The sequence below is a fragment of the Epinephelus fuscoguttatus genome, linkage group LG2 (assembly GCF_011397635.1).
Source record: "Epinephelus fuscoguttatus linkage group LG2, E.fuscoguttatus.final_Chr_v1".
In the NCBI taxonomy this organism is placed as follows: Eukaryota; Metazoa; Chordata; class Actinopteri; order Perciformes; family Serranidae; genus Epinephelus; species Epinephelus fuscoguttatus.
Window position 1 is genome coordinate 14,114,717 of NC_064753.1, and position 224,230 is coordinate 14,338,946.

General features: G+C 40.4%; 1 protein-coding gene and 1 long non-coding RNA gene across 4 annotated transcripts; one reads left to right on the forward strand and one right to left on the reverse strand.

Moving 5' to 3' along the window:
* Positions 1-46,846: 46,846 nt before the first annotated feature.
* On the reverse strand, positions 46,847-57,015 carry LOC125904560 (uncharacterized). The gene is made up of 3 exons (XR_007451466.1): positions 56,649-57,015; positions 52,082-52,184; positions 46,847-47,115 (listed from the first exon to the last, which is right to left on the reverse strand). It is a non-coding gene; the product is annotated as an uncharacterized LOC125904560 (long non-coding RNA).
* Positions 57,016-78,391: 21,376 nt separating this feature from the next.
* LOC125904488 (carbohydrate sulfotransferase 8-like) lies at positions 78,392-223,984 on the forward strand. Of its 3 annotated transcripts, XM_049601920.1 has the most exons (5): positions 78,392-78,551; positions 79,781-79,861; positions 80,711-80,791; positions 216,120-216,157; positions 218,037-223,984. In XM_049601920.1, exons 1-5 carry the CDS (start codon positions 78,392-78,394, stop codon positions 219,222-219,224), a joined length of 1,548 nt encoding a protein of 515 aa, XP_049457877.1. In that variant the 3' UTR covers positions 219,225-223,984. The 3 variants fall into 3 exon arrangements, with proteins under 3 accessions (XP_049457877.1, XP_049457887.1, XP_049457895.1); XM_049601930.1 differs by lacking the exon at positions 80,711-80,791; XM_049601938.1 differs by lacking the exons at positions 79,781-79,861; positions 80,711-80,791.
* Positions 223,985-224,230: the final 246 nt, after the last annotated feature.

Below are 224,230 nucleotides of genomic sequence, written 5' to 3' on the forward strand. Positions count from 1 at the left end.
TGGTGGATGGGTCAAACTAACTCTGGACTTTCACCTTGGAGCCTGCTGTTCATTTCCCATTTGAGTTATTTGAATAAAATAGTGTATGTTTAGCGTCCTACAGAAGTGCCTATGTGATATGACATATGTCACATGATGCTACATGACGTTAGTAACAACCGTACTTATTTTAAGCCAAGCAATGTGTTTTTTTCTAATCTAACCACGTGAATTTGTTGCCTAAGATAAGATGATCAATGTAAAAATGAGGTGTTTTCGCTATGTTTTAAGTTTATTTTAAGAAAAGACTGACTGTAATGTGCAGAAACTGTACATTTTCTTGTGAAAACAGAAATTTACTTTGAAAAGACACAGTGCATGTACATGCGTAAGTTGACATACCTTTCCTAGCACATCAAATTTTGATGTTTAGGTCCACTGACAAAGCAGCGGTATTTGTGGGTATGAGAACACATTGGTGTATCCAACTGGCTGGCTTATCTGCGCCACTTTGTCTTACTGTAGATATCAGGACAGCGTCCAGTATTGTGTCGCAGAAGTGTAGTGACCACTCTCCGGTTCCCCCCTGGTTAACACTGTTATCTCTGTGAGAACTGTTGCCATTGTTAAGCATTGTTTATGCAGTTAGCACCGTTAGCTGCTGGGCGCCAGTTCAGCCACCTCCATTAACTGTGTCCAGACAACTTATACACTTTACAGCCCTGTGTCTAAGAAATTAAGTTTATATACAACTAATTTAATACAGAAAATACATTTTGAAAGAAAAATACTGATGAGCAAATTATGTTTGCTAATAACATAATTAGCTAATGTGTGTTTAGCAAGTCAAAAAAAATGATATTGAACATATCAGCAAAATGTACACTTACAATGTATTTCCCTGTTTTCGTTTAAAATAGGCCATATGCAGTACACTGTCCGCTCATAGTGACTACAGCATTATTTTTCAAATTACTTTTTTTTTTAAATTAACATTTAAACAGAATCTTGATCTTTCCTTAACCTTTACCAAAGTGCTTTTGTTGCCTAAACCTAAAACAAGAGTATGAAAGAGAGTATGACAGAGAGTTCTGATACTGCCCTTCTAACCAGTGAGCAAATGTCCGCCACACTAGTGACAAGAATGTCTTTTTCACAGCCCTTCCCCCCATGCTGTGACCTTTGCACAGGTTTATTTTTCTGGGCCTGCTCATGTCTCTGCTGCCCAGAAAGGTAATAACAAGCTCACAACACCAGGGCTGCAAATTAGCCCACATAAATAAAACATTCCAAAACTGTGTAGAGTGTTATAGGAAGTGCTGAACGAAAACAGAGTGAAAAAGTAAAACATTAAATTTTAAAGCAAGGCCATTATAAGTCAGTTTTCGTGAAACCTGTTGTTCATAGACTAAATTCATTACCAACTTGAACTCTGCCTCACTGCCTCTAGAGGCTGATAGATAGGATTGCTGCTCATTGCTCTTTTCCAGCGCCCACACCCAGAGGACACAGTGATGGATGATTGGCTGAGGACAGTTGCTGCTCTGCCTCTCAGGAGGGTAACTAATAGAACAGGGGCAAGTGGGCCGGTGCAGCGAGTGCAGAACTAAACAGACTGCCCTAAAGTACAAAAAAGATTTGATCTCTTAACAGTGAACGGCAAAAGAAAGCCTCAGACCTGAGAGTTTTGTTTGGCTTCCTCTTTATCTGTTAATATTTCAGACAGATTAGGTGATGAGGGAGATGGTGATGATATCTTAGAGGGCATGTGGTGGATTTACTCTCCTCCTATGGTCACACATAAAAATGTCTTTGTACAGTAATGACCAAAAATCTGAACACACACTTGTTATAGCGACTTCTCCTCCACTGGCTTGTGATTTCTGAGATAATAGCTAAAGCATGCATATTTAATGAGCATCACCTGCTCCGAATTAAATATGCTGTGAAACACTTTAAGCATCAAGAGCAAATGTCCCCTTGTGCTTGCTTCACTTCAGCCACTGAGCACAATACTTGATTTCATGCTGCAGTCAAACAGTTTAAACAGGGAGTTTTCTAGCTTCATCACAATGTTGGTAGTTGCACAGTAAGTGGCATGAATTTCCTTTTCTGTTAGGCAGCTGTACAAAATAACAACCACTAGAGTCAAGGATACACTTTTATTGAAAATTACACAAAGAAGCTTAGGTCAGTATTACAGTTGAATTTTTCCCATTTACTGTCTTACATCATTCTCTCACCTTTAAAGACATAAACACCTTTAAAAGTAAGAAAAATGAACAGCAAAACAAGCAACCCTCAGAAAAATAACAGTAATCAAACCCTGAGAAAGAGATACAAGACTAAAAAGACAACAGCCAGTTATGTCAACACATATAATTTCAACAGATCCCGGCGCACATGGCACTGCAGAGGGATTGATGCCTACTGGCATAACTGGAGCAGCTGAAGGAGAACACAAGAGATGACAATGAAAGAAATGAGACCTTGGGTGTGGGATTGGAGCCTGGGAGGCATCACAGGATGCTCATCCGGCTTGTTCGTGGTCTTCTGAGGACAACGTGGGAGTCAGAAATATCACAAAAACAGCGAACAGCGGATATCAGGGCAGGGGTCACTGGAACTTGGTCTCAATGCACTAATGACTGCTTCTTACAGTGACAGGAACAGGCTGGAGCATCATTGTTTCAGATGTTTTAAAGAACAGCTTGTGGGTCTGAGAGATCCACTGTGTCCAAGGTAACTTAGAGTAGCCCACTTGGCACAGCACAGGCATAGCACCCTGTACGAGACAATCTAAAGTGGGGTCAGCTTGTCATTGCTGAGGGTAAGGTCATCAACTCAGAATAATTCATCCTTACCAGAAGGAAAGTAGTGCTTGTGCACTACATTTTTTTTCAATATATAACAGTTTAACCCTGGTGTTCATTTTGACTCCAGAAGATAACAAATCTAAGGTGATATCACAAGGCAGAGCTTTAAGGGGAACTTCACAGATTTTACACATCAAAGTCTGTTTACAGGTTTTGGGGAGTACTAATGTATATGTGAAAAAAAAAATGTATAAAGCCCTTTGTAGCTCCAGAGGGAGCTATGTGCCATCTGATAAACTGCCTTTTTTTAAAGGAACAGTTAATTCCAAAATCAAATATAAATATTTTTCCTCTTACCTGTAGTGTTATTCTTCAGGCTAGGTTGCTGCACGGTGATATGGTTGTTGGGTGTAGTTTGGTGGAAAGAAAATAGTTCCCAAACAAAACAGTTTACAACAAGGTCTGTGGATTATCTTGATTAACTGGGTCATGACTTCTGGAAAGAGACATTAGCCCTTTTTAGATAGGAATTGTGTAAATTTGCAGGAAAGCCCAATCAGTCTTTTTTCAGCATTGGCAGTATAAAACCAAAATCGGGGATTGCGGCAAAATGCAGCCTACCTGCTTTTGTTTATACAGAGTGCACCTTTTCAGGACAATGGGGGGCGTGAGCAAGTAACAAAACGTGTAGCCCAGCTTGTGATGTAACCAGTGACGTAGGAGGGAAGCCACAGCTGGTCAGTCCTTCGCCGATTCTTTCGTAAGTCGGCCCGTTCTTCACCGTCCCTGTCATCTGATGGTTAATGGCCTCTTCATTTGCGAGGGCAAGGAGGGCGCGCAATTCCTTGTCTCCCCAGTTGCTCATTTTTACAGTGTCTGTCAGGTTTGTGTTTCCCTCTTGCTACTAGCTGCTCACTAATTCCTGCTATCAGCTGCTTCCTGTTTATCCACCGCCAGTGGCTCGCACGTTCGGCGTCATCAACAGCTCCTCCCACAAGTCTTCAACAGCCCCTCCCGTTGCGGAAGGCCGCCTCAGTCTGTTTAAACTAAAAGGTTCTGCCAATATGACTACCCTACGAGGCGGAAAATTGGGCACCTTGGATCAACTCGCCAATCCGGCTCTGTGTGTCTAAACGCTCGCAGCTTGCCGGCAAAACGGCCCAACATTCGTGGAAAATCTGGCAGTGTAAAAGGGGCTACTGCTGTTGAGTTTTTCAAATGTATTTTTTGGCAACTTTGAGCACTACAAGCCAAGTGCCACGTTGTTCCATGATGTTCAAGAGAAGGCACAAATCTCTCTTAAATCTTCAACACTCACAGCAAAGCAATCTAGATTGAGAAACAGCACCACAGGTAAGTGGATAATCATGTATTTATGATTTGGGGTAGAACTGTCCCTTTAATGTCATTTAAGGCTGAAGACTACAAGTTTAGAAATGAAAAAGCAAAAGAAAACAACTGGGGCTGTGTGGTTAGAAAGAAGTTTACCACACCTCTGTAGCCTGCTCCTCAACTTTGCTTCAGGCTAGTGGCTCAAGGATATATCAAACGCTACTAGCATAACACAGCCAAATCCCAGACCCAACTTTTGCCATTTGCAGTGCATTGTGGGTAATGCAGGCACCAGATTTTGACAGGGAAGAAGAATGAATGGAATAAAAAAACAATATCCCTGGTTCTGCTGCGGTGGTTTTGATACTTACAAAAATTCCACAGGCTGTTTAGTCGAGAAACATCACCAGGGGAAACAAGGGTTGCATCCACTTTTACTGAGGACACAACACAGGTGCTAGTGGTAAAATAGTTTGCTGTTGGGTCTAGGGGATGTGATTACCACAAGCCTTATGGCTGTGTGAGCTACTAACAGGCCATCACATATACTGAATGCCAAAAAAATGCAGGCCTTACCTGCACCCTGATAAGCTCGACTCGTTACCCGCTGTCACTTCCCCACAGCAGTGGTCTTCTCCTTGTGTCGCCAACCATGCTCTGAGTTTGACATTGGTTTCAATTAATTTATGTTAACAAGCAGACGCAGACAATAACTAAAGCAAAATACCAAAGGGATAAGGGTTGTCGTTCATTGTCCATCAACAAAAGAGTTTCTCACTATCAGCAGCACGACACTCTCCTCTCTTTTTTCCCCCACTGTCTTCGCTGTCTGCCCTCTGACAGGCTCATATTAGGTAAGACTCGACTTCTTGACGTTTGGCAACCACTCAACAGAACAAATGACAACCTGTGACCATGATAATAGGATGTTCCAGAGCAAGGGTGGCTCCAGGTGCTGACCGAGGAAAATACTGACAGTTGTGTGCTTGAGAACATTGGTGGCGCACATTCACACAGAATTATACTCCTCTTGGGCAGTCCATGCGATGGTGTGCGACTGACCTATAGCAAAACCCTTGGCAACAGAGGTTGTATAATCGGAATGACTTATTACACACAGTGTGGTTATTCTGAACAGTGAGTTCTTGCTGCTTGCAGTCTATCTGCTTTCTTCCTATAGGGAGATGTTACAGAGACAGTGACGGCGTTATGTCACACTATGTTGCTATGCAGGGAAATCAGTTCCTCATAACACATGGACAAAGACCAGATGGCACAAGTCAGGGAAAGCTTGGTGTGGAGTCAAAAGTTCAAGCCTTGATAGGACAACTTACTGACCTCAGTTATTGAGTTATATGTGTGGTGAGGACACACTGCACGAAACTCCACTGTGACAGCGCCAAGTATACCCAGTGTTTTCCCAAAACAAGAAGAAAAAATTGCTAAATGCACCCCGACAGCTGTCTCCATACACTTAGTCCTAATTAACGCCGAATCCATTTACTGCACAGGTGACAGTTACTCTGTAAATCTCATACATACTGCAGCAAGCACTTTGTTTAATCTACCATGCAACCACACTCCCTTGAGATTTCATAGTCGAGATTATAACAGCAGGCACTTCAGTGGGTGTGGCTGGCCGCATCATGCACGCAATGGGAACAACACTGCTCATTTCCACTAGCAGAAGCTATCCCCCTCACTGAAGAGAGCAGGCAGCTATGTTCTTGTTGCATCGTCAGCTGTTTAACATGGCATCAACGCAATTGACCGCACACCAATGACAAAGAAACAAAACTAATATTGCAGTAGAGAACATAAATACTTCAGTGATCTCAAAAGGCTTGGAAGACTCAGAGCCGTGACTTTGCGGGCAGGATTTGTTGTTGTGGTTCCATGGGGAGATTTGAAAGGATAGAATGGTTTCATTTGGGTCAGGTCAGTCGTGCAGTTTGAGCCCCAGAGTACATTAGAAAGAGCTGAAATAACGCTCTTAGACGGGGCAAGGAGCTGACTTGAGTGCCGTGCCTGCCCTGTAGTGCTTTTAACATGCCCTGTGGATCCTTTGGGTTCATTAAGCAGTTTGGGGTTTGTGTCTGAAGTCTCTCCACAACCTGCTGTGACATGGGGAAAATGCCCTTGACCGAAAAAAAAGGAGGAAAAGAAAAGAAAGAGCTACAGGTAATGCCGGTAGGAAACCCTGAAGGGCACTTTCTCTGTAAGCCATTTATAGAGTGAAAAGACAGCTCCAACATAAGCCTGAGTATAGAGGGTGAAGAAGGAAAGCAGAGTTCATACATGATATTTAATTTCCATGCAACAACTACATAAAACTATACACATGGTGTTTTATATGTGTGGCAAAAAAGTAAAACTTTTTGTAAAATAAAAACATTTCCTGCTATCTTTCAAAAGTTATATTTCTGCTCCCAGTCATCTCACACAAAGTTTTTTTTTTTAATGGCAGATATTCTACTTTGGAACAAAACTCTGGATTTTTTTTTTTTTTTTAAATCCCAGGCTGTTGCTTCTTACCGCCTGTGTGTTCCAGTGATCAGAGGGAATGTGATTTAAGGTGATGATATGCAGAGGCGCCATCCTCGTCTGGCAGGCGGGTGCTGCAGTGCGGTATTCAAGTACTCCCTTTGGCAATGAGCACGTGTTGCTCCGTAGCTACTTCCAACTTAGAATTCACCAGAGATAGACTGAGTCCGCAGGCACTTATGCCAGAACGTCACTGCCTCAGATATTAATGCTCTGTTCAATATCCGGCTGAACCATGGTGAGGTTCTCTGAATCTATTCTTGAAGTTTTAAAAAGACAAAGACTGTAAAGGAACTGCAGGTATATGTGAACCTGCAGAGACTTCATTATCTGTGTTCAGTGTAAAAAAAAGTTCTTAGCCTCACAGGAAATTAGTATAGAAAAGTAGATATTCTTATATGCAGAATGATATTTTCTTCAGTGAAAAGTTACAAAGCTGATCTCAGTTCCCTATACATTAAATTTGGAATTTCTGAGAAAAAACAAGATTTCTAACATAGTTATTATATATAATATGTTGGTTTTCAGATGTGGACGAATGTCAGATTTGACCCTGAAGACCCTGAGAGTTCAGATGCAAGATGGCCGCCACTCCACCAGGTCTAATGTTCAAATGCATTTAATTGTGGAACCAAACAATGTAGAAAAAACATTTAAGGTGTCATGTTTAACTAATTTGGCGATGTCCATTCATTTGGTGATACTTCTGAGATCGCCAGAGCTCAATAAAATCAACTAAGATAACGGTGCTTCGACAAGATCTGCGGTAAATATTAGGACCCATTTCACGTGTTTATAACAGGTGGTGCAGGGACAGGACAGAGCCATTTAATTAGAGCGCTACAGTATGAAGTGTCAAGGTTACTATTGACAATGTGTCATCACCCTGAGGACATTTGTGTATTGTTAACTGCTGCGACTGGCATTGCTGTACACAATTTACATGTTTCAACTGTTCATAATACATTTAGTGATGGCACAGACAGAAAATGACCTGAGGAGAAGATCAATAGTTTGCATGTCAATTACAGTAATCTGCAAATTTTAATAGTGGATAAAATCAAGTCAAGCAATGTTTCATCATAAACTGATGTCAGATGTTCATTTGAGATTATGGCAGATTAAACAAAATTGTGATTTTTTTCCCCATTCAGTAATGTGAGTGTGGTTGCTGTTGGGGATTTTTTCCAGTTACCTTCAGTATAGGGGAAGCCATTGTACTGTATGTTGGCAGTGTATTTGTAAACAGGCATCCCCAGTTTACCTTGGATATGAAACCTAAAATGTTTTTCTGTTCATTTTTAAAATTAGTTCATTTAACATTAGACCCAGTGAACTGGGGGCCATCTTGGATTTGACCTCTCATGGTCCTCAGGGGTCAGATCTGACTTCCCTCCATATCTGATAATAAACATTTACTTATTTATTGCTATATTTATTTGGCTTTTTGCCTTTATTGGACAGCACAGTCTAAGCTCTGATGTTATTGTTATTGCAATTGCTATAATATAAGAGCTTATCTGCTGTACTATCCCTGTTTCTGCCTTGATGAAGGCTGGTGGACAGTGAAAACACCAGGGACAGCGGTAGAAATAAGTCTAACCACTGACAATGTCTGATATGTTGTCACAGCTTAGAATATTAGCAACCAAAAAAATAGATAAATATGTCAGATTCACTATCCACTGGTTGGGGGGAACACTTTTGCATATGTTATATATTTCTGTCTGATTTTAGAGACGATATCCCAGCAGCATTTAATACAGGTTTTGTACACTGTCAGTTGTTGTTTGATTTTCTTGTCCTTAGTGCACAAATGTGCATTGACTTACACATGGTTTTTACTACCCACAGAGGACACTGTGCATTTGGAGCCACATTATCAATTATTACCATTAATGGCAATGGAAGCAGTGAAGTGTGCCATTCTCTCAATTCAATTCAGTAATCACTCATCACTCATCTAGATTCTCTTAATGTATTATCACAACTGGAGAGGAGAAACTCAAACACTCAAACTCAAATTTTAACAAAGTAACCGTTCAGTTTCCCATCACAGAGCAGAGAGAGAAAGGTAGTCAAAACCATAAAGCAAGAATTACAAACCAAGGTTGCAGATGAAATGCCATATTTGAATTTATTTCAGAGCTGCACAGAATAAAAGATAAGTCAAGGGTTTTGCATGTATTTCTTTAATGCTGCCCAAAATTGGTTACATAAGATTCTCTCTTATAAACAACTGTAACGACAAAAAATAACAGCAAATGGAGCCATAAAAAAAAGCAGGCTTAAGGTGAAGGATGTCCTGCCCTGTGATACAACATGAAATTAAGTGCAGTTCCAGGATCAGTGGCAATCCAGGGCTTAGCCCTAAAATCTGTGAATGGGTCTTCATTAAAAGTAAACAGAAACAAAATAAAGCTCACCAACTAAAAAATATACACACTGTTTTCCCCTCGCTGCTTCTCTGATGGCTGACCTCACTCTCACACTTCTCCCGATATCTTCACATCCAACTGTATGACTTAAAGGGCCAGTGTGTAATATATAATATAATATAAAATTCGTTTGGTTTTCGTTGCCTTATAATTATGCTTTTATATATATATATATATATATATAGCAAGGGCCTTGCTTTAGAGAGGTTGCCATCTTGCGCCGCCATGTATGTAAGGCAGCCCGAGTGGACAATCCAGCCAGCCAGAGAACGCGTTTCGCGTGTATAAATGAACCAACGAAGACAGCGGATGGAAGGAAGAAGAAGGAGGAGGAAACAGTAGAGTGTTAGTAGTTCGTCGATAGAGAGTAGTGGAAAGTTTTTTTAGTTATAAAGTTTGCGAATGGACCACACTTACCACGCAACAGGAGAGAATGAACCTGAACCGTCATCTGCGAGGAAAAGAAGACGTAACTTCACTCCTTGTGATGCACTCTCTGCAGCGCTTTTCCTCCTGATGATATATCTCCCCAACGATGGTAGCACTGAATCCCATTCTGTGCATTCAGCCTCTCTTCTCGCCCGCTCAGCATCAAACACATGGAGTTCCTCATCTGTATGCTCCGGCTCAAACAGGTATGGCTCTGGGTCTGTGTCCGCTACAAGAAACTCTTCAAAATTGTGTTCAAAGTGGTCCATTGCAGCAACTATAGTCCGGAGATATCGCTAGGCTAAATAAACAGCTGAGCTCTGTTTACCGGCTACGCTGTCAGTCAGTGTGCGGGCTGGAGATTGGCGAGCAGAGAGGGGAGGGGGGTCCCCACTCGGTATGGTAAACGAGTATGTGTGTAAAGTTATGAAGTGTGTCTGTTACGCTAGAAGAGTCAGAGTTTGGGACAGAGTCTTTTACCTCCTGGAGTGTTACCGGAGTTTTTAGAGTGCTCAAATAAATGGGCCTTTTTCCCGAACGCTCCTCTGGTCTCCTGCTCGTGAGGGATTCATTACAATATCGTAACATGGCTTAGATTTCTAAATAAACATTCACCTAATCGCTAGATAGACCTACTCCTGAAAAACTCATGCACAAGGCTTTTTGTCCCTACGAGGCCACCGTCATTTACCCGACGGGAGAGGTGAGCGAGCGAGCCCTGCAATCTAGAATATGACCACTGATGTCACTGTTTTCAACCCATTTTACACACTGGCCCTTTAAGGATTTACTTCAACCAAACCACAGTTGTTAATTGTTGGGGCAGTGAAAAGATGAACCAAGACAGTTTTGGTGAGTTTTATTTTGTTTCTGTCTACTTTAAATGACGTGTGTTTAACAGTGAATGAAGTCTGGTGGTTTTGGCAATGTTGACTTTGGGGCTGTTTCTTATTGAACAAGAAGGATCTTACTCTTTAACAAACAGGCCTGTCTCTGTAATGTTCCTTTCCATAATGTTGTCAGATACCTGGAATAACAATCTGATCCTGTCTGTGGCCAAAACAAGCACTTTTATTGGATGTTCATGGACAGTGAGTGATTCCCAAGAGGGATGACACTGTAGCCCATTTAACCACTGCCAGCTATAGCAGTCTCATTCAATACTGGGCCAATTAAAAAAATAAATGTCCCTATTAGTGTGTTAGATCAACTTGTTCTCATCCCACCTTGTCAAATACTGCCCCTTTGTCAATTTATCTAAACATTAAAATATGATGTGCTAGGTCGCCCCCTGCATTGGTTTTGGATGTTCATGGACGGCGTCTCAATTGATAATTCTTGCATGCATCGTGTCTTTTCAAACTATATTGTCATTATCACAGGCAATGTTTCTGCTCGTTACATGCATTGTCATTTTCAAAATAAAGTTAAAATGTGGGCAACAAAAGCATGTGGTAAGGTTGAGAAAAAAAAACATCATGGTTTGGCTCAAATAAGAATCGTTTTTACTAACGTTATGTAACGTCAGTGACATACGTTACTAGTGTAGCATAGTAAACATACTTGCATACTATGTTGGTAATGAAATATCCCCACTGACTTTTGGTTTCACACAGGAAATCAGCAGTGGGCTCCTGGGTGAAAGTTCAGTGTTTGTTTGACCCATCTTCCTCTCCATCCCATCTCCTCCTTATACAGGCTTTCATGCTCTTTATAGAACGGTAGTTGCCGGCAATGTCACAAATAGCTGCCACCCGGTGCATATCATACTGCCACAAAGAGTGTCTCTGTACGTTGGTATCTGACACAGAGATCAGTGACAATGCAGCAGTATTTGACGAGTTGGGAATGAGCACGAGCTGCTCGGACACAAAAACATGGGAAAATAGACGTCAGGTTGAAAAACACCAAAGTAACCCTTAAAGCATCACAAAGACAAGGCATTGTCTTGTACATTGTCTGGCTGTCCAACCTGTTTTCATTCCTAAAGCATCAAATTTGGCAGTCTGGCCCTTGGCTTCTGTTACCAATGCAAAAGGCACCTGAAAGCATCAGTATAAGATGCACCAGGCTTTTACCTAACTCTGATGTAAACCTCTCTGAGACAATAATATCGCACAAAGAGCCAGAAAGTCCAAGGAGGGCAGAAGGGAGGTGGAGTGGTAAAGGGGTCAAACACACTGGACTTTCAATCAGGAGACCACTGTTCCTGTCACATGCAATACCAAAAGTCAAGTTTTTCCAGCCATGAAACGTAGTTACTGGCATAAGTTATAACATGAAATAGTCATTGCCTTATGATACTAGCTTCATTTTGGTGGCCTGATCAGGGCATGAAAACTGTCCACCTGACCTCAGCAAACAGACACGAGGAAGGGGCTCTATTTTGTGTTGTGTCTGTGCTTTACTCCCACCTTCCATTTAAAACACATTAGTTCCTTTGCAGCTATAAGGCCACATATGTTGAACAGTTAAGATTCAGGGCTTTGCTGAAAACATTTGATGCTTATAAGCCCTGTAAACCCAGCCCTGGCGCTGCCCATGCCTGAAATCAATATTTAATGTTCATTTTCACTCTGTCTCCTTCTGAACTATAGTAAATTCGTAGCCAGGTACCAGGCAGAACCTGCCAGATACTGGAGTCAAAAATATGACTGCCGGACAAGTGAAGTCACAACTCATCACTTTACACCTCTCTGGAAGAGACAGGTCATCCTGTGGTCCTGACACAAACATGAATCCTCCTAACCCAAATAAAGCCATCCCGAAGCGCATCACCTACAGGTGAGGCGAAACAGATACCAATGCTTAGAGCCACTGAGGCCGTTTATTTTCCTCCCCGACAAAAGAGGCCAAAGAAAAATATCTGAAGTTAAAAGGAAACAAGGCTGCGCAACAACAGAAAAGAAAAGATAAAAAGGTATGAAAACACTGTGCTTCACAGACAACAACACTGCAAAGGCTGTTGTACTTTGCATTAACACAGTCTGCATTTTTAAACATCACCCTGAGCTGTCTGTCTGGGTATAATTGGCACACAGAAAGTAAAATGTACAGCCTATGGTTTATCCATCCTACACATCTTTGCGCTTTGCCTAATGCTTTTTGTCCACACCCTGATACTGGAGTACTCAGCCAGGGGATTGGCTGCCCACGTGGTGCCTTGCTGTCAATTGATCAAGGCCTGACTCCAGCTTAGTGCACCCTCACTGGAAACCTCAAATGAGGCGCAGCACAAATGCATTCATCTTCATCAGAGGAGCACAGGATAAAGTATCAGGGAGTTTTTTGTGCAGCAGAGACAGTCACAAGGAAAGCACTAAAACCAGATGATTTTTTTGTCTCTGTTTGTAGTGCTTCAGGTACTATCACTATCACACAACATGTCTGGGCAGTGTCCATGATGGAGCTATATTGCAGGTCCTTTCACCCGTATCTAATATTGTGGTGCTTCTCTGCAGTGTTTGTTGGCTTTTTGGAGATGTGCCAACCGTGAAGACTTTTGGAGCACTGTAATTTGCAAACTTACAAATGCATTTTTCATTTTGAATATGTTGCAATTATGTAAGCTTGATGCCCTCAATTTTTTGGCTAGCTGAATCTTTATTTTCTGCCGCATCTCTTTGATAAATCACCCCTCTACCAGAAGTCTTACTGACTGTGGTGAAAACACAGTGAACCTTGGGGCTTTGACCTGTGTTAAAATTGCAGACGTTTGTATGCTGTGTACCAGTCAATACCAAAGAATAAAACAGCCCGCAGATGGAGAATCCTGGATTTATTCTGGCCAGTGTAATTTATTAAACTGTTGCACATGCCCATTTATCATAATCAATCAAAGGGCAGCTGGGCCAAAAGAGCAATTTAGAGCACTGCAGAGTTATGCCATTGCTGAGTCTGTAATAACTTTGAGGAAGATTATATAAGGCAATATAGGGCCTTAGGGTACACTTTGTGTCAGAATGTAATGAATCATTCTTTACTTGAGATCTATAGCTTACAGATGTGTCCATAGGTTAATGCAGAGAATAGACAGTAAAAGATGAAAATGAATTAAGCGTGAACATACGAATGTATTTAAAGTAACAGAGATCAAGCAGGTGGTGTGGAGGATATATGGAGGTTTATGGCTGATTTCTTAAGCAATGAAACCAAGTATGCTATTATTCAGACCCTTGAACATTTCCTTTAACTTGCACATAATTTTCTTTGCATAACATGCACCGTGAAAAAACAGAAATAAAACTTTCAGCTCAACTAAGAGAAAAAAAAACACACTTTTTCCCATGACAGTAACAATATTCTGTGGGTGCTATATAATTGGCAACTGCTTGCTCTGGGCAGACTTTGGATCCCTACACTATTGATTATGAGTAACACCAGATGCCAGAGTTGGATGAGCGATGAGCAGTGAGAGGATGGAACTGATGAGTGTGCCATGAGGGGGTTGTTTGTCTTTTAGCCAGGGAATTGTGTCAAGACTCACAACCTCCAATATCCATCAGAAACTAGCTGTCCAACAGACTACATGTTCATTAAGGCACATTAGACCTGTGAACACTTCCAATCTGAGATGCTGTTGTGATCCCACTGACTTTGAGAGGGTGCTTCCTGAGCAAAGTCACCAAAACATAAAAAAATAAACATCTCATTAATCTAGCACACAAAATAATGTAACACTTCATCACTCTTAAATGGCTCTTTTAATGAAATGTATTTCTTTAATGAGTAATACACAGAGGACACATCATATTTGAGTGTACAGTAATGCATTCTGTGGTACTCTTATCCCAGAAATGATGTCTTATAAAGTCACATTGAAAAGCGCATACACAGTTTTTCCACCCTCACTGACGCAAAATAGGCAACACTGATGATTTTCAGCATATTTTCTAGTCAGGTCTGCTGATACCACACGCGGTGAACGGCCCACAGTCCCAGCAGAGATATGCTGCAGCTGCTGTGCTGGTGCCTCTTAGATCTTCAGGACTTGGGCGATGTTTTGCCCCACTTACATGCAGCAGCTTTGTGAATTAAAAAGGCTCCACAATAAACCCTGCTTGTGCTGCAGTGGATAGCAAAGCCTTCCTGTGGGTCTGAATTAGTGTTCTTGGACTTGTACCCAGAGTCCCTGCAGCCAAACAAAGCCGAGGGAAGAATTTCTCTTTGCTGCCTAACGCCAGCAGAGGGGGGTGTGCTCAAGTCAGGAGGATCATGTGAGTGTGTCAGCTGTGACGGCTGAAGCCTCAGATGTGTCTTAGCAGCCACACCCTGAAATGAAACCGCTCACTGACAAAACCACAAAGAGAGGCAATGACGAACAGTATTCATCTGAACATATACGTTGTTAAAAGTCTGGTACACCTGCAACATTTCACATATCTGTTACTTATAGCTGATCACAAATATCTGTAGTCTCAGCACTACTCCTACTTATAAACATAGCAGTTTGGAAAAATGATTAAATATTATATTGACTCTGACCAACTCCAATAGCTCATGCCAGATAATAGGGATGAGCACGCCTGGCAGTTTAAATTAATTTAAATGAGTCCTCGCCAGTTTCTGCAATAGACTTTCCCAAGGGCTCTAAATTGAGCTTTTTTTACTTGAACTAGCTGTCACTTAGGAAACAAAACTGAAAAACATACCGCCTCAGCAGATGAACAGTCTCCCTCCTGCGCAGTGCAGAGGGCTAATATTTAGAGTTTTTGTAAAAGGGAAAAAACAGGTTAAAGAAAGTCTTTCTGCAAGGCTTTATGAAATAGTCTGAGATGAATTATGCACATCCACTGGCTTTTGATATCCATCCCACAGGGCCTTTTCTCTTTTCATTAAAGCTCTATTTTTTCCAACTATGCATCCCTTTTTTAGAGAAAATGACTGGGCAAAATCCTTTAGTTCAAATCAGTGCAAGATTAAACAGCTTATTGTGTGTGCTTTTTCTGAGGCTGATGGCTGCTCACTGGCTGGAGGCTGTGATATTTTACACCAGCCTAATTTGGCAAGGCCACTGTGTTGAAGTGGCACTTTGATATTATCATAATGGAAAAGAGTGACGGGACCTCCAATCAATACAATCCAACTGAAATCAATTGCACACCATATAGCTACACTAACAATGTGTGACTGCCTGAGATGGTTATCTGAGCAATTGGCAGCAGGTGGACTCACACATCTGTGCATGTGTTGTCTGCCTATACACCTCTGATCCAAACTGGTTAGACTGGGATATGTAATCTGGATTTTTTAAAATGCAATTTGACATCAGAAACTGAATGTAAGTGGCTTGAAAAACGTTACTGACACTATAAATATATAATATTCAATCATAAAACATCCCTCCACACATGTTAGGGGACATATTTTTTTAACATACACTTCCTGACCCTGATGAAAGCAGAAATCCTGCTCCTACTAAAACACTGAATGCTGAATGCAGCTGTAGTGCAAACTGGAGACACCTCAGTTGAGTTGTTGTGCCCAATCAGTTGGTTAACAGTCTAAAAGTCATCCTCACACACAAACACAGACATCCATTAACACTCCCACATGCACAGTGGCACTGTTTTCTAAATCACAATTAATATCTAATTCATAATTAATTAATGACGTTGGATCTAATCGCCTGGATATATCTCTTTCTCACATCTCCGATTAAAAGGAGATCCAGCTCAACTGCATTCATTATAGCGGTGATACAGTGCACACTTGCAGCGCGCCGTGATCCCGCCATTTGGTAAGAAAAGACGGTTTATAATAACCATGAGACACGCGGCTCATCCATATTAGAAGAGTCTTTAATGAACTCGGACTGTAAAAGACACTCCTCCTGCTCCGGGCTCCCACTGCTCCCGTGCGGAGTCGATGCGCGGAGAGGAAATTCAGAGCCCTATCTTTATCAGTATCAGCGTCGCCTTGAAGACAAAGAAGAGCACAGCAAATGAAGATATGCTCCAATAGCAGGAGAAGCCAGTCTTAAAGTCACTATTTCTGCAGCCGTGCCCCGCCTGGAGGCAGACAGGGACCGGTCCTAGGAGACTCTTCGGGGATGCGCAAAGATGTGAGAGCAAAGAGCGAGAGGCGCTGTGATTGGCCGCACTCCTTCTAAAAGCATCAGGCACGGCGAGTCATGTTTGCTCCAGCCAGAGCATCAACGAGGTGGCATCAAACTTGAGGGAGACGTGTTCTCGGTGTGCACAGTCGATGCGTTCACAGCGTCAACCATTAACTTGCATCATTCCCCCAAAGAGGCGGACGCGCTCTCCGTGGTGCTGAAACAGAACAGACTTGGCTGATCAACTAGTGAAGAAGAGGAGGACGCTCTCACTGAGCTCTCTGAGCGTCGTGCTATTTGCCAGCTTCAGCAAGGTAAGTCCAACACTGGATGTGTCGTGCAGGAAAAATACAGAGAAGCTGTTTCAGTCATGACTCTGAGAGACTGAATTATAGACTCCACACTGCTCTGTGTCTTTGTTGTCCTGAGTGTCTGCATGGGTTTCATTTTGAAGTTTGAGATCATTGATTGATTATAGCTACAAAGTTACAGCATTAATCTCTCGTGAGTTGACTTAGCTTGCTCTACATGATTGAGTCAAAAGTATTGACTAAGTATTGAACCAAAGATGTCACAGATTGCCTGTCGATTTCACTCTGTGTGCATGTCATTAAATGTTTTACTTTCCAAAATTTCCCTTGGTGTCCATTCAGCTGTTACCCCATAAATTAGTTTTTGCTTCCTGCTGTGGCGTTGAAACCTTTTAGCACCAAAGTTTGAGAATGAATGCTTTGCTTGTCTTTTCTCTATTAATTATGCTTTTAGGGTGCAGTGCATTATGCAGCATTTACTTTGACTGTAAACATAGTTCATTAGTGTTGAAATGATGAGACCATGGGGTCATTGCAAGTTTAAGCATAATATTGTCTATTGACTGTAATTGCACTTTCTTTTTTGTGCTTTCAAGTCTTTTTCACACATGTCAAGATATGACAAAGGACAGATTCATTGTTGGGGTGACAGTAATGGGTGCATCTGGTGTCTGTCACATGCAAATAAAGCAATGAAACTGCTGCAGGCATCACTCCTCATGCTTTGTTTGGGTTACATTATGTACAGTTGAGACTCTTTGTATTGGAGCAGTGACTGAGGGAGCCAGCGGTGTGTGTTGGACTCTCACTTTGCTGCCTGCTGGTACCTGATAACTTCGTGCTGCACACATCGTATGGTATAGCATTTTGTTGGTGCTCCGCTAGTGGTTCTCAGGCTTCCCAAATCAATTTATGTGGAAAAAAACAACAACTTTGTAATTGATGATGAGGGTCAGTGATCCATTTCACAGTTTTTAATGGCTTTTAATTTTTTTTCTAGCTCGGCAAACCTGTGACTTGAGCACAATCAGAAAATAGAAAAGATCAGGACAGAGTTTGTGTGTGTTTCTTGGGTGTCACATAGGATTGGTGTGTTTGCTAGACTAGAAAAATAGCCACTGCAAACTAACTGGCCGCAGGCGTGTATGTATTTTGGGTTATGCCACTCGTATAGCGTAAATGATTTTGCTCCAGCATCTTGAACACAACCTTAAGCTTCGTAGGGACTTTAAAACTCTAGTCGCTTCCAGAGTGTTGTCCAAAGAGATCTGAATAAAAGCTGCCAAATGAAACCAATGGAAAGTGATTATCCAATAAGGAGGTTCGGAGTATTGCATTTGCCACTTGTTTTCCTTTGATTTTCAACATTCACTTTGTGTGTCGGTGGTCAGTTATAAAAAGATTGTTTAGATCTTGAAGATCTTAAACCATTGTAATTGCAAGTACTGTGACTTACTTGCTTTAATTAATTACCCTGTCGAGCTGAGAGGGAGCGTGGGTGTCATCAAAGCAGAACAAGGCCCCTTTGAGGTGGGAAACTTGTGGCTGAATAACTTAAGTTGGGATCAATTTCAAAAGGCACGACTTAATTTCAAAGGCAAGTTTCTCTCGTCTTTTGTATTAAATTACATTTTGCTATTCCCTATTCCAGTTATTAAAGTCAGTTAGCTCTAAACTCTGTAGGCTTAAAGCTGCAACAAGTTTGCACAGTGGTGGCTGAAATCCATCCAGTCTTTTACACTTCATAATAAGGATTAGATAACTACGTAAGCACTGAGTCAGAGGATCTAACATTACTGAATACAGGTTTCGCAGCTATTTACAAAATAGTTTGTATTTTGCTATTGTGGAAATGTAACACTTCCCATGGACAGACGAGAGTCCCTGCCAGTGTCCATTGCATAATTTAATTTGAGTCTCGCATGCCTTTACTGGAGGAGCTGCCATGTTCTTCCTTTATTCTGCTAGACTTTGTAATGTACGTAGAACACAGGTGTATTTTCACCTGAAGAGCTTGTCAAGGTACTTGACACGTGTGCCAGGTTTGTCATATCCACTCCTCAAGCAAAGACAAACCCTCAATGAGCTCATAAACAGAGCTGTAATTGCCAGTAAGGTTGCTCAGCGGCTTTAATCAATTACTGTGCCGTCCTCCATCCGGAGAGATGCAGAACGCAGGTGTCATCAAAGCAGAATGAGGCTCCTTTGAGGTGGGAAATGCAAGTCTCAATGACTTCACTCAGCTGGGTCACTGGACACACAGCAGAGCTTTGACGCGTACAAATTGTGCTTGAAGATGCTGTGCTCATCCTGGGAGGCTCAGCGGCTGGCAGGGGCCCAGCGGAGCGGGGACATTGCACTCCAGATGGCCCAGTGAGGCCAGAGGAAGAGAGCTGTCCAAGCCCAGCTGGGAGTAAGGGAAGCTGGACTGCTGGTAGTGTGTGTGTGTGTGTGTGTGTGTGTGTGTGTGTGTGTGTGTGTGTGTGTGTGTGTACATGATTGTGGGAGGGAGGCAGAATGAGAGACATGGTAAAAAGACAGAGAAAGAGAGAAAGAGGTACTATGTATGCACGTATGAGTGCGTGTTGAAGGAGTGATTGGGAGAGAAAGGGCTGGTGAGAGAGGGAGAGAAAATGAGAGCGAATGAAACAGGCGCATCAGTGTGTGCTTGTGTGCGTGTGTGTGTGTGTGTGTGTGTGTGTGTGTGCATGCATGGAAGTAGCAAAAGGAAAAGTGTGGGAGGGAGAAGAAATAAAAGAGAAGATGAAGGAGCTTGTATGTCTGCACACTTGTGCTTATGTGTGTGTATTTTTTTTGTGTGTGTGTGTGTATGTGCATTGAAGAAGTGACAGGGAAGCAGAAAGGGTTGGAGACGCAGAAAATGAAAGAGAGAAAGAAACAGGCGCATGTGTGTGTCTGTGTGTGGGTGGGAGAGAAAATGAAACTGGAAGAAGCAGGCATGTGTGTGTCTATGTGTTTGTGTGTGATTGCAGAGAGAGAGCAATACTGGGAGAAAAAAAAAGGCAGGAGAGACTAAAGACAAAAGAGGGGAAGAAAAAAGGGGAAATTGTGTGTCCCTGGGAAAGTGAGTGTATGAGGGGTGAGACAAAAATGACATGAAAGAAACTGGTATGGTGGGATGCTGCTATTGTGTGCATGTGTGGAGAGTGTTGTGCCAACATGTGTGGTCTCACTGTTGACAGTGGCATTCACTGATAATATTAGGCAACAAATCAAAGCTGCGTGGCAAATTACACACAGAAAACAAGTAAAATGGAGGGTTACCTCAAACAGAAATGCAGCTTTTCATTCAGTCAGTCAGCTCTGACCTCTGACTCTGTGATCTAATTTATTCACATGCCTGTACAGGAGCAATGTGACAGCGGTCGCGGTATATGCGCTTTATGGCACATGGCTTCAGGCACTCGCCCCCCTACTGTGAGCTCAAATATTCACTCCTCGCTCTGATTGAAAGGACATGTTGCATGTGTGTTGCACTTCCCCCCCCCCCCTCCTTTTTCTTTTGTACTGCATGTTACACCTTGGAGCCGTTGCTCCTGTTCTAAAGAGAAGCCGCCTGAGAACAAGCGCAGAGCACATGACGACAAACACACAGCGGCTCCACTGAGATAACTTCGCCTCACTGTTTTCCATTTGGGAGGCCACTAGAGAGCAGACGGAGAGAAAGCGTGCTCTTTTCATTCTGCCACATCTGCTCTCTGATGGAATGGAGCATGATCTGCACTTTGATCACAATGAATTATTCCTATCCCTGGCTATAAATATGGTCTGTCTTCAGCACCCAATCTCTACTTAAACCAGGAATCTGTGCTCGCCTCAGAGTAGCACTCTCCTGAGTGTGTCACTGCGGGCGTACTGCAGCTCTGGTTTTCTTCCTCACATAGTGAAGGAACCAGAAGCCCCACTTCGGTGAAAAACATTTTTCTGGAGAAGACTGTGATGTATAGACCCGGTCCAGTAATGGCAATATTTTGTGCAGACTGTTGTATATTACAAACAACAAAAGAGCTTTGTGTTCCGAAAGGACTGTGCTGGTGTTATTGTATGTTTTGCCTTTTACAACAAACCCCATGAAAAGACCAAAACCAACAATATGTTGGCCTGTCTCTTAATGCTTTCTTTGTTACACCCTGAAAAGCCAGAAAATCAATAAATATGTCCAATCATAATGTTCGCTCCCTGGCATCTTCATCAAAAGTACTGATCAACATAAAAACATATGAACCATACAACATGACAACCATAATCTTTTTACATATTAACTGCCTATTGAAATTTATTTTTTGTTGCTGCGATGTAAGTCGATAAAGCTTCTGTAAATGTTCTTTATACACAAAATAAGCCGTGTGTGACTGGTACAGTGAATCTTGGTCACAGTTTCACAAACAGACTTGATACAAACATTTCCCACAAGGGCTGACAGGTAACTGATTCTGTTAAATAGCCCCACAGGACTGACTAACTCTGCTTCCTAGAAATTCTGTTAATATATTACTAAATTACATACATAATTATGTTGTAGTGACAATGCAATCGCGGCCTGGGTTATATTCAGAGACACTTTGAGTTAATGAAACACTAAATGTATGTACCATGCTGGATTTGCAGGGAGGTGACCATGGTGGATGGAGAACATACAAAGTGCAAGACTGTGACACCAGAGGCCTGGATTTATGTCCAGACTCCTGTCTGTGGTTAGGGTTAGGTAACAAAAGCACTGTGGGTAAGGTTAGGGAAAGGTTGTGTTTTCAGTTAAAAGTTAATGACAGAAAAATCAAACTGTAGTCCTTACAAGTGAATACTGCGTGACTATTTTCTGGTGAAAAATAAATAAATAAATAAACACAATTTTCAGTGATTATGCTGACATGTTCAGTATCAAATTTTTTGCAACTTGTCAGATACAGAAATTAGCATAATTTCCTCATTATGTTCATAGAAAACATAATTTGCTTGGCATTATGTATCCTTCAAAAATTTACTAACTGTTTCATAATAGTTGTAAATGTAATTTCTTGGGACATGGCTGCTATATCTAGTCAGCCTGGCAGTTAAAATGTGGCTGCCAAGGTGTCTGTGTACACTCAACACTTTATTTGTGCTGAATAGCATAAAACCAAATTGCATAAAATAGGTCTCTTTAGCTTTATGAGTTTTGCTGGATTTCACTGAAATTTCCCTCAAAACCTGCAATGGCAGTTTTTGAGGGAAACAAGTTGTCTAAGTCACATCTCAAGCCTTTGCTGGGCATTATGGAGTACGCTGTGGACTTCATGGTGAACAATACTCTCAATCAGACGAATGCAACAACAAACTCCCTGATTGTTGTAAATTTAAAATGTGTGTGTGTGTGTGTGTGTGTGTGTGTGTGTGTGTGTGTGTGCGTACAGTATGCTTTGCACTGTGCAGGAACTGCTCAGGCTCTCTTTAGCTTGTAAATATTGGCCTGCTGCAGCTCCTGTGGAGTTTATATTGTAAATACATCTTCGTGTTGTCTGATTTGATGTTTTAATTCTGCGGTTGATTCCATGAGAAGTGGCAGATTATTTAATTTATATGGCACAACAATGCATCTTGCACCCGTCATGGTGTCCACAGACTTTTTATTGAGTTTTTCCCTCTTGTCTGGTTCATTTTAGTGAAGCTATGCACAGGAAGCTGGTTGTATATTTATAAGTGATAATCCATTGTATAAACAGGCTGCCAAGTGCTCTTTTATGAAGGAGGAATTTGTTGGGGGCTCGTTGGTGTGACGTTGTTCCAGTAGTGTATACGCATCCAGCAGATGCAGAGCAACATTTGCATTTATTTGGCCACCTGGCACTTGTAAATCCATGTTTCACTCTCCTTTATCTCTGTGTTTGGTCTCCACCAACTCCTGAAAGAAATAGTTGCTAAACACTCCACTATGTTCACCGGCTTTTTTTGTCGAAAATGGCAGTCTGCTGCAGCCCATGAGAGTGAACCAAAACAGTTAACATGATTACGTCGGCAATTGTTGAAAATGTTTTGTTAGATTAAAAATGTTTTTGTCCCTGGGAAGGGGAGAGAATAAATAAAGATGTCCGTACTCAGTGCTAACTCGCTGACGTCTTCGAGAAAGAAGCAACTGGGAGCTCGCTCTTCTGGCCGTATGCAGACAGCTAATCAATCACAGATGACATTTTACAGCATCCAATCTGTAAATTTAGATTCTCCAATTAATTAATTCTATCAAAAGCTATTTTTGTTTCCATAGAGATGATTTCCTTCCTTCGTAAGGTCGTTGTTCACATAACCTGCTGAAAGGTTTAGCAGACCTTACTCAAACAGGAGTATACAATGCATGTATCAGGAATAGTGATCAGCCATACATGGAGATTTGGGAATGGACCGAACAATCTCTTTGTGTTAACTCCATAAAGGGTTAACCACTGAGGTTTATGCATAGTTGCCAGGTGTGTGTGTCTCTTGTTTATATAAAAAATGGTATTTATTGAGGAGTGAAAGAGTGAGATATGGGGGATATCTGACCTAATGATCTGGCAACCCTCAGGCTATACCACGCATTGACAGTGAGCTGCAGCACCGGCAGTAACGTGTCTGAGATGCACAACAACACATTTCCAGCAGTTGATACTTGTAATTTAAATGATCACAGACATCACAGAATTAAAAAATAAATAATATATAAAGCATTCACTGAATGTAACTAACATTAGTCAGCTGATTTTTTATGTTAATTTTAAGAGTGTAAGGTGAGTTAATCTGTGTTCGGTGCTCAGACATGTCATTTTGGATCAGGAGTTGAGTTATTACAAGCAATTATGACATTAATAGTATTTGTATGGAAAATTAGCCACAGCATGTTCAGTTGATTTGTTTGTAAATATCATGCATAATTTTCATCAGCAAAACCCTGGTAGCAGCAGCTTAACCAGCACAGAGACACACAGGCAGATGGAGCTGCAGGCTCTCAGTGAAACTGCAGGTACAGCTGGTTAAAACTGAGAAGCATTAAGTAGAGTGAAGATCTATATGCCTGTTTTAAATACACATTGCACTCTCATATTTACATTAACAGAACAGATTGTGAAATATCACTTGTGATACTAAAAAAATATCCATATAAGTAAAACTATATTGCATAAAGCACCCATTGCAGACCAAAGCTCAAACACACACACACACACACACACACACACACACACACACACACACACACACACACAAATGTGCATATTGGACATTCGACAAAAAATGTTCCTATGTTATAATCAAACCTTGCTATGGATCAATACACATTTGGTTCTCTAGTATTTACAGAAGCAAGAAGTGTATGTGGGATGGACTCAAAATAAGTAACAGTTTCATGTTCAATGTAATGAAGGAAAATGTCACCCAGTGCAACACTGTGACTCACTGATGTGCTTTTTATAGTTTTTGGACAACAATGGAGCTCTAGTTCAAAGTATGAGCCTGTTTACAGCTGGTATTAACATCTGTCTACAGCTTTAAGTCTGTCTGTTCACACCTGGCATTAGAATGCGTCTCCATTGACCACTTGCAATCGGATCTCACTAACCCTCTCTATGTACAAATAAACATGTAAACCATTTCCGTTTGCAAAGACCAAATGTGTTGTTTTTAAATCACGGGAGGTTTGTCATGCTACATGCACACTAACAGCCTAGTCTGCTGCTGCAGGATTGTGAGCACTGTTCATGGTACAGCTGGTAAGAGTTCACCCAGCTGCACACATACCGCTAACGTTACCTAAACGTAATAAACAGGGTCAACGAAAGAGCTGAGTCATTTCACTGTCTGCGTGAGTTTGATGGGACCGTGTAACAGCTGCAGCTGCTTTTGTGTTAGCTTGTACTAACAGCACAGGCATTGAATTGACCATTCACTGGGAGGAGAGTGGCTCCAGAAATGGTCCTTAATTTCTGTGTCTATGCAACTGCACCAACAAAAGTTTTCTTATATGATGGGGTGTCAGACAAACAAGGCTGTCAGACTAGTAATACCCTTTTTCCACGGGCACTCTTGGTCGCGGCGATTTGTGTTTCCATTGTCAGTTTAGATGCACCGTGCCACGGCAAGTCGTGTCGGAGATGGACCTTCTTAGGAGTAGGTCCAAAAGCCAGCTGCCTGCTCTCAAGCACGTAGTGGTGATGTCTCGCCGACTGCAGCCAACCCCAAACAAACGTGTGTGTTGTGAGACTCTACTCACCTCTGTCTACAGGAGACCAGAGATAAGGGCGATGTCACTGCTTTTAAACATCATCAGTCAAGACAAGCCGTCATCAGTTTAAGACACACCTTCAAGCAGGTAGCCCTGTTGTAATGGAAATGCAAGCCAAGCCAAGCCAGTCCATGACTGTCAAAAAGGAGTATAAGTGGCCATTCAATGTGGCCAAGGACATAATAGCGTAAACATGATTGAAAGAATGTGGCCACATGCAGCCCAGACCACTTTTGAATGTCATCGGAGCAGTCGGATCTCAAGATGCATGCATTTGTTGCATTTACACCTCTATGTAGAGCTGTCTATTTGGGACCCGATCACCCAGGAGGCATGTTAGTACCAGATGTAAACAGGGCCTTAGATATAGACTGTCTCAAATTTGCCAGCATGAACATTCTAAATGGGTCCAAGTGTACTTCCTGCTGGGTTGTTTGTTAATGCTATAGCTAACAAAGAAACTATATGTTGAGATGCCCTACTTGGTTTGGTGGATTTTTACCTAAATCTTGAGTGCATACAAATTAATTATCAGAGCCATTAATATACTTATTTGGTTACTGTTGCAGTCTGGTCAGTGATAACAGGTGGGACCTGCCCTGCTTGGTCACATATCATGATGTAACATTAGCTATTTTGGGCCAAATGGACAGTAGACTGAGTCGTGATCTGTTTGGAGACCAATAAACAGAAAAATAAATGTGCATGTTTAGATTTTTTAGTCAAAGGTCAAATAACACAGATATGCTGGGTTATAGCAGGACTTGCCGTGCCCACCCCATTAATTTCATTAGCGGTGGCCCAAGTCTGGCATCATGGCAAAATTTGAAAAGGTCTCACTGATGTCATGTCTTTTCCTTCTTTTACAGCTCCCATGGTAACTAACAGGAAGTTAACAAGGATCAAAGCTGTTACCCTAGCAACAAAATATTAATTAAACAGTCTATATGAGGCTTTTGTTACACAGACAATGGCCTACTTGTATGCAGAGTATATATTGGTTTTAGTGTTTTCATGGTATTTGTTTACAATAAAAAAAACCACATACAACATCTCTAACTTTATTCTTCATGCTGCAAAAGGACTTTCTTAAACATTAATGGCCAGACTAAACACTTAATAAAACATATATGATGTCAGTGAAAAGCATAATTTATTATCATGGTTGTAATATTTTACATGTTGGATATACTGTGTAGATTTGGTGCTGTCCAGTGTTCTTTGATTCATTGCCTCATTGAAATACAAAACTGGGAACCAGACCATAATTTATTGGAACGCCATCAAACTGGACCTAGCCAGCTGAGCTGGGATTGACTTTGTGTTAATACATCATTTCTGATTCACAGAGCTGACTACAAGATCTTGACTGGCATAATCAAAATGCCTGTGATGTGTCAGGAACAAGCGACAGCACAATTCTTAAGAGAACAGGGAAGTAGTGACAAAGAATGGCTTCAGGCTGTGCTTTAGGAACAATCAACAGAGACCGCATCTACATCTTTGTATATCAATGCATCCTACAGGGACGCAGTGTGTTTCTTTTCTTAGCATCACTGCTTGAGCCTAAGAGTTTGACTAATTGTAATACAGAAAATTCCTAGTTCCTCTGCACAGCACCTTCACATCGTCTCACAGCCTCACCCACAAAGTATGGCGCTATCAACCTATCACCTCTAATGGGAACAAAAGGTCAGTCCTTAATTATTCATTCGGGATGTCAAACAATGCTTGCCGGCTGTTATTTAGGGTGGGGGAGACCCATTGAATAATTCAGGGGCAGGATTCTCTTTCCTTCATAAAAGCAGCATGGTGGTTCAGATGTTTTGTGAGAGTCTTATCTCCATGCTGGAGCCCTCTGACATTCCTGAGTTGACCTTGGCTGTCACTGCAGCGGCAACATGGGTGGCACAGAAGGTGGCAGAGACTTGTGTTCATCCCATATCTGCAGGCCTCCTCCAAACAGCGAGAGTGAGTAGGAAGGACTACAGGGAGCTGGCTGCTCCTTGTCCAAGTTCCCCCAGTGTCTGTTTACAGTACACCATGTGCCACACTGGGCTGGGCTGGTGCCAGTGTATTAAAAAAAGCAGATTACTCTTTTACAATGAGTTATTCTGCTTTTCATCCGAGGTATGTTTCTGTTTTGGTACACTTGCAATGTCAATTGCTCTTAAGCGGCTTTCTTAAGATGTAAGGGGTGTTTATTGCAGCTGAGGAGGCAAAAGCAGATATTAATGCTATTAAAGTGCATTAAACTGAGAATGCTGTAATGTGAGTCACTTCCCTGGAAGGATTAGAGGAAGCCTTCTGAGCTAGGAGAGAAAGTGAAAATGTTCATCTCATTATGTGAGAGGCAGGAGGGAAAGAGAGGGACAGAAGAAACACAGTCAGTAAGAAAAACTCTCACTCTCTCTGAACACTAACAGAGGTACATACACAGATACAGAACACGTCTATCAAGCAGCAGATGGCAAGCAGCCCAGAGAAAATCGAATGAAAAGCATGTTTGTCATTGTAAATGCAATCAACAGAATGACCAGCCCGTTCTCATTCCCAACTTGTCAAATACTGCTGCTTTGTCAGTGATTTCGGCATCAGACACTGACACAAACAGACGCCTTTCACGGCGGTATGACACCCCGTCCAGCGCTGGATGGCGTCAGATTGTAACTGCTTCAAAGTCCCTATAGGGCAGGTGGGAGGGAAGGGTGGTGGGTCCAACAAAACACTGGACTTTCACCGCAGAGGCCGCTGTTCTCATCCCGTGTGCATGTTTATTTCTTGACTTGACATGTGCTTTCGTTGCACAAGGTAAAAACAAGGTGTTTTACCTGTGTTCTAAGTGTATTTTCAAAAGGACTATTCATCTAATGAGCAGAAACATACATTTCCTGTTACAATGGAAGTGTATTTTGAAAAGACACATTGCATGTAACAGGCGTGAATTGATATGCCAATCGCTGAATATCAACAAGAGATGCAGATGCATAATATTTTGATATGAATGTCCACTAACAAATCTGCGATACTTGACAACTTAAGATGAGAACATATTAGAATGACCCTATCTTCCTATGGCTGTTATCCTACCGCTGTCTGTCTTACTGTTGGGCTGTGACTGCTCTGCAATTACAGACAGAATTCAGTGATCAACTGGATAGAGCATAGACTGTACAAAATCATGAACCTAGCTACTGTGACGTCACCCATTGGTTTGTGGACTGCTGTTTTGAAGTCTTGAGTTTTATATTTTGGCTGTCCCCATTTTGGTTTTTTGGAACCTAATGTTACCATATTAAGACAAGAGGGTGGAGCTGTGAAGGAGGGAGGGGTAGATCTGACCTTTATGTTGTGGTGACAGCTCACAGACAGCCTGTCAGTCAAAATAACCACACTCCTAATTACGTGTACCTTTAAGCCTTAATAAAATGTTAACAGGTGAGTTACCATTAGACTCCAATTAAAAGCCTATTCCCAATAAATCACCCAGTCCCTTTTACTAGCCTGGTGTGGCTACACTTTTTGACAAATAAATGTCTGTCTCAGACAGGCCCAGACACCTGGACTGGTTGCCAAGCAGATCATTTTTTATAGAAATTCTTTGGATGTATATCACCAGGTTGTTGGCAACCTCAAATTATGTGTCCATTCCGCAATTATCCTTTAAGTTATTAATATTCTTTTAGTCCATAAAGGTCCTCAGATCAAAAGAATCAAGAATTTTTTTCACAAGATGAAATCCAAGTTGTGAGTATTATTTTAACAGGATAAAGTGATGTTGTGTGTAATCCTCGAGTGCCTCAAGTCTGTCTCTGATGCGCTGTCTGTCAGAGCTAGATCAAATGAATGATTCATTATTGATAAACTGGAATTATCTGAAGCCTAATTTTTAAACAAGTAATATTAATACTGGTTTAAATGAACTATTCAGTTGTAATTCCTGATCTTTGCCAAGCAACAGTATTGTGTAAAAGGAAGTAAAGGCCTGTCCCATACAGACACCTGTCCCAAATATAGGCCTGTTGGTTTAAGTGATTTAAGCAAATAATAGCCCAGGCTACTAATTGAAGTTTTATGGTATATAAAAACTCATCCCGTGTACAGCTGTCATAAACGAAATTTTCTGTGGAGACCAGATCTGTTTTTTGGACCAAGTCATAAACATGTTTATTTCTGTAAAGATGAGCATTTTAACATGGGTGTCTATGGGGATTGACTCGCTTGTGGTTTAAGCCTCAAGTGGCCATCTGAGTAACTGCAGTGTTTGGCACTTCATGTTGGCTTCATTTTTCAGCCTTGGAGGCTGCTGTTGGGAGCAAGTCAAATAAATCTTAAGCTGTATTAAAGGATACTTCAGCTAAACCTGACAGTGTTTTACAACACAATAAATGCTTTTAATTGAACTGATTTGTTCCTTACTTACTCCTTCGTAATTACTCACAGTTTTGTGTTCTCTATTGTAAAGTGCTACCAAACCACAAACGAGACAATAGAGAACCAATTACACGCATGCCTGGTGTGAAAATAAGAAGTCATTGCTATTTCTATCAGGAAATCATAGTTCAAATAGATTTGTGTACTAGCAGTCTGGTTAAGTGCCTGACATGCAGTATAATAGTTGCTGTAGTGGCTGTTGTATTTTGGGAAGTGAATCAAAAGCAAGTTAGAGTGGATGAAAATATGCCGGCTATTAATCATGATCGGTGAGTGTGGGTGAAAGTGCTGCGTGCCAAGTCCGAAGTGCAGAAGTTTAAAATTAACTGTTGATTTTTTTCCTGCCACCTGGACTTGTTCAGTTCAGTTCAGGATCCAGGCTGATGAATTGGGGAATAAAAACAGAATGTTATTTGGGGACACCGACGCTCAGGGGTCGGCTTAGGATGCCAGTATTTCTTCCAGAGATACTACCCTTATTGCCACGGTACTATGTGCAGAGCAGTGACAACACTCGTTTATCTTGGAGCTGAAAAAAAAAATGGTTAAGGAGAAGCAGGTTTCATCGGGGTGTGTCTGTAAAAGTGAGGAGGATGCAGAATGACCCAAAGAAACTGAGGGGTGAGGAGCAGCCTTTGCTTTTAGGCTGACAAGCTGACCGGTTCAGAGGCTGATGCCGGACCATGTGCTCTGTAACTCCGAAGACAGCATGGTGCCTGGAAAACCCAGAATCAAGGGCATGACCATGCTTGCTGCCAGCTTCTCGCTCCACTGTGGGGTTCTTAAAATGTTAACTCTTCTGGAACCGCACATGCCCAGATGCCAGGGTGCTGATCAATTAGGCCAGAGTGTAGCTGCCCAAGTTAATTACACTAATTTATTTTGCCTAAGCTTGTCAGTAAAAACTTGGCATGCAGTCTGGTCTTTCTGGAGGCAGCAGCAAGGTCTTAATTTGTACTGTAGGTGGGCCCAAATGGATTGATCATTCCTTCATAGAGCAATCAGGCAGAAACACCAATTAGAGAATTAATGCAAGTTTACAGTAAAATCAAAATACACCTTACCAAGTCTATGTTAAGTTTCGAACTTTGAGCTTTGTATAATGATCTACAAAAAGTATAGAAATGAAACGGGCTGCTGATCCATAATGTTTTGCTGCTCGTTAAGTATTGTATATGCGAGAAAATAATTCATGAGATTTGAAAGATGAGTTGATTTAATGCATCAAAATCCTTTTCATCAACGCCCCACAGTTGTCTTAATCCAGACAAAATGTCTCAAAAAAATACAATTCAGAAACTCCTAATCAGCCCTTACTTCACACTCGCTCTCTGTAAATGTAGTAATCATCATGCAACAGTAGCAATAACTTGCCATTGTTTGCATTTCAAGTGCAGTTTAGTCTACAAGAGTTCAATTGCAGATCATGTACAGTTCACGTCATGATGCTGCAATAGGAATGCAGACAATGAGGTGGCTATGTACAACAGTGTAAGACAGGGGCATGTCAGATCTGCTAAAAAATATATTAGAAGTGTCTTAAAATAGATCTGCTCCCTGTATTAAAAAAACATACTGCAATCTTTCGACAAATTACTGAGTCAGTCTAATGAAGCTTAGCGTCAGTTTAATAATATTCTATTTGTTATACACTCTCTGTTCCCGCTTTCAACTCCATCAGCTGACTGAGGGCATTCACCCTTTCAATTAAACCAATCAGATTTTGCGTCGACCTCTGTGAGCCAATCATCTTGCTACTGTTAAAGTGTAAAACTGTTCCTGTCTCTCCTGCTGTCAGTTATCATTTCAGTCTTCGATCGGTGCAACCCTCTCCCATCCCAGTCACCTCTGGTCGCCATCGCAACCAGTCTGCTCGGTTGGGCCTTCCAGTGAGCTCATCCAGAAGCTCCGCTCCACATCTTAACCTTTCAGATCTTCAGCCATAACTCCTTCTTCAGAACCACCAGTATCTAGATTTCATCGTTGGGGCGTAGGGGGCTATACAGTTCATTGCATCACTACCTCCTCAAAATATGATGTCATGATGGGGTCTAATTGCCTGCCCAGTGGCCAGAATAAAATTTTGTATTGTATGCTTCTGCAAATGTACAAATATAACTGTTACATTGGTACATTTTATATGGATCATGGCAAGAGCTTAGTTTCTCATCAGGAGGTGGACGGGATGGTGGATGCCTTGACACCTATGCAAGACGGCTGCCAAGCAGCAGACCACTATTCAAAACCAGTGACATTTCCAGCCATGTTTGTGGCAATGAAAACAGGTATTTCTCAATGAGGCAACGGGTGCTGTGTCTTTTTTTGGCAACCAAAAAAATTATGTTTTTTCAAACCCTTACCAAGTAATTATTGTGCATAAGCCAACAACACATTAATCACAGCACTGACACAACATTGAATTAAAAACTGCAACCTAAAGTCTCAACATATTTAATACATATGAAATGTACAAATATTACATTAGTGAATACAGAAACCTACAATGCCAACATTTATTCTGAAGTCGGGGTTGAACTAGATCAAACTAATACATCAAGCCAATAAATTCCCAGGTGAGCAAAGCCAGGAACAAAGACTGACACACAGTGATTTCAGGTTGGACTGTGAATAACACCGACACACAGTAATTTGTTTTACAGAAATCTGTTCACACAGTGCCATGTTGCTGAAAGTAATTTTTGAAAGTGAGCAAAATATTAAGCGTGCTTATTAAGCACTGTATTCACCACTGAGCTAATGTGTTTAATCATGATTCATTATTTGCAGTTAATCGTTAAAAAGTTCCTTATAATTAATCGTGTACGAATTTGATCACTTTAAGTACGGTGTAATTTACCTTTAAGCTGTTAATCATTCAATTCCCGAGATTCCATCTTTAATTGAGTCAATACAAACACATCTACCTTGATTGTTATTTAATGTTTATTGTGAAGTGATCAATTCAGGCCCCACCATAATTACATCCTCTCTCTTGAAAGAAAATGAATCCCATTTTTTTGTTTTTGTTATCTGCTTCTCCATATGATTAAACAAGAACCAGAGGCAGCGGGTCGCTCATTCAATTAGTGTTTCATTTACCACATTTAATTACCCACAATCTCTGCCCTCTTTGACCCTGCAGGAAGCCTCATATGACTAATGAGTGCACTTACCTGATTTCCTTGCCTGGGAAATCACATCAGTGTCTATTTCCTGTCATCTGCTCACAGGGAGGCTGTATATATGGTGACTGAAGATTAAAGGAATTTTTTTTTTTTTTTTTGGTGTATTTCCCAGGGAAAAGGTTTCAAGCCTGCATTGAAGGCCGCTGTGATGCTTCCAGCTGGTCATCTTACTCCAGCCAGACACTTTGATCTCCCAAAAGCCTATGCTGCCACAAGTTGTCACAATTCTTACCGTGTACCTGTTGAACATTAAGTGCACATTTGCACAGGCTGAAAAAGTGCTCTGAACTGGTTAGTTTTCACTTTGTACTGCAAGTTTTTCAGTCAGCTCGCTTCAAATGCAAATTCTTCAGCCTATATTTTGGACATGGTGTGTTTTAGAGTTGAGGCATGGATACTCTCTTAATAAGCCCTTAAATAGATCTTGAAACAGACTGTCTCTAGCTTTTGAACTGAATGATGAAATTCTCTTTGTATTGATTGAAGATCCCGTGTATTTTACCACCATCCTTTCTTACCTCTTGTTAGATGTCAAATGGCAGACAGATAAATTGCAAGTTTCTCAATTTTGCTTCATTGAGTTTTTATCACACTCACAGCTGGTGTGTGTGAGAGAAATACTGAGAGAAAATTACAGCTCTGTACTGCGCTAACTTTTTGCTGCTGTATAAGATTTGAGAAAGAATGACCTGCAATGAAATGCAGACTGGATGCTCAGTAAATACATGATAGGAAGCTGTCACTGAAATCAGTGTTCCTCCATACAAACCCCCCCCCCCCCACATGAAAACTGCATGACACTACTATGTTTTACATCATGCCTGTCAGATGTTAAGTTATACTCTCTGTGCTACACAGCCTCAGAGTAGCTGTGGCCTTTCCTTGGAGCAAAATGCATGCTGTAAGAGATGAGTCTCAAGATCTCAAGGTTGGAAGAATTCACCTGCTGAATACTTGAAGAGCTTAAATAAAAAATCACAGAGTTCATTACACTGTAGATGCATATTTAATTGTCGGGCAGCTTCCCCCTGTGACTTTATAAGGACTTACAGCAATATGAGTTCAAATGGTTTTCTTGACTTTGATGAAGCAGTTTAACGGACAACAAAACTGTATGTTTTGCTCTGTCTTGGGATTTGCATGCAAATAGTTACCACTAATAGGAGTCATGTAGAAAAAACTGCAATGCAACTTAATGGTCTTGGCATTAAAATCTGAAGAAATCCACAACGCTTATACAACACTGCTAAAAATAAGTGAATCTTCCCACAGTTGTCTCATGACCTTTTGTCATTTGACAGCTGTAGGCAGAATCGGTCAACTGTTGGCAGAATTTGTTGCAGCAGTATTTTTGGCCAAGTTTTTTTTTTTTTTTTTCCAATTTCCAACAAGAAGCATGCTGTGTTAAAGTGGATTGCTCCCAAGTTGCAGAACTCTGGCTATAAGATTGGGAAAAACTGAATTCAAGTTTGCAATGAGCCATAAGCTTTCAGCCATGTTGTTTATTAGACTTAGCCAGTGGAATTAATTCCTTGCGTCTTGTTATGCTACACACCTGCTGTTTAGCACATTAAGCAGCGGAATATTATTCTCTCAACATAAGTGCTGTGCTTTAAATTTTAATGAAGGGTGGCTATTAATATTTAAGATTAAGGATTTCAGCATTAGTGTCCGACTGTAAGCTTAGTGTTGATGTCTTCAAAATGACTGTGATAAGTAAACTCTTGCCTGCGCTGTTTAATACGTATAATGATCCATTTATGCAGCCATTAATAATTTACAATAGCATTCAGCTACTGTTAATCAGCTCCTAATCAGATGTGAGGCAATTATGCTTTGTCAATTTAAGCCTGGTGTTAAAGCAGGTACAGCAGGGCTGCATGCTGGGCCAAGAAACTTTATTATCCACATTTAAATTAACTTGATATTATCATTTTACATTTACTGTAATATTGTTAACATCTTTATATCCCACCTTGTAACCTAGTTTTCAAGGAAAACAAATGTTCTTGGTGAGGAGATGCTAAATATATTTACTGCAGCATCAGGGCAATACTCTTTTTTTGTCAGTAGATGGTAGTAACAGCTTTACTGTTAGTGAATGGCACTGTAATTCTTGCTTTGAAGAACAAAAGACAGTTACAATGGAAGCAGAGTGAGAGGCCAGTGACAAAACTAGCACATTCGGTGACCGAGGCAAGCAAATTGTTTTTGTATTGCACCCTTGATGGCTTTTGCCTTTTCACTTTCTCTTTCTCATTTTCTCAATCATTTTTTTTAAAGGTTAAAAAAAAAAAATTGGACGCCCCACCTCTAGGTGGCACCCTAGATGGCTGCCGATGCCATGCCTCATTTTGTTGCAGTGTATTAAAATACCACAGACAAGGTTAGGTTTTTACAGCAAAGCACGAACAAAGCATCGAAAGAAACACATCGTGTCTTGTGCTTCAAAACACGGCTGATTTTTTTAAATATTCACCTAAGATCAGTGTTTCTCCAACCTTAACCAAGTTGTGTGAGTGCCCACATATGTTATAGCTGAGATAAACATATGACATACACTGTCAGATGACAATATGCAGGTATGTTCAATATCAGCATTTTGAGACTTGAGGCTGTATTTTAATTATTGGCATTTCCTCATTATGTTGATGAAAAACAACCCAGGCAGAAACTGTCGTCCCAAGAATAACAGAGTTATTCAGCATGTGTCCCAAAGTGAGACTTTTATGTCAAGCGGCAGCCTCGGGGGATGAAAAATGAGGTCTGCGCTGAAGTGCCAAACACTGCAGTTACTGGAATGGCCATTTGAGGCTGGCTCCAGAAGCAAGTCAGTCCCCACAGAGCTCCATGTTAAAATGCCCAACTTGTTTACAGCCTGGTCCGAAAAACGAAAGCTAATTTCCCCTTGATTACAGAAATGCAAAACTCAAGGCTTGAAAACAGGACTCCTCAGACCAATGGGTGATGTCATGGTGGCTACGTTTATTTTACAGTCTATGTTCAGGTAACAGCGCCCTCTAGCAGCTGTAGTAGTTATGACAGTGGCAAAGAAAGTTCATTGTGTTATAGACAACAAGCAACTTTGACATAGGAGATTGCTATTTGTCTCCTATAGTCAACTCTGGTTTCTTTAATTCATGACCACAACTGTCTTTGAATCTTAACTGTTTATTATTGTAACCATGACAATGAAGCTCCCCCTACCTTAATGATGTAGGCATTTTAACACAAACCACAATGTTTCTCTGACCTTAATTAAGTACTTACTTTAACACAAACTATGATCTTTCCCTTAACGCAACCAAGTTGTTTTTGTGCATAAACCTTACCAAACTTGTGCAGGAGGCAATATTATTCCTGCCAAATCTATTTGCCTTGGCACATTTGTAGTTTATAAACATGTTTTCTGGGAGACAGGGTGGTCATATCGAGAGTGAAGGCTACAGCACAGGCTGCCTCATCATTCATTCAGGTATACAGTAGATGTTCACACCTGGGAGCTGCCAACCACTGCCACTGTTGGCTTGTGAACAGTTACTGAGGGTTTGCAGAACATTACTCATTCCCTTTCCCCAGCCAAACTTTCACAGCTGCTTCAGGAAATCAAACCAGCACCTTCTTGATCACAAACTTGCTTTTGTTACCTGCCTGCCTGTTTCGTATGCTCTATGATCCTGCTGATGTTTGAACCTCTGACTTCATAAAAACAGGCTGTGGGCTCAGTACTAGTGTACTGTGGTGACACGTGTCCACTTACAGCATGTCAGCAGAAGCTCCACTCTAGACTTCAATACTTTATCGGCATGTCAGTTAAGTTGACAGGACTTTGTTTTAGTAGAAATCAGATAAAACAGAAAGAGGGAAAGTGAATATGTTTCAAGTCTAGCGGGCCCTTTTAAAGAGCTTTGAAACAGTGTGCTTCAAAGTCGCAGGAGTACTTTTACTGGTAGAGGCACAGCAGACCGTCAATACAACAGGACGTGTGGTGGCAAATATTGTTTACCCTTAGAATGAAACTGCAGAGCTTAAGTTCTGATGTAATTGTTTTAGCTTTACTTCTGGTAAAGAAAGTCTTATTAAGAAATGTTTTTCGTTCTTTTTTTTTTAGTCATTTTCACAGTTTACTACAAAACTGTGAATTCAGTAACCCTGAGTTAATACTGCAAACGTCCTGGCAGATGTTCAGCCAGTGAAACTGAAATTGTGCTGTTACGGCCGAGGTCTTGGCCACCTTCTACCAGATACTTTTTCTTGTCTGCTGTCTGCTCTCCTGAAACTTTGTGAAATGAGAATGGATTTCCAAATGCAATACACTCTGTGCACAAGGAGATTTAATTACATACTTTTCCAAAAGGAGTGCATAGTTGGAAAAAGTAGAGTTAGGGAGAAAGATGGGCCTATAGTTACCTTATTACCCTAATGCCAGAACCTAATCACAGTTTAGACAACAAAAGGAGTTGATATTTGACAAGCCAGGAAAAATGGTAGGTTCAATTGGTGCTTTCACAACACGAATAAGCTAATGGTGGCGAAAACATAGTGTTTGCATGGGTTTCACAAAGGAAATAAGAGTGATGGGGCAGCAAATTGGCAAGCACTTCTTGTTTGTGTGTACGGATAGTTAGGAAAGGCTTGACAGCAGATGGAGGCGAATTTCAGTGACGCCACGGTATTAGGAAACATTACTGAATATTATACGACAGTTTGAGAAACATCACACATAAACAGCTTTGTTGTTCTAGTGTCACATAATGCCACAGAAAGCCACTATAGACGTCATTACACATAAACTTTGATTTTAACATTTTTAACCACAGAGTTTTCAGCAGTGGTGCAGATCATATCAGCTCAATTTATTTTTTTATATCTTCAGATAAATATTACTATTGTAATGTATGGCTGACTGCAGATTAATAACTGCAAGTATTGTTCATAAATTGTTCATCATTAATATCAGCATTTATTATTTTGGCTTTTCTCACATTATTTTCTGGCAGAATTAAATAAAACACTGTCTCACCTGTTGCCAAGATGCCTTTTGGCCTCTAGAAGGCGGATTGTGTAGTAACTTGTCTGGGAAAGGTCAATTTCTAAGTCAAACTACTGAGCATAGGTTGAAAATATCCTTCTTTAAAGCCACAGTGTGTAGGAATTTCTCCCATCTAACGCTGAAATCATATATTGCATTCAAACGGATAGTGCACTCTAGCGCCTCACTGTTTAAACACGTATTGCAACAACGGTAGCCGCTGTGTACTAAAAAGCTATGATAACATTGATGAAACCATGTCATCCGATACTACGTGGAGTATTCATTCAGGCTCCTACACAGACACACGTGACGTGAGTTGACAAACCCCCTCCTCACCATGCTGGTTGTGTTTACAACGTAGGACTGTTGGGGCGGGTGTAAATTGAAACAAACCAATCACGTCTTGTCTTTTGACAAGTGACAAGTGGCTCAACCTCACACACCTCATCCCTCTCCTCGCATCACTGCGGCGCTAGCGGCTAACAGCTGTTAGAAGCCAGCACCTCTGTTAGCTGTTAGCGGTTAGCACTGTTAGCTGTGATTGCATTATCTTTCTCCTTCAGCAGGTCTCTCCACCTGGGAAAGGCTACCCCAATGTTGGCCCTCATTTTTTGAATTTGCCGGTCATGTTGCCTTTTTGATTCCCTTCTATGCTTTCTTGGCGACGAGGATTCCATCTCCCGTGATGCTGCATATGCATGATCCTGCATTATGCTCAAAGAGTGGGACTTTGTTATGCTGCAGTAGTGCCGGGGTAGTAGCGAAGCGCCTCTTGCTCCTCTCCTTCGGCTTCTCAGTCAGGCAGCGCTGGCCTGGTTCTCAACAAAAATGCCGAAGGCGGGGCTGTATGTCCCTTGCTGGCGGATGTATTCTCAAGATGGCGAAATGTTATGGAACCCCCCAGACGACTTACCCGCACAATGTGTAAACAAATCCTAAATTCTCCTTTACGAGAATAAGTCAGATTATTGGTGGAGGTAATAGTACCTCAATGATGACATATTTATGCAGACATTGATTTTTGCCAATAAACAACTGAAAATGTCACACAATGTCCCTTTAATGCAGCAAATGTCTTTTTGAAATGGCATTTACCACTCATCTAAAAAAAAAGAAGAAAAAAAGAACATGCACAAGTTGCCCCAGCAACACCTGCATCCATAATCCATGATTTGATCTGGTGAGTTTTCATTTGTTGTAATGAAAAAGTCTCACATCTAAGGAACAAATGCAATTCAGAAAAGCAAGGCACTGTACTTTTGAACAGCAGGGTTATACCACGGGAACTGCAGTCTCCCATGAAGAGCCGAGGTTTCCTGTGAAGTCTCACTGTAATCATATCCCCCACCTCAATATCTTTCCCTCTGTACTTGCACAGAAAACACTCCCCTCTTGTTTATTGAGAGAAAAAAACTCTGATCCTTGGCTGAACCTTTTTTCTTTTTACTCCTCTGTCATACATGAATACTATGACTACACAGCAATCATGTCGCCATGTAATAGTGACTGTGTCTGTGGAGAGGTGCAAAAGAAAGAGAATTATCTAAAAGAGATGGTTCAGATCTTAAGCTATGCTCGCGGCATGGTTCAAGGGAGGTTCTACCAGTCTGTCTTCCTCTTTGGTCTAAGATGAAATATTAAGGCAACTACTGAATGGACTTTGTACAGGCAGTTAGGGTCTTCAGAGGACAAATCCCATGGACTTTGTTGATCCCCTGAATTTTCCTCTACCGCCACCATATGATTCAAATTTATGGTATCTAGTGAAATATCTCAACAACTTTTGGACAGGGGCGGCACGGTGGTGTGGTGGTTAGCACTCTTGCCTCACAGCAAGAGGGTTGCCGGTTCAATCCCGGGCGTGGGAGCCCTTCTGTGTGGAGTTTGCATGTTCTCCCCGTGCCAGCGTGGGTTCTCTCCGGGCACTCCGCCTTCCTCCCACAGTCCAAAGACATGCAGATTGGGGACTAGGTTAATTGGTGACTCTAAATTGTCTGTAGGTGTAAATGTGAGCGTGAGCGGTTGTCTGTCTCTATGTGTCAGCCCTGCGATAGTCTGGCGACCTGTCCAGGGTGTACCCTGCCTCTCGCCCGATGTAGCTGGGATAGGCTCCAGCCCCCCCGCGACCCTCAAGAGGATGAAGCGGTTAGAAGATGAATGAACTTTTGGACAGACTGTCATGTCTTTACTTTATATACTACTACTGTCCAAGTAGGTTTTTAAAGATAGAATTTGCATCCAGCATGTGCTTTTGTTTATGTTTGTTATGCTTCACATCAACCTCAGGTCGTCCAACCCCCCTGTACTTTCACCTAAAAAACAGCAGGACAAGGCCTGGGAGTCATGGGGGTGTGGGCCCAACAACAACAAAGCTAGCAAGCAATTCAATATCCTTTGATACTAATGTAATGCTGGCAGCCAGTAGGGGGATTAGAGGAGGGATAAGGAGGGATGCCAACCCCCCTTGATAGCAAACTGACCAAAATGCATCCCCTCTGTTAACCTGCCATCTTGCTCCATCCCCAGGTCAGGACCCAGGCATCGTCCTATCAGGACCCAGACCTATAATTGATAAATTATTGTGAATTAGTACATTTTGACAGAAAAAAATGAGAAAAAATGAATCCCAGCCTCCTATAAGTGCAGGACCAGCCTTAATGCACCTTAAAATTTGTGATATGTGTGCATGAACTGCCACCATGACCATCCACATGTTCTTATAAAGCCTGCATAAGATAACTATTGCCCTTGTCTTAAAGCTCATCTTGACTTGGTTTACTGTTGTCTGCTGTATGTCTTTACAATGACTTAATAGCAAACAGTGGTATGAGCCAGAACAACCTGTGCATTGATGGTAGACAGGCGGATGCTTCAAGCATGTCAGGAACTCCCCTCTGGCTGCAACCGGACCTGTCTCGCTTGGCCCCACCCACCCCCCCAGGCCTGAGTCAGGGGGAGGCAATGGAGCAATTATCAGCAGTTTGTGAACGATACAAAATATGCAAAACAATGCAGTAACATTAACCATTATGCCATTAAATGGTATGGTTAAAATTAGAATTGTTGTGTCTTGGCATAGTTTTACAAAAGAGAGGCTGTTTTAATCAGTTACCGATTTAATGCACCAGCAAGCAGTAAGCTAAGTGACCCAAAACTAACACACCCACAATGGGGGGTGCACAACAGGTGCGTGCTAGGAGCAGCTAAACGACCACAGTAGATCCTCCAGGTGACATTTGCGGAGGAGCTTAGCATCAGTAAGGTGTGCACTCCCTCTCAGCTGCTTGTGACAATCTGTAGGAGCACAGTGGGAAAAGCCAGGTAGGTGAATAGCCCTATTGTCTGTACATCTTTGTGTTGCCTGCCTTGGTGAAGCTTTATTACACGGTGATAGTGGCAGATAACCCTATTAATGCTTGTTCCAGCGTTGTGATATTCATAGCTCTTTTTTTTTAACTTTTACTTTTACTTTTGTGTAATTGTCTTTTGTGGTTAATTGGAGGACATTTGTGGGCCTATACAAATAATTGATAATCAGTTGTATGTTCAGACTGCACATGTCTGTTAATAGAAAAATAATTGATATATGGTTTGTTGAATGAATTTTTTTTTTTTACAAATCTATACTCTACAGGTCTGCTTAATTTCTAATCATGCTTCATTTGTTACTTACATTTTGGATTACTAATCTAAATCTGCAAAATTATTAGTAACTACAGCTTTGAAATAAATATAGTGGAGTACAAAGTACAATATGTTCCTTAGAAATGTAGTGGAGTACTGTATATAGTATCCTAGCATAAAATAGAAATGTTTAAGTAAATACATGTACCTCATAAGTTTAGTACTTGAGTAAATATACTGAATACCTCTCCACTGCTGTCTTTAGAAAAGTAATGAAGCCACCTCAGGGTGTTATTTGTGTTATTTGAGGGTATTCTAGCTTCATAGTTATCACCAGGCTTCACAGTTTTATTTCTATTTTTTCTCCTATCCTTCACCTCTCACCTGTTGTCGGAGAGACACCTGTCCCAGTTGTATTTCATCTACAGTATATTAAATGTAGTTTGTTTTTCTTTCTATGAAATAGGTAATAACAAAGAAGATATTGTAAAATAAAGTCAACCATCCGTATAATCTCAACTGTGTTTCTGTGTTAATATCAGAGAACATGCTGCAAATCATTTCACACTATGATGCTGATTGAAAAGATGATTGATGTAGTGCTGGTCCATTGAAAAGTAGGCCTACTATATTTTTGTCATCACAATTAAAGAGCAAAGACGAGGTGGAAAGTCCAATAATGTGCACTAATCCTGTGATTTACAGTAAAATATGGGACCGATTCGCGGAGGTATAATCAGGCTGATTTATCCGCTGCTCTTTCCACAGAGCGTATTAATGTCCATTAATCAAACCTAAAGTAATCCCGGCTGGCTTTGAGTTCTTAATGTCAACTGGGTCCCTCTTTTATAGCCTGTAGAGTAGCCGGGAAATAATAATTGTCTTTTTTAAAAAGTAGCTGGTGTTCTTCAAGTTAACAGGCACATCTTGAGGTTTTTAATTTGGTAGGTTGAACCTCTTTTTGGTCTGAGGATGACCTTAAGCTATTCTTTGCTGAGAATGATGTACAAGCAAATTTGATGAAGTATTTCTGGATTCAATCAAGTTTTATAAAAGGTTTAAGCGTCCCCTTTCTGCTTCCATTTTGAGTTTTTTTGGTAAGTTTCTTCCAAAGTTGGTGACTGTGCCTCAAGGTTTTGTAAGCCTTACTTTTTTGCGGAGTCATGCTAAGAGTGTATGGATGAATCATGTCTTAAATTAGAGAGGCAGCCGAGATCCAGCACGGCAAGAATTCTTGGTGAGGTTAGAGCTGATGCTGCACTATTGCTACCTTGGTTCAGCAAAATGATTTGAAACCACAGCCAGTTAAGAGTTGGTATACTGAGGTCCGATGTCAGCAGGGTTTACTGGTGCCCAAGCCTCAGGCCTCAAGCTGTCCTTTGAGAATTAAAAAGGGCTGAATGGTCAACGGTAATCTTGTGAAACATGTCAACATCTACTAGATGGATTGGGATATTCATGGGTCCCAGAGGATAGTGATTGCTGTTCCACTTTAGAGATTTCACAACTTTTCCTTCTGCGTCATCATGAGGTTGAAATTTGTTGTCCTCAGTGAAATGCCTCAAAGATTTTCAGACGGATTATTATAAAACTTTGTACACACATTCTTGCTCCCAACAGGATGAACAGCAATCACTTTGGTGATCCGGAAACGTTCCATGTAGTGCCATTTAATGTCAAATCTTAAAGTTACTTTGTGTTACAGTATGAAATACCTGCAAAACTAATGACATCCCCCTCAGTCTCACCTGTACTAGTTGAGCAAGTTGTACTAGCATTCTGGCATCATCAGTGTGAGCATGTTATCTTCCTGACATTTAGCTCAAAGCTATACTTTACAGCCTCAAAGAGCTGCGAGCATGAGCAGACCGAAAACCTTTTCTGTCGATGGCGTTTAAAGAATAAGAATCACTGTTACACTCTTAACACAGTGGCTGGGTCTGTAATTTGGGATAGTTAATTGTTAGTGACTATACAAGACAGGCAGACAGAACAGGATTGCCACTCTCCTTGTAGAGCAAAACATCAACAGGGCTGAATGACATGAGACTGAACATAAACACAGTGCAAGCTAATGAGCTATTCCACTGCAGCAGACTTGGTGTAAAATATAATATAATAAATGATTTTTGAGAGCAGGGTAAAGTTCACGATTACAAGGACATTCAGCTGAACACAACTTGAGAAGGCTCCTCAGTATAAAGAGGCAGGAGGGTGCTGTTGTGTTGAAGTCACAAATGGGCAGAGGACTTGCAGTTGTGGCTTTCAGCTCGTGGAAGCTGAAATCACTGTGTGTGACTGGCTGTAACCTTGCTGTTGACAAGCTTGCTTGTGATGAGTCCGACCTTGAAGAGCACTGAATGAAAGGCAACTGGGAGCAAAGGCCAGAGACAGCAGGGGTTGGCACCGCTCTCCAGTGCAAGGCTTTTCTCTTGCTGATTTTAGCTATTACCAAACTGCTCGCTGTGTAATAACCCAGCTCCACCAACACCATCAAAGCAAACAACACCAGTCTCTGCTATCACTTTGTAGTGCTCAAGCTCACTTAATGAGGCCTGTCAGGACAATTCAGTAATAGCAATAATTAGCTTGTTTTTCTTTCTTAAGTAGAGTCTGTCAGTCTGTCCAGGCTCCTTGGAGAGGGGAAGTACATCCAAAACACAGACCAGGTACAAGATTTTAATAAAAGGCAAGAAGGTGAAATAGAAAATTGATTGATTTTCCCTCATTCAGCAGTCTTTTAACTCCCACTGGCAACCAGACATCAATAAAGAAACTTGTTTCATTGTGTGTATTTGACATCTTGTAGATTCTCCTTTCAAATTTTAATGTGACTATCACCTTTATTTCCATCACATCTTCCTTCGGTTGTTCTTTAGTGACATAATACATCTTTAAATCATGACTACTCTTTCTACACATACAGCATGATGCTGCCTATCTATCATTTTTTGCTATAGCACATTTCGACGTGGAGTCTGCAGAGCACAATGAATAACTTTAATCTCGTCAATTGTCTTTTCATCAGCATGTCTGAGATATAATTAAAAGGGTGTCAGACTGAGATGATCCTAGAATGGATCCGCTCTGCTTAAAAGCTGCAAAGACCAGTGTCTTATTCCAAAATGCTGACGTGAAAATTCAGCTGCAACAGACTTTGCAGCAACTAACTCACAGTGAGGAGTGTGGCAGTGGCAGACATCATCCAGCAACCAAAAGATCATAGGTTTGATTCCAGCACCGGCTAATTTGCGTCCATCAATAGTCGTGTTCTGTCAAAATGCCCTTTAAAAAATGCTGACTGCTTGCTTCCTAACTCAGCGTTATGAGAGCTAGGTGAAACGTAGAAAATCCCCTCTCATGAAAGCAAATGTTTTGGCACCAAAAATCCTGTACATTTTCATATTTTAGCATATAAAACATAAAAAGAGCTGCAGGCAAAAATGCTTAGTTGCAGGCACAAGCCACTGAGACTAAGAACATTTCATCGTTTTTAGATTTGATAGTTTTACAGTATATATGCAATTCATTCCTTGCTCTGTATTTGTAGGTTTTGAGATGCAGTGTTTCAAGCCAGTAGGTGGGAACTGGTTTTACTACTGTTGCTTACATCATAAACATGCTCTCAATCCTTTCAGAGACAATGAGCAACTTTTTTTTTTACTAGACAGAGACCTATCTCTACACTCTTGCTATTCAAAATGTGGAGCAACTCAGAGTAATGCAAATGTGTTTTTCTGGCAATAAAATTGGCCACAGTCTAGTGATTTTTATTTTTTTTTAAATGCTGGGTTTTCCTTCCCCTAAATCCCATGAACCTATTCCCCTGTTCATCTGAATCAAATTTGATAGCTATTGTGGAATATGCATTATCAAATGTATTCATTTCGCACCAGATTTTCTCTAGCTGACAGGAATTAGAATGAATATATGCTACAAAATGTGATTCTTTAAGGATTGGCTCCATTGTTTTCCTTTTTATGCCTTCCTAACCGAAGAGGATAGAAGGTATTGTGTATGTATTTGTTTAAGTGGTTAAGGTTAGTGACAATATATTTATGCATGCACATAATTCATACTGGCTCCAATCCTTTCTAGAGCTGTGCATGCCTGTGGGAAAAGGGCTTCTTGGGCCTGACTGAGTGAGCATCTTATTCAAATCTCTGCAGTGAATAACTCCATTGTCTGTTTCAATCCAAAGCTGTGATAAATTGACATTCATCATTTTTGCCCACCAAATGTATTGTTGAAGTTACATGACATTTTATACTAGTCATCAATAAGGATGTGCTGGCAGTTCTCTGGCAGTGGCCAAGTATTTTATTTAAGGATATGTAGAGTTTTCAGTACTTTTCAGAAATGTGGACTTGAGTCAAAAATGTGATGACTTTAAGGCCCAGACACTCCAAACTGACTTCAGAGAACTAGTGGTGACAAGAGCGTGTTGAAAGGACAGAGCATATTTACCTACGTCACTTCCTCTCAATTTTAGCTTTGTTAACATTTCTCACTTCCGTTTCTCTTCTTGTGTGCTGAGCTGAACAATCAGAGTGATTTCATTTCGCCAACAGGCCCCACTTTTGGAGAGGATTATTCGTCATGTTTAACCTGCAGAAAAAAAGGCAAATAGCGCATTTTAGGGCCGACGGTGTGGGACACACTGCACCAACGGCGGCAGCAGACATTCACCAATGACCCAACTTTAAGTGACAACCAACCATCAGCTTGATGCATCAGGGCTTTTAGACTCCACAAAATCAAAAGACTTGCAACTCGACTCGGACTTGAAACATCAATGACATGACGTCACTTCATCGACTTGAACTTTAGCCTTTTGCCTTGATACTTGTTACCTTATCTCCAAACCCAAAGATTAAAGTATGTTAATAAAAACTGTGCCAGAGATCAATTTGTTTCCCCTCATTTTCTAAATCAGCTAACGTTAACACTGTTCTCAGCAAGTTGACACCTTATTCTCTTGATCCACTTTGAACAAATCCAACAGCATCCAGTCAGGAGAGAGCTGCAGGAGAGAACTGTTAAGAGCTAATGTAATGTTACTGAAGGTCAGATGGAAAAATGGTACCAAAGATAATATGGTTTGTGTACAAAAACTATGCAGTGGTGGACAAAAAATCAACTGCAGTTTGCAAAACGTGTGGGTCAAGAACTAACCTTAACCAATAAATACAAATTCTGAAGAAGCATTCATGATTTTTGTAAATTTAATAGATTATTATTTTGTAAAATGACATTACATGACTTCTTTAGGACTCGAAACTCAAAGTTGAGGATTTTGCACTTTCAGCCTTGTCTTTGGACTTGAATTGGGTCTTGAGTGCAAAGACTTGAGACTTACTTGTGACTTGCAAAACAAAGAAAATATAAATACATGTGATATTTCAATACAAAATGAAAATACAAATGTCTAAATAGACAATAAGTGAATGTAACTGAGCTCCATTAAAGACAGAGATGTATTGTCCTCCCAGTTTACTTACTCAGGCGTGTGCGATGTAAATAATGCGCCTTTAGTTCACAATAACCGTTGTTAATCCTTTTCCATCCCAAATGACTAATCATCACTGTGGGCTTTCAGATAAAGGAGAAATGCCATTAAAATAATATTTTGAAGTGCATCTCCTCTCAAAGGCTCAGGTGGTCCTGGGGTCGGAGTCCTCCCCTGGGGAAAGAATCTTTAAAATCAGTTTCAAAACATCTATTCCTGTGTGTTGTGTATCTTGCAGTGAAGATTCCCTTTTAAAGCACAGAAATGTAATGCACTTGCATTTCTCACAGATTCAGAAGAATGAAACTTCTGTTTTTTTAAGTAAACCAACATCCATTTAATGTTTAATAGAACAAGATTTACACTTAACCAAAAACACTTTACCAGTGCTACTAGTCTTTGTCTGTTTCTAAAGGATACATTTTGTGCTGAATAAGAAAAAAACATATGGGTATGAAAAAATGTATGTGGCACCCAGCATGCTCAGTGAGGAGCAATGCAAGCTGAAGGGGAGGAGGGAGGGTGAAGAGGTAACACTTGTTGCATGTTTGCACCATGTCTCATCAAATGATCAATGTCCATGATGCTCTGCTGAAAATGCTACGTTGGTATTTCAGTCTGAAAAGGTTGTCTAGGACACAAAGGGCATAGCCGTTCCCAATCTGAACACCGTCTAAGCAATCGTATATGCTATCTGTGTCTTGGCAACACTTTATCTTAAGACCTCAGTAGCCGAGTAAATATGGTAGTTGTAAAGTTGTATAGTTTTAATTTTGATTTTTTTAATGTTTTTTTATCTGTAAAGGTGATGGATGTGGCAGCATGCTGTAATCATGTCACTTTTGTAAGGTGGTCGAGTGTTCACACTCAGAGGGCCCCATTTAGATGGTCTAAAATGCAAAGCGCCAGGCGTGTAGCGCATGGGCGTGTCCCAGTCACTTACTAGTTAGACAGTGCGTTTTCAGACTGTACGCCATGGCTGAGAGTCTAAAAGGGTTGGACTTACTCTGTGAATTAGTCATGGGTGTGTTTTGGGCGTATCATTCAATAAGCCAATCAGATTGTCACCTCTCATTCCCTTTAAAAGAGGCGCGATTGGAGGGCACGGCGGAGAGCTAGTTAGATGGCGGACCTACCAACTGGAAAGAGTGAGCGTTTTACAGCTGAGGAGACGATAAATGTATCTCTATATCGACTGTCCCGTCACATCTGATGTCAAAGCAGATTGGCACCGCTTGGCACGTTTGGCACGCGTAATGGAAACCCAACCTGATTTGATTAACACAGCTGCAAATTAATAAGTTCACATCCCTCTCAGCCAACCTCAAACAGCCACAGCATCAGATAGGGAGTATATATTCAGCATCTGTCATCTTAGAAAAGTCAAAAGAAAAGAAACAGAGTGAGACTGCGAGAGAGAAAGAGAGAGTGCGCGCACGAGAAACGCTGTCAACAAATTGTAAATTATTCAATTTATTTTATTTTAACCCGGGAGGTTAGAGAGCCCAGCTCCCTCTCCAGCATCCTGAACCCTTTTACATATGTGTGGCTGCTTCATGTGTGTCTGAGCAGAGTGCACATGCGTTGTGCACCCGCCTAGAGACGCATATTACTAACTTGTTGAACAGCGAAATACTGCGCCGTTGACTTTAGGCCAGGTTTTTGTTGGTCACTGGCGCATTTGCTTTTTACGTCATCTAACTAGCAATGTGCCATGACTGCGCCTGACCGCTCCTCATTTTTAGACCAACACACCCAGAGAAGCGCAAGTTCATTTGCTAGTTAGACGACGAGGGCGCAGGGCGTGAAAATGACAACTGCGCCTATGGGGTGCCGTTTGTAAAGTGTCTCACGCTGAAAATAACATCAACATTTTGCCACATTTAGCTTCAAACAATGTTTAAAAAAGTATTGTGATTTTTTTAACGTCACCTTTTACCACATTTACAGCAATATTTGTTAACTTAGAAATATATTAAAAAGTTAAATCTAAATATTAAATGTGGCACCTAAATGTTAAATGTTAAATCTAAATATTAAATCTAAATCTAAATGCTAAATCTAAATCTAAATCTAAATGTTAAATCTAAATATTAAATCTAAATCTAAATGCTAAATCTAAATCTAAATATTAAATCTAAATCTAAATCTAAATGTTAAATCTAAATGCTAAATATAAATATAAATATAAATATAAATGTTAAATCTAAATATTAAATCTAAATCTAAATCTAAATGTTAAATCTAAAAGTTTTGGGTGAAACTAAATATTTAGCTAATATGCAAATTCACACTGCCGGTCACCGGAAGTACCAAAATAAAAGCTCGAGATGGTCAGACTGTTTATAGAATCAAATAACGAATTAAAACCAACTTATCGGGGGAAATGGACACTTGAACATACATTAGCGTGATAATAACTACCTAAAATAACAAGAAACGTGTTTGGAGAAATTTTATTTCACGTGTACTTTGAGTTGTTAGTGTCCCTTCGGAGGGATTAACAACCTAAACTAAGCTAACAACCGTCAGTTCTTAGCCCCGTTAGCAGTGTCTGTAATGACTCATTAACTCGTAAACGGTCCGTGAAAAAATACTTTTTCCAGCGGATGTCTTAGTTACAACATGATTGAGCTAGCAAAGCAGTTTTGTGTTGCGATGTGTGGTATTTATTCAGTTTTGGGAAATCACGATGTCTAGAAAGCACCAGTGGCGCAGCAGCAGCAAAGCTATCAGGGCGTCATCTGTTAAATGTCTCCCATTGTCGGATACATTAAACTACTCAGTTAGCTCAATCAGGTTCTAACAAAGACCTCCGCTGGAAAAAATATTTTCTTCACGGACCGTTTAGAGTTAGTGAATCATTACAGACACGCTTAACGGGCTAACAGCTAACAGTTAGCCCGCTAATCTCGATAACCATGTTATTAATTTCAGACCGTGATAGTAATGTTTGTTCAGTCATAGTGTTTATAGGCTTTACAAACACCAGATTAGTCTAAACGGTGATACAGTGACGTGAAAACGTGAGATGTGCATATATATATGTTGCTAAACTCCGCTGGTTTTCTACCTGGAAGTATTTGTAAACAACAAGGTGATTCCCTCAGAAGGGACACTAACAGCTCAAAGTACACATCAAATAAAATTTCTCCAAACACGTTTCTTGTTATTTTAGGTAGTTATTATCACGCTAATGTATGTTCAAGTGTCCATTTCCCCCGATAAGTTGGTTTTAATTCATTATTTGATTCTATAAACAGTCTGACCACCTCGAGCTTTTATTTTGGTACTTCCGGTGACCGGCAGTGTGAATTTGCATATTAGCTAAATATTTAGTTTCACCCAAAACATTTAGATTTAACATTTAGATTTAGATTTAGATTTAATATTTAGATTTAACATTTATATTTATATTTATATTTAGCATTTAGATTTAGATTTAATATTTAGATTTAGATTTAGCAATTAGATTTAGATTTAATATTTAGATTTAACATTTAGATTTAGATTTAGATTTAGCATTTAGATTTAGATTTAATATTTAGATTTAACATTTAACATTTAGGTGCCACATTTAATATTTAGATTTAACTATTTAATATATTTCTAAGTTAACAAATATTGCTGTAAATGTGGTAAAAGGTGACGTTAAAAAAATCACAATACTTTTTTAAACATTGTTTGAAGCTAAATGTGGCAAAATGTTGATGTTATTTTCAGCGTGAGACACTTTACAAACGGCACCACATATGCGCCTGCATCTAAATAGCAATGACACTTGCGACATGGATTATGCGCCCTCCGCCGTCCGCTTTAGACCGTCTAAATAGGGCCCAGAGACTCAACAGCAGACAAACTGCAGAGGCAGGAATGCAAAAGTCGCAAAAATGACAGCTGCCAAAACATTTGAAACTGATCACAAAATCTCACTGTGCAGGATTGTATTAGCCATGAATGCCTCATAATGACATTATTAAAGAAAGAGATGACAACACTTAGATTGTAGCTTCTATGCAAATGTTGACACTGGTGGTGCTTATCTGCATCAATGCAGAGCCTCAACACTGCGTGTCTTGTCTGAGCAAATAGTTACCCTTTCATTTATTTACACTTAATGTTAGAAAGCTAGATGTGTATGGTGACTTCCTAGTCTCAGTGTTTTGCACTGCTACAACAGTGAGGCCTGCATATGTGAGTATGTGCTCATGCTGCTGTAGTTGCTGGTTTATCTTTAAACCAATGGCATATCGACAGAATGATTGTTTTTTCTGAATCAGGATGCATTTATTTTAAGATTTTATCTAGGGATTTGAGGGTTAATGTAATGAATATAATTTGTACAGGACTTGCCACTCACAGTATTCATATCTGAAAAGCTGGAACATCCAAACATTGTAACTGGTGTGTTCGGTGGTTTTCATATACAAACACTGTACAGATACTAAAGATCAATATCCGTAGCTGGTGCAACATGTTGCATTTTTCAATATGCAGCTTCTCTCCAGTGCCGCTGAACCTCCACAGACAGAAACTCACCCTTTCCTCTTCACTCATACATCTTTTATGACAAAATTCAAGCGCCATACAGGTGTTTTTGTGCACTTTATTCCATTTGGCTGAAAAAGTGCACTGTGGGCTGTTCTGTGAGTTGTTGTGATGTGCTGTGTTTATGTGCTGTGGGAACATAGACTCTCCAGATTTGGCAGGTGTCTGATGAACAGCAACCTTTGTGGAAGAATCTTTCAAATTCACATAATCCTTTTGACAGTGGCCATGTTTACTTTTTGTTTGTTTTCTTGGTTTGATTTTCTGACAGCATAGCTTGTGAGTGCAACGATGTTTGACTTTTGACTCTCAAGTGTGGGATGTTCCGGAGAGTCACAGCAGTGCATGAATGCATCACAGACAGAGGACTTACTAGAAGTGTAGTTTTTCTCTCCTTTTTTTTTTTTTTTTTCACAATAGTTGTACTTTTTCGGGGTTCAAGCTCGAAGGGCTGAAACCCTATTGTTTTTGCTTTGACTTTGCTTAGACACACGTCCATGTCCATTGTCTTTGTATGTCAAAAGTTTTGATCCTACCCAGCTTTAAAGGAAATGGCCAATTTAGAATGAAAACACAGACAGTACTTACTCACCCTCATGCCGACAAGAAGTCCACTGTAGTTTTTTAATCCACAAAACTTGTTCGGGGTATCGGAGGATAACAGCTAGCCGGATTTTTCTACACACTTGAAAATTCTGGAAGAGATAAAGGAACCTGGGGAGTGCCATCACTTTAACTGCATTCATACGGCCTATCATAGACAAAGGTAGCAGCCTCCAGGTTTCAATATTGGATTTTAGTTTTTCCAGCATGTTCATATAGTTCAATTTATAAATCAATTTGGGGTCCTTGGGGATAACCAATCCTAAATGTTTAATTTTGTCTGTAACTACCTGGAAGGGCAAATTATTAATAACATTTGGGCTGAAGTTACCTTTAAGGGGCAAAAATTCACTTTTATCCCAGTTTACGGTGTAGCCAGAGAGTTCACCAAAATTTTTGATCAGTTGTAACAGAGGAGGCAAGGATTCATCAGGATGAGAAAGAAACAGGACCACGTCGTCCACATAAAGCGAGATGCGATGGCCAACTTTACCTAGCATTAGAGGAGCAATGGAGGGATGGTTTCTGATGCTGGTAGCTAGGGATTCTATCGCCATCGCAAAAAGTAACAGGCTTAGAGGGCAGCCTTGGCGACAAGACCAATGTAATGGAAAAGCAGGTGATTTGTTATAGTTTGTGATGACCGAAGCTGTCGGGTGGGCATACAGCATCTCGACCCAGGAGGCAAAATTGTTGCCCTATCCAAACACCTTTATCACTGCTTAAATGTACTTCCATTCAACTTGATCAAAGGCTTTCCTCGCGTCGAAAGTGGGAATGGAAATTTGGGATTTTTTTGTCATATTTGGAATACATCATTCGCCTAACATTGAAAAAGGAGAATCTTCCTGGAATGAACCCAGTTTGGTTGTGGTGGATATTCTTGTTATGCACTTGTTAAGTCTGTTTGCTAGTATTTTAGTAAACACCTTAAGGTCACAGCCGAGGAGCGCAATAGGACGGTATGAGGCGGGGTATATAAAGTGAACTGAATATAAAGAGTCAGGGAGATGCCCAGTTGCAACAGAATGATTGAACATCCTTAGCATGATAGGGGTAATCTTGTCTGAGTATTCTTTGTAAAACTCTTTGTTTTTTGTGCTGTATTAGTGGTAGTCTTTGAAGTGTAGAGGTCTTCATAAAATTTGCAAAAGGATTCATTAATCTCTTTTGGGTCCGAGGAGATATTACCTGATCTTGTCCTAATCTTATGGATCACTCGGTTAGCTTGAATGGTTCTGAGCTGACAGGCTAACAGTTTGTCTGGCTTATCAGCCAGTTCAAAATGTTTTTGTTTGACTTTTAATAGCATTTTACTCACTTGGTTGGAAAGAATAGTGTTATATTTGAATTTAAGCTTCAAAATATCATTCAGTTTTGAGGGCGAGGGGGTTGTTCTGTAGTCTCTTTCAAGGACCAAAAGCTGAGCTGTAATTTCTGATAATTCCTTCAGTCTGTCCTTTTTCAACTTGGCCTCGTAAGCTATGATATGGCCACGCATAACAGCTTTGAAAGCTTCCCACAGAGTGGAGTCAGTTACATTATACGTGTCATTGTGGGATAGATAGTCTGTTAGCAGGTTAGCTATATGCTGGTGAAAGTGCATATTGTTGAGTAATAATGGGTTGAATCACCAATCAAATGCTGGTTTTGCTCTGCCTAAGTCAATTTTTAGTTCAACAGGGCTGTGATCTGAAATTAAAATGTTATGATATTTGGTGCAGGTTACATAAGAAGTCAATTTGGCATCTGTCAGGAAATAGTCAATTCTAGTATATGATTTGTGTACGTGCGAAAAAAAAAAAAGAGTAATCTTTGTCTGTTGGGTGCTGCAACCTCCAAATATCGATAAGATTCATACATCCAATTAGATTATTTAGAGTAATAGTGGTATTAAGGTTCATTCTCACTGCTGCGATGCAAAAATGCGGGACGGATTTGCAGAATATTCGCGCAGCGCTTTTCTGCATTTAAACCATACACACAGGCGCGGTACGGACGCAGTGCGGAATTTTGCGTTCTTGTGTTTCAAGTCTGTGCAGTGTGAACGGGTGTGGGTGAACATGGACGAGAATAGCAGCAGTGGCAGCAGCGAGCTAGCGTTTAACAAGCGTCAGCATCAACTTTCTTTAGCACTCTCACCGCAGCCACCAAGCTGGACCATGGACTGCCAGACGTTGTCCTTTAATTCATTGTTCATAAAATCATCCTGTCTTTTATCAAAAAGGACAGGTGCTGTGAAACAAGTTTTATCAACCTTTCTCCCATACTATCCTGCCTGACTGGATTTTGGACTCTCCCGGTCTGTGCGACATCACTATAAGCAAGCAGTTTCATTGGCCGAGCTGTGTAGTTCCGCCGGTGAATTCCGCAGGGTCAAAGTCTGGGCCGAAACTTTTTTCACCGCATGAAAGTTCCGCCCCGGTGTGCAAACTTCTGTAAGAACCCATGAAATGAGCTTTTATATTTTTCCGCGAGAATAATCCGCGTGGATATTCGCCCTCAATGAGAATGGACTTTTAGAAGAAACTATAGGGCGGGTGGAAATCCTATCAGTAAAATAGTCTAATATAGCATTGAAATCTCCACCTGTGATCAAATGGGTGGTAGAGGAGTCTGGAATAAGATTAAACACTTTTCTAAAAAAACCTGGGTCATCAAAATTGGGCGCATTTATGTTCAAAAACATTAAAGAGGCAACAGATAGGATTTGTTTTTTGTTTTTTTAGCTTGGCGCCACCTAGCGTCAGCAGTGTTGCTTGCACTGTCGCAAAGACCACATTGACCGTGGGATCAGAGATAATCAATAAAATGTAGGCTGTAAAGGCTGTATACCTCTATGTATATGTAGAATGAGAAGGTGTGTGGACACTCTACTAAATAAATGAGTAAAGAGACCGAGTAACAATTATCAGATTTATCTGAAGAAAAAAACAAATAGTAATGCAATTATACCAGAATGCACAGTACCAGTACAAACAACTCACAGTAAATTATACCAATATGTACAGTATCAGTACAAACAACAGTAGACACGTAAAGGATAATGTATAGTGTGCTGGTGACTGTTGAAAAATAACTCCCGACACGGGAAATGGAACCCCGACGCGCAGCGGAGTTATTTTTCAACAGTCACTGGCTCACTATACATTTTCCCACTTAGAACATGGCTTACTACTAAAATATTCAAATGTTGCAACTGGCATCAATATTATTAAACTGCTGGCAGTGTATTGACAGAGGAGAGGCGTTCACCAGACAAACTGGAGCGGAGGAGAGGAGTTTACTCCACTCCACATCACTGTCCGAGGGCTGCCGTAGAATGGCAACGAGGATGTCAGCCGACCAACACTCGCTACCTGGTCCCTGGTTACGGCGATTGGGATGCTGGCCAGCTAGGAATGAACTAGCAGCCAGTACAGTACAGTCCTCTCTCGTCTAGCTAACATTTAGCCGTGTTACTTACTGATCCATTAGAAAGAAAGCTAGCTGGACACTGGTGTTGAAGCCTCTTTGGTCACGGAGCTCCCTCCATCTCTTGAACGCCTGACTGAGGTTTACTCTTGTTTTTCCTTTTCTTTTATCACTTCTTTTTGTGCATCCTCGCCTCCTCAGACAGAGGAGCTTGTTTTCTTTTGGGAGGCGGTTTTTCACTTGTCTCCAAACTTTGTCAGTCTGCCATTGTGCTCCTGACTCAACTATCTCATGCCCAGTTCCTCATAAGGACCAGCTCCAGTCCCTGATTGGCCAGCCGACCAGTTTGGCAATACATGACGCGTTTCCTGCCGTAAAGCAGATTTTTTCCGCGAAAATTTGTCCTCGGTGGCAGAAGGTTATTACAAAGATTGCAAAGCCATTAAGTAACCTATGTAAACGCTGATAGTCTGATATTACTGTGGCCACTACCCTGTGCAACCCACATTATTTTCATAATGATATATATAGGCAAAAATGCTGTCTGTTGCTTCTTTAAATGCCGTGACAAAATATGACCCGTTTCAATAAGATAGAGACCATTCGTATCAGAGATGGTTGAAATATATTCAAATGGAATGTTAATATGGCTACACCTCTGGCGTTAGAAGAGAATGTTGTTGACTGATAGATTTGAGACACTCAGCTACATTTTAGCCTCCATTGCTCCTCATGTTTGATACGCGTTTCTTGTAAAAAAAAAAAAAAAATGTCCCCAGATAAAGATTTTAAATGTTAAATTTTTAAATTGGTCCCTACACCTCTGACGTTCCAGCTTAGCAAGGTTAGACTGCCGCCTTGTGGCGAGGCTGGAAAACAACTAGCAGCCATGTATAAACATTACCAGGATATTGCTACATGTGTCCAATAATAATGATGCTGACACTGAGTACAAGAGCAGAGAAAAGAAAAGAAAAGAAAAGAAAAGAGACAAAGCAGTGGAAAAAAAAACCCCATAATAATCCCCAAAGGAAGCAGAACATGAACACCCCCATAAACACTGGGAAACAGCTGATTAACACTACAAGGAAAAGTCCGACGAGGCTGATTTTGTAAAACAAAGACGTTACCAGGTTCGTTACCTTATCGGCGGGCTCTCCGAACGGCACCGTCCACCCTCAAGTCCATGACGCATATTTTTGTAAGCTAAATTCGGCAGAAATCAGTTCAAAGTCAAGGTGGGAAAACAGAAAACAGCGGGTTGGTCTCACGCAGCATCTGTGGAAACATCAGCGCGGTGATGGGTCCCTCGCTGTACGGCGGTGGACACAACACACCTGTCTATGAATGCCTCGGCCTCAGCAGGCGACTGGAATACTTTCTGTTCAGTTCCAACAGTGAAAATCAGACGTGCGGGGAAGAGGAGACCATGTTTGATTCCCGCCTCCCTCAGCTTCCTTTATACTCCGTCAAAGACACGGCGCTTCTCAGACACTTAAGGTGGGAAGTCCGGGTAGATGCTGATCCTGGCACCGCTGAATGACAGCGGGGATTGTAGACGGGCGACTTTGAGAATTTTCTCCTTCTCTGGGAAGTGATGGATTTTGGCATCACGGTTCGAGGTCGCGCCGACTGCGCGCCTATCCGGTGCACCTGGTCCACTTTGGTTTTGGCAGGAGCTCGGCCGTGAACTGCGTCGGATTCCCCTTCTCCACTTTCTCTGGTAAGCCCGTTATTTTAATATTTGACCGTCGTGAACGGCTTTGGAGGTCGATTAGATTGCGCTTGGTGGCTGTGTTGATTTCCATCAACTCCTAGCAGCGCCGCTCGAGCTCCGTGATGCGGGACTCGTTCGGGACTTGTTCCCAAGTGGGAAACATAGAACTGGGTTACTCGCATCGTTGTCTTCATCAGCGGTAAAAGCAGCTTTAGCGTCTTTTTGGTGGAAGATTTTGGGTTTGTAGGTTTCCCCTTAGTTTCTTGTCTGCTGGAGTTGCTCCTGGTTGGATTTTTGTGATGCAAGTGTGGATTTTAAAGGGAAATTTCGGTTTATTTCAACCTGTCTCCTATCGTCCCAAATTTGTTTCAAGTGACTAGTGACGAAATATAATACTTAGCATGTTAGCCGTTAGCCTAGATACAGCCAGGGCTCATTAGTAGCGTCAGACCTGTTAAAACGTAAGTGAACGGGCATCCCTTCAAGTGCAAAGTTAGTCCACTAACTGTTTATCCCTCTCACTCTGCTTTCCAAAGCGCGGCTGAAATATATCTCGCCAGCTCTAGATAAAGCCCAGCTGGATACTAACGTTACTCCAGGTGGAGGTGTCTCATTCTCGGTCACATCCAGACCTTGAAAATAAGGCTGCAACTGGTCCCATTCCTTGCAACAGAGGCATTCCTCTTCTGTGGGTATTGGGGCACAGCATTCACAGGTACACCACCAATCTCCAGAGCTACTCAGCCTTGCAGCAGCCATTCCTCCTCTACCTGTTGCGCCTCTCTCTCTCTCCTCCTCCTTTCTTCAATTTCATGAAGCTCTTCCTCAGTGTATCCTTCCAGCTGTTGCTGCTTGCTCAGGCACGCTATGAGATCGTTGCTTGTTCTCGCGATATTTCGGCCGTGCTTTGGAAAGCAGAGCTAGATGATAAACAGACATGACAGCACACCAGTAAGGTAAGACAACACGTTTACATGTCATTTTCTATATGTTCTCTGACATTTATCCTAACGATATGAGGCGTTTTTTGTGGAGAAAAAGCTTGTTTAGTGGACTAACTTTGCACTTGAAGGGATACCCGTTCACTTACGTTTTAACAGGTCTGACGCTACTCTGCGCCCCGGCTGTATCTGGGCTAACAGCTAACATGCTAAGTATTATATTTCGTCACTAGTCACTTGAAACAAATTTAGGACAATAGGAGACAGGTTGAAATAAACCAAATTTTCCCTTTAAGTATAATTTAAGTGAGAATGTGATGGAACCTCCTAAGAAAATGTCTAATCCATGCGGTGCTCACTAGCGCCCCCTGTATTTTCATTCTAAAGTAGCCATTTCTTTTTAGGTTGTAAAGGTCCACTCTGGATTAAACCCTCAAAATTGTGTAATTCTTTGTTACCATTAGGCATGTTATTAACCACCTTTTCACTCGTATGTTATTCTTAGTTATTAAAGTTGTCAGTTTAGTTTCTAACCCGATAACATCTGCAGATATATTTTGACCTTGCGTATAGAAAAATCTTAAAATGCCTGGTTGTGTATTTATGAGCTGAGAGCATGGTTTTAGTTCACAAGTACTTTTGTTTTTCACCAAGTGCTCCCTCACAGTTTCTATCCCTCAAAAAAAATTTTGTCTATTGAAACATTTGATTGAAGAACATTGTAGCTTGAGGAAAACACATCGCTGTGTTGCTTTAGTCTGGTAGAAGGCCTGGTAAGTCCTGGCTCCCTCGGGACATGAGCATATGTGACGTGGTGTGCACACTGAGTGATATTGACAGACATTGTCAGTGTACACCTTTCACATTGTGCAAAGGGCATAGAGCTTTTCTCAGCCTGTGGGTCACAGTAAGAAGTGGGTCATGCTCGGGTAGCACTGAAAGCAAGGACCCATAAAACCTCCCACCAGATATTTGAATTTGGGAATCAGAGGAGGCAGTGTTTCCCCACTGGCTGTGAATCTGGACACAGAGATAATGTCATGACTCTCAACAACTGGCATCAAACTGCATCTAAGCAAAAGTGTATTGATAAAAAATACTGTATATCAATGACAGTAGCTGTTGAGCAAAATTGGGTTGTCTTGAGTTATCATTTCATCCATTCATCTCTGTAGAGGCTACACTGTAATATATCTATGTTACATTAATGTCACAAGCAATTTTTTTTTATTGAAAAGCGAGTTGTCCACATCACATTACATTTTAACCTCAAACTTTGAAACTTAATGTGAATGTCTAGTAACCATCTACTATATCTGACTCACATTGCAAAAAACCACATCAATATTGTTTCAGTCACAAGGGATAAGTGCAGGCACATTCAGTGAAAATATTGTAACACGAAAAGAGAACAACCAAATGCTTTTGTTGAAATAATACAGGAATTTACATTATAGATAAAACATGCAAGGTTGTTAGTCACCAGCCTCATGAATTATTGGTGGGAGGAATTTTAAAACCACTCTTAATGCACCTTTAAACCAGCCAACCCACAGGGGACCTCAGGGTTCCTGGCTGTCTCAGTAACGGTTATTGACTAGAGCTAAACCTCACATGCCCTGCACCAGGCCCTTTACAAGTTGTGTACTGGATATTCCACTGTATTCAGTTTGATTGCGATCTGTTGGAGCTGCCAACTCCCAATCACTGCAAAAGACGCTTGGTGATTTCACAGCAGTATAGGACTCAACAGTCCCAAGATTGTTTGTTTCTGAGATCTATGGTTTTTATATGTTGTTATGCAAAATGTCTTTTACTTTGTTCTGCAGAGGTTTGCTTATGTGTTCATATGACTTATGACTGCACACGCTCGTTGTAAATTGCTTATTTCCACTTGTTAAACACCACCTGCTCATGAGAAGGTGTGCACAAATTCTCTTAAATCAATCGGAGGTGCCACTTCAGAACAAATCTGTTCATACAAGTGGTTCTTTACACATCAACGTCTGTTCACAGGTGTTTGGGAGAACTACTATACCTGTGGAAAAAAAATTTGTTTAAAGCATTTTGTGGCTCCAGTGGGAGCTGCGCGAAATCTGATAAACTGTCTTAAGTGGAACTTGAGTTGGCGCCAGTTGGGGCTGAAATTAGAAATTCTCAGACCTCTGTAGCTGGTTCCTCATCTCTGCTTGAGGGTACCAGCTTGAAGCTACATTAGCTGTTACAGGCATAACACACCCGAAATCCCCCAAGCACTGTCTGATGTTGTGTCGCATTTTAGGTGGCAGGTTTTGACAAGAAAGAAGAATGCATGGAATAAAACAGACAATGTCTTTGGTTCTGCTGCAACAGTTTTATCTTCCTTTTAACAACTGTGAGTCCAACAAGTCTAAATGAGCACAATGTTAAATAACTGGAGTTCTCTTTAGTATGCTTGCTATATATGCAGTGACTGGAAAATCACTAAATACAAATATTTGCTTTTTTCAAATTTGAAACACTCATCTCACATTGTAGCTTGAAAATCAAATATCTAAATATCATAGTAAACTGTAAAGGTATACACAAAGCTTGGGGCACATTTCTTTGAGAGATTAGCTTGTGGTTAAACTGGTCGACTACTTTAAAAGTAGGAAAACACTCAGAAAACTGTGAACTTTGCACATTATCCCACAAAATATGACAACTACTCAGTAAATAAAATCAAAATACTGCCAAACTGTACTGGTTTATGAGATGTCATCTTTCTTCCAAATTCCACCTTGCTACTTGCAGCGAAAGCTGATCAGGCCAATATTTGTTTTATTTTTTATGGATGCTAGCTGGCCATTATGTTTTTGGGTTGTCTGTCCATCTGTCCGTCCCATTCTTGTGAATGGGATATGTCCAGAACGCCTTGAGGGAATTTTTCCAAATTTAGCACAAACGTCCACTTGGACTCAACGATGAACTGATGAGATTTTGGTGGTCAAAGGACAAGGTCACTGTGATCTTGCACCCGTCTTATTCTCGTGAACACTATAACTCAAGAACATCTTGAGGGAAACTTGCACATGTGCTGCTCTTAATACGTGGCACCACATTTGTGTTTTTCAGGCAACAGTTTTTAGGTTATGGGAAGAGCAACCATTTTGTTTGGAATACACTGAAGATTTGATGAGCTGACTTAAAAACAAATTACATCCCATAGAACAGACAGAAGATAAACAGAAACCCACATTTCCGAATTTTGTGTTGCTATTATATGAAATATGCCTTTTTTTCTAATGAATTCTTATAGCAGCTCCTCCATGCTACTGATTTCTTGCTATTAATTGCCCAAGCTCCTTTGACATATAAGGCTTTCTGACAGAATGGTGTTATTTTCAGTAGCTTTCATTATCTCAGTGGAGCCGATCATGCTGTACTGTACTAATGTGTCAGACGCTACTGTCCTTTTGGTGATGTCAAATTATTGAATATGCTGTTGCATGCATGAACTGGTAAGAAAAGTTTTTCAAAAAGCTGAAAGAATACCCGTTTATTGTGAAATTGGTCCTAAAATGAAAAGAGAAAAATTGCCAGGCAACTGAAAGTACTAAACCTTCGCTTCCCTGTCAGACTATGGTACCATAACCTTGCGTTGCGTAGTTCTCAGGCAGGGGTCCGCAACCTTTACTATCAAAAGAACCATTTTTGACCAAAAATAATTGGTTTGAAGAAAGCTATTCGCACATCCAACTGTCTCAGATACAGGTGTGTTGGAAAATATCTCTTGAGTCTTTGAACAGAAAAGGATTTTAAAAAATCAGCCTGGAGCTACAAAACATATTTGAGAATAATCATGAAGATAACACAGCCTATTAAGTTCAATTTAGCCTATCAGTAGGTTTATCAATGGGTCTAAATGAGCATTTATTAATATGTTTTAACACAAAGTAGCTACTCTGCAATGGGCTTGTTATGATTTTCTGATACTTGGATTTTGCAGTGTTATGCAGTGAAAGCAACCAAATCTGTCCATGCACTATTAGTTTCTCTATTTGCCTTCAAGACTTCATTCTTTTGGGGGGGGGGGTCCATAGCTTGCCTAGCTTGGGAAATGCAAGACAAGCAGCTGCTATTAAGGTTTGGAAAAATTTAGAGGAAAAGGCACCAGGCTGTAGACATAAATTTTAGTTGATAAAATGTCAAACATTTTTCTATTTGGCATTTGAGGTACAAAGTTTTACAACTGAGAAATGTAATAATTTGGTTAGGCCTAGAACAATGATAAATGAAGATTAAAGTGAGAAAAAAAGATAAATACCATTATTTATTTCCATATAATTTTTGTCAAAAACTGAATTTCCCCTCAGGTGGATTAATAAAGTATATAAAATTAAAAATTAGATTAAGTCAAAGCTACAGGGAGCCACTGGAGAGGAGCTAAAGAGCTGCATTTGGCTCCTGAGATGCAGGTTGCCTACCCCTGTTCCAGGGTCAAACCATTACCTTATAGTCATGATTCCTTCATCTGCAATCCTTTCATGGTAGAAAACAAATTCAATTACAATTTTGTGTCTTTTTGTTTATTTATAGTCCAAATGATGCCCAAATAATTCATCTCATCCAACCAGTAAACTGATATTTTTACAACATCAAAACAACATCATATTAAAACATCATCATTGTTGCAACATCAAACAAAAATACAAAGAAAAATGTATCTCAAAGGAATGCGGTTTTGGCCTTGTGCATTAATTAGATGCGGATTTCACCCCCGTGCATCTTCTAATGAAGGACACAACCCGGCATGCATTTTCTATGATATTACAACTTCCAAGGTCCCATTGTGCTCAGACAAGAATTAAAGAGGGAACATGAAAGGAATTCAAAAAAGGGAAATACATTTGAGTTTTCCGATCTGTCACTGTAGTGTCCCTCCATAGCATGATTTGGTCAAATTAATCTCATGCTGATTGAACACATCTGTGAGGGAAAACCAGCTTTCAATTTAATTACATTCTAATTAGCATTATGGTGTTCTGTGGTACAATCGTTTCATTGAGAGCTGAGAGCATAATTCACTCAAGGACAGATCTTTCTCACTACCAGCAGTGGCTTTTACATTTTTGAATTGCTCTTCTCACCAAACAGGATGTAGGGCATGGGATCCTGTCATCCCTGCTAGACATATTTGTGGAAATGAATCACAAAGGAGCAAAGAAACCAATGATTTTACCATCCAACTTTCCTTTTACTGCACTGAAATCAAAGAATGAAAAATACTCCAGCAAGCCTCTACAGAATTAATGAAGCAGACAAGCATCTAGAAAATGTGTAGGATGTGATGTGACCTCCCTCCTAGCATTCTGCAAAACCCTTTGACAATTAAAAAAAATTGGTGAGAAAAAATGAGTGTAATCAGCACTACTGATTTATGTGTGTGTTTACCCGTGCAGAGGATTTGGGTGGGAACATGGTCAATGCTCAAGGCAGTAAATCCTGAGCATCTCTAGTGGCTAGTAGAACCAGTTATGCAGTGTTGTGGTAATTTCAGAAAAACAGAGGACTGACAACAGCTTTGTGACTGTGAGACTGAAATAGCATTCAGGATCCTGACAGGAGATGTAAAGAATGTCAGTCTTTTCCATGTGCAGGATTTTCCCCCCACATGCAGTGATGGTGGTTAGACAACTGAGCAGGCCGCGACAGTCAGGTGACAATGCCTGTCAAGCCAGTTGGGGTAATTTAACCTGACCAGATACAATGACGACATCTGTGTGGGTCACATATAACTAGTAAATAGTTGTAAAACTGGTGAAGTCAAATAAGCAGGGTAACGGTTGGACCACTGAGCAGGCAGTGGCATCAAGATGATACTGCCTGTCAAGCCAGTGGGGCCAGCCAAGGCAGTTTAGCCAAGCCACTGAATGTGTGATCTTTGCTCAGGTGAGAGTATTTAAAGAAAGTGTAAAGGTACGGTACATCAGGGTTAGAGAATGGTGTCGTCTGACACAGGGGCTCAGTAAATTTACAGTGACACAGTCTGATACTCACTGCAGGGCTTAATGATGGGTCAAACCATCATTTAACATGAATACTGTGCTTCTGTACAAATGTTGGCCCAACTATTAGCGCATTTCACTGTGAATTGATCACTGTAACTATGAAAACATTTTGCTTTATCTCATTTTATGCTGCCCCTTGAAAATGTTTTTTATCTTACTGCTGTGTTACCACCACAAATGCTAATGATACACACACACACACACACACACACACATCACCCTCAGTTGCAGATTGAGAATCAGTTTCATCAGCCGGTGTGTGCTTACATTTACATAGGCATTCAGATAATGCAGCTAATCCAATTTAAATTCCTAGATTAATATGATTTGTGGTTGGACCCCTTTCAGGCATTGAATCAAGGCAAAAATATTGTGTAATTGTGTTATCCTTAATGCACCATTGATGATTGAGTGTATCTATCTCGCACATTTATTGCATATATTTATTTCTCGTGTGCTCCTCACTAAGACCAGTTTGCAGGTCAGGGTCCGACGTTAAGGTTTTTTCCAAGTACTTCTCAAATCTACTTGCCCCATCTAAATTCTTACTTGCCCTGCCTAAGAGGTTCTTTTTCTGGCTGTGTGGTGCTTATTTTCGCTCATGACTTATATCTTACGTTAGCAGAGACGCTCAACCAATGGATGCAGCAGCACATAAAAAAGCAGCATACTGCAACTGGCCCCTCCGAGGACAGAAACAGGAGAGGAAATACACGATTACAGGCCTGGAGTTAAGATATTTTTAGGGCAAGGCCACTTTGGCCTTTGGGGCATCACTGCCAAAATGTGGGGCACCAAGGCCAAAACCAATGGCGCAATAACAGTATGTGCTAACTACATTGAATGAAGACAAAACAATGTATGTGATGAAAAACAGTACTGAGTTTATTAAAACTGGGTGTGCATGACTGGGGATATATCTTGTTTCTTGTTGTTTTGAGTCATGTCCCTTATTTTTTAAGTCTTTAAAATCTCTTTATTCTTTTGTTATCTCCTAGTTATTAAGAACTTATTAGTCCTTTCTCAGCACATTACATACATTTGACCTCTGCATTTGACCCATCCTACTGTATACACTAGGAGCAGTGGGCAGCCACAGTGCAGCGTCCGGGGTCACTAGAAGCACATTATGACCCTCTGTAAAAGTTTCTGTGTGGTACCTGTGTTGTACACAAGCTAATGTTAGCGAGTAAGGACTGAGAGGCTGTCCGGTATGTGTGTGTGTCCGAGTCGGTGCTGCTTGCCTGATCGGGCATGTCTGCGCAGGGTCTGCTGGCCCACCGGCTATTTTTACTTGCCCCGGGCATTCGGGCAACTGTTAATGTCGGACCCTGCAGGTGTCCAGATGATCCCTCTAATCAATCCACTACTTGCACAAGAACTGAATAGATATAGACCAACTGTTTAATCATGCAGCCATACAGCTCATTTATCGTGGATCCATTTTTAACCCATGCAGTGTATGGCAAAAAAGACTTCCGCACACTTGCATCTTAGCAGTGTTTCACTTTATTTGTTAAGAGCATATCAGAGTATGCTCTGATTAAGGTTAAGTAGATAGATGCAAGTGGGCGGAAGTCTTTTTTGCCAGTTTGGACTTGTTGATGTTTTTCAGCAGCTTGTCAGGACTGGGCCAGGTGGAGCAGTAGCTATTCTGCATTAACCCATGCAGTGTATAAAAATAATTGATGTAGCCAGCAGATTCCACATTTTAAGTTTGGCATTTTGGCTGTTGCCATGTTGGTTTTTTGGAGCCAGAAGTGATCGTGTGGGGCGAGAGGATAGAGCTGTGGAGTAGAACATCAGACAGCTTGTCACTCAAAGCAGCCGTGTCCTCACATATGTGTACCTTTAAGCCTTAATTACATTTACCCCCCCACCCCCACCCCCCCATCAAGTATGTTGAAATTAGCGATAGAGACCAAAACCATTTTCTGTAACAGGCAGTAAACATGTTTATTTCTGCTGTAAAGTTGGGCTTTTTAACATGGAGGTCTGTGAGGAGTGACTCACTCTTGCAGTCAGCCACAAGTGGCCATTTGAGGAACTGCAGTTTTTGACCCTTCAGTATTGGCTTAATTTTTCAGCCCTGGAGGTTGCTCCTTGTTTCAACCCCAAATGTTTGCATAGTTTTTGACTGTGAATTAGGCCCTTAGACAGATGTTTCATTTAAAGACCAGTTTACATATCCATACACCATGAAGTTCTCAATCAGGTCAAGATTTTACCATCCAAGTTTGACTAGTTTCAAACTAAATATTTTCTGTATCACGCATGTACGGAAAAGACCAGTGATGTACTGTGTTCATCACAAACCAACCAAGACAAGCACCTGTTCGTTTTCTTTATTGGAGACATTCAGGGATATGTGATGTAGCCATATCTTTATATCCACTGGACTCAAACGTTGTCCAGTAATCTGATTCCTTTAAATCCAGCCTCTTTCTTGATTACTTGCTCCCCTTTTGACAGGCCCAGAGGCAGGAAATATTAGGAATACCTCAACACTGAGTTGCACCAACATTGCACCATCTGCTTCTCAGTATGTCAAAGCGTAAAGGTTTCTCAGCCTGTTTCCTCCCTTCCATCTACTACCTCCTTTCCCGATTGAAGTGCATTTAAACGTAGCTATAAACAGTGCATGCTGTAGATTTCAGCCAGTTTCACCTGATTATTCTGTTTAAGGAAGAGGAGGCAACCTTCTGCACGCAGCTTTTAATTAGCTCTAGAGTTGTTGGTGAGTTTCAGTACACCATTACCAAGAGGAGCCCATTGAGTGTAATTATATGAGTTTTAAACTGTAATGAAAGCATTAGACAATATCGCCTAAATGTTTGCCAAATGAGCCATTTGTCTGGTGTATCAGGGTCAGGTGTGTTGCTGGCAGAGAAAATGGGCTTCAGTTTTGACCCTATGTGTAGTGGCCAATCACACTAGAATATTATTATTACTTTTTAATCTGCTAGAAATTTTGAAATGAAAAACTGCTGCCAAAATTTTTTTGGACAATACAGGAACCACAAACAAAATACCATGCTGTCTGGAGAGATAGAAGCAGCTTGATTCATTTCCCTGCTATGAAAAGAAATGTTAACAACAAATCCAGCAACACTGCAAGCACAAGTACAAGAATCAAAATCACACATTCACCTACAGAGTATGTGATTTGTCGAACCTGATTTTACAGCCTTATAAAAAAAAAAAAAAAAAAAAGTCCTTTATGTTTTAGCAAACAGGCTTGCCTGTAATTTATCTACTCTAGTCTGCTGGTCATTGAGCTGCTGTGAGGTCCTATATAAATAGAAACTAATCTGTAACGTCATCTGAGAGGTGTGTAGCAGAGCACAGCAGTGCCCTGTGGCAGGTATTGGGCTGACATGATATGGCAAGGATGTGTTGTATTTGAGCATGTCTGATTGTGCTGGAGCTGTCATCACCTGCTCTGCCTGAGCTGGTAGTTATCCTGAGGCCAGCATGCCAGGTCACCGTCACACAGCTTTCACATTTGTGAAGGAGTTGGGGGATGTTTTTGGCGTGGCAGTATACTTTGGTTGCCATTACTCCACTGTAGGTAGGAGTGGAAGTAATGGATTACATTTAATCTCAGGACTGACTGAGACTAACAAAGTTGTTGTTTTTTGTGTACTTTTTTTATCGTTCTTTTCTATCTCTGACAGCAGATAGGTACATTACATAAAATACATAATAAAATATATATACAGTATATATATATATATATATAGATATATATATATAATCGATATATCAACCACCCTTAGAATAAAGTTAAATGAATAAATAGTCAAAAATGAATATATATATATATATATAGATAGATATATATATATATATATCAACAATACTTTATTTAATTTAATGTAGGGACAACAGCCTTCTTAACTCCTCCAGAACCTAGATTGTAAGTAAATGGACAGAATGAGATGGTCCACTCTGAGGGTCAAATGTTGATGACTCTGCCCCCGGCCTCACCTCATTCTTGAGGAACTCTTTCACCGTCATCCTGGCGTCAAGAGTGGTAAAGTTATATATCATGTATTGCAATAGTATTTATAGTCCATATCACCCAGCTCTACTTTATTCCAAACAGTAGGGTTCTGCTGAATGGATCCAAAGGAACAGCTGTGGTTCAGTGTATAGTATAAATGCCCCCTACCTGAAAACAGAGGGGTGCATCTCATGTAATTGTGCAGCTATGGACCCAGCACACTCGCTGCCCCAGGCAAGCTTATATTCATTGTATTTATACAGTATTGTGTTTATTACAAACAAGAACAAGAGATGATGAGCTTTTTGTACACCCCTGGTGGCTTTTGCCTTTTTTTTTTCTCTTACTCAAATGCTCTCTGAATACACTTCACTCCACCGTACCCCTAAAATGCTCTAGCATGTTCTGACTGTGAAGATCACTCATTGATGAATTAGTTGGACAAGAGGAGAGAAGAGAAGACCGACCATTCGTTTTAGCTCCTTTGTTCATTTGTCCTTTAGCCTATACAAGATTCCCCACTGTCATCGTGGTTATCTTTCTGATCCCAAGCAGTGTTTGCCAGATGTGTAGTTACTCACTGATTGGTCTCTGATTTACAGAAAAGGTGTTGAATGTGTTTCTTCATGTAATAATTTTACACATGTAAATTACAGTTTTTTTATTGTCTGTTTTCTGCAGCAGCTGCTTATTTTCAAATGAAATAAAAGGCACAGTCAAAATATGATCACTATCATCTCAGCATGTGAGGGACATATTTGTGCACAGTGCATGGTTCTGTAGTTTGTTGTAATAACAATGCATTAAGAATTAAGGATTCTGGCTCTATAATTTCAGCATCCTGGCACTGTATGTAATTGCCTCACATTTACATAAAGAATGTAGTCAGGGTATTGTTTGCGTGGGTATTCCCTTCTTGAAGCTGAATAGGGGAACCCTTTTTTAAATATCTATGGACCTTTTATATCAGGAAGTGGCAGGAAGAGATAGCTAGCAGGGCTGATGTCTGATCTCCTACACTGATTGCTGAGGCTCATCACAGCAGTGTGGCAAATGCATTAATTCGTCCCAGAGATCACCGGCTGTCATAAATAAAGACAATTAGCAATGCTTTGAACATGATCCTATACCGGCTCCCATTCTCCCCTCATCAAATTCCCTAGCACAAAATCATTAATTTATGAAACAGGCCTGGCAACAGCTTCTATTTCTTTTTGTTTACTAGCCAACACTTGACACACTAGAGGTACTAAACATGAATGGTATTAAAAAATATATACCAGAATATTTTCTAGGACATCTGAAATGCTCTCAATCTTTGGGAGGAAGCAGGTGATTGGATACGCAGTGAGATAACCATAGTTGTAGGCAGTGAGGGTGGGGGCCTCTGAACAGCCTCTACAGGTTAGCCCTGTGGAGCAGTGCATTGAAATATGCATGTATAGAGCTATACCCTCCAACAAAAGGGTGAATTATCAGGAGAAAACCTGACACTTATCTGACACTCTGCTTTTACACTGACACACCCACATCTGTCAAGCACACCAGCTGTGCTTAAGACAGAGATGAACCGCACCAACAGCCAGCCCAGTAACTAACACCAGCCCTGACACTGTTGCCAACTCCTCAGTAAGAAAAGTAGCTATTGGCTGTCCTAAAAGTCGCTAGAAGTTGCTAAATGATGTCATTGCCTAATTTGCATAATTGTCCCTATGCATGTAATTGTAATGGCTGCTGTAGGAGAGAGGAATAACGTGGGAGAGACAAAAACTGAGTAAAAAAAAACCCTGAATATGTTTAAAACTACAAATGAGCCTTCTTTCAGTGATTTATATTAGACATAGAAAATTTTACACTTACATCCCGCCTTGACTGTAAGCCAGGTAGGGATCAGCCAGTGGCGGTTCCGCGCATGCGCGATTCACTTGCAGTCTGGACGTGGAGGGGTTAACATCTCCTGCTCTGACTGCTGCTGGGAGGGAGGACTGGGCTGTCTGTGAGTGCTTTGGGGCTTTTTTGAAAAAGAGTTGCTAGAGGGGTCTGAAAAGTCGTTAAATATAGCGACAAAGTCGCTAAGTTGGCAACACTGAGCCCTGACAGTGTGAGGCTTGCAAGTTTGAAAGAGCAGAAAGGATGCAGTAGCCTCAGTGCATGAATCCAGGGTTAAGCAAGCGAGTAACAAAAGCTGATTGTGTTACCATACGGATCCACAGTTTGTCCTTATTATCACCGGTGGGTAGAAAATAGGTGGTCTTGGGTACATTAAACTGAGGGCTCAGTCAGAACACTTGATAAGTAAAATTCAAGTGGAAACAAAAGAGCACAATCACCCACTTCTGTCACAGACAAGAATACGATCAGTGTTTAATTAAAGAAATTATTTTCACAGTACCGCACACTAATCAATAACTGTGTCCAAGACTTAGCCTTATTGAGAATTCTCTAAAACATACTTTAATTTTGTACTGCTGTCATTTTGTAATGGAAGTGTTAGATGTTGCATTTTGTAACAAAACTTTTAATTTAATCAGAAATTGTTCTTACTTGGCAAAGTTTGAAATTTACATCACAGTAATAATTACATTATTAGTCTGTGAAGACATGTATATAAACAGAACATATCCTTTTGGATGGCATAATTTTCATTTGCTTGAAACTAACAAGCGCCATTCTTTGATGTGCATGATACATGAACATCAAACACAGAATCATCTCCATTACCACTCTGCAACAGAGGGGCTCTTCTCCTGCATAAAATGGGACATGTTATGTCATTTCTGGCATATACATACATCTGTTTGCAAGTAAAGAACAAAGGCGATGTCTTTAAATGAAGTATTGCTTGATCATAATGAGATGTTTGTGTCAAATTGTGACAGTTGCAGTGATGTTGTTTTTTATCTTTTGTTTTATTATTTCAGCTAAAGTTGATGCATGCTTCATTTTCAGCTCTGCGCTACTTCATACTTAAAAACTGTGATTACAGCCTGCCTCTAAAAGACAGACCCCTGTGTTGTTACAGTCAAAGAAGTTAAATAGAAAAATATTTCAGGTTCTAGAAAGCATGCCAACACCAAGGCTGTGCCTATTAAAAAAAACAAATGTATATCTGAAATATCTGGAAATGTTTTGTCCTTGATGTGGTGCACCTCCCAGCAGATGAACAAACAAATTTTGTTTTTGATGGTGATCATCTCTGCCCTTCATGGTAAAGTATGGAGTGCCCCAGGTGTCTATGCTAGGACCAGTTTTATTCTTGCTGTACTTTTTGTTCTAAGCCTTAATTTTGAGAATCACAGTAGTGAGATCATCCAGTCTCCCTCATCTTACTAAAGGTATACTGATTGTTGAACTTTAGAGACACTGAAACATATGCTTCAGTTCTCTTGTGCATGGACAACTGCAGTGGTGTCCTCAAAGGCATACAGAATTCATATGCATTTTTACCAATACATTTCCATAAGTTTTTCATGACTTTCCAAGCCTTTGAGACAAACCTTACATTCTCTTAAACATCTGTGTATACATGAAATAGTAGAATAAAAATGTGTCAACATTTGCCAGTAAGTTTCTTAAAATCAGGAGGCAGTTCAGAAGTGTACATATACTGTACATATATAATGTATATGAGCACTTGCATTCACCGCATAAAAGTGTGACAGCTATCTGGCTGTTGGGGAAACCGTGAAACCATAAAACGCCAATAGTACCCCTATAGTTAGGGCTTTGTTTGTGGAAACATCATCCAAAATGATCCCCTGTTTGATGGTGGATGAGAGGGAAGCACTGGAGCTGGCAATAATGTCACGTTGGTCACCGCGATGAAAAAGCAAGTGATGGGCACTGATTATAGTTCAGCAGCAGCCTGGTGCTTAATGTTAACTCTTTTAGCATGACAAGCTGGGGCTTTCTCTGCTATGATTGATATGTTGAACATTTAACTACATGGTTAACATTTTGCATATCCAGGGTCCTGGTCTTTCTCAAGCAGTGTGTTATATTTTGTTCGAATAAAACCTGAAATTACTAAATTGGCATTTTCCTGGCATCGTGAAAATTTAAGTCTTGTCAAAGTACAAGCTGCAACTCAGGTCGGAGTTGACACACCGAGAACAACATGATGTCAAGTGACTGACATGACTGATCTGCCTTAACATTAATATATACAATACAAATACTCTATTAAGCAGGTATTTGTGAAACAAATTTCCGTGACGTTTTCAAGACTTTTTGATTCATTTCTCCAAAACTTCTCCTGGCTTGGAAATTGCTAATTTTCAAATTCCATGACTTTTCCATGTTTTCCATGTATTTAGAAAACAATTCACATATTCCAAATTATAAAGAGGAGGCAGCTCAATTCAAAAACAAAAACCAACATCGGAGAACCAGTTACTTTTTTTTTCATGTCATAATACTGGCTGCAAGATTGTTACATCACTTATTAAGTTTTGTATTAGTGTTTGTTTTATAATTGCGTTCTTTTGTTTTTGACAGTATCTAAACATCCTGCTCTAAATACTTTGTTGCTTTTTTTATATCATTTGCATTCCTATCTGATCTTAAATTCCACTTGTGTTTTCCATCTTTTCCTCTCATCCTTATTGCTTTATGCATCTTTGTAACCCAAGTTTTGAAAATAGGTGGGACAGAAATACACATAACTTGCAGTAAAAGTGCAAGTAAACAAATAAGTGAAATGTCCACAGTAGTCTTAACCTAAGGAGGCTTGTGTGACACAGTCTAAGTTTAACAAAATAAAGGGAAGATGCTGAAACCAAACACTTGCTTGAGGCCAAGAAAACAAGGACACTCCTTTCCAATGACTAAAATCAACACTGACATCAATGCATGTTTTTTACACTTTGCTGAATCTGTGCTCCATTGCCACTGCTTGCACTGGACCTAAAGGAGTATAAATCTGAGTGCTTGCTGGTGCACTTTCAAAAACATCTCCAATAGCTAGAAACAAGAGACGGGTGTTTACTTGACCCCAATATCTTGTACAAAACTAAGGTGATGAAAGTGTGGTGGGAAACCTGAAAACAAACATGGAAATAGAAGTGAAAACGTGGAATTATTTCCTTTGATAAGGTTAGACTCTGTATTTATATACTGTCAGTGTGAATGACACTGGGATGTAAAAGGTCAAACTGTTGCCAACACAGAATAAAAGGATGGCATCTCAAAAAGTTACAGCTTCCCATTTTGCATTAGATGCTTTATGACTCTGAAAGGAAAACAGAGGAAAACTGAATCAACTACAACCACTTCAGTCTTCAGACAGTGATTTCATTTCAGAACATATGTAAACAAAGGTATATGTTACCAACAATGCAATTAAAATATGTCCACTATAAAGCTGTCATAAAGACTGGAATTGTATATGTCCAAACCAATTTAGTAAACTGTGACAGTAGCACCAGAGATGTTGCAGTTTTCAGGGGTGACATGGTGATACAACAGATATTGGCTGTGTACCAACTCAATGAACAAAGTCCCTATTATCCCAGGAAAGAGCCCCCTCATGAAATATTATGGCTTTACCAGAATGAAAAGAAGTACTGATTGAAAAGTTCTCTTTAAGGTAGTATATACGCATATGGATAAAAATGGTCAGAGAGCAAGAATAGCCTCCTGGTTACCACCGGAGTTGGCATGGCAACTGAGCAATGTACACAGTCTGCCAAACAACATATAATACATTAATGTTGTTGAAATGTATGCATTTATTCACACTGAGCAGTTTCTTGGACAAACACATAATGAAGAGTTTTATAAAATCCTTTCCTTCTGTTTTGAGTTTCTCTCCATCAGTTTTGTCCTGTCTTCTTGCTGAGGATATGAAGTTTTGAAAAAGAGCAGTCCCGCCCACACCCTGAGGGAAAAACAAATCATTGCTCTCCATTGTCTTTGTATTGCACAAAGGTGTTTCACGGTCACCTCCATCTGTAAGCAAACACCAGAAAAATGCCTCAAAGCTGCTGTGTGGTGAGACGCACTTCCAACAGGTTAAAGAACTCAGAACTAAGTTTTAATAAGCTGCTGAAGCAAGAATCATGAGCCTTAAAGAGGCAACAAATCCTCCAACTCATACATAGGTTGTTTTTTCCTACCCTCTAAAACAACCCAGAGGAGCATATCCTACACTAGTGCACATCCACAGTCCAATCTTAAACACATGGTTAATGCAAAACAGTCACAGTTGTACCAAAAGTACGAAGTAAGATTTAGAGAAAAATTGTGTAACCTTCTTTATTGTTACTAACATAATGTGACGCATCTCATGTGACATACATTACATGGGTCATGTGACACACTACAGCATGCGACCTTACCTTGCTTAAATGACTCAACAATTACTTCATTTTCACATGAGACATGAACACATGTCTCCTGGATGAAAGTCCTGTGTTTGTTTGACCTGTCCACCTCATGCCCCCAATCCCCAACCAGCAGACCTTTTCTGATTTAGCCAGACAAATTTTAGCATTCAAGGCTAACTAAGCTATGCAAGAAGGCCTGTTTTTGATCTTTGTGAAGTTAAAAAGAAGCTTAACTCGTGATTAGATGAAATAACTGTACATGCATGAGCATTTCACTTCGGGCTACTCAGTGGGATCATTTCTCCAAGATAAGCACCGTAAGGAGAAACAACACTGAGATAGACTGACAATATTGAGATTGTCAATACACCTCATCTCTGGTACATACTGGACTGCTAAAATAATCCTTTGACATGTTGAAAAATGTTTGGTTTTTTTGGCTAGCAACAGATGTTTTGTTTCGGCCCTTCTTTGCATATTGTGGCATATTTTTCAGGCATATTGCAATCTGTCTCTGTCTCTCTGCAGCCAGTAAAACTCAACACTTGTGGGAGCGCTGGTATGAGATTTTCATGCTATGATACTGTCTCAGAAAACATCATGGTTTCACGGTATTACGGTATTACAGAAGTTATTTTATCGTAAGTCAGATTGACCCTTAAAGGAATGAAAATGTAATGCTTATGTTAGTTGAACAAATGTTTTATTACTGTAATTGAAGCCTTAACCATTTTGTTAATAGAAATATGTGTAAAAAGTCTCCCATTAGAAGATAATTAAAATACAGGAGAGATTTAGCAAGCAAATGTACATGGTATGATAGCCATCAACTTACATCACATATACCTTGAAACTGGTGTATCGCTGCAACCCTAGATTAACTCCACGGAGCACAGAAGGCAAACTTATAACTTATACCCACTTTTGGTTACTAGCTACTTGCATTCTGCAGGGGTTGTAATGACTGTTGTACTGAACTGAAATGATAAACACACCTGTTCGGTGGAATGGACTTTCGAGTACAGTCATCACAGTGTGGAGAGAGACAGAAATATAAAAAAATAAATGCATTACCCCTCTCTTCTCTGCATCAAATATAGGGCTGCCAGTTCACAATAATCATGTTTATGCACTGAGAAATCTAATGACACTCTCTGTGTATCTTTGACTGCATGGTTTCCCTTCAGAATGATGTAAAGAACATTCATATGGAAATTAAATGCTGTCAATACAAAGCTGAATAAATGGGTTTCAGGGTGGCCTAATGGTTTGACATCTCCATGGCTAGTTTAATCCCCACAAAAGGGACTGTTGTGTTGTTCACTTTGATATGGGCTCAACAGCTTTGTCGTTCTAAATAATGTGTGCCCAAGTGATAAGTGGCATTTTAATGTCATCAGCTATTGACAGCATGTAACTAGCTCCATTTACAGTGCAGCACAAATTTTCTACAAGCTAATGGCTTATAGCTTTATACCTTCAAAAAGATTGTATAACGTAAATTGCTTTTCTTTGTATCCAAAGACAATTCAGATATGTGTATTGATTTAATAAAAAGAAGAGAGACTTACTAACCTGAAGTAACATTTATGGTTTCAGTCAACATAAAATCTTATCTTTCCAGAACACTAGTTCTCCCACCAGCCCTTGTGGGCACTTTTCGAATTAGCTAGACTATTCCTCCTCTGGGTGGAACAATGTTGTAACTGTAACGCATCAGTAAACCCTGTTGAACTTGTGCTGTGGCTGCATCTGCACTGATTAAAGCCCGAAAGCAAAGTTTCATGTCATTAAATGCTTACCCACAAAGACTAATTGAAGAAACTGGTGTATACAACACAAAAAATGTATCATCCATCATTCACTCTTCCTGTTTCCCTCTTTAAACACAAAAGAAAATACACATATCCACATTTATTTTTTGCCATTCTCCTCCATGTTGTCTTTTTGATGTCTTTTGTGTCATTGTTTGTTACCTTGATTATGTGGTGAGACATTGTTATATGCCCCTCGGGATTTCTCTTTCACCTGCGCGTTTGTACTTCACACCATATTTCATCATCTCTGTATTTTATCATCTGTATAAACAAGTTGACAATAGACTAAAAAAAAAAGAGACAGAAATCTCTGTATATTCAAGCATCACAGCATGAAACATGTCACATTTATTATTTGACACTCACTCACAGCTTATTTATAATTTTTGGTTTTTAGCACCGGGTGCAATGTGAAAGTCAAGTTCCTGACACCACTGAAAACGAGCCATTTTTATTTCCTGCGATGACAACACATGCTTGAGTAGTCACCAAAGCTCATTTGCATATTAATTTGAAGACAGATGCTCCACGGTCTTTCTGCTGTATGAACAGAGCCCAGAGTCGATCTGCGCTCATGCCAGTCCAACTGGAATTGTGTTTACCAAACTGTATCCTTACTAACACAACAGATTTCTCTGTTTGGAGGAATTAGGTGTTAGCTCATCTTGTTTTCATGTTGAATTCATGAACAGCTATAAGTCATCAGACTTCATGGATTTTCCCCTCTAACTTGCAAAGACAGAGGTGTTGGGATTTTAATAAAAATATCCATTTCCTTATTTTGTCCTTCTGTGTGTGTATAACCTAAATTGAATTGCTTGTGTGAATGTGCACATTGAAATCAGATTTAATGCTAATGTAAACACAGTAATCAAGTTCAAAATGACAGCACTCTATTTCTTCAAGACGATATTGGATTGTTTGTTTATTTCTGCGATCAGGAACTACTACTTATTTCTGAGACAACTGATTTTGGACTGTTGTTGTCATTACAAGCAGACACAGCCTCCATTTGTTAGAATCACTTCAGAGTAGCTATTTACATACATTTACCAGCAGTGGAGGAAGAACTCTTTTACTGAGGTAAAAGTAGTAATACGGCAATATAGCAATACTCTATTAAAAGTAAATGTCCTGCATTGAAAATGAATGCATTATTATTACTACTATTATTATTTATATTATCAAAAGTAAAAGAACTCACTATTCCAAAACACTGTTAATGTTTTACTGTTTACATTATGCCATTGGATGTTATTACTGACGGATTCATGTGTTAATAGCATCATACTGCTGTTCTTGGTTGGGATTTAGCTCATTTTAAGTATTTAAGATACTGCTGGGTTGTTGCATCTCCAAAAGTGGATCAGATTTTAAAAGCTGATCGTATGTCTCGTTCTTGTAGAAGTATTAAGTAGCATAAAAACTTGAAACTCAAGTAAAGTACCTCAGGTTTGTTCTTGCATACAGTACTTGAGTAAATGCACTTACTTTCCACCACTACCTTTTACTATGCTGTATGAGATTTATCATGTAATATTTATGCAGAGAAATGAAAAACTCTGAATACTCTGCCTGTCGTCACAGCCCAGGATCAGTGAGTTTGACAAAGAAGAAGGCCACACAGTAATTACAGTTATTTAAACAATATTTTATTTGAAACTAAGACAAAAACATGAGTAGTCCAAATTTATAGTAATTCTTCTGTCATCTGTAACTGAGTGGTGTTTTTAATGCTGAATGTATGTGTGGTGTTGTGAAGCCTGAAAAGGATACATGATGACTGTGAGAGAGAAAAAGAGACAGAATGAGGAGCCAACTTAGATATCCTATAGGCTCAGTTTGCCCAGGTGTGGGTCATCCAGTTAGAGGGCTCCTCCCATCTCCACCTGCAGGCAACCTGTAAAGGGGAAAAACAGAAGACAGTAGGAGGAGGCCGTCACACTGCTTTGCTCACTTCACTTTTGTCTCCCTCCTCTTCCCATTTCCCACTTTCTTTGATTTGCTCCAGAACTTATTACATTTAGCGGCTGACTGTAGCGCATCATGCTGTGGATGAAGTGGAAGATGGTGGTGGACTCCCTGCGAGGACGGAGGAGGAGGCTGCCCTGTTCCCTCTGGTTCCTCCTGCTGTTCGCTGCTGGCGGTTTGGTTCTCTTCATCCACCAGCGGGATCTGTCAGAGATGGTTCAGCAACAAGGCCCAGGTTAGTCTCTGCTCCCCCTAAAACAGCACAGATCTTTACACTGAAGAGAATATTTTGAGGAAAAATAAAATAAAAACTGTCTTAAGTTAGAAGACAACAGGGTGGAGAAGCTCTTTAAAAAGCTCTTAAGACTGGGGGGTGATACAAATTTAGTTTCTGCTGAATTGGTTTCACACATTTTCAACAAAAATGCTGCCAAACAAACAGTTGATTATCATTACATCATTTCATCATTATCATTACACAAATCTGAGGTTTCATTTCATTTGTGTCATGCCAAATTTATCATTATCATCATCATGTGTAACATGTTTTCAACAAATTCAAACAACTGTCCAAACTCTTGACAATATTACAGTACAGTATAATATACAAAATTGAATCTTTATCTTTACATTCCTTTTTAATAATCAATTTAATCTTTAAATGCAAACCAGAAAATTAGTACAATATATAAGATTTTAAAACCCAGAATAAAAACAAATCAAACACAGAAATAAAGTGAACTGTAATGCACAAAGTAACATGCATTTCTTTTGTATGTATGCATTAACTACATCATAATTAGAAGATCATATGTTAAAAGTCTAATTATTTATCTATCAGCAAATTGTTTTTCTCACACCAAATTTAAATCAAATCACAACCAGGGGCATCACAGCGGGGGAAAAACTCTGGTTTTGTTAGGATTTTTTTTTTTTCCTAATTAAGTATTGCCATCACTAAATTAACATTGGATGAATAAATTGGTTGAGAGACTGATCTACGAAAAAGCAGACAGTGAAGGCACTCTGAGGCCCCTCTCACCACTTACAAAAGGCACAAAATGGTTTGATCTGCTCCTGTACTGGGATTCGTCTCTAAACCCAACTAGAGCTGAGTGCATGACTGCTTATGCTGCTGGAGAACCAGCTTACACTGCCATGTCTTTCTCCAAGAAAGGGAAATCTGGGTTTCAAAAAAAAAAAAGAAAAAAATAAAAGGGAAAGAAAGCAAACTGAGGGAAACAGCTTTTAAATTATTCCTTTCAAAAGAAAGGTGAGCACAACTAAGACAGTTTAAGAATGGTTTCGCTCATGTCAGCAGAATTTATCTCAGAGCATATTTGCATTTTATAACACAGATTAATCAGTTTCATTTATAGATATGCATAGTAGCTGCATATGGCATTTTATTTATCAACAGTTAACACTAGCAAAACTTAACATCATGAACCATGTGGCCCTCAGTTTCAGACACAGCCACAGAGAGTGGAGCAACGGCAGGTTCCTCACCATCTTCTGATAATGTTGCTGAGGACATAAGACAAGGTGAGCTCAAGAAGAGGCTGCTAAAAGTTATTACAAGCAATCATTTCACATTGTGGTGCACAACTGTAAAGACAGCTTTGAAGTGATATTTAGCCTCCTTTCTGGTAAGCCAACATGACAGGTTTGGGATCATTACAACTTCATGATACCACTGGCTTCACACTAGCTTTAAAAACTGAGCCTTCAGAAGACATTTAAGTTAGTGCTAGATGCTCCACCATCATTTTCAGAGGATTAAAAGTAACATTAGTAATCCAAGAAGGAGACAAGTAATTCCACTTATAGGCTAATGTCATTAATGAGACATAATTGAATTAAAATCAAAAGTATGTTTCTATTTTTCACTTTTAGATGGTTATATTATGTTGAAAATAAGCTTAACACTAGGCTGAAGTTTAACTTTGGGCCTATTCAAACCAGATTTCATTTTAAAGATATAATAATTTTCTTGCTGAATTGTCAGTTGGCGCTTCTGAGGGAATTTAGTGCAGTCACCAGTGTTACTGGTGCGTTCTGGTCAGAATATGTCTTTTCTTATAAAATCAAGATTTGATCTTAAAAAAAAAAAAAAAAAACATGTCAAAGCAGAGTCTTGAAAAAAAAAGGGATGTGTTTCTCATGATTAAGGTCAATATGGTATTTTATAGGCAGGTTAAAAGGATATGCCAATCTTGTATGCACAGCTTGCTAACTTTGTGAAAGAATGGCTTAAACTAATACTGGTATGTTTGTCAGATTGGAGGCAGCCCTGTTTTTGCACAACAAATTAAACAGCATCACAGCAACAATGTAACAGTATCATCAATATTATCTAGCAAAGCTCAACATAATGAACCATATGACCCTCAGTTTCAGAAACTGCCAAAGAGAGTGAAGAAGTGGCAGGTTCCTCGACATCGACTGATAATGATACTAAGGACGTGAAAGAAGGTGAGCTCATATAGTGGGAACTAAAATATATTACAAACAATCATTTGTAGCAGTTTCAACAGCCCACAGCAACTGCTTATGCATGGGGCCCAAAATTTTGTGCTGCACCCCTAATCACACAACACAGATAACAGCGTTTCTGTGTTGTCCAGCAGAGCAGACCAAAGACCTGCCAATACTAAATCAAAGCACTGTCATTAGTTTTAATGAGAAGGTGCAAGAGTTTTAAGTGGTGACGCTTATCCATGCCAAAATGAAATTATAGGAACATAGCAATACAGGAATTTAGTTAGTGATTATGACATCAAATGTAATTGTACATTTTTTGAGCATGTTTTTCATGGTCATGAATATTTTGATCTATTAACTATACAAATGATGACTAATGTTTACAAAACTGACAACCTTGCAAGTAGGAACAACTTTGCTGCAAAATGAAATAGTTTGGTCTTTGATTTTAGCTATACAACACCCCCAAAAGGTCATGGTAAACTCCTGTGTGTATTAGTAGCATGTCTTTCATATCTGATATACTCACTGCAGGTTTACATCCCATGTGGCTTAATGATGCTTTCATGTCTAATGTTAATAGGAGTAGTAAAGAGCAGTCACAGCTCCCATAGCAGTCCATACAGTGGTGCCATAGATACAGCCACAAATGCAGTCATGGCACCTGGTTTGAATGTTACTGCTCTATCAAATAGCTGTTAGTAGTGGTTATTAACATCATTGGTAAATGTCAGAAGGCTCCTGCTACACCAGCTAGTAAGTTTAGAATGCAGTTATCAGCTTGTTAAAACAGCTGATTGTCTTGTTAAGGGATGAAGGAGGAAGTCAGCTGGTGTAACTTTAGTATAACTAGTGATAGAAACTCCCTATAGGGAGGGGCTGAGGAGCTGGATGGAACAAACAAACACAGGACTTTCACCCAGGAGAGGGGGGTTTGTGTCCCATGTGAAACCAAAAGTCAAGGTTGTCTTATTTTAAGTATGTAATATACGCCACGTTACGAAAAGTTTGACTTATGTAAAGTGACAGACCTAAGGTTCTTATTGTAAGCCAAACCATGATGTTTTTTCTAAACATAACTACGTATTATTTGCACCTAAACCTAAGGAAAATGAAAGTGAAACCTAATGAAACTGCTTCCACTGCCAACAGCTGTGTAATGAGCTGCCAATAGCATTCTAAACATATTAGTTGGTGTAGCAGGAGCCTCCTAACCTATATGTATGACGCGGATTTAACGCTAATTTAGTAGAGTTATAACATTTGAAATGGGCGATCTCAGCCACAGCTTCAACCACCACAGCCAGACAGAGTAGCAACAGTGATGGTTAGTGGCCTCGCAGTCCGAGTTTCCGTCGGGATCGAGGGAGGCCGTACATTCAATTTCCAAATGAGTCAAACCTTTGTCCTCATAAAAGGACCCGATGTGCTTCTGCTTGGCACACAGCATTAAGGAGATTGGGGCTTAAGCAGCCGTGATGGAAGAGTGTCCTGAGCGTGTAAAACTAAGCTGCTTCATGTCTCAGAAACAAGAGATCAGCTGCTCGCTTATGTGCCTCTTTGGCTTGTACTACACTTTCCACCTAAATGAGAGCAGGATTAGTTGCATGTTGCTGCTGTTGTCAGACTAGCCACCGACTTTGTCTTTACCTTGGATAGTTTTTATACACATCACAGTCTGATGGTGATATTTCACCTCATCTTGATTTCAGAAGCTACACCTTTTCCGGTTATCCTATGTAGTCCAATTGGTTTGAACTCTTTAAGAACCCAGTTTTATTCTTTTGTGTTTTCACCTATCAAAACCAGTAAGCTGTAAATAATCAATGTGTTTGTGGTTCTCAAAGAAAATGCTAATGAACTGGTCCAGCAGGCTCTCAGGAGATAAAACCGCCAACTGAACCGAAACTTAAACCCACTGAGTTGCAACACTATTGTGTGTCAACAGCACTGTGAATCATTACGAATATCACAGCAGTGTCACATTCTGCAGCAATGAGAGCCACTTAGCCAGAGGGGATTCTCCCCACCCTCTAATTTTCCCCTGATTGTCAGATGCTTTCAGGCACGGTGTCAGGGGAAAAAAAGGCCTTTCACAATGATACAAACACACATAGGACACACAGAGAAGCACAAATGCAAAAACAGACGCACACATTTTGCACAAATATACACACCATGACAATGGTAGTATTTAATATTCATAATAAACATCAGACCAAGACCCATTAGAGTCTGTAAGGAGTACGTTGACACATTTTAGGGATTACACCAAATTGATAGTTTTCTTTCCTACTTTCCTATCTCCTCTGTCATGTGAGTGGACTGCATCACTTTAAGGGAGCAACATTTTCAATCTAAACACAGGTCAGTGCTGGCAGTGTCAGTGGAGGCATTCAGTTTTAGTGGAATCATGTTTTCTGTCGTATTTAGCTTGTCTACTTGATGTAATGATGTTGTTTTTCATGCACTTCTCATTTAACAGGCTCATTTGGAGAGTGGCATTTTTGTACATTGGCACATATTTGTTCTGTGCTCTGTTTAAATAATGAATACATTCACTTTCGCATAATAGTGTAATTCTGGTGTATTACAACTGGTGTCTTATAGTTTGAGCCATAATTTTGGTTATGGTAACATTGTATTCACCGGAGTAATTGCTGAGATCTGGAAACAGCACAACAAAGTCCAATGAGGTGAAACACACAGGCAGTTAGGCGATCAGGTTGTAAACAGGCCAACAGTGTATTTCCAGATGATCACATTTTATCGTTTATCCACAATAAAACAAAATGGAGCAACTTATTGCCCCGCACAAGTAGTAAGTACGTTAGGACATAGATGGACTGTGATTGATGTTGAGAGTGGACAGTTTGAGTTTTTTACCCCTTCTGACATCTTTTTAGTATTTTCATCTGATCTCATTCATTTCTATGCCTCCACACTGCCGATAGCCATAACTGAAAGCAGCATGTTTTCAGGTTGTCCATCCGTCCATCTTTACATCTCATTGTTGTGAACGCAATATCTAAAGAACTCTGTCAGGGACTTTCCTCAAATTTGGCACAAACATTTCCTTGGACTCATCAATTAAATGATTAGGTTTTGGTGGTAATAGGTCAAAGGTCAAGGTCAATGTAACCATGAATCCATCTCATTCTCATTAACGCAAAATCTCACAAATGTGTCAATGGAATTTCTTCAAAATTGGCACAAACATTCACTTGGACTGAAGCATGAACTGATTTTGGTGGTCATAGTCAAATGTCAAGGCCACTGTGACCTTGTCTCTCTCATTCTTGTGAACATGACATCTCAATAATACCTTAAGGGAATATTTTCAAATTTGACACAATCTTTTACTTGGATTCACAGTGAGCTGATTAGATTTTAGTGGTCATAGGTCAAAGGTCAAGGTCAGTGTGACCTTAAGACATTTTCTGGCCATTATTCAATGCCATATTCAGGAACAGAAGAATGATTGTAGATTGTCTAGATCTTATGTGCTGCCGAGGGTTAAGCTGTGTGTGAAGCATTCATGTTTTCACAGACACAGATGTAGACTGTGAGAGAAACTTGACTGGTGCATGGAGGCATACAACCATGGGGTGGTTGTATGCCTCCATTATCTTCTGGACTCGGGGTGCGGCAACCAAAATTGTGGGGCTTCACTCCCTCAGCGGCCTTGAAGTGGGAACTTCTGCTTGTTTCACTACTTAAGCTATAGTGGTAACAACAATTAATAACACATCGTTAAAAGTCATGTAAAAGTCATGTACACCATATAAAAGTCAGTTCAGCTGTGCATAAAAATGCTTACCAGTTCCATGAAGCACTAACACAAACTGCACAATAGTGCACACATATTTCTATCTCTCTTTTGCACATCAGTGAGCATGTGGCATTAATTTATTGATGATATTGACATTTAACATGCACTCTTTGGAGAAGCTGTCTGGAGGAAACATGTCCAACAAACCTCAGGTCACTGGTGCTGCAGTATCAGATATTCGCAATGATTGTAATTTCTGATAAACTGTTGATAAGGAAGACAGATCTATACTAAGACTGACTGATGATTGAGGGAGTGAGTAAGTTAATGTTGGTAGTTTGTCATCAAAGCTTAAGTACTGCATGATGCATATAGATCTTCATCTTTTTGAGACCTTTCATGCATTCTCACTCCCACCTGCTGCCCGAAGTGTGTCTTAAGCAAAACTTTTTAGGAAGTTTCAGATTAGGAATTACAAGACTTTTTTTGTGTATGTTTGTTCTCTTTCTCCTTTGTATTTGAAAAAAAAGTGTTAGTTCATGTTAGTTTTTTTTTTCTTTCATGGCAGCCATAATATGATAAAATTTTCAGCGTTATCTCTAAGGAATATCTTGTAGAATATTGATATTATTCATGTATAATATACAATAAATTTGATATAATTTCCCTTTCCTTTTCTTCAACTTTTTATCATAAATTAGAGTTCTCTAGTATGTTTGTGACAAACAAATATTGATTTGTGAATGTACTAATGTAATGAATACACATGCACCTGGGGATGTTTCCATCATGATGCATAGAGCTCTGTAGGACGTTTATTTAACACCCGACATTGCCAGACATAATTGCAAATGAATTGCCAAAGCAAATAAAAAATGAGCTCAAAGATTCGTCTGGTTCCAAGGCTAGCCCATTCATGCACAACAAAGATCAAACAGCATGTATTGAACTGCAGTATCATGTCCTTATATAATGAACAAGCTGGCAACAAGCTCTATTGTGTTTTATTACACAAAAACACCATAGGGGAGAGCATGGCAAGCTTTTCATCAACTTTGTTTTAAAAAAACATGCATGAGTGAATCTATCAACACAATAGATACTGTTGAACAGAAAACTAAATATGACCATGAATTAAATGGCAATATGTTAAAGCAGAGGTCTTGCTGTCAGTAAGTAGGATTTGTTTGTTAATTTACCAAAACTGAATAAATGCTGACAATGAAAGAGATGGCTGCATTTCATTGACGATTTCTCTCCCTTTTGATTACTAGCCATTTTTCAAGCATGTGGTGTGTCTTAGAATAAGTTTTGCAGCCTAAGCACATCCTTTTATCTCCTCTGCTATATCGCTACTTGAATATTGAAGTGAGAATTCTAGTTTACTAAATCATGCATGAGACTGTGTGCTGTATACAGAACACAGCAACTACACAGTCTTCCCAGCCCCCTCGCTAAAGCACAATGAGCGAGCAGTTTCTTTGCCTTAAGCTATGGTGCTTCACCCCAGCAGAAGCTCATATCTAATAGAGCTGAGTTATAATACATTGGGTGTCAGCTTTTATCTGCCTCCCCCTCCTTCTCCACCTCTTTATTTGGCTTGCAGTGCGCTTGAGAGCTTTGTATCCCATGGTTTAGATGGCCTGCACAATGGTAGCTGTGAAAACTGCAGTTTAACTGGCAACAGTCTCCCCTCTGATCCCTCCCAAGTAATTGTTTAAGGACAATTGGAAAAACAGCAGCCGGCTTCTCGGGGAGAAGAAGCACCTGAAGAGCTAGCAGTTCAGATAAATTGTCTGCACACATTTACACCTCTGGGCATTTTTCAGATGAGTATGTCAGTGAGGACCAAACTGCTCTGGTGAGTGGAGGGTCGGCCTGAGTGTCACCTTACAAACATTAATGCACAGCAATCCATAAACAGAGAAGAGGCAAAGATGTTGCCCCATTGCACGTGTGTCAGGAAAACTGTGTGTTTATGAGCCAGCAAGTGCCTGGATCTGAGTGTATAATAACATGCCATTTGTTAAGTGCTTTTAACAAAGTAGCCTACATTATCTTAAGTGCCTACACTTTAGCTTTGCTGACCTCAGCGGGCTCTGTGGTTGGCACTGGCCTCACGCTACACACAAAACGTACTGCTTTTTGTATAAATAATCTTTTATCTTACTTTGGTGTAAATACCACTTTAATTTAACATGATATTTAAATAAATCTTTAACTTTAACTTAAAGGCAGAATGAGTATTTGTCAGTTTATAAACCCAGCATTCAAAGTTGGCCCCTTCTCAGCAGCTCCTCTGTGATGCAAGCATATGATCTGGCACCTGGTTGCTACGTTATTATTTTTTAGTCCAATACTCACACTTAGTGTTTTGTTATTGGCTGAGGGCTACACACCACTGCCCACAGGTTGGTGCTCAGATATGTCTCAAACACAGCAAAATTGGAAAATACAGGCAGAGGGCAGGGTCTCTGCACATGCGGAGACAGCCACAGACTTCTCGCGAGGCATAATTGATGATTGAGAGAAAAATTTTTGTATGAGTCTGTGCAAATGTTACTTATTCTGCCTTTAACACAATCCTGGGGCTGTGTTAACATTATTTTGAAATGCAAACCCACCAAACTCACCTGTAGGGTTAGGATAAACAGCCTGCAGGTCACAAACGCAACATGAACAAGTACGGCATGCAAGAAACTGAGATCTTGCTCTTTGTGCTCCCTGTTTAGTGTATATTCCCAACTTGGGCTCTGCATTTTTAGAATGGGTAAGTTATCTAAGATCCTTGATAATAGTAACTTGTTGAAATATTTCAGTGTAATGGAAGAAGACTAATCTGATGTTGTGATGGCTCTCAGTTGAGATTTTTAAATAAATATGCCAAATTAATTAAAGAAATTCATTTTGCGTGCTTTTTTCTCTCAGCCCACCCCCATGTTGCCATACCCATCAGCCTCCAGCTGCAGCGTGCAGGTGTCAACAGCTTAGAGTGCAGGAAATCAACTGAAAATGACACTGGCAAATAGCCCTGTTCAGCATGAATGTGCCCAACACATACCCAATGACATAAAAACAAGGGTGTGAACAGAATTAATTTCTGTAATTATAAGTGCCAAAAAAGTGGAATTCAGTTGCTGATATTGTTGGAAGAATTCAGACAGGTGTGACTGGATTATAAAGTGTTCTCATATTACTGTCCTTCTTACAAAAGATTGTCCTACTTATCCAACCAGATATTGGCTTAAATGAATGTAATTACCAGTTTTATCATAACAATGCAACAAATTCATATGTGTAATGTGAGGGAGGCTGCTCGTAGTGATGAATTCACAGAGAATTATCACCGGACTCCACAGTTCCCCCTCAGCTCTATGTGCGTGTTAACACAAGACACCCCAGTTGAGAGAAGGTTTTCATGCACTGGATAATTTTGAGATATTGCCTCCATAACATGTTGTCTCTCAGACTAGTGAAAAGAAAACACCCAAAATACTAATGTAGGTATTTATTTTAGGTTAGATTTCTGTTCTGGATATTTATGCAAAAAGCTGATTTTTAATTAGACAACAGATAATTGCATAAAATGGTAAATTTCAGAAAACAAATAATTGTCTTCATGTAAGTTATCAAGTGGGGGTAAGTTCCATTGAGATATCTGTTAGTTAAAAAGTTTACCCTGGTGTCCTATATTTGGTCCAAAAATCTATATATTTTTATGATACATATCTTTAAAGGCCTTTTTCTCAAAATGAGTGTTTTCTCATATTCTGAGCCAAAAATTTCCACTTCAGTAGCACTTACATACACCAAACTTTCTAACATTTTATTCATAAAAACATGATGATAAAAAAATAGATTTTTTTATGGCTGATGACAGTATTTTCTGATAAGATAAGATAAGATAAGATACACCTTTATTGATCCCAACAATTGAGAAATTCCAGTGTTACAGCAGTCAAGGGGAAATAGTCAGATTAAAGATTTCAAAATTTAAAAACTTAAAAAACTAGGCATGCAAAAAAGGTACAAAAAATACAAGAAACAGCAATAAATAATAATAATAATAATAATGGACTGTTAAAAAGAGATATCCAAATCCCCTCTGTTAAAACCTTTGACTCTAATAAGACAACAAAGAAAAAAACAAATTTTGAACCTGGCGTTATATGATGGTCAGATTTTTCCTCCAGAAATGTATGCTAATTTGCACAAGCCTCATTTACACATTTAGACATAACATTCCTTAAAACTTGTAATATGATATATAATACTGTCAGTAATCAACAAGGGAAGTTTCATCTCACCTGGGGTGTTTCCCCCCAGCCCATTGCTTGTTTGTTCCAGCCCGCAACTTCCCTAGTTTGGTTCACTCTCACCGTTCTCATAGCCTCATTTTCAGCCATAGTAGACAGATTGTTTTTAGCGAAGAAGCTACTAGCTGTAACTTACCTGCCCAACACCAGATGGCACACAGACAGGCATTCGCTGGTTAACATAGTGGGCCATTTAGCAGCTAAAGAACCAGATAAAAGAGAGGGAATATACATCAACAGGGACTGAAACTGACCAGGGGACCATGAAATACAACTACAAAGGAATGTTAATGTAGCTCTTTGTCTGCTTAATGAGCAATGAGCTAAGAAGGTCGTTATACCAACTTAAAAGATAATTAATTATATGTCAAATGTGGCCCAAAAATCAGATATTGGAGGTTTAATTTACCTTAGAGTTTCTTAACTTTTTGTGTTCACCAGCTGGCCTGATGTGGAAGAAAAAAACATCTTCTAACAGAGAATATGTCATGAGTACCTTTGAGGTTGTTCCATGTCTAACATGGGTGACATCTACTGTAACTGTAGAGAGGGGTTTGCACAGTTAAAGGCCAAGGTCTGAAAATGTCAGACTCCATTGACTGACTTTCCTTGAATGAAGTATGAGAACTTAGCACAACACTACTTTCCTTCAAATGTTACACTTAATCCCATGTTGTAGCCCAGTCAACTCTACTACTACTACTACTACTACTACTACTACTAAGAAGAAGGAGGAGAAACAAAAAGTCCACACTGAGTGATGCAACATTCAGGCAGCATGCCATACAGTAAGCTGGCAGCTGTAGAGGAAGCACAGTGTTCAATAAATCACTGAGGAATAAATAGTGTAAACTGGTGGAGACATGCAGACAAAACATTGCACATGCAGGAGAGGTTATACGAGCTGGAAGATACTGGGGAAAGCAAAGAGGCAGAGGAGGTAAAGTGATCAAGATAAACAATATCTTTAGATGCATGGAGGTTTGTTTTTTGGCTGTGACCATGCCAAGTTTATCCTGAAATACTATGCTTTTCTAAATGCAGGCCACAGTAAATAAAAAATGAGATTAAATGAATCATCTGGCTGTCCACTGGTGGTGGTCCCCTCCAGCCTCCCCTCCCCCTATCTCTGTCCACATGAAGCCTGCCAGGAACCGGGCATATTGTTTCATGCTCGAAGGTAAAATTTGATCTCTCCGTCAGAGGTCCAGTAATCCCTTAAGCCTTGTCTGTTTGCAAAGTCCAATTTAGCTGTCTCTTAGTGTAATTAAATTGTGCTGATGACCCTCAGTGCACTGGAACTGCAACGTATTTGAATGCAAATCCTCCACTGGATGTTTATGGAAAAACCAGAATGTCATTTTACCCCGCTTTTCCATTCTTTCATCTGTGAGTGCAAAGCTCCTTTAACAAAGCCTGTTTCTGTTGTGCTAGCACTATCCCCTCCATTCCTCCCAGAGCAGGAAGATCATTGGAAAGCAGTTCTTGGCAAAGGCAGCTCCATCACAGCAATATTTAACCAACCTTAAATATAATTTGCTCCCTGAAAACAAGAGGTCTTATGTCTTTGGAGCATAAGAATGACAGCATACCTTGATTAAAGCAGTGCAAGCCAAGCTTTGCCATCCTGCTTAGTGTTGGGGTCACATGACATCTGGCATGGGGCATGGGTGTCCCTGCAAGTACCATAGCAACAACGATTCCACATTCAGCCCTGCCTTCCCCTGTTCCTCTCAGGGAGCAGAGGAAACCTTTCTGGGGGCCTCTGGGATCACCTGAAAAGAAAAAAAATAGAAAAGCAGACTATTCCCATGTATGGGTATCAGGTGCCTGCATCACCGTCTCTCCAGCCTTTTCCAGACTTGGGCCATGTCAATTGGATTTAAAATGGAGCCGCTCAGAGGCAACTGCAAGGTCATGTGGTTTTCCATTAACATTAATGCCCAGGGTTATGCCACAGGAGCCCTGCAACATAATCTGTTTTCCCTGCCATCTGATCCTGCTCGCCAATGGCTTCTACTATATGCCAATCTATACAAATAGATTTTACTTTTCACTTTCCTGCTCCAACAGAGGTCTGTGTAAAAAATATGTAGACTGTTGACCAAAAAAACCAGGACTTTTACACACTTTGGGATAGCTTCATGAAATAATTGTTGCTTGAAAAAGAAGTTTTTACAGGGACTGTTAAATGAAAGTTGTGAAAACAGACCAAAAAACTTGAACATTTGTTTCTCTTTTCTATTGTCAGAGCCCTGTGTGGCAGAGTCCAGTGGGAATGGTTGTAGAGCCTCAAATCACATTACTGCAGCAGTGCTCTCCACTGAACTGTTCTTCACTCTCAGAAGTAAAAAACTTCAAAACAGCTGATCTTGTGCTATCCAGAAAACCATGAAATATGAAACGCAGATCCAAAAACCAGTGGAAGGATGAGAGAAAGAGCGAGGACGCTGATTGAAACAAAAAAAAGAGAGACAGAAACATGCTGTGATCTTTCTTTCAACTCAGCAGAGTTGAAGATGCATCTTTTGAGCCACTGACAAGCAGACAGGGTTAGGACCCCTACTGAGCAGCAGGACATGGCTTGGCCGTCCTGCTGGTGGTAGGGGGGCTTTCAGGTTGCCCTTTTCCATAATGCCACGCTGGGTAACATTAAAAACTCCAAAGGAAATATAACAGAACAAGGCTAGAGCACCAGGTGGATCCAACAGTGAGGCTGATTTTTGAAAATGTCTTTGAAGACTGTAATCACAGATGCTGCCTCTCGACACCGTCAGTCTGTCCCATGCGATGTCACTGCAAGAATCACAGCTGAGGCCCAATACACATTTTGTTGCTGTAAATACAAAAGGGGTTCATCTCTGGAAAGACAGTTTTAGATAAACATAGACAGTTGGGAAACCATAGATAGAACTACAAAGGCCGAGTTCACGGTGACATTCATGCTCCAAATTCCAATTTTCTGCCCCTATCTGATTGTTTTGGATGACTGACCATATCTATTTTAGGACAGAGCCCATATCCAATAGCAATACAAACCAAATGTGATTTCAAAAAGACATCTGGAAATATGTCACATCTGCTTTCCTGCCTTTCCTGCATCTCCCACTTCAATTGAATACATATCAGTTACAGAACGAGGCTTTGAGTTCTTACTGACCAGGAGCAGTGAAATGCCAACTGAGACACAGCAACAATGCGTGTATTGTAACCATGCTCCTCTGTAATAATTACGAACAGGTCGGTCTCTGCGGCACACAGCCACTCAGAGACTGATTAAACTCAGCACTTGGCTTCTTGCTCATGATGACACTGTCCCAGCTGTCAGGGTCCGGAGTCGTTCTGCTATCAGTCTGACTCTGAATCTTCAGACAACAAAAGGCGCCTTGTTCCCATGGAAACGCTAATTAATCAGGACCGGACTTGTTATCAAAACCTGCTTAATAACAGCAGCATGAGTGACACTGATATGGAGCCAAAACTGCCAAAACTAACAACTCTGCTCTGTATCCAACAAACTGAGGGGGAGGAAAATATTTTCTGTGTTTGTGGTTCTTTTCTTTGTCTTTTTAGCTCAAAACTGGTCAGTTTCAGAGAGAGTAACTGAATTTTAGCAAGTATTCCAATTAGTTTTCATTCGGTTAGGTTGGTTCGTATCACACTGCCAGTATCAATAAATCAAGCAATGCACTATGGAGCCTTGGAAACATTGTAACTGCTGATCGGTGAAGTCCACAGTATCAGCATGTGTGGTTTTTAACAGCTGGCTCACATAACTGATGCTTTTCTCTTTGTTTGGCTTTTTATAAAGTATATTTTAGTGTTGAATTCTGATGTCTGATTGAACATCACTAGACCTATTGTATGTCTGTTGCAATTTAGACAGATTTTTGATCAACACAAATGCTTGCAACAGTTTGTTTAATCCATAGTAATATAGTTACAGTAATTTGCATCACAAACATGTACCACAGGGCAGGCTCATTATTGCATGGGTCTACTTCTAAAACTTTAAAATGATGCAGACAAAGTTTGAAGTACACTGTGATGCATAGGTACGGTGGCTGAGTCGGGCAAACGTGCCACTATGGCCCAAAACATTTCCACCAGGAAAAATGTACTGCAGCTGCAGAAACAGTACCAATTTCAAAAACACAAATGAAAATCCAAAACAAATCCACCAACAGAAACGTGCTTCAAATAATAACCAATGCCAGAGAAAGCCAAAACTAATACATGAACAGCAAACACACGGCAAATACGGAGAGGATGCAAAGTCAAAAACACACAAACCCCAAAAACAAATGCAACAAAAAACACTGCATAATCAGTCAACACAACGGATGTTCTTCAGGCCTCTAGGGGGAGCCACGTAAATCTGTTGCTCTTTTATAATTTTGTAAAAGACAGAGGCCAAATGTAAAAAGAATACATACTTTTTTATGCCGACTTTTTACTCCACTTTTCTTTCAGCTTCAAAAATACATTCCTTTATTTATTCTCTTTCTCTAGGGTCCTAGGATCTAAAGGCGTAGAAAACTTCTGTTGTGTTAAAAGGATTTGTAGCATGTTTCTGTAGTTGGTATGATTTGGATTTTCAAATGTGTTTTTGAATTGGCATTGCTTCTTAAAGTAGAAATATTTTCGACCATCATAGTGTGTTTTCCCTCATCGGTCAACATAGATACTGTAGGTATTGTATTCCTGTCACCTGACTCAACAATAGAAGTAGTATGAACCTACTGACCCCAGGAGGTTGTAGGCAGCCCTGTGTCTCCAGTACAGTCTCACCTGATGCATTTTTTCCCAACCACTTAGACATTAATGTTTGCATTTCATTTATTAGTTAATTCTTTACACAGCAGTCTTTAGAGTTGTCTCTCCACTTAACAGTGTCTCTGTCTTTCTGCTTAGGCCTGCTGTTGCGAAGGTATGGATATGAGATAAGGAGTGTTATATCAGATTCTCTCATGAGACAACTGTTAAAAAGTGTAAAGCAACCAAACTAAAAACCTAGGCTTTATTTAATCTTGTGACAAAAGATACTATTTTCTACCTCTTTCCATAGTAAGAAAAAAGACAGAGAAGTAATTAAGCAGATTGATCATACATGTAATGTCTCCCCCTCCGGGATCTTACTTGTATTCTATTGAAATGCATTCTCAACAGAAGGAACGTTGGCTTGTATCTATGGAGTACAGTACTGAACCAAGCCAGTCGTCTCTACAGGCCTAAATGTTGGTGGTAATATTTTAGTTTTCCTTAAAGTTGTTGAGCATATTATCTACTCCTATGCCTGTCTGCAGTCTGACAGAAAGAAACTTTGTCTGCAGAATTAATTTCATCAGACAGCTCTGATGTGTTGCATAAGCTGTATGATTTTTCTAGGATCACTGCCTTCATGTGAGTCTGTTCATATCAAACATAATGTTCCTTTCTGAAAGCTCGTCTTCACTACTGCAAACACATCAAAAAAGCAAAAGGCCTTGTCTTAAGTATTCCTAACCAAAAAAAAAAAGTAAGTTTGAGCTTTATAGCCATCTTCCAGTAGGCTTGAGAGGCTGCGAACGCCATAGATAGGAAGAGACATACAAAGAGAGAGTGGGAGGAGAGAGGGAGGTTATATAACCACAGTTCCCACCAAGGAGACATCTTGTGGCTTCAAAAGCAAAGCAGTGATAATAAATGCCAATGTTCAAGGTTGTCATCCACTCAGGATTGAAAGATTACGCAAGATGAGTTACTGTCAGCACAATAAAACTATATATTTTAACATTCGGTTAAACAGGTCAATTAATATCTCTAAGTATTAAGTGAGTCTCTTCCAAACATAATGATGATGACCTAAGGCTAAGATCTGTTATGAAAAGTTACAATCTGCTTCTACAGTCTAGTGAACTCCTTATAACACAATGAGTTTAATCAGTGCCTATCTGCACCTTTGAATGTGCTTCTTTATTTAATTATCTGTTCATAGACGAATGGCTTTCAGATTTCTGCGGCAAAATATTTGATCCACCAAAATGAGGTCTATCTACTGTACCGTGAATAGACCATATAGAAGAGTTTGGACAAAAGGCAGCTTTATGACCAGCTGTCATATCAAGGTCAAAATGGAACATTAGAAATTTTATGTATTCTTTGCAGAACCTTGGCATCTGGGACCTGCTGTTTCTGATAAAAGATCTAGTCTCCACACTCCTCTGTAGTGTTTGTTTCTCAGTAGCGTGATGATTTTGCAGTAACTTCGGCTAAGGAAAAGCTTTCCTCTGAACACTATCAGTATAAGCTACAATTCTTTACAAGCACCATGCCATTCTCCGCCCCTATTATGGTCCATGGATATTATTCTGAGAGGGATTCCACACGATTGTTCCCAGAGGACAAGCCTGGCCTTAGGAGCTGTGATCCGTCCCTCCAGACTGAAGCCAGCATACCCATTATCAAATCAGACTTGAACCCATCCCCTGTCTGCCAGAGAGACATGTTGAATGGATATCATTGTGCACTGCTGAGGCTTCCATCACTGTAATCCCTCTACAAAGTGCAGGCACTCTTAGAGGAAGATGAAAAGAGCGGAGGAGAGAGTGGCCTATTCACCGTGTGTGTCACTGCAGAGGGCACGAGGAGGGAAGTCGGAATCAGTGGCCTGAGCCGACGACTCCTCAGCCCTACCCTGACTAAAAAAGAACAAAAGATTAAGCCCTCCTGCTATCCAGAGTGATAACAAGCTGTCAACTTCTAAAATGTAATCTGCTGACTCCGGGAGGAAGTGGTGGTGTCAGTGGAGTGGGCCGCCAGCTGATGCTTATCTCCTGAATGGCGTGCCATTGATGGAGAGAGCCGTGGCCCTGCTGGCAGATACACAAAAGACACCTCTGTCTGCCACCAAACAAAGAGGTCTGCATGAGCAAAGGAATCCATAGCAAGCCAATTTTCGACATATTTATATACACATATCCCCTCTAGACCTCGTCTCTCTCTCTGATGTGGGCCACAAAGAAAAGGTGATGGGAATGATAAATGACATGAATGGAAGCCAATAGAGTGGGGATAATGAGGCATTGCCCCTGACAATGCTGACAAGTGATGGGAGGCTCCCCTCTGTCAACTTGTCTCCCGAGCCCTTCCACTCTGTCTGGGCACAGATTGTTAAATGTAAAAGCCATATTGCTGCCAACACCAAGTCCTAATGCACACTTCAGTGGGCAGTGAGGCTGCGATATGGGAGCTGTCACCAAACTGCAGCCAGTTAATCAATCCAACCTGGGCATTCTCCAGCCTTCTAACAAGGGGATTGCCATACAGCTAATTGCCTGCGCCTACTGTATCTCTCTGTCTTTCATCAACCTTTCACCGTCCCTCCCTCACTTTGTTTGTTTCTCTCAAATGTAACAACTCCAAAATTGCTTTCAAATTACCCAACGGAGCTGCCAGATGGCTAATAAAACCTGCAGGGCCATCTTTGATCATATTAGCTATTAATATTGACAAGCCTTTTTTTTTTTTTTTCTTTGGCGGATGTGAATGGGGGTTATGTCTCTAATAGCGTAAAGAATCTAATTTTCTGGTCTGTACAAAAAGCCACTTACAGTTTCAGTAGTTATGGCAGAGAAAGGGAATTAGTCACACAGGAGCTATTTCAGACTGTTTACAATTTGATTTCAGACCAGAGCCAGAGGGTTTTCCCTGGTGGACTTGGGCTATTGATCCTGAAACATCAGTCATATGATATGAAATAGATACTCTTTGTTGTTTTCCGTACAGCCAAGTGAGAGAGAAATGACTTTGACCTGGTGCTATTTTGGATACCTGGAGTCACTCTGTGTAGGCTGGTTTGATGGTGTCTGATGCCTAGAAGTATTATTGTTTCCCATATCAGGAAGAACTAACATATTTTAGGTAGTTTTGTTACAAAATAATTAGAGTCTGTAGCCATGCTAGCAGCGCTCTGAGACTGTAGGCCCAGTGGTGCTTTGAGCTAAATGCTAACATCAACATTGAAAGCAGGCAGAATGTTTGCCATGATTAGCATCCCATTTTAGAGCGTTAGCATGCTAACATTTGCTAATCAGCAATGAATGTCAAGTATTGAACTGATGATGGCACTAGATGAAATGTCTTCATTCAAAATGAATCCTCTGGGTACTATGAACATCTGCACCAAATACCACAGCAGTTCATCCAGTAGCTTTCGATGTGTTTCAGTAACAACCCAAAATATCAACACGCCACGTCATTTGATCAGCCCGGTCAGCAGAATTCATCCTCTGGGAACCATGAATGTCTGCACCAAATACCATGGCAATCCATCCAGCAGTTGTTGAGATGGTTTGGTTTGGCCAAAAGTGGTAGACTGACCGACAGACAGACTGACACTAAAGCCAAGCATCTCGTAAAAAATACTGATGCTGCTGATATAGATAAACCTTTCACAAAACAATGAATAATTTACACTTAGCTGTGTTCTTGTGTCAGTCCCTGTATTGAGGACATTTTGGTAAATTGATAGGCCCTAGTGTACGATCAGTGTAGTGAATAATGATGGAAGGCCTCCCCTTGGTTCACATTCACTGCCAGAGTGCTATTAACAACTCTTGTCCTGAGCTGTATTCCAAATCACTCACTGATCAAACAGTGGCAGTGGTTGGAAAATATCAGAAACCATGAGCTTGGCCTTGAACAAAAAAGTCAATTTCCTGCCTTGCGGCTGAGTTACTGGTCTGGTAATGAGAGCGTCTGTGCCAGTGGCTGATGTTAAGTGAAACCAGAGGAACAAAGAAAGGAAATGATGTAGACTGAAGATCCTGTTATTTGTCTTGTTCCATTATTTTTTTTTTTTACATTCATGTATCCTGGGGTAGATTTGCAGTGCAAGGATGCTTTTATTTACCACTATCCAGATTCCATTTTAGACACACAAGATTCTGTCAATTTCCAGTCTGAATCCCTAAAAAAAATGTGAAAAGTGGGTTACACTCTCCTTAAATATAATAAGGCACTGCTGAGCTGCCCTTTTGTATGAAACTTAAATCCCAAGCACTCAAGAATACTGTGCTTGTGCTGGACAGATCCCAGCAGCATTGTCTATTTCTACATAATATAATTAGGATATTTCTGAAAAATAGCAATTTAAAAATAGTAGATGAAAATAGAGTGGGTAGACATAGGCAAAATTCAGCAGGTGCCTAAAAGCGGGGTAATGTTTAGCTGTCCCAACATCATAATGGAGAGCATACATTCTCATGCCTCATGTATTCATAAACTGATTATAGTTTAGAGTAGAACTGATGCACCACTGCAACACTAGATGGGTGTATTGTACATTATCAGGGTGTGTCGCAGTAATCGCATTTAGCTATATTCGTTTTGCAATAGGGAGTGACACTGGGAAGGTTTGCACTGAAAACAGCTTTTGTTGGAAGATGACTCCATGTCAAGCTGCTGATAAGGAGATAATTACAGAGCCGTGCAATAATTATATAGCCAAAGTAATCTTCGGATGATGCAAACTCTCACATCACACTGTCATCAGTGTCATTCTTCCCTGGTCAATGTTTTTTTCCCCTGACATTAGCATGTGTCTCCCATAAATTGATTTAGGAGCAACTTTGCTATCTTTGCAACATACTGTATGGCTTATTTTCCTAAAAGCAGGCAACATACTAAGTGGGGCACTTTATATAATCTGGTTTTACATCTTCTAACCTTATCTTAGCTCCAAAGTGGACTGGTGTTTTGTTGGCTATTTTTCTTAGTCCTGTGTCAGTGTCCTTATTAGTTTTTTATCATATTAGTCAACCTCCTCCTGTTTTTTTGTCAAAGAAAAGAAGGAGAGACTGAAGGGAAGTTTTTTTTAACTACACATTAGTCTATTTTTTGTCAATATTGCATCTTGATAAAGTCAGTGTTTGTGTTTAATGCCCTCTGTGCCGTCTTGTCATCGTCTCGCCCTGGTTACAGAAAAAAGCTTTGTTGACAAATGTATTTAGTCATAGTTTTTGTTAACGTTAATGGTGCTCTAAAGCTTGGTCCTTTTTGGCTAATGGCTTTCAACAACCCAATGAAAGGCCATTAATGTCATTTATGAGGATGCGGCACAACAACCTCAGTCCCATTTCTGACTCTGTTACTCTTGTCAGACAATGACCACGTCTGTGATGAGGAGACTTTATGAAATGAAAAAAATTAGTGCTTATTTTCCATTGACAGCCTGCATTCTTGGAGGTGTGCAGTCTTTTTACACTTGACACATAAATGAACCTCCATAACACTGTCTGAGCATATCTGACATTTGTGAGGTAAAACGAAATGGAGAAATTTGTCTGGGGGTTTTGCCTTTTTTTTTCTCTTTTACTTTTTTTCTACTTTTTTTGCCGTATATGCGACTGCCTTTTAACACAGCTTTCACAGAAAATTGAAAAGCTTTCAGGCAGCTGCCAGGCAGTTTGCAGCCCTGTTTTCCTGAGTCAGAAGCATTTTTGCTCATTGTGTTTTACTGCATTAGACTGAGCCCATAACAGGTACAGGCCATTAAATTACATCAAGACAAATTGAGCTATTCACTACCCATTTCCAATTTTCTCCGAGGTTGGCACGAAAGAGAATTAGACATAGATCCCCTTCTATTTATTTCCTGATATCTCGGTAAGTCTTTGAGGCATTTTGTCTTCCTCTCTGCCATAAAACACAGCTCTGCTTGTTTTTATGAGAAGTGGCTTAGGTGAGGCGCAGGCTAAAGGACTTAACCTCCACATATACAGTAGTACTGTCTTACATTTCCAAATGACGCTGTATCACAGTTGGGGTTTTTGTCCCCCTCCACTGGAATTGATACACTCACCCAACTGTGGCTGACTGGTCCTTTGGCTTATTGGTTTCTTCAGACAGTTGAGCCACATAAAATAGGACCCCACCTCTCACGCCTCCGTCTATTGATTATGAATCAGACTATATTTCATGACAGAACATTTCCTCTTTTTTTGCCAACTTCATTGTGGGTGTTTATGTGCAAAGAGGATTCTGGAGGATCCATACAAAATGGTAGGAGCGCTGTTAAGAAATAAGCCCACTTCAATGGAAGGATTTGCAAAGCCCACTCAGAGGTAGGAGGGAGCCTTTCAAAGCCACCCTTTTTCTAAGGCTGTTTACTGCACTGTACTCCACACAGTGACTTGCACCACTCAGCTTGTTTCCCTCAGCCTACAGCCAGAACCAACACCACAGTCAAAAACTTAAAGGGAAAATTCGGCACCTTTTATGTTGATGTCCAATAGGTGTTGGTAAAAGTAGTCGATTGAAGTAATAAAATCCTCAGTATGTGAGATATTGACCAAGAAAACTTTGCAGCTGCAAAACTTGATGTTCTTCCTGTATCCAGAGTCCTCATTTGATGTGACAGTGACGTAGTTACTCTGTAGCTCTGGATAGCCAGGGAGGGCACGCTCTGGATGCTGCTTAAAAACAGAACCTCCTTGTTCTCTTAGCTTGAACGGAAAACTAGCTACATTTCTAACAGCAATATTGCATCCCAAAATATGAGTACAGAGGATGTTATGGATAAGGTACATTTTACAGTGTTTTGGCTGACTTGGATATGTAGCTGGGGGTTTTTTTCAAGCCACAGTCCTCCGATCTTGGTTTACGCTGGTTCAGAAGAAGCTTCCGTGTCTTTATTTTGTTACCTGCAACAAAGCTGATGTTGGCCAGACTCCATTGAGGAAATCAGTCATTTTAGCTCACTGAACACGGGAGCTGCTGGTCTACCGATGCCTCAATCAGTTAGTTAGTTTGTGTTAGTGTGAGACTTTGGTGAATCCGAACTAACCCTTTTAAATGCCAAAGTCACACAATAACACAAACTAACTAACTGATCAAAGCAGAGACAGACCAGCAGTTCCTGTGTTTGGCAATGTTAAATCACTGTTTTTCTTAATGGAGTCTGGCTTTGAAGAGAACTATATAACAGCTTAATTTTCCTTTTGGAAATCACTATTTAACATTAAGATAAAGCATGAAAATACTCTCAGTATACCATACACTTAAACTGATATTAATGTTTTTATGTGGATTTTTTTTTTTGGTGGCTAAAATGAGTTTTGTTGCTGGCCCCTTCACAGCAGTAGATTGCTTAGCTTCCATGTCGGAATCCAGCCTGCTTCTCCAAACTGGGGTCGTGCTGACTGACATCTACTATATGTAATATACTGTCTGTGGATAAGTACAACCCCATTTCAAAAAAATTGAACGGTCCCTTTAAGACTTGGCCTGTGCCTGTTTATTGTTGTTAATTGGTAAAAAGAAAGAACAATTAAAGCTAAAAACTCCTTTATTCTAACCAATATGACTAACAACCCTTTATTTTTTTGTAACCTAAATGCATCACTGCTTATATCCACAGTGTGATATATTTGCCCTCTTTTCTGTTTTTAGTTTCTGACGATCGTGAAAAATAACAAGTGCCTTTTCTTTATGTGACACTGGGAAAATTTAAGATTCTGCTAACAGATCGATGTAAGCTTAAACCTGACAAATACGTGCCCGGCACTGTCTGTCCCATCATGGTACGACTGACCCTTAAATGGCAACTCTATCAATTCAGTGTCAATCCTGCTCCCAGCAGAGGCACAGAGGGAAGTGAGGCAGCATTAATTATGAGCCTTCAAGCTCCAAGGGACAGTTAATCTTTGTCATTTTGCTACTGGAGACATTTGGATCTGCCACCAAGATTGGAGCCAGGTCGCAGCTCTTGACCCTTAACTAAGAATAAGAATTCTGCTCACGCTTATGGAAGAAACCTATTCTGCTTTTTTTTTTTTTTTTTTTTTTCTCCACACATCCCCTCCGGGCAGTTTAAGTCTGTGCAGCAATGTCTTCTTTGACTGAAAAGTTTCCTTGATTTAAAGAAAGAAAAAGATATGTTATTGTCATAGTTTGAACTCAAAGATACTGAACTGAGCTGGTTTATAATAAATCTGGGCAGATTATCTATTGCTACATTTCAAAACCAATGCATTTATAGCGTAATGTAGTTTTCTTTCTGTTTTTAGCTCAGTAGACATCATTTTATAAACCAAAAACAAGGTTGTCCTGACATCAAGACTTTCTTTATTATGTCATTTGTATTATTATTTAGACAGTTAAAGTTATGGATATTTTGCTTTGTAAAAAATCATGCAAGTGAACTTATTTTTTCATATGTATTATTATCTAGCTAATTATCAACACTTTTGTAATTGATTGTGTTAAGGCACAGACACTAAACTGTCAGCTAGTTGTTAAAAAAAAAAAAGATGTCTCTTCTTCCTCTGACGATGCCACAGTTACACACAGAGGCTAGTGGGGACCAACATAACCCAGGTGTAAAGTGAACTGATTGATTCTTACAGGCGAGCCAGGCAACAAAGCATCACAGAAAAAAAGCAGGGAGGACTCAGTGAGGGAATATATTGACAGAATTGGGGCATTGCCTCGATCATACCTTCTTAGTGCCCTTTTGTGCGTGGTTAATATCTGTGGAACAAGACAGGTTTCACTGCAATAAAAACGATGACTATAATAAATACAAGCTTTTTTTTTCTTTTTTTTACTGTGCATGTAAAGTCCAGCTATTCACATGAGGCAGGCCCTCATGGGTGCACGCATACATTGTCTCTATGCTGACAGCAGGCTGAGGGCACAAACTGTCTGCATTAACAGCCTAAGCTGCACTGCGGCATGCAGGGTCACGGGCACAGGTGTAGGAAATATAAAGAGGAGATTGCAGAGCTGCTTAAGCTGTTAATTCTCTAAATGCCTTCACATAGGTTATATTCAAATACATGCCCTGTTTGCCTTTCATCTGCTTCTCACCACGTGCTCAATCTTTCCCTTTGACAACGTGCTGCACCTCCAACGTGTTGAAGAGTGCTCTCAAGAGAACATGCCACCTAGCAGACAGGCAGAGAGAAGAGGGTTACTCTTGAGCTGCTATAAAGATTAATGAGGCTCCTGTTGTCAGTGTCAGTTTTAGGCCATCTCTGCATGGAAACGAGCATGGGATGTTTGAAGACAGAGACCTGCCGTGCAGCGTCTCCTGGTGCTCTGTCCTTCTTATCTTGAAAACAGGAAGATGTGTTGGGGAGGGAGGCAGGTCCTGATGTTGGCGGTGTGTGTTTGTTGGGGAGAGAATGTGGGGTTTTTGATGGAGAGGCACCGTGCGGAGCTGGAACAAGGGGGATGTGTTGACTGTGTAAAGTTCAAAGGCATCATCAGCTTCATTTGTGGCATCAGAGCGACTCAGCTCTGGAAAGCTCCAACAGCTGCTCCATCTGGACACCTAGCTTCTGCCACTATCATTTCCACAGTAACGCCCGAGGAGGAGCATAGTGAGCTTACTACCACGCTGACAAATGTGGATGACAGATGATGAATGGGTGTGTGGAGGGATTATGCCAAACACTCCTGCTATCCTTCCATTGATGCATTTGCCAATTATTGCAAAGTACTATAGTAATTATACCCAACTTTTTCATTTGTATCCATTTGGCATTTATTTGGTTCAACCTGTAACTGTTTCTCAAAAAAAAACAAATTATGTTCACAGATACAGAAACAGCTGCTTCATACAGTAAAGTCAAATAGATACAGGAATCACTCAGTTGAGGGCAACAAATAAAACATCAATGTTGCATTCCCAGGTTTAAAAGAAACCTGACAGATGATAGAAATGCCCTCTCTTTACACTAGTGTGCTTCACCACTTTTAATTATTTACAGAATACACATAACGATTCCACCATCGCATCGAGCCAGTGCCAACACTGGCTTGAACATTAGCCAAAAGAAAACTTTTTGATACTCAGACATCAACATATGTTTCCAGGCTTGATCAACAACAAACTTGTCCATGTGGAAAAAATTTTTTTTAGCAGGAATCGTCTTTGTAACAGTTTATTTCATCATTTGCTTGCAGCTGTCAATTGTACAGTAGTAAATATAGAGTAACAAACATACGGTGTATCATCATCATATACACTGAGTCTGAATTATATAGTGCAGCAGCTGAACTTCTTTGTAGTTCCCTCAGTCGTCACAGTGGATCAAAGGAGCTTGTGTGGCAGTCTGGAAACAGCTGTCAGTCCAGTACTATCACAAGTATGATTGCTGAAACATGGATGCAAGCAATGATCACCAAAGATGTCACCAGATTGAACTGAAATCTAGACTTTTTTTCAAAAATATCCCAACCTCTAATTGGGTGTATTGTATTTTTTTTATCCGCCTTTAACAGAAATAGTTTGAGCGTGGGTGCGGAAACTGCACATTGATTTCCTTGTGTTGTCAGCACAGAGGTGTTAATGCATTTTTTCTAACAATTGATGGAGCCATATTGGGAGGGGATGGGGGTATTCACACTTTGTTATTCATAGATTTGCTCTATGGTAATTTTTTTTTTTTCTAGCAGAGGCTGGGAATATTCTTCATTACTGCACAAAGAGTAAGATTTAAACATACACACACCTACAGTATACAAAAACACATACAATTTATGATTATTCAGATCTTATGGCTCAGTGCATTAAAAAACTGCAGACAAAAAGTGGCTGCCAGATGCTTTTACAGGTTCGCTAATTTATATTCTCTAATATTGGAGGAAGATCTGTCAATAAAGAGAGGAGCTTTTTCCTGGACAGCAATAAATTAGCAATGGGTTCAAAGAGACGGGTTTATCTGGCTCCATTTCAGTACAGCTCCTGTCATGTTTGGAGTGACTCTGTGCCAATCACCACATCAGAGGGATGATTACCATGTTCAAATTTGAACAGCCGAGTAGGCAGGCTTTACTGTTTACACTCTCCTTAATTGGGAGGACAGTGCTGTTCTGTAATACAGGTGATGACCATGGGATAAGATATGCAAAGAGGCCTATTCTGGCTTCTCTTACTAATCACCTTGAGGAGGTAAAAAGCCTGATGTAATGGAGTCATTATTTGAAAAACGTATTGTCAGGGTAAATCCACTGACATTTTACAGAATAAATAGGTTTTGAGAGATTTATTTTTTGCTTGAAACTGCATCGTACATAGCATCAAAGAGAGACAGAAGGTGCCATTAATTCACAAAATAGAAATTACAACCTCCTCATGGTGCACTGTAATTGCAATGTTTCAAAAGTCACTTGATGAATGTGTTGCGAAGAATTAATCAAAGCAAGACGAATACAATATATTTCATCACCTCACTTGGCTGCCACCTGAACAATACAGCACTTAACATTATTGAGCTTTACCTCATCCGATTAGTCACTGTCCACAGGAAGACAAAGTTATCTGCAACAGAGGATTAATCTCTTGGTTCTCTTGGCTTCTTTGTTTCGGTGTGACGCCAAAAACCTGAATACCTGGAGAAAAATCTTTCAAATTCTCTTGTCTAAATTTTTGCCAGAGATGGTAAAGTGGATGTGTCACTGCCTGTTAAACACGGTTGGCTGATGATAACACATTACAACGTTATTTTTGCCAGTTACGTGCAATTCAGCAAATTACTGCCCTGTTTTTAGTGATTATATTAATTACAGTATAATAAGTCATTATGTGATAATTGAGCATAATATAATTAAAATTTTAATAAAAGCTCATTATGTGATAACCTGCCTATTGTGTAGTTAAAACACAGAAAGCATAGTGTAATCTTACACATAATGTGCAGGTTATGTCATTAGGATTTTAGCTTAAACTGTAATTATAAATAATGTTATGTTTAATGTAACTAAACATAAAATGAAAAAAAAGGGCCAAAGTTCATTTTGAGGGGATTTAACATATTATAACATATCATACAATGTCATATTTTTTTTACTCTTAAATGTTAAAAGTGCAGTGAGTAAGATTTAGTGGGATCTAACATTGAGGTTTGCAAATTGCAACCAGCTAAAACTTCTCCCAGTAAGACATTTCTTCAGAGTTCATTGTTTAGGGGGTCTTTCCCAGGAGCCGAATTATCCACAGAGGTCTCTTCCTCTCCCAAACAAAAAGACTGGGGGATTAAACTGGTAAAAACACTGAATACAGCAGTTTTACATTACAAATCAGTGTTTCTCCTACAGTGTTTGGCATATCACAGCCCAGCATCTGCTAATGTGGGCTCACCTTTTTTCTGATTCAGACGTTCATGAGGATTTTACCAAGAACCAATTATCCGGTCTCCTGCTCTCCAAAACAAGTAAGGCGGTTTCACATTACAAATTGGTGTTCCTCAGACGCCCTTATCGCGAACAGGTTGCTAACTACGGTGGCTGACAAACATCAACTGCTCTATCTAGAGCCAGTGTTCGGTTTGTCTGTTCTGGGCTACTGTAGAGACATGGCAATGCAACATGGTGATCTCCGTAGACAAGGACCCGCTCCCTGTGTAGATACAAACAGCTCATTCTTGGGTTACAGGAACACAGTTATTCTTATTTTCAGGTGATAAAACACCGAAGAAAACATGATAATCCATCTCTGCCAATATATCCCCCTAAATCCTGAAATACTGAAATTATCAAAACACTTCCACATTTATATGTCTCCATTCCATGATTCATTTTCTTCTCGATGAGTCATCATCCTTTACATTGACATGGGCCCTAACCATGCTTGCATAAGTCTAATCTCTGACACGGTGTTTCTCTCTGGCAGAGGATGTGGGAGCTTCCCTCTTTTTCCTCGACATCTGCGCTGGCCAGTGTCCCACGTCTCCCCCGCATCATGTTCCTCCTTGTCTCATCTGTCCTCTTATCTCGTGATAGCATTCTCTCTTGGCACCTCATGCACACTCACGCATCCAAGTGACAGGAATTGCAAGTCCTCCATTATTTACCAGGATCAAACCCAAAATACAAACCCTAAAAAAAAAAGAAACCAATAATTGTCTCAATCTGTGCAGGTCAGTGAAAGATGTAAGGTGCAGGGAGCACAAAGAATGGGTGAGGCTTCCCCGCTTAGCCAAGCTCATCTAATGAGTTGTCTTAGCGTAATTTGGCCTCATGGTCCGTCTCTCTCCGGTCCCCCTGCTCAGCAGGGCCAGAGGGGTCAGCGGGCTCAATATCCCCCTCTTTAATTACTCACCTCATTAACACATGGCTCCTCTCACTCTATTGCGGCTCAATGGATGCAACTGCGGCGAGCCTCTCATAACACAGCCTGATCGATTGGGCTCGCACTTGTTACAGCTGTTAACATTATTGGCACAATCAGAAAAGATGACTGGGATTTGTCAAGTCAGGAATCATTACAATTTCTACTGTATCAATTCGGTTCTACTATGGTATCTGGTTCTAATTTTAGACAAATGCATTATCAGTCCAGATGGATGATGTGATGTGACAGACTTTTTTTCTAATGTGAAATAATACTTGAATTTGATGTTGAAGATAATTCATGGTTTCACTGCTGTCTGCTGCGGGCTTCTTTGAGTCATAAACAGTCTAAACAGTCAAACTAAGTGGAAAGCAGAAAGCACATTTGTAGAAAGCCTTTGGAAAAGAAGTAAGCATTTCCCCCCTAATCCTAAAGTGGCAGATTAAAAAAAAAAAAAGTTTTGAATAATGCATAAACGCAAACCTCTTTCAGGGATCAGTAGCCTTTCTGCTGACCAGTGATAAATCATGCCTGCATTATCAGTCCTGCTAAAGTTAAGAGGACGATAAGTGAGGTACCACAGAGACAATGATAAATACTCATCCTTTCCATGGGAGACTGAGGGGATTTTTGGATCCGCTTTGGTCTATCTTGACATCTGTATTATTGATTCTTGCTTTTGTGCTGCTTTGGCCTAGGTTTCTAATTGGATCCATTCTCTGCAAGATTTATACCTAATGGCTGCTTCAATTTTACACTTTTTTCCTAGCATATTTTTGGTTGAATTGCCTTTTCAAAACAGTATCTCAACATGACGTAGAGGCACAGTTAACCCCAACACTGTCTAAATCTGACCCAGAGGCTATGTGGGTATAGTAGCATCTAATATTGGCACAGAGGCATCTAATATAGTGACATATCACTTCCAGCCAGTTTGTTCCATTTATTTGATTCCTCTCCCTGGAAAGAACCTATTGTGTTTGAGGCCTGGAGTTATTGCAGCCATTTGTTTGCTGGAGAGCAGCTTTATCGAAGAGCCGCTACAGTAGAATATGTTTTCCAAATACGACAGGCTGCTTCATTCCTCTCCTCCACTCCGTCGGAGGTTTGACGTGATTAATATTGTCATGGACAGTATTAATGAAAGTCTATTTTTAAACCCCAGACAAAAGCACAGCTTTCGCTTATGCAAAAATAAATTGAGAGCTTCAGCTTTGTGGATCAAATAAGACATGAGAATTTTTTTACATGATTATTTCATGACTTTTGCACTAATTCGTCACATGCATGGCTGTTCTTGTCCTCTATTTTTAAACAGCACATTTGTGCGGTAGTATGTTCTTCATGTGTGTCACTGTTTTGCTCTGATTCTCTGTTCTTTATGCTTTGCATATGTGCTGATACAGTACAACTGTGAGGATTAACTGCTAATGCCTACACCTATATGTTGTTACAGTAATCTGGACCACTGTCATTAAAATTCCTGCTCAGTTATGTCAAGGCAAATAATTATGTTTTTGGGTTATGCTGTCTGCTACGACACTGCAATGTGTCTTGTGAGACCTTATGAGATGGAAATACAGAGAAATGTATTAATTACCATCCTGCTGTCTGCGTTTTCTCCAGCAGTTGTTCAAAAAGTAGTAATCATTAAGTGTGATCATGAAACGTGTTTGTGTGTGTGTGAGAGAGACAGAGAGAGACTATAGTCAGTGCTATTTTTACAATGTATTACTTCAATTTTAAAAAATGAATAAAGCAAAGTACAGTTATTTTTCCACCACAGCAGCAGCAGCAGCAGCAGCTTTAGGATTCAGTGTCAAGAAACAACAGACATCCTAAGTTGAGATCTGCTGTTTGGCAGTATAACAGACATGGATTGCACCGTGTGAAGTCTGTATGCCCACGGCAAAATTCTGAACATACTCCTGCTTTTGCAGTGACACTGCAGTACCATAAAATACCTTTGTACAATACAAAATCTTCAACAATGCAACTGAAGCATCCTCACCTGTTAGCAGTACTGGTAATACTAACGTAATAAAAGAAGTGATGCCTAACTTACTACTGTACTATTACAGTCCACAAACGAATGGGTGACATCACAGCCGCCATGTCCATTATTCATATAGTCAATGCTTATGACCCACTGGAAGTGTGAGGTGGTGTATTTTTCTGCCTGCGTTTTCTTATTTTCCTGTTATTTTGCTGGGCACAATGTGCAGGGGAGGTTGGGGCTTTATAAAAAGGTAGCAACCAGGTGACAGACTGTGACCAAGAGCATCCAAGACAAAGCTACAAAAATTGCAGACATAGCACCAAACAAAAAGAAAGATAAAGTGAACAACAGTGAAGATGTTGTTGGCTTTCACTTTCGCTGGTGATATCAGTTTACAATTCAATTTAATACTTGATGTTACAATTGAGAACATTTCAGTTTCACAGTGTGTTTAAAAAAAAAAAGCTGGACACATTATTCAACCTGACATGACATCAACAGACCATTTATCAGTTCCTTTAACCTGAGCCATCTGTGGCACCCATCACGCTGTCACTCTGTCACTCAACATTACACATCGTCATATTCATAACTGTCATCAGTCATCATCACATTATCAGATCCTTGTTTGTCTGGCAGGAAACACATTTTAAAAAGCAACTGGGCATATGTTACTTTTATATTAATATAAAAACATTTTTTTAATTTCAGAAATTTAAAACAGAATCAATTATCAGTACATTTATATGTCACATGTGGCATAATAATCACGTTATATCTTATTTGTTTAATCTGTACAAAAAACAAGTCGAAAAACAACAATTCAGAGTTAAGGGGAGGGGGGATGTAATGTGACCCAGATATAACAGTGGTATTGATCTTCTAACTGTCCACAAGAAAGCCAATAAGCCTTTAAGAGTTTCCCCAAGTATCAAGTAACACATTTAAATATCTGATCTCTGACTGCATGCTGCTGGTACTCTGAAACCAACAACATCATGTCACTTGAAAAGTTTGTAGATGTATGTATACTCAGTGGGACCTACTGCATACTGAATAAATAATTGTTAAATGAAACAAACAAAAAAAGCATTTCAGTATGTTTAAATTTTAATTTGAAGAAACACCATACTGTGATCCCCAGTATGTTGGTATGCACTGAACTGTGAGAATGTAAGTGCATATTTTTAGTCTGTATAGCCGTGTCCATACCAGTCAACGGAGGTCCTCCCCTGGCTTGTGATGCCAGCATGCATGGTTTGCTGTGCAGCCACCCATTCATGTGTGTTCATATATGCCCTGTTTACTGGCAGTGCTTAGTCAAAATAACCACTCCATTATCACAATGCACTTTCATATCCATCAGCTAGGGATATGTGATTTAAAATCATATTTAGACTGACAAGCTGAAAAGCTTGAGGGTATCTTCATGTCAAATGGGAGAACATTAACATAGAGCAGGAACCAAAATGAAATATGTAACAGATTATTTATGATTTACTATTACAGTGCTTAGAACTGTAAGCTGTCCTTGTCTTGTTTCAAATTTAGCTCCATTGTTGGCTGAACTAAAGCCTGCACCAAATGGCAGACAATACCAAAATCAGTTGTTTGCCCAAGAGCTTTTTTTTAGGCTTTCTCCTTCAATTCAGTGCTCTGTACTGCGTCATGAGCCTGTCACAGAGAATATGCGAATACTTTAATGCAAGTTTGGTTGTAACAATGTGCGTTGCTGTCAATGATTGTATATAAAGATGGATGGCGTGACAGCTCCCCAGAAGTGAAGCCGAAACATCTTAGCGCCCCCCCCCCCCGTTTCTGGCTGCAGTATAAGTCCATGTTGGCAGATTAGACATGGGCCAAACAAAAAAAAGTAGTACAAGTCAAATATATTTTTCTCAAAGATGGTTTATAGTTATTTTAAGTAATTCCTATCACTGTCAAGTGTCATTTGTCTGATAAGTTTGATTTTAATTACTTACTTGTTACTATCAAAAGGAGTGTAATGTCATGACTGATAACTGTGTGTGCCAGTCAGTGTGCCTGCGATCAATGGTGCTGCTCGCCATGGCGTTGGAAGGGTGTATGGGCAGGGACTTGATGCTGCAGCTCCACTTACTGAACACCACTGCACAGACTCTGGTTGCAAATGATGTCACCAGTGCAAGATGGCAGCAGCCATATTTGGGATATTTTGGCTTCATTTTTGCACACTGGGAAAAAGTGGAGATGCATCATGCATCTTTATATACATGATGGTTTCTGTATGTTCAGGGTATCAAGGCCAATGTCAATGTCGTTGGTCAATGTCAGGCCCTTTCGGTGAGCCACTGTTGCCCTAATACTTGCAATGTGTCCCACAGCGTTGGCACTGGTTGGCCCTTGTTGGCTCTTGTTGGCTCTTGTTGACTTTTTTCTTTTTTGGCCAATTCAGCATGTTGAATCAGTGCTGGATCTGTCGGGGCTCATTCGTGGTAGAAATCCCTCTGATTGGCAGTTCAGCTCAGTGCACAAGAAGAAAAAAAATGGCTGAGGTCAAGAGGGTGTAAGGTCAAAACCAACTTGTTATACTAGGTGAGATTATTTTTTGTAGCCATTGAGCGCTTTAGCAGGAACCATCTGTAACTGTTTGTGTTATTAAGTGTCCTTTGTTCTTACGAAATTGGGTTGTGCTAACTGGCTAACTACTTGAATCCGTCCTGTTGGTTTTCCGGTTTCCTATTCTTAATGACAAATACAGACTACCGCCACCTGCTGGTATGAAGAATTATTACCTATCAAGAAGGTGCAGAACGTGCATGCTAGTTGGCCGTTGGCAGCGGTCTTTTTGGTGTGTTCAAGCACAACTTTTTGGCTGAGACAGAAGTGTGGAGTGTCTGGGCCCTGATGCTTTTGCCATGGTGCTTTCTTGAATCAAATGTCAAATGGGGAGAACAATGATATGGTTACAGTGCTGATGGGTGTAGGGCTTATTGGTGAGGACAGCAGGTGTTGGTTTAGTTCCAGGATGCCTGTTTTAATTTTGAAAGTGTCATGAGACTATTTCAGCAAAACATCTGTGCTGTGATGTGCTGACTTACTCTCACCTGCCCCTCAACCTACTGTAGCCTACAATCTGTTTCCTACAGCGCTGCTCAACCTTGCACATTACTGCGCCACAAACCCAGCATCTTTTAACAACTTACGCAGGTTTGGAGTTTATAAAACTTCCTGGCTACATGTTGGTTAAATCATTGAATCATCACATTATCTTCAGGAGCCTGAGCTGCTTCTTGCTTCATGATCCTCCTCTCCTCAGCACACGTCCCAGCTTGTTATTGTACTGTGACAGACAAATGAGTCTTCAGCACTTTATAATCTCTTAGGTCACACCGTCTCAATGAATATCAGTCACCTATGGTGTATAGTATATAAACTAGGTGAAGCGAGGGGACATAGCTATTTTAAAAAACACATTTGGTTAATGAGCCCTGCGTTTCCACAGCAGCACCGGGGAGCACATCGGAATAAATGAATATCTACATACTTGGAGTGCTCCTGTTGAGTGGGAAAGTTCCCTGTTTTCGGCCCATGGCACCTCCTGTTATGGAGGTCTTGGGGGGCCACGAAGAAGCAAGAGGGAGAGAGTCATTATAAGTAGTCTTCCTCTGCGGCAGGGTGGGTCAGGAGTTTGGATTAGCATTTTAATGAGAGCAGCACTGGAAAAAGCACAGCAGGATGACCTATCAGGTGACACTCTGCGTATGTAAATGATTAATTACAGCATCTAGAATGCATTGGGATCATTTGCTTGTTAAGAAAATGAGGAGCCTGTCAGAATGCAATTCCAGTATTGATAGTATCACCTTGTATCACAGCTTTCCTCGAGTCATCCACCAAATGGAATGCGATGATAATTAAGTGGGAATTAATGAGATTTCTCAAGGTAATATTTAAGAACACTGTCCAGTGAAAGCTGCTATTAAAGCTCACTGTAGAGCCATGGGGGCCTGTTAGGCTAAAAGAAGACAAATTATCATTGTTTTATCGGTTTTTAATGAAATCCTCATTATAGGGAACTTGGCAATGTCTTCTTATCAGAGGTTTGTTTTGAAAAAAAACCCCCTAAAAACAGAATAATAGATCAGCAAACCCTTCAGTTATGCACAAATTAATTTGACCTTGATAGAGAACAAGTTAGAAAATGCATCTACTTTAGTATCTCATGTTCTTTCTCCTCCTCTAAAAAAGTAAGGCAAACGTGACATGACAGCAGTCCTAAAATTTGTGGGCGATGAGCATGATGAATATTAGCCAGCTTTGGATTTTAATATACTGTTCCACTTAATTACATCAATTTGGAAATTAGTGCCGGCTCCAGATTAACTCTTTCCTGTGCACTCAGGAATCCAGATTTGAAAAAAGAAATAAATGTCTAAGCAGAATACTCCACCGGTCACAGCTCCTGATCATTATTTGAATAACACAGAAGTTATACGAAATGAGTGATTGTCTGAAAAAAGGGAGCACAGGTTAGAAAAACAGGCAGGTTCATCCATGTAAAATAAAAGTTGACCGCATTTCCTTTGGCATTTGTGATGCAGTCTAACAAAAAGTGCAACTGTTTGTTGGCAAGGCAATAAAAATAATTTGTGTACTCAACATTTCCCGTAGCTTTTATTCATTAGAGTATTAAAAGGCATTGAGTATTCTGCATTGAGACACAAGTAGTGACTTTTTAACCCTCTTCCCTGAAAGCCTTTTTGAAGAGTATCTCGGAGACTATTTGTGATATTTAATGTCTACCATTAACTTTGCAAAAGGTGCACTTAAAGCTTGATGTGTGTCACAGGTCTGACTCGCAGTGCCAAGGTGAGCCATTGTAATTGACAGGGAGGGGACAGATGGGGATGGATATCCAATATATGATTTTAGGTTCCCCTTGGAGATGATCTATGGGACAGTGTGAGGCAGGCCGGGTCGGGCGGAATGTAAATGATTTTGTAACAGTGTGTCAGTGTGTCTCTTCAGGTGGACACAACTGCATCAGTGGTGCAAAGTTCTGGAAAACAAATCTTATCAGCATCACACCAGGTCTGCTCACCAGGCGAAGCCCTGATGTAGTGTGTCACCAGTGGAGAGGTTCACAGTGGGGTCAGAAAAGAGGAGTTCTTCTCACAGTGACTGTAATTTTCAGACAGTGTTTAGTGTAGGACAGAGAGTGGAACAGGTACTTTCAGGCCAGAGAGGAAGAGCATCACTGCAGCAAGGTCATTTTGATGAAATCTGCTCCATGCAGTGAAATGTGAACCTTCAGAATGTCACGTACAGTAGATACAAGGATATCTTCATTCACCTTTTAATGTATGTTCAGCTCAAAAACAGTTCTAAACTCATGCACAGCTGCACTTCTGAAATATAGTTTTTTTAAACAGGAAATTAAATGATATCCTCCACAGCAATACAAAGAAATTAAATGTAATATTATAGTAACCCTTCACAGCGCTTAACTATCGATGCCACTCAGCTCAGGGCATGCAGTAATTACAGGAGTGAATTTTGAACATGAGCATTGTATACCTGTTTATTTCCCAGGATGCTATATTACAAATCTATCTCAGTTTGAGATCATGTTTTTGTTTCTACAGCCAATTATGTCTCCCTGCTTGCACACACAAGACTTATACAATTCAGGGCCAGTGTAGGAAAACCTTGAACAAAGCTAAGGCTGGTGGTGTATACATGTAATTACCACCCAGGGACTGTGCTTAGTGGTTCATGGCATCCAAAACACTGCCTGCCCTGCGCTTTCTTAATTACTCTAATTATACTGCTGATTCTTTTTGCAGCTTTACTTCTGATTGCTTCTAGAGAAAAAGCCAGTGGGAAACAAACTAATACACACAAGATTTAAGCAAAGCTTTGAAAAACGAAACCTAAAAAGTCCTCCTTGTAACCTAGTTGCCAATACAGAACAGATGCAGATTTGAGCCATTGTATAATAATAATAATATACCATGCTGTATGTTGATGATTTATGTGGCTTGTGTGTGCATTTGAAGCTTGCATGCATATAGAAAACATAAGAAATCACATCTGGTGCCTTCCAGAAATATTAGTGTCATGTCATGCCTACGTTTTGTAGACAACAACAGTTGGTTTTGAAGTTAATAGTGTGTCAAATAGCTTAGTTTAGGCTACGAATTCAATTCATTTTAATTTCGTATAATCATTTTTGCTTGACTCCATTGCACCAGTTATTGCTACAACGGAGCTGTATTTGGCTGTTACAGAAAGTGCTGAGCAAGGGGAAGTGTTTCAGGTATAACAATTGATCTGCTCAGGGTTAGTGCGATTTTATTTCCTCAAATAAAAGAAGAGAACAACATCCAAACTCAAAGGTTTGAATTCTGAACTCAAGCAGAAAGTTAAAAGTAATTACTTCCAATTGTATTGCCAGCAGTGCTGCATTATTAGTCGTATGGGCCTTGAGATCAACATTCCCGTCATGATACACACGAGCACATGAATAATGGATGAGAAAATGAATATTCTGAGTCATGATGTTTTTTTGTTTGTTTGTTTTGTTTTGATTTATACCATACACCTTGCACCCTGCACCCTTTATTTGTTTGATGATTGCTCTCCTCACCGTGCCAGGTTTCATTTTCATATTGTGCCCCACTGCAGCTGTATGTGGAGGTGATTCATGACAATATTGACACAAATCTTAAAAGCATGTCACCACCAACAACTGATTGTGTAAAACTTCCATTTATATAATGGATTGTGTGGTGTGCAGATATCCATATAGTATTGACCTTGAGCTGAATACAGTGAAGACAATACCAACTCCAGTGGCCCTGCCCTGTGGTTGACCCCTTACTCTGGCAGTAGATGTTATGTAGATGTGTCAATAAAGTATGACAAAAAAAGACATCTTTCACCCCTACAAATTCATTTTGACATCCCTCCAATATCAGGAAAGTCATTTGTAGGGGAAATAGATCTGCAAGTCAGACTATTATTCTACATTCACACAGGATAATAAACTCATAGCTCCAGATAACAGGACATCTGGCAAAGTGGGGAATTATTTTGTGCGTCACTGTAACAAGGGAGCACATTGCTCACTAGGGAAACGAGACTGGCGGGTGCCAAAACTTCTAATTAATTCTGAGATTCCCATCATGCCACAAAAATGCACTGTAGATTAGCAGATTGCACCACAAACAAAAAAAACTGTCTTTTTTTATGAAAGCGCATGGTCATATTTCACTTAATGACTAATGTCAACAGATGTTATGTTATGGGCTGGTGCTGGCTCTTTTATTTCCCCTGGCTTAGTTTCCTGTTTAGCGCTCAAAGCTAAACAAATCCCCCGATAAGTAGCAATGGAAGCTGCTTCATTCCTCAGCAGAGATTTATTTACTAAGTCATTTGGAAAATTAAGTAAAAAGGGGGGGAAAAGCCAGTTTTTGTTTGTCATGAAGCTGAAGACTTTGTGTGGAGAGAGGATTTCTGCGCTGCAGATAATGGTTTCCTCCTCGGAGACAACACACAGCATTATGCCAAACCCAGCTCAGTAAATGAAAGGTTTCATACGTTGAAGTGTTATCCCTCTGTAATAGCAACAGAACCACTCTACCAGCCAATAATGAATGGAACAGATAATAATGTAACCAACTACATTATTCAAATGATCCCTCAGCAGTCAGGGCCGTGTGTAATGATGCTCTCTATTTGACAGTCTATGAAACTGCAACCATTCATTCCCAAGGCACACAAAATCCAGAAGTACATGACATGATTATGCATGCCTCTCATGTCATGGGGAGAGGACAAGGCCGTGCTCGCTCCATGGCTCATAAAAAAAGACATTTTCTTTCTTTAAAATCCTCATCTGGAATGTGAATTACTTTATTATATAAGTACAGTCAATATGCATGAATTTCTTATGGTGACTACAGTGCAGACAGGTTCATGCAGAAAGATGAGAACAAGGTGAGAAACCTCAGCAGCTGGGTGAAGAGAGTAGGCCCACCAACTGCATTACTGCGCAGCAGGAAACGTGCATCCACTCATGAACAAGAGGCTCACTCTCGTCACTGTGCACGATGTAAACATTAATGATGTCCTCCTTGACTTAGCTGTAACATTAGCTAGCTCAGCAGTGCTAGGTAAGTTAGCTGTAGATGCACACTTCCTTTAATGCTCTCTTGTACCTTAATGACAAAATAAGACAATTTCACCGACTCCACAACTTATATGATCAGCCCCAAAACAGCAGTTGTTACTGTTCTAATGTTTGCAGTTTCAACCATGTCCTTAAAGGGACAGTGCACCCAAAAATGAAAATTCAGCCATTATCTACTCACCCATATGCCGATGGAGGCTCAGGTGAAGTTTTAGAGTCCTCACAACCTCCATTAGGTATGTGCTACCCCCTCTTCCCTTGGATCTCCACAAGTGTCGTGAGGACTCTAAAACTTCACCTCAGCCTCCATCGGCATATGGGTGAGTAGATAATGGCTGAATTTTCATTTTTGGGTGCACTATCCCTTTAATGTCAGGAAACAGTGACAGGTCTGCTCCAAAACTCTATGGTTACGTTTAGGAAAAACATCATGGTTTGGCATTAAATAAGTACTTTTGTCACTAACATAACATGATGTATGTCACGAGACATAGATCACATATGCAACATCACATGTCACCAGTGTAGCATGATATACATACTAAAATACCAGGCTACGTTGTTATTAAAAGAAGTTAATGTTGACTTACCACCTACTGTATAGGGGCTTCTTTGATGTTTGTACAACATTACGCAGACTTTGTTGCATTTCATGCTATGTTCCATCACTTCCTCCTCTACTTCTGTAGCAATTTCTATGACCATTAGAGAGCATCGCTGGCTCCTTTCTGCATGGTGATGCGGTTTGCAGGTGTAGTTTGGCAGAAGGAAAATAATTCCTACATGAAACTGCTCACGAGGTGTGTTTTGAAGGCGCTTTGTGAACACACAAGCCAAGAGCCAGTGGTGTTCAAACATATGTTACATCTGTGTGAGGGGCATATAAAATACAATTTCCTGATAACACTTTGCTCAGTATAGCTGTTGAAGTGCTCCAGGTAAAGAAAAAAATAGATCCTACCTGTGGCTGGGAGGTCTGCGTGTTGCTGAGACCATGGCTTTGGCACAGGTGAGTAGGATGCTTAGTGGGAAGACAGATGACACAGCAGAAGACAGTCTGCATCTCGCAAGCTGACTGCATTATCCAGTCTGCCCACCCACTCGCAGGGAGGAGTGAGGAAACCAGCAGGGCAGATGGGAGCCGAATCTGACTCATTTAAACAGGCCTTGGAGTTGCCAGTTGGCGTTTAGCCTGTGAACTGAGGCAGAAAATAACACCTTCTAAATAATGAAATAAGCCTTCATTTAATGAAAGATTCAGGCTCCATGTCCTTTTACTATATCTGAAGGCCTTGGATGAGGATTATGTTACTATGGCGGAGGTTTCCCACATGCTAGTGAGTGATTTTGTGCACTGTGAATATTGCTCACTCTCTCTCTGCCTCTGTCTTTCTCCTGAGTGGTAGGTCTTTGACTTCTCCTCCCTCCTCTGGCAGGACCAGAATTGTTTTAATTCGTCACATTAAACAGGAAACATACTATTGCTGACACATACAAGGCTGTTACACAATAGTTGACTGGCATCTTACATGAAGGACACAACATAACAGGTCCTCTTATATGCAAGAGATGGGACATATTGTGTGTTCGGAGACAAGTATAGGTTCAAAGCCAAAGATGTGAATTCATCTGGAGGAGACTTGTAAATAAGATTTACACTGTGAGCACTGCGGGGGCTGAAAACCCATCAAACCATAACTTATCATGTTCTTCTAATTAGCCTTTTCTACTGCGCATTGCAGTGTCCTTACCAGCAGTCAAAAATTACACCTCATTAATATTCCGCCATTACTCGGACTACTTGCATAATTTTTCATAAGCATAATGTGACTTAACAACAGAAGATGTCTATTCACAACAGCGCAGCCTGCAAGATGCCTTGTTGTTGTTGTTAATAAACAGTCCCCTAAATATTGTCTCACAAGCATAATGTGATTTAACAATCAAAGGCACTGCTCTACAACCGCTACGGCTCCATGTTGCAGGGCTGCAAACTCTCAGTTCCTACTCTGAAGTACCTCCTCAGGCAGAGGTGGGAAGTAACTGTTTACTCAAGAGTGTAACTTAATACAAAGGCCATACTATCAACTTATCAAGAGTCAGGTAGCTGCCTGTTGTCTAGCCTGCACGCAGACTCACCACTACATTGTGCCCACACCATCTATCATTTGTGTGGGCGTTCCTCTGTGAGTATCTGATGTCCTGAAGTGCCTTTCACTGTATGTATTCCATAATGTTACACTATTGTATAACTGCTCCTGCACTGTATACTGTACTGCCTCAACATCCTGTTCCAAAAGGAACAACATACAATTAAGTTAGATAGAGTTTCAGGAGGCTTTTAAGATCTAATGTCCTCTTACTCCAGACTCATCGCATTGTAACAGTGTTATATTTGCTTTTCTAAAAGTCAGTGGTACATAACTGTAGGCTTTTGCCTTTTTGGAAAGGGAAGACTCACTACTTGGTAGTAGGCACAGAGTCCCAGGGCTGTGTTGGAGGGCGTGCCCTATTCTTCCTGTGTGGACAGGTTAGGTGATTGGCCTCACAGCAGAAGACTGTGGAAGACAACAGCAAGGCAAACCAAAGTAGACAGCTGTTGAATAGTGTATCAAGGGAGCCAAACTACTTGCCAAGGCAGAGAGGGTTCCCTGAGATTACAATCCAAGAACTTCAAGTTGTCACATGACGCAATACGATACTGTCTGCAACAGTGACGTAAACAGTATCACTGTTAGCTCCGGACTCTCACAAACGGACCTTGATGCTGTCTTTGGAACGATAGAAGACGACAGGATCATTTCGTCCTCCTGCAATTGCTCCTTTGGGCTCAACTTTCTATATTTGGGCACCTGGATATACCATGCTTCCTCTACTGGCCTTCTTTTTTCAGTTATTTCCCAGTTTGTGTCTGGTGGTGTGGCTGTTGTAGTAGGCTTATCTCATACTTTGAATCCAACTTTTTGTATGGACTAAAGTGACTCCACAGAGGATATCTTTCTGCTGAGTACTGGACTTTATTTTTGGACTCCTTGGACTGAGCAAAGGACTCATTATGATAATTTAGTAAATGATCTGTGGGAAGCTGAATTTGCATGACATCCAGATAAAGAACAGTTTCTCTGTGTTTTAATGCAATCAAAGTCAATGCGCTTTTGCTGGTTGTTAGATGATTGTTTCCATTTTGCTTTTAGCTACCTAAAAAATAGTCAGACCTGACTGTGATTGGCATCCTGACAGTAACAAACTGTTAGTGTGGGAGATGAGTGTACAGTGTTTCAAATGTTATACTGTGAAACATGGCACATTTTGAGTAGCCACATTACTTATCAATTCATTTTTAAAGCCAAGAGAAACTACATTAATGCAGAATGAATACTTAAAATACCACAAATGAATTCATACAAATTAGCATATCTTTATACCAGTCGTTTAGTAGTTGATATTCGTACCAGTGAAATTCCACAATTCTTGCTACCCCCTTTGATTCCACAGTAAAAACACAAAAGCAAAAGAATAAATCCTGTGGGCCTAAACATACACTCTTACATTGAATTCAATTTTAAATTTTGTTATTTATCTTTGATGATCAGCCTCAAACACAAAGTACTATCCTATGTTGGCTCATGAGATTTTGTGGGTGAGGAAACATATATAACATACCACATAACATACATCTCTCCGCTGCTGTTGCTGTTCAGTACTTGTACATCTAAGTTTTGACAGTTGGTCTTTGCAGTAGCCAGTGTTCCCCACCCTTCTTCCACTGTGATTGCATAGCTGCACAAAAAGTGACAGAGTGAGTGACTATTGTCAACCAAAGAAAAATGCCAAATGTGCAGTACTCAGCACAGATTGGATGCTCAGTGCTTCATTACACCACTGGCATATAAAGCATAGTGTGAAAAGGCAGTACTCCCATTCCAAAGAATCAGAAATCTATGCTGGCCTCAGGAAAAAAAAATACTTTTCTTTTCAACAACTCGAGGCACTTGTTGTCTTCCAGGTGTTGCTGTTCTTCCATGCTCTCGCCCAAGCCACACTGCCTGCGTGAGCAGCATGTGACGGCTACCTTGCTGAACTGCTGCGGCTTGCACATTTGTGGTGTTTACACAGACAGCGTTGGTGCTGTGGCACTGTGTTTACACACTTTTAAGCCAATACTCCAGTTACTTATGGATTTATGTCAACAACACATTCATGCAAGTATTTCCCAATAAAAAGTGTCTTGTCATTTATAGGAATTCTGTCACATACACACTGTCAAGTGGGTTTTATTTAAAACAGAAACAGGAAATTTCTTCATGTCTGTAAGTGATCTAGACATTGAAACTGTCGTGGAAGGTGGTATAATGTCAATATGATTATCAGAGGACAATTTTCAAAGTCTATATTTGCTGAAAAATGCGTGCATCACATGGAAGAAATAGGCAAGACTCCTATTCTGTAGATGTTCCTTAGCTAAGCAGTAGCTAAGCTGCACCTGAGCAGCACTGCTCATGCTGGCAGTGCGGCTGCTCTGACCTGTTAGCATGGGAACAGGGGGAAAAAAAAAAAAAAGGTTCTGCAACACACACACACACTGCTCACGCAGGCAGTGTGGCTAGGACGTTAGGCATTTATGAGTGTATATGCTGCTCAGTCAGATCTGGAAGAACTGCTTCCCTAGTACTCACACTACAGTACTGGAAAAAAATTAGTATCCTCAAGTTTTCAGAATTTTACAGTCCTCTGACCTAACAATTTTCTTTAAATCCATTTTATTTTCTTAAATTTGTTAAATCTACTCGTTGATATTATCCCTCTTTCAATGAATATCCCATGGACGTTCTCAATGTCTTACATATCGCTACTGAAGAAAAAAAACAAATTGGCTTGTAGCACAAAGCACAAATGAGGCTCTACAAACAAAGCCGGAGAATTATTATCTGAAATAAGAGGCTCTTTGACAGGATCTCAGTAGAGGTCAGATGTCTTGGGTCTGAGGCGCTCCCTGCTGATTGGATTATTCTGCTATTCAAGCAGAAGCTCTGCTTGGCACACAAACGTAAAGTGAGAAAATTCAATGTGTAAGGCCAGATGAGATGCTAATAGAATAGAAGAATTGCCCCTCGGAAGAAATTCAAAGGGGAGGCAACGCATATAAGATATTTTGAGACTGAGGGCGAGGCCGGTGTCTAATGCCATCTCAGCTCTGCTGCTGGAAGAGTCGGATGAGACTCAGAGGAAGATAATCACACAGCACGATCATCTTTTATGTAGGCAATCATAACAGCAATAATCCCTTCATATCCAAACAATCCCAGTGTCTGCATGCTTGTAGCTAGCCAGTCAGCCTGCACTCACCACTGACCAATGTCTCTGGAAAGCCCACATCTCCTTTGTCTCACTTGCTCTTCCACACACACCTGATCCTACTACAAAAATGTAATCCTACCATAACTGATCCTACTGCACAAACCTGTGGTGATTTCTTCCGCACAGTGGCTACCTTTAATTAGCCGATGTTTGCAGAACCATATTCATAGCAAGAAAAGCTGTTCCTCTCTCTAAATTAGCCTGTCAATCACGGCACATTCCCAAGACTCTCCCATTTCCCTCTGCTGCTGATTAATGGCATGAAGTCAGTTTATCAATGTGCCATATGCGGAACGCAATTCATTACCCTCATCTCCAGGATTCGGCAAAAAGCATGTCCTGCCTCATTATTTGTGACTGTCCACAAGCGGAGGAGATATGGCATACACACAGTAATGGTGCTTGTTAGTATGCTAATGTAAATATCAGTTTAGCACACACCTACCTTTCCAAGCAACACGTTATAAGACAAGCAAGTATCCCCTCCAGGTTGACATGCATCATGGGAGAGGCACACCGAGAGGGGTGGTCATTAATCAAATCATCCACAACTAACAAGACAAACTTATTTTTCTTTCTCGATTAGCAAATATGAGCCTGGGGATTCACAGCTGGTTACATATGCAGTAACCCTAGGGTAACTTCATGCAAAGCTGCTTTGAATACATTGATCGTGCTACACTTATTTGCCAATCTGCTGATTATTTTGTGGCCTTGAAGAGACTTTCTCACAGATGATTTATGATTTATGACAGTGCCCATGTAATATCTGCTGTGTGCATTTATCTTTTGATCATTGCAATAAAGGGGATTCTCAGCAGGTACATGAGCTGCCAGGGTCGATCCTCCATTTTCAAATACATTTTTACAAATTGAAAAACACACATTCCCAAATTGTGGTAAGTTTATGAACTATAGTCAATCAAACGTCAATTCTAATTATGCTAAAATGTTCCATTGATTTAGTGAGGAAATCATTTTCTTAATTAGTTAACTGCACAAATGCTTCAAAGCTTTGGATCTGCAGATTGATAAGTTATGAGGAGCAGTGTGATTTTTTATTTCATATTAACCTCAGCTGTCAGATTGCCTTTTGGATTCGATGCCGCTCCATTCACTTCGTTTTATGACATGGGTGTTTAATGAACCTGGGCAGCTGTGTACTCTGCATAAATAACTCACAAGTGGTAGTGACACCAGAGTGCCTTCACACTGTATCATGCAGTGTTGCCATAGGTAACGTCACTTTATCTGGTTAACTGAGGCTTCAGTGACTCTTGGAGATAGGCGCTAAATAGCTTGTGTCTTTTATCCTTGTTTCTCTAACTTTATCTTGGCAGCTGTACGATGTCTTCTGAGGGAGAGCTCCCCGGTGAGGCCTTAGAGAGAAAATGAACAGAGAGGCACTCCATGGTAAAGAGCTGCAACAAGACCTAAGTGTTATACAGAAGGGGGGTGAAGTGGTGGCCCAAGGGTGCTGGGAAATTTTAGAACATTCATAGTACATATATCTTAACCATAAACCAGTTTGGCTGCTTGATGGAACACTACACGATTCTGACTTTTTTATAACGTTATCTATCCTTTTATACATTCATGGTATATGTTGCCTTCTAGCAACCACAGCATCTAGACTTGGACCGCCTTAGTAGCCGAATGGTTAAAGCACACACCAAGTCTTGCAACGTCTTCAGATAGAATCTATCTGCAGGACGTTTGTTGCATGTCATACCCCTCTCTCTTTCTCTCTCAACTCAGACCAAACTCTGATCAAACTGGACAGTGCTGATCAAATATAAACCAAGATTCCGTTACTGTATCGCCTGTTTCTTGCATACAATATTTTCAGAAACGTTTTAGTGCACTGTTTGGCGGTAATACAAGATTTTATAAACAGGAAGTGGGTGCCATACTGTTTTCTGCATTATGAAGGCTGAAACTGAAAAAAACTCTGATCAAACCTTAATACTAGGCATTGCTGATCAAATATGAACCTTTCCTGTTCCTTGCCTGTTTAACTGTAAGATGAGATCGTTTGTTATTAGCTGTCCGTCATATTGTTTCCTGTGTCCAAACAGACAAGCTCACATAACATCACCCATCAGTGGCAGCATTTATTGGTCTGGTGTGGTGCAGTGCATTCTGGTAGTTGTACCTCTCATGTCACAGTCCTTTTCCTCTGTCTGCTCTGGTCATATAGTGCCAATTTCAAAATTATTTGCATATTTCTACTGCATAAACAGCCCAGTTTCTGACAAGGCCATCTGTCCCGCAGTGAAATACTTCTTTATAGAAAACAGGTTTACTGGCAGGTTTGACTGAGTTTGATTTGTGGCAATCCGTCAAAGTGGTTGCAGCATCACTCAATGCTCATCAGCTCCATCCTGACTCCCCCTCTGCTGCCCAAATTCTGATTTTCTTGTTCTATAAACTGCCAAGATGGCACATGGAAATAAGTATAAGCCAGGCATTAAATATATAGAAACCAATAGGATGACCAGAGGTCACAGTCTGTCTGGAACAGTCCTGCTTTTTGACTATCCGCCCTGCATGGAACAAAGTGTCCCGCATTGCAATAAACACATGCTTTATAAATAAGAAATGTGAGATTTATTTGTCCATGAATCATTAATTCCTAATATGCTGTGCAAACATCAGCCCATGGCCTTCTCTGTTCTGAATGTGTCCTTTGCCAGCAGAGAGAGTTTCTATGGTTACAGGGACTCTTTTATGTTCACATGTGCACCTGTGCAGCCTTGTCTGGGCTTGCAAAAACTGAGGTGTGAAGACAGGACACGTGTCACGTGATATTGGGTAATAAGCTTTACATGCACGCTTGTGTGTTACAGGGTGAGAGTGGGGGGCTCCATATGTGTGCAACATTCTTATCTTTAACATAAAGCGCACACTGATCTAGCGTTGGTTTACATAAGTAGACACAGATGATCAAAATGTGGTTAGGACAGAGTAGTCTGGTAACTCATATTTTACACAACATCCAAACACTGACAAGCCTTAAAGTAGAGTGTGTCATGTAGGCTAGTTTTTACAGTTGCACAGAGCGGCAGGTTGTTGTGGTGAAATAAAAACAGGAAGCTGTTTGATGCTGTGTTACAACACTTATCAGTCTAATTTTCTCTGTTGTCTGAAACGTCTGACATTTGATCAACTAGTGGCTCACACTGAGAAAATGTTCCATTATAAAAGGGAATGTGTAAATGTGGTCAAAATAAATAATAAAAATTAGATGGTATTTTGTTGATCTCCTACATTGGAGTCACGGACTTGAATTAACACTGAATTTTTGAATATCAAAGACAGAAAAGATATGATTAGATTACAGACAACTATGATTAATTTTCTGTTAGTTCATTGCTATTTACAATTCACAGACACAACATTTATTAGTGCATTTATGAATATTTACACATGTTTCCCTCAGCATAGGTTTGGATATTTACTGAATGTGTTGAGCATCTGTGGAATTCTGTTTTCTTGAGTTTTACCATAAATTTAGGATTGGCTCTTAAAAGGTAACATGATTTCCTGCATTAAATTATTTTGGAGATATCACAGACATTATCTGAAAATGATTCCCAAATTACATGTATTTATTTACACACAGTCTGTAGATGGAACATGAACACATGCAGTTCTTGACCATTTGATAATTTCACAATGCCATTGCCATACAGACAACTCAATCATTTGTATTTAACAGTTTTTAGAAGCTTAGATCAGAAGAACATATAGATACAGTCAAACACACAACATCAGGAAGTCATGTCAGCCCATATGTAACCCATATCAGTGAATTCAATTTATTTTCTTCAGTAAGAGATACAAGTGGAAGAACCATGTGGGAAATCATATCAAATTACAGTTTAGTCTACAGACTAATAGCAGTATATGTTCAGATCCTGGTTCTATTACCATTATGGAACTGCAGATTGTGATCTCTTGTGAATTCAGTGTCAGCAGCCATTGCTTCTTATTTAATTTGCATGTCAAATGAATCAGTAGTGCCCCCCCCCCTCATTTACCAGTCTATTACTGTAACAGCTATTGAGTGGATTGACACACATCTGCACTCCCTCTGCCTGCACGCACGCCGTCTTACTATAATGCAGCGACAACTAATGAAAGATTCTCAGTGTACAGTAATTAGAGCCCCAATGTATTGTAGGGAAGTCTTTTATGTACACGACACAAAAACGAATGATTCTTGACATTCATGTGACGAACGAGCTGACAGGACTCAAAGATGTTATCGGTGGATGGATGAGAAAATGGAGGCAGCCATTGTTCTTTAATGTTTTGTATATTGAGTGGGAGACATATACCACATCTTTGAGTGTGTGAGTGTGTCTACATTTGAGTATTCGTGTCTTGTTTTCAATTAGATGGTGGTTATGCTTGTGGGCATCACATGCACAATGCTGTATGTGTGGTCAGTCAGAAGCTGTTCGCGTTTGCTTTTTACTTGCAAAGCAGTTCACTTCTGCTTTTACGATGATGAAATGAGGTCTCTACAGAAGCAGAGCAAGAACATGATGGTGATAAATTTATCATCAAATGGGGTTTAGCGCTGGGCGGAATAAACATGAAGCACATTATCTCATGATGAAGATGTTGGGTCGACTGTCCGTGAATACTGAGAGCTTTTTTATTCTGAACAGAGGTTTGGAGCACTGGCTAGTGATTAAGTTGCAAATCGAAAGGAGTCAGCATGGGTGCAAACTGCCGGGAGGATAATAGCCTGTTGTTTTCGGGGGGTCAGGGGAAACTAATTATACAAACTCTACTTTTATATTACTACTTGCTCTTTTTCAATTCTACTCGAGAGAAAAAATCTGCATCCGTTTTTTTTTTTTTTTTTTAATTTATTTTTTTATTTGTTAACTTCCTGTTGGGCATGGTGCCATCTGGAGAGAAATTATGTGGGGAGAAGTGTCAAGTATAATTCATGGCAGCATGTTGTGGGTGTGAGAGCGCTGGGAAAAGGAGTTGATTCATCAAACTCCAAATGATGTGCCTTTTTCTTTACAGCAAGACAGCAGAGCAGCATTGCTATGTGCCTTGTTACTTCTGCCCTTGGTGCACTTGAAGTAGCTTTTTTTTTCTTCTTCTTCTTCTTCTTCTTTTTTTTATTTGCTGTCTGGAGTCCAGTCCAGAAGCCTCATATTTGGAGATGAGAGTGTTTTTTAATTGGGATCTTGCACCATTACTTTAAAGGAATATTTTACCACAGAATCATCATTTGTATATGTTAGTGTCCTGTTGAATTATGGCAAACATGATGAATTGTAAAAAGCTTAGTATTTAAACCACTTAGGCATAACCAGACTCAGACAGAGATGAAAAGTGCGCCTGGGCAACTCAGTTGAATATATGAGCAGAGTTTGTGCAATTGCCCACGTGCGCTACTCACATGCTCAAGTGTTTTAAATTGTACAGTTTTAGCAAGAATGTGTTTACTGAGTACTGAGCGATGGAATAAATGAGACTCAGATTATGCTGCATAAATTGTGCGAGAGTTTGTAAACCAATGTTTTTGACCTAGTTTTGCTGTTGTTAAACACGGCCACCTTTTACTTCAATTCATCAAGAACATATTTGGATTCTTTGTTCACTGTTGAGGCACGTGAGAAAAATAAAGTTTTTTTCAAGACTTTAACGTAACGGGCTGAGTAATGATATACAAATTGTCATTTTGTGGGTCAAGCATTCCTTTAATGCTGCCATAGAAAACGACCTGCCACTCTGCTTGTCTCACTGCTAGTAGCAGACCTTGAAGTCATTATCCAGCTTCAGTATTAAAAAGTCCCCTGAGTTGAGACACTATGTTACACAGATAGCCCCCATGTCACAGAGCTTATATAAGGCTTGTATCAACTAAGAGATACACATGAATGGTGCCTGCAGAGCCAACAAGCTGCCAAAGATTTTACAGCCACTGCTTGGAGCCCCATTAAAATAACACTCTGAACCCGGCTATAACTCACACTGCTGGAACATCTCCACATTGACCCATTGCTGCTTTGATTGGGCTTTTCTGTCAAAAGGTCCGCCATCACCGTAGGGGAGGTTTATGAGGCGCAGCCAGAGGCTGTGTTTATTTTATGACAGGCATTTCAAATAAAAAAAAAAAAAAGAGGAAGAAGAAAACAGAAGCAATATCATTAATTCCACCACATGGCCATGAAATGTTGTCTGCTGTTCTATGTTGTTGAAGCTCTCCTTGATAGCTCAGCATTGCTTGTTTGACGCAACCCATTTAATTCAGGCAAACTTCTTTATGCTCTGCTGGACCTTATTACACCACTGGCTACTTGCTGCATGTCCACTACAGAAGCATGTGTGCCATATGTTGTGGGGAAAAAAGGATGTTGAGTGTGTAATTACAGCTTGTACAGTCTTGTGTTTGTTTGTGTACTGGATAACTGACTCATTGGAATGGTCTGCCATTATGCCTGAGCATCAGTGTCACAGAGATATGCTTATTAATATGCATAATAGTGGGGGAATCTGTAATTATGCTGACTCTTATTGTAAGTGGGTGTGCTGTTTTTCTTCTGTAGAGTATAAATACATCTTTGCTGTGTTTTCAGCAGTACAAGTTATACATATCTGGTAAAGTCTTATGTATTACTGGCAACTTGTGAGCATCAAGTCTGTTTTTTATCTTTATATCTCATTATTTCCTCTTCCGGCTTGTTATGATGTGCAACCTGCCAGTCTGTTGGAAATGCTTTCTTAGATTTTGCTGAAAAGCTATTCTACCACGCTGGACCAAACTGATAACACAAGGTAGATTATATGACTACTGCTTGCAAGAGTAGCAATGTTTTTCCTTTATTCCTTCTCTTGTAGTTGCTCTTATTTTTCTTGCTTATTTACCCTGCTGTAAAAGCTGTCAAAACTTCTTTCGTGATGCTTTATGAATGAGAAAATTCATGCAGCGCCTCTCCAGAGAGAAATCTGCATAATAATCTTCATGAGCAATGTTGAAGATTAACTCCTCCAACGAATCTGCATAATTCCACATCACCTGTATTATGTTTTTCTTACAATAAATACTGATTATCTGAATGGGTGTGTTGTCAAGACAACAAACTCCGGACAAACAGCAGAGTTGTGCCGGTGTCCTGTGGATAAAGTTGTGGTTTAATTAAGATGTATCTGGAGTGCACTGGTGCACAGGAGGAACTGGTAGATCAGTCAATCTGTTCAGCAGCATAGAGGTGGCAGTGTCTTAGCTCCTCGTATCAACAAACTTGATTCAGTGCCAATCTCAAGGTTTCTCTCAGTGTTGTCTCTGCTACTAGAGAAGAATTGTTGGCCTCCTTTTTAAACTGAGTACCAACCTTGAATCTGCAAAAGGCCCAGTCTTTATCAGTGGAGGGCTTCTGAATGTGGCTTGCTTGTTTGTTAATTAATTTATCAATGTAGTCTGTCGACTTTCTTATTTATCCAGACAGACATGCAAAACATGCATACTCTAACTCCCCTTTGGTGGAATAAGTGCCGGATTCAGTCTTCTGCTGTTAACCCCTGGCAGATACAGATCACATATTAATGCTAGATGTCAATGAGATGGTAGTCACTGTTCTTAAAGCCTTTTGAGTAACGGATCCATGAAGCTACACAATACATACATACAAATTCTAGGATTAGTTCACCCTGAAATCAAACGTACATATATTTTCTCTAACCTGTTAGTGCTATTTATCAGTGTAGATGGTTTACTGTGAGTTGCAGAGTGTTGGAGAGATCAGCCGTAGAGATGATCTGCTGTCATTTGAATATTATGGAACTAGATGGCACTCAGTTTGTGGTGCTCAAATCGCCAAAAAAAATACATTTGAAAAACTCATCAGCAGCATCTCTTTCCAGAAGCCATGACCCAGTTACTGAAGATAATCCACAGACCTTGTTGTAACCAGTTTCATGTAGAAATTATTTTCTTTCTACCACACTACACCCGCCAACCATATCAGCACACAGAAGGAAGCATGCTACTGCTAGCTCACCACTTCGCTAGCTAATGTTAGCTACAGCTCAGCCAAGGAGGACGTGTTTAATGTTTACACCTCATGTTGTCCCGAGCTTGTCCATGAGTAGTTGGGCTGTTTTGAAGCTTTGAAGTTTCACTGAGAAATATTCATGATTAATCAAAGCTTCAAGGGGCCCTAAAATAACTTTAGCCAAAATTAGCCACTTTGTTAGCATGCAGGTTGCAGTAACATTAGCCATAATAGTTGGGAAAAAGAATACTTTGTGAAGCTGTGACGTACAGTTTTCAGGTGAGTTGCTTTGCTGGTTGTAGATTTGTGATATGCCAGTTTCTTTTGGCATACCTTGCAATCTATTTTTTAAGAGTCATCTAAATTTTGAAACTATTCCTGACGCTTACTTTTTTGACAACTCACTAGCATATCTGTAAGCCTGTCACGGGAGGTCAGACTGTCGGAGTCACAGAACTAGGCCTATCACTACGTCGCCTGAGAATAACTAATAATTAATGTTGATGCATAATGATTTATGTCGGGTTACTATTTCTTAAATCATGCGCTATTTGGGATTTTTGAAGCAATGGTATAGAAAAGCGACGCCATGGCAACAATCAAAGCCTTGAAGCATTTGGGTCAGCCCTAATGAGCAGATGTACTCGCCATTCTTCACGGTGATTCTGTTGCCATGTGTAGTTCGGTAGAAAGAAAATACTTCCTTTATGAAACTGCTCACAACAATGTCTGTGGATCATTTTAGGCTGATATCTTCAACACGACTTACACCAAAATAATCTACATTGATTATTAGCACCACAGGTAAGAGGAAAAATATGTATTATGTATATATGTAATATGTATATATGTATTATTAGCGAACCATCCCTTTAACCAATTCTAAATAAGCTATTCAGTCGTATTTGAATTCTGATTACTGTGATGTTTTTTTTTTCCATTAAATGAAATGGGTTATGGTCACCATCATTTGCAGCTTCATTATTATAAATGTATTCATATAGTTATTGCCAAGCCCTGTGCATTACTATAATCACACTCACACTGCTCTCCTCTGTATCACAGTGGCAAAAATAAGACATTAGAAGCCTGGCAGTTGTATTAAAGTACATTAGGCAGATTTATTGTTCTCTATAAGAATGCTTATTTGAACCAAACATCCATTTCACATTTCCAATGAGTCATGCTCGATTAAATTCAATGTGTTGAAGATGGAAGAGAGTATTATTAAGCCAAGCGCTGGGTATGTGAATTAATTAAAGTCCTACTTTTTAATTCAATATAAATGTCAAGCTCTGTGTGTGGCAGGATATTGAAATCAATCAGGCTTTAATATAACGGGATCCTCTGCCTGTGACAGGGATCAACACGTCTGCGTCACATGTTGGCTGCTCGTGCATGAGAGTGGGAGGAGGTCTGAAGGCTCAGACTGTCTGTCCTCTGATCTAACGCCATGTTCCCATGTGTTTGACACCACGGCAGAAGCGCAGCATTGAAAAATAGCTCCCTATCATCCTTAAGAACAGTGAATCACTCCCGGAAAACTGGATTTGTTGTGGCTACTTAACACTCTGTTGTCATTGTCGATAGGAATATATTTCCTTTAGCGTTCTGCCCCATTCGACAGAAATTCATTGGTATGAAAGTGACAGCTAATCCTCAGTTTTATATGTACATATGTGACAGCTTTATGAGGTCTATAGCACAAACGGGTTCACTAGGGAAAAAACACTCATGAATTTCTCCGCACACCTTTTGTTTCTAGTTTTTTAGGAGCATAACTTTAAATTACAGTCTCCTCACTGCCACTCAGAAAGTAGACTTTATATCAGGGCAGGAAAAAAATTTATCAGCATGAAAAATTTCAGTGCAGTAACAAATGTGAGCGCAACACAAGGCTAGTCATGGGCAAATGCGCCATACATGCATCATATCACACAACAAAACTGCATAGAAATGCATCCATGTTTGGACACTGAATTCAAACATCAAGCCTGGCATAATGTTAGCAGTGTCAGCATTTACATATATACGGCTGCCTGCAGTAAGAGCAGACTAAAAAACATGAGAATTCATTTCTTTGTGATGGTAATGGGAATGAATAGGGATTGGCAGCACAGCTGAGCTGAGTGTCTGTATGATCCTGCTATTTGGATTTATGTTAAACAGCTTAATTCAAGAGCCAGGGAGAGATAGATGGAGTTTGATTTTGTTTATTAATTTCCATTAGTAAACACACAACAGTAAATCTAAAAGGAATTTAGACACTGCTGTTATATAGTTGTATTAACGGTAGCGCTGACAGTGTGACTGTAATGTGTACATGCTGATAACTAACTACCCTGTCCTTTAATCTCTTCTGCTTAGGGCCAAATCATTATCAGTTGGTCCAGTTGCAAAGTTGCAGGTAGTAATCATAAACCAATTTATATTTTAATGAGCATGACATTAGATGGAAGTGTTGAATGGGCCGTGCTCAATGATGCTAAGCAGAGGCAGGGAGGGAAGTTTTGAGTCTTATTAAAGGAAGTAGAAAACCAGCTGACTATGATTTGTGGTAATTGGCAAGGCGTTCTGCTTGAGTGCGCATACACAGCCCATTCAGTCACACTGTGTGGCTTCAATTCAAAAAGCAGCGAAAAAAGCATAATTATGTTTATTACTTTTCCCACCACAAAGTGAGTGCAATCGATCCCAACTGGATGGCTTCAGTCTCTCACAAGATATGACACTCGGTAATATAACACCTAATTATTTTTGCTGACTGATCTGAAGCCTTGCAACATTCACATAATGAGCTGCACTTCTGCCCTCCCCGGCTGAATTGTTAGGCTTCCCTGCAGTTACAGTACAGTGGTAAAAATGGGAGCCTATATAAAAGTTATGATCCCCCAGAAACAATATTACTGAAAGCTACAGCATGACCAGCAAAACTTGACATTTTTGCCGTGTTGACACAGCCACCCACGGGAGACAGAAGAGAAAGGTGGTAGAACATGGTGTCACCTGGAGTCAATAATAAAGAGCAAAAAGTGATATAAATCTACATTCTACCACTTTCCCAAAAGTGATAGAAACTCCTAAAGTCCTCCCACATGTTTTAAAGTATTTGCCTGATTCGACCTGTTCTCGGGCTGTGTCAGCATCTACAGACTAGAGATGTAACAAAATGTTATTTCCATTGGCAATTATTTTCTTGATAAATCGATTGGTTGTTTGGTCTATAAAATGTCACAAAATGGTAAAATATGTCGATTAGTGTTTCCCAAAGCCTTAAATGACGTCCTCAAATGTCTTGTTTTATCCACAACCCAAAGATATTCTAAAAAGACTATTGTTTAAAAGGCTAGGAAAATGATCACAATCTCCTCCCATGTCAAGTATTGAGATTATGAACTGCTCCCATCAGGTAGACGCTAATACAGGAGGAGATAGGATAGGTATGAATAGGTATAAGAACTCATTGCTGCTGAGTTGTGTTGTGTGTTTCGGAATACACTTTTATGTCTGCACTCTCTGTGCTCTGCATTTTACATCTGTTTCTGCACTATGCATGTTTTTTATGTGGCAGCCTTTATGTCCAAGATAAATTCTCCTTGGGACAACTTGAAATTTCAAACTTAATTTTACTGTTATAGAGGAGTAAAGAAGCCATCAATTATTTACATTTAAGAATCATAAGATAATATTAAATATTGTAATTAGGCATGCACTGTTCCAACTCGCCAGATGAGTAACTACCCCGATACTACCCTAGAAAATGAAGAAGTAAGAAAGAAATAAGAAATAACCCAGAAGTGACCTAACCCTATTAAATGCAGTTTCTTCATCTTGCGTCTGCTATAATTTACTTCTATACGATCATGACCACCCAATAACGCAGTGTGTAGTGTTATTAATAATTTATTACTTATCACAATGAGTTATACGATTTATATGTTTGGTATGCAGACTCTATCTACAATGGAACCAGCAACGATGGCTGTCAAATAAATGTAGGGGTGTAAAACGCATAATATTTACCTCCCAACTGCAGTGGTATATATGGTTCATAAAATTGAAAGTATCAAATAAAGTTTAAGTGCTTTAAAAGTGTATTTAAGTACAGTGCATGAATAAAAGTACTTGATTTCTGAGCGCAATGGATATTTGCAGGGGAGAAAAGAAGCCAAGGGGCTTATACAAAGTCTGTCCTTATACAAAACGATTCAGGCAAGTGTGATTAAACTGTAAAAGGTAGCTATGAAAAGCTATACAGTAGTCAAATTTGACATGTCAAAGCAAAAAGGCACATGTGTAATTATTTACATGAATGATGGCTGCGTTATGTTTTGGTGTGAAAGTTTCAGGGCTCTGGTATTGTGTGTGCTGGCACACTGGGACACATGAATGGAGCAGAGCCATTGTTAATGTCACCAGTTAAACCTGTGCTTCTCCTGCTATGACAAGTCAAAATGTCTGCTGTGCAAAAGGTCTGTTAAGCCTGAGCAGAGGTCTAATCAGCCAGACTGATCTGAAAACACCTGCGTTAGACATCAGGTTACAGCTTCATTTTCCAGCAGGTGCAACAAGAGTTTTCCCTGCAGGCTTTTCAAACTGTGAGCACAGCAAGTGAGTCCAGCAACATGGATACAACAAAACAAAACAAACTAGTCATTTGAGCAGTATATTAGCCAGGTGTGCGTGTCCGTTGGGTCTACAAGTTCATCACATCTTAAAGTTCATTACATGAATCCACTTCCCCCACCTCAGGCAATTTTACCTTTTGCACAGTAAGATGAGTGTGCCAGATTAATTGTGTTGAGCATAAACTGCAGCTGAGTTGGCTCTAATTAATTAACATGATGCTGTCTTCAGTGCCTGTGAGAAATATCAGAATTAGTTGAAATTACTTGGTGGTGATAGTTAGAATTAGTGTGTGTAGAGTGTGTGTCAGCAACACAAATAATTGGAAATGGGGATGGTCAAGTTTGCTAATCCCCAGATTGTTGAGATGAGTCATTAACAGGCAGAACGTGTGCAAACTTTAACAACAGATGATAAAAGTGACATTTGGAATTCAGCAGTATAACCCAATACATAAAATCACATAAGGCCCCTCTTTTCTACCTCTACTTTTACTGCTATTTCTTATGCTTATAACATAGGAATGATATAGGAATGACCTATATATCATGAACTATATTTATATATATGTAAGTCTTTCATAGAGCGATTGGGAAAATAAAACGTGGAATTCACCATTGATGTGATAGCGATTATTTCTCTTCCATCACTGACAGCCATCTCAAAGCAATGGTTGCCTAAGCTATCTTACCACAAACATGTACTCCTTCTAAAAGATGAGTTAACACTTCTTACAACTCACAACACATTAAACACAGTTGGTTAGAGTGAATAAATGTGATGTGTCCAAGCTAATGCGCCACTCGTCTGCCTTAATGACACAGTTTACACATTTTTATAACTGCTAATTTATTGATTCAGAGTTCTACTGTGTGAAACACAACACCAAATTTGGCAGAAGACCTCAGTAATATCAGGGATAAAAATAAGTCATGAAATAAATAATAGTTCAAGATATGCAACTGAGTTTATTTTAGAATGGGCAGTTTTCTAATATGAATTGAGAGTGCAGTCAGGCAGGAAAAAGCAGGGATATCATGTACTGACGGTGAGTGACAGACCTGTCATTGTAGTTGTCATTCTCTCCTGCAAATTCTGATTTATTATTTCACTGCTCTCAAAACTCTTTTTTAAAAATTATTTGTCATGTCAATCCGACCATCTGAAAATGGGAAATGCAGGACAAATAACATCCTGTATGATTCAGTAAGAGACAGTTTATTTTATTTTTCAAAACAAGGCAATCTGGTATGAACATTATACAGTATGGGTGGCAACCTAATCCTCTATAGGTACAGTACGCGATGGAAACTGTGCCGCTGCTCACAAGAACAATCCCTTTTGTTCTGGGTCCATGTTCAACATTGTTGTGGAAGCCACAATTTAACCTTAGCTGAATACAGTGTCTGTTAAAAGACAAAGCAGTATTTGCTTAATCGAAGGTGCAATACTTTCCACAAGAACTGTCGTTGGTGGTTAGCCACCAACATTAGCCCCTGGACTAACAGTCAATGCGACTAACTACCTCACTGCTACTTCTGCTATCTCACTAGAAGTAGCACCCATAATCATTTCTACAGCAGCGCCCTCAGGAATGAGTTGGATAGATTTTGTTTCCTCCATACTCAAATTTACTCCTGCACCTCTGAGCAGAGGTGTCAGCGCTACAACCAGGCACTTAAGCTCATTGACACAATTACAGCTATGTTGAGCAACACTTGAGGCAGCTCTATGAATGAACCTCACCAAAAAAGAAAAAAAAAAGCATGTCAATATTTTGCAGAAGAGTAATGGTGTCAGAGAGCTGGAGGATCAATGAGAACTTCAGCCTTAATACATTTACCTTGTTAAAAGTGAACATTACATTACCAGTCAACGTGTTGTAGTTAAAATGAATTATACAGAAAACCTCAAGCATGTGAATTTTTGCATTTATATAATTACAGAGCACGATCCTCCTATTAAACCTGAATACATCACTATAGGCTATTATGCTAATTTCCACCCAGGTCTCCAGGTGGGAATTTGCTGTGTAGCATAACATTTGCAATTTGATGGACACCTTTATTCCAAATGCCTCACAGTAACATCGCCGCATACTATATACTCTGCCGTACAGGTTCGCATTTCAATTTAGTTTTGCAGCTCTGTGACTGACAGCTTATCTGACACCATCTGAATTGTCAGTCCCTCCTGCACTGCTGCTAGCAGTTCAAAGCAAACATTAATAAGCATTTGCAAATGGTATTTGAGCCAGCTCTGATCTGTTTATATAAGACAGGAAATTCATGGCTACAATGCTCATATCTATAAGGTTTAAGACAAACCTGCATCAATTGAGGGCATTTATTGAATATAGGTGGCCTGTTTTGCCTCATCACTAATTAAAAAGATAATATGTGTGGGCCTTTGCAGCCTGACTGTGATTTAAAGTGTGAAAGCTTGGTCAGATGATTTTCCCATACATGCTATAAGGTAGTTTACCAATCACAACATTTCTGAAGTACAGTATCATGGCCTCAGGTGTATTGAAGGAATAGGTGACATAAGGCAAAGTTTTGAGGGGGTCAGCAAATGTTGGAGGAATTTAGACAGTGTGTTTCACCAAATTAAAACATTTATTTATTGATATTTTTTTATTCTGACTCTTTCAGTTTTGTGCGGCCTCTTCTGCACAGCAAGCCAAAAATATTAAAACCAGTGGTAGACAAATAAGGGACAAACCAGGTTGTTATTGCTCTGTTGTTGTTTTTTTAGATTTTACATAAAAGTGGGAATATGATGGTTATAAACACATACAGCAGGTTATTAAAGGCAACTCTAATGAGCAACAGCACCCACTGTATTTTCTCAGCAGTGTTACTTTAATAGCATTAGACAATGCTCTTGCCTGAAAACATTCTAAATATAGTTTTTACCCTTCAGCTTTGCCCCTTGTTGCAGAGAGACTTCACTGTAGATCCTTGCCAAAAAACTTTAAAGGATAATTCTATTTAAAAGATACTAATAGAAGAAGTTCATTATAGAAACAACCACTGTCATGTGCATAATAATTCATGGAAGAATATGTATGGGTAAGAGCCGAGGTTTATGGTGCGGCCACCACCAGTGATTTTCATAATTTAAACAAGCTAGGCCATATTAAATGTAGATTAATTGCCAAGGTGAACACGTAATTCAATAAAATATAATTTCCCTAATGTTTTATTTAATACAGCTGTATAATTAATTCAATCACCAGCAATTTATTACGAAGCAGCAACACAGGCTGTCGAGACTAAATAGGATAATGACATGAAAGCTGTACTAAAACAATGGCCTAGATTAATTTCATTCTTATTAAACTGACACTTTTCAATCTACCATGTTTTCACCTTTTCTGCATGGGCTGGTAGAACGAGCAATCGGACTAATTGAATTGACTTCTCGATCATTTATATTTTCTCTCACGTCATCTGGTAATCCCAACGCCCTCTCACTGTTCCCAAAATGATTTTGGTCTGTGTTGCCTTGGGTGAGGTTTCCAAGCCAAGCCGTATAGTCATGCTGAAGGTAGCTGGGGGCCAAGGGCCAAGAGCAGTCCTCGCTAAAGCCTCGGGGCTGATGGCTGTGGGCAAGAGCAGAAAAGACACAGGTCGACAGAAGGCCACAGGGCTCGATTCTTGCATTTATTAGCAAACAGGGAGGTGAGAAATTGCTTTCAGGGAGGAAAAATAGTCTGCAGGGATTGTCTTGAGATTGTCTTGAATGGGCCCCAGAGATTTCTCTGTTTCATGGTGAGCGAGGTTAAGCTGCTCCTCGCCTTCTACTGCGTCCAGCTGCCTGACACTGAGAGCACTGTGCATACTGTATGTCCTGTGTCCAGTGTTTTTAATGCATTTTTCTTGTTCCTCTGAAACTGGGCTTTCTTGACTTACACACACAGACAGAGAGAGAAAGTGAGAGAAGCACACACACCGGCACACGTATACAAGCTCAGAAGGAGAAATGTAGCGCTAGTGATGGAGTACTATGTGCAGCACAGCACTGCAGACTGTAGTGTACTTGTAGTGGCTTTGCAAAGTTATGGTAGAAAGATTTTGTAGATTACGATTGTTCACAGTGGAAAACAAGTCGCACCCATACTGTAACTTCATGTTAAGATTTAGTGGTAATGCTTAAAGGAATAGTTCGAAATTTTGTGAAATACCCTAGTTCACTTTTTGAGAGTTTGGGCCAGTTTATACAGTAGCTTCCACGTTTGCATGTGAAGTAAATGTCATCTCGCTCCCCTATGCAGAAATGCAGCCCATATTTTGTGACCACACAGATTGTGCTCAAAGCAAGCACACCGACTGCACATGCGCCAATCTCTTGTTCCAAGCTACAGACCAGCCTAAAACACTATAGTCAAGCCAGCTGCTTCACCACGCTTGTTTTATGTTGGATATTAGACAGATATTCACTCCAGAGTCAGCTCTTCTTAGTTTCGCTGTCATCCAATGTTGGCAGTAGGACAATGAGCTCACCGCCCAGCCCTCCAGTTTATTGCCAGGGGCTGACACAGACCCTCAGTTGTACTACGAATAAATCTGTGTGCGTCTGCATGACCACAGCTGTCCATGGACATACAATGTAGAAAGTATGTACAAGCCTTTAGATGGGAAGATTGATACCACTCTCATATCTGTCCGTTACATATACGGCTACAGCCAGAAGCTGGTTAGCTTAGCTTAGCACAAAGACTGGAAACAGGGGCAAACAGCTAACCCAGCTCTGTCCAAAGGTGACAAAGTCTGCCTACTGGCCACACTAAAGTTCACATGAGACATTCTGGAGGTTGGAATTTGCTACCATTTGATACCTGTTTCCCTCTGTTTTGAGTCTTTGTGCTAAGCTAAGCTAACCCTCCAGCTACATATTTACCACAAAGATGTTAGAGTGGTATCAATTTTCTTACCTAGCTGTCTGCAATGTCTGTTTCTTTAAAATTCCAACTTTACTCCTCCTGTCATCCATCATACATCTCTCCTTAATGGAAAAAAACAAATATAAAGCAAATGCCAGCATTACAAACTATATTCATTCCCTGGGCCCAGTTGTTCAGAAGTAATCTGATCAGATTTCAGCTATCGCATAGGATCAAATCTTGAAAATGGGTTGTTCAAAAGGAAAAAAACCCCTCAGAAATCAGATTAGATCATATAATCTAGTTTTAGTTTTGATCTGGATCAAGCCCCACAGTATGTGTTATTCAAAATTTTTGGTAGGATTGGAATACCTTTGATGTTTTCAGTCAGATTTCAGAAACAAATGTAAACATCTTTTAAACTGGTCAAATATATATATTTATTTGCATTTTGCACTTGATTTGTTGAACACTTACTGTGATAAAGTAAATAAAGTAGACAATAGGCCATGAAGTCTTTTAGTAAAGTAAGAAACTAATAATAATAATAATCATCATCATCATCATCATCATCATCATAAAAGATGTTGCCTCCATAAATAATCCCCCAAGTAGCAGTCAAAATCAAACAAAAATTTGTTTTGTTCTCTCTGGCGGCACCTATGGTGATAAATGGTAATTGCAATGTGTTACAGACTGCCTACATTAAGATATGTAGGTGGTTATCTGGATTTGGTAATCTTGAAAAGTTTGTAACTGGATCAGGGTGATCCAATCCAGTGTAACTTAAAAAAGAATAAAATAAGAAAATAAAAAACAGTACAAAAGTAAGATGGGTTAGCTGATCGTGGACAGCAAAACATGGGATTTCCAAATCTGGATCATTCTTATCCAGATAACGTGTTTTGAACTCAGTTTGCTACATTTCGTACACACAGTAATTTAAGACTGACTGATGTGTGTAATTTGTGACTAACTTTGTTTCCTCTTTGTTCCCCTTCCCTATCTCTCTTTGTGTGCGGCCATGCAATCATCTGTTTATGCTGATGCCTGACAGGTAAGCACCATCTCTATTCCTACTATCACTTTCAACTGAACATAATGTAGCAATGTCTAAATCAACAAGACTGGAGCTTCACAAGCCTTAAAGGGCTCATGTTAAGTAAATTCAACACCTCATTAATCCAGCAGTTGAGCTCGTGTTTTGGAAATTTTCCCACACAGTCACACAGTCATCACTTAAAAGTAATGCAGAGCTAAGACTGGCCAGGAGTACATAGTAGTCCTAAACAGTCCTGCATTGTTTCCTCTAAGTTAAGCAATGCAAGTGTTAGTGAAGCTCTTCCTCGCACAAGAGCTTTATGATTTGGGTGCCTGTAGGCACTAAGTCGCTGGCAGACTTGAAAACAGCAAGGAGCTGAAAATTGATTTCAAAAGAAATATAAAGCAGATTTCGGATGAGTTCCACAAGGTTGCTTGTTCACAGAGAGAGTGCATAATAGATATGCAAAGTACATCCCTATGCACAGTGCAGCATGGCAGAAAACATTTCAGCAGAGCTTGCATACTTGCATTTGTTTGAAGATATCAAGGCTATTGTTTTTTCCCCTAGAGGAATTTGGCTTGCTGGAGGAGGACATTTCTATGAATTGTTTTCTATTTTAGGTGGTTGCACAAGACGTGTAATGAATCTGTTTATGAGCAGCTACATAAAAGTAACCTTAGAAAATGAATATTGTTGATAGGATTTAAAGAATGCTCTGAAACTGTCGGCTTAGGGTCCTTTGTATGAAGTAAACCATTCACCCTCATAGTATCAAATGACAGAGAATGGAGACAGTGATCAAGTTGTTCCCTGAATCAGACACTGTTAGGGTCTGTTGTTATTTATTTTTTTATTGACTGTATTGATTGGGATTTGCTGAGAGTAATCTGATCTACTTTGCCCAACAAGTCTGAAGCAGTCACTACCTGGAATCACTTATGTTATTCGTGCTGTGCACTTTTCAACCTAAGCATAACAGACGGGAATCTATGAGAGGTGTGTGATGAAGAAGCCAAATATTGACTGTCTTAACCACACCCTCGCAGGGCAGTTTGAGCTCGGACCTTCTGACCGCTGCTTCAAGGTCCCTGAACTCAGCTGTAAGAAAAAATTGTTTGTTCTGTATTGACTTTCTGATCACATCCAGTGTATGAAAGTCATATTTCTCTTCTTAAACCACTACTCAATGATTTACATGACACCTACTGGCACGTCAATAGCAAATAGCATTGTGATATGACTAATGATTGTACTGCTTTGGGTGAGCATTTTGTAAAAACCTGGCTTGGATATAAGTGCAAAGGGGAGGTTGGATAAAAGTGAGTATGTCACTGGGGGTTAAGATGCGCTCCTCCCATCACAGATGTGCCATTAATTTAGACACGTGATGCCTCCAGAGGGCTCAACACTCGTTTCTGGATACACACAGCCATGTAACTAACACACCTACCCTCAGCACCACACTTAACTGTACTACTATATTGTGTTGTACACCTAGCTCACATCATTACACCCAATAATTTCACCAGCAGTCTAGTCAACAATCTAAGACAGCTGACTCTTCCACATAAAAACAATTTGCTCAATTTGCTCAGAAAGTAAACTATATTGACATTTAAATGCTAGGGAGATAACACAGCCAACTGTCAGTGTCTCAGTTGGATAATGATACTCAAGACATGTTGTCCTGAACTCACTTTCCTTTCTTTACAAAAAACAACCTATCAGCCGCAAAGGAAATTCTTGCATGAAAATGATTTGTCATACACGTAGCAGCTACAGCAGTAATTCAGTGGGTGGCGGTGCAGTTTGTACGCCGTCACGCTGTGGAGAATAAAAGGGAGCGGAAGCAGTCCCGTTTTTTGCTGTGTGATTTACTTTAGATCAGACAATAATCACATACTCAGCGAGGACAGGCCCTCCCCCTATCTGCGTCCAGTCACAGTAGCGTTCTTTTTGATTCCCCTCCTCAATCCGCTTCTTCTCCGTGCCCCTCCACCCAAAGCTTGTTTATTGCATTCGTAGCACTGTCTTTGATTTTTGCAGGGCAGCGACATGACACATCAGCTGCCAGTGCATTGCCGAGATGACTCTGTCACATGAGAGGCGACCAGCTTGTTTGTTGCCGCTGCTCTGCTGAGACAGGCGGGCGGCATTGTCCGCCTGCTTGGCTCCCATCTCACACTCCCAACTAGAGCAGTCTTGCCACATAAACTGAACCCCATACCACAAGCTTGTCGCTACAAAACGTGGCCACGCTGCCTCACAGTCTGTGGAGATTTATCAGGGTCAGCCTCCCACGACTTAGAGCCACACATCCAGACCTGTGTGTGTGTGTGTGTGTGTGTGTGTGTGTGTGTGTGTGTGTGTTCCCCTGCATCTGCACACACACACACGGGCTTGTGCATCCAATTGTGGGGCGGAGTACAGACCGCTGATATGGAACTGAATGGAACTACAGTGGCTCTTTGTGTTAAAGGATCGATGGCTGGTGACAGACTAGTGTCTTCATAAGGTTTTTAATGAAAGCCAATCTTTTGAATTGATTTATATGCAGTTAGCAGGAGTCCTGATGGAAGGATTTGATGAGGACAGACAATAAGATATAGCATTAAAATTTAATGTACTGCAGTATCATTTTTTTTTTGTATTAACAGGCTTACTATTTTTTGTCTTTTTTGGGGAGGGGACTGAATTTGCAAGTTGTAGCAGAGCTTTGACAGGGCGTAAAGGGGGTTTAGAAGACCCTCATGTTCAAAGGCCAACATTTTTAACACTATCTTCATCAGAGTCCAAATGAACAAAAACATGAGGCAAATACATTACAACCCTATATAGAATAGGTATACAATTGCCATTAGATACTTCATTGAACAAAATTTCAAACTATTGGACAATGGATCCAAGGACAGCATAATCTTATTGGAAACAATATATTCCTTCTTGTTTTATTACTGTTTGCAGTAAATCGTATTGACCTGCTGATGAATCTAAGCAGAAAATAACCTAGAAATAGGTGATGCATTTTTTGATAAGTGTCACAAATTAATTTTAAAATTGTACTGGATTACATGCGTCCATTGTTACCTGCGAATTCCTCCTGCTTATGTAGACCATGTGAAACCAGCGCAGGAATGGCAGACTGCACCACTAGCAACAAAAACTACTATATACAGTAGAAAGATAATTATTGAATACAAATACATTGAATAGATATTACAGAAAAATGCTGCAAATTAATTAGTATGTGCCAGTCCTCCAGTATTTTTCCATCTGAAGTTCAAAATTCTTATTTTGAGAAGAACCAGATTAACCAGATTCACAGAGAACTTTTTCTACAAAGGCCCAAGGTTGTTTGTTTGTGAAATATGATGATGCTATGTCCACCTATCTGCTTGCTGCTATGATGTTTCAAAGACCCTATCAGTTTGGAGCCAAATCCAAGGCTTGGCTGTGACCTCATAAAGCTGTACAAGTCTGGGATAAATTGCTTCAATCTTCCGGCCTTTTCAAACTGTATTTAAGGTTTCTGGATCTCAGGCCTCCGGTCGTTGTGAGAAGGACGGCATTAGCTGAGTAGTTCTGCAAGGCCGTGTTCCATCGGCAGCTCAGTGGATTATAAGCTACGTGTCTGAAATGTGTCGCTCACAGCGGCCGGGCCTTGGATCTGTTCGCTGTTTTTGTCAGTTGCACTGAGAAGCCCCCTTTCCTTTGTTCTCTGTTTCTCTCAAGGTTGCCAAATGCGGTGCAGGATTTACTGACAGATGTATCAGCCACTGCATAAATAAAAGCCATGTGATCACTGACAGAGTGACTTGTTAAAGATTTTGTGCTATTCAACAAAGTTGTGATAGAAACAGCAGGACCCCTTATTTCATATAGGGCTCTTTGGCAGTCATATCCCTGACACCCCTCCTGGAGTACAGGCCGTCAAGAAGGTACCTCCAGAGTTCTCGGTCATTAGCTTCCTTTTCTATCTGATACTAGGTGTATCCCAATCTCTTGATATTCGGTTATGGTTCTTTTGCTGGCCTCTTTTCCTCTTCTCTTAAGTGTTCCATGTCAAAGCTTGTCTGGTGGTGTTTGACACTGGTTTTCGTAGTGTGTGACTGATCCGTTTCCGTCTTTTTCTAATTTCATCTGCTGCTGGTAGTTGTGTCCTCGTCCACAGATCGTTATTGCTGATCTTGTCTGGCCAATGGATATTGAGAATTCTTCTTCTTGATAAATGTTTGCTCTCTATTGATTGTAGTCATTGTCATTCTCCAGGTCTCGGCACCATAAAGCAGCACTGATGTTGCATGGGAGTTATCTGCCCTTTGGCAGACCCTTCCACAAATCTCAGAAATTCAGATGTTTCTCCATCCTTATAATTATTTGTTTATAACCTTGTGGCATTGATTATTTCTCCTGCTCTGCCTCAGTGCTTTCCTCCTACAATGATCAAATAGCTAGAGGACAGACAACCACACAGGCCTTATTCACCAGCCCACTGGCCAATCGTGATTATCCACAAACACGGTTAGAGGCAGCACAAAGCAGCCTGATTATCACCTGACCGTGGGCTGCTTCCACACACTATGGATGGCTCTGAAGGAACTGTTGGCTTTTAAGTCAATGAAAATCCCACGCTTTATCATCCCACTCAATGCTTTTATTTTTTCTTTGTAACATCCTCTTTTCAATCAAATGTTTGTGTTCTTGGATATAGCTCGTTAAATGGGGTTTCCAGACCTTTGGTCTCATTAAAAGGGGAGGTCAAGCCCCTTTCTTTTGTGGACTGTTATCTTGTTACAGTCAGACCCTTAAAAGTGACTTAACACTTGAGCTCATTAAAAAGAAAAAAAAATCATTTAATTAGCAGGGTTTTTTCAGCCAGCTTCAGTTACAGTGATAATGGTATTAGTTTTCTAAAATGAGGGTTGTGGGCTTTGATTTATAAATTGAGCAGGCTGCCATGTTCGAAGTACAGAGAGACTCGCATTGAAGGAACGGCTGAGACCTTTCATTCTTACACCTGATGACTGGCTCTTACAGTCACAGTGTCACATCAAAGGCTCATAACCTCTGAGGAGAGAAATCTAATTCTTCTCCAGAAGGGCAGCAGATGACAGATGGATACATGTCAGCTTTTGATTGTGAAACACATACCTACATCTGTTGGTTAAAAGCTGAGAAACACGACACTTAATTTGTCTTTGTGTCTCAAATGTTCCCCTATATGTGTTACACTTTAAAAAACCTTCTTAAGGTTTTATGTTTGCTCGTATATTGTGCATTGTGTGCATGAATCCTGGACAGCAGTCTGGCTTCAAACAATCAATGCAATGACTTATAAAAGCAAGGACTTTGAATGACAACTGGAACGTCTGAAATCCGGGACAGTGCAGTCTGCTGGCCGTATTACATTATCAGACCCTTTTGTCAGAAAGTAAGCTGCCAGATGAAACCAAATGGAGTGGGTCCCTAGACAGTAGCTGTTTTGATGTTAAGACAGCATGAGCCATGTTGAATTCAGAACACACTGTCCTTGTTTTTATCCATTTAAATGGTCATTGCCTTATTCATGACTGCATGTGGTGCTGAGCTATCGGGCAGTTGTTAATACCAATCAGCAGTCAACAAAAAGACACAAGCTGTGGATTTTGGTTTCTTTATCTATGTCAATAAATGTTGATTAAGTCTGAGAAACTGATTTGTACACAGATTTGCATTCAGTGGTTTTATAATGCTACAAACAAGTGCTTTCAAACTATAACGCAACTTTTATTGTGCTTTACTGGGTGCTTAAAATTATCTGCTGTATTTTAAAAGAAAAAGAAACTGGGTGTGTGCCAAAAGTTACCCATTTCATGCCAAAGTATGTACCAGTTTAAAGTTCCATGATTTCACAAAGGCAGCCAAAGTAAACAAACCTCTTTTAAACCACAGCTGTAGCTAACATCATTTCACAAAGCTTGTCTAAAGCTTTAGCAGGCAGTAGGGAGCAGTTCTAAGAGTGGAGTCGGCCCATCACAGCGCCTGGCGGTGCAAGGTCACCTCCTTTCTGCCCTGTATCGAATGCCAGTTGACAAGAGAAAAACATGCCTTCCCTTCTCAGGCACTTAAAAGAGCAACCATTCAAGGGGTTTAGAGGGCTACTGCTCCTTTTTGATGACGCAACGCTGAGTAAATACTTTTGCACTCTGGAAAACTTTTTTCATTCCACTGGAACGTTCCTTTAACCTGCTTGTGTAAGCCTGGCCACATGCTCTATCTTTATGCATATTCATCACGCTCAGAGTTGAGTAATACTAATAAGAAATATTAATGATTAATGAATTAAGAACAGTGATGCAAGACAATATAAATGATTTACAGAAGAGAGAATATTAAACTGATAGCTATCAAACTGCAGGGCAACACTTTATGGTTTGCTCAACATGAGCTAAATTTAATTAGATGAGAAATCTTTATCACCCTAGTATGGAAATGTTGCAGTGCAGTACATCTGAAATGTGAGGTCCTGCTTATCCTCATGTGCTCCACAGTGGATCAGTGGAGGGATTGTATTTGTATGGAAGACAGCAACAGTGACATTTCCAGGTGGTTTCACTGATGGAGGAAAGACAGCGAAGCAAAAGGATTTAAAAACTTATTAGAATCGCTCCTATTTATATGCAAAGGAAACACAGATTTATAGGGCACAGATTTTGCCTATGAATTCCTCCAATTTCTTATTTTCATTAACATTTCTCAGATGCATTGTCATGACAGCGATGGTTTATCTTTTGAGTTAATCTCCCATTGTTCCCCACCACACTGACTTTATTGTGTTGGCTGCAGTATTTCCAAACCACCAAAGTGCCAGAGAGCTGTAGTGGGTGACTTTTTGCAACAAACTAGACTATTTATTGGAATTCTGTGCTGCACCTTCAAAATCCCCCCCATGCCATCCATTATCCTTGAGGAAGAACAATGCATGGATGTGAACACAAATTCCAGTAGAGGATGAATTTGAGTCCATTTTTCTAACCTGGCAATTCATTTGTCATCCTCACAGCCTGAGGAGCGCCTGCTACCTCCCAGGTCTCTGATTAAACAGGAGAGAATTAATAACAGGTGTCTGGGGAAGGGGAGGCTCTGCCTTTTGAAAAAAAAAAAAAAAAAAAGGTTTCTTGGGAAGAAAGGCCAAGCAATAAGCCACAATCTGCAATTAGAGTGAAGGAGCAGTGGGTACCTTTAGCCAGAGTGTATTTGCTGTGTCACATCAGCCGTACCCAATACTTTTAGGTCCTATAGCTGTAGAGAAATACAGCATGGCGAGACAGAGCTATAGTGTATTTCTCTACAACAATAGGAAGCTGTTAAAATAGAAATCTAAAGCTCTTTTTACACATATACTGCGTATCTGAAATTATCTATTTATAACCCAGTGTAGCTGTATGTGAGAACACAAATATCTGAATCAGTTGGATCAGACATTAAACAGACTTTATCCTGCCAGCTCATGAGGACAAAGTCCGTGTAATGTCTGATTGAGCCCATGTGTGAATAGAGTATGTAATTGTCCGGAGAATTCACAATGAGTGAGTAGGCGTGTTGATGACATTTCTATTGCGAGGTTCGTGTGAAACCAGAAGAAAACAAACATCTGAGGGTGAAGAGGAAGCGTCATTTACAGAAAGACGGCAATTAAAATGTCTAACTGATGATGAGATTCAGAGATTTTTGTTAGTAAGGGCCAAAGCCCAAATTGTCAGATAAATGAAAGGAACGGCAATACACTCTGTCGTTAATGACCAAATTACGTACTAGCTATGTGACCACAGTGTAATCAGCATCATAGGCTTCCTACTGCACACTCTACCCAGGCGCCACCCGTTGCCCAAACCAGACATTATTTGGTTTTGGTGTTCTACTATTTCCAGTAGGTGAGAACACTCCTGACACAGACAATCTCCTGTGTGTCCTACTTTGTGTGAAAAAGAAACTCTGGACAATGTCTAGACATTACTCTCTGGACATTAGCCTGAGTTCGTATTACAGAACGGTTTATATTACTTTGTTAGAGACTTAAGAGAAAATAGGATGTTGCTATTAACAAATACAGTCCTTGATTCGGGCACGGTGATACATCTCTCACTGTAAATCATCACAAAGGAAAGAGACTGCACCAGTTACATGTCATTCACAATAAATCTACATTAAATCCATGATTTATGCCTGTCTATAACGTGCCCTTTAAATGCATCTGAGATGGAGAAAAAAATAGAACACTCAAGGTGCTCGCTGGAAGCCGAGGTAACAAATTCAGGAGAATCTTTGATTACCTCTAATGTGGTTATAGGTAATGGTGACCTGTCTCTAAGGAGCCAAGCCAGAGCTAAATTATATTTCAAATCCATTAAACCTTACCTCAGATCCATGATTTGCTTCCAGCAAGCAGCTACCCAGGGCAGCGGGTAATTGAATTTCAAACCTGAAGCCAGGAAGCAGATAGGCCCCTGAGCTAAGTCCTCTGCATGAGGCACAATACTGTTATGCATAAAGTCATGATTTATTTGTGCCTATCAAATCTTGTAATGGGCTGCTCCCTGCCACGGAGAGGAATAACCCCATTTGTTGAAACAACACGTCCGTGGAAAAAATTAGATCCTATGACCAACAGACATAAGCGGTTATTAAATTTAGGCATTTAACCTGACTTCAGCTGCGGAGGAAACTTGAACGGGACAGAGAGACATGCTTAATTAGAGAGACATTAAAATCTGAACAAGGGGCTGTTATGCTATGCTTTGATAGATCTGATTCAGTTGCTGCTACACAGGTTAGGATCATCAGGCCCTGAGGCTGCTCACTTTATACATTTTCGAGTGTAGATTGCAGCTGCTATGTTCAATCATTATGTAACACCTTTTTAAATGACCTTAGATCAGTTATTGGGTGAGGTAATGGATCAAAAAACAGAGGCACTAAAAAAAAAAAAGACATCAAATAAAAATGTGAGATGCTATTCAGTGGGCGTTGAAATAGAAACCCTTCTTCATAAGCAGCTTTAATTCAGCCTGGTGACAGCCAGACTGAGCCGTAACCTTGATGTGTCTAATTGCTTACAGTGGGCTGAACTCTCAGGGAGACTCAGGGCTGTTAATAAGAGGATCATGCACTCAGGGAAAAGTATTGGCTCCTCTTTCTCTTTGCTGTCATCCCTGCTATTTCCAGACATCCCTCACTGCAGAGTCAAGACAGACGACACCAAACTCGATAGTGAATCAATCATTAGACCAATTTACCAATTAGGCTCATTGTACTCTATAAATAAACACATCACAGCCCTCCCATGCTCTGCCCCTCGAGATACCGTCTCAACATCCAGTCCGGCAATCAGAGCACACACGCAAAGACGTCACATTGATCAGGGATTGTTGTACTGTTGCTTTCTTTGGCAGGGAAATTGTCTCCTCATGAGTTGTCATGATGCAAACAGACTAAATATATCACAGCATTATCTCGGCTTCACAGTTTTGGGTTGTTTTGGATCTGTAAAGACTCAAACACAGTTATCTATAACATGTACACATCATACATTCAGTATATTCACTTGGTTGTATTACAACCTGCATAGACTGAGTGCTAAACACATGGCTATATAAAGAATTTCCCAAGCGTACACCTTCATTAATAATGCAGTGATTCCCGAGGGTTTCTTATGAGTTTTGTCTAAGCATATTACCACATCATACAAAAATATCCTGTCCTAAAAAGATCTATGTCCACTAAAACAAACGTGGCAATTCACTCAGGTGACATCTAAAAGGTTTGGAAACACCAGAGTTAAGATTTCAAGACGTAATGTATAATTTATAGTGGAAAGAGAGGCTTTGTAATGATACAACAGCTCTTGGCATCATCGCCTCCCCTGGCAGGCCGTCTCCTGCTCTCAGCCTCAATGCTGGAGCTGCCACTGCTGCTGCTGCTGCCGCTGCCGCTGCTGCTGCTGGTGCACAGCCTGCCAGAGCTCCAGCATGCTCTACCCACCTGTCAACATGCAGAGAAAAACATTTCATTCACAACAAAGATACATGTCACTAGCTTTCACCGAGAACCACAAGCATTTACAATAACTGTCAAATCACTGAGTTTTGGGGTACAATATCTATGGCTTTTTATGATATGCGTATCTGTCTTTCAAAGTATGAGCATACAGTGGATGTCAGCATCAGGATCACTACATTTAGCAACTACAGCAACATTTACAGGGATTGTCCTGGTATGTAGGTGCAGAGATACGTCGAAGCCAAGAATAGGGCAGAATACATACTGATGTACATAATATGGGGATGAGAGCAGCAAGTGTAGAATAAACAATGTTTTTAGCACTCAAATTCATTGCTCTAAGTGACCGGCATACATACCAGCACCTGTTTTGTATGACGAACTGTTGAACAGAGTTTTTTCTTGATAGTCTTGCCCAACCTGACTGTTAACTTCTAAAACATAGTTCTCAGTGCTCCACAGAGTGGAAGTACTCTGAGAGTTACTGTGAGTCTTTCAACACCAGTGTTGCTTCAGCGGACGACCTCCCAGAAACTGAGTGCATTCCCAGAATAGAAAAAGAACTGGTTATTGACTCCGCAGTACGCCCAAGTGGGCTTTATGATTTAGTGCAGTGAGCCGTCGACTCTCAGAGCAATGTGCAGCAAACAAAAAACATTTTATCAATATTCCATCAGGCAGGAGCCCTCTCCCTGTTAATATAGTGCCCAGACGCATCTTAGCACCCCAGAAGATCGTGCAGTCAGGCAGCAGCTCGGCTCAGAGACTACTGCCTGCAGCTCATGGGACGTTGTTGAATTAAATGGAACGCCACTGGTCATGTCACTGTGTTGACAAGCATGTGAGGTTTGTTTTTTCATCCCATGTTGATGTACTGTGCATTTTTTTTAATCACAGTAGATTTTGTCACTTGCAGCTAGCTGTTTTATATTGATGCGCAAGTCCCAGATGTGTGTGACATATACAGAATGTGTCACGACTGCAAAGTTTCAAAACAGTATATATCCATAAACAACATAAATAAACAAATGTATAATCACAATTTAGGTTTATCATTCAATATTTCAGAAATAGCTAAATGCTACAGACCAGCTTTTCTCTGCTAAATCAGTCAGTGTGACAGGCTTTGCCAAGAATAAATATTTCCATCAGGCAAGAACATAATGCTTTCAACCACAAACCTATAAAGCTTTTTTTTTTTTTTTTTTAACCAAAACCCTGAAAATGCAATCAATTAGAGTGGAGTCCCTTCAACAGATCAGCGTTACTGTAGTGATCTTTAAACTCCCTCTGCAGACAGTGATTAAACCCCTAAAATCTCATCTCTGTTCATCAAAATTACATATTCATAAGTTTTTTCCATGAAAAGCATTCCTTCATCCCTCAAAATGACTGCGATGTAACTCTACACCTTTGCCTCATTTAGTATGTGCGGACCTATTAATATGCAAATTAGTCCCACCCCTCAGCTGCTCCCCTGCAGCTCGAACATACCTGCTCACCTTCGCTCTGTTCATCAAACACACAAACCTCTGCTTGTAAACAGTAATAGGTAACATGGGCCTTCAGCTTGACTACATTAACAAACAGCTAATAATGTGTTGCTAATGTTCATTAACCTCGTTCCCGGTTGCCAGCTCTGACAAGTTGACGTGAAAGTGAAACTTTTGATATGTTGCTACACCTGCTTCATCCTCTGATAGCCGTCCTTTCACCAGTGTTAAGGTAAGCTCCTCACTGCAAGTTGACAGGACTGGTTCCTTAGGGTTGTGATGTAACAACCCCAGGATGTTTGAATCGATGTTGTGGAGACTGTCACTGGTGCACTGCAGTTCCAAAGGGGAAATGCTCAGCCATGGCAATGACTGCTTATTTCACGCATGATGTCATGTACCATAAAAACACCATATGGACATGTTAACATGGTTAAAAACTTGAAATTCACTAGAGGGGGTCTTTAACTTGCCTCAGAGTGCACGATTACTGTCACAGTTAGATGTATTTGAGTCAGAACAGCAACCTGATGTCGCACTAAAAGAACAGACAGCCTCTGTTTCTCAATGTAATTATTTTGATTAGAGGGAGAGACAGAAAACACTGTCACACTTTTATACACTGTATATTGTCAGTTGAGTGCTCTCTCATTTTCATCAGCTTGTTGAACTTGTTTCGAGCTTGTTGAACTCCGTACTTAACACAGCGCAAAGTCTGAGGACCATTGTGGGAGTTAGGGAAATGTTCAACATCATGTATGGAATTATGAAAATGAAAGCACTACACCGGTGTGAGAAATACACCCCGTTAGACTCTGCAGTCTGACACATAGTAAAAACCTAGTTGAATGGTTTAAAAAAGAAAGTTCACTCATCAGTAGAATGACTGAGGTTATAATTTGTAAATGCGACCGTGCTTCTTTTTGCACTAGACTGATGAGACTTTAGGAGACTGTCATGCTTAAAAGCACTTTATCCAGGACATATTACTGTTTTCACTGGCACCGCTTCAGATTCATTTCATCTGCATTATTCATGTCAGCTATTTAGCTCTCATCCAGAGTGATGTGAAATGGGTGCACCAGTCAAGTGTTTACATTTCCAAAACTGCACCGTTACAAGCACCTAATAGTCAAGAGTGCAATGGTGAAAATGACAGTGTTTAGGCAAAACATGGAACTGAGTTTTCTGTGTCTCGGAGGGCAGACTGCAGGACAGTTAAATGAGGAGAAAGGAGTTCATCAGGTACATGCAGGATAGAGAGGGGAGTTAAGATGGAGGGGGAACAGAGAGAAAGTGAGGGTGTTTCAGGTTGACGGGCTCAGGTTTTCTTACTAAGTGGCGAAGTATTTATTCATTTATTTGTTAAGAACGATTGTTGAGAACACAATTGTTCTTACAGTAATGACCCTGTTGAGCAGCAGGAGGTCAGAGTTTGGGTACACATGAAGGACGGAACACAACGGGACAGTCATGCAGTGAACTGGCTTAGCAAAAGAATTGAGTTTTTTGGACAATGTCCAAATGGTGAGGAGAATTTTGTAAAGACATGAATAGCTCCTGTGGTAGAGTTGGGTCGATTTCTGGTTTTGCCATTCCGCTCCTGTGTATGGGCGTAAACTGGTTTGATTTAATGCAAACCGGTTGAACTGACATTTATCATAATGACATTTTCTGGCAAATTAAAAAGTAGCCTACATCAGCAACCTGTGCTGATGGCGTCACGGCGCTAAATCCAACCAAGCATTGGTATTAAGCAATATAACAACATGATAAACATAATATTAAACAAGCAAACGGACACACTAGTGTCTTACAGGCCATGAGCTAAGCATGGCAACATGAAGAACAAACTGTAGAGGTGGAAAGGGCAGAGCTGCTCATGCCGTGTTTGTTTACTAGAAAGGTCATGCGTTCAAGGTGATGAAAGGAGACATGGCGGAGTCTCTCGAGAAAACTACAGCTGCGCCAATATGGCAACATTTTGGATTTGAAGGTGACAAAAGAAGTGTCCTAACTGGCTGCGGAGGACGTGGTGCACTGTTTAGAGCTGAACTTTTGTCAGACGGCCTGTTTCTATTCACCTGTCACTCACTTTGAAAGCGCTGCAATGGAAGAGGAACAGCTGATTAAAGACGTAGAATTGAGGAGTGATCTACATGATGTCTCTTTATTTCACTAGCTAAATGTTTTTGGTAAGGTTAATGACAAAGGGTCATAATAAGCTTAGCTACTTTGTGTTGGCTACATTGTATGTCATTTCCAGTACATATCCGAGTATAAAACGTTTTTTCTGTTTTAAAAGCAACGTTAGAAAGTAGGTAGATAGCAAGTGGGCTTGTCACCCATCTTTTAAGTGATTATGTCTCCAGTCTGATCTGAAGGGCACAGCTGATATTTATGTGGTTTGTTTGGATGACGTGACAGAAGTGCATATTAAATATATTCAGTGTAGACAGAGAGCTCCAATGTTACACAATGCACGTAATTAAAAGTCAGACGCTTGTCTGCTGTTGGGACACAGTGTCATTATGTTCCACTTGGGAGCAGCTGTTGAGTCAAGTACATAAAATTCGGTATACAAGTCTGGTCCGGTCCGGTTCTTAATATCAAACTGTTTAAAAAAATGTTTAGACCAGCCCAGCCTTATCCTGTAGTAGTTGCAGGTATCAAATAAAATTTGATTGATTCCTGTAAATCTAGCAATTATAATATGAGGAAATTCCCTCACATATTTATAGCAATGCCTAACTGATTTCAGCCAACATCTGCATAATAATACATAATGCAGCCATACATGCTGGAACTCTGCATCAGACGGACCAACTTCCATCCTAGACAACACCCCTGGCACACTCTCTCCTTCTCTGTTTACAAGGCTACGAGCACATGTTTGCTGTTGCAGCATCTCTCGCTACTGTGACAGATTTCAATGACGTCAACTTGACAGCACGTAAGCATTATTGACCACTGGCGGAACCTGAAAGAACTAGTGCAAACAGCAACACCAGTGATGTCAACGTTAAGGCTTAGGCTCCTCAGACATGCAACAATAATGTTACCTAGGTGAAACAGCAGTCCAAAGACAGGTTTCAGGCCAAAATGCTCAGAATAATCCATGGCACAAACTCAACAACGTAGAAATAAGATGTTCAATTTTTAAAATGCATGGAGCTGTTCTTTTTACCAGCCAATGTTACAAAACTTCAAAGTCAAGTTGCCATTCTCGTACAGCAGGGAAAGACATGAATAGAGCATGGAGACAAGATAGATGATGGAGCCACCAAGAGAAGCTCACAGATGATCACAAGAGAGGAGGAGAAAGAGATAACAAATTACAGCAATGCATATAGTTCAGAGAACCCCGATGAGAGTGACAAAATGCAGTCTGAGGTAACAATAGGACAAGGTTGTAGTAAGTGTAGTTAAACATGGACACTAAAATTATTTTCTACACGGACATAAATATTTAACAGTATCTTTATTAGCTTCCAGATTGAAACCAAGAAATGAATATTCTCTTTCCTCTGTAATTGACATTACTCCATTGTAGTTTGTTATCTGTCTTGTTAGGTCAAAGAATTGATTACACAGGTGGTAGACACAATAAAATGAATACATGCACAGTAAATGAAACAATCTTACACAAGCGCTGCAATAAATGTGATAATACTCTAAGTTTTAAGGCCATAGTTTGTTTTGCACTACATTATAAAGTGCTGCTGTTATTCCATAAACCAAAACCATAAATGACTACAGAGCTGAATTAACAGCTCTCTTACACACTCTCTGTAAAAACTTTAAGGTTCACAAAGGGATTTATTGCAGGGTTTTTGTATTGCATTGATTTATATTGCACAGGTGTTGCATTGAGTGTGTCCACCTACTCTATAGCCTAAAGTAACTCTTTCATTGTGCTAGGACTACAGCTTCCTGATTGAAGCCATCGAGTGAAATGAGAAAATGTGATATGACTGCTACACTTTCCCATTGCTCCAGCCGGTTTGAAGCTTACTGCAAATTACTTGCCCGCTCTGTCACAGCTTGATGATTCTATTTATTGCCCAGAAAGCCCAAAATAAAGCACATCCCCAGTGATTTTTATAGGATATTGATGATTGATTTCACACATATAGTATCTCGCCAGAATATGGTGCAATTCTGCAATGCTTTTTAGTGTCTAGTGCTGCAGACAGCCTGTGCAAGACAAGGAAGAGCCTCCGTGCTACAGTACACTATGCAGTGTGCTTTTGTTTTTTTTGTTTTTTTACTTTTCTCATATTTCCCAGGACAATTTGAACTGCATGCTGGGATTGAGGAGCCCACAGGGAGGGGGCGGGCTCTGTTGTGAAATCAGAAAGGCAGCGCTCTGTGAAGGGACACTGAATGTGTAGCGCCACTTGTGTTGTGGATTATGATATTCATCATATGGCAGCTTGCCATTAAACGTGGTGTGGTAATCCAAACAGCCCTCTGTGATAAGTAGATGGTGCCACAGATGATTGCGGCCCTGAGGAGAGGCGAGTTGAGCTGCTGAACCGGAGCCCAGCAGAGGAGAGGGCCACAGGCTGCACCAAGATGAGCACTCGACACAGCCATCACAGAAATAGATGACTCTTTTACTCAGGGTGGAAATCAGTGGATCCATGCCTTGTGATCACAGTTACTCACCACTAAACCCTCTGACCAGGATATTTTTAATGATTAATACAGCCTATAATGAACAGATTTTTCTGAAAAATTATGCTGAACTCTGTGACTCTTTTGAGTTTTAAATAAATTTTTGTAAATGTTAAAAAAAATGCCAGACACCTAATTGTGATTGTTAATTAGAACAAATAATCAGTTCAAGAGTAAAAAAGTTTTTGTGCAGAAACTTTTATATTGGTAGCTATTCCTGTCAAACACTACATATGCAGTAGTTTGCAGCCGGTGGTCTTACAGCTAATTGGGTAGTTGGACGAACTTAAGTGGAATGAGTTACACCAACACTTTCAGATTGTATACCACAGGCTCTATAAATCAAATGCTTAGTTTAGACATTTTAGATTGTCCACTTTGGGTAATAGGTTGGAAATGGTTTCGTGACTGTGATGAGGAAGCCTGAAAAGCTAACTTCAGCAAAATAATAGTTCCATAGGCAGAGGAGAATTTGCATGGAAGTTAGTTTGATTTTAAATTCAATTGGATGGAGAATTACAATCTATTGCACATAAAGCCAGGATTGATTACCATTTCAATTATGTGATGGAAAAACTTTCAATTCCTAAAATGACTGGCTAAAGGTTGTCCTTTAAGATATTCTCTTAATAAGTGTGGAAGCAGGCACATTTTTATTTTCAATGTCAGTTGAAACGGGGGTTGTATAAGCCACATCCCACCGGTCAGGAAGCTTTACTGAGAGCCAGCTGTGAGCCCAGGTTGAATTTTGGACAGCAACCACATGATAATTTTCTCCTGGCAAAATGAAATCACCCAAAGTGTGAATAGGTGACCCCAGCAGAATGCAGAGAAAACGACGGGATGTGCAAAACTTGCCGACACAACACATTATATGGTCCTTCAGCCTTGGCACAGTGGCAAATGAGGGATTTGATGGGGAGCACTAGAGCAGTGGCTTGAGTGGCAGAATGCTCCTAAAGCCCCAGCTAGTCCTAATGAGGCAGCTTGATGTAGCAACCAGGTCCACTGGGCGCAGGATGGACCAGATGTCGCTCGTACACTCACTCATTCCTTCCAGCACAGCCTGCATTCACCGTTCAGCCCATCTGCTGCTATCAAGCACAGTCAATATTTAGCCACTGGGAAAAGGACAGATACGCTCTGCACCTGGATCATTATAGTGCCTCTGGTAAATTGGAGATATTTTTTTCTCTAAGCCTAACTAAGAAAAAGTAAACAACTCCTTTTCAGCCCACACTCTGTAACCTCTTGGACTTGACCTCCTGATGTTTCAGATACTTTCCCGTTCCCTTAACAGTGTATACTAATGAGGAGAAAATATAACACATTTCTGTGCTAGATCGCATCCAGGAACAGTTGAATAAGCCTCGCAGCTCACGTTGCATGACTCAGCAGTGAATCATGGGTCGCCAAGGCGCCACTGAGCAAAACTGTCATGCAATATGCCAATTCTCGCCTAAAGATGAGACATTAACAAATTACTGAAAAGGAGGAAAATAGGAATCTATTTCCTGCTGAGGAAAATGGCCGAATCTCTCTCTCAGTTTGTCTCTTGCACACTATGTGTGACAAGTGTTTGTTATGTCATTTAGCTCAAGGCATCATGATCTGCAAGTGTTTCACCAAGGCTGATGGGGAAAAGTGACAAGTAGTGAAGTTCAGTTGGAGGTGCAAAGTGAACTTCATAACAGTTAGTGGCTTCCAAAAACTGGGAGCAGAAAAGAACAAAATGTATTCTAATTGATAAAACTGTATCCATGGCAATTGTTGTATATCAATAACTTGATGGTAAAACAGTAATTGCTTGACTGGAACAATTGCTAGCCAACACTCTACAGAAAGCGAGGAGCATTTGTATTTGTGTGTGCTGTCTGACTTGTCATTTTCATTCTCCAGAAATTGTGAAATGTACCTGTTATAAAATGAGCGCTACACACCCTGGAGTTTCCCAATGGTTTGTTTCGAAGTGGTAGATTTATTTCTTCTCAGCAAGTATGCACCTTGTCGAAGGGACCAACCTACCATTGAGCAACAAGGTCCTGAAACTAATTTCACCATTTCCCATGGTGTATATTTTGGTTCAGGAGGACTAAAGTTCAACATTTAATTCGCTGTTTATGTGCAGTAGTAACTGGACCAGAAGTCTATAGTGGAACAATTATATTGTTTCCTTGCAACCAAGAGATGCCTTGAAATGGTCTATCCTGGAATACACTGGTACACATTGAGGATTTAATTACCTTATTGTTGCCAGTTCTGTTTTATAGCATTAAGAGCAGCAGTAGGGTCCTAACATCAGAAGGCCCAGCTGTGCCAAATCATAATAGATCACTGCTGAATGAAACACATGTATTGCATGTATTGTGCTGTACACTTCTCCTGGGTAATCCAGGACAACCATGTGCTCATTCTCTGAGGAGTGAGCATGGTGTTGAACATGATGAAATAACCGTAAAACTGCAGTACCCTGTTTCCCTATTAAACAGTTAAAAGATTAGAACATACATATACATTATGAAAGCACCTGGCAAGTTTGTGCATGGGTGCCATGCATCTCTGTCTGCATTAGCTATTAAATGTCTTTAAAGAGAGACAGCCTGAAAAAAGCGCAGACAACATATTTCATATTAGTTCCCCCAGCATGGCATGAGCCTCTCCTGTGGGGTGGATTTATATTCAAATTCGTAGAACGGCATGCTTTGTTGCTGCAACCCCGGTCTGCTTACATGAGGAACTTGAAAGGATGTGTTCATGTCAGCTTTCTGCCTCAGCTTCCAGGCAAAAAGAGGGAGTGTTGTTTCACCACTAATTCTTAAGTTATGAATTGGATCTTGGCATTACCCTGTGTGGCTCCGATGAACTGAGGAGTTCATTAGCATTCCATTGGAGTTGTTACTATACAGTATGTGCTTGGCTTGTACTTATTATGAAAATGAAGGTTAATCAGCAGTCATTGCTTCAAACTTTCCTTTAAACTCAGAGAGATGTGTGCTAAAATATTTAACACCCCTCTGTGGTCTTTCAAGTCATTGGTTAAAAGAAGAAAAAAATGTCTTCCCACTCCTGGAATGGTAAGTGCAACAAAAGGTTATCTTATATCTTCACAGACTCAAAGACAGTCGAAAACCCTTTAGGTTACTTTTGAGAATCAGACTGCTGCGTTTAAGCATCAGCCATTAGCAACACATCCAGGTAGAATTATGAATCTCTGGCACAGCCACATCTAAAAGGTCTTTTAGATATGTTGAAACTAAAGGGACAGTCTGCAGCTTTGGACAGATTAATAATTCTGTTGTACAACAGGTTGCCTTTCACGCTAATCATGAGCCAGGGCTGGGCAATTAGGGCTGCCCCCTGAAAGTCAAAGATTAGAATCATGAGTCACAGACCCCTCAGACGACTAAGATTCTTTAGGTTGAACAGCTGAAGGTTGTTTTTTGTTTATGTTTTCAGGACATTTCGGTCTCCAGATTTAGCAGCAGAGTGATCACTCGTTTTTACACTGCTCTCTGATACAGGCAGCTGCAGACCCAGACCCAGGGTGAGCCTGAGTGAGACAGAGGTAGCTGCACGGTAGAAGAGAGGCTTTGTCCGTTGAGGCTCCGAGATAATTTTACCTCTTTCCTTCTGCTTAGCAGTGATGAATTTACAGTTCACAGAAACTTAATAATACAGTTTCTGGCTTTTGTTTGATATCTAGTGTCAGCAAATGTGTTGTTGCACATTTTTGATCCATCGTTAGCATATTTAGCACGCATTAGCTCAGAGGGCTAACTTGGCTCCACTGTTATCCTGTTAAAACTCTCAAACTCTTTATGAAAAAACAGGAGGGAAAAGTCTTCGTACTGAACAGCCAAATCTCATTGAACTGACATAATCCTGAGTTGGGCACAGCCCTATGGGCAACATGTCAATCATATATCAATATTGTGATGTGAGACAAAAGACTATTTCATAAAGACAGAGGACATACCAGCTCCCCAAAAGTGAAGCTAAAAGATCTCAATTGCCCTCTTGTGGCTGGCTGCAGAATAGGTAATAAACCCGCCCCCTCCATGTTAGTGGATGGGACATGGGCCAAACTAAAAAGTACACATCAGATAATCTTAAGTGCTAGACAACTGGTCTTGCTTGAGTTTGTTGAAGACATTTCGCCTCTCATCCAAGAGGCTTCTTCAGTTCTAAAGGACTGGTACGGAGTCGCAGGCTTTAAACTCTGTGTGGGTGTGAACCCTTACAAGGTGACATGTGAGTTGTCGATCCACTCAGCCATCTTGTGTGTCATTAGGGTTAAATGGGTCATGAATTAAATGTGTGTGAATGGGTGTTAAGTCATCTGGGGAGGGGTCCAAAGACTACACTGTAGATGGGTGATAAGTGGTATCCTAGGCAACCTCCTCTGTTTAACCATGGTTGAAAATTTGATTTTCTCCAGGCCCGGCCCTATCATGAGCATATTAAAATAAAATCCAATTTTCTAACACACCCTAGATATGTACAGTACAGGCCAAAAGTTTGGACACACCTTCTCATTCAATGCGTTTTCTTTATTTTCATGACTATTTACATTGTAGATTCTCACTGAAGGCATCAAAACTATGAATGAACACATGTGGAGTTATGTACTTAACAAAAAAAGGTGAAATAACTGAAAACATGTTTTATATTCTAGTTTCTTCAAAATAGCCACCCTTTGCTCTGATTACTGCTTTGCACACTCTTGGCATTCTCTCGATGAGCTCAAGAGGTAGTCACCTGAAATGGTTTTCCAACAGTCTTGAAGGAGTTCCCAGAGGTGTTTAGCACTTGTTGGCCCCTTTGCCTTCACTCTGCGGTCCAGCTCACCCCAAACCATCTCGATTGGGTTCAGGTCCGGTCAAATAGCCCTTACACAGCCTGGAGGTGTGTTTGGGGTCATTGTCCTGTTGAAAAATAAATGATCGTCCAACTAAACGCAAACCGGATGGGATGGCATGTCGCTGCAGGATGCTGTGGTAGCCATGCTGGTTCAGTGTGCCTTCAATTTTGAATAAATCCCCAACAGTGTCACCAGCAAAACACCCCCACACCATCACACCTCCTCCTCCAGGCTTCACCGTGGGAACCAGGCATGTGGAATCCATCCAGTCACCTTTTCTGCGTCTCACAAAGACACGGCGGTTGGAACCAAAGATCTCAAATTTGGACTCATCAGACCAAAGCACAGATTTCCACTGGTCTAATGTCCATTCCTTGTGTTTCTTGGCCCAAACAAATCTCTTCTGCTTGTTGCCTCTCCTTAGCAGTGGTTTCCTAGCAGCGATTTGACCATGAAGGCCTGATTCGCGCAGTCTCCTCTTAACAGTTGTTCTAGAGATGGGTCTGCTGCTAGAACTCTGTGTGGCATTCATCTGGTCTCTGATCTGAGCTGCTGTTAACTTGCGATTTCTGAGGCTGGTGACTCGGATGAACTTATCCTCAGAAGCAGAGGTGACTCTTGGTCTTCCTTTCCTGGGTCGGTCCTCATGTGTGCCAGTTTCGTTGTAGCGCTTGATGGTTTTTGTGACTCCACTTGGGGACACATTTAAAGTGTTTGCAATTTTCCGGACTGACTGACCTTCATTTCTTAAAGTAATGATGGCCACTCGTTTTTCTTTAGTTAGCTGATTGGTTCTTGCCATAATATGAATTTTAACAGTTGTCCAATAGGGCTGTCGGCTGTGTATTAACCTGACTTCTGCACAACACAACTGATGGTCCCAACCCCATTGATAAAGCAAGAAATTCCACTAATGAACCCTGATAAGGCACACCTGTGAAGTGGAAACCATTTCAGGTGACTACCTCTTGAAGCTCATGGAGAGAATGCCAAGAGTGTGCAAAGCAGTAATCAGAGCAAAGGGTGGCTATTTTGAAGAAACTAGAATATAAAACATGTTTTCAGTTATTTCACCTTTTTTTGTTAAGTACATAACTCCACATGTGTTCATTCATAGTTTTGATGCCTTCAGTGAGAATCTACAATGTAAATAGTCATGAAAATAAAGAAAACGCATTGAATGAGAAGGTGTGTCCAAACTTTTGGCCTGTACTGTATATTACAATTTACTGTTGTTGTAAGCCTGAAACACCAATAAGAGTACTACTAACAAATACATGTATAGTAAAAATAATTATATATATTTTTGTTATTATTTATCTTTACCACCTTTTTGAAAGACACTGCAAGTACATAACACACTTACATTAATGTATTTTATAAAACATCTGCTGCAGTTTTCTATGGACTAAAACCTTTATTTATTTCCACCTTACTGTCAGCACCATGACATCTACCATAGACCGCATTTGTGTGTCTGCTTATGGCCTGTGGTTTCTACCTATAAATGCACTGTGAACATTAGTACTACATGTACATTGTGTGTTGACACATTAGAACATGTTATCCATGAACTCACTGCTATGTTTCCATGTCATTAGATACACATCTAATGGGGCTGTTATGAGGCCAATGTGCCTCGGGGGCCAGACTGCCCTTTTCAGTTCACGCTTCTGTAATTACTAACAGTAGAGGAGACAAAGGAGGAAAAGGTTTTAGCTGGACTCATTCCAAGGTCGCCAGGAAGTTCTCATGACTTCATCATGCCTGAATAGTAAAATGAGATGGGTTTCTTGAGCGTCATCATTTTTTTTTTACAGCTTTCTCTTGCTGTTGAGGTGTATTGTGTTGTGCCTATGGCTATCATTATTCTTTAGCACTGCCTCCTGGTCAGTAGTTTCAGGATAAATGGAGGCCGGTGAGTAGAGCTTTAGGTTGTCAATCTGCACCGTCACTTCTGGTGCCCTTCAATCGACAGCATACAAAACGAGTCCCTCTCTCCTTGTAAACACAGGATGATAAGGCGAGCAACCCTCATAATGTCCTCTGATTCCCATGCCCCACTGCTCCGCGCATCACACACATCTTGGAGGGTTCATTTCCGTTTGGATTGGAGGCCCAGTTCAGGGATTTCTTCTGCTGTTTCAGCCAAATGCCTTCAGCGAAGGCAGGCCCATTGTCTGCTTTCATCTGAATAAACGCCTTGTGCGCTGTGCACCTTGTTTACTGTCAGAAACGTTTTGGTATAATTGGTCCAATACACTGGTTATGAAAGTGCATTAAATGTAATTGAGACAGCATCTAAACCGACAGCCTCATCATTTTTTTCAATTTTTCCCATCAACTTTGTGTGCCTTTGGTAGCGAGGATGTTGTGAATGAAGGAATACACTTCACTCACACTTGTTGCTTAAGTACCTTGTTGAGTTTACAGGTGTAAGAAGATTTAAACAGTCAACCATTTTCTCACTTGTGTTTGTGCAGAAAAACAAAAAAGATATCTAGTAAAGATGTATTAAGATTTTTGATATTTTGTGAAACGTTCAGTCTCCTGCTTTGCTCCAACACATGCAGATACCTTGTATGGTGTTATTAATTTATCAAGTGATGCAAAATGTAGAGCATTAACTAAGCTCTGATCTATTTTAGTGAACCATGAACCATCAGGGAGCATTTTTCTTCCCTTATTCTTCCATCAGCAGCTGCTCTGTGTTCCATCTTCATCTCCACCCTGCCTCTTAACCTAAATGTCCTCTAAGCAATCCTCCCTTTAAATGGCTTGTGACCTTTGGGCGATGGCGACGCTGAGCGGCCATCAGAGCTAATAATATCTCATTAGAATACAATAGCCAAGTAAAATCCAGCCTCAAAAGCTGTGCCAGGAGGATTTACCCAATACCTACAATGCTTGCCAAAAGCAGAAAAGCAGAGTTCTGTATTCATATTTCAAAAAAGGCCTCCTCCCAGCACACACAACACAGCAGCATACACTTAACTATAGGGTGTTTGTTTTCCTTCTTTATAACTATTAAAGCAGACTTCATCAGAGCTTGGAAGTTAAAAAAAAAGCTGCCGTAACATATGGTGTTTGTTGGCACTTTTCAGGTACTTTGAGGATTTATACATTTTCAGTACCAAAGTTAAATCAAAGTTTGTTGGTTTTTTGACTGCTAGCTGTTGGCGGGTGGCTCTTGCCTGCATCCACTCATTCTTGAACCCAGTAGCCAAGCAGCCTCCCACCAACAGATGTTGATGCCTGAGCCTACACTGTGTGCAGTGAGAGCTGCATTAATTCAGTAACGGGGATAAAAGGTACCTGCAAAGAGAGGAGGGAAGAGGAAAAAAGAGATGCTTTTGAAGCAGATGGTCTCTTACAGTGCGCATGCATCTGCAGCTTGTGGACTGGTGAAAAACAACAAAGAGAGGAAGAGGAAGGAAAAGAGCTCCTCAGGAGCAATGTGAACGAAACAGGGTTATCGCTGTTACTTGGTGGTTTTTCAGCTCACAGGGCTTTTACACACGCTGGCTGCTTCATTATTACCTCAATTACTTCTGATTATTACTTCAAACACCTGGCCTTTTGTAAGTCATTTTGTGTTTCCTGACAAACATTCTGATAAAGGTAAGTGGATAGGTAGGAAAGGGAAGTGGAAACCGATTCCACTTAATCCCCAGTTTAAATTGCCTGATCCATCGGAATTATATGCCTCCAAGCTTATCAATATCTTTTATTGATGCCAGCATGTTGCATGTCACAAAACAGTGACGTCAAACTTTTGTGTCTTTGCTGCTGTAAACTTGTAACAACAAGGAGGCATAGCAGGGAGGAAGAAACAGTCCAAAGCGTGGCTTCATTTCATGAAGAAAGATGACAACAGGGCTGCTGGTAATGTGTGTAAAATGCTAATTTCAAGCAAGGGTGGAAACACCAGCAATATGCTGAAACAGCTTTCTATGCAACTTGGGTTTAAATTCCAAGCACACCGTGTATTTGACACAAGAGTGCCACCGCTTTCCAACCGAGCAGCACATCCTTTACTGAGAGTAAATATCCTGTTATAACAACATTAGTGTCATGCAAGTAGGCTTAGAACATTTTTCTCTGACTAAGCAAACCTAAATGAAAACAAATGCTTTGCAAATATACTCTAATTTCATCCATTTACGATGATGACAGACAGACTGTTGCTACAGTTCACTCGACTCGCCCATTTGCTCCCCCAAACACGTTTGCTGCACAGGGGAGGGAAAATGGGCGAAGAAAGTATGAACAAGTGTCACTGTGCTCAAAAACTGAGACAGCTGCACTGACTCTGAAAACCTTTGTAGGCCTACCTTTATTTCCAAACAGAAAATTGATCAGGAAGAAATAAGTGAATCGATCAGTATAATCTTCTCAATTCTCATCCCTATGGATTGGCATTGTGTTGACTGCTGCAGCATAAACATCATAGAAATCTAGAAGCATTTATATATTTCCATTTTTTTTTACATAGTTCTTCAAACGTCAAACACACTTGACATGTAGGAGTGGCCGTAAAAACCCAACATCAGCAGGCAGTAGGGATAGCAATGAAAAGAACAAAATGCTTAGTCTCCTCTGTGTTACCAGAGGGCTGAAAGGAAACAACTCGGGGTTCTGGGACATGTAATTCTCCGAGGAAAGTTTGGCAGTCATTCACGACAAGAAGGAATGAATGCAAGAAACAACGACGAAAAGCTCATCTCAGTCCTTGATAGCAAAAGAGCTTTTCTCTCAACCTGAAGAGGGACCCTAAGAAGATTGCATCAATCACATTTCTTTCTGGTCTCAGATTACTTTGATATACAGTACGCAGTGCAGCCAATCCTATTACTCCCAGACACAAAGGACCACTCAGTGTTCTGTGCTGTTCACCAGCTCAGCACTTTACACCTATGTGGAAAATTATGATTCTGTATGATATCGTCCGTCAAGGTCATGTTGTCGGTACAGCACCCCTTGCCTTTTGATTGGATGTTTTAAATTTTGTCACGCCTCGCCTTCGGCCGGCTAGCAACTCACCCTTGAGAGTGCCACTCCAGAGGAGATCTCCCCAAGCCGTTAGAAGCAAGTGCTAGTGGGCAGCCTAGGGAGAATATGCTTTTAGTGCTGAATAAATCAATCTGAAGAAGAGGCTTTAAATCAGGAAAATGACAGTGTTGTCCCATTTTGACAGGCTCCATCCATGTGGCATTAGTTTAAGGTCGACTTCATGGCAAAGCAAAGAAACAGACTTTGTCTCGGCCAAGGTGTTTTTATCCCTGTAATTTCCAAAGATCGATAGAAGCAACCAGTGACCCACAAAGCTCAGAGGTTGACTAGGGGTCTATTTATAGCAGCCGGTGTGTTTGCTCTGTACTGACATGCAATACCATTGAACCTTCCGTTGTACTGCGAGTTCAGGCTTGTTAGAGAAATAGGTGCCGGTGTTAAGGACCCACCGATAAGATGGCCACGCTTGGTTTGGTTTTAGTGGTGTTGATGGCGGTGGCAGAAGTGTAAAACTTGACTAGCGGAGGGAGGAAATGAGGTCAGTGGTGCTTCCACTACTAACGCTTCCAAGAGTTTGTTTATGAGTCACAGCTGTGAGTTAATGCAAAGTGAATAGGGGTTTCACAGAGTGCACTGCAAAATCCCAAACTGTAATATTAAACTCACATGGTGTGGAAGAGCAAGTAATCAATTACAAGCAAAAAATAAATTGGATGGCAGGCAAGGAAGGGATGGACAGCTGATGACATATTTATCAAGGCACAATCACCACGGAGGAATTTTCCAGCTCTGCGCTCACTGAGTGACAGATGGAGAGTGCTGCCTCTTTAACAGCTTCCCTGGGAGACGGGTTTTAAGGAAATGGGACCATGCAGTACATTTGAGCTATTTGGGAAGGAGACTTGTGTTTCAAAGCTGGAAGGCATGTAATAAAGAATTCATCTTTTACCTGAAATAATAAAACGGAGGAGGTTGAATTATGCATCTAATCCCAACGTGTGCATTTCTAACTAAGTCGGAATTGAAAATTGCAAAATGAAGCTCATGAATCCAAGACAATGAGCTCCTTCTCTGAGAGTGCACGCCTTATTACCGCCATATTAATTAGCACCAAAGCCTCACACAGACACTAATTTAGGTGATAAAAAGTAAAAAGTCACATTTTTTTCTGCTTTTTTTGCTCTATTGTCTTACACTAGGATATTAGCTTCCTCACTGACCAAACAATGCAGCTCCTCAGGCTACGCTTCCTCTCTAAGATGTGATAGCCATGGAGAAGACAGCCACTGTGAGACACGTTTGTTTTTCTGGCCCACAGTGCGTGCTCTAAATGAATCACACAAATGTTTATTTAAAGAGATTAATTCCTCTTACAGTGTATTATTCATCAGGTTTTTGAGGGCATCCTGGCTTATAATATAGCTTGTCATTTTCTCCAACTGACTGAAGCACGGCTAAATTGTCCTGAATAATTCAGGGGGGCTGGTAAATAAAACAGCAGACAGGGCTGGCGTTTGCCTGGATGGAACAGACTGAAAGGACTCTTCTGTCTCCAGGTGAGGAGTCTGCTCCTCTTTCAGAAGCAGGGATGCAAGAGAGAAATGCACATTATTTAAGCTTGGAAACACCGGGCCTTCGTCCAACACAGGAAGCTACTGTAGGAGATGGAGGGAAGGAGGGAGGAGCAGAGGACGAGCAGTTGGCAGCCCGTAGTTGAGCCTGGAGTGGGAAACGAACAGTACCAGTGAACAGAAGGCAGGACCTCAGAGGAGGGGGAGGCTCGAAGGGCAGGACGACAGAGCATCAGAGCAAATACAACCTGTGGTGGTGTACTGAAAACCAGGGGCACCCTTTGGAAAAAATGCCTCTGACACTATGTGAAATTTAATTTTGTTATTATAATATATATATATATTCTTTTTTTAACAACTGATACTGATTCAGGGCTTAGGGGGCAGGCACTTGGCAGGGGATGGAAATCACACCCAATAGGAAACTAAAGTTAACCCATCCATGTAGAACTTTGGAAAAATCCTCCATTCAATATTCATCTCAGGTATGCCAGATCATTGCCATGTTTTTCCATTCGTATTGTAGGTGCTCAACCCCTCAAAAAATAATTATTGAGTTTCAGACTTGTGCTTTCTCAGTACAAAACAAAGTTGTACAAGGCATTTAAATGTGGAAGCACATATGCTGAAAAACCCAGAATACCCTGAAGGATGGGAAAGTGTCTGGTTTGTTTTGGCTACTTTCTATTCGACTTCGAAAAATGTTTAAATAAACCTGAAAATTTCTGTCTCTGTGTATGCTCCCAAATGTAAATGTCTTTCTAGAACCCTAACTCCTAAATTTGGTAGCCAAAGAATATTCTTTTGTATTCCAATTGTAAAGTTAAGTAAAAAACAATACAGAAAAGGCAATTTAATGCAACTTAAGGGTTGTACCTGACTCGCAATAATGTCAGTCAATCAGATTCGGCTGATTGTATTGTATTAAGTGCCTGTTTGCTGTAAACTCACCGCTTCCAAGCAGAAAAGAGAAGATAATTCTATCTCAGAGCCTTACGGTGGAAAGTGGAAACTCCTCTGTGTCGCTGCATCACATTCGCAGCTGACTGTACCAAGGTGTAGTTTGAAAGTCAAGAGTGCTCACTGTGCAGCAAATCATAGGGTCCAAAACGTCATGCATACAGTACATTCTCTCACAGTCTCAATTCTTTTTTCGATGGGGCAGGGTGGTGAGGGCAGAGGGAGGAGAGCGTGGTTTGTCCCAGCCAGCAGCTAAGTTTACAAGATTTTGCCAAATTTTGACATATATGGCAAAAGAAGTGAATTAGTTCGACTACACACATACTTCATACAGACAGGTTTTTTTTAGTGTCTTTGTAACAATTCACTATTGGCCAAGCTAGCAAACTGTACTGTACACTCGCAAAGGCTTCTAGTATGGGGATCTTTCTTTATCCGTGTCACCTTTATTTAGATAGGTAATCTCATTGAGACATGCAGTCTCATTCTCAAAAGAGACCCTAAACTCGGTGGCCCCCTACAGGAGATAGTTGGTGGCTACAGAGTAACTTTTTGTGGCCACAGGCCATCAAGCCATAATCTCTAACCCTGCAGGAGCTGTACTGTATAATCTATAAGGGTATCCTGGGAAAACATGGATTGCATACTGGAAATGACCAATGCTAACAGGCAAAGATATGACTTTAGACAAGTAGGCAGAGACATGATAATAGAGATGGTAATCAAAACTGATAGAGGCTCACTGAGCCATCAGGGTGTACAGTATACACAGCATGATAAGATATGATTGCTAGGGCCCTCTGCAATGCCTCTTTCTCTCACAACGAGACTGTTTCCTACAGTGGATGATTGCCAGCACACAAGAGTCTTGTTTAACCGGTGGGATGCTTCTTTGAAAAAATATTTGTTACCAAGTAAGAGTAACATAACACATGTTCCCATTCAAATTTCATATGCTGTTTGTGATAGTGTAAACCTGCAATATAACAGATAAGAAGAATAGGAGAACATAAATCCATGAGCTTATGTTTTGAAATTCTCGCTTTTTATCATTGAGTTAAGGTTTGAATTCTAAAATTAAAACAATACATTTCATACTGCATACTAGAAGGGTTGTTTCACGATGTCTTTTTATATGACGATGCAGTCGCGAGGTGTGGGGGCGAGACAGCGCGTGTGCGGAGCATGCTGACAAGATCGAGGCTGAACGAGGCTGAGTGAGAGGAGACAGAGAGAGGCTGCTTAGTGACCGGGGGGTGTCAACGCCTCCGCCCGCTCGACACAAGCATACTCGGGCGTTCTATAAGCGGAGCGGACTCCGCGAGGAATGTCCGCAGTCATTCGGGCTTTCATAGTCGAGCGCACTTCTGTGTTGTAGTTTCCTGTAAAAATGTCCGTGAAAAAGCCCCGCCTTGTGAAAGATACATGCCAAGCAGTCACTGGTGCGCGGAGAGGAGTCCGCGCGGTCGTAAAATCTGAGCTTTGCGCGCACAGGGCTTGCGGACGTCCGCTTTGAGTCCGTGCGGACCTCCGCGGAGTCCGTTCCGCGTATGTTCCACCCGAGTATGTTCGGGCCTTAACGCACATGTCGCGGAGCGGTGAACAAACCAAACAACACAATGTCAGGAGAAATTGAAAAGATATGCCGTCTATGTAAAGTCAACTTGCTAATTAAGGAGCCATTACATGTTCAAGAGTTTTATAAAGCTGCTCAAACGCCTAAGAGAGGCTATAAGTGAACGTTTCAGCGGCGACGCGTAATGATCCCCCCACCCCGCCCCGGGCGATGACATCGTTCATCGGCGATTTCACTAGATGGCGAAAGGATGATAGAATATGGACAAGATCGCCCAACTCTACTGCATACACGTGTAACCCACAGGTGATTTCCATTAGCCGTTTACATCATAACCTAAGTAATTCTTGGCATGAGCCCCAAGGCCATCTTTTCAACAGTTTGTTACCTTAACTTACCATCAACCTTCGCAGGTTAAAACAAAACACAGATGAGTAATTATTAAGTTTGGTTCATGTGTATGGATCAAATCCTAGGTTTTTAACTAAACACTACATTTCTTTGCTCTAACTTAACAATATTTACAATCTTTCCCTCGAGTAAAACCATTGATGTATAAAAAGACTTCCTAGGTATAACATCACCCAGATCCTCTGCGTCGTTGGGCTTATTAAGCAATATAACTAGACACTTCCACCAGCTGAGCAGCTAGCTTCCAGTTTAGCTACCTAACTTGAATGGGAATAAGATGATTTAATTGTTTGGTTTTTCTAGACTTTCAAAATGTTATCAGACCGAATGGTCTCTTTGGGCTGAGTGTCAATCACGTGACAGACCCAGTAGTTACAGTTCAACAGTTTGGCTACTATGACAAATTGGCTTCAAAGCCCAGCATTGTTCCTGGGGCCTTCATTTAAATGAGGTGGCAACCAACACCTCCTGCTTCTATTTATTCATCTTGTTTTAATGGCAGTTGACGACCAGTATTTTAAGAGCATTACGTCATCCTCTGCGTCAAAGTGTGGTTCAAAGATCAAATCTTCACCATTAGTCCTGTTTGCCAAATAAAATGTAGAATAAATTACATGTATATAAATGTGATGATTAATGGCTCTACTGACTCCTCTAACCAACATTAATCAGACCAGTTGGATGGCTACCAATGACTTTTAGTGTGTTGTGATGCAGTCATATTCTGTTAAATATCACATGCTCTTTCCTAGATGGGACTAAATTTCTAAATGTTGAAGTGACATTGTTTATGTTGAAAAGAAACCTTCCTCTTGCCTCAATGTTCTACTTCTCTTGCTACTTTCCTATTGAAACATACTCGTGAGCTCTGATTTACCTAATGGACTTTAAAAATCTATTGTGTCTCTTTAGAGCGTTCTTAGCAAGACTACCCACTCCTTTATTTCCTTTCAGACCATCATGAACAGGAACCTACAGAAACCAAATAGATGTACCTTGTTGTGTATGCAGCTGCAACACTTTGAGTAAAATCTCCTGACAGCAGGAGTTAAAACATTTCAGGCTCTTAAGGACTGAAACAAAGACTGAGCAGATTACAACATGTTCAGGTTTATTTCCCATTACAGAGCCATAAGTACTGCCAGCATTTCTACTGAGTATATACCAAGATAACTGGATGTTCTGTATGATTATCATTCCTGGAACTGAGAAAGCAGCCCCTGCAATCTATTGTTCTGGATCCTTAGAGCCATCAGTATGAATTAGATACTGGGAATAGTGCTGTCTAATGAACTGAGAATGCTGTTATCAAGTCAGTGATTCCTTTCTCAGCCCTCTTAAGTTCTAATAAATACGTGTCAGTCTGAGATGTTGGATGTACCCATGGCTTAAAGTCTGTGATAACCACAGTTTGATTTAACAGTCTCCAGCTCACCCAAAACTTCCATTTCACCCACTTCCTCGCTCCCACAACCCCTGTCATACCACTTTAGCAGGGTGTTGTTCTCTATGCCCTTTGATGTTAACCCAGTAATTGGTCATTAGCTGCTTTCCTCTGACATCTAGTGACATTTCTCCTGACAGAACCTGCAAGACTGGAATGGGGGGCGGGTAACTTCAGTGCTCCAAAGCACTGTCTCAGAACTTGTGCTTGAATTTCATCAAGCTTCCCCAACCCAGTTTTTGGGCCATAAACCACACCACTGTTATCAAGTACACATCAAATCAATGCTGCACATACTTACTACACATCATTTTTATTAGGACATTATTGTTCCACAGTGACACATGTTCCATACACAGATGTTGCCTTTAGTTAATCTTACGAGTTGCGTTTTAAGGGAACTTGTGCAAATTTGGCACAAACATCTGCTTGGATCGAATCAATGGTCACTGTGACCTCACGTCCATCTCATTCTCGTGAATGCAATGTCTCACAAAGGCCTTGAGGGAATTGCCTCAAATTTGGCACAAACATCCACTTGGGCTCAACGATAAACTGATTTGAATTCTGTGGTCAAAGGCCTAGGGTTACTGTGACCTCACAAACACATTTTAACAGGAATTTATACACTCACTGTATCACAAACTAAATGTCTGATGTAAAAAAATAATGAGGTGAAGAATTTTTTTTATCCGAAAGATCAGGTAAACTTTACCGTGACATCATTATGTTCTGCAAAAACACTTTTATGGGCACTATTCAACGCCATAACTCAGGGACAGAAGAGAAGACATTTAGTTGGACCTTGAACTGGGGAAACTAATTGCAATTTTACTGGTTGGCAAAGGCATACAACTGCAAGGCGGTAATTTTAGTTTCTTAATATTTTTGTTACACATATACAATGGCTGCATGGCTTTTTGTGGAAATAAATAATCCACTTAAGTCTTTGACAACATCTATGAGTCTAGTTCCTAAAAACTTCCTGGTTACCTTGGCTAATCTGCTCTTTTTTTTACCACCTTTTCTTAAAAAAACTATAAAATCAGTCAGTCTTTGTCTTCTTTGAGCAGCATCGGTCCACTTTTATCAAAGAGACTTGGTAGGTAAGGTAGTCTAAATACCCTTTAGCCGGAAGGATCTTTGGTTGACAGAAAAACAGAGATCCAATGGAATGAGTAAATTAGAGTGATATCAAACTCTCTAATTGAGCTTATTCTAAAACATTCATGTCTGTTGCTAAACTCCACTTTCATCTGGTTCTTCAATAGAATCATTTACTTATCACTTTTAAAGGACACCTCAAGCCCTCAACCCAAAGTTATGTGAGGTATAGGTACTCCCGTCCTTATTTCTGCCTGCAAACACCCTCTCCTGAAATCTGGAGTGAGTGTAAGCTCAGAGGAGCTCTTATTTCATTAGCAGCTGGGTTCTGTGCAGCATCCCCAGTATAATACAGGCTTTGCAGTCCCCCAGGAGAATCCTGAGTGGCTGTGCCAAAAGTCAGGAAATGAATCACCATCTCTCACTCTAATCCCTACCACCACCTCACAAGGAAAATCAGAGACTGTACAGCTATAGTCTTCATGTAGGAAGGTGTATTATTGTCTGGACCATTCTTCACTGTAAATATGCAGCACTGGATTAGGGTTTGTCAGCGTCCTTCCTCCACGGACGTCAACCCCAACAAACCATCCAGAGCCTCCAGAGGCAGTCACTCACCATTACCCAGCCTAATCACTGAATGTGCTGCTGTCTTCCATTAATGTGCCGACAGTGTTGGGCAGCATCTGGAATGTGAGTTGAGTGGCACAAGGCGTGCTTTACTGAGCACCTTATTGGCCCGTCAGTGCAGAGCTGTTTATTGTTCTGTTGTGTGCTCTAATGAGATATCCTGCCTGGAAGTCACTACGGGAGGAAAAGGGGGCCGCTCCTAATGCTGAGATGAGCACCGCTGGGGAGGAAAACGACACTGGCCACCTTTGCTGTGGCAGTGGATGATGATATCTCTCTTTCTTCAGCCCTGTTATCATTATAGATTAAACTGAGCTCTTTCATGGTATGATTTGCACAAATTCTGTAAGTCCTCACCCAGAGTAACGGTGAAGGTGAATTTAAATTTACCTTGGCTGATCCTATCCCCAGATAATACAATTTTGGAACTTTTCAGCACAAACTTTGGCTTTGCTAAAAACAGTGAGAAATTTCAAAGTCAGTTTCTGCTTTTTAACTACCCCAAGCACAAATTCAAACCTTGGGGGTAATTAATTATATTAGCTCCCAATATTAGTAATTTATGAACAAGGTCAGCATACTGAATAACCTCAAAAAACAACTAAAAGAAATAATGAATAACTGAATTGTAAGTAAATCTCTGGTACTCTACCAGTATGTTTTCCTTCTCTCTGTGCATTTACACCACAGGGGCTTGGAGACTGAGGTGTAGTAATGGAGATCATGAAGAGAACTGATCTCTGATTCACTTACACTGTATAAATTTAATGCAATACCTGTACATCTCTGTGTGCTGTGAAAGTACAATAAACTGAAAATGGTTTACCGCAGCATTTCAAAAAAAAAAAAGCTTGTCTGACATATCTCTCCTGTTGGAGTGGACCTCAGCAAAATGCTTGCCAGAATAAAAGAATTTAATAGACTAAATATATATACTGTACTGCTACTACAGTATTCCTATCCCCTAGCAATCAATATGTTGATTTTGTCCTCAAGTATATGTGGTTATTAAGACTGTGCATGTATTGAACATAGGACTATTCGCAGCCAGCCCTACTTTCATTTCTGGCATTGATATGTTTTAGCTATTCCCTGCCTGTCAATAATTGAAACGTACTTTCAAAAACATCTTTCCCAAACATCTCCTAATAAGGCACCCTGCAGGAATATGCACTGTGGTGGAGGAAAAAGAGAGTGTCAAGATGTTTTCTGTCTTCCAGTGTGCTCAGAAATCTATAGTAAAAGTGAGAATTGACTGTAGTACCCATTTTGCTACTGACCTAGAAATTAGCAGACTAACTAGAGCCAACAGAGAACTAAAGCATTTCCTGATAGAGCATCTTTCATGGTAACTGGTAGGCATGGGCGGTATCACAATATTACGGTAGACGGGGGTACTTGAGATCACGATGGTGTAATTTTCAATACCATCAAAAATGCAGACACTCCTCTTTCCATTAACCTAATACAGAGAGGCTGCAATCTTTTATGTGCATGTCATGTTCCACCAAAGGTCAGTCTGGTGGAACAGGCAGCTAAGCTGACAAACATGGTGACCAGATGCAAATGGTGGGGATATGGTAACTCGACCGTAAACACTGCACACAATACTGTCATATTATATATATCAGCAAGGTATGAAGGTATGAAAAACTAGAATTACTGCCTTTGTTGTTTGCCTCCGCACACCAGTCAAGTTTCTCTTGCAGTTTATATCCATGTCTGTGAAAACATAGATGCTCCACACCCATTGTTCCCCCAACAGCACAAAAGATTTATACTATCAGCACAGTTTCAATGTGGGCACCCAAGATTAGTGTCACCACTTCAGTATCTAACCAAATATTTCCCCTTCTATTCCTGAGATATGACATTGAATAATGAGTGTTTTATGCAGACCATGAAGTGACCTTGACCTTTGACCTTCAACCACAAAGTTCCAATCAGTTTAATCTTTAGTCTAAGTGGACTGTCAGATTAAAAGAAATTCCCTTACGTTGTTTTTAAGATATCATGTTCACAAGAATAAGACAGATGCAAAGTCACAGTAACCTTGACCCTTGACCACCAAAATCTAATAAGTTCATCATCAAGTCCAAGTTAACTTATGTGGCAAATTTGAAGAAATACCCTCAAAGTATTCTTGAGACATCATGTTCACAAGAATGAGACAGATGAGATCTTATAGACTTGACCTTTGACCTATGACCACCTAAAACTAATCACTTCATCGTTGTGTCCAAGTGGATGTTTGAGCTAAATCTGTAGAAATTTTCCTCAAGCTGTTCTTAAGATATCACATTGACGAGAATGAGATAGATGCAAGGTCACAGGGACCTTGAACTTGAACATTATCTGGGTACTTGGAAATCTAGACTGTATGATTTTCAATAACTTCGTATATAAGGGCGCTCCTCTCACTATTGTTGCACAACACATGCTGCTAGCCCTTTTCCACCAGATTAGCTCTGGTTCTTTAATCAGTTCCGTTCAGAATTGTTAGACCCTTGGTGCTATCTAGCGAACCAGCCCACATTTCCACTGTAGAATATGACAACCCCGAGTGATGTCATCAGGGTTTGCACTTCAGGTCAAGAAAAACCCATTGAAACACTTTATTTTTGGTTGAAATGCTCTCAAGAGTTCAAAATTAGGTCCAGGAACCAGGACAGAACAAGCTCCATGTTGATTACAAGAAGTACAGTACAAGTGGTGGAGGATTAAGTTACAGTAAACAGCTGGCCATTTTCCATGATAAAAGACCCTATTGACCAGCCCTAATACAAACTATCCACAATAATACATGCTATAAAAAATCTTCTTTTTCTTCAAGTGTCTCATATATTTTATGCATTCCTAGGTTTCTCTCTCTCTGCAAGAGCATCAACAAAAGCATGACACATTTTGCTCACCACTGCGGTTACCATACAGTAGAAACAGTATTTGATCCAAAGCAGCTCAAGTGACTCATTGTAGAGTTCATCTACCGTTCAAGAACTAGAGAAATGGCAGAGTTTAAAAGTGCCAAAGCTTCTTCAACAGCAAACAGAAAAGCAAAGGATCCAATAGATGGGCCAAAACCAAAAATCACAAAAATCTGTTTTGATCCAACATGGATCTTGACACGATGCATCATCAAAACCTAAAGTTAGTATGTTGTCCATTTCTTGCATCTTGCATGCATGTTTACATTTTCTTGTCAGATTTGACAAGAAAATGTCTTTTTTCTTGTCAAATTTGAAAAAAGCAAAGTCTTTTTTTATTGACAGCTGTGCGTGTGTGTGTGTGTGTGTGTGTGTGTGTAGTAGTAGTAGTAGTAATAGTAGTAACATCACTATCAGCAAGCAGACTCCATCAGTTAAAGAAATGCAGAAACTGAGTTTGTTGACTTTGCTAAACCAAAAATCTAAAAGTCCCCACCTCCACCCCGAAACACACTCTCATATCAACCCTCCCTGATCTCAAAACAGATGCACACTCTAAAATCCTAACATTATAAACCACAGAACTGAGGATTCACAGTCGTGCTCCAGGCTCAACGCTCAGTTAAAACTGTTTTACTACAAACTAGTGATATGTAAATACGCCTGATGTAAATAGTCTTGATTAGGAATTAAAATCCCATTAAGTCAAATGGGTTGTTGACCTTCCCTCTGTTAGGGAAGATTATTCAAGCGGTGAACTCTTAAAGTTATTATGCAAAACTGCTTCTTCCCCATGTAATTTTCAAGAGAGATTCAACCGCAAATATGAATCATTACCCACCCTTGTGAATAGAAAAACAGAATATCCTCATATCATCGCCATGAAATTATTATTCAGGAGTGTCACTTAATGCACTACATCTACATTTGCTGTCACTGAATGTAAGTTGCAGGGAGCAGTGTCAGACAGAGAGATAAAAATGAATCCTGCTGAGGATATTAAATTATAAGGATATTAAAACGGCTCTTCAGGGGGATATGAGGTACTGTCTATGAACCAGAGGATTTTAATAACAATAAAATATTGCTTTGGATATTCATAATAAAAACGGCATGATCTTTTCAGGCTGCTTTCTTTCATTTTGAGAATTATTTATTGGTGTCTGGCGTGCAGCAGCTCAATGAAGTGGCATTTTGAAGCTGAGCTTGTCTTCTTTATCCAGCTATCCAATTTACATATAAAGAATAGCTGTCTTTTCAACTTGAGAGAGCGCGGTGATATTAATCCATGCGTACAGTGTGTTTCTTTTTATATAGTGCATTCCTACATGACATTTTAATCTTTAAAACATTTTCAGTTTGACACAAGAAGGTCAGGATAAACACATTGATTGATATGTAAAAACAATGACAGAACAAATAATTGTGAAATGTCCAAAATTATGCTCTTGGTTCAGTTCAATCTGTTTACACAACTCTCTGCAAAATATGGTTCATCTTGAAGTCTGCACAAACATACATCAGTAAAATAATCTGGACTAGATGTGACAAAAACAAAACTTTGTTTGTTGCTAAAACTGGATTTTGTTACCGTAGTTTTTATCTGTAATTTTTATATATATATATTTTTTTAATATATATTTGTGAGGCCTGAAAATGACCATTGTTATGTCACTATAACTGCATATTACAGAGCTGTACACTATAGATGACAAAGGAATGGGCCAACCTCTTTAAAGGGATACTTTACTGATTTTAAACCAGCTTTGTATCACAACAATGTGGACAGTATGTGTAAATGAACAGTGGTAAACTTCACTTTATTCTACCAGCGCCCAGATCAAATCCAGTGGATTTTAACCAGCTCTAGGGAGGTTGCTCGAGCGATGTTATTTCCACATTAGGAAACAAAGAGTTTGGAGAGAGCTGCCCTTCGCTCCTCTCTCAAACTCAGACTAAACTCAGATCAAACTGTAAAACTGCAGTGCTAATCAAATATAAACCAAGATTATGTTGCTGTATTGCCTATTTCTTACCTAAAATGTCTTCAGAAACAGATTTAAGTGCACTGTTTTTCTTTAATACAAGATTGTTTGTTAACAGCCATCCACCATATTGTTTCCTAGTGGGAAACTCGCATAACGTCACCCATCAACAGGACCATTTACTAGTCTGGTGCAGTGCAGAGCATTCTAGTAGTTGTAGGTTTTCTACCTTTTCGGCAAAAACAAATGCCACAACCCTTTTCTCTGTTTTCTCTGGCTGCTTAGACCACCCAGTTTTATGAAAAGACTATCTTTCCAGCAGTGAAATACTTCTTTAAGTTATCTACAAAAGCTGAGAACCTATTGTATATAGTTATCAATACACATACCTACTGTACTTGATTTTGAAAAGTGCTCTGTAAACCAGCTTTACTGTACGTGTCTCATTGTGTGTAAGTGTTGCACCCAGCAGGACGTGCAAAGAACACCCTGTGTCTAATAACTAAGTGAGGACAAACGGTAGATATCAACTACGTTTTGACACACGTCGCTGCAAAAGAAGTGCTAATTGTCACAGAAGGGCATTTCAGGCAAGACACTATTTACGGCGCTTGTGCTGAGATAGAAAAAGGTCACGTCAGACACTAACATGGCTGCTGCCGGCAAGCCAAATATGTCTTATCCCCAGGTCGCCTCGGCTACCAGAAAATGCAACAATTCCCTCACTAAACATCAAAAGAGTGAGACCACACCAACAACAGCAGGTGATGAAAACACTTTACAGATGTCTTTTCCGCTACAGTATCCTTGTGAATGATTAGCGCTACACTACAGTAAAACAGCAGCGTGCAGTAAATGCTTGTTACCCAAACTGATGCTTTTTTCTTCTGTTATCACACAAATGTACACTTTAGTAAGTATTTCTAATTACTGAAAACAAACAAAGTTTCCAGTGCTGATATAGTTATATCTTAGGTAACAGTACATTGTTGTCTTGTTCGTATTTTGTTTTGAGAAAGTGCATCTGTTAAATCAAGATCTACCACCACTGCTGCCACATTAGTTTGCAGCTCTTTATCTGTTACTTTATATGTGTGACCCATAGGGACTACTGCTTCTTGCAGACTTTGTTTTGTTTCCCTCTACAGACTCCTGTTGATGTCTCGATAAATAGCAGTTGTACGGCTTTTGGGAAATCACACACAAATAGGATCAATTTCTCCTCTATGACTGAGAATCAGCAGACTCTCATTTCATTTGTCAAGCAGGATAGCATCCATCGATTGGTCAGTCGTGTGCAGCCACACCATGACAGCTTTTCAAAGGTTGACTCAGTTCCAACTTTGCTTGGGCAGTTCTGCAGGCGGGCCTGCCAGCAAAGTAGTTTCATTGGAATGAGCCCATTCGCTGCTCTTTCTTCCTCACTGCTCCTTTTATTATTCATTGTATTTATTTCCTTATCACTTCTTGGTTGCAATGGCATACTATTCAATTCAGTTAAAATTAAAACACTTTATTTGTTCCTGGGGATCAATTTGCAAAGACACATAAGTTAGTGCAACAACACAATATAGGAAATATAAATAAAAATGCAAGGAAAGCTGTACACGTAATGACACTATAACTATAACACGTAAATGCAGAAATAAGCTGCACACCATGATAACAATGAAAACAATATGAGAATGACAACAACAGTGCAGAAACAAGCTGCACACATTATATTAACAATTACAATGACTATAAAAACTATGTCCATTTTCAGCCACACAAGTCAGCTCTTTTCATCAAAAAATCCCTAAAAACCTGCTCAGCAACAAACACAGACACAGTTAGAGACTAGGCGCTAAACATATGAATGCCAAGCAGCGATGGGGAAAAAAATAATCAATTCACTTACATATCAGGATTTTATTTTGTAATTTTTTTAAATATTTTTTTATTCCTGAGTCCATATAATTAAAATGCAAAGGTGGAAAAAAAAGTTGCTTTATTTTGTAACATGACATCATATCTGTTGCAAAGAAAAACAGAGCCAAAGCAAGAGAGTAGCAAATGGCAAATGGTCCGTGGACACAGACTTTCAGTTGCTTGAATACCAACTCAGATTCATCCAGCCCATCGTAAACTCTATGTCTGATCAGCAAACTTTCTGTTGCTGCCATTACACAGATTACACTCAGCCTGCTATGACCCTTGGTGCTGGGGTTTGCACTGGCTGAATTCAAGTTGCTACAGCCGATACTGAAGGTCTGTCTTCAATGCTTCCACCTGCTCCCCTTCAGGCGAATAGTAGATTGAGGGAGAAGGAAATGGGGTGCGCGCTCGTTAATTCTCGTTTCATCTGTGGTCTGATAAACAAAGAGAAAGCGAGTGTGGGACAATAGACTGAGCAAATCAAGCTAATGCTAAGGCTGTATAAATATGTACCATATCAACTTAAAAGGTGATGATATGTCAATGCTGTGTTCACAAATTGTTTTTACTGCCCCCAAGTGGCCAAAAAAAATCATTTGTTGCCAGGAGTGGTTGTGTTTTCATGCAAGAGAGCCATTTATTTCAAAGGAGATTCCACTATTTTGACAACAACTGAATATACTAATGAAGATTTGTCAATTTTATAACAAGATAAAGGTCAACACAAGAATGGGTAAAACCAAAGTGTATTTTTGTTCATCTCTTTGACTTAATAAGATTGGATTCTGTTGGGTATTTGCTGTGGAGTCTTTTTGTTTAATGGGATCAAAAAAGATTTTTAGGACAAGAATAAACAAGGCAGATCACAAAATAACTCCTGAACATATGAATACCATAGGACCCACGTAATAGTACTCAATGATTAATGTAAGTTTGTATTTGTAGTCTGGGGTTTCTGGAGCTACTGCCTTCATTATAGTGTTATATATATCTATTTTGGACAACGGTCTATGTTGTTGTTTTTCGATGACAGCTTATATAAGTATATATATCTGATAACATATGTCACAGAAATCTGCTTTTAATATTTTTTCCTCCCTCCTTAATGTGTGTGTGTGTGTGTGTATATACCTGGTGTGGTGAAGGTGGGGGTACACTGACCTTTGTCTGATGGATTGTTTTCTCCTAAATGAAGACATAAAGGGAGGGGAGGGGGCGATGGGGCTGTCTGTGTGTGTGTGTCCCCTGTAGAAGAGAGGAAGGAGGGTTCTTGGAGTACCTAGAGATGAGCTTCTGCTCTGCCATGTAATTATGTACTCCTCTTTCACCTCCTTCCACTCGCCTCCTCTCCAATACCGCTTCTCCTCTCCCCTTTTTTTCTCAGCTCTCATTCTGCAGCAGCTCCCAGCTGAGCCGCAGGTGGTGGCAATCTCTCTCTGTCCCACTGCTCTGACTGTAGACACACAGAGCTGAGAGCTGGAGGGCTGCTGCCCAATAACACAGACTTTACCTCTCAGAGAGCACAAGCACACTGGCATGCACAGGCCTGCAGGAACAGCACAGACACACACACACACAATAAGACATGCGAATGAAAGAGTGCTCCTGCACATACTGCATAAACACAGGCACACATGTATACATGTAAACAACGACACACACGCATCTGTTTGTATGGGGTCCTGTGTAATATCAGATTTGTTTTCACTCCGTAATCCTAGCCCTTAACCTCCATCCTCTTCACCACAAGGCTTAAAGCTGCACCAGACAAGATTTCAATGTACAAACACATCTGTCTCACACATCTATCACAACCTGGTGCTCCACAGACAGTGTCCCATCCACATTCTGTCAACCAGTGTACCAAAATCTAATTCTGGTGACAGTAGCTGTGACAAAATCCTCATGCTAAGAAACCAAAAGAAAAAAAACTCTTCAAAGTGTGAAGGATTCAAGTGGCAGCCTCTGAGGCTGAAAAAGGAAGCCAACACTGAAAACTGCAGTTCCTCAAATGGCCACTTGAGGCTCGTGCCAGAATAGGGTCACATTAAAATGCTCCACTTTACAGCAGAAATAAACATGTTTACAGCTTGGAACAAAAATGGCTTGGGGCTTTATAGCTAATTTCAACTCTCAAGACAACTGCACAGGTGCTGAATTTTATCATAACTTACCCATTTTCCTTTTATTAAGACTTAAAGTTATGCATATTTACGGGTTGGGCTGCTTAAGTGACAGGCTGTCTGTGAGGTGTCCACCCCTCACTGTCCAAATACGGTCACTTCTGACTCCAAAAAACAAGATGGCTATGGACAGAATGCCAAACTCAAGGCTTCAAAACGTTAATCCACAAACCGATGGGTGACGTCATGGTAGCTGCGCTCATTATATTATAAAGTCTATGTAAAAATTCCATGACAAAAACGTACTTGTGTGCAGCAGTACAGACCAAAAAGTTGGGCCGGGTGTGTTTTTGCAGTTTTGCAGTATGAGAGATTATTCAAAGGACGACATTACCAGTAACAGTTTTTAATCAGATTGCCTTTGAATTAATCACTGAGCCTGACACTTTACCAATCTCTCATAGTTTGCATGCAGTTTCATCACACTGTTTTGAATTTACATTCATTTTCCTCAGCTCTAAATTTATCTCTTAATTTGGATACATTTACTGTTCCTGTGCTTGCCTCCAATGACAAATATCAGTTTTGCTGTTTATACGATAAATTGGTTTAGGATAGAAAGTGCTGATGAGTGGTTCTGTTTCCTTTTAAAGAGCTATATTTTAACTCATTTTTATTCATCAAATCATAAAACTAATCACATGACAATATGTTATTTAACTTTAAAATTGTCACGTTTTAATTTCTGATTAACATTGCACGCTTTTTCGTCAGATCTATTTCTAATATGAGTGCGCAGTCATAACCAGAAGCAGTTTTGATATGACTGTGTCCATATGGTTCCATTATGGGGATTCATTTTCTCTTCTTATGGGAACTTACAGTCGCCAACTCTTTCTTTCTCTCTTTGTTCTTTTCTCACTCCCTCTTTCTAACACACACAGCTCCTTCAGGAATTAGCTGTTTTTTATGGGGGGCTGGGTTCATTGTATATGACGGTGGCCTTTCGTTTTGCTAATGTAGGTGATTTTCTTCCCATGAAAGCACTGTAATCCATCTCCCGCTCACAGGGGGGTGGCGATTTATTGTGCGCACTGGGCGTTAACACACCACAGCTAAGAACAGATGCAGTGCTTTAACAACAGATAACACACTGGAATAAGATGGAGCATTCAGATTAGCTGCGGTGTCAAATAAATTGCATGCTATTGGAGTAACCCCGGAGTTCTAAAACAGTATCATCTATATCAGATCTGCCGTAGGTTTTGGCATGACAGAGACTAAATGAAGTGTAGCTTTGCATGGGTTGCTTCAACACGGGAGCCTTAGCATGCCTCCTCTTTGACAGTGGAGCCTTCAGCACATGTGCACATACAGCACACATATGCTCACACATGCAAACCAACATGTCTCCAATAACACGCTCCCTCCTGTCAGCCTAATGATTATATTTGCTCTCAGTAGTTTCATTGAAAACCTACATGTGCAAAGAGGATCAGTTGAATTCATTTCTTAAAAAGCCAGATTCCCTTTGGTGGATCCTTTAACTTTATGTCCTTTCATCAGGGTTTGACAGGCGTAAACCCAGAGAGCGAGAGCATATAACTTTATACTTTTTCTGTGAAATTCAATTTCACTCTAATATCCTGGTATTAATGTCTAATTTTCTGCACCATGACCATGTTCACTAGAAAATTCCATTTTTGCCTCAGAATGAAAACATTTAGGACTTCAATTATCTAAGGGGTAATTACAAATGCATGCCTGTAGCTGCATTAATGTTGTAATGATATGCTTAATGTAAAAAAAAAAGTGGTTTGAAAATGAGATATCACCAACAGTGTTGCTTTTTTTTTGCTGCAGCTCAGGATTTTTTTTAATTGCAGCAACTGCTGTAAGAGGACTCTTTTTCTTAGGGATGACAAAATGTTTCAAAGCTTAACACCTGCTGCTTTGTCCTTTGTCTATTCACACTCTGTCAGGTCAGCAGCTTAAATCAAATGGCCAAGAGAGCATTTTATTTTGTTGACTTATGGGAACTATTGATTGAGTGGTGCTGGTCCAAGTCCTGACTTTCTCCTTTAATCACTTAATCAAATTTCCTCAATAAGCGATGTTTACACAGACCGCGCCGACAGACCCAGGGGGCACGCACGAACACGGGAATGCATTTTGCAAAATTCAATGCATCTGAGAATGGACCTTGACAAACAATGGCCACATAATTGAAGTACCCATTTGCTCCTGAATATTGTGGGAGGCGTGGCATCATCCTGAACAACCATACGCCTGCCCCACCGCCAACCTTTCTGCTTTTCAGCCTCACTGCCATTAGAGCCCCTCTGTGTGGTGGTGAGGTGATGACTGCAGCTTTTCTTTATTGATGGGGATGTTTATGAATATTTGAAGGCCCTTTCAACTTGGCATGAGAGGAAATAGGGAAACTGCGGCCTTTGTGGGTGGCATTTATCCTGCTGCAGCACAATATGCTCCTCTTCTTAAAAGCCCTTTATAACAGCTGTGTGAATCCTTTTCTGTGCTGAAATGTCAGTATCACCCAAAGGCCCATCAGCCACGCCCACTACAGGGGTGTAATTCACATCACCCCTCCTTTCTTTCCTTTTTTTCCCCCACTATCTATTTAATATGAATGATTTTCCAAGAAATCAGACAAAGATGGCGACAGTGGGAGGAGGTGAATCCAGAATTATTGCTCCACTGATTCATCTTACAGCAGATGGCTTTCTTTGAGCGAGCGTGCCCGTGCATTCGTGTGCATATTAAGCAGCATCCGTGAGAGAGCTTGGGAAGACAGACAAACAGAGAAATGGAAGGCGAGATGACCAGAGATAGTGAGAGGCGCCCACGCAGCGGGGGTTGCTGCCAGGTCAGGATGATTCGCCTTTCCACCAGTTCTCTCCACACCAGTTGCTTTGGAGTCAATCCAGCTCCAGCCGCCTCCGGTGAAAACCGAGCTGACCTTTTCCAGCACTCGGAGCTGCAGGATATGGACTCTGAAAGGGTTGTGATCCTCGTCTTGGCATCGCTCTCACTGATCTTTATTGCTTTCTCCTGTTGTACAGCAATTGAATCACCATAGTGCACACGGTGTTATTTGGAATTTCTGTCCTTGCATATTTTCCTGATGCAGACATGCATGTTAGCATTTCAGCACAGGGGTTGAAGTGCAGGGAAAAGCCTCCTGTGTCCTCTATTAGACAGTTACAGGTTCAGGTTTTCACTCAGTGCCACTTCAACAGGGATGGAAACATTCAAAAAGCTGCAGTCTGCCCTGTCATCACTCTCCACAAACTCACCCGTGTCACTCCTCCTACACGGCTCCTTCTGGCTGCTTCTGTCAAACTCAGAACTCTGGCGTTGGCACACGAGGCTATGATACTGGTGATGTAGAATTTGAAGCTTATTTTATTGCTGCACTCACTGTAAGTTGCTAAGAACTACCACATCAACTAAATGACTGTAATGAAAATGTGACACTGGAGACATCAGGACAGTTTCTACAGCCCACACGGCTGTCTCCCAAAAAGATAGTGATTCATTTTGTTCAAAACCACCAATATCAAAAGCTGTCCATCAACTCGGAGACAGCTTGCCAATGTTAATATCGTACCCTTATCTGTCTTGCATTTCATCGACAAAGCAAAGCGTGAGAGAAAAAAAAAAGAAGCTGTGTGTTCAGTGTCTTTTGATCATAACACAGTCTGTCCAACTCTGCTCCCCAAGGGATATGACTTCATTTTTTTACTTGATATGAGGCCAAACGTGGATGGATACCAACATTTGCAGGGAGGACACTTAGAATACACTTAAAATATTCCAGTGCAGGTAAAACAGAAAACAGGAGCAAATCCCAGTATGAAAGAAATCATCAGGCCTGAGGTGGAGACATCTCGTTGAACTCATTCACAATTATAAAGAAGATCATATTTCCCTCCTGTTTTATCTTAACTTTGAAATCCCTCACTTTAGTGGCAGGGCAACTGCTGGCTGCTTTCATTTTTTCACATTATGACCTTATCCCTGGGTACCGGAGACAGGCCGTCTCTCAGGAGCCAATCTCCCCTCTAATGCTAAATTTTAGGGAAGGACGGAAATTGGAGCTAGATGTGAAAAGCTGACAAATAAGGAGAGCGTCTCCCCACTGTGCTGTTTGTCACAGGCTGAAACATCTGAATTGCACTCCGGTGTATATGCCGTTGTAATGAATGATGCCTCCCAGATTTCATTCGCAATTAAGGTTAATTAGCAGATGTACAGTCGCCTTTAATATTTGCTGGCTGTGGATTGTTGTCCCTCTGTATGACAGAAGGACACCCTGTGGACCGGTTTTTAACACACACTGAAGGTGAGCTAATGGCAGTACCGGTGATTAGCTCACGTTTGGTCTCTGAGGTGAGGCCAAATGCTTCATGTCATTCAGCACTGCAGACAGGCTCACATTTTTACCAATGGGAGATATGCTGGCTTGTTAAGTTGACACTGCTGTAGCTATTGCTGTGGGTGGATGTATAATGTGCCTTTTCCACTGACACACTGTCAAACACTCTCAGAGTGTGAAGACGAGGACAGGAGTGTTACATGGTCCTATTACAGCACAGTTGCTGCAGCTTTCTCTCATACTCCAGCATATTCTCGTAGCCATTAGCTGCAGTTTGTACGTATCTCATGGAAACCACAATTTCTGGAGCGTATCTTGTGAGAAGCAATGGTGCTGTTTTTCAAACAAAGCCACAAACCTTCGTTTTTATCAAATAATGAAATGCTGCTGCACCAGTTTATTCCAGTTTTGGCTCATGTATTTGTTTCTGACACTTTTCAGAGATACTTCAGCACTTCACTGCTGCTGTAAGCATCTCCATCATCTGAAAATAGGTAGATGGTTCACTACTAGCTCTTTAATTTGTTAAAATGCAATCTTCCTCTGTTTTATATGCAACAGTTGCATTAATAGAAAATGATCAACATTTGGTGATGGACCTGGCTCAGATACAGTTTGACGGCTGCTGTCTGGTTCTGTAGTGTAAACATCAGCAGAATGTGAATGAGTGTGCGTATTCAACATAGCCAACTAGAGAGGAAATCCCTTTTAATTACCCTGACAAAGAATGCTCATACATTAACTGACCATATTATGGAGATAGTGGTTCATTTTTAATCACTGTGTTTACTTTATAAATTTGAGGTTAAATCTAAAACAATTGCATTTAAATGACTTGTGAATTAGTAAACACATTTTTTGTAGCATTATACTGCGCAGTAGCTTTTCTACTCATACACTGATGAGACAGATAGACACCTCATCTATAACTATAACTCTACTCTAACCCATAACCATGAAAGCTAAGCTTTGCTCCTGAGCATAAAAGCCATTAACTTGTTACTGCAGGTCACTTTTTTACCACTTTCATGAATCACACGAGGCTTTTGTTCCCCTTTGGTTTAATTATTATGGTGTTTCGGGCATTCCCAGTAAATGTTTTCAATGGAAAACATTGGATCTGTTCCACATGTGCACCCAGAGAGCCACCTTAAATGCAGAATATGGCATTAGATATTCAAATGAAGCAGCTTGTGTTACATCAAAGTGCCATAACCTTCAAAATGATGGAAACATTCAATAGAAGGCACTCGTTCCGTGCTGGCAGGCGGCGCAATTACTGCATGGCGTAGTGGGAGATGAAGGGTGCAACCTAGCACAAATAACACTGAAAAGTTCTTGTCTCCTCGCTGACTGCCAGTGCAGTTTTATTTCTGCTAAACGGAATCTAAAATACTCTCCATGTTAACCGGGTTGGATAGAGGAAGGTTGCAAAGGGTTCACTGGCAAACTCAAAGGTGTGAATGTTGAATTCGGAGACTGGGGAATTGAAGGCAAGGCAAGTTTATTTGTACAGCACCTTTCAGCAAGTCAGTTGTGCTTTATATGAGACATAAAGGCATCGAGATATAGAAAGGGAACTTTGTGACTGTAATTCTGACCTATCCTTTACACTTTACACACAGTAATAGTACATTTTGGAAAAAAAAGCATGATAAGGGATCATATTAATGGCAGCCAGAGTCCACCTTTGGCTTTGGTCGATCTTCTCTTTGGACAGCTGATAGAATTACTCATCCATTTTCTGTGGAACCATTGAGAAGATTAATAGCAGGTATTAAGTCTATAGCCATGTCATACCTTAGCTATTTAAGTTCCTGTGAATATAAAAATTGGCCATGGGGAATAACGTTATCACATCAGCTCATAATCTCACCTGCTCATTGCTGCCGTCTGACAGCCATTATTGTAACTTGGCTGCCATTGTTCTTCATATGGAAACTGTGATTGTACAGACTGACTGTGCCACTCTTTCACGTTTATAAACTCCATCCGTTCCTTCCTGGTATTAATGTAGCGCAATATTATTTTGGTAGAATGGTTAAGCGTGTCATTTATTCATTACCTGGCCAATCCCCGCCAGGCTGAACCTCCGAGCCGTCAGGCGTACCCACAAGCTGAGGCTGTAATAAGGTTTTAAGTGTCTGTCATTAATAATGCTGCACTGACACGATGCAAGGCTGATCTATCCTGGTATGTGGGTTTGTGGGCCGACATCATTAGGCCGGATGGCTGGCAAGGCTGTTCATTCCCTCCTCTCTCTTCTCAGTGAGAAATCGGCTGTTTCCTTTTAGCTTTCAGTGGCTGTGAGTCTCCTACAAGTCTGTCAATCACCTGACTGACAGCTCATCTTCCCGGTAGCTGATGTCAACCCCACTCCGTTGTTCACTTAAGGCCACCATGGACAGCTTGCTATTAGACTGATGCGCAGGACAGATTAATGGCTTAAGTCGCGTGACAAGATGCTTCCCGATGCATATAGGCATGAAGCTCATTTTGATGTTCAAGCCCCGCTGTGACATGCCACTTCCAGCACAGTTTGTTTCATCTCACAAAGAGGGAACTCACATGGTATAAAAATGTAGAAACGAAAGCCTCTGTTTAATAATTATCTTGGCAGCCTTGAATTTTAACAGAAATTTACAGAAAATATGCAAAAGAAAATGCAAATTAACATAAATTATGTAGGCCTCCGTGCATTGAGATCACCCTGCATGTCCAAAAAGCTGATCAGTTATTTCAGACAACTGAGTGTTAAACACATGAGAGTTTCTGAAAAATTACATTCATGTACTTCTAATTTACTTTTCCAAATACATTTAGAAGGAAATGCAATTGCATTTTTTTTTCTGTTTGTGGAGTTGCGACATTCTGCTACAGCACAGGAGTTGTCAGGCAGTGGTAAAGATAAACTATTCTTGTGCAAAGACCAGGGTTGTATCACTGCAGATAAGGGTTTGGGTCCTGCTTATAGTTAGGTTTCTGCTATTTAAACACTTTGGGTAAAGTTAGGGAGAGGGATTAAAAAAAAGACATAAGAGCATTTAAATGTATACAATGCAGGATTGTCAGTTACTGTTTGTGAACATGCCAAAGTGAAAGGAAAAGCCACCCACCATTTCACTCTGGTTTGGTGTTTCGCCTTGCCACAATTTCGTTTTTTTCAGTGCTGTGTCTCTTGGACGCCTGCTGCTTACGATCTGACAACTGATTGCTACCTTTTTATAAAGCCCCAACCTCACCTGAGCGCTGTGTGGGTACATGCCCATAAACATCTCTCACACAGAAAATAAGAAGAAAATACAGACAAAGGGGAAGAGTTTCAGCACAAAAATACACCGTCACACACTTCTAGTGGGTCATAAGTGATGATTGAGAGGGATTACTTCTATATCAGTATTGGTTTTGTTTTGTTTTTAAAAGTTTTGAAAATCCTGTATAGTATACCAGTAAATAATAACTGTTTTTGCTGCCTTAAATTTTAATAGAAAATTGAAAATGAATTATTAAGACTTTTGTGCATCAATATCACCCTGCATTAGGGCTGGGCAATATGGCTAAAATCACGATAACAAATGTCCATATAGATAATTATCTGAAAAAGTCCAAATTATTATTTCTTTCAAGTTTAAAGGCTGATTTTTGCTTACACTTAATTGGCAAAGAACTCTTAACTCTGGTCAGAAACATGTCAAACTCTTTGCACAGATGCTTTAAAACATTCAAGTGTTTTAGCTAGACAGTGTAAATAGAATAAATGGTCGGTACTATGTAATTTCTGCTATTTCTCAATTAAAACAATAACAAAAGACGAACTTTGATGACAACAGGAAGTAACTTGAGGTTAATTACTGCAGATGAAAGAGTCTGTTGTGATTCATGCAGAGATCCTGTTTACGTATGAGGAGATGAATGAAAGTTTTATTCATGCTACCTTTAGTCACATTAAGTCATATCGTTCTAATGAAATAGCCGGTCAGTTAGTCACGTATAATTGCTATCTTACAATTGCAGCTCTACATTGCATGTCAGAAAAGCTGATGAGTAAATCTAATTACCTGTTGTGGAAAAGTGAATGTTAAAGACATGAGAATTTCTGAGAAATCATAATAATATACCACTGATTTGCTTTTCCAAGTGCAGTTAGAAGGAAATGTAATTGCTGCAGGTTTTTTTCTGTTTGTAGATGCTACATCCTGTTACTGTAAACAAGTTGTCAGGCAGCAGTAAAGATGTGTCGTGGGCGTATAAAGTGCAGGACTGTGACACCACAGAGAAGGGCTCACATCTTGTTTGTGGCTAGGTTTTGGCAATTTAAATACTTTGGTTTAAGTTAGGGAAAGTATAAAGAAACACAATGCAGTTTCTCTTGAAACCTGTTTGCAAACTAGTAATATGTAAATTGATTTTCTGGGAGACGGGGTTGAAAAATCACAGATGTGTTCCCGGTAGATAATTGGCAGCTGATGTATTCTTTAAATGTAAGACAGAGGAGCATTTAAGTCTAAAATACAAAGCAGGGGAGGATAAAGCATCAATATAAACAGTAGGAAAACAGGTGTAACTGCTACCGGATCAGGATGTGGTAAGCAGGCACTCCATGATGTGAATGACTGACCTCAGTTCATGAATAATTACAGTGTGAAAGGCACGGGGGAGCATCTCATGTCTGCCTCTCTTTTTGTTTTATTTTATTGTCATATTTGGGTCACATATTGTTCTGTTGCGCTTCACTGCTGTTCTGTTTTTGTTTCTTGTGCGTCTCTGCTTTTCGTTTCTCTCTTTCACTCCTTTCTTATTATCTGTTTTTCTGACTGCGCCCCTCGGTGTCATTTTTTTCACTGCCTCTCTCTCCCTCTGCCCTCCATATCTTTCACTCTCTTGTTTTGTTTTTTTTGGGGGGGGGGTTTTTTGTTTGTGTGTTGTTTCCCCACGCCCCACATACAGCCCACCAGGGTTTCTGTCCTGGCTGTCAACGTTGCACAAACTGGAGAACTGGTACATTTGTTACAAGTCCATTGTTAGCCACTGAGCAAGGCGCTGAGTTCAAAGTGAGCCCAATTCAATAACACAGATCTCCCAAAGAGCCGGCGCTCTCACAACACACCGCCGGCCGAACTCCACTTGGCCGGAGCCCTCATCAGGCGAACCTGCTTTTCATGCAACATCAGAGCTGTCAGCCCATCGACCCACTGAGGGTAGAAACCAGCCAAGTTCTGCAACACAGTCTCATAGCACAACACATTACAAAACAAGACAACAAGACTCTAAAAGCAAGCAGCCACAGTGGGGGGAAGGAATAGCTACTTTCACTTTTTCATTGTAGGCAATCCACTGATGTTGTGAGTGCAATGATAAAATAAACTTAAAGCATAAAGTTTTAGGTCAGCAACATCAAACAGCCAGCAGCACAATAACAGTGTTGGGGGAAGCTACATAGTTTTATTTTAACCTAAGATGACTGGGCATGGAGCTAAAGTGTACACTTTCTGCAACACACAGTAACACAAGCTGAAGCTCAGCTGCCCATCAGAGCCGCAGTCTTCCACTGTTCACCAGCAAATAAGCTTCTCTAAAGCTGCTGAGAACTTTATCCTCAAAACAATCCACAATCATGTCTCATCAGCATCTTATATTTAATACATTATCTGAGTTATTTTGCAGTGAAATGCTGACACTTGCCTTTCTTTCTTTGCCAGACCTCAATGTGCCTCAACTTAATCACAGCTTCATAAGATGATTTTATTTCTTTAGAACTAGAAATATGTTTTTGCTTAAAATGTACGTAGATAGACGTTGCAATTGCAGGACAGTGAGTTTTCTCTCTGTGAAATTGTGTTGTTCTGCACTTGATTCTCTCCCTTTGATTCTGAGCGACTTAAACCAAATTGTGTCAGACAAAATAGCACGGCTGAATTTTCTTTGTATCCATTCATTTAAAAGTACAATGCATACCCAGTTTTGTAGTAGCATTGCACCACTTTGAGTAAATCAGCTCTTCCTGGCTGGTTGCCTTCGCCTGTCATGGCCCTATTCATGGCTTCTGTACATTAACACTGTTAGTATTCACAAAGGAAGCGCGTCGTGTTTAAAACTTAATTTCAGTGTAGGCGATCTGGCCACGGCAGAGGCACTGAATGTTGGACATACTGCTCGTCTGGTCTCGATGAGCGATGCTGTTCGTGGAAACAGGAAACAGTATACTAATGCTCGTCTCATAACAGCATAAGAGTTTGGCGAGGGACGCTGCTGTAGAATCATTTGATAGTTATGTTACTTGATTTGCATCTTGGACTGAAAAATATTTTCATCTTTCACCACTTTTCATTTCTGCTTCTATATAAGATACAAAAGTGTGGGTGGGTTTTTTTGGGCTGGAAAAGCAATTAAATGTGAATTTAAAAAGTGAAATTACTGAACACATTTAAAATAAGACTTGACTAGCGTTGCACAAGGACCTCAGAGCATGCACAGGACTCAAATGTTAAAACTTTAGATAAATTAGAGGCATTGATTCAGAGAGTGCAATCTATTCAGATTCAGATAAAACTGTTCTGCATGAATAGCATATTAATAGAAGGAAATACATAATCTAACCACACTGAGCTATGCTCTCTACTTATAATGTATCATTGAATAGGTTGACCATGCAACACACTGTCACTGCTACTACTGGAGCAATCCTAAAGAAGTATTTCACTGTTGGAAAGATGGTCTTTTCACAAAAGTTGGCTGTCTGTGCAGTCGTGTGATGCAAATACTTTTGAAATTTGTGCTATATGACCAGAGAAAACAGATAAAGGGCTGTGGCATTTGGATTTGCTCAAGAGGTAGAAAACCTACAACTACCAGAATACACTGCACCACACTGGACCAATAAATGCTCCTGCTGAATTATATTACAGTTACACAGCAAGAAAATATGTTTCCAAAAACAACTTAGGTGAGAAATAAGCAACACAGCAACAGTTAGACATTTCAGTTCATTTTAGTGATGGGCAAAGCAGTTCTTTAGATGTTACTGAATCACTAGAATCAGTTCATTAAAAAGATTCATTCAAAAGATTCGTCTCCCTGAATCCTTCAGTGCTTGGCGTGAGGAGCCCTGACTGTGTACTGCGTAGTTCGACTCGGTCTCTCTCCGCTGCTGCTGCTGCTGCTGCTGCTGTGTCTGCCCTGCACTGGTGAGCCTCATTACTGGCCAGCCTAATGTTTTAAGTTTGTTTGTCTGAAAACTAAGTCTGTTAAAACAGTGGGAAGGTGTGTGATTGTGTTCATGTGGCTTGACTCCAGGCTACATTAGCCGTTAGCTTGGAGAAAACGGTCTCTATGAAAGTGTAGCACTGAGAAGAAATTATTTTAATCACTCAGGGATCGGGGTTACGTTGTTCATCCAACTGATTCGTTCACCGAGTGATTCGTCACCCGGTAGGCAGTCCCTCCCTGCACCCTGGCTGCCTCGCGACTCGCGAATCGAATCGGCAGTTCCACTTCCAGCCTGCACGCTCCCTGCTGAGCTCAACTGAACTGAGAAATGAACGAATTAGTTCCAGAAGTGATTCAGTTCAGCACGTTCACTCAACAGATTTGTTCTTTTGAATGATTTGTTCGCAAACAACACAGCACTAGTTAATTTACACATACTCCCCACATTGTTGTGATACATAACTGGTTGAAAATGAGCAAAATATTCCGTTAACATTGGATCATGTGAGTTACAGCTAATTGTGTGAGTTAACTGTCAGTTTTAACCACTCCTCCTCCAACCCTGGTTCGATTTTTTTAAAATCCTAATACCCGTGATAGTCTGGTGACCTGTCCAGGGTGTACCCCGCCTCTCAGTCAATGCTGGGAAAGGCTCCAGTGTTACAACCTGTGCAAACTGAGAGCAGTGGGACCCACTTCTCTCTCTTCCACTTGAAACAAAAGTGCAGCACTCATTTGCCATTTAAATTCTTTTGTGCTTCATTTTTATCTTTGGTTTCTGCTGATTTGAGATGTTAATCTCACATCATGTATTCTTTGGATGAGCGATGCACAAATAAGAAAACTAAATGGAGAAAAAAATAATTTAGGCTGTTGGTTTAAATTCATTAAATCGACCCAAAACTCTTCTGTGTTTCTGCTTTGTACCACTCTCATTAACTTCGGATGTGCTTGAGGTTTAGGGAAATGCAGAACACAATACTGTGAGGTGTTGATTCAGAGTGTAACGGAGGACGAATGTTATGTAAGAACCAGTGAGCATTTGAGGTGCTGGCCTGCCTCTGTGTGTGTGTGTGTGTGTGTGTGTGTGTGTGTGTGTGTGTGTGTGTGTGTGTGTGTGTGTGTCAGTGAGTGTTTGGCAAGGATTTAAAAAATACGTATTACTTATTACTCATTGAAAAGGCAGTTACTTTGCTTTACGCTACAATTCCTCCACAACACACCCTCCATTATGAATAAAGCCCTGGTAAATAAGATGACTTTGGAGTTACCGGGAGGAATGTAATTACCTAGTTTATATTATAACCCTCTACACTACTTGTTCCTCAAAAAGTAATCACATCAGCGCTGGTGTTGGGTGGGGTTGAGGCTGTGTTACAGATGGTCAAAGAGGACTTTCCCCTCAGGTGTATACAGCTGACAGAAGGCCTGAAATAATTCACTGCTGGCATGAAACTCACTCCATTTCATTTATGCTGCCATTTTTTTCTGTCTTTCAGTCAGTACCTCCCTTTATTCTCTTTCTCATTTTATCTCTCACTCTTTGTTTACATCGCTCTGTCTCTGTCCCTTTTTCTATTACACCTCAGTCTCACTCCCTCCGCCTCTTTTCCTTACCCCTCACTTGTTGTTAAGGCGTTTTTTTTTTTTTGTTTGTTTCTTTCCATCACATCTGTCTCTCTTCTCTCCCTTTCAATATACTGGTCTCTATTTTCCTCTGCCCCCTCTCTCTCAATCTTTGCTTTCTTCCTGTCTTCCTCTCATCTGATTTCACTCTTCTTTTCTTTCTCTGACAAGATATATGTTTGCCCTTCACCCTCATTCACACATGTGCACACTAGCACACACACACACACACACACGCACCGGTGCACACATCCCCTTCTCTCTTTCTGTCCATCTTATCTGGATCTCTACCAGCCCGCCAGTTCTGGCCCGTTGCCTGCCCTCCTCGGGGAGCACAGCTGAGCGGAGAGAAAAGAGGAGCAACGCCTAAAGCCCAGCCTCCTTAGCCTTATCATACATACACACACACACACATACACACACACACTTTCATATGCTCACACAAACAGAAATGTATGGAGTTATAAATGAGCACCAGTCCTTGGAACTTGACTAAATTGCAATTCTCAGGGGTGCATTTCCTGATGAATCACAGCTTTCACTGCACATGAAATTGCATTATTTTATTCTACTACTGGAGCTTTTGATTGTACAGAATTGGAAGTGTTTCAACAAACTGGCCTTGCAGAAATCGCAGGGTGTATATGGTACTGGTAAAAGAAGGCAGTGATGTGAGTCAGCCCTCCCAGAAGTGGTGACAGAGCGGACAGCTACCTTCTAAAAGGTGGCATTTTTTAGTGAAAGAAGCATTGCTTGGCAGATAGCTTGCAGACAAATTCAGAAAGACCTTGGCTGACAAACAAGGCGACATGATAAAGTTTTGACATTCATAAATGAAGAGGGACTAGTATTTGCAGATGAATATCTCGTCCTAACAGAGCCTGTCACTGAGTGATGCTTTCCTTGTTTCATGGAATTGCTTCTTCTTCTTCTTCTTCTTTAATTATTAACACAAAGAAATCTGGTCTCAGGTGTTTACACACAGAAAGGACAGTGAATTTTCACCTGCACTATTCTGCAAAAGTTACATTTGTATGACTTTAAATTGCACTCATATCTTTAATTTAAAACTATCCTCTTATGTTTAAAGGTATAAAGTTTTGGTTAACACACATCCTTTCAGGGAATTTTTGCCTTCGCTGACATACTGACCCGTTGTTTTAATATTTCAATGGTTTTCAAAGAATGAAAGAAAAAGAAAAACACAGGAAGGCATCATGGTTTTTCCTGCTTTTTTTCCCTTCCGCTCCTTCTCATTAAAGTTGCCTAATAATGATGTCTTGAAATTTTGGTCTCAGTGGCTGCCATCCAGCAAAAGTTACTCACACTTGTCTAACTATAAATTACACTCATGTTCTTTATTCAACGTTACCATCTGATGTTAAAGGGTAGAAAGAATGGGAGGTAACATTCTATCTCACTTGTCTGTAATTTCTGAATACTCAACAACTTCCTTAGACATTTCCTGCAAAGAACTATGTAACCTATGTAAGGGAGTAGGTTTTGTTTTAACATTGGGGGAGACACATGAAACAGGGTTTGGGGATCCCCAAGCAGAAAATTTTGAGCATCAAACACTTAATTTCCTGCTTCTGGTGAATTTTTATGCACCACTTTGTGCCTTTTCTTTTTGATATCACTTGAGATGACCTGATTTTACTTTATTAGACACAGAAAAAATATTTATCAGAGGAAAGTTCAGAAATTTATCTTGCGTTCCAGGTCTGTTTCACATAATACAAATAAATAGAAAGTTCAAATCTACATCAGTTTATGTGTAAACGTGTTTAATTTTGTGATAAGGTTGATACACTTACCAGTTACATAACTGCTTGCTTCTTGTTAACCAAGGAGAAGTTTTTCTACAGTAAAGAATACAACTCAATAAACATGGCTGATAAAGTTTCTAATATAAGTGAATAATTAATTAATTTTTACTTGGGTTTAAATTGAACTTTTATTTTAAAGAAATGTGTATTTTTCCTACAATTGGTACTAAATTACCTGGTTCCTTTTGGTAACTTTAGAAGAAGGACATTATTAGGAAATGATGGAGCAATAAAATGAAGCATTAAGGTTTTGTGTTCAGAACTAGAAAATAATTTTCCATCATGTGAATGTAGCATTGCAATAAGACAGTTATTTACCACCAGGTATAAAGACACACAGACATGCAGTGCCATCCTTTCAGAACCCAGCAAGTGATCTATCTTTTTTTTATCAGTTTGAATGGTCTTAATGGAGGCTTTGTTACTGCTTATCAAACTCACAGTGCTTAACAAGCCATTACCACGGCTACAACAATCACGGCAGAAAATCTGCCCACTATCAGGAGCCTGCCGGGCAAACACTAACCTCAAGTGTGTACTCAGTGAGTGCGATACGAGCACACACACAAACATACGTACGCACGCACAGACGCACACCTGTTCATAAAGCACACACACTATTCACACATGCCAGCAGTGGCAGTGGGCGGTCCCCGGCGAGGCAGAAACACACTAATGGATAATGACAGGGTTTGACAGCAGGAGAGTGAGCTGAGTCACTCTGGGCGCGCAGGCAATGAATAAAAGAACGGGAGTGCTGTCTGAATATCCCTCACTGACTGGATTTCCTTTGATACAATGCTATTCCTGCCAGTCTCCCTCGGTAATCCTGCTCATTACACTGTGCTGTCCCTCTATTGTGAGACTGGCAGCAGCAGCTGGTGTGAGAGCAGAACAGGGGGGACAAAAAGTCATCCTCACTGGCTCTGCAGCACCAGAGAGAGGCTGTACCCAGTAGCTGTTCTGTCTTGTCTTTGTCTTGATGAGCATTCGGCTTTAACTGTAGACCTCTCTCTGGCTGACATGCAAACACAAGCTCTGATAAATTAATACGTCTCAGCATCTCTCCAACATGGCAGCCTCTGCTGTCCAAGTTGTACGAAAGCACCGGTGCTGAAATGCACGTGATGCTTTTGTTGAAGGATGTTTTTTTCTATCAGAACGACAGACTTGTGCTGTTTTGCTCCTGTGTCATCTGCTAATAAGAAGACTGAGTGAGTCTGTATTGTTCTGTGAAAGGAAGCAATTAAAAAGTTCTGTGAGACCTGCCAGTCATATCATCTTGCTGCTTTTTGATTTTGGTAAGTGCTGTTTGACAGGTGCACGCTCAGACAAAACTACTTGCTTTTTTCCTCTCTTGCATCGACAGGAATATTGGCTCCCTGAGAAGTATCAGTCTGAAAGCTGACAGTCATATCATCCTATTGTTTTTGGATGCATCTGCCCCACTGAGTTAGGCTCAGTTAAACCATCAGCAAGCCCACAGCCCTGGGCAGCACTGGCGTGTTGTTCACAAGACCACGGCTTGGCTAAAATCATTATTTGTATTGCTCCGGTCTGTTCTCCCCGAGCCTCATACACAAACAGCTCTGACAAAAGGCCAGATGTCTACTTTGTCTGAATCACCCACTACTTCTTTAGCAAGACAACTTGTGAAATCTATTCCAGGAATCTCCGACTTGCATTTTTTTTTTCCCCCTCACATTCCACTCGGATGTGTTAAATGTTGAGCTCTCTCCGTCAGTGTCACATTGACACGTAAATGCTATTCCAATTATTCTGCACCTTCCCTGCTCGCTGTCAAATTACCAGCGCTGGGAGCGGAGCATGGCTCTCACTGCACCTCTCTGGCATTTTCCCTGACAGGGAGAAGAAAGGAGCCTGAGATAGCAGAACGAGTGAGGGCTTGGGGCTCAATGAGCACTTTAAATGCTGAAGCCAGGTAATCAGACAGACTCAGTGAGACCAGGAGAGAACTGTGGGATCGAAGACTTTTTGCCACGGATGGTTTTCAGCTGATTTTCCAGGCAAGACTGTAGTTTATGAATACCTGACCAGGTGCTTCACATAGGCATGAAATAAAATAATGAAATAAAACGCTTGCAAACTGAATTCATGCTCCCTTATAAAAAGGTGGGGTTGTTTTTTTGTTTTCTTTTCTTTTTGCAAAGTAGGCAGCAATAAGCTCAGGGTTTGGTAGCATGTGAAAAGAAGACTGTTGGGATCCGCAGACTGGCAAAGCAAATCAGAGTTCAAAAGTGCAAAACATAAAGAAACGTAAACATGAAAAAAAAAAGTGTGACATTGCAGATTTTTTGGTCATATGTGCCCTGGCGTTGTTGCATTTATTCAGGCACAGTTTGATTTCTTTGGTTTGGTTTTCCTCCACAATAAGCAGGGCGATGTGCTGGCAGTCAGCAGCATGTAAGCTGCAACAAAAACAAACTGTGTTTCTTAAATGACACCTCAGCTCCTGGGACCTTGGGGCAACAGCCACCTGACGTGTGTAAGAGTTATTTCAGGCATAAGGGAGTGTCAGTCAGCGCGACAGCCCTTTGCAGCAATCGAACACACACACACATACACCTCTCATTAGCACAGAGCTGTAGAGGGGTTGAGTAAGTGCTGCTGTGTTCAGATGTTCACACACACTTCACTGCCTGTCAGAGCCCAACCACACAGAGCACTGTGGGACGAGAGGCTTCTGTGTAAAAAAAAATAAAAAAAGAAAGTATCTAGAGAAGGAAACTTTTACCGTCATTATTTCCAGCGTTATTACTGTGCAGAGCTGAAGACAGGGAGAAACCTGCCGTAGTCACGGGAGTTGTAATGGCACAGATTTTGCAGGCGTGTTGTTGGGTTTATTCTTCGGTGCTATTTTTATTGTTTGCTGGTTATCAAGAATGTAGCTGGGGAACACTGCAGAGGGCACTGACGGAAGCAAGAGGAAATTATAGGTTGGAAACTGGAGGCCAGAGGTGATGCGCTGGAGAAGAGCAGTGTGGAAGAGCAGAGAAGAGATAAGACACTTTGGGGAGGATGGAGTAAAAGACCAGCATCTGGAGGGCGAAAGAATGATAATGGAGGGAATGTAGAGGAAAACAGAAGCGAGACCAGAGGCGAGTACGAAGAAAACAGAAAAGTGCTCAAGGCTAATCAGGAGTCCCTATGAAGGCCCGGGCTGGTCTCGTTTGTGGGGTGGTTGGAGCCCAGAGGTGAGCTAGGAGGCATGTTAAGAATGCATGGCTGCAAGGCCACTGACAGACAAATAAGGCTGCTTGGAGGAGTGAACCCAGGTCCTGTACTTCCCAACTCGTGATGTGCAATTGCTTATGACGATTTATCAATCTGGGCTATTTACACTTCAGCATTTCACAACCACAGTCATTTATTTCTGGAGCTGGATTCATTTTAGTATTGAGGGTTATATGTCATTTTTATTGGCACTACAGTATGTGTGTAATCCCAGAGGACCGTTCATACAGGATTAAGGAACCTTGTGATTTCACTCAAAGCACTGCTGGTTTATCAGATTTGCAGAGTGATGATTTACTCCTCATCCTGTATGTTGACCCTCAGTAACCAAGCACAGCCACTGAGAGACACAAAAAAACCATAGCTAAACCACAAGTGAGACACTGATTATTAATATGACTGTGAGGTGACACACACTCAGTTTGTCAAACTGGCAGTATGCTATCTGCCAAAAGTATCATACATTACATGCCGACTTCAGAGTTCCACTATTTTTATCACATCGTATAGTAGTTTCAGTAAAGTGGTAAGTCTCTATAAAGGTAAAATTATATGACTGGTCATCATGAAACTAATGTAGTTCAAATAATAGGCTGTGTATAAAGATGGACAACATGACAGCTCAAGAGTGGAGCCAGAGCATCTTGAACACCCCTGATGGCTGGCTGCAGTATAGGTCATAAAGCCTGCCCCATCCATGTTAACAGATGGAACATGAGCCGAACTAAAAAAAAAAATCAAAGAATTTGTCAAGTAAATTTTTCCTTAAGATGGTTTCTGTTGTTTTAGGTATAACGCTGCTGGTTTTAGTTCATTACTTTATGCTATAAAAAGGGGTTTGATGGCTGTATGTGCCAGTCGGTGTGCTTGCAATCAATGGCAGGACTGCTCACGATTGGTCAGATGGGAACTTAATACCACTGATTTCACTGCTGCGCAGACTCAGGCTCCAAATAGCATCTCCAGTGACAGATGGAGGCAGTAGAGATGCGTTGTCCATCTTTACAGTCATTGTTCCAGACACGGGGGTTGGGGAGGGCTGGCAGGTTAACAAGGGGGGCGCATTTTGGTAATTTTACTAACAAGATGGATGGCGTCCTCCCTCAAATCCCATGTCATCTACCTACTGACATGCATAAAAATCACCAAACCATTTGGAAAATATTTTTATTAACAAATAACGACACAAAAAACAACACTGTAAGGAATCCTTAAGAATGATTGGCTTTAATTAAACTGAAAGGCACCTTCAAATATTTGCTGTTAATTACTTCCAAAGCTTCAGAGCCCCACAAAATGGTATTCAGGACAGTACTAATGGACGGTTCAGTGATTTGTAAAATCTGCAGAGATTCTCAGTGACATTAATTGGTGTGAATCAGCTTTCTCCTTAAATAACTAACATATTTAATTGAACGCTTGACTTTTTGCAATTATTTTCTGATGCAATTTGCAATTTTATTATGCAACTTTCTTTTTACTTAACACAAACTATCTTATTCCTTTCAGTAGCAGTTTGGTATCTGTTAAAGTTTTAGATGTCTGTTTGGTGCAAAAATTCATGTTTTTTTTAAAAAATGACTGTGTTCTAAAACAATAATAGTCTCCTTATCACCTAAAAGGGTCATGAAATATAGGAATATGGGTAGTACCATATTTCTTTGATTGCATTTGGTTTCTAAGTAAATTGAATCTTTTTCCTCCGTGTCCATTTGATGGACTGACGTGAACTGCAGGCAGAAGGTGAATGCTGACGCTTTGGTATTCAGACGCGGTCCCTGTGCTTTACTCACATGTCTGGACTCATCAGTTTCTGCTGTAATCAGTAGTGCTCTGACAGGAAAACAAGGGGTGTGTAGGAGAACGTGACGCTAACTCAAATGAGAAGCCAGGGTAAACAGTGACAGGGCCAATTCCAGTTCCCAATCTCACTGCAAATAGAGGTGAACAGGGGAGCACAGAGGCTTAACGAAGACATAGCAGCATCTGATCACAGCACCTCAGCGCGCCGCCAGTGTACCAACAGGTCACAATAAAAGGATTTGGCACTGAGTTTAATCTAGAAGAAATGAAAAATTGTGGAGAAAAAAAAAGACTTAAAAGAGGTCATCAAACAACTCATTTAATCCCTCGCAAAGCCAGTGCACAAAGCCTTCAATGGCTTTGTGGAAAGAAAAAAAAATTAAAAATACAGCGCTAGGAGTGCACAATTATGTTGAAGTTATGTTGTAATCTTTTGTTTGCAGCATACGGTCAAATTCAGCACCCCTTCTCTAATAAAAGTCATCATGTCACTCTTAAAAAACAAGACAGAAAGAATAAAGAAGTAAAAAGTGTAGCTTTACTATAAAAGTGCATAAAGAAAGCTTTCTTATCCCTTTGAGCCAATTCCAGAACAATGTCTCTTCGCAATTAAAAATCCCCTTTGAGATAATTGTTTGTCTTTGAATCAGAGAGATATGCTACTGTTTAATTAAATTAGGTGGTTTTATTTTCAGCTGTTTCTCTTCACGTAAACGACAGCCTCATTTCAGCACCAGCGGTTGTCCATGTCCCAACAGTTTAACAAGTCACCATCCTCACCCTTGTTCAACTGCTGAATAAGCAAGTTTTCAAATCTTTTGGAGTTCTCATTTCCTGTGTGGTTATTCATCTAGAATATAACATATAGTGGGGATAAGGGGAATAAAGCTTTTGCTGAAGTAGGCCCTCCTGTACACAATCCCATATCAGCAGGCTGGAAAGCAGGAGAGAAAAGCCACAGTAGAGCAAACAGTCAGTCACAATTGTGTGTGCTTTCCATGTTCGGGCAGTTTCAAATGAATAGGTGTGAGGACAGTAATCAGGTGGACTGGGTGAGAGTGCAGTCTAGCAGGAGGAACTGTGGCTGTACCAGCTGTCTATTTACAGATGACTGACAGTTGTTGATGGCAGTGGTGTGTTGGTTGAAAATGAGGTCACTGTTTAAGGTGATGTCAAGATAGGGAGGGTGGTTTTGATGAACATTTCCTTTGTTTGTGACAACAGAGTTAATGAGGACTCCAAGCATGGGTGTAAATCTGAGCACTTTGTGTAGAGGAGTAGACTGAGGACACAGCCCCGTAGGCGCTGGTGTTGATGATGACAGCAGGGGTCCATGTGTGGTCAGTCATCGCTTTCCTTGGTCTGTTGCTTTAATCTACAATAACTGACTGACAACAAAGCTTAAATCAATTAAGACTAGTCTGGCAATGGTTACTGTGATTCTAGCTTTTGTAGGAGTGATTGTACAAGTCAAGTCATGTCCTATATCACAAATCAAAAATTTGCCTCAAGGGACTTTACAATCCGTACAGCATACCACAGCATCTACTCTTAGACCCTGAGAGGGTAGGGTGGAGAAAAACTCCCCCAAAAAACTTTTAATGAGGAAAAACTGGTAGAAACCATAAGAAGAGCTACAAAAGAAGGATCGCTCCTCCAGGATGGACAGAGGCGCTATACAGTTTCAGAGTGGAAGGAGTTTTGGAGGTACCTGGTTCCTGAAGAAAAGGTCCCATTCATTTTTTGGTATACAGTGTCACAATATTTACAGTTGGATCAATTCTACTGTTTCTATCAGCACGAAACTCAGGACAAAAGATTAGTAACTGCATTAGAAAATATCTCGTTCTTAATAAAAAAATGCTGAAGGTACAAGCTTGCATACATAAATCTATTCTAAAACATAAATATAAACATTTCGTATGACTTCGGAAAGCATTTTGACAAAAAACATACAATTACTGATCTTATAATTCTGGGACATGCACTGCTAACGGTAGGTGGACGCTAAAGATGAGGGTGTTGAAAAAGTGGACAAAAGAAACACAATCTACAGCCATCTACATCAATTTATTTTGAAATTCTAGTTAAACGACTATGGTGCTGTGTTTTGTCCTCAACTGTAATGTTGAAGTGTTCTGAATTCGCTACTTCTCCGACTCATATTTAGACCCGTTAGCAATGCCAAAATACAGAAAAAAACATGATTTTTAATAAAATAATTTGAAATAATTAATATTTTTGGCCATGACAAACAAATAGGGTCATTGAATTAAGTTGGGAATACAGTATGACGAAAAGCACTTCCTGAGCCAGCAGCTCCTGCCGCTTGCCAACTTTATGTCGTGTGTGCAGAATAGACCAAAATAATATGAAGAATATAAATGCAACAAAGTCATTCTCAATAAGGACGTAAAGAGCTTGAGGTCTGTAGTGACTCAGCTCTGATAAGTGAGGTTTGATAGGGATATTATGATTAATGTTTTCCATCTGAATGGAATCTTGTATTTTACTAAATGAAATTTGAAGAGCCGTTGATTTTTAGATGTTATGCCTGTTCAAAAAGGACTGAACTGTGATGATCACGGAGCTTGCACACTGAGGAGGGCACTGGCCTAAATCTTTGTGTACGTTAGACAGCGTAAGAAAAGTCTTTTGTTTTTAAAAAATTCAACTTAATCTTAAAGGTTAAGTGTGTAAGATTTAGAGGGATTTAGTGTAGCGATGAGGACTGCAGATTGCAACCAGCTGAAACTTCTCCCAGTTAGAATTCCTACAGTGTTCATTTTCACCGTTAGCCGCATTATCCGCAGAAGTCACTTGCTCTCCAAAGCAAATCACAAAGGTGATTAAAACCAGACAGAAACACTGAACAAAGCAGTTTCACGTTACAAATCAATGTTTCTTCGATGCTGTTTGGCATAAACTGACAGGCAACTCACCCCCACATGCTAATGTTTGCTCTGATAACTTAAGAGTCAGTCATTCAGGAAGATTTTACCAAGAGCCAAATTATCCAAAACAAATGGATCCAGTGATTTAAACTTGTAAAATCACATTACACCTTACTTTCCAAAACTGCTTGTTTCAGGTGGGCCTCTAACTACACTGGGCGGTGCAAAAACGCAAAATGTGAATGGTCCTATCTGGAGCCAGTGTTTGATTTGTCCGTTCTGGGCTCCTGTAGAAACATGGCAGTGAACATAGCACCCTCCATTAACAAGGACCCGCTCCCTATATAGATATAAACGGCTCAGTCTGCTGTTACAAACACGATGATTCTTATTTTCAGGTGATTACACACTAAAGAAAACATACCTATATTAAATTTATGGCAACATATCCCCTGAAATCCTACAACCAGCTTTTGCATGAAAATTCAAGGTAGAGGTAGGTATTGATTATTAGACAGTAAAGTCATGCCATTTTCACTGGAATTTAAATGGACAGTATAATTATGTTGTTATAGCTTGAATACATTTCTGAAACATGGCTAAAAAATTAGTTCACTACAAGGCTGGGCATCGTCTCAAAAATTAAGATACCAGTATCATTACCATTAAAGTGGTAACAATACCAATAGAGTACTAGATTCGATGCCTATCATATGAACGGAAGAGAGGGTAGTATGGCCATACTTTCGAATGCTTTGGTGGCAAAGCATGAGCTCTGCACTAGGGTTAGTTAACATTCGCAGATTCAACAACAGTAGTTAAACTGTTTCAGTGTCAGTGTGAGTTTGTGGGTACCATTTAACGGCTCAGTGTTGGATGTTAGCCTCTGATGCTGAGTTAGCTTGTGCTAACCAGGAAAACATTGAGCTGACTGTTTGCGGAGGAGAGAGGCCTCGGAGACGGCAGCAACAGAAAGTTTGCTTATCCGGAAGGAAGTCTGGACGGTCCAGTATCAGACCCTCAGTGCTAAAAGGACTGAATTGAGGTAATTTGGCTGAAGAAATTTCAACACTACTTGGTACTGGGTTATTATGGTCAGTACCCATTGAGTAACAATACCCAACCTTATCGTCCAATAACAAACAATTGGTTTGAGGGGCTTTTTTTTTTTTTGTGAAGGGCCAGTGATTATTGAGTATCCCTCTAAGATACAGTTAAAGGTACTGCAGAATCTTTTTCACGGTCTACAGCCTTCTATTTCAGTGACTACTTTGCTCACACAGCCACCCGTTAAGTTTGTCAGAACTGTCGCTCTCTTCACAGTGTGTCTGTCTACTCTTCCATTTTGAACAGTTGACTCAGTACTCAAGCTTTAGATACATGAGAGCGCATCACTCCTCTCATGTCATCAGCAGCTCTGTTTATCTAGCTGTGCCTGTGCAAGTTCCAGGACAGCATACAGCAGCTACGCCTGCAGATTTCACTGTGTGAACTCCTCTCACAAATTTCAGGCTACTGACCAGAGAAACTTCTAAAAATCTCCACTCACTGTGTGGACTTTTTGGATTCCATCGGCTTTGTGCTGACAACTTAATTTGCTAATTTTGAGATATTTGGGTCAGCACCCATTATGCTCTAAGGACACAGGAGATGAGCATGCCTGTTCTTTTGTTTATCCCATGGTCTTTCCCATTGTCATTGGTGGCAAGGGAGTGTTTCACAAAAGCAGTTCTGCAGTGTGTACTTGCCTAGGTCAAGAGCTGTGCAGCATCTGAATAAGATATGTGCCAATTAAAGCCTCCTGCACCTCGTCTCAGCTGAGATAATTCACTTAACCCTGGGCTCGCAGCTGACAGGTAGCATTTGTTTACACATCCCTCCTCATGCACGCTGCCAGGCCCCGTCCTCTACGTGGTATTAAAACAAGCCGCCTCCCACCACACCCCCACATGCAGCTCTCTGACTCTCTGTTTCCATGGAAATCTGCCCTGGGAAGTCTTCTGCATTTCCTAACCTTGAAAGTACCCCAGTAGCATCGACTGTGAGAATATATTGTTGTCAAAATGAATTGTCATAACGGTAATCAGTGCCACATTTGATACCCCCTTTCAGCAGCTTCCTATCTGTGTAGTTCATTATTTCCCCTCCTGCTGTGTTCAGTACCCAGCGTTCCCAGCAAGAGAAAAGAATTTGAAGATCGCACAGAAAAAGAAGCCCAAGATTGGAGCAAATTAAAACATGAGATGGATTATTATAGCTACCTACTTTATTGCCCCATAGTGGCTCTTTATCATTAAATGCACTTTCCTATTTTTTTGTCTCTGTATCGAGGATTGTACAGTTAAAGCACTATACACCAGACAGCATGTCCATTTAAAAGAGAAAAATCCCATTGCCTCAGTTTCATTATTTGATCACTCTGAGATATAGCTGATCTTTTCTGTGAAACACCCATAAAACTACGTGAAAGATAACCCCCCTGCTTTTTGAAGGTTCTCAGTTTTGAAAGTGGATCAAACATTTTTACACATTTCAAATTGTACCATAACAAAAACATTTTTAATCCATAGATGCAACACTTTGTAATGTAACAGCCTCAACCCATTGACAAACTCATTCATAGGATTTATGTTATGAGGGAAGTGATGACGCATGAGCCAAGCAGCTGCCTCAAAGCAGGAAGGCAAAGTGCTCTGGAAATAGTGCAAAGGTGTTAATGCAGCACCACAGCCTCATGTCATAAATAGTCTGCTACCGTGTTGAGGTTTTAATCCCACTGAATGTTGATGCAGTCTTTGTATGCTTAGCCTGTGCACTGCCACAGACAATTATGAGCCAAACCATGTGTTATTTATGGTGCATGGATGGCACATTGATTTAATGTAGCCATGGAAGGGAGAGAGTGTGCTCTTTTTCATTTGAATTTCATCTAATGAGGGAGCACATCCCCCGCGACTTACGAATCTTCCCAACACTTGACCTTAGGAGGGGTCACAGGTGGTAGGGGAGCCTATACATGGCATTGTGAACATCATGCAATTTATGGATTTCGCTAATAACTCTAAGCACTCTGAGGTGCAGTAAAAAAGGAATTGCGTTGAGGAGGTCAGGAGAATGTCATGGTGGGGTTTAGGTGTAGAGCTCGAGAGACAGGTTTATACACACCGCTGGTTAGTAAACCATTTTCTAAAAAGACATTGTCCTTTATCCAAAGAAATTACCACACATTACTTGTTTAATTAAAGCTACAATGTGAACACAGCGCTGACACACCGAACAACATTTCCTCAGTCACATCTCACACTCTCTTTCACATCACGTCAAGCTCTAAATGTACTATAAAGTAATAGAACCGTATCACCGCATGAGGCCTCATTAACTATTACGTAGCTTGTAGCAGGAGGAACTGCAGCAACACTGGCAAAGTCACAAGGGGAAAAAAAATCTACTCCACGTACCCTATCATAAATCTAAAGCCTGTAATTACCTATCCTGCGCTAATACAGACTAAACAGACTAATAATGTGCAATTAGGACATCAAGTTAGAAAGAGAAATGTCAAATGAACACAGAAGGTATCACCATGCAAAATGTAGCCATAATGAAACGGCTTTGTCATCCGACATTTCAGTTATGACTCTTTATAACCTTTGTAGGTGGCATGTCTTCTGGTGCCAGTTGCTTGCTCATGGCACTGCGCTCCCCCACTGAACAGTCCAGTAGGTGAGAGGAGAAGAGTAGGTATTCCCGTGACTGAGGGGTTCTTTTTTGGGAAACTTACTAAAATATTTTAATTGTCTCAGCACTCGGAAAACAACACTACCAACTCCCCTGCAGATATACTGCAGTCATTTTGTGCTGTGAAAATAAAAGATAAAGAAAAGAAAGGGAGAAAAAGCTAGCACAGTATTATCAGCAAAATTTTCTTTAAGCACCTATAAGCAATATACTTGTATCAATAACTGATTATATGGCTATTTGGATATGAGCAGATCACTCCCTGTAACAAACCCACCATGAATTATCATCCCACCCACGTGCAGTTCCTCTCAGCTCTACAAGATTTTCATTTTAGCTTTGTTTTGGTTTTCAGGCCCACAACTTTAGTGTTTTAGCTCAGTCTCACTGCTTTCATGCAGCTATTTTCTGGGAGGAAAAAGCTATAGGAGGCCACTCTATGCCAGCACAAGACAGCAGGTAAACAAAGTTAGTGACCAGCTGGTGAACACAGTTGAGCATTTAGCGGCTAATGAGTTAGATATTTCCCTCAGGACTTTGTGGAGTAACCGAGCTGGATGTGTAAATGAGCAGCTACTTGTTAACGAGTTTGCCATAAAAACTTAAAAAATGCTAACAACTTGTTTCTGCTGCCCCCATGTGGACAAAAAAAGTCAGTTTTGGCAGGTGTCACTATGAATACTTATGAAAAGTACTTATGAATTGGGTCTTTTTATGATGATGATGAGAATGAGGATGAGGGCGATGATACAGTATTGTGGTTCAGTGGCATTTGGTTAAGGTGGAGTTCATTCTAGTAACTTTATATACTAGGTACCGTAAGTGCTATATCGTAGGCAACTGGACTTGCTTGCATTCAGCTGCCTACAATATAGCACTTACAATTACAATGACCTGGATGATATATACTGGGTAATTACACCTGCGGTAATGCAACATATTTTATAAGCTGATCATAGTATATTTTGTATGTAAAATGTTAAACTGCAAAGTAAATAGGAACTATGGTTGTCAGACAAACAACAAAAATAAGTCAGATAAAAAAATGCACAACACTTCTTTCAGGCATGTAGTGGACTAAAAATATACACTCAGACTGAAGGTCTCAGCACACCAGGCTGTATTTTACACGTGTTTTTTTCATCAGTTATCTGATAAAAATCATGACGCACAGAAACCTTGGGCACTGAACCCTCTGTGTTATAACGTTCTGCTTGTTGTGAAAATTCATTGCTGTTGAGCATGTTTGCATAGGCTAACATTACCCTCTCTTTGTCATGAAACATTTCAAGAGGTTAATTGCCTCCTTACAATTCCATGTCTTTTTCTTGCTGCCCGCCTGTCCACTTTTGCCCTGTTCCTTTCCTTTGTTGCAAATGTGACCTAAAGGTTACGCCACATTATCTTTACTGCTTCTTGGTCGAACAACACTAAAAAGGCTTTTGACACATGCAAAAAAAAAGAAACACAGAAAATCGAACCTATTCCCAAAACTTTGATGAAAATCTGAGTCGGTGTGTAAATGTCATCGACACAACATGAGGTCGTATTTATTTTTAAAACGTGCCACAATGCGGAGCATCGGTGGCTTAGTGGATAGAGCAGGCGCCCCATGTACAAGACCGTTGCCGCAGCGGCCCGGGTTCGACTCCAGCCCGTGGCCCCTTGCTGCATGTCTCTCCCTCTCTCTCTCCCTCTCTCTCTCCCCCCTTCACACTTCACTGTCCTATCAATTAAAGGCAAAAATGCCCATAAAAATATCTTAAAAAAAAAAAAAAAAAAAAAGTGCCACAATGCTAGACGAAAAACACAAGCATTGTGAGCAGAGGCCTTTTGTATGTAAACCTTTCATTAATCAAATTAGAGAACTGTGTCCGTTTGCATTAATCTCTTCTAATACTAAATCCTACTGACTGATCAAGTCTGGTGTGGCGTCATGGCTCAGTGGGAAGTATCTCTTTCTTGGTGTCCAGGTTGTTTCATTTGTACAATGTAATTACTTGGATTAAAGATGTGTCATTGATTCATTCTTGGCCAAAGCTGTGCTTTGAGTTGTGAACACCTAAGAAGGCCTTAAAGTTTCCAAGCCTCCCTCCACAGCAAAAAAAAGCAGTCCTCAGATGATAATACACACAAATTTTAGATGTCTCGTGTTTGGTCTTTAGAGAGCCTCGGCAAGCACATCTTCAGTCCTGAATCACTGATTGCTCACCCATCACCTCCTCCTCCCCAGCACCTGCTCTCTCTGGCCCAATCCCAGAGGATTTCAGTACCAACTGAAACATCGTTTTATCTCACACCACAACAAGTTAAAACATCAATGGACCAGAGCTTAAAACCTAATACCTCTGTTCTCAAGCGTTTTTCCTCTGATAAACCACCCCAGCATGCCAGAGCTCTGTATTCCCACACAGAGTCAAGTGGAGGAGGAGCATGTGTGCAGAGTGCAGGTGTGGGTGGTTTGTTGGGTAGAGAGGGGAGTGCAGCTGGTTGGGGTCACAGTGGCTCAGTGTGCAGAATGACTAATGAAAGGTTTATAGCGGCGCAGCATGACTGCCTAGTCTGAATAGTGGGCTGGAGGAGGACACGCCTTGTCTGGCTCCCTGCCTGTATCTGGTTTAAACCAGGCATTTAACAAGTTCTCTCAGAACATAGGGGCCACAATCCTTCACTTAATAAGCTCATTATTTCACATTGTTTTTGTCCTTTGCTCCTCCTCAGCGGCGGTGGCAGGGAAAATTATGTTTGATGTGTGTCTCTTTTAGAGAGTTGTACAAGGGTCTTTGAGAGGAAAGGATGATAATGAATCCACTAATGATGTGGCCCTTGCTTATATGGATCCTTGCAGTAATGCTGGGTCGTCTGCATGAATATTCAGAGGCTTTGTCTCCAGGAGAGAGGTGGACGCTCAAGGTTACTTTAGAGGGCAACAGAGGACGAGGCTCAAGAGCCGATTCAGCTTTTAAATCAGCTTCTATCATCAGCAAAATTACAGTGAAATACCTGGGAATCAAAGCAAAATTCATCAGAGGCCATCTTTTGATCTATGCTTTGAGTGTGAGTTTACCAGAAGCCCTCAGAGCTTCTAAAAGAAGATACCAAAGCAGTTTGACATTTAACGTCTGGGGATAAAAACAACTTCAGTTTTATTGGTTAACTGTTTTCTTCCCATTACAGAATTCCCTCTTGATGCATTTATCCTGAATCTCTCCATTAGTACAGCTGAAAATCCTTTTTGTGAATGCTACAGTATACAGTAACTGAGCGCACATGTATAGAGTAAAAACTGATAATGCCTCTCAACTAACTTACAAATTACACCTTCGGAGAAAGTATATTATTAGGCATTATTAGGCTATTTACAAAAAGAGTTTTGGAAAAACTTGGGCTTCTACTGTAGGTACAACATCTGTATGTGGAATTACCACTATGAAATTTTTGCATCTTGCAGGATGAAACCTCAGTCTTAACAATTTATCACTGTTTCACTGCGCAGCAGTAAAAATCAATAGCATAGTTATACTGAGTGGAATTGACTGAGTGTGAAATTGCAATCAAATAGCAACTATTACCCTCAACCAAATAGATACTACAGAGATAAATGATGTTTACAAATCCCCCTGAGATCCAGTTTACATTGTTCTATTGCTTGTTTCAGTTATGCCTTATCATGGAAAAATGTTCCTCTCATGAAATGTAATTTTGGCTCCCTACTTGAGAGAGTAAATGCCTTTTCAGAGCCAGAATTTGTTCGCTATTTGTAGCAAATTTTTAAAACTCGATTTATTAAATCAAATCAAGCCGTGTCAGATTTGTTTTCAAAACAACTTTAACAAGACACTGTTGTCACAGAGTGCTGAACAGGACAAACAAGTGTCCTGTGTGCTCCGCTCAGTGCCTTTGGCTTGAATCTAATTTAACCTTGCTGCATTTCATTGTTCCTGTTTCTCAGAGTATTTTTCTTTATAGAACAAACTATACAAATAAATGTCATATATTCAACTACATGCATGTATTGCATCAAATATGGATTCTGGATTCTGTCAGCGGTACTGCAGAGTGGCAGAATATAGAGTTTAAGTGTTGCTCTGCTCGAAGGTGCAATATGGAATTGGAAAGTGCGACAGTGTTGACATCAACAGCTGTGACAAACTTGTAACAACAGGCAGACAAAACACCTCTTAGAAGGAACCAATTAAACGTTTGGAGATTTCAATTACCACCTTAATGGGCTTCTCAAGATCAATAACTGAGTGTGTATTTTGACAAGATGGTCAGGGCTACAAGGGGCTTGTGCCGCTCCATCAATTTAGAATAGCAGACACTGAAAGGCGGTTGCTGTTGTGGATGTGTTTCCCAGGCGATGGCATCTGTGTGTGTTGTGATAAATATTCATGCGTTTCACATGCGCCAATGCAAACTGATATCAAAGATGCACATCCTACATGAGCTATCATTAGGGTTAGGGGATCAGATAACACAGCAGCACCAAAACAAGATTAGAAATGTCACACGCCACCTCCTTAGCCCACTCCCCTTAATTTCCCCCACCCACCTCCTCCTCCAGTGTCTTGTTCAGAAGAATGAAGACGAGAAAAGATTCAACACACAGAGCCAGACAGCAACACAGAGCTCTCCAGCGCATACTAATCTAAAACAACATTGCATCTGGGCAACGCGTTTTATTCCCTCCCCACTGAGGCGTGTTTAAGTGTGAGATAGGGCTCTGCAGATCTCATCACTTAGGGAAGGTTGTGGCCTGCATCTACAGCCCTCCCCCGCCACCACCCCCTTGTGCAGGTTCCTATCACTTCCACCCTCAAATTGGAAGTGACAGCCCACTCAGGCAGAGGTGTCTTCACTCCCCCCCATCTGCAGCCATGCAGCCCCACTCAGAGCTGTCAGCCTGATTATATATCAGCAGGATGGGGGAGACCTAAGGAAAGGAGATGTCCAGCTGGAGACAGACCACTAAACACATCGTCTGTCCGGCTGCTGCACATCTGCCAATACACATACCACCTGTCCCCAAGGCTGCCACAAAACCAATCTGTAGGTCTCAATCACTCCTGCTGTCCTCTAGAAAACTCTCTTCCTCTTCCTCTGTCTTTCCTTTGATCTGCCACTACATCTTTTTCAAACTTTGGTTCTGTTTGCTGCTCCCAGTTTCCGTCTTTCCTTCTCTCTTTTCTTGCTTACTTGCATCTGGTTTTCCCTCTTTTTCTTGTGCTTTTTTTCCTCCCCTGTCTCATCCTCAGTACTTGCTACTGGGAGCACAACTCATTTACCAACTTTTCATGCTTGTGGCAGCTCATTACACAGATAGAGCTACCTGTCTTTCCTCTGTGGACTAGTAGAGCAGTGGTGGTTTTCCCGGGGATCAAAAGTAGTCTACTAAGTGATAGGAAATGTTCAATTATTGGAGCGTCTGATGCATCAGGAGGCGACTAACTCTCCCCTACAAGGACAAAAAATACATGTTGTTTACTTAAGTGCTGATTTTCTTGTCTCTTTTCTCTTCTGTCTCCCCAGGCGTGAAGCTTGGAAGCACTCCGCGGCAGTCCAGAGAGGTACATGTTTACTCCATTTCTCCCAAAACACAGATCCGCAGGTTGCTCCCAACTGTTATCTATTGCAGAAAAGTGATTGTCAGCCTTGTACCTCTCAGCGTGTCTGATAGTATCTGTGTAGAGAGGCTGACCTCACACTGTGCATTCAGCCAGTCAGACTTTACTGAGTAAACGGTCCCAGCTGAACCAGGCCTACAGAGTTTTCCACAAGTGCATACAATGTCCAGCTGGGTGGAAATAGGTGGGCGTTCATGTATAGAAGGCCCGTTTTGTCAATCAAATGTATATCAGACCTTGGAGTGCTATACCTCGTTTTGTTCAGGAAAAAAAGGACATTGCAGTCAGTGCAATCTTACAATCAAAAGAACATATCTGAGAGCATGACAGGTGAAATAAAAATACATGGGCTTTACTGATTTAAGAGGCTTCAACGCACAATGTAATTTTCTGCTGCTAGGGTTCTGTCAATCAAAACAATAACCAAAGACAGACTTTGATGATGTCATGACGTGGCTTGCGGTTATAACTGGGAGCCATTTTATCCAAATGAGCTGCTGCCATTAACTCGGCTTGTTTCTTTGATTATTTTAGATCCAGATATCCGATGACTAAAATCCTTCATCTAGTTAAAAGATAAAGATAATTAACGATAAAGATCTAAAAGGTGACGTGACTTGAAATGTCAGGAAAGTGGTTGGTTGGAAATATTTTAATGTCCGACTTTCCAGCCCACAGCCAGCTGTTATGGAAAGCTCTGGGCCAAGGTTTCTCAAAACAAAAGTCGCATGGATTCATAAGAAGCTCGTTTAAATTCCATTAAGCTTTTCAAGCACTAGTAACTACTGGATAACAGTTACGACTAATTATGTTTATCCATCCCTTTGTTCATGTACAACCTTGCATTTTGAGGCCAATTCCTGTATTTTAAGATGTGCACAAGAGCCCATTTGAATGGAATTGTTCTCATGCCCCCAGGCAAAATTAAATCAAACAACAATAGCAGGGGGTAACATTTGTCCTAAATTGCCACATATCATTAGTCATGGATAGCTACACTGATCAGATAGATGTGAAGAGAGAGCAACATCATGTTTGACTCCACTACAATCTATAAACTAGATTTCTATGTCAGACATGCAGTGCTCGTAGTACTGTATCCGCTCTCAGATAACCCCTGCTTGCTCTCATCTCTGCCGGGATCGTCAGCACCTATGGGAGACTTGCATCAGTACAGACCCTGAAGAACGTGATGTCTGGTGCATAGGTTTCTGCCCCGTGCTCGCCTTGCACATTAAATCAGACAGGGGAAGGAACCCCCCCCCCCCCCCCCAGATGTCCCTGAAGATGAAAGAAAATGGCCATTTAAGTTAGGAGGGGGATGAGCCAAGATTCATAATGGTCTCATCACCTTGTCTGTTGTAAAATTAAAATTATACATCCAGTCCATTGGCTTTATGATGCCATTACAGCATTTAATTGAAATAAAATGTCAGAATGCATAATGGCCTTGGGCTTCATCTGATGGTAATCAGGCAGTAGATGATTCTAATTTACATTCCCCATTAAGTGTTTATAAGACATTTATTTGATATTACAGCTCCGTTTATTGATAGGTCATGGATGGCATTGGGTAGTGTGTGACATTTGCGTGAAACAAGTTAGACCTTTGTTTAAGGTATAGTGAAACAGCACCATCAAGTGGCCTCTGTGAATACTGAAGACAACATGTTGGGTCAGATTAACCACCCCATTAAGTAAAATGTATTAATTCTCTGTTCTTGTACATATATTTACATTATCATCTGAAGATGTTGCTGTGTGTTTGGTATTTACACATACACTACTGTCTGCTACAACCTGTGTTGTCATTGTTTTATAGACTCTGTCTACGCAGGACAGAGAAAGAGACAAACCTGAAAACAATCAGGACGGCCGAGCAGCAGAAGGAATCCTGTCCAGCCCAATCCCTCCGATGCAGTTTCCACACTTTGAGGAGAGTAGACAGACGGCCACCCCTGGGTCTCGGGAGCAGAATAAACAAACGCCCACCCCTGGGTCTCGGGAGCAGGACATAACCTCCCTTCATGTCTCCAAAAGACAACGCAAACTGCTGAAAACAAGTCCCCCAGTCCATCACGCCCCCAAAAGTGATTCCTCATCATCCTCTACTTCCTCATCCTCTTCTTCCTCCTCCTCCCCCTCTGCCTCTGGCTCTCTCACCCTTGATAAATGGAAAAAGCTAGCCGATATTCAAGGAGCACGCCGGCAACTGATGAAGGAGATGTGTGCCAAGTACAAAAGCAGCATCTCGAAAACCATCACAGCTCATCATGTGAGAAACCTCTTTGTGGAGGACAAGTACAAGTTGTTGTACTGCCAGGTGCCCAAAGCAGGCTGTTCCAACTGGAAGAGGACCCTGATGGTGCTGAGCGGAAAAGCCTCCGATGCTCAGAGCATTAAACATGACACAGTCCACAATGGCCACCATCTCAGGGAGCTTAACAGCTACGACCGACAGGGAATCATGCACCGTCTGGAGACCTACACCAAAATCATATTTGTGCGAGAGCCCATGGAGAGAATGGTGTCAGCTTACCGGGACAAGTTTGAAAATCCCAACAACTACTACCACTCCCTGTTTGGGAAACCCATCATCTCCAGATACAGGACGAACCCGTCCACAGAAGCCCTGAGGACAGGCAATGGGGTAACATTCAAGGAGTTTGTCCAGTACCTGCTGGATGTCCATCGGCCTGTGGGAATGGACATCCACTGGGATCAGGCGAACCAGCTCTGCAACCCATGTCTCATAAACTATGACTTCATTGGCAAGTTTGAGAACATGGAGGAGGAGTCCAACTTTCTCTTGCGATTGACTGGGGCGCCACCCAACGTCAAGCTGCCCAGTTTTAAAGATAGGAACCCATCTGACCAGAGAACTTCTACGGATATCACAGAAAAATACTTTTCACAGGTCACCCCGTTGGAGAGACAGCGAATCTACGACTTCTACTACACAGACTATCTGATGTTTAACTACACCAAGCCTTTTAAAGATTTATACTGACTGACTCCTATCAACTCTTGATTCACAGTCACATTCCATGTCCACATATCTACCATGATAATAATTTTAACATAAAGAGGCTAACTCACATGCTGACGTGGATCTTTGCATCTACAGAGACATCAGAGAGACTAAACTTCCTCTGAATTTTGCTTTACATCTACATCTCTACCAGATTACCTTCATTTTCAGACAATGACTTCAAACTATGAGATGAAAAGGTTCATGTGATTTTAACTACTCTAAATTGTCCTGAAATGGAAGTTATGTATTCACTACTAGCACACGGTGAGGTAGAATATTCAAATTATAAATGTTTTGCTTCTAAAAAAAGTTTATTATTGTTCAACAGGCTTTAAATTATGCCTTACTGTGAGTCAAATAGGATCTGCAAATATGTTTTATGGTTTGTTTCAATGTAGGCGCCACAGGAGTGCAATTTAGTATAGGATCTAATCATATTCCCATAGTCAGAACTGATTTCAGTATACAGAACAGTATGTTACTGAGCCACTATCACCCACTTTTGGAATAATGATACCACGTTCCTTGGTTGAGCTCAGATAAAGATCAAGTAATGATCACCACCATGCACTCCATGTGTTCATTTGGAATCTGTGCATTAGAATATGTAAGGGATAATGCCCGACAATGTGTCCATTATCAGTTCTTAATGGCGGATGTGGAGGCGTGAACCAACCGATGCATGGCCTCTGCTTATACCATGATCACTTACCAAAGAACTACAAAGTAAGAATATTCATTTATATTTTTATGCTTTTTGCAGTCAAAATCTTTTTCACAAGCTATAACTTGTTTCCATGGTAACACCTAAGGGTTTAACTTACACAGTACCTGGAACAACCATTACCACCACATAAGGTCCTTATGCAAGGTTCTTATTATCCATTAAATAGGACAAACCTTTGATATGACTTATCAAAGGAGGGCCATTTCTAGTCTGCTCAGCTCATAGAACCATTTGGCTCAGCTATAAGCTAGAAAACTAACGTTACACGAGCAAGTTTCAACCTCAATGACATTGAGTACAGTTTGAAAACAGTAAATATAATTTCAAAGTATGTTTAACAGCAACACCAGCTAGCAATCCAGCCCCATCATTCTCTACAAGTCAATATCTATATGTTCACGAACAATACACAGGTGTAACGTTACTGCCAGCTGCAGCCTAAGGTTGCAATTTGAATAGCGAATGGGATGTGAAATGATTGCTTAAATTCAGAGGGGCAGTATAGTACATGCAGTGTGTGTTACAGTCTCAATCCCGTGGTGTTCAGAGGATGCAGCACTGATGGACTACACTCAGTGTTGGAAATTGATTGTAAACAGAGGCTAAGACTGCATCCCTTACTCATTAGATACAAGCTAACATTATGTAGTCAGTGCATTAACTTTGTAGTGTCCATTATCAAATTTCAATACCCTGCAGCTGATCAAAATTGAGTATTCAGACCATGGTGTAACAAATATTAAATTTGAAATATTTGCATTTACTATTTGACTTACAGCAAGTTAGGCATCAGTATACCTCTATGTATCAGTGCATACTAATACAGATATTTCATGTAAGTGGTTTTACTAAACATAAACCGTAATGAAATTATAATACTATAAATAGTATGAATCTTTAAAATGTGTCAAGTGCTGCCCACTCAGAAGCTGTGTGCACCTATTGTAGCATTTTTGTACTTCTAACTTTGTCAGCTAGGTTTTTGCTTCAGTCTAACACATACATGTGCTGTAGGTCCCCCCCATCACTTGAGGTATTTACTTGGGTGGCTGTTGCTGTTAAATGCACAACATTCAAATATTTGCTGGGTGTGAAGTGTTGCTGCCAGTATCTCCTGACGCCTGTTAGTGTTCCAGATAGGGATGTCCTGATCAAGTTTTTTTGCCCCAGCCCAGTCCAAATCATTCAATGTTGAGTCCCAATCCGATACCTCTATTCTCTTAGATAATACAGCTGCACAGTGCACGCCATGCCATTGTTAGCCGTCATGAATGTGTATATTTGCGGCATCTATACATCTTTTGTGCGGATTATGTTAATAAATTAATAATTGTTTTTTTGGGTTTTTTTAGGGTGGTTTTGCCCATGGCATTGTGTAGGTGCATGGTGAGTGTGGTTGTTTCCATCTCTCCACACACAGAAAACATGCTGCACTGTAGATAACAGAAAAATGCAAGAGACGCTGACACTGAGCTGCAATTAAATGAGGGCTCATAACTTAGATAAATAACATTAATGGACAGTCTCATACAGCATTTCACCGTTATTTATGGTGTGTGGTGTTTTGCGGCAGCTGGATGCAGAGTGGAAGAGACACAAATGGCTGTAGCCATTGCGTCACTGTGAAACCTTTGCCTGTAAAAACACCGGTGTGACAGCTGACGTAAAACAAAGAATTGGATCAGGCTCTGTACAGCTCAGTATAGCCAAACCGGATCAGTTAAAAAATGCCATTATCGGCCCAGATACCGATCTTTGAGACTGGATCAGGACATCCCTAGTTCTGGATTTACTAGTCATTCAGTTTCTAGGCTTTGTTGACAGAGCTGGCAAGCAAATGGGTAAAAGTCAACATTGCAAATAAAAAACAACAACGTTTCGACTTGGCTTGATGGCAGTCGAAAAATGTGTGATTTGGACATTTTTAGAGGTTGAGACAAAGACAAGAGTGTTCCCAGTCTCCTCCATCTTTCACACTCAACAACTCCTGAACAGCTATCACTTACAGATCTCACAGCGTCAGTAACTCCATACCCTCTGTATGTATCACATCTATTCTACACCACCATATAGGCTTTTTTCTGACACTACTGTGTACAATTGTATAATGGGCATTCAGATGACTATATATTTTTCTATATATTTCTAAAATATATATCTTCAGTGCTTATGGTGACGGTATGTTTATTTTCTTTTCGATGTCATTTGTTGTTCTTTCAGTAATACCAGTGTAGAGTTGTTGTGTAACAGAAGAGTTTCTTTCCAAAATAAAATATCCACCAGCTGAAAACCACAAGTCTAACTCCCAAGAAGCTAAACGACTGCAGACATTTGCGGTGCCATTTGAAGTGCAGAAGATATCTTGCATTTGATATATGAACTGGTACCACTTGGTGCTTTGAAGGTAGCTGAGGACTTTTTTTAATGAAAATGGATATAAACACTTTTGGAAATTAGCTCTTTAATTACTTATCTCAGATCTGTTTCTCTCAATATGATAATAGACCCTGTACAGATGAGCTGCATTCCACCTAGTTACCCATCCTGGCTAATAACATTTTTACCCACAGCAAATCCTGTGTGTGTGTGTGTGTGTGTGTGTGTGTGTGTGTGTGTGTGTGTGTGTGTGCGTGTGTGCGGGCATGTATATGTGTGTGTGGCTCAGAGAGAGCTGTTAAGATGTGTTACAATCTTTTTTCCTTCAACTTTTAGAAACGTGTACACACACACACACACACACACACACACACACACTGCTAAAAGACACAAATTGAGGTACAGGTACAGTATCCTGTGTGTCACATTATTATACTGCTATATTCCCAACACACCACCCAGCTGGCACTAAAGTATTACCTGATGCAGGCCAGATCACATTAACAATGTGCACTAGTGGAAACTGCACCGAGACTAGCAGTTCTTGGGTCCTGAGCGTTCAAACGTTCAAACCTTTTTTTTTTTTTTTTTTTTTTTTAAATTAGGGCTCTATTACAATCCTTTATAAGATTGAATGTGTCCAAGAAACAAGAAGATTTATTACGAGGAGAAAAGGAACAGAACCATTCACCAGATAATCACTGTAAATCTCCAAGATTACATTGACTAAATGAGATGTCAGCCAAGGTTTCTCCAAATGAAAGTTGAGTTTAAATCTTCTTGGTTTACAGTTTAAGCTTACTGTGCAGTGAGTGCAATGAAGACGTGACTACATACGATAAACATGACCCCGAAATAAAAGATGCAAATGAAGACATGTAAGAGTTACATTTCCACAGAAATACCTTAAATAAACGAAGTACAACAAACTGTAATTTAATCAAGATAACAAGTCTGGCTGCAACCCAAAGCAGTATTTTTTAATAGGGCACAGTGCAAAGAACTTCATCTAATGTGATATTGGGAACAACCTATTGCTAGTTTCCTGTAAAGTAGCAGTCACTATTCAGCTACATGCTTTACAGCTCACTGGAAATGTTTTTTATGTAACAACATACTTGAAAGAGATGTATTTGCCTATGAGTAAGGGGAAATTTATATTATTTAAATCTATACACACTATAACTTTTGAGGACCTTTAATGATTTGGTGGTAGTACCCTTTCACGGTGATGGTAATTGTATGAACTTTTGTCAGTATACTGTGTTGGCTTTTGCAAATCCAAAAATCTAATCTTTGTTTAGGTTGTGGTCAGATTCGATGTAGGTATAGCCAATATCTGGCCAAACAGCTACTGCATTATGATGAGTATTACTCCTGCAAATTCTGTCCGTTCCTGCCCCCCACCCCCGCTAATAAAGTCTTTTTGATATGTGGGTGTATGGACAGATTTATCAAAAGCGTAATTACAATAATAAGTGAATGTATAACTGTTTATTGTTGGTGCAGAAGTGTATAAAATATGATCTTAAGCCCTTTGCCTTATTTTACACTGCCAATCAAATGGTGTATTTCAGGAAGACATTCTTCAGGAGGTTATTATTTCTGGCTGATGAGTGTCTACTAATAAACTGTCTTTAGCATTTTCAATGTATGTTTCTCTTTTTTCTCTTGCATTGTTAGTTTGACTGTCTGAAGTCCAATGTGGTTTCTGAGAGTCAGTTAATGAGCTCATGAACTCCAGGATGACATCTGTGGTATGAGGCTTTGCTTTGGATAATTGTTTTTCAGTATATTTGCATTCTTTTTTAATTCATGTTCTTGAACACATAACAAAATAATACTCAGCATCTGCAGCCATGCTACTGGTACCCGGATA

What these genes read in the sequence shown, in the direction of transcription:
- LOC125904488 (XM_049601920.1), top strand. Translation starts at nt 78,392, where the DNA reads ATGCTGTGGATGAAGTGGAAGATGGTGGTGGACTCCCTGCGAGGACGG. An exon ending in TACTAAGGACGTGAAAGAAG is followed by an intron (nt 80,792 to 216,119) that starts GTGAGCTCATAT and finishes CTGTCTCCCCAG; the next exon opens with GCGTGAAGCTTGGAAGCACT. An exon ending in CTCCGCGGCAGTCCAGAGAG is followed by an intron (nt 216,158 to 218,036) that starts GTACATGTTTAC and finishes ATTGTTTTATAG; the next exon opens with ACTCTGTCTACGCAGGACAG.